The 236,858-nt window shown below is 41.4% G+C and overlaps 1 protein-coding gene, 1 long non-coding RNA gene, 1 other non-coding gene and 1 pseudogene across 3 annotated transcripts; 1 reads left to right on the top strand and 3 right to left on the bottom strand.

Moving 5' to 3' along the window:
* Nucleotides 1-54,000: 54,000 nt before the first annotated feature.
* Nucleotides 54,001-186,859, bottom strand: LOC139030857 (uncharacterized). The gene is made up of 3 exons (XR_011483291.1): nucleotides 186,786-186,859; nucleotides 87,776-87,913; nucleotides 54,001-54,229 (listed from the first exon to the last, which is right to left on the bottom strand). It is a non-coding gene; the product is annotated as an uncharacterized lncRNA (long non-coding RNA).
* LOC139030945 (histone H3.3A-like) lies at nucleotides 129,434-130,379 on the bottom strand. Its single transcript, XM_070454891.1, has 2 exons — nucleotides 130,299-130,379; nucleotides 129,434-130,192 (listed from the first exon to the last, which is right to left on the bottom strand). Exons 1-2 carry the CDS (start codon nucleotides 130,377-130,379, stop codon nucleotides 129,779-129,781), a joined length of 495 nt encoding a protein of 164 aa, XP_070310992.1. The 3' UTR covers nucleotides 129,434-129,778.
* On the bottom strand, nucleotides 159,629-159,737 carry LOC139030961 (small nucleolar RNA SNORA44). The gene has a single exon (XR_011483396.1). It is a non-coding gene; the product is annotated as a small nucleolar RNA SNORA44 (small nucleolar RNA).
* Nucleotides 185,779-186,137, top strand: LOC139030856 (small ribosomal subunit protein uS10-like; annotated as a pseudogene).
* Nucleotides 186,860-236,858: the final 49,999 nt, after the last annotated feature.

The raw sequence follows: 236,858 nt of genomic DNA, 5'->3' as shown, positions 1-236,858 counted from the left end.
GAAGTAGTTTGGAGAAGTGCCAAGCTTATATGTTAGGATATTTATAAGCACCACTGTTTTTTAACTTTTTTGTATTGGGGTATAGCCGATTGACAATGTTGTGATAATTTCACAAGGAAGGGACTCACCCATACATATGCATGTATCCATTCTCCCCAAACTCCCCTCCCATCCAGGCTGCTGTGTAACATCCAGCCGAGTTCCGTGAAAGCATCTGTTTCCATTTGTGACAAAGTCAATAAACAAACAACAGCAGGTTGATTATATCAGTGGTTCTCAACAGGAGGGTTAATACTGGTCACAGGTGACATTTGGGAATAGATGTGAGATATTTTTGATTGATTTGGGCTGGGGGAGGAGGACAGTTCTATTGGCATCTAGTGGGTGGAGGGCAGGAATGCTGCTAAACATTCTTCAGTGACAACACAGCCTCCCACAGCAAAGGGTTTACCAGCCCAAATTCAGGTGTTGAGATTGAGACATCTTGGGTTAGATGAAGAATATTAGAGCCTTCAGTTCAGTTCAGTCGCTCAGTCCTGTCCAGCTCTTTGTGACCCCATGGACTGCAGCACGCCAGGCTTCCCTGTCCGTCACCAACTCCCGGAGCTTGCTCAAATTCATGTCCATCGAGTCAGTGATGCCATCCAACCATCTCATCCTCTGTCGTCCCCTTCTCCTCCTGCCTTCAATCTTGCTCAGCATCAGGGTCTTTTCCAGTGAGTCAGTTCTTCACGTGAGGTGGCCAAAATATTGGAGTTTCAGCTTCAGCATCAGTCCTTCCAATGTCAGGACTGATTTCCTTTAGGATGGACTGGTTTGATCTCCTTGAAGCCTTACAATAAATTATTTTTCAGTCATATTAATGATGATGTGGGTCTGCATTTATTGGTTTGGAAAGATAAGTCATTGAGTGGCAAAAAGCAGATTGTAAAAGTAAATGAATAGTCAATTCTCACTTTGGAAAGCAAACAAACAAACAAAACCTTTCCTAGCAAATGTTTAAAGGGTTACAAACTGCGGAGTGGTAAGCTTTGAGTTGCAAGGTTCTGATTTTTCTTTTAAAATCTTTCTGTGCTTTCTGAAAACAATTTGCAGTTACACATGTGTTACTTCTTTTCATCAGAAAAACAATGAAGGCATTTTCACCTGAAAGAGCAAAAAGCACAGACGTGTCAGAGATAAACAATTCTCAATGAAGGCAAGATCTAAAATTTCTTTGGAGTGAATCACAGAAGCGAAGAAAGACATTGGAAATGGGATATTAAGGAATTTTAAAAGCTTGGGGAGCAGGTGGATGATTCTGTCGCGGGACTCTGAAATTCCCTGAGATAGTGGCAGGAATTAGGGCAGAATGGAAGACTATAGTGATTATTTTTCTTGGTCGTTGGTTAATCACTAGGTTATGTCCAACTCTTTTGCAACCCCGTGGACTGTAGCCCACTAGTTTCCTACATTCATGGGATTTCCTGGGGAAGAATACTAGACTGGGTTATCATTTCCTTCACCAGGGGATCTTCCCCATCCAGGGATGGAACCCCTGCCTCTTGCATTGGCAGGTATATTCTTTATCACTAAGCCACCAGGGAAGCCTGGTGACTAGTGACTAGAGTCAGGGGTTAAATACCACACTAACTGTCAACAAGAATGGGAAGACCAGTGAAACCAGACTTTGTGACCTTCAATCTTGCTTTTTCCTTCTTTCAAAAGTGTCACAAGAAAATATGAGCAAGGTAAAAGAAATAGTTAAAATCTACAAATTCCACTTAATCAGTAACAATTCTGAAAATAAATTTAGGCATTAAGTAGTCCCCTAATGCTGCACACTTGCTTCTGATATTTCACCCTTATACACAGTAAATGGTCTTAGAACTAAATTTTTGAGCACATCCTTATTTCTTTAGGATCAATTCTTAGACATGCAGTTTTAAATATTTGGCCAAACTGTATTCTGATAAAATGTCAAAAGTGTGATTTCAAAATGTTCAAAAAATTCTCACACACAGCAAAAATACAGAGTAAACACAGGTCAAGTTTTTATTTAAAAAAAATAATTTTATTTACTTATTTATTCTTGGCTGTGCTGGGTCTCCTCTGCTACGTGGGCTGCTCTCTAGCCGCAGGGCAGGGCCTTCTCACCTCGGCGGCTTCTTCTGTCATGGAGCACACGCCCCAGGCACTCAGGGCCTGTAGTCGTGGCTCCCAGGCCTAGTATATCTCACAGCATGCGGCATCCTCCCCGACCAGGGATAGAACCTGTGTCTCCTGCCTTGGCAGGTGGACTCTTCAGCACTGAGCCACCAGGGAAGCCCTAGGTCAAGTTTTTCTTTTAGTTTATTATTGAAGAAGTCAGCAGGAAACAAAGCTGGCTCAAAGAAAGATATGGGAAGTAATGTTTTATATATATCAGTGTAAGAAAAAAAGAATATTGAAACCATTCTAAATTACTGCTAGATATAAATCTGATTAATGTCCTGCAGAGCAATAAACTATAACCTTTGGTGCTATGTTGTCTACAGAGTAGAAATCATTTTCATCTATAAAGGACAAAAAGTATTTGTATCTCTCTTAGACAAAAAAATTAGCTTTGGGACTTCCCTGGTGGTCCAGTGGTAAAGGATCCACCTGCTAATCCTGGGGACATGGGTTCAGTCCCTGGTCTGGGAAGATGCCACATATCTTGGGACAACTAAGCCTGTGGACCACAACTACTGAAGCCCTCTCGCCCTAGAGCCCATGTTCCACAACAAAAGAAGCCACTGCAATAGCAGCCCACTCACCAAAACTAGAGAGTAACACCTGCTCACCACAACTAGAGAGAGCCCATGCACAGCAAGAAGGACCCAGTGCAATGAAAAATAAATAAATTGTGCTTAGGTACCCAGTCGTGTCCAACTCTTTGCAACCCCATGGACTGTAGCCTGCCAGGTTCCTCTGTCCATGGGCATTCTCTAGGCAAGAATACTGGAGTGGGTTGCCATGCCCTTCTTACATTAAAAAAAATTAGCATCTTACCAATTTTCTACAAGTTAACATTTAAATTTCTTTTTTATTAAAGACAAGTTTGGGCCTATATCTATTAAAGAAATTGATCAATAACTAATAACCTAAAAACATAAAGTACCAGGCCCAAATGGATCACTGCTGACTTCTACCAAATATTTAAGGAAGAATTTTTACTAATTTGCCATAATTTCTTTTAGAGTATAAAAGCAAAGGGAGTACTTCATAACTTATTCTATGATGCCAGCACTAAAATTAGACAATTACAAGAAGAGAAAACTACAGATTGTTATCTCTCATGAACATGGATGCAAAAGTCCTCAACAAAATATTAGCAGGTTGAATCCAAAAAAAGTATAAAAATATATATCATGACCAAGTTGGATTTATGCCAGGTAAACAAGGCTGGTTCAACATTTGAAAATTGAATAAGGTAACATGTTACGTCAATAGACTAATAAAAGAAATACCACATGATCATATCAATAGATGCAGAAAAAGCATTTGACAAAACCCAAACCTCATTCTTGATTAAAAACTTTCAGCAAACTAGAACTAGAAGAGAGCATTCTTAAATTGATAGAGACTATCTACAAAAAACCTACAGCTAACATCAGAGTTAATGATGAGAGATGTAAAGTTTTTCCTCTAAGATCAGGAACAAAGCAAGGATGTCCCCTCTGGCCACTTTTTTTAAAATATCTTACTGACTGTCCTTGCTAATGAAATCAGCCCCCCCCCCCCAAAAGGATATAAAATAAACACAATTGGGAAGGAAGATATAAAACTGTCTTTGTTATACAAGTGACATGATTATCTGTGTAGAAAATCTGAAAGCATTGACAAAACAAACATAAACAAAAACATCTCCTGAAACTAACAAGTGATTGTTGCAAGGTTGCAGGTAGCAAGGTTAATATATAAAAATCAAATGCTTTCCTACATACTAAGAACAAGTAGGATTTAAAATTTAAAACATAATACCATTATAGCAACCCACTCCAGTATTCTTGCCTGGAGAATTCCATGGATAGAGGAGCCTGGCAGGCTACAGTCCCTGGGGTCACAAGAATTGGACATAACTTAGCAACTAAACCACCACCACTATTTACACTGGCATCCCCCCAAAAGAAATACTTAGGTATATATCTAACAAAATATGTACAGGATCTATATGATGAAAAATACAAAACTCTGATGAACAAAATCAAAGAACTAAATAAATGGAGAGAGATTCTGTGTCCATGTACAGAAAGACTCAATATTGTCAGGATGTTGGTTTTTCCTAACTTGATCTGTAGATTCAATGCAATATCAATTAAAGTCCCAGCAAGTATTTTGTAGATATCAACACACTGAGGCTAAAGTAAATCTGAAGAGGCATAAGGAAGGACCAACACAATTAATTAAAGGAGAATAACAAATCTGGACTAACACAGTTCACCTTCGAGACTTACTATAAAGCTACATTAATCAAGACAGTGAAGTACTGGTGAAAGAGTAACCAAATAGATCACTGTCAGTAACCTCCTGTAACTGACTCTTCCCACCCTCAGCATCTTTTGTCTGTAACTGAGGATGGTATTCAAGGTGAGGCTTCAGCCATTTGGCAAGTGGCTCAGTTTCTGTGGTCTCTTCCACATATACACATCATTAAACTTTGGTTTGATTTTCTCCTGTTAATCTGTCTCACGTCGATTTAATTTTTAGACCAGCCAGAATAATCTAGGGCTTCCCTTGATGTCTCAGCAGTAAAGAGTTCTCCTGCAATGGGGGAAACACAGGAGATGTGGATTTCATCATTGGGTCAGGAAGATCCCCTGGAGGAGATGGCAACCACTCCATTATTCTTTCCTGGGAAATCCCACCGACAGAGGAGCCTGATAGGCTACAGCCTATGGGGTTGTAAAGAGTCAGACACGACTGAGCAGCTAAACACAGAATAATAAGATAGAAGGATAGAGGAAAATTTCTTCCTCCCCAACACAACACCAAAGATATGAATCATGAAAAGAATAGTTGATAAGCTTAGCTTCATTAAAATTAAAGACTTCTGCTCTGCAAAATGACAATATCAAGAGAGCTAAAAGACAAGTCACAGACTGGGAAAAATTATTTGCAAAAGACACATCTGATAAAGGACTGTTATATAAAGTATACAAGGAACTTTTAAAACAATGAGAAAATAAACAACCTGATTTTGAAATGCACCAATGATCTTAACAGATGCTTTGCAAGAGAAGGGATGTAGATGGCAAATAAGCATATTAAGAGATGGTCCACATCATAAGTCATCATGGAAATATAAATTAAAACAATAATGAGATATCATTACACACTTGTCAGAATGGGCAAAATCAGGATCACCGATAATACTAAATTCTGATGAGAGTGTGAACTCTCATGCATAGCTGGTGGGAGCGCAAAATGGTACAGCCCCTTTAGGAGACAGTTTGGTGTTTTCTTACAAAACTTTAATATATTCTTACCATACAATTCAGCAATCTTGCTCCTTGGTATTTATCCAAATGAGTCGAAAACTTATGGCCTCACAAAAAAACTGCACAAAGATGTTTATAGCAGCTTTATTTATAACTGTCAAAACTTGGAAGCAACAAAGATGTCCTTCAGTAAATGAATGGATAGACCATTGTGCATTTAGACAGTGGAATATTATTCAGTGCTAAAAAGAAATGAGCTATCTAGCCATAAAAGACATGGATGAACTTTAAATGCATATCGCTAAGAGAAAGAAGCCAATCTGAAAATGCCACATAGTATATGATTCAAACTATAGGACATTCTGGAAAAGGCCGAACTATTGAGATAGTGAAAAGATCAGTGGTTGCCGCGGTAGGGTTTGGAGGGGTGGGGGATGAATAAACTGAGCACCTAGGATTTTAGGGCAGTAAAAATACTCTGTATGATATTATACTGATGGATATATATCATTACACATTTGTTGAAACCCATAGAATATACAACACCAAGAGTGAATGAACCCTTAGATAAAACGATGGATGATTGGGTGTTTATGATGTGTCAGTGTAAGTTCATTCTTGATGGAAAACTTACTATTCTAGTGAACAATGTTGATACTGGAGAGGTTATGCACATTTAGGGGCAGAGACTGTGTGGGAAATCTCCGTACCTCCTTCTTCTCGATTTTGTTGTAAACCTAAAACTGCTCTTTAAAAAATTGTCTTTGGGCTTCTCTGGTGGTCCAGTGGCTAAGAATCTTCTCTGCCAGTGCAGAGGACATGCATTCGATCCCCGGTCTGGGAAGATTTCCACAGGCACCAGAACTGCTGAAGCCCTCACGTGCTAGAGCTTGCGCTCCGCAACAAGGGAAGCCGCTGCAATAAGAAGCCCGATTACTGCAGCGAAGACTAGCCTCTGTTCGCCAGCAATTAGAGAAGCCTGCTCACAGCGGAGACGAGCCAGCGCAACAACCCCCCACTAATTGTCTTTAAAAAGGACTGGTTTCCTTTCATTTCACCTGCAGAATATAATAACTCATATTAATGCAACTCAGGGACTCCGCCGCCTGCTGCTTTCCATATAGCTGAGAGACGCTGGATATTTACTGTCAGCCTGACTTCCCTCCCTCAGCCTTCCACCTACCTCCTGCAAACTAGCTCCCCCAAATCAAATCTCTATGTCTGCTTCAATTGGATCTGTTAATTCTTGGTAAAAATAAAAGAAGTGACTTTACAGTGTTGTAGGATGGAAAGATGGCTATTTTTAGTCATTGACATGAAAGTTGTCAGTGGAAAGCTAGATGGTTTCCAGTAAGGTCCAAGATTCTGTCCTTCTCCTAGGCAACCTCAGAGTGATGTCTAAACAGTGGGACCCAGAAGTTTAAGGGACACAGCTCAACCCAAGCACTCTGTTGAAAACAAGAACTCTAGTCTGTGCTGTACATTTTTTGTTGGTGTTGTTTTTGGTTTTGCTCCTTTATTTTTTGAGAACAGTACATCTTTTAACAAGCATTTCATTAGGGATGGTGATTGTGTTTTCTGCTTGCTAGGCAAGCTTCTCTTGAAATCCAAGCAAAATAGTGCTTTTATCTTGGAGGTACAATTGTAGACATGTTGGCATTCCTTTGGGAGATTTATAAAGGATTTGTGTACACATCTGTGTTCATGATAAACTTCTGAATTCTGGAATTTTTGATAGCACACAGAGAGAAAGAGCTGAAAAATGCAAAGTCATCAAGAGCAGGACATAGCTCCTGGAAGAGTTTAACAATAGATAGCAGTGACTACAAAGGTATCCACCACTATCACGCTCCCATGGTCCCCCTCCAGCGCTGCATGCATCGCTGTGAGATAAACCTGTTTGCCGCTCTGCCCCACTCTTCCTTCCTCCTTTCCTTCCTTTCTCCCCTCCTTCCTTCCTTCCTCTCTTTCATTCATTCATTCTTTTATCAATTATTTATTGCTTACCCTGTGCCAGGCACTGCGCTATCTCCTAGGGAGTACAACTGTGAACAAGACAGGTCAAATCCCTGCCCGTATGTAGCTTACATTCTACAATCAAAATTCTCCGCTGAAGAATCTCATATGTTCGAAGAAACCTGTGATCTTTCTTGGAAGTTGGCTTGACATTACCTTCTGCCTCTTACGTCTTATCTTTAGAGGTTTGGATCACATTCTACACTGTAGAGCATGACCTTTTTGGCTCAACGTTTTATCTATCTACTGACAGTGACGCAAAATGAAAATTTGATCAGATCAAAGCTTAGATCTGACACTCCAGGGTATCCTAACACACTGACTGAGAACCACTGTCAGGAAAAATCTAAACAAACGTGGTATGGATTTAATTTAGTTCAGGAGGATACCCCAATTACAGTGAGTTGTGCCCTCCACAGCATCTAGAGCAGTGCTCAGTATATGCTTGCTGATTTACAAGTGTGACTCTAGGGAGGATAGAGCCTCAGTATATAATTCATAATAAGCCATACAGTACATTGCTAAAAACTGTCTGTGGAGCCAGCGCTTCCCTGGTGGCTGAGTAGTAAAGAATCTGCCTGCAATGCAGGAGATGAGCCAGATCACCCAAGTTTAAACCCTAACTCTGTCACTTACTGCTTGGCCTTGAGCATGTTACTTAGCCTGTGTTTTCACTTCTTTATATGTGAAATGTGTACATGTTTGCAATACTCATGGTACCAATCTTATAGGTTTGTAGGGATTTTATAGGGTTGCATATTTTAAATGAGTTGTGATATGTAAGGGACTTAAAACAAACAGCATCTGGCATATTGTAAATTTTTTAAAATAGGAATTCTTCAATATATTAATATGCAGTCAATATTCAAATTTAAAAGTACACAGCTAAATGCTCACGCAACCACCATCCAGATCAAGATACAAAATGGTTCAGTTACTTCAGAATTCCCTCTTGTACCATTTCCCAGTTACTGGGCCTTTCCTCCTTCTCCAGGGTAATCACTTAGCTTTGCAATTTTTATTAGTACAAGCAATGGCATGTTATAAATTCTTTATAAGCCCCAAATTGGATCTATTGTTGTCATTGTTGTTACCACCTAGGAAAATAAGCAAGGCAAAAGATATGAGAGATTGCTTCTGCTTCTTCTTTATTTCTACATCTCTGCTTCTTCCAACATATTCCCAATAGTAGAATAAATCTTAATCACTCATGATAATTAACTGTTAGGAGCAACTATTAAAAGTGACTTTTTCTCTCAAAGGCATGGTCTTTGAGTGCAAAAATAATTCTCACTTTACCTGCTATACTTAATTTGGCCCAAATTTCCAAAGCCAAGGCAGTAACATTTAGCAGCATTTAATTGGGTCACTGGATTGTATTTGCTCACTATCAAACTGTCTGCCATAAGAGCAGATGATAAATGTACTCATATCTATTTAGGAAACAGTATAACCACTGAATTCCATTTTCTTCTCTTGCTTTGTTTTAAATGTTGAGCAACAACTATCTTTTGGCTCATTAAGAAAAAATAAACTGTGTGTTTGAGAAAGGATTCTCCAATTTTGTTCATATTCCATATCTGCTAAGAGAAGAAAAGGGGTTGTAGAGAAAGAAAGAATAAGATGTGTATGTACCAGAATGACAAATGTGAGACTATTTGATTATAGTTGATACTTGTAAGTTTATCTAATTATCTACTTTTTAAATTCTCACTCATTTTTTTTTATTAAACTAATTGTATTTTTTATTGGATAACATTGTTATACAACGTTGTGTGTGTTGTAGGTCTTATTGTTGTTCAGTTGCTAGATCGTGTCCAACTCAGCGGAACCATGGACAGCAGCCTGCCAGGCTCCTCTGTCCTCCAGGATCTCTTGGAGTTTGCTCAGATTCGTGTCCACTGAGTCAGAGGTGTTATCTAACCATCTCATCCTCTGCTGCCCCCTTCTCTTTTTTGCCTTCAGTCATTCCAATGAGTCGGCTCTTTGCATCAGGTGGCCAAAGAAATGGAGCCTCAGCTTCAGCAACAGTCCTCCCAATGAATATTCAGAGTTGATTTCGTTTAGGATTGACTGGTTTGATTTCTTTGCAGTCCAGGGGTAATTATTTACTTTTCAATGATCCTTTTGAAAATAGCCCAAATCATGTCATCTCCATGAAATCAAATTTTAAATATATTTAGACAAAACCCAAAACAAATTCTCTTGTCTCCTCCTGATTGCTTAATTAATTGATTCAGTCAGCCTGTCAATAAATAATAATTGACATCTAGTAATACACTAAGCCCTGTGAATACCATAGTGGAAAAGAGAAATATATCCTTCATACTAATAGAGCTCCTGTTGTATTGTGTAAGTCACAGAGACCCACAAATGCTCAGTGATCATTTTGATGTGTATCACAAAAGGAAAATGACAGGATGTTGTGAGACAGACTAATGAAATGTTATAATCAGGTCTGGTGGGCATGAGTGAAGGTCAGAGAAGGCTTTTTCAAAATGTGTCTTTTTAACCCAAAACCTAAAGGATGGAGAAATGGAAGTTTCAGACAAAGAGAATAATGTGTTTTATTTTATATACTCATGTAGTTTTTATTATATTTGTTCACACCCATTTGAAATGATATTGAGATGATGAATCATTTCATTTTTTTATACATTTATATTGTCATGTTTTCTATTACCAGCACCCCCACTCTCCAAACAATTCTGATAGCTGTTGCCCATCTAAAAGGGTTCTGAACACCTAATTTCAACATAAAAGTTTGAGATAAGACAAACCTAGACAACATATGAAAAAGCAGAGACATTACTTTGCCAACAAAGGTCTATATAGTGAAAGCTATGGTTTTTCCAGTAGTCACGTATGGATGTGAGAGTTGGATCATAAAGAAAGTTCAGTGCCAAAGAATTGATACCTTTGAACCATGGTGTTGGAGAAGACTCTTGAGAGTCCCTTGAACTGCAAGGAGATCAAACCAGTCCATCCTAAAGGAAAACAGTCCTGAATATTCATTGGAAGGACTTATGCTGAAGCTGAAGCTCCAATACTTTGGCCACCTGATGAGAAGAGCCGACTCATTTGAAAAGACCCTGATGCTGGGCAATATGGAAGGCAGGAGGAGAAGGGGATGACAGAGGATGAGATGGTTGGATGGCATCACCGACTTAGACATGAGTTTGAGCAAGCTCCAGGAGTTGACAATGGACAGGGAGGCCTAACATGCTGCAGTCCACGGGGTCGCAAAGAGTCGGACACAACTGAGCGACTGAACTGAACTGTGTGAGGTTCCTCCCTACCAACAAGCAGTTCTCTGGATACAAACTGGGTCTCTTTCAATTCAATTCATTTCTGACATTATTGAAACTTAATAAAAAGAAAAATGTTTAAAAGGGAATGGGAAGGCCCTAAGAAGGAGCTCTCAGGCCTTACCACTCAACTTCAATTACATTACTAACAAGAGATTTACCTTCCATCTCCAACAGGAAGAAAGCTATTACTTTAGTACCCAGCAGGAGGAAGGAAGAATTTCTCCTTGCTGGGCCATGGCGCTGCCAATGAGACATTCACAACTCAACCAATAAAAAGCCACTACTAAAGAAAAAAAAAAGCCACTACTCTTCAAACTCCAGTTTTCACCAATGGACTCTTTGTTTATAACAGCTCCTCTAAACTCCCCCTTCTCTATAAAAGAATGGTCCTCTTCTCTGTTCTCTGGCCTTGCCTGTGGTTTTCCATAGATTGTGTGTCCTGAATTGCAATTCTTTGCTGTTTATCAAAGAGACCCATTTTGTTGGTAAAATAACTGGCTGTTTTTATTGTCTTAAGTTAACACTATCTATACAGAGATAGTATCAGATTCCACAGTTTAAGCGTTCAGTTCTGCAAGACTGGTCCATCATCCTTCTATGCCCACAACACCCTTCATCAGATAATCACAGATCTAGGTTATCACTTGAGCGTCTCACCAACTGGCTATAGGTTGGAGGTTTCCACAACACCCTGCTTGGATTCAATTAATTTGCTGGAACGGCTCACAAAACTCGGAGAAACATTCTACTTACCGGATCACCAGTTTACTATAAAGGAATATAGCTCAGGAACAGCCAAATGGAAGAGATGGCTAGAGCAGAGTATGTGGGAAGGACCTGAGTGTTCATGCTCTCCAGATGAGCATTCATCCCAAATCTCCACGAACCCAGAAGCTCTTTGAGCCCCTTCCTTTTCAGTTTTATGGAGGCTTCATTACATCGGCACAATTGATTAAATCATTGGCCACTGGTAACTGATTCTTTGTCCCTCCCTGACCCAGGGGGTAGAATGGAAAGTTCCAACTCTCTAGTCAAGTGGTTGGTTCTCCTGGGAAACAGCCCTGATCCTTAGGTGCAAAAGTAAAAGTGAAGTCTCTCAGTCATGTCTGACTCTTTGCGACCTCATGGACTGTAGCCTACCAGGCTCCTCCATCCATGGGATTTTTCAGGCAAGAATACTGGAGTGGGTTGCCATTTCCTTCTCCAGGAGATCTTCCCAACCCAGGGATTGAACCCAGGTTTCCCGCATTGTAGGCAGACACTTTACCATCTGAGCCACCAGGGAAGTCCTAGTTAGGTGCAAAAGTCATCTCAGTTTTACGTAACAAGAGACATCTTTATGTTCCCAACACTTAGGACATTCTAAGCTTTTTAGGAGCTCTATGCCAGAAACTTGATGAAGACCAAATACATATTTCTTATTATAAATCACAATATCACAGTATCTGAAAGCAAGCTCTCAAGACCCAAAATAGAATCTAACAAACAAACAAATAGGACCCAAATCTTTAAGGGTTCTGTGCTTTTGCAGGGCTAGGCCTTTATTTAACTCCTGTTGGGGATTATCTTCAGACTATGGATGAGTCATTTCTGTTTCGCCTTTCCACAATCAACAGAAAAATGGAAACATAAGTTTTATAGCTGTCCTTTTGATTTGTGCCCCTAAATAACTGAGGTTTCATTATTTATCTGTAATAGCTGAAATATGGGTATCAGATAAATACTGCTAACCATTTATTTTCTGGAGTTTTCCCTGGAAGTGTGAAGCTACTTGTTTCATGAGCTTAAATGATCATTCTCTGGGGAAAAAGGAAGAGGGCTGATGAGTGGCCTTGTTCATCTGCTCACTTCTGGGGTGAAGGTGGAGACAGCTGCTCCTAAATCGAATGGACTAAAAGAGTAGAAAATGGTCTGGCTCTCCAGAGGGCAATAGAGGCACATATACTAAAGTGAATAACTAGTGCACAGAATAAATAAGTGCCTATCCCAACCCTCTAGGTTTTCACAATTCCAAATTTCTGATTGCAGTGCTATGAGAACAGGTTCCTCTTTGAGTAAATCACGCATGGACACATTCCATTCTGGAGAACGTGTAGAACTGCTTTGGGAGAGCCACTCAGCCAGAAAAGCTACTGCAAGTAGAGTTTGGGTGGTCTCAGAAAAACTAGACATGAAAGTAGATAGCTGACCCAGGCAAGCCCACTCCTGCTTCAGAATCACAGGAAGCATCTGGCATGAAAAGAATTACTAAGGGCATTAATATACTGCATGTGTGTGCTAAGTCACTTCAGGTGTGTCTGGCTCTTTGCAACCCTATGGACTGCCAGGCTTCTCTGTCCATGTGATTCTTCAGACAAGAATACTGGAGTGGCTTGCTGTGACCTCCTCCAGGGGATCTTCCCAGCCCAGGGATCAAACCTGTGTATCTTAGGTCTCGTGCATCGGCAGGCGGGTTCTTTACCACTGGTGCCACCTGGGAAGCCCATACTGTATAATATTGTGCAATATATTAATGTTATAAATATTGGCTTTCAGGAAATGGAAATCTTCTTTCACAACTAGGAGTCGGAGTGAAGTAAACTTACATTGTGGCAATTAAGCTAAGTTGGAACCCTATTTCCCAGGTCTCCTTCCCCTGCATAGTTCTGGGTTGCTATGCCACAAGAGATGTCTTGCCAAGATTTGGAAGGTGGGAGTGAAGCATCTATTTTTTCTATTCTCAGAAGATCAGGGTGGAGTCTCAGAGCTGTTACAGCTCAGCCTTCTTTGTTGGTTCACCTGGCTGATGTAGAGAAGCTGGGCCCACAGCTCCTCCAGATCCTCCCAGATCTCCTCCTCAGCTTCCAGGATCCCTGGGCCAGGTGTGTGTTTACCCCTGACAAAGGTGCTTAAGCTCATGGAAGTCTTTCTCACTTGGAGGTTGGAAGCTTGAAGCAGGTGGTACCAGTGTGGGTTCCAGTCTGTTCGGGAGGGTTCCAGCTAGTCCCCGCAGGATCCTGTTTGTCCTTGTTCTCTCCCACTTCATGTCCCTCTTCCCCTCCTGACTACCTGCCTTGGCGACCGCAGGCCCCAGCACCAGACACAGAAGCAATGGCCTTAGAGAGACCATTTAACAAGGTCCAACAATTGCCCATTCAAGTCCAATCCTTCAAACAAATCCCTCACAAATCATTCTTGGTGGTGCTACTTCTCTGGCTGAACTCCAACTGACCCACGACTTTCAACATATAGACTGTAAAGCCTGACAATACGTTGGCACCACTTCTAACTGTGTGATCTTGGGCAACTTAATCTCTCTGAGCCTCACTTTCCCCATCCGTTAAATGGGAACACTAGTTCTCGCCTTCTAAGACTGTCACAAGATAATAAATGAAAACATTTATCAGTGTCTAGCCTTCAACAACATTCAACAGTTTTTCGTGTGTGTGGCAGGAGGAGAAGGCTGCCGAATTTGGGGAATACAATGGAGAATAGACAAGCTAGTTCCCGCTTTGATCTTTCTTGGAGTTCTGCAGGGGATACAGACAAGTTTGGAATAATTATTAAGTGTAGTGGGATATGTATTACTACAAGGGGAGGAAAGAGGAGGATGGGAGGACTGGCTTATAACTGGTGGTGGGCAGGGGTGGGCAGGAAGGATACCCGGAGGAGGTGGCATCTAAACTGAGACATGAAGGCAGTTAGAAGCCTGTGAGCCATCTAAGAAGAGGGCACGGTGTGAGCAAACTGAAGAGGTAAATATCAGAGTTGTTGTTGTTCAGTCGCTAAGTTGTGTCCAACTCTTTGCAACCCCATGGGCTGCAGCACACCAGGCTCTCCGGTCCTTCACTTTCTCCTGGAGTTTGCTCAAACTCATGTCTACTGAGTCAGTGATGCCATCCAACCAGAGTCTCATCATTGTTATCACCGTCAGAGTTCATATGCCGAATGTTGGCCCTCCTGGCCTTTGCCACCAGTGACTTCATGTCCAGAGCAGAGAAGAGGGATGGGGAGTGGGAGGCAAGCAGTGCCTGGGAGAGTGGGGCCCCACCAGGAACCAGGAGGCCCATTCGGAAGCCAGCTGCTCTGGTGGTGAGAGTGCCCCTAGACCAGGAGTGAAACATTGTATAATTAAAAGCAATGTTAGGACTGCGTTCTAGCAAATGTTGAGTTTTTTGAAATTGGGATACTTGATATACAATATTATATTAGTTTCAGATGTACTAAATGATGATCTGAAATTTGTATACATTATGAAATGATCACCATGATAAGTTTAGTAACCAATTGTCCCCATACAAAGTTATAACAATACTATTGACCATGTTCCTTATGTTGTATATTAACTCCCTGTGACTTTTATGTTATCCCTGGAGGAGGGCATGGCAACCCACCCCACTATTCTTGCTTGAAGAATCCTATAGACAAAGGAGCCTGGCAGGCTGCAGTCCATAGTGTTGCACAGAGTCGGACACAACTGAAGTGACTTAGCATGAACGCATGGCTTCAATATTATATAACTGGAAGTTTGTATCTCTTATCCCCTTTCACCTATTTTGCCCACTTCCCCACCCCGCTCCCTTCTAAGCAATCACCGCTTGTTCACTGTATCTATAAGTCTGTGTTCATTTTGTTTTGTTTGCTTGTTTCTTTTTAAGTTCAACCTATAAGTGAAATTATGCAAAATTTGTCTTTCTCTGTTTGACTGATTTCACTTGGCATAATACCATGTAGATTCATCCGTTTTGTTGCAAATGTGACTTTGTTTATAACAAGAGGGAAAGAAAGAAGGGCAGAAAAAAGGAACAAGACACAATGAGTTACATCACGTGAAGGCCATGGGAGAACCACGTGAGGAGAGAGAAGAAGTTGGAGTCTGGGAGTGGTGCTGGCTGATTTGGGCCTTTATCTTGTCTCTCCTAGACCTGTGTACCTGCTTATTGTCGTTGCATTGGAGGTGATTGGCGGTGGGGCACCGATAACTTCACATCCAGATCATCAAGAAAGTGTACCTTCTTGACGTGTTAGTTCAGTTCAGTTCAGTTGCTCAGTCATGTCCGACTCTTTGTGACCCCATGGACTACAGCACGCCAGGCTTCCCTGTCCATCACCAACTCCTAGAGCTTGCTCCAACTCATGTCCATCAAGTCAGTGATGCCATCCAACCATCTCATCCTCTGTTGTCCCCTTCTCCTCCTGCCCTAAGTCTTTCCCAGCATCAGGATCTTTCCCAATGAGTCAGTTTTTTGCATCAGGTGGCCAAAGTATTGGAGCTTCAGCTTCAGCATCAGTCCTTCCAATGAGTATTCAGGACTGATTTCCATTAGGATGGACTGGTTTGATCTCCTTGCAGTTCAAGGGACTTTCAAGAGTCTTCTCCAACACCACTCACTTAAAGATTATTTCTGGGGGCAAATCCTGTATTATTTTACAATGTATCCAGACTTCCTTGGTGGTCCAGTGGTCAGAACTCTGTCTCCAATGCAGGGGGCATGGGTTCCATCCCTGGCTGGAGAACTAAGATTCTGTATGCCATGTGGCACACCCAAAAGGAAAAAGAAAAGAACATTAAGGGGAAAAAAAGATTTTTAAAAAATGTATCCAACAGATATATTATGGGACAGAATGCAAACATCACTGTTTCGGTTTTAGGATGAAAATTAGCCTTCAAAGAAATGTCATCTTTGAAGAGAGCTTTTTCTTATTCTTCCCTCAGATCCCTCAGACCCAGGTCAGTGGGTCTTCCAAGGCTCCTTTGTTCTGATGTTGGGAGGACTTCGGAGGAGAGAGAACTTGACCAGAAACTGGTCAAGAAGTAAGTTTAAGGTCTGGGTGAGAGTCAGGCCTGAACTTGCTTTTCACTGAAAGCTACTTCTTGCCAGTTCCCATCTCCAGGCGGGGCTACACAATTTGTGGGGCCCAGGGCAATGTGGAGATGTGAGGTTCCATGTTCAAAAATCATTAAGAATTTTGAGACATGGTCTCAGATGGTCTCACCGGTGCAGGTCTCACAGTCCTGAAGCTGTCTCTGCCCCCTCCTCTCCCCTCTTCCAAACTCACACCTGGGACCTTTCTGAGCTGGAGTACGGGCTGGAGAGAGGGAAGAGAGATGTTTCCCCAGTTTGTCCTATTTGCAATCTTTTCACGCCTTCTCCAAGTTGTTGGGAGAAGGATGGACCGGGCAAGATTCCACGGAGGCTGCATCTTGTCACTGAGTCCTGCAGGGGGTCTGTCTGCTTCCCCATGAGAGCATGGAGGGTGGAAACCCACTTGTGGCTGACCTTATACACCTGTGCTGTGCTTACAGGAGGCTCAAAAGAAAGAGTTCTGCTCCCTGTGTTACCTGAGGTTGGATGGCTGATTATCTCTTCATCCAAAATTTACAGGTGATCTAACCCAAACTACTATTTCTCAAGAAGATACAGTCAGGCCAAGAAGGTAGATATGAGTTCCTAGAAAACAGCTTTTTCTACAAGTTATTATTGTGGGACCCAGCCTAGGACATTGATGCAAATTGTCCTTCAGAATATCTGACTCGATGTTAGATAATAAACTCAAAACAGTACACGTCACCCGATCGGGTAATAAAGAGCCTTTTCCAACATGTCTGTATTTTCTCTTTTCTTTTCTCTTTATAGGATCTCCTTTTGCAGTTAAAAATCTTACAGAAGCAATTCTTTCTTGTTTCCTGGAAGAAAAAGCCTGGAATATCCTTCCTTCTATTTTTTAATCTAGCCTTCAAGGCCTATTTCAGAAGTCACAAGCTTTTCAAGAATTTTTTCAGGCAGTTCTAATCCTATATTCCTTTGCTTTTCCTGTTTATTTTTTAATGTATCCCAAGATACCTGCTCAATAAATATTCATTGCACACCTACTACGGAACAGATATACCTTTCTTTCTCTACTTTGAATTTATTTATTCACAAATACTGAATGTATTAGGTTGGGTGCTGCTCTGGTCCAAATGTCTCAGTCCCTTCAAAATATATACATTCAAAACCTAATGTCCAAGGTGGTGGAACTAAGCAGTGGAGTCTTTGGGAGAAGTCTTTGGACTTTCCTGGTGGCTCAGCAGGAAAAGCGTCTGCCTGCAATCCTGGAGACCCGGGTTTGATCCCTGGGTCGGGAAGATCTCCTGGAGAAGGAAATGCTAACCCACTCCAGTATTCTTGCCTGGAAAATCCCGTGAACGGAGAAGCCTGGTAGGCTACAGTCCATGGGGTCACAAAGAGTTGGACACAACTGAGTGACTTCACTTAGGTCATGAGGATGGAGCCTTTATGGATGGTATTGGTGCTCTTATGAAAGAGACCCCACAGAGCTCCCCAGCCCCTTCAGCCATGAGAGGAGCTGTCACACAGCAAGGAGACGGCTGTCATTTACCAGGAAAGTAAAAGTCGCTCAGTCGTGTCTGACTTTGCCACCCCATGGACTGTAACCTGCCAGGCTCCTCTGTTCATGGGATTCTTCAGGCAAGAATACTGGAGTGGGTTGCCATGTCCTCCTCCAGGTGACCTTCCCAACCCAGGAATTTAACCCAGGTCTCCTACATTGCAGGCGGATTCTCCACCATCTGAGCCACCAGGGGAGCCCCCTCACCAGGAAGCCCTTGCCAAATACCAGATCTGCCAGTGCCATGATCCTGACCTTCCCAGCCTCCAGAAGTGTGAGAAATCTCTGTTGTTTACAAGCCAACCAGTCCACAGCATTTTGTTATAGCAGCCCAAACAGACTGAGACAAGTGCCTTCTGCCTCTGGGTGTTGGCCTACAGTGGTAATCCAGAGAGACTGAGTCTCTGCCCTTGTGGGCAAGTGGCCAGGTGGTAGAGAGAGTTCTTGTTAGCTTTCTGAAGCAGAGATCTCTCTTATGACTCATCTCTGTGTCTCCTTCCCCAGCAATACAGTTTCTTCTCTTGACTATCTGCTGAATACAAATCTTTGTTGAATTAAATGGAGTATGCTATGATTTCAGCAGCACTCTGTGACAAGTGTAATAAAAGTCTGTCACAATTCCAGACCAATGCTTTGCTAGTTGTGGGAATTGTTATACTACAAATGCCTTAACCATGGAAGTCAATACTCTATGTTTATAGTAGCTTTGTTAGCATTACAACATAGAAATTCATCAGGCATGAGTGATTCCCAGTCAGGTTTTCTAGTTTTGTTAGACTTTTTACAATTGCTTTTATTAGTTATTCCTTCATGATGTCTTGGAGAGCTACCCCATAAACTTATTAATGCTAGTTATTTAGGAGTTCCTTCATGGCATTTCAAGATTTATGAGCTATGTAGGTGGCAATAAAAACTTCACAACATTTTTTTTCTGTGTATTTTCTGTGTGTCACATAGTTTAGAAAAATAAAAAAAAAACCTTTGGGAGACCGTCGTGTGCTTCAGCAGAGCTTTAGCAGTATTGCCCAACCTGGAAGAATATGGCATATATTTCTTCAATTCCCCTCACTGTGGTGCCATTGCTCTGAATCTGACTTGTCAAGGTTGCCAAAGACCTCCAATAACCGCACATCTGTCTGCATCTTATGCAGCCTCTCATCTGCACCCAGCGGAGTCCACGCTCCCTCTCCATGAAACATGACTCTCTCTTGGCTTCCGGGCCACACATAGTCCAGATCTTTATCCTTCTCGATGGCTCCTTGCTAACTTCCGTGCGTATCCTCTAAGTGGTGGCGTTCCGTGTGTCTGTGTGTTTAGCTGCTGGACAGTATTATATGTTACATGTGTACAATGTAGTGATTCACAGTTTTAAAAGGTTGTACTCCATTTGTAGTTATTAGAAAACATTGGCTATATCTCCCAGGTTGTACAGTATATCCTTGTAGTTCATTTTATACCTAGCAGTTTGTACTTCTTGTGCCCCTACCCTACGCGGTCCCTCCCCCTTCTCTCTCCCCACCGGTAATCACTAGTTTGTTCTCTCTATCTGTGAGTATGCTTCTTTTTTTGTTCTACTCACCAGCTTGTCGTATTTTTTTTAAGTGGTGGCATTCTTGATTCCTCATCTTCTTCATTTGCCCTCCCTCAGATAATCTCATCCTGACCCATGGTTTTACCTTCCATCTATAGGCCATGACTCTCAAATTTAAAACTTTATCCCTGACTTCTCCTATGTGCTCCAGACTTACTATCCAAATGTTCACCTGATAATTCTACTTGGATGTTTAATAGACATTGCAAACTCAACACTTTCTAAAAACAACTCTTGATTTCCCCCTCTTGAATCTGTTTCACCAAACTCCCTCCTCCACCCAGCTTTTCCACCTCAGAAAAGGACACCATAGTACAGTTATTCAAACCAAGCACCCGGGAGTCATTCTTGATTCGTCTCTTTCCTTTCTTCCTCGCCATGTGCAATACACCCTTAAGTTCTGTTGACTCCAACTCCAAGATACGCGCTGATTCCGCTACTGACACCCCCCTCGGATGCCATCCTGGCCCAAGCCACCATTAGCTCTGTCCTAACTGCCCTCCACGCCTCCTCTCTGACACTATAGTCACAATGCAAATGCCGGAGGTGTTGTTAAAACATCGTAAGGCGAGCAGAAGTAACGCCATGGCAGGCAGCTTAGATTAGGAGTAGGCCTCCCTGCTTCTGGGTGGTAAGATTATCAGGCCACCTGGATACAATCAATTAGCTTTCGCTTAACACTGACCACTGTTTGCCAATTAGGAAATTAGGAACGGGGCGGAAACCCCCGGGAAAGTCCCGCGCGCGAAAGTTTTGACCAATGAAATTGCTTTGCAAACGTGTAACCAATCCGCTTAAACCAACTACCAACGGCGTGTGCTCACCCTATAAATTTGTGTAACAGCTTGGGCTCGGGGCTCTCTGACCCTGCACCACTGCGTTGGTTGCGGCAGAAGCCCTGGCTCGAGTCAGTAATAAACTTCCCTTTTTGCGAGTTGCATTGTCTTGGAAGCCTTCTCTCTTCCCGCTCGGGGATTCGGACATCGGGCATAACAACATAAACAGAATATATCATCCCCCGGCTTAAAATGCTCCAGTGGCTTCCAGCCACACCCAGATGCAAACCTGAAGCCTCTCCCTGTCCGCTAAGACCCAACAAGAACTGGCCCCTGCTTAGCTCTCCCCATTCCATCTCCCTCCCTCCATCGTCCTACACTCCGGCTATAACCACCTTGGACACACAGAGTTGGCTCTCATCTTACGGCCTTTGCACTAGCACTTCCATGTACAGATATGTTCTTTTTCCAGACCATCCCATGGCTGGTTCCTTCATTAAGGTCTCAACATCAACATCTCCCCAGAGAACCCTTCTTAGACCACTCAGCTGTAGCTTCCAGCCCACATCCTCAGTAGTCATTTCTTTTCACATCACCATGTCTTATTTTTATCACAGCACTTATTATTACCAAATATTTTATTATTTGTCTATAGGTTTCCTCCCCACGTGTCTAAAACATAAGTTCCATAAGAATAGGGACTTGGTGGTCACCTTGTTCCATGTTGTGTGTCTCAACACAGTCTATGTAAGTCCTCGGTACATGTTTGATGATCAAATAAAGAAACAAATAAAACATATTTCAGAAAAAGCCAATCCAGTCCTGTCAACAGAATGGCATGTAATAAATTATGAGACTCAGGGGTGTTTCAAAATCTCAATTGCCTAGCCAGAAATTTCAACCTTCCAAGTCACTCCATGAACCACTGTCTTGAAATATCATTGTTATTATAAAGAAGAGAAGTTTTATGCTACCTTGTTAAAACATGAATTCATTGAAACATAAGCCCGAGTTAGTAATCAGATTATTTTCATTTTGGGAATCAGGAGGAATGGGACCAACAACAAGTAAATTATTCTGGAAGTATGAGAGAGATTAAGAGCTGGCTACATGGAGGCACTACCCTATCAGGACAGAAACAGGTGAAAAATCAGCAGAAGGGAGGAAGTCCATCCCTCCAGAGGCCAAAACTGGAAAGAGGGTGAAGAAAAGTTTCACTGGGTACTGTCCATACATGAACACTGTGCAAGTGCCTAAGGGATAGCAAAGAAGTGAAGCACAGACTTCAGATCTCAGTGCCTTCTGGGAAAGCTGACTCTATAGCGATTTCTGGTGAGAAAGGATCAGGTTTAATATATAAATGCACTAACATTTCATCCTGCCATATCCCTGATTTTCTCTCCTGATAGCTCTATAAGCAAAAGTCAGTTAGCCTCAGGGTTTATAAAATTCACGAAAACATACCAATATAAATGTAAATGTTACTCTACAGATTTGGAAAGGATTCTGGAAATAAGTCTCAGATAAACATATCAATACATTATTTGTTCATTTACACGAATGGCCTTTTTTATGGCTTTTGAGACTTGTCTGAATCAGTAAATGTAAGAATGTGTGTTTCCGATAGGTGTTGGCCTTGTAAAACTAGAAAAAAAAGGTCACATTTTCTTTGACATATGAATGAACAAATGATTCATTCTTGGAAACATTTAGATTTGGCATTCTTGGATTCTTCTTTCTTCATTAGCTTCACAGATTTTCAATAAGATATAGACACTGGATAGACCTCATTCATAAGGAGACAGTAAGATAAACGGAGTGACTAATGTCTATCAGTTTGAAACTTGTAAATATTTATGAGAAAATTATATCCGTCTTTGTGAGGATTTCTGTTTGAATCATGGATGTAACTTTAATGTGCTCTAGCCTCTCTTTAAATTAATTGTAGATTCAGTATTTAGTATTGCAATGCTACATGGCAAAATTAGTATGAAAATTTTGTATAAAATGGCTATATTGAAACTTGAATAAAAGGGACAATTCTTCTATACTCATATGACCCTTCCCCAGCTAAGCATCACATTTTGGAATCAGTGACCCAAGTCCTGGATTAACTAGATACTAATCTGTGGGACTCAGTGCACAATAAAAATGCGAGGCCCCTTGTCAAAAAATTATTAAGAATTTCAAGATGGCAAGAACAGAGAATTAAACCCAGCATGGTGCTCTTCTAAACCTGGGCCCTTATGGGGCTGCACAGGTCTTGAGCCCAGGAAGCTGGCCTTGCCTAGGTTTTTATTTTAGATCTTCTAAGTATGATTTGTTCAAGTGAACTTGACATTTTGAAACTACCTTTCCCTAACTGTAGAATAGGTAAGAAAAATTATATTCTTACAATTAAGCATAGTGATTACCTGTAACATCTGATTTCCTTCAATCAAGTTGTTTTTGTAATTGCAATGTTTAAGTAAAAGGAAATAAAACTGTAAAACAATTTTCTAGTATAAGGGTTTCTCCTGACAAGGGTCATCTAATTTATTTATTTATTTATTTATTTTTTCCATTTATTTTTATTAGTTGGAGGCTAATTACTTTACATCATTACAGTAGTTTTTGTCATACATTGAAATGAATTAGCCATGGATTTACATGTATTCCCCATCCCAGTCCCCCCTCCCACCTCCCTCTCCACCCGATCCCTCTGGGTCTTCCCAGTGCACCAGGCCCGAGCACTTGTCTCATGCACCCAACCTGGACTGGTGATCTGTTTCACCCTAGATAATATACATGTTTCAATGCTGTTCTTTTGAAACATCCCACCCTCGCCTTCTCCCAGAGTCCACAAGTCTGTTCTATACATCTGAGTCTCTTTTTCTGTTTTGCATATAGGGTTATCGTTACCATCTTTCTAAATTCCATATATATGTGTTAGTATACTGTAGTGGTCTTTATCTTTCTGGCTTACTTCACTCTGTATAATGGGCTCCAGTTTCATCCATCTCATTAGAACTGATTCAAATGAATTCTTTTTAATGGCTGAGTAATATTCCATGGTGTATATGTACCACAGCTTCCTCATCCATTCGTCTGCTGATGGGCATCTGGGTTGCTTCCATGTCCTGGCTATTATAAACAGTGCTGCGATGAACATTGGGGTGCACGTGTCTCTTTCAGATCTGGTTTCCTCGGTGTGTATGCCCAGAAGTGGGATTGCTGGGTCATATGGCAGTTCTATTTCCAGCTTTTTAAGAAATCTCCACACTGTTTTCCATAGTGGCTGTACTAATTTGCATCCCCACCAACAGTGTAAGAGGGTTCCCTTTTCTCCACACCCTCTCCAGCATTTATTGCTTGTAGACTTTTGGATAGCAGCCATCCTGACTGGCGTATAATGGTACCTCATTGTGGTTTTGATTTGCATTTCTCTGATAATGAGTGATGTTGAGCATCTTTTCATGTGTTTGTTAGCCATCTGTATGTCTTCCTTGGAGAAATGTCTGTTGAGTTCTTTGGCCCATTTTTTGATTGGGTCATTTATTTTTCTGGAGTTGAGCTGGAGGAGTTGCTTGTATATTTTTGAGATTAATCCTTTGTCTGTTGCTTCGTTTGCTATTATTTTCTCCCAATCTGAGGGCTGTCTTTTCACCTTGCTTATAGTTTTCTTTGTTGTGCAAAAGCTTTTAAGTTTCATTAGGTGAGGGTCATCTAATTTAAACTTGAGAATCTTTTAGTAAGAACTTCAAAATCCCTTCAGAATAGTAGTCCCAAGTATTTACTAGCCCAGGCAAATATTTTAATACCTGTCCTACCATCTAGTGGTTACCAGACTTGGCTGATCATCGTAAATACTTGGAGACCATTTAAAAAACACAGATTCTGGAACTCACCCTGGGGTCCAGTAAGACTGTCCTTTCACGGCAGAGGTCACTGGAACTAAGATCCCACAGTCACACAGTGAGGTTAAAAAAAAAAAAAAAAAATCAGGTTATTTTAAACAGTGTGTTTCACCATCTGTTTTTTTTTAAAAAAATTACTTATTTTTATTTTGGCTGCGCTGGGTCTTTGATGCTGAGCACAGGCTTTCCCTAGCTGCGCCGAGCAGGGGCTATTCTTTGCTGTGTGGCCTTCTCACTGCACAGCTTCTCTTGGTGTGGAGCGCAGGCTCCGGGGCTCGTGGGCCTCAGTAGCTGTAGCTTGCCAGAACTCTAGGGTGTGGGCTCAGTAGTTGTGGCACACGGGCTTAGTTGTTCCACAATATGTGGAATTTTCCCGGAGTCCACCAGGGAAGCCCTCGTGGTCTTTTCAAGTAGGTTTTTAAAATTTTTAGTTGTGGTAAAATTCACATGAAATGTACTGACATAACCATTTTTAAGTTTACAGTTCAGTTGTTAACTATATATATTCACATTGTTGTATAACCAATATCCAGGCTTTTTTCATTTTGTGAAAATGAAAGTCTATACCCATTGAACAACCCGTTTTCTCCTCCCTCAGTCCATGATAACCCCATTCTACTTTCTTCTCTGAATTTGATACCGTATCAAATTCTACATACCTTATAGATACCTCTAGATGCCAACTCTAGATACCTCATACAAGTGGAATCACACAATATTTGTTTTTTTTGGTGTGTAACTGGCTTAGTTAACTTAGTACAATGTCCTCAAATTTCATCCATGTTGTAGCATATGTCAGAATTTCCTTCCTTTTTCAGGATGAATCATATGTACACAGGCTCCATCATATGTACACACAACATTTCATTGATCAATTCATTCATCTGTTGATGGACATATGGGTTGCTAGTCTTTTATTTTGTACTCCAGAAAGGCCTTAGTCAAGATATTCCTTCAAAATAAGTGCAGTGTTCTCCTCAAAAAGAATCCCACTGAATAAAATTTCTCTGTTAACATCAACAGCAAATTTGTTTTGACTGCTAGGTTAAAAAAAGGAAGTCAAGCCATCATTAGGTAAAATATTGCTACTGTTTAAGGAAGGTAACATCATCAGTCTAAGAGTCCAGGGTCCCCACTGGTAAATGCCGGTATAGTGACCTTGCCTCATCTTTGCAGCTCATCTGTGCACAGTAGCTTGGAACCAGAGAAATTAATGAAGAGTTCAGCAAAGAAGGACTTGATTTTGAAGACCATTTTTCGTGCCAGGATCACCTCACAGAGAAGTGAAGTTCATCAAGCTCATGTAACCTCAGCTGGAACCTTTCTATACATGTGGTAGAATTAAGAAACTCTGTGAACTTTCTGTAAACATCCAAATATGCTGTTACGGCACTCCCAGCCTTCTAGTTAGTTCCCTGTTTCCTTTTCCATCCATTTCATTCTCTTTGCTTAGAGATACATGCAGCTTCCATCTTGTATGAGGCTTCTGCTTGCCTTGTGTAAAGGAAAGTAGATTTCTGTATAGAACAGGTCCTGCCCTAACTAAGAAGAACAGATGGGGCTCATTGAGAGTAGAAAGACAAGGAAGAATGAGTGAGGAAGCCTTGGATCAAAGATCCACACAGCATTGTTAAAGAGTTAAAGTAAGTGAAAGACATATCTTCATGTTCAAGTTGATAAACTGAACCCAGGAGAGATTGCTAAAGGAACTGGCAGACACTGAAGACATAGAATGGGAAGGCATAGGACACATAATCAGTTTTTTACTTCTATTTCTTGAGCCAACTGGGACATGGATTTTCTCCTATGAATCTACTAACCAATGAGAAAAAGTTGATTTAAAATACATTAAATAGAGAAACTCCCAGACCTCTCTCTCCACTCAGCTCCCAGAATCTGATAATTTGCCCAACCTTACCCTCAAGATAGGAGATAGGGATACTTTTCTTATGAAATTCCTGACCAGTCTGCAGTGAAATATTTGAAAATTCTAGTATGGAGGTTAGAGGGTAGGGAGAGGAGACTGAGCAAGATATCCTGCCATTTCACCCTGGACCTAGAATGAAGATCAAAGCCTTCTTTTTTGAACTTCCAATCAGTCTTTAATTCTCAACTGAGGGTGCTAATGAGCAAAACAGACAAAAGTACTTTTTTCTATGAGTTGACATTCTAATGTCAACTCTGCTCCCAGAGTTGAGCAGAAAACAAGTGTGTAAAGTATGTAGCATTTTGTTGTTACTGTTCAGTTGCTCAGTCATGTCCGCTCTTTGCGATCCATGGACTGCAGCACACAGTCCTGTCACCAACTCCCAGAGCTTGCTCAAACTCATGTCCATCAAGTCAGTGATGCCATCCAACCATCTCATCCTTTGTCGTCCTCTTCATCTCCTGCCCCCAATCCCTCCCAGCATCAGGGGCTTTTCCAATGAGTCAGTTCTTGACATCAGGTGGTCAAAATACTGGAGTTTCAGCATTAGCATCAGTCCTTCCGATGAATATTCAGAGCTGATTTCCTTTAGGATGGACTGGTTGGATCTCCTTGCAGTCCAAGGGACTCTCAATAGTCTTCTCCAACACCACAGTTCAAAAGCATCAATTCTTTGATGCTCAACTTTCTTTATAGTCCAACTCTCACATGCATACATGACTACTGGAAAAACCATAGCTTTGACTAGACGGACCTTTGTTGGCAAAGTAATGTCTCTGCTTTTTAATATGCTGTCTAGGTTGGTCATAACTTTTCTTCCAAGGAGCAAGTGTGTTTTAATTTCATGGCTGCGGTCACCATCTACATTGATTTTGGAGCCCCCCAAAATAAAGTCTCTCACTGTTTCCATTGCTTGCCCACTTATTTGCCATGAAGTGATGGGACCAGATGCCATGACCTTAGTTTTCTAAATGTTGAGCTTTGAGCCAACTTTTCACTCTCGTCCTTCACTTTCATCAGGAGGTTCTTTAATATTTTTTCACTTTCTGCCATAAGGGTGGTGTTACCTGCATATCTGAAGTTATTGATATTTCTCCTGAAAATCTTGATTCCAGCTTGTGCTTCATCCAGCCCAGTGTTTCTCATTATGTACTCTGCATATAAGTTAAATAAGCAGGGTGACAATATACAGCCTTGATGTACTCCTTTCCCAATTTGGAACCAGTCTGTTGTTCCATGTCCAGTTCTAACTGTTGCTTCCTGACCTGCACACAGATTTCTCAGGAGGCAGGTGAGGTGGTCTAGTATTCCCATCTCTTGAAGAATTTCCAACAGTTTATTGTAATCCACACAGTCAAAGGCTTTGGCATAGTCAATAAAGCAGAAATAGATGTTTTTCTGGAATTCTCTTGCTTTTTTGATGATCCAACTGATGTTGGCAATTTGATCTCTGGTTCCTCTGCCTTTTCTAAATCCAGCTTGAACATCTGGAAGTTCACAGTTCACATAGTGTTGAAACCTGGCTTGGAGAATTTTGAGCATTACTTTGCTAGTGTATGAGATGAGAGCAATTGTGCAGTAGTTCGAGGATTCTTTGGGATTGCCTTCCCTAGGGATTGGAATGAAGACGGACTTTTTCCATTCCTGTGGTTACTTCCGAGTTTTCCAAATTTGCTGACATATTGAGTGCAGCACTTTCACAGCATCATCTTTTAGGATTTGAAATAGCTCAACTGGAATTCCATCACCTCCACTAGCTTTGTTTGTTGTGATGCTTGCTAAGATCCGCTTGACTTCACACTCCAGGATGTCTGGCTCTAGATGAGTGATCACACCTTCATGGTTGTCTGGGTCAATAAGATCTTTCTTTTATAGTTCTCCTATGTATTCTTGTCACCTCTTCATAATATATTCTGCTTATGTTAATCCATACTGTTTCTGTCCTTTATTGTGCCCACCTTTGCATGAAATGTTCCCTTGGTATCTCTAATTTTCTTGAAGAGATCTCTAGTCTTTTCTGTTCTATTGTTTTCCTCTATTTCTTTGCACTCAATACTCAGGAAGGCTTTCTTATCTCTCCTTGCTATTCTGTGAAACTCCATTCAGAGGGATATATCTTTCTGTTTCTCCTTTGCCTTTTTCTTCTCTTCTTTTCTCAGCTATTAGTAAGGCTTCCTCAGACAACCATTTTGCCTTTTTGCATTTCTTTTTCTTGGGGATTGTTTGAGAATGGTCTCCTGTACAATTTTATGAACCACTGTTCATAGTTGTCCAGGCACTCTGTCTATCACATCCAATCTCTTGAATATGTCACCTGCACTCTATAATTGTAAGGGATTTGATTTAGGTCATACCTCCATAGGGTCACAAAGAGTCAGACACAACTGAAGCGACTGAGCATGCACGCACGCATGCATACCTGAATGGCCTAGTGGTTTTTCCCTACTTTCTTCAATTTAAGTCTGAATTTGGCAATAAGGAATTCATGACCTGAGCCACAGTCAGCTCCTGGTCTTGTTTTTGCTGACTGTATAGAGCTCCTCCCTCTTCGGCTGCAAAGAATATAATCAATCTGATTTTGGTGTTGACCATCTGGTGACGTCCATGTGTAGAATCATCTCTTGTTTTGTTGGAAGAGGGTGTTTTCTATGGCCAGTGTGTTCTCTTGGCAAAACTCTGTTAGCCTTTGCCCTGCTTCATTTTGTACGCCAAGGCCAAACTTGCCTGTTACTCTAGGTATCTCTTGACTTCCTACTTTTGCATTCCAGTCCCCCATGATGAAAAGGACATCTTTTTTGGGTGTTAGTTCTATAAGTTCATGTAGGTCTTCATAGAACCCTTCAGCTTCAACTTCTTTGGCATTAGAGGTTGGGGCATAGGCTTGGATTAATGGGATATTGAATGGCTTGCCTTGGAAACAAACAGAGATCATTCTGTTGTTTCTGATATTGCACGCAAGTACGCCTTTTCAGGTTCCTTTGTTGACTGTGAAGGCTACTCCATTTCTTCTAAGGAATTCTTGCCTGCAGTAGTAGATATAATGGTCATGTGAATTAAATTCACCCATTCAAGTCCATTGTAGTTCACTGATTCCTAAAATGTTGATGTTCACTCTTGCCATCTCCTGTTTGACCACTTACAATTTACCTTGATTCATGGATCTAACATTCTAGATTCCTATGCAATATTATTCTTTACAACATTGGACTTTACTTTCACCACCAGACAAATCCACAACTGGGCTTTGTTTCCACTTTTTGACTCAGCCTGTTCATTCTTTCTGGAGCTATTTCTCCACTCTTCTCCAGTAGCATATTGGGCACCTACCGACCTGGGAAGTTCATCTTTCAGTGGCATATCTTTTTGTCTAAATGCTTTAAATAAAAGTTGTGGTGGTGTTGGTTATGAAATGGCATTTCTGGAGCATTTTGGGTGGTGGTGGTTATGAAATGGCATTTCCGGAGCATTTTGCAATAGTGGATTTAGTGCGGGTTGGGGAGGGAAATCACAGGCATCTATTCAATCTGCCATCTTCACCCAGAAGCTTTGCTTCTCAATGACTTTCAGTTCCTCAAACTTGCCTATGCTAGTGCCTAGGAGTCACAGTGTTCAGTTCCTTTGATCTGGAATGAGGGACTCCTCCACTCCACCTTGCGTGGAAGAATGAGATTTGGAGTTGTGCTTAAAATTAATTGCTTTAGGTTTACCCATTTAGTTTTATTTATTTGCATAATCAGAGCAAGGAGGAAAAAGCTTTAGATGTTTTCCGACCAGAAAAACCACAGTCTTTTATCCTGGTTGAGTTAATTTTAACAGCATCATTGAGGTCTTACAGGTTAATTATCACAAGGTTGGTGAGCTAGCTTGACCTCCTGTGACAAACACTTTACAACTTCAAGAAACACAATTCTCTGCAACAACATCCTAACATGTAGAATGTAGTTCTGCCGCATAAACTTCCATAGTCTCCAGCTTATGAAGCAACAGTCCCTCCAAGTAAAAAACATGCCTCTGCCCTTCTTAGTAAACAGAGAGAGGGAAACCTAAGATAAAGAATTATAGATAGATTTAACTTAAATTTAATGGAAACAGATGTGTAAACATTCTCTAACCTTCTGTAATTTTTTTAAGTGCAGGTGATGTCTAATCCAGTACTATGGGAAGTTAAAAGCACTTGTCACGACTCAAAGTTTCTCATTATACACTATTGAAATGCTCATGATCACTACAGCTTTGAGGATTAGTTTAAAAAAAAAACCCCAAACCGGGAACTTACAACAAATTTATTTCACCTTTGATTTATTTACTTTTATTTAAATTTATTATTTATTTCACCTTTTATAATTCAGTAAGGTCATCATTCCTTCCAGAAGCCTTCCCTGATCCTCCAAGAAGGGAACTACAATGTGTATCCCCCTGCTCTTATATACTTACTGCATTCTGATTGCCTTTGCCTATTTCCTTTGCATAAATACCCCAGTATTTATGCCCAGTAGACTGGACATTTTTTGAGAGCGAGAACAAAGCTTTTCTTTTTCTCAGTTTGTAGATATTGCTAAATAGATAAATGAACAAAAATTTAAATATCATAATAGGGTATTAAATAAATTATATATATTTTAATCTCAGTAATTGTCCACCATTATTTCTGAAGATGCTCATTTATATTTAAAATAACATTTAAAATGCCAGATTAAAAAATTAAATATTGAACTCTGTTCAGATGTTGCCTTCTCAGCGATGCCTTCCCCGACCATCCTTTCTAAAGTCGAACCTGAGTCACGCGCATTCCCTTTAAGCTCCTCCTTGTTATGCTGCTTATAGAACCACTGATGCTTACATCATCTTTCTTCTGTTCTACAGGACCTCTATGAGAGTATGCATCTCAGTATTACCACGACATCGTCAGTGCCTAGAACAATGCCTAACATGTGGTAACAGCGAATGAATAACCCCCTTTAAAACAAATTTAAGTTATTAAGCAGAAATAGAGTTACAGATCGTAGAAAACAAACCTATGGTTACCAGGAGGTAAGGGAAGGAGGGATAAGTTGGAAGATTGGGAGAGATTTATACACACCACTGCATGTAACACAGGTAACTAATAAGGACCTACTGCATAGCACAGGGAACGCCTCTTAACACTGTGTAATGGCCTGTGTGGGAAAAGAACCTTAAAAAGGGGGATATCTACATGCACGTACAACAGATTCGCTTTGCTGTACACCTGAAACTAACATAACACTCTAAATCAACTATACGCCAATAAAAATTTTAAAAATAAAACAATTTAGAAGGACTATGTTAATGGAGAGTAATTGCTGAAGTAAGGACATGGTTAATTAAGGATTTTTGTTAGTGAGAAGAACACTGACTATTATCTATAGTCTTGAGCTTTCATACCTATGTGACACAGCCCATAATAGGGATACATTGGACACAGCAACCTGGCCCATCCTATGAAGTTAACACTAACCTTTATTACATGCAATACTCTTTTGTTGTTTTTCCCTTGTTTTCCCTTCAATTTCATTTCATGAAAAAAAAAAAAAAAAGCCAGTCTAACCCACTTAACTGATTTCATTACCTACTCACAGTTTGAAAAACTCTGATCTAAAATGCTTTTACTTGATAAAATACCCAACTCATGAAAATAAAATAATAGCTGTCTTTACTATGGCTCTACAAGTATGTCCTGAAAGTTCCACCATAGCTCTATTGATTGCTAAAAATAGACCAAGAATTAGTTCCAGCCAATAAGCTTATTCGGAGAAGGCAATGGCACCCCACTCCAGTACTCTTGCCTGGAAAATTCCATGGACGGAGGAGCCTGGTGGGCTGCAGTCCATGGGGTCGCGAAGAGTCAGACACGACTGAGCAACTTCACTCTCACTTTTCACTTTCATGCACTGGAGAAGGAAATGGCAACCCACTCCAGTGTTCTTGCCTGGAGAATCCCAGGGACGGGGGAGCCTGGTGGGCTGCCGTCTATGGGGTCACACAGAGTCGGACACGACTGAAGCAACTTAGCAGCAGCAGCAGCAGCAATAAGCTTATTTAACTTTTTTAGGTCTATTGGGGACAATTTTTTTCTAAACAACTTTGTTTCATGTTCATAGGGGGATTTTATGCTGTGTAAATAAAATTCGTAAAGTAATGGCCCAACATATTAGTTAAAATTACTTTGGGGAGGCACATTTACAGGGGAAAAAAGAAATGTAAATTTTAAAAAGAATGAAATAATGCCATTTATAGCAACATGGATGGACCTACAGAGTATCACACTGAGTGAAGTAAGTTAGACGGAGAAGGAGAAATATCATCCGACATCCCTTGTAAGTATAATCTAAAAGGAAATGATACAAATGAACTCACTTAAAAAACAAAAAGAGGCTCACAGACTTAGAAAGCAAACTTACGGTTGCTGGGGAAGGGACAGTTAGGGAGTTTGGGATGGTCATGTACACATTGCTATATTTAAAATGGATAACCAACAGGGAATTATTGTATAGCACATGGAACTCTGCTCAATGTTATGTGGCAGCCTGGATAGGAGAGGGATTTGGGGGAGGACAGATACATGTGTCTGTGTGACTGAGTCCCTTTGCTGTCCACCTGAAACGATCACAGTGTTGTTAGTTGGCTATACCCCAATAAAAAAAAAGCTCAAAAATAAGGAAATAAATAAAAGCCATTATGTTAGAAGTATCAAGATCAAACTGCAAGGAGATCAAACCAGTCATCCTAAAGGAAATCAATTCTGAATATTCATTGGAAGGATTGATGCTGGAGCTCCGATACTTTGGCCACCTGATTCGAAGAGCTGACTCATTGGAAAAGACCCTGATGCTGGGAAAGATTGAAGGCAAAAGGAGAAGAGGGTGGCAGAAGATGACATGGTCAGAGAGCATCACCAACTCAAAGGATGTGAATTTGAGCAATTCACGTTGCTCCACTATCCAGGAGATAGTGGACAGGGAAGCCTGGCATGCTGTAGTCGATGAGGTCACAAAGAGTCAGACATGACTTAGCTACAGCAACAACAAATCAAGAGTGAATGAAAGTTATCTATGGCAATGAATGATTTTAATAAATCTGTAGAACATATAGGTCCCTAGATAATGTAAAACTTTTCATATGATGAGGTAGGACTTTAGATGAGAGAAGATTTTAGACACTGAGGTTTGATACGGGGTTATAGAATAATATATTCTCTAGAAACAAAAAGAGTCAAGTCATTGTAAATGACAAGTAAATAGCACTGGGAATTCTACTCACTATTCTGTATACTTATGAAATAATTTAAAAAACAACAAATATGTGTATATGTATAATTGAATCGCTTTGCTGTATACCTCACACTAACAAACATATAATCAATATACTTGAATAAAATTAAAATTAAAAAAAGAATTGAGTCATAGCAGTCATCATGGTGTGAATGTTCATTCTTACTCAAAAGGAAATGGCAGAAAGCATTTGCAACAATACACAAAAGAGGAAATACAAATAACTGATGTGTGGAAAAGTGATTCACCTCACTGGAAATAAAAGAAATACAAATTAAAACTACAGTGAAAATAATTTAGCCTATCTAAATAGCAAATGCATATATTTAGAATTTTATATCTATTAGTTTTTAAAATGAGATGCTTAATATGAATATGATTAAAAGGACATGTTGGTTCACATATTGCTGATACGAATGAAAATTGCTGCAACCCTTTAGGAAAATAATTTTACAATATAACCTTAAAAATGTGTATTATGGTAATTCTATTTCTAGGAACCTATCCCAAAAGCATCATTTGGAATTTCAAAACATGTTTTTTTCATAAAGTTAGTATTTATACTGTTATTTATAATAGCAAAAAATTAGAAAAAATGTTTAAGCTAAAGACAAATGGGCTATACCTTTGTTAACATATAGGCACTCATCTGTTCATATTTTTTTTTCTCTGCATATATTTTTGTTGTTCTTTCAAAATGGATTAATTCTAGTAGGTTTAAGTTACCAATATGTTGTCAACACCTTTCTATGCCAATAAATATAGTTCTATCACATTATTTTTATCAGTTGTATGTATTCTACATTATCGCTATACTATATTTAACCAAATTGCCCATTTTAAATATCTGTAAACCAGTGTTTTTCACACGCAGTTCATGAGCCTTAGCAGGCCATAAAATAAATGTTGGGGGTTATGACTAGCAGTCTTACTTATTATACTTTAAGTATTATACTTTTTAATATGTTTTGTTAGACAATTGATAAGACAAATCCTTCCTTTATCATATTCTTCTGTCTTGCTAAAACTACATTGGTTATTTTTATAAGTTTAGTCTAAAAAATTGATGTTTAAAATTATTTTGAATAGGTCCAAGAAAAATATTGTGGAAAGTTTCACATTAAATTTATAAATGAATTAGGGAATTGATGCCTTTATAATAATGAATCTTCTCATCCATAAAGTGTGTCTCTTCATATAAATGTCTTCTTTATGCCTCTGAATAAATTTGCAGAGGATTCTTCATGTAGGCCTTTGTATTTCTTTAATTTATTTATTGGTGTTTAATATTTAGTTTTGCTATTGCAAAAATATTTCCACTATTTTTTTCCCCCAACGGAACACAACCATCTGTAGGAAAGATTCCAATGTTTATACACTTATTTTGTAACTGAGCATACTGAATTCTAAAAATATTTTCCCACCCACATGGAGGTCAAATGAGAATGAGGGCTTCAGAATGCCACTGACCAGTTTCACTTCCATCCCTCGTCCTTCCTCAATCACATTTCATTTGAGTCACTTTCATTTCACTAAATACTAGTGTCAAGAAAACAAAAACAAGAGCATAAGGACATCTGCATGATCAAGTCTCTTTCTTGAAAGAGCCGAGTGAACTCCAAGTAAACACGATTAAACAATGCATAACAGGACCCACCTGCAATGACTTTATTTGCCCCCTTTTGTCAGCAGCTGCACATCCTGAGACCATGCTCTCTCTGAATAGGAAGGGCCCCTCGGATGGGTAAACCCTATTCTTACATTTTGACAAAGTCGTTACCTGTGTATGTGTCATATTTCACTACCATTATCCTCATTTTAAACATGAGAAAACTAGGCCGAGAAGTTAAATGCTTCATTCACTCACTTAGTGAATAAGTATGGCTTTGTGAAGAGATTGTATCATTGTGAGGAAGTGATGGCTAAAATTACTCTGAAGATACTGAATTAGGACTCAGCCTAAGTACTTATGGAATATATTTCCCATTTTTGGATACTGGTTTTTAATGAAAGACTATGGACTCTGGAATTGGGGATGGATTACATGGCATTATGGCTTCTCTAATGCTATGAGACCACCCTTGGGCCCATCCATTGGGCTTTCCCCTACTTGAGTGACACCAGTAGGCATTTTCCATCCAGGGATGAGACCTCTGCCACCAGAAATTAGAGGCCCACTTCCCCCAGGAATGCATCCACTGGGACCCTAGGATACTGTTGGTCCTTCTTAGTCACTTTTCCCCCCTGCCATGCATCTTGTAAAACTATATAAAGTGTTTTTGAACTTTTGTCCCCCTTTTGCTTTATTAATATTAGCTAATAAAGGCCTGGGCTTCCCTGGTGGCTCAGATGGTAAAGAATCTGCCTGCAATGCAGGAGACCTAGATTCGATCCCTGAGTCAGGAAGATCCCCTGGAGAAGGGAAGGGCAACCCACTCCAGTATTCTTGTCTGGGAAACCCCATGAACAGAGGGGCCTGGTGGGTTACAGCCCATGGGGCAAAGGGTTAGACGCGACTGAGCAACTAACACACACAAAATAAAGGCATAGAGCAATTAAGTTGTGAAAAAAATAAGAGCTGAGCACCTACTATGCACTAGGTCCTCTTCTATGGTCACGAACTAGAGAAAGTTCTCACCCTCATGAAAGCTGCATTTTAATGGAGCAAACATGCATAAATGAAAACTAAATTTTGACCTTGGAGAAAAAAACTTTGTCCAAGGTCATACAGCTGAATTGTAAGTCTGGCTACACAGACTATGGGCTTGACCTCTGCCCTATGCCAGAGCCACATGGAGAGTGGAGAGAACATGTGCCAAGAAAAGATTATCTGCCATCTCCTGAAAAGCCTTAGAAGCTGCCATTGACTTGGGTGAGCTGGCCACAGTCCAGGGTGTGATTTCATTCTAAATGTTCCACCCAAGGAGGTCTCTGCTGACAGAGACAGTTGCTTTTTTTTTTTCTTAAACCAGTTTTTGTGTTCACCTTTCTTGACCCCTGCAGTCTACCTTCCTACCAAGAGTTCTTGCCTTCACATCATGCTAGCTCAGATGCCAACTCAAACAAAGTATTAATGATTGATAGAAGCTAACTTATTTTAGAAAGCCCAATCATGAGGCTGGTGCCAGATTTTCACATACAGAGTAGACCAGTGTACAGAAAAATCATTGAGTGGAGTTAAGCAAAACCTTTTGGTATCATTCATAATTACCCTTAGAAATAGGGCAGTTGGTTTAGAGGGTTGTCATCTGAAGCTACTTGGATTAACTTATTTATTTTTTAACATAAATTAACTTTTACTTATTAAAATTCCATTTACCACCCCTGGTGGTTCATTTATTAATGAAACTAATGCTCTTCTTGGAGAGGGAAATGACAGCCCACTCCAGTATTTGTGCCTGGGGAATCCCGTGGACAGGGAAGCCTGGCGAGCTATAGTCCGAAGTCGCTAAAGAGTCAGACATGACTGAGCCACTGAACAGCAACGACAATGCCCGTCTTGCTTCACACATATAGATATTTGACTCATATAGATCTTTTCTAAATATCCAGAGTTAATCTTCATTTACTAGTTTCAGGGCTCATCTAGATTTTAATATTTTATAAAAATAGTTATTTGTGTAATTCTTTTGAAATCTTTGGAGTTAAGAAGGCTTTTATCTTAATCCGGGGTTTATTTGAGAACCGTAGAAAGTTTTTGAAGGATTTAAGTTGCTCTATTAAACACTGTTGGTACTTTAAGGACAAGAAAAAAATTTTTATTTTCCTGGTATTAATTTAGCTTGATGGCAAATATTGTTAGTCCCTTGGGAATAAGCTTCAAATTTTCAGATTTAATTAAAAAATAATTTGTAGGTTTTTGTTGTTGTTGTTGCTGCTGCTGCTGCTGCTTTTGTTGTTTTTGGATCTGTGAAGCTAGGGAGGAAAGGCGAAACCAAAGGAAAAACACCACAACATCCTGCACCCTTTCTGTTAACTCTGCCCAGAAGTGCGGTTTATCCCTCTGAATTCTCTGCAATTAAGTAGTTCACACAAATTTGGTAAGCACACTTGCTATGGAAAACTTTACACGCCTTTTTCCTTTCTTTTTTTTTTTAGTACATCATGTGAAACCCTTGCAAACACAAGAACCTTTCATTCATTGACAAAGAGAACAGTGATTCTAGACAAGCAGCTCTCTTGTCTTTCTCAAAAATAAGAAAGAGAATCTGTTTCATACTTGGGTGCAGAGTCACTAGAATGAAAACTGCATATTGTGTGTTATTTCTCCTTGATTCTGCAGTTGCTTTCCAGCCAACAGTGAACATCATTTATGCAAATGAGAAGTCACTCAAGGTCAAGGGTTACAGGACTGAACAGGTTGAACAAAGTGTTAACTAACCTGCTCTTGGGGAATTTGAGATAAAAGGAAGACACCGGTGAAATGATCTTCCTTCTTCATACATTCATGGGCGGGCAATAATGTATTCATCTCGTAACCTGAATCAGATGCCTTGGGCTGGGTGCTGGGTGCATAAAGTAAGACAGGGTCCCTGTCCTGGCACAGCTTATTTTTGGAAGGCAGGTAAACAAATAATCACAAAGCTAGGAGACTCAGGTCCTAATCAGGAACACCTGGAAGGCACAAGAGACTCTCTCCACTCCCACCACCCTTTCCAGAGACCCTGAGCCAGCAAAGGAAGAGAAGATGCGAATCACAGTGAAATAATACACTGTTTTTATTTTACTGAGTAGACTTGCTTTTCAATGTTGTGTTAGTTTCTGCTGTATGGCAAAGTGAATCAGCTTTACATATACATGTAACCGCGGTTTTTTGGATTTCCTTCTCAGTTAGGTCACCACAGAGAACTGGGTAGAGTTCCCTGTGCTATACAGTCAGTTCTCATTAGTTATTTATTTATTGTTAACTGTTCAGTTGCTAAGTCGTGTCCAGCTCTCTGTGACCCCCATGGACTACAGCACACTACAGGCTCCCTTGTCCTTCACTATCTCCCAGAGTTTGCTCAGATTCATGTCCATTGAGTCAGTGATGCTGTCTCACCTTCCCATCTTCTGTCTTTTTACCTTCAATCTTTCCCAGCATTAGGGTCTTTTCCAATGAGTCAGCTCTTCATATCAGGTGGCCAAACTATTGGAGCTTCAGCTTAAGCATCAGCCCTTCCAATGAATATTCAGGGTTGATTTTCTTTAAGTTTGACTGGTTTGATCTCCTTGCAGTTTAAGGGACTCTCAAGAGTCTTCTCCAGCACCACAATTTGAAAGCATCAATTCTTTGGCACTTAACTTCCTTTATGGTCCAACTCTCACATCCATACATGACTACTGGAAAAACCATAGCTTTGACTATACAGACTTTTGTTGGCAAAGTGATGTCTCTGCTTTTTAATAGGCTACCTAGGTTTGTCGTAGCTTTCCTTCCAAGGAGCATCTATAGTAATATGCACTGATTTTAAATCTTTACTGATTGCAACCAACAGTCAACAGACACCTAGATAGCTACCATTCATTGCCTGTATGCTGGGTGGTTGAAAACCATAAATGGGGTACTTTAGGGAGGATCTCTGATGTGGGCCACTTCTGTTTTAAAAGAGGCCTTCCAGGGGAGGGGTTATGTTCCTGTACTTTTGTCATTTGATTGAGTCATTTGATCAGGATAGCACCAAAGGTCCCTGCAATATCACAGTGGATTCACTCCAAGTCTCCAGTTAATAATAACTTTTTGGGTGTCAACTAAATGTTTTCATCTTCTATGGCACCTCTTCCCAGAGGCCCTCACTGCCTGGCAGATTTAAGGTGACGTGCATGAAGCTTACATTTCAGAGCCCCTCATTTCCATGCATGCGTGCATGCTCAGTCGTGTCTGACTCTGCATCTCCATGGACTGTAGCCTGCCAGGCTCCTCTTTCCGTGGGATTCTCCAGGCAAGAATACTGGAGTCAGTTGCCATTTCCTACTCTAGACTCATTTCCATGGGCCCTTTCTAAGTCTTGGGAAGGACTCTGGTAATCTATTCACTTGCTTATGTGTTTTATACAGGCTGTAAAATATTTTAAGCACAATCAGTAAAAATGAAAAGTTATTCTCTTTTTACTCCAAATATCCCACCTTTTTGCTTCCTCTGGTCAGGTGGCATCAGAGTGGCTATGGGCATTTTCAGGACCTGGCTAAAAGGAAGTTGATTTAGGGACTCATTTCATTTGAGTTTAGGGGAGATATTTAAGTAATTTGCAGCCATTTCCTTGTGGAAGTACATTATTGCTAGATGTACTCCGCATAATAAGGATTTCCTGGATTCACTTCTGACTGCTTATCCTCGTCATATATAGGCATCTCACTATGAATACGCTCCGTGATGCCCAGCAACCAAAGAATGAGGAGCATGGGAGGAGAGTGAGTTTGAAATGTGTGGAGTCAGAAGCCAGTCTGCAGTATATCTTCCCAAAGTTCATAGCTCATTTATGAAATAAACTTAACAGAGGCTTTCTCAAATTTGACAATAATCCTCAAAAGTCACATTTTACCAAATACCAAGTTCTGAAACTGAAAGAAGCTTTAACAAAATATCAATAATTAAAAAAATAAAATGTTTTTGCCTCTACCATGTTAGGCATGAAAGATCAAGATGTCTTTAATTCTCTTAACATAATTTATTATCAAATATCTAATGGAGAAGTAGTTAAAAAATGTACCATCAAAACATGGAGGAAAAGGTATCACAGAAATATGTCAGGGAATTAACATAAACATCTGGGTTTTTTTTTTTTTTCTGGATTTTGTGATGTTTGAGGAATTTATTAGCTTTTAGTGTTTGTAATTTGTTATGATTTCTCATTTTGAATAAATCTTCACATTTGTGTTAGTGTTGTATTTATGATTTTATATTCTTCTACTTTAGAAGACCCCCCGCCCACCTCCCAAACAGTAAGCCTCAGGTTCTAAAAAATCTGAGCCTACCCGTTGTTTCCTGGCCAGCCAAGCTAAAGTCACTGCATGATCTCCCTCATGTTACTGAATGTTCATTCTCTCTTGACACTTATCACTCTGACGTTTTCCCTTGTGACTATTCATAGAGGGCATGGATGCTTTGCCTAGAGCCCTTCACCGGGGGTGAGCCCGTAGATTCCCTCCTGTGAATGGCACAGCTGCAGCCTATACCTATGACCTTCTCTGCAGACTTGTCCTTGGCTAAAGAGCCTCTTCATTTGGGGCAGCCAAGGACTGATAGACAGGGCTACAAAAGCTTCATCCCCTTCCTTCAAAGTACAAGTGGAAGACGCAGTTTGCATGCCAGAGTCCCCAGTGATCAGGCCGAGGTGAGCTTTGATCTGAGCTCGCTCTTGCTTAGCTTCTTCTCATCTCCACACAGGTTCCCTCACCCTTGACAGGTTTCTTCTGAATAAATCACATGCACCCAAATGGCAGTAGTTTTTCTGAATTCATCAGGCCCAATTCTGTGTTATAGAAGTGGGGCTAGTTATAGAATTGGGGCTTCAGAGAATCAAGCATAATGATGAATGGCTGTATCTGTTAGGGATATAGGTGACCAGGGTGGACAGCAAGGGAAGCAACTGAAAGTTGCTTTGGGAAGCTCTTATCAGTTAAATCTGGGCTCTGGAAGTGGTGGCTGTACATGATGGGTGCAAATACAACATCTGAGAGTCTCTAGCTGACAGTGTTTTATCTGCTGATGGTCTGTCTCCTCTTCTCTCCATGATGTAAAGTCAAGAGAGCGGGCACTTGATCTGTCTTGCCTACTGCATACTCCTATTACCTGAGATGAGTAAACGCTGAATGAATATATAAATTCCAGTCACTCTGCACATATTTTTTTCTAATCCTCATGACAACCCCAAGAGGAAGATACTGTTTCTTTTCCTATGACAAATGGGGAACTGAGACAGCACTTTGACTAAGTGCATTCTTCCAAGGAACACCCCTAGGGAGTGCCCAGCTGAGCCCATTTGTTCCTTGCTGGCACCTTCTCTGACCTCAGGGAGGGAACCCAGCATTTCCCTGCATCACTCTGACCCAACTGTGGGTGTGACCCCCCCGATCCAGTGCAGAACAGGCTGTGTGGATGTCGAAAGGACATGTGGCATAGAGAATGATTCAGAGATACTGCAGAGTCAAGATCTAACCTGAGACCTTTTGCTCTGCCCACTTCTGCCTCCCTCCCAGGTTACCAACTAGTGAACAGTCACCCCCTATCAATAGGAGTGCTCCAGGTAGTTCCACAGCCTGAGAGGGGGGCCACGTGTTGCTCTCCTACCCCACCACGCACGCACCTCCTCCAAAGTCTGGTCCCCACTCTCAAACCGACCTCTTCCCAAGGTAGCTGAGGACTGGTCATTCCCTTTAGGACACCCTCCCCTCTCTGGGAGCCATAAGATAAGTTTATAATATCTGGCAGTATATTTCCAAAACCTATCTTACTTCCTCTTCATTATTCTTGAATTTTTAAGTTGAGATATATTTGACATATAACACTAAGTTTCAGGAATACAACACCTTGGTTTGATACACATATATATTGCAATATGATTACTGTGGAAGCCTTAGCTCACACCTCAGTCACATCACATAATTACCATCCTTTTTTGTGGTGAGAGCAATTAAGATCTAGTCTCTTAGCAACTTTGAACTTTATAATACAGTATTATTGACTAAGATCACTTTGCATTAGATCCCCAGAACCTGATTTCCTAGTTGCAAATTTGTACCCTTAAATAACATCTGCTTAATTCCCACCCCCACCCCAACCCCTGCTAACCTCACTACACTCAGTTTTTGTGAGTTTGGCTTTCTTAGGCTCCATATGAAATCATACTGTATTTGTCTTTCTGTGTATAACTTATTTCACTTACCATAATGCCTTCAATGTCCATCCATGTTTTCACAAATGGCAGGAATTCCTTCTTTCTCATGGTTGAATACTATTGCGTTGTGTATGTAACACTACATCTTCTTCATCCATCCGTCCATTGATGGACACTTAGGTTTTTTCCATATCTTGACTATTGTGAATAAAAACTACAATGAACATGGGTGTGCAGATATCTGTTTAAGATACTAATTTCAATCCTTTTGTATCTCATTTCAATTTGAGATACTGATTTCAGTTCAATTGCTGGATATCCAGCAATACCTAGGAAAGAGATTGCTGAATCATATGGTAGTTCAGCTTTTAATATTTTGAGGAGTTGCCATACTACTTTCCATAATGGCCTGTACCATTTTACATTCCTATCAACACTGTATACATATTCCCTTTCCTCCACATCTTTGCCAACATTTGTTATTTCTTGTCTTTTCTTGATAATAGCCATCTTAACAGGCATGAAGTAATATCTCACTATGATTTTGATATGCATTTTCCTGATGATTAGTGATGTTGAGCATCTTTTCATATACCTATTGGCCATTTGTATGCCTTCTCTGAAAAAATATCTATTTGAGTCCTTTGCTTATTTTTAATTTGATTATTTGCTTTTTGCTATTGAGTTGTATGAGTTCTTCATATATTTTGATATTAACCCCTGATCAGATACATGATTTGTGAATATTTCCTCCCATTCTGTAGGCTGCCTTTTCCCTTTATTGATTGCTTCCTTAGCTGTGCAGAAGTTCTCTAGTTTAATGTAGTCCCACTTGTTTATTTTTTGTTGCCTATGCTCTTGTTGTCTTATCCAATAAATCATTGCCAAGACCAGAGTCAGGGATCTTTTCCCCTATATTTTCTTCTAAGAGTTTTATGGTTTCAGGTCATAAATTGAAGTCTTTGATCCATTTTTAGTTAGTTTTTGTGAGTGGTATAAGACAGGAATCCAGGTTTTATTCTTTTGCATGAGGATGGCCAGTTTTCCAAGCACCATTTATTGAAGAAACTATCTTTCCCTTGTGTAAATTTGACACCACTGTCAAAAATTAGTGTAGCATATATGCGTGGGTTTATGTCTGGACTCTCTACTCTATGAATTTACCCTACTAACTCTCTCTATCCAACACTAATGTTTTTAAGTTTCTTCTTAGAAAACTTTCATGAAATTTAATGTGCTCTCATCAGTGATTGCCTTCTTACAGAAGGGTAAGCCAAAATACATGCGCTGTTTTATAGTCTGCTATTGGGGATAAAATGAACCCACATGAGACCATTATTGGGTAGTATAAATTTAAAAGAAACACCAAGAAATAAGTTGTGCACAAAAGGCAAAAATACTTCTATCTGACCTTCTCAAAGGAGAGGGCAAGATCATCTGTTGTGGTAAGCCACCAAAGTGATGCTAATTTGCATATCACAAAGGCGATAAGGGTGATCTTAGGGTGCTTAGTAGGGTTTCCCAGGTGACACTAGTTGTAAAGAACCTGCCTGCCAATGCAGGAGACGTGAGAGATGTGGGTTGGATCTCTGGGTTCGGGAAGATTCCCTGGAGGAGGGAATGGCAACCCCCTCTAGTATTCTTACCCAGAGAATCCCATGGACAGAAGAGTAAGGCAGGCTACAGTCCACAGGGTCACAGAGTTGGACGTGACTGAAGTGACTTAGCACACATGTGCAGAAGGCTCTAACGAGAGCAAAGGCTTCCCTGGTGGTTCAGACAGTGAAGAGTCTGCCTGCAATGAGGGAGACCTGGGTTCCATCCCCGGGTTGGGAAGATCCCCTGGAGGAGGGCATGGCAATCCACTCCAGTATTCTTGCCTGGAGAATCCCCATGGACAGAGGAGCCTGGGAGGGTACAATCCGTGGGGTTGCAAAGAGTCGTACACTACTGAGCGACCAAGGGCAGCACAGAGCAGAGGGTGCGTAGTCTCCGCTAGCCACTGTTGTAGATGGGACCAGAGGAGGCAGCTTCCCAGCTTCCTACTGCTGCTTTCATATACCTCCTTCAACATCGAATTCTCTTTCCTGTGTTCCCCTCTCCTTTCTTCGCTCCTATTATCTGTGCTGTATTCTCCCCTTTTCCTTTAGACTTTGAGATTTGATCACATATTCTACTTTTGAGGATGCAGTTTATAGAAGAGAAAGGGCTCCTGAGCCTCACAGATCTGGCAGAAATCTGTGCCTTTTGGGCAAGTCAACCTTTTGCATGGCTGTGAGCATCACTGACACAATCTTGTGTGTGTGTGCTCAGTTGCTGAGTCATGTCCAGCTCTTTGTGGCCTCATGAACTGTGGCCTGCCAGGTTCTTCTGCCCATGGAATTTTCCAGGTGAATACTGGAGTGGGGTGCCATTTCCTTCACCAGGGGATCTTCCCGACCCATGGATTGAACCTGTGACTCTGTGTCTCCTGCATTGGCAGGCAGATTCTTCATAACTAGTGCCACTTGGGAAGCATGACACGATCTTGGGCCCTCACAGTTTCCTAAGTCCTCTTGCCGACCCTACCCAGGAATATACTTTGTAGCAAATCACTACTCTATCGTCCAGGGCTTTGTAGTTAATAATCAATAAAAACGATAATAATTGTTTAATGATCATTAGGGCCAGGTAACTCCCAAAAAATGATGCAAAGTTTTGCTGATGTGTTCCTGGCTCCCACAAGACTAGTTACCCATTTATAAATCTTGACTTAGGAATGCATTCATTATAAGATGAATAAGCTCTGGGGATCCATGTACAGCATGGTGTTCACATGCTATAGTTCACAATACTATATTATATGTTTGAACATTGCTAAGAGAATAGATTTTAAAAGCTCTCACCACATACAAGCACACAATATGTAAGTATGTGATGTGATGAATGTGTAAACTAATCGTATTGTGGTAATCATTTTGCGATACATATGCATATCCTATCATATACTTATATTCTTAAACTTATACATTGTTAAGTCAATATGTCAGTAAAGCTGGAAAATAAATAATTTTTAAAAATAGTATCACAACAATAACAAATAATAATAAAATAACAGTAATTTCTGCAAAATAGAGACCAATTATAAGAGGCTGGATGCGCCAAGCTGTTTGGGATGGTCCCAGGTACATTGCTCTTGAAAGTTTAGTACAAGTCTCTTAAACTTTAACCTGTAAGTAATTGACCTTGAGATCGCATCCAAATGCAGACTCAGATTAAACAAGTCTGAGTTGCAGGTCGAGAGTCTGTATTTCTAACAAACTTTCAGGTGATGCCAGTACTTCTGGTCCACAGACCACTTTTGAGTAGTCACGATTTGATGGATGGTAACTGTTTCCTCACTCACATACTCAGCTTAATATCAGAAAAAACAATTACTGAAGACAGGGACACAAGCTGAGCCTGTAGGTATGAGCTCCTGAATTGACACTTCCTATATTTAAAAAGAGTTCAAGGCAGTTGCACTGCATTTACTTTACAAATAACTTGTTTTTCTGATCCCAAGATTGCTCCATTGTACCTGTACAGCCATGCTTCTAGCAATCCGAGGGTTCACACGTGATTTTAAAATAAAGTTGTTTGTTTGTTTTGGTGAACCTTGATCTTAACATACCAAACTCAAAGGAGTTAGAACACATTAGGGTTGACTGTGTAGTTACAATGGTGTTGTCATCCTGTTCATCAGTTTGATAAGACAGACATCTATTCCAGGGAGTTGTCAGCTCACCAAGTGCAAATTTGAGAAATATATTTTCTGCCTGAAATTTGAAGAAAGCAGAAACAAGGTGCTGGGGACGAAGGTTATGTCAGAAGATGCACTGGCATAATTTCTTTCAAGAAGTTAGATGGCAATAACATCTTACACTTGTTTCAATGTTTATATTTACAGAAAAACTTCATCTGAGGTATGTCATTTAATCGTCAAGAAAACCCTAAGAGGCAACTTTTTTTTTTTCCCTTTTCTTTTTTAAACAGATTAAGAAACAAGAGTTGAGAGGCAAAGTGATTTCTCAAAGTCACCTGCTAGAGTGGAAATGGGTCTGGAGCAGACCATTCATCCCTCCTGGTTCTTTTCTCATTGCAACATTGGTAACTATGTCATATGTTTGTTTCCACTAGCCCTTGCTGGGCAGACATTAATAATTGATCCTGGAATTCTTTTCCACTGAACTCTTAGCTTCACAACCTTCCCAACTCCATATCTCAGAAAGCTAGAAAGCCTCTACCAAGGAATTGGACCTGGTAAGAAACATATTTCCCTCCTACATGTGTTAGCTTTTATTATTCACAAAGATTTGATTATAAAGAAACTCACTTTCCTTGAAGATCTAGAAAGGGATAAACATTCACTTTTTCTGATCTACTTAAAGTCTGTGGAAGTCCTTTCCAACCCTGGAATTCCATGAAGTTAACTTCCAAGTTATTATAGTGAGGGGATATCTATGGTGAGATAGATAGAATTCTAGAACGGATCCCCTGATTCTCTCCCTAATGTTCACACCCTATGTAATCTCCCCTCCCCTTGAGTTTGGGTGGGACTAGTGACCTGCCTTTGGCCAACAGAATATGACAAAGAGGAAGGGATTGTATGGAAGTAATTGAAGTCCCAAATCAGTTGATTCTGAGTAAGTCAAAAGGGAGATTGTCATGGACGGACTTGACTCAATCAGGTAAATGTCCTTAACAGAGGATTGGGCTCTCCCTTTGGCCAGAGATTCTCTCTCCATTGCTGGCTCTGAAGTAGAGTGCCAGGTTGTGAGAAAGCCTAAGGAGAGGGCATGTGATAGGCAGCTGCAGTTGCCTTTAGAGCTGAGAGCAGCCCTAGCTGTAACCAGCAAGTAAACTGGTTGTATGACTTCAACCATAAGCAGATGAGGTCTATCAACGGCCTGAAGGAGTTTGGAAGCAGATCATTGTCCAGCTGAGCCAGGCTAACACCTTGTTTGTAGCCTTATAAGACCCTAAGCAGGGGACCCAGCTAAGCCACGCCCAGCTCTTGGCCCACAGAACCTTTGGGATAATAAATATGGGTTGTATTAAACTGCTAAGTTTATAATCATTGTTATGCAGCAGTAGAAAACTAACACACATACCTTATGCTGTACTTGCATTATTAAATCTCAATCTTGTTCTGTCCAGCTACTCCCCATCTATTCACTTCTTCAAAATGCTAGTCAAAGCTCACGTAGGCTCAATTTTGTCTGAACCTGAGAATAAGGAAGAGAGATATAGGACCCTGGAATACAGAAAGGACCTCACTCCACACCCCTACATTCCTGAATGATTTTACAGTCCAGCTGATGGCTGGCTGTGAAAACTGCAAACCAAAGAACAACCCTTACACTTTGCTATGATTTTCCAACTTTTACCAAGGATCACCACAGCAAAAAAGCCATTTAATGATATGCGTTCTAGGCAGTTCTACTTGAAAGTCCTGAAAGCAGATAAACTTGAGTTTGTTTTCATAGTTAATCATTAATTCTAAGTTTTCTTTAGTGAGATTTTCTAAGACAATGTAGGCTTAGAGCTGCATTCATTTATCCAATCATTTAGCATTGACTGCGGCCATGCTCAGTCTGGGGCAATGAGGATATAAGGATGAGTAAATCAGGACAGCTGCCCTCCAGCTGCTAGAGGAGAAGACAGTCAAGAAAACCAATAATCACAATGCAACGTGGATGAAAAGGGCAGTATGTAAGTGAGAGTCAGGAGCCTGAAAAGAACGATCTCCCCAGAAAAAACTATCTCCCCACATTACTACAGTGAAGTTATTACTTGTCTCTCCTAAGAGACTGTGAAGGCTATTCTTTCTATGACTGTTCATTAGATTCTAAGTACTTAGCAGCACCTGAAAATAGTAGATGTTCAATATTGCATATCATTGAAAGTAAGACACCACAGTTAAGATCATATCATTATTTTACCACCCATGAAAAAAGATGCTGCTAATTAGACTAAAGTGTGCAAAAAATCATAAACAGATTGTGATTTCAGAAATGTTCAACTGTAGGGGGAAATGCTCAACTTAGAATTGATTTATAGCAAGTAATCACTGAGCTGTTTATTGAATTTCTAGAGGGACTGTGGGAGTAAAACAGTAGAGATTTCAGAGTGGATTTCAAAGATGTAATATACATTTACAGCATGTTATCCAGCACTGTACACTGTTGATTTGAACGGAGTTGTCAGAAGAATGATCTCCTGAGTTCTTGACTCCAAAACAGAGCTGCATGATGACCTATCTTTAAATATCTCTAAGACTTGTAAGAGCCCAAAGCTATGAAAGATCCCATAAAGTTTAAAAATTCTTAACTAGATAGAGAATACATTTACTTGTCTTAGAATTCCACCTAGCGTAAAGGTCTTTAGAGTTAGACAAAAAAAAAAAAAGAAAGAAAGAAAGAAAAGCATCTACTATTTTGGGCTGAACTGTGTCTCCTCTACAAATTCACATATTGAAGTCCTAACCCTGGTGCCTAAGATGGCAACCTTGGAAATAGGGTCATTGCAGACATAATTTAAGATGAGGTCAAGCTGGAGTACTTGGCCCCTTCTTTAACATGCCTGGTGTTCTTGTAAAAATGAGAAATTTGGACGCAGGCCCCTAGGGAGAGTACCATGTGAAGCTGAATGCAGAGATCAGGGTGATGGGTCCACAAGCCAAGGAATGTGCAAGGCTGCCAGCCAACCATTAGAGGTTAGGAGAGAGACCTGGAATAGATTCTCCCTCATAGCTCTCAGAAGGAACCAACCCAACAAAAGCTTGACTTCAGATTTCTAGTCTTCAGACCTCTGGGATAATCAATTTCTGTTATTTAAACAATCCAGTTTGTGGTATTTTGTTATGGTGCCTTAGAAAACAAATACATTGCCATATCCTAAAAGCTAAAGAAATGCCACATCGTATCACATGACCAGCCTGAGTGGAAGTTGCAGACCTCTGTGAGTAGGCAAAGTTAAACAGTGTGAGTCAGGAGACCAAAATGCTTTCAGCGTTTTGAAATCTATGACACAACGCCTATAAAAAGATGGTCTGTCAGTGAAAAGAATTGCTTCAGATGTCTGTACTCCAGGTTCCACCTCTGACCAAAATCTCTGGACATTAGAATCCTCTAATAATTAGTGTGGTAATTGTCATCTTTAGTAGCTGGGCAACTGTAGTTGGGATGACAGCACTTTTCCCAGTCTTTCCATCCCAGGAAGATTAAGAATCAGATAGAGAAAGATTTTAAGAGCATCAAAATGAAGATATTAGTATGTTTTGTATTAGGAAAGGCTCTTTGTACATGTGACATGTTCCAGATGTCCTTCATCCTCTCATAAAACTTTCTACCATCTGGATGGAGAGGCATAGAGCTTGTGTTGGTCCATGAGAGTGGATCATTATATTGTCAAGAATTTTGAAAGCTATTGATAAACAACATTCCAAACCTTGCAACTGCACAAGAAGCTAAAACTATGACTAGCACTCTTGTAAGCAATAGTGCCCAAGATGAAAGAAGTGCTAATTTAATGAACATAATCTGTATGAGGCTGAGAAATGGTCTAATAGCAGATGACATATCATGTTTAATGACAATACTTTTATTGGGAATGGGATGCAACTCTGTTAAATCACAGTTGAAATGCAACCACAGTTGAGTTTGGCAAAAATCTTCAATGACATTCTGAGAAAATCAATTGACTATATGGCACCTACAATAAAGAATGTTACAGATTTTATTTTTCATTATTTGGAAGTTATGTGCTACATGTATTGACTTTCATTCCTCCCCCGCCCCTCTATAGCAGACCACTAATAGATACTGAGATAACAAATATGATGAATCCAGATGGTGGTAAAATCCGTGAAGGCATTAAAGCAGAGTGATGTGCTGGAGATTGTCCAGTGGTTGGGGGAAACTCATGGTGGGGTGAATGACTAAAAGCAGCCAGCCATGTGAAAATAGGAGGCATGCCCTTCTGGAAGGATAAGTTCAAAGGCCGTGAGGGGGGAAAGAATTTGTGTGCTGCCCTCGTGTTGTTAACAGAATCTGTACCTGAGATCCCACTCTGAGGTCTCCACTTACTCCTTTCTTCTCCATTCTATGTCTGGGAGCCACACAGGGTCGCTGTCCCTTTGGCCCCTGGAAATGCCTGTGGTTATTGGCTTCCTCCATGGACCCTCAGAGGTCTGTATCAGTTCAGTTTAGTTCAGTTCAGTCACTCAGTCGTGTCCGACTCTTTGTGACCCCATGGACCGCAGCACGCCAGACCTCCCTGTCCGTCACCAACTCCTGGAGTTTACTCAAACTCATGTCCATTGAGTCAGTGATGTCATCCAACCATCTCATCCTCTGTCATCCCTTTCTCCTCCTGCCTTCAATCTTGCCCAGCATCAGGGTCTTTTTCAATGAGTCAGTTCTTCGCATCAGGTGGCCAAAGTATTGGAGCTTCAGCTTCAGCATCAGTCCTTCCAATGAATATTCAGGACTGATTTCCTTTAGGACGGACTGGTTGGATCTCCTTGCAGTCCAAGGGACTCTCAAGAGTCTTCTCCAACACCACAGTTCAAAAGCATCAATTCTTCAGCACTCAGCTTTCTTTATAGTCCGACTCTCACATCCATACATGATTACTGGAAAAACCATAGCTTTAACTAGACGGACCTTTGTTGGCAAAGTAATGTCTCTGCTTTTTAATATGCTGTCTAGGTTGGTCATAGCTTTTCTTCCAAGAAGCAAGAGTCTTTTAAGTTCATGGCTGTAGTCACCATCTGCAGTGATTTTGGAGCACTGTTTCCATTGTTTCCCCATGTATTTGCCATAAAGTGATGGGACTGGGTTCCATAATCTTAGTTTTCTGAATGGTGAGTTTTCTGAATGTTAAGGTCTGTATGGTTTAGATAATTATACATTCCTTTCTTGTTTCTCTTCTTTGGTGGAATTCAAAGGCTGGGAACCTATATTTTTCCATTTTCCCTGATCTTAAGTTAACTTTCTTAACTGTTTAAACTAGACTCCATCTGAGGCCTCAGAACTGCCTGCCCACTTTTTCTAATGGTGCAGTTGTGATTCTACCAAGCACCTCATTCGTGGGCTTATTTAATGTCACCCTTGGTTAGCGGCAAACTATTCCTTGTATGAGCCTCTTAAAAAATGTTTATGCTTCAGTTTGGCTTTGGAAATTGACACCTCCTAAAGTAAAAGGAGACAGTTCAGGGCAGATGTTTGGATTTCCATACCTTTCATAATCCCACTTATTTAGTCATCCTGGGTTCCTGAAATCTGGAGGCCTGTCTGGGCTCTGGGGAAAGGCTCAAAGGATGTTTCTTTTTAGTGTCACAGCAAAGCATTCAACTCTTAAATGCCATGGCCCTAATTCATTTCTTAATGATGGTGCAAATGAGTTGAATATTTCACATTGTCGACTTTCAACTTTCCAAACATTGTTAAACAAAACCATTACAGTGATATATTTGGTTCAACAGATAAGTGCTTTGGCTGCAGCATGAAGTAGCTAATTAGTAATGTAAAATATGACGCCTTGCCTTTTTTCCCTTTTAGTTTATAACAAGGGAAACTTTCTCCTCTGGAGTATGAGGGGCTGGTTCTTCTCACTGACTGCCCAGTACTACCCTTGTTTCCAGCGCTTGTGAGCCAGTCTGGAGTGTTTAAGTTAGCTCGTGAAATCACCAACGTCAAGCTGTCAAGTCGACTGCTGACATTAGAGCCAGCTGCTTTAAGTATCAGCGCAGCTGCTTTGTGAGATGAGAACAAAACCTTGCCACTGCTTCTTGTTCTAAGGCTGAGCTATGTGAAAATGCTGATCATGAACCAAGGGGCGCATAACACATTCATTTTTGCTCCTTTTACCACCAGCTCAGATTTCTAAAATAGTGAAACCTAAGTTCAGGAATCTGGAAGCAAAAATGTGCCCCTGATTCTGAAACAGTGCTATTACTCATGGATTTCAGGATCTGCTTTTTCCATTTTTTGAATGTATGACTCATGGAGTTGTTAAGAAACCACTCATGAAGGCCCCAGTCACTTGGATAATTAAAGTTCCTCCTGGGTAAGAACAACAGTTCCTATTTCAGGAGAGACTGGGGAGCCCAGTGAGCAACTATGAGCACAATCAAAGCCTTCCTGCTGTGAGGCTTTGTTTCACCATGTTCTGGTCCAAATGGACCCAGAGAGTAGGGTACAAAGATGCCTAAAATGGAACTAAAGAAAGAATTGAACAGGCCTGGACAAGGCCACTTCACCAAGACTGGGACAGAAATGGGGCAGAGGGAAGCTCTGTGTAAGCCCAAAGACTGTTTTTATCCTATTTATCCTAAACTCTGACCCAGGCTTAGCCTCTTTAACATCCTGTATTAATGCACTTGGTACAAACATGATTACCTCTAAGCAAGGGAACATAGATGATTACAAAATGAGTGATTAAGCAAATATTACGTGAGGGAGCAATAATTTCCTCTTCCCTTCCCCACTTTGTCCTTCTCTCTCTTCCTTGTACTAAAAAACAAAGTCAACCCCCAGTAAGTTGGAAGATCTAATTGGCTATACGAGGTGATTTGTGAAAGGAAAGCAGCCCATCTAGGAACCAAAAGGGGCCTCAGAGGAGCAGTGCAAAATGGAAAACTTCTCTAGAAGTGGGGGTGGTGGCAAGGAAGCCATTAGCTGGAAAAAAAATGAAAAGATCATTTGGGGCCAGGATATCATCTTTTCCGGTGTGGGGAAAGGCAGGGGTCTTTATCATACAGGTCATTTCACTGATAATCAGGAAACTTCAGATGGACTATTTTAAAGGCCATATTTCTGGGAAGGGTTGAGATAGCAATTAAGTCCTGATTTGCTGTAGTAAGGGGCAAATTATCCCATTTTGGGCTTCTTATTTCTTTTTAACACTTGGTTTTTAAAGATTAAAAACAAAACAACCCTATGTTTTGCTGTGGGAGTGTAGTTTCATCAGCTCCCTTTCATTCCAGACTATCCCAACTGTCAATCAAAGCCAAATAGCCAAAGCTGGCCCTAATTCAAAAGAAAAAAAATGTGTTCTGTGATACACTTTGACATGTGTTGAGTGATTTAGTAAGATCAAGATTTCTCATCTCATTTTCTAAGACTTTCTTAGTTCATCTTTCTCCCATGTTTCATTATTTTCACTGACATTAACTTCTAATGTCCCAAATATTATCTTTTTCTGCTCCTCGTACAGAAGTTACTAGTTGAGTGACTCTGGCCAATAAGTCTTCAAATAACAAAACCGAAATTTTTTAAAAAAATTTTGACTGAAGAAAACCTCACAACTTAAAAAGTTTGGAGTTAAGTTTATAACTTATCGAGGTCTCTAGCCAGGAGTATAGCCTTTCAGGTAGATCTGAGGAACTGTTTTGAAGAGAGAAGGGAGGAGTCAGGCTATATAGCGGGGCTTTGGGCTGGAAAAAATCATGTAGTTGAACATCAAAATATTACTGCAAATGACAAAAGACTACTGCTAATCACAAAAAAATTGTCATCTCAAGCTTATGCTTTACATGCTTTTATTTGTATGGGAAGATGAAAAAACTCTGGATTTGCTGAAATTATTCCTTAGATATGCATCTTAACTCTTTAGGGCCAGTCCCCAAAGCACAGAGTGCTTCCTTTTTCTCTTCATCCTGAATGCCCCTGAGGACGCCCCACTGGTGGGCGGCTACGGTGACGAATGGCTTGCTCCTTGCAGAACTGCGATGGCAGGCAGCATCCTTTGTTTGTTGGAATGGCAGTTCCCTGTTCAGAGAGATACTAGTATCAGTTCAGTTCAGTTCAGTCGCTCAGTCGTGACCGACTCTTTGCGACCCCATGACCCGCAGCACGCCAGGCCTCCCTGTCCATCACCAACTTCCGGAGTTTACCCAAACCCATGTCCATTGAGTCAGTGATGCCATCCAACCATCTGTTGTCCCCTTCCCCTCCTGCCCTCCATCTTTCGCAGAATCAGGGTATTTTCAAATGAGTCAGCTCTTCGCATCAGGTGGCCAAAGTATTGCACTTTCGGCTTCAACATCAGTCCTTCCAATGAATATTCAGAGCTGATTTCCTTTAGGACGGACTGGTTGGATCTCCTTGCTGTCCAAGGGACTCTCAAGAGTCTTCTCCAACACCACAGTTCAAAAGCATTAATTCTTCGGCTCTCAGCTTTCATTATAGTTCAACTCTCACATCCATACATAACTACTGGAAAAACCATAGCCTTGACTAGATGGACCTTTGATGGCAAAGTAATGTCTCTGCTTTTTAATATGCTGTCTAGGTTGGTCATAACTTTCTTCCAAGGAATATCTTTTAATTTCATGGCTGCAATCACCACCTGCAGTGATTTTGGAGCCCCCAAAATAAAATCAACCAGCCACTGTTTCCACTGTTTCCCCATCTATTTGCCATGAAGTGATGGGACCAGATGCCATGATCTTAGTTGTCTGAATGTTGAACTTTAAGCCAACTTTTTCACTCCCCTCTTTCACTTTCATCAAGAGGCTCTTTAGTTCTTCTTCACTTTCTGCCATAAGGATGGTATCATCTGCATATCTGAGGTTATTGATATTTCTCCCAGCAATCTTGATTCCAGCTTGTGCTTCATCCAGCTCAGCGTTTCGAATGATGTACTCTGCATATAAGTTAAATAAGCAGGGTGACAATATACAGCCTTGATGTACTCCTTTTCCAATTTATAAAAGGGATGAAGTGTCTACCAAGGCCATGGTTCTGAAGCTGTGCTTCAAGGTGCCCTGAAGTGCTGTAGCAAACTCACAGGGATGCTACAGGATCCCTTGAAAACTTGAAGCACAGCATCTGTTCAGCTATTGCACCAACTGTAAGCTCAAGGTAGTTCACAGGATTAGCATTAAATTGTGCAGTATCCCTCATCATGGCATAGACTTGTGAAATATTGCACAAAGCAGTGTAGAACAGCGAATGAGGATGGTAATGTCCAGTTATTGAAATAAATTCCTAGGCCCAGAGTGGAGCCACTTCTGAAAAAGAGCAGGACCCCCCTGGGGTTCCTGGGCATGGAAGCCTTTCTGTCCCCCATTTCTTGTCTGTAGGAGATAGACTCCTGTTTCCAAGACCTCCTCTGAGTCCCAAAGGGAAGACACCAACAGTTGCTGATCAAGGAAGGGAGGAGTTGCAGAGACAAGAGAAGAGCAGTCAAGAAACAATAGTGTAGTCTTGGGGCAGGGTCCTGGTTTCTACTCAAGGGATTCCCATAACAATATCTTTGAACTCTTTATAGAACTAAAACCCTCAATAAATGGAAGATGCTAGCATTCTTCATTCCAGAGAAGACCATCGGAGACCAGATTAAAGGAACCAGAATAGCTCATCAGGAGATCATGTGAGGTTAGATTAAAGGAGTGCACACACCTAATCTTATCAGTAACTCCACCCTTGAACCATTCCTATAAAATTCCTCACCAAATCCTCCCAGGTTGGGACACACAGTTTTGAAGGACACAAGCCCACTGTGTCCCCCTTTGCCTGGCAAAGCAATAAAGCTATTTTTTTCTACTTCACCCAAGAATCTGTCTATGAGATTTGATTCAGCACCACTGCACACAGGTCTAGCTTTTAGCATCAGTAGTAAGATGATGGAAAGATTGAAAGAGAGTTCTTGTGAGTAAACACCTGTCTGCAATGTTAATTATGAACCAACCATATAAGGGGGCTCTGTGTCTACCCAGCAATCTCACAACAACCTTATAAATTGGAGAAATTTAGCATTCACACCAAGAAAGGACAGAACCCTCTAGACCCTGCACTGATCAGATCATGTCTGTGTTACATCATTCAGTTCTAGGACCTACATCTTAAAACAGGAAATATTGTGACAAAGATTCTCTCCTTGACCAAACTTAGGTTCCTCTGAGCCCTGTTTTCAACTAGGGTTTGGCCTTGGCCCATGTCCTATCTTTAGCGTACGTACCTCAGTTGTAGTAAGAATCCTGCTAAGTCAGTTTATTTAGAATCTTCCTACCTTTGATGTTGCCTCCTAGTAATTTTCCACCCACTGATTTCTTACTCAGCTCATGGGCTATACATTCCCAGCTGTCTTGGCTGTATTTGGAGGTGAGCTGAATAGTTCTCCCCTGTTACAACACCTCGATTGCAATAGTCTTACATAAAGTCTTCCTTAACATTTTAATAAGTGTCAAAATATTTTTTTTAAAAACAGTTGACACATTATAAAGTGTCTGAGGGGATGACTCAAGAAGTGATGAGTCTTACAATCACATTCCTTGGGGATAGAGTTAAAGAGCCTAGGGCTTAATTACAGAGATATGTTTTTTAAAATAGCATATTTTTTGCTCTGCCTGTATATTAGTTACCATGTAGCAGGGGTTCCTTCTGAATATCTAAGGACTCAGGAGTGAGGCACGTCCAGAAGTTTGGTAGGAAATTCTCTCCAGGACAGGATCAAAGGAAGAGTCAGGGAGGCCTCTGGGGGAAATGAAGTCAGGCAGAGAGAGCCATGTTATCAGCCTAGAGGAACCAATGCTTGGGAGGGAGAGATATTCCTATACTCTTCTAGATTTTTCTGATCTAAGAACTAAAATTGACACAAAGCAAATTAACAGGAGAAAATGAAACAAAGTTTAATAACATATATGTGTGTGTGTGTGCTAAGTTTCTTCAATTGTGTCCGACTCTGTGACCCTGTGGACTGTAGCCTACCGGGTTCCTCTGTCCATGGGATTCTCTAGGCAAAAGTACTGGAGTGGATTGCCATGTCCTCATCCAGGGGATCTTCCTGACCCAGGGATCAAACCTCTTGTGTCTCCTGTTTTGGCAAGCGGCACCACTAGTGCCACCTGGGAAGCCCCAATAACTTAATACTTCAACTGAGTTATCAGGGAAGCCAAAGTGAAAGTCGTTCAGTCGTGTCCAGCTCTTTGCGACAGTATAGTGCATGGAATTCTCCAGGCCAGAATACTGGAGTGGGTAGCCTTTCCCTTCTCCAGGGAATCTTCCCAATTCAGGGATCGAATCCAGGTCTCCTGCATTGCAGGTGGATTCTTTACCAGCTGAGCCACATGGGAAGCATATACGTGACAGAAAAACAGAAAAACTGAGTACTCGCCCAGATGGCCAAAGCTCTCACCTTAAATACCATCCTCAGCTAAAGACAAAAGAGAGGCTAAAGGTAGGGAGAGTCGGTCACGAGCGGCTACCAGGAAAAGCACAGTAAACAAAGGTGATTCTGATACAGATTTGTCTTTGCCTTCTCTATTGATCAATGTTTCTAGAGACTTGGTCATCCTCTTCAAGGCGCAGAGAAGGAAACACCCTTGCAAATGAAGATTTTCCTTACAGAAAATATTTCCTACAAAACAGCAACTCCTTTTGCTTCTTGATTTTCAGACCCCTTCCCAAGTCTGCTGCTTCTTAGAAAATAACCAGCTTAAAACAGCTCAGCACCACTGGCTTTGTGTTATGTGGTCTGTCTTCTGCATGGTTTTATTGGTAATGTAACCCTTTTCCAATATAAGTTCTCTTGATTTTTGTCACAGTCATAAATTAATACTTTGAGATGTATCTCTTCACTTGTTCATTTCTTTTGTGTTGAAATGAAGTACTTAAAACGGTTTACATGAACTTTGTGGACTAAGATTTGTATACATGTTCAATTGCCATTTAGCTGGCTTTTTAATTAATATGCTTGTTTTCAGTGTTTAACACAATGTAATGTGACTACAAATCATAAACCGATTTTAAATCATTTCCTCCTGTACATTTGTACTCTGAGAGAGCCTTATTTTATACTTCCAGTAGAATTACTACTTGCGATAGCTCGTCTACATTCCCCAGAATGTGGCTCTTGTGCAAATTTTGTCTTCTTATTAAAAGCGCTTGCTGTGGTAAACAAAACAAAACAAAAAAGAACTAATCTGCCAAAGAGACATACTATAGGGTGGTCGATTCTGGGGACGGTGTTGCTTACCATAGTCTCCTATCAGTACTGTTGAGAGAGTCCTGAAGAAAGAAGTAAAAACAAAAACAATTCTATTCACATCTTTATAAGCTGTTAGAAGAGAATGACCACTCTTCTTGGGTGCCTCCTCACAAATGAAATCTCATTTTCTTCACTCCAATGAGGCATTCATGTGGCAACTAAGAATTCTCATACTCTTGTCTGGACCTCACCCCAAGAGAGAGAGAGATTGGTGCAAGGAAATGGTTTAGAAAGCAAAAAGAGAGCAAAACCCATGCACAGTGTGATAAAAGATAACTTCTGCATGATAGAGCCCACTCAGAATACTTGCGCATTTACTCAGTACCATCTCAGTGTCATGGGAATCTACCGTGAATACAGCTGCTTGGTCTGGCTTTGGGTCCAGATACTTAGTTCTTTAGCATTGTTTTTGCAGCTCTGATAAGTGTTTTTAGGATTATTTGAGGCATTTCTTGTCCCTGGACAAATCAGTCTGACTTGTATGCTTCTCATTCATTTACGAATTTCTTACAATTTGGTGGATTATTGAGGCACCATGAAAAAATTAAAAATATGAGGATGCTATGTATGATGTATCCTTTTTATTATTTTTGTAATAGGCTAGAAAATGATGAAAAGGCAAGTGAACCATTAAAATCAGTTGTAACCCTATCACTGGCATTGACCACTGTAAATGTCATTGTCTTCTAATATGTACACAGACACACATTTTTTCCTCTTTTTTTTTTAAAACAAAACTGATATTGCTGTCTCATAAATTTTTCTTTTTTGTTTTTAAATAAAAATAGCTCTTCCCCCCAACTATATTATATGGACACCAGAAAACATAGCAATATATAATAAGGAAGTGTTTCTGTTTTATATGTGAATCTAAAACAACATTTTAGGTGGCAAGAATACACAGAAGAACTATACAAAAAAAAATCTTCATGACCCAGATAATCACAATGGTGTGATCACTCACCTAGAGCCAGACTTCCTGGAATGTGAAGTCAAGTGGGCCTTAGGAACTACAAACAAAGCTAGTGGAGGTGATGGAATTCCAGTTGAGCTATTTCAAACTCTAAAAGATGATGCTGTGAAAGTGCTGCACTCAATATACCAGCAAATTTAGAAAACTCAGCAGTGGCCACAGGACTGGAAACGGTCAATCTTCATTCCAATCCCTAGGGAAGGCTATGCCAAAGAACGCTCGAACTACTGCACAATTGCACTCATCTCACACGCTAGCAAAGTAATGCTCAAAATTCTCCAAGCCAGGCTTCAACAACTCGTGAACCATGAACTTCCAGATGTTCAAGCTGGGTTTAGAAAAGGCAGAGGAACCAGAGATCAAATTGCCAACATCTGCTGGATCGTTGAAAAAGCAAGAGAGTTCCAGAAAAACATCTATTTCTGCTTTATTGACTCTGCCAAAGCCTTTGACTGTGTGGATCACAATAAACTGCGGAAAATTCTGAAAGAGATGGGAATACCAGACCACCTGACCTGCCTCTTGAGAAACCTGTATGCAGGTCAGGAAGCAACAGTTAGAACTGGACATGGAACAACAGACTGGTTTCAAATAGGAAAAGGAGTACGTCAAGGCTGTATATTGTCACCCTGCTTATTTAACATATGCAGAGTACATCATGATAAACGCTGGGCTGGAAGAAGCACAAGCTGGAATCAAGATTGCTGGGAGAAATAACAATAACCTCAGATATGCAGATGACACCACCCTTATGGCGGAAAGTGAAGAGGAACTAAAAAGCCTCTTGATGAAAGTGAAAGAGGGGAGTGAAAAAGTTGGCTTAAAGCTCAGCATTCAGAAAACTAAGATCATGGCATCTGGTCCCATCACTTCATGGCAAATAGATGGGGAAACAATGGAAACACTGTCAGACTTTATTTTCTTAGGCTCCAAAATCACTGCAGATGGTAATGCAGCCATGAAATTAAAAGATGCTTACTCCTTGGAAGAAAAGTTATGACCAACCTAGACAGCATATTAAAAAGCAGAGACATTACTTTGCCAACAAAGGTCCGTCTAGTCAAAGTTATGGTTTCTCCAGTAGTCATGTATGGATGTGAGAGTTGGACTGTGAAGAAAGCTGAGCACAGAAGAATTGATGCTTTTGAACTGTGGTGTTGGAGAAGACTCTTGAGAGTCCCTTGGACTGCAAGGAGATCCAACCAGTCCATCCTGAAGGAGATCAGTCCTGGGTGTTCATTGGAAGGACTGTTACTGAAGCTAAAACTCCAATACTTTGGCCACCTGATGAGAAGAGCTGACTCATTTGAAAAGACTCTGATGCTGGGAAAGATTGAAGGCAGGAGGAGAAGGGGATGACAGAGGACGAAATGATTAGATGGCATCACCAACTCAATGGACATGAGTTTGAGTAAACTCCAGGAGCTGGTGATGGACAGGGAGGCCTGGCGTGCTGCGGTCCATGGGGTCACAAAGAGTCTGACACGACTGAGCAACTGAACTGAACCTGACTGACTGAAAACGACAGTTTGAAGGACTGTCCTATTTTGTAGAATCGAGGGAGGGAAGAACGGCTGAAAGAAAAGCTTCATTTCTCTTTCTATTCACTCACAACACTAATGAGACCAAAACCAGTGGATTTTCCACACCAAACTCTTCTCCAGTTCTTGGCAGACACCAATGGATGTCTTACAATTCAATTCAATTCTGACGCTATCTTCCTGAAGATAGCGCCAGAATTCATAGGGTAAAGGCTCAATCCCAGAAGACTGTCCCCACTTCAGATGCCAATCCCAAGTAGTAGGTTCCCAGGTTATCCACAACTCCTGTCCTACTTGGCAACAAACTGAAGTTTTCCATGTCTCTTTCCTTAGGTTCAATAATTTGCTAAAACAGCTGATAGAACTCAGTGAAACACATTTACCACTTTATTATAAAAGATATAACTCAGATAAACAACAAGGTCTTACTGTATAACACAGGGAACTATATTAAATATCTTTTTTTTATATTAAATATCTTGTAATTAACTATAGTGGAAAAGAATCTGCAGATTCTTATATATATAAGTAACTGAATCACTTTGCTGTGTATCTGAAACTTTAAAAAAAGTTGTAAATCAACTATAAAAAAGTGATACAACAGGGGCGGGGACAAAAAAAAAATAGTGATACAACATACAACTCAGGAACAGCAAAGCAGAAGAGATGAACAGGGCAAGGTATGTAGGAAGGAGCTGAGAGCTTCCAAGCCTTCTCCAGGCATGCCATCTTCCCCACATGTGAATGTGTTCACCACCTGGACACTTCAAACCCATTTGATTAGGACTGTTCTGGAGGTTTTCTTTGGTAGTCATGATTGACTAAACTATTGGCCATTAGTGATTAACTTAATGTCCAGTCCCTCTCCCCTCCCTTGAGGTGGGGAGGTGGAGCTGAAAGTTCCAATCCTCTAATCACACAGTCAGTTTCCCTGGCAAAAAGCTCCCATCCTTAGCGGATTTTCAAAAATCACTTCATTAACATAAACTTATTTCTGGTAGGAAGGGGCTTGTTATGAATAACAAAATACACTACTTCCACCTCTATTGCTCTAAGAGCTATTTCAGGAACCGGGGACAAAAACTAAATGCTATAACAAAAGATGGTCCTTCACCTCTTATCACTTAGGAAATTACAAGAGTTTTAGGAGCTCTGTGCCAGAAACTGGGGAGGAAGACCCAATATATATTTCTTATTATGTCACAAGAGCACAGTTAGAGGAGGACGTCTTTTGGGATGTGCACATCTGGAGCGCTGGTTCAGGAAGGACTTCCTTCCACTCAAGGTGTGTACATCCTCGTCTCTGTTCTCTACCAGTGTTGAGGTCATCCTTAGACTAGAAAGAGGAACTTGGTGGGCAGTCCAGTCAGGACACTATGCGTAAACAGAAAAAAGTGGAAAAGTCAGCCAGGAGAAGAGGAGAGACTGATAAGCTTCAGATGGCAGAGTGAAAATCAATGAACAGAAACTTCATTTAAAATGGAGTTGGAACTTCAAAAAAACAAAACAAAATGGAGTTGAAAGTCCTGAAAGGGGAGCTCTTATATCTTATCGATTGACTGTAACTGCAGACCCAACAGGAAAATATATTCTTTGCAACTTCAGTAGAAAGTTACTGTTCCACAACACAGCCAGGAAGAAGAATAATTTCTCCTTGCCTGGCGAAAGCTCAGTCAATGAGAGAGTATCACAGCTCAGCCAATGAAAAGTCACTATGTTTTGAACTCTCAGGGTCCTCCAATGGATTCTTTGTTGTAACAGCTCCTTCCAACTCTTCTTCCTCCTGCCAATTATATCCTGGTTAAAGGAGGACATAGTGTTAAAGAATCTGTATTAGTTTCCTGTTGCTGTTGTAACAAACTACCACAAACTTAGTGGCTTAAAAATACAAATTTACTATTTTCTGGAGGTCTGGAGGCTGAAAAGAGGTGAAATAAAGGGGCTGCATTCATTCTGGAAGCTCTAGAGGTGACCTGTGTTCCTCGGCTTGCTGCCCTTTACCCCGTCTCCAAAGCCAGCAATGTAGCATCTCCAATCACTCCCACTTTTGATTTAGTTCAAAATAGTCAATTAGACATACAAACATAAAAAGAATGAACAAATATCTGTAGATCTCTATAATCCAATAATCCCTTTTCAAAAAATACTAAATAGACCATAAATAAAATTTCCAATCATTTATCTTACCAATGGGGAAAGATTTACTGGCCATAAACAAATCAAAACACAAAATTCATAGAAATACAATTAAAATTAAAAATAACAGAGAGTAAGCAAATTTCAGCTAGCTTTGTTGGGTGAATCCATTGGGCATCTCATGAAGACCTTCAAAACTGTTAAGAGGATAATTTCAAAATGGTAAAATTCTGACTCTCACTTTATCCTTAAAAAGGATAGACATATGTATAGATAAGGAATATTGAAATGAATTTATAAGTGGATAGAGAGCTGACTTTTTCACAGTAGGGTAGTACTGGCCCTCCACCAGATGGAATTTAGCTGCCTGCCTTTAGTCAAGGATTATTTGCATAGCTATTGCTTTGCTACAACACACAGAGTTATAAAATAGCCCAGTCACATTCTTGGAGACTCCAGTACTCCACTGAAAGGCTATCCAGTAGTCCTTTTTGCTGATTTTGACTAAATGTTTCCTTTCGGTCCTACTAACTCAATTCCTCAACAGTAGTACATTTTTACAAAATGAGAAGCAGATGTCATTAAATGTGTAGATTACAGTCACACCACACGGATCTAATGCTTCAGGTCCACCATTTTTAGCTGTATGGCCTTGGGAAAGTGACTAAGTCAGGCACCAGCAAACAATAGCCTAATGGTCAAATCCAACCAATTGCCTATTTCTGCAGAGCCCTTTCTAAATGATTCAAAGAAGAATGATATTTTACTACACATGAAAATCCAAACAAGAAGAGTATTTTATGACACATGAAAATTATACAAAATTTAAATTTTGGGGCCCATAAAAAAGTTATTAAAATACAACTTTATTCATTTGTTCACATATTGCCTACGGCTGCTTTCACGTTTTAAAAGGAAAAGCGCAGGTTCAAAACAGTCACGTATGCTAGGCCACACATTAACTAAGAGTTTAATAACTAGTCTAAGTGAAGCTCCAACTTCTCCCAGAAATGCAGTCTTAACCAGTCCATCAGGAATCTTCTAGTCAATACCCATAAGGTAATCTTTCTCATGAAAGTGGAAGTGTTAGTCATTCAGTCCTATCTGACTCTTTGCGACCCCATGGACTGTATATAGCCTGCCAGGCTCCTCTGTCCACAGAATTCTCCAGGCAAGAATCCTGGAGTAGGGGGGCTTCCCTGGTGTCTCAGTGGTGAAAGACTCTACCTGCCAATGCAGGAGACCCAGGTTCGATTCCTCGTCGGGAAAGATCCCACTTGCCATGGAGCAGCTAAAGCCGTGTGCCACAGCTACTGAGCCTGTGTTCAGCAGCCCAGGAACCACAGCTACCGAGCCCTTGAGCCCTAGAGCCCGTCTCCGCAACAGGAGAAGCCACTGCAATGAGGAGCCTGTGTAGTAAATGAAGAGGAGCTCCCGCTCACTCCAGTAGAGAAAAACCCTAGCAGCAGCAAAGACCCATAATAGTCGAAACAAACAGATACAATAAAATAAAAATACTAGAGTAGGTAGCCATTCCCTTCTCCAGGGGTTCCTCCTAATCCAGGAATGGAACACGGGTCTCTTGCACTGCAGGCGGATTCTTTACTATCTTAGCCACCAGGAAAGTCCTCTCTATCCTCTAAAGGAAGGTGAGCTAACTCAAGTACTAAGACTTTGTTTTCCCAAAAGGAAGAGGACCTAATCTGAAATAATTCTTTTTTCCCTTTATGACTTCCTTGTCCTGCCTTTAAAACTCCTTCCCTCCCCATAGCCCTTTGGAACTCTTGTCACTTGGTAGGTGGGATGCTACCTGATTCTTGAATATTTAACAAAGCCAATCAGATCTTTAAAACTTACTTTAAAGTTTTCATTTTTAGAACAGATTTGGTGACAGCAGTGGGATATGAAGTGAATGTCTGATGGCATTTGGGACAAGAAGAAATACAGGCATGGTACCCGTGAACCTGAGTTCATTATCCTTCTCATCATTTTCAAAAGCTGTGGGTAAGTTTCTCTCTTTGTGTCGAGCTCCCGATCTAACTGGCTTTCCAGCCCATTCCCTATTTTTCTAGAATCACTAGTTCCACAATCAGAGCTCCCGGTAGTCCGAGCCATAATTGCCCATTTGATTGGAAATTCCCAGCCCTTGATTCTGTTCCCAGATTCCTGAGAACTGCTGGTAGCAGCTGTGATTCCTCATTTATTTGGAATCAGTTTGCAATTTTATTTGAGGCCTGCTTATTCAATCATTTTTCCCAGCCCCAGGTTCCATGTTGGGAACTATTTGTGGTACACACAGACCCTTTTTCTTGCCCAAACTGCAGCAAAGGGCACATATTTGTTTGTCTTGTATAGGTAAAGGCCTGCTAAAAGAGATCGGATCTTTAATTTCTAAAGATCCAAGCGTGCTACCTTCCAGCACACCTGTTTAATTTTTGTCCAAGAGCTATAATCCTGGAAGCTGTAAATACCCACAAAAATAGGAAAAATAGTATTAAAACAACCTAGAATTACTGCCGAGGTCCAGCCCCGGCAGGACCAGGAATACCCATGGGATGAGTGGCGTCGGCGAGGAAGAAGACAGACAGACAGACACACACACAGGCGTTGCGTAGAAGAGGTAGCTTGTTTTTAATTTTATTTTTAGGATAGCCCAGTTTTTATAGAATGAATGTTACCTCCCCCTTAAGTCACCACATATTACATCAGATATTGGTTTGTGCTTCCGTCAATATTTTTTCCCCATGTTTTTCCCCTAAGCATTCATCTAGAACGTTTCCGATTACAGGGTTTATACTTAAATGTCCCGTACATAATCTTCTTGCCTCAATGGCCTAACATTCTCACTCTAACAAAAACAATGTTCCACAAGTCTCAGATATAGTGTAAATTCTTTGGACAATAAAACAATACAAGGGAAGGGTTACAGTAACATGTTTGACATTTCTGAAAATAGTACCATGAGAAAAACCTGATATTTTTCTTTACCTGAAATCACAAAATCTCGATTTACAACGATTAACTATTAAACAGCAAAAACACCTCTAAAGCAGCAAAACACCTCTATTAATAGTAAGATAATGGCAGTAAAGCTGGTTAATATAAATCTTCTATTAAAATCCTATATACCCCATTTTCTAATTTTACAAAAATACCCATAATATCCCATGTTGTTTTAAGAAAGGGAAACAATGAACAAATAGCAGCAAGGAAATAGCAATAGTGAAAACCCTTTCAACCAAGAAGCAAGTAAACTAAAGCAGTATATCTACTTCTAAACCTAAATACCTCTACTCTTTTCTATTCTAGAACATTATAATCTTTTAAGCAAGCAGCCAAACTATACCTGCGGCCTTTTCTTTTATGACTTGATGTTTATGGTCATGTCCTGAGCCAGAGCAATCTTGAGCATTTCCAAAAAGGCTTGGACTTTTCCAGCGAGGCCTTATTACTATATATTATCATTTCCAAAAATTAATAGAAAGCCCAACAACAGTAAGACAGAAGGAAGAAAGGGACATACCGGGCCCCTGGGACAACCTCGAGGGGAAGAGCTGCCTTGCAGATTCCTTTCTCGTCCCCGCGGCTCCGGAGGGGACATATTGGGTCCCTGGGGCAGCCCCATGTGAGGAAGAGCTGCCTTGCAGGTTCCTTTCTCGTCCCCGCGGCTCCGGAGGGGACATATTGGGTCCCTGGGGCAGCCCCATGTGAGGAAGAGCTGCCTTGCAGGTTCCTCTCTCGTCCCATGACCTTGTCACGGACTGGGCGCATCCCGGCGGCTCCCAACAAATTACAATGACCGTTATGGGGAATGTTCCAATTAGATAAAATCATTCATTTAGGAAGTGCATTTGAAAGTAGTTTCCTGAATTAAACAGAATGGGATACCTATTTGAATTGGGATGCAGAAACTTCCAAAAGTCTTCAAGATCCAAAGTAACTTCATATAAAAACTTGTTAAAATGGGTTAATAAAAAATTAAAAATAAAAGAGGTACCTAAAATAAAAGACAACAGGACTAACATGACACTTCTCCTGTCTATCCTTCTTTGCCTCACTTTTTATGATTCTCTGTCTGAACTGCCTTTCTACTCTGAAGAGACTGTTAAATGGAATTAAACAGATTATTTTAAAATAAACAGTTACTTTTTAAACTAAAAATACTTTTATTAAACAGTTACTTTTTAAGATAAAAATACCTGAGGTTGCAGACAAACCACCTCAGGTATCTTTCTCCCATTGATCAAAGACTGAACTAAGGATCATAGTTAAGAAATTTCCTAAACCTATGGAGGATCCCCCAAAGGTTTTTGTTTTTTTATGAGTTTAGACTCATTATTGGGGCCTACAATCCTAGGACGCCAGAACTTTATCAGCTTGTGCATGTGTTCATAGGACCTGATGAAGCCCAAAATCATGAATGCAGGAGACAAAATGGCAAACCCTGAGAATCATATTCAAGACCCTTGACCATAAAAAGTTCACAAAACAGCAACTGACCTTGTATAAACCATTCCTAGAGCCTCCCTTGCCCAAACTGATTGGTCTATTATTCAGTCATGCAAACAAAAGAAAGATGGATCTGTGGCAGATTTTTAGAAGCCCTAAAATCTTCATTTAGAAGCCCTCTTTCTGGGGCATTCCAGGTCCTTAATAAGTAGGGTCACCTAACATGTTCTAGTTGCCTATTAATAAATGGTTATCACCTGAGATCACAATAAACTGTGGACAATTCTGAAAGAGATGGGAATACCAGACCACCTGACCTGCCTCTTGAGAAACCTGTATGCAGGTCAGGAAGCAACAGTTAGAACTGGACATGGAACAACAGACTGGTTCCAAATAGGAAAAGGAGTATGTCAAGGCTGTGTATTGTCACCCTGCTTATTTAACTTATATGCAGAGTAGATCATGAGAAACGCTGGGCTGGAAGAAGCACAAGCTGGAATCAAGATTGCCGGGAGAAATATCAGTAACCTCAGATATGCAGATGACACCACCGTTATGGCAGAAAGTGAAGAGGAACTAAAAAGCCTCTTGATGAAAGTGAAAGAGGAGAGTGAAAAAGTTGGCTTAATGCTCAACATTCAGAAAACTAAGATCATGGCATCTGGTCCCATCACTTCATGGGAAATAGATGGGGAGACAGTGGAAACAGTGTCAGACTTTATTTTTTGGGGCTCCAAAATCACTGCAGATAGTGACTGCAGTCATGAAATTAAAAGACGCTTACTCCTTGGAAGGAAAGTTATGACCAACCTAGATAGCATATTAAAAAGCAGAGACATTGCTTTGCCAACAAAGGTCCGCCTGGTCAAAGCTATGGTTTATCCAGTGGTCATGTATGGATGTTAGAGTTGGACTGTGAAGAAAGCTGAGTGCTGAAAAATTGATGCTTTTGAACGGTGATGTTGGAGAAGACTCTTGAGAGTCCCTTGGACTGCAAGGAGATGCAACCAGTCCATCCTAAAGGAGATCAGTCCTGGGTGTTCATTGGAAGGACTGATGCTGAAGCTGAAACTCCAATACTTTGGCCACCTCACGTGAAGAGTTGACTCATTGGAAAAGACCCTGATGCTGGGAGGGATTGGGGGCAGGAGGAGAAGGGGATGACAGAGGATGAGATGGCTGGATGGCATCACCGACTCAATGGGCATGAGTTTGAGTAAACTCCGGGAGTTGGTGATGGACAGGGAGGCCTGGTGTGCTGTGATTCAGGGGGTCGCAAAGAGTTGGACATGACTGAGCAACTGAACTGAACTGAACTGAACTGATCACCTGAGATTAGTGGATTGATTTTTTAAAAAGGCAGAAAATAGGATGGAGGGGGGCCCAGTCTGACTGAGTTCATGATCATAGCTGAGCATTTTAAAAAATATTTATTTATTTTTATTCAGTTATTTATTTGACTGTGCCGGGTCTTAGTTACAGTACATGCAGTCTTAGTTGGGGCATGTGGGATCTAGTTCCCAGACCAGGGATAGAACCCAGGCCCCCTGCACTGGGAGCACAGAGTCTTAGCCACTAGACCACCAGGTAAGTCCCATAGCTAAGTGTTTTGAACTGATCTTAGAGCAAGATCATAAACAAAATTCTGCCAAGCTGTTGCCCTTACAGATATTACAGATGCAAGACTAGAGATCTAAGATAATACCTCAGCCTCTTATATTATACCCTTGTAGGGGTCCACCATCAAAATGCTGGCCTAAGGCACTTTGTCTCATTTGAAATCAACCGAGACACTAGACAAAGGATTATGCTTCAAGGTCCTATGCAAATTCTTCAACCTTAGTGCCCCCATATCTGCTCCCAAGGGAAGGCCCCCATATGACTTGTTCCCAGAGTTGATGGGACTCCAAGAGATTCTCCAGCAAACTGCAAACTATTACCAGCAGCTTCCCATTAAAATTAATGGGAAACCTTGCTTAATTCTAGTTGATATTGAAGTTACACTTTTTACTTTAAACCCCACTCTTATATGCCAACAAATCTCTCAGAGTGGAAAGAAAAAGCAAATCATTCCTTGTACCAGCCCCTACAACACATAGATCTCACTGGTTAGGAAACCTAATGGATGGGGATGGAGATTTGTCTAGGATTTAAGCACTATTAACAAGATAGTTTTTCCCAGTTTCTCAGTTGTTTCATACCCAAACACCCTTTTGTCCTAAGTCCTATCAGACTCAAAATGGTTCACTGTTGTAGACCTTTGTTCAGTCTTTTGCAGCATTCCTAGGTCCCAACAACCAAGATATATTTTCTTTTACTTGGAAAAACTGTTACCAAACTGAACTTGGGTCCTCTTACTCATGAGAAGCAAAGTCAAGCTACTAACAACAGAGTATAGTGAAGGAAATTAAATTTATTGCAAGGAGTACAGGTGGCTCGTTCTTAAAGGACTCAATTCCCCAGTGGCTTTCAGGGGAGGGTGTTTTAAAGGCAACTTTTGGGGTGTGGGTTTACAGCTCATGGACTTCCTTCTGACTTTTCATGGACTGTTCTGTGGTAACAGTCTTAATCATCAACCTTATGGTTCCAATCAGTCTGGGGTCTATGTGCTATGGTCACTGTGAGTCACTATCCTTCACCTGGGTGAAGAACAACTCAAAGGTATGTGTCTGATTAGTATATATATATATACCTTAAGCGAACTAGGTAGGACTCTATTTTATCACTGAACTCTTGCCTAGGCTATCATTGCTTGTTCAACAGCTTTTCCTTTGTTTCTGCCTTCTCTCACTTCCTTAATTAGCAACTGCTGGAGTCTGCTTGTTGGATCTCAGGGAAGGCCTAGTAGACTAAAGCCTTTTTCTGCAAGCAAGAACTAGGGGACAGAAAGGGGCTTTTGTACCTAGAAAGTATCCTACTGATTTTAAATCCCCCCCTTTTCTTTGATGCCCCCCGATTCTGAGGGAAACAAAGGCAAGACAAGAAATGGGATAAAGTACCATAAAAAGGAATGAAACAGTGCCGTTTGCAGCAATATGGATGGACCTAGAGAAGTAGGTCCATCTACTTCTAAGTAGACCTAGGACTTCTAAGTGGACCTAGGTCTAAGTGAAGTAAGTCAGACAGAGAAAGACAAATATCATATGATGTCACTTATATGTGGAATCTAAAAAAAAATGATGCAAATGAACTTACATACAAATCAGAAATAGACTCACAGAAATAGAAAAAGAACTATGGTTACCAATGGAGAAAGGGGAAGGGGAGGATAAATTAGGAGTTTGGGATTAATATGTATACATACTGTACACAAAATAGATAACTGACAAGGACCTACTGTATATCACAGGGAACTATAATCAATATTTTGTAATAACCTAGAGGGAAAAGATTCTGAAAAAGAATAGATATGGATATACATACACACACACATATATATAACTGAATCATTTTGTTGTACACTTGAAACTTATACAACATTGTTAATTAACTACACTTCAATTTTACAAAAAGAAAAAAAAAAAAGAGAGAACAAAGTAACTCAGCAAGGGAACTCGATGTCAGGGGAACTGGGGTTCACAATCAGTAATATACCTGGACAGTAATATACCTTGTGCCTCAGGGATTCATTAAAGCGCCTTCTTATTTCTCCCTACTCCTCCAAGATGTAAGCTCCATCCAGTTTCCTGGAAATTAATCCTTTTACAATAGTAGATGACCTTTTATTGTGCTAAATTACCAAAGAGGCATCCATAAAAGATTAGCTGAAAAGGTACATAAAGTTACTAAGGAAAAATTGTAATTCTCTCTAGATACTGCTCATTAAGTAGGTCATAACCTAAGAACTGAAGAAAACCAGCTCTCAAAAAAGGATTAAGCTAATTTAAGAATTTCTTAGAGATACAAATAAGTGAGAGTTTCATGGATTAACAAACTTGGTTGGTTATTGCGGCTATGGGTTCCTAATCTTTCTCTATTAATTTCCCCACTCTAGGAACTTAACTAAACTTTCAGCCTTTGAACCCCTTATTTGGGAAGATGAACACAGGCAGGCTTTTATAAGACTAAAACAAGCTCTGCAAGAACCACTGCCTTAGGGCTACCTAATGATTCAAAACATTTCACCTTATTTGTGCATGAGAGAGAACCAGGTTCTGGAAATGCTCATGCAAAGACATGGTAATAAACACAGGCCAACTGCATATTGTAGAATGCACTTGAGTCAGTCATTCCTTCCTGTTGTTGGAAGTTAGTAGAAGCCTCAGCAGACCTAACCCTAGGAAATGATGTTTACTTGACAACCTCCTCACTGCAGTCCAGAGTCATCTTAACTCTGAACTGACACATTTCTCTGTAAGCAGGTTTAACCTCCTGAGATTCTTTTGCTTTCACTTCCTAATCGCCATCTTAAATGTCGCAACATTCTTTAAAAAAACACACACACACACACACACACACACACATTTTATTTTGTATTGGGTATAGCTGATTAGCAATGCTGTGACAGTTTCAGGAGAACAGCAAAGAGACTCGGCCCATAGGAATACATGTATCCATTCTCACCCAAACTCCCCTCCTAGCCAGGCTGCCGCAGAACATCTAGCAGAGTTCCTTGCTGGTTATCCATTGTAAATATGGCAATGTGTGCTGTGTTAAATGTTGCAATATTCTCAGTCCTGCTCCTTCACTTCTTCTGCCCTACAAAGGTGAGCCCCATGACTGTGAGAAAAGAACAGTGTCCCTTTCTGTGACACTGCGTTCTGATTTACAAGACACCCCTTTAACCAATCCTGAGCTAATCCTGATTGTTGATGGGACATACTGTAGAAATGACTATGGAAATTTCCAAGCTGGTTATGCTATTACTATCCAACAGGAACCACTTGAAAGAGAAAGCCTCCCACGTACTGAATCAGCTCAATAAGCAGATGCCCTTACCGGAGCACCTCAGCAGCTATCTGAGGACACACTGTTGGCATTTATACTGACAGCTGGTATGCCTTTGGGGTCATCCATGATTTGGGGATGTTATGGAAACAAAAGAGTTTTCCTACCTCCTCTGGGACCTCAATCCACAGTGGGCCACAAGTAGATGACCTTCTTATGCTATTTTCTTCTCTTCTGAAATTGCTGCCTTCAAAACTGACTCATACTAAGAGGCCTGAACCTAAGTGAGTATCAGGGGAAAGTCCTAGTGACTTTCATGTGAGGGCAGCAGCAACAAAATCTGTAAAGATTATGGCTCTTGTGGATGAAGTCCATTGCACGTCTGCAGAATGACCCCTTGTTGCGAGACTTTTGCCTTCCTGAAGTCCTGGTAATGTGGCAACAGCCTGCTCCCGAATCAGAGAGATTAAGATGGGCGAACAGTGGTTGTAAATCAATGAACTGTCAGGACTATGGGAAACCCAAGATGGCCACTTGTTTTTTTCTGACCCCTCATAGGTCCCGTTCTTCAGCTTTTGCTTTCCACTGCCCATCACGGTGTATTTGAGATAATTCGACCTGTGAACAGACATTGGTGGGGAGACTTTGATAAACCTGCAAAAGTAGTAACGTCTGGCATGTCAGGTCCATGATCCTGAAAAAAAAAAAAACTATTTAGGTCTCAGATCTCCTTCCTCTGGACCCTTTGAGTATCTGTGGCTAGATTTGATTCAGTTGCCACTTAGTGTGGTTGATCAAGATATTGTTATTATGTGGGTGTTTTTCAAATGGGTTGAACCCTTCCTCTGGCACAAGGCTGATGCCCTAATGGTGGCAAAGGAGCTATTAGAAAATGTATTTTCCACCTGGGATAGAATTCCACTACCTCTAGTGACTGAGGTACCCAATTCACAGGACAAATCATACGAGCCTTAATGAAAACCTTGCAAACTTTTTGGAATTATGCTGTCTCCAGCACAATTATTCATCTGGCAAGGTCAAAAGAAAGCTACTGGACTTCTTTGGCCTAAGTTAATACCTCTGGACTTGTGTATGCAGTACCCTTCTGGAAAACATAAACTCATATCTCCACCTGTGATAGTCACCAGTAGACCATTAGTATGCAACTTTCTACTGACTTCTTGCTGCCTCATGCTAGTATGACCAGCTACTGTACATCTTATGCTAAAGCTCATCATCGACAGGCTGAAGGAGCTTTCCCAGATCCCAGTTCAAAGGATCCTATTGGTCACGGTCTGGTATTCTGGAAACATCATAAGAAGATAGCCCTCTAGTCCCATTAGAAGGAAATTACCAAATGTTCTAACCACCGACAGTGCCTCAAAACTAGAAAGCATTGAGCCTTGGGTACACGTTTCGCTCATGGTTAAAAAAGGTTCCATCTGACATCTGGTCCTGTACACAGACTGGAGACCTTAGAATGAATTGAGGAAAGAGAAGTTGCTGATTTTGAAGTAGACTGCTTCTACCTAAGATGCTGGACTGAGGCTTCATACTTTAAGCATGAAACCCTTCCTCCTTTTTCTCCTTCTCTTTATATTGGCCTGGAAGGTAACACCCTCATCCTATCTCCCAAGTCTGATTGTTAAGAGTGGGGAGCAATAACCTTTCTGATTACTGGATTTGTTATCAAAGTTTTCAATCTGTTTATGATGCCTGAGATTCTCTGATCCTCCCTGTGACCTATTTCTCTTCTATTCTTGATGTCACTGCAAACCACGATCAACGCTTTCACACAAAGTCTCCTGTGTGTTAGTCGCTCACTCGTGTCCAACTCTTTGGGACCCCATGGACTGTAGCTGACGAGCTTCCTCTGTTCACGAATTCTCCAGGCAAGAATACTGGAGTGGGTTGCCATTCCCTTCTCCAGGGGATCTTCCCGACCCAGGGATCGAACCTGGGTCTCCTGCACTGCAGGCAGATTCTTTACCATCTGAGCTACCAGGGAAAACAAAAGTCTCTTACCGAGCTCAACTTCTGTGGCCAGAAATTGTGCCTTGTTTTTCCTTTCTTTGATCATACCAGGTGTGTACCCAATTAGACACAATTACTTTTGTAAATCTTAGTACATTTGCACTCCCACATTCCCATGATTATCTGAATCAGATTTGGCTCCACCCCTAAAAGATCTCAATCCCTGTGAATGAATCCATTAAAAGTACCTCCTTAATGGAAACGGCTGTGCCCCAGCAGGGTCTGTCTCTGTCTGTGCTGGTTATCATTCTTCTTGGGCCAAGAATGCCTAGGTGGCTGACGCACAGGCAGGCAAAGCCTCAGGTTATCCAACGGTGCCTCTTTGCCTTTCACAAGCAAACTAAGACACCCCATTGGTTGATTCCCCTGAATTTCCATTGTCAAGTTAGAAAGGACCCAACGGGAAGCGCTTATGACTCAGGGTCTTCCTTCTTTGGCAGAGCCACCTTCTCTGGTTAGGAGTAAATGCAAATGAGGACATGATCAGAAGTCTCCTTTCTTTTTTTTAATATAGCCTTTTTTTCTTTTTCTTTCTTTCTTTCTTTCTTTTTTTTTTTTGTGGCTGCACTGCACATGCATGTGGAATCTTAATTCCCTGACCAGGGATGGAATCCATGCCCCCTGCATTGGAAGCATGGAGTCTTAGCCACTAGACTGCCAGGGATATTCAGAAGTTTCTCCTTAACTCATGAAGTTACTGCAGATTCCATTGCTAAGACAATAGCTGCCCAACAAAGACCCTTAGACTCTGTGGCCAAAGTTGCTCTCGACAATAGGATGATCCTTGATTATCTTTTAACTGAGCTAGGAGTCTCTGCCATGGTCAACACCAACTGCTGCACTTTTGGAAAAGTTGAAACTCAGTTACACAAGATCACTGAGCAAGCCACTTGGCTTAAAAAGGTGGCTCCTTCAATGAGTCTCTTCTTTGATTTACTTGATTTTAATTAATTTGGGTCTCTGGACATTGTGAATTATCCTTCTTATTAGAATCATTATAATTTCCCCTATGGGTTGTATTTTCTCAAAAGCCTTAAATGCAAGTCCACAGCCACTAACCACCAAGCAAATGATCTCTGTAAGACTGAACCATCAGAAAAGAAAGAAAATAATGAACTTAAAGATTGTGATCCTGAAGCCATGACCTGTGCAAAAATGTCTTAATTTATAGAAATGGAAACCCACTCCACTATTCTTGCCTGGAGAAACTCATGGACAGAGGAGCCTGGTGGTCTATAGTCCAGGGTCACAAAGAGTCGGACATGACTCAGTGACTAACTTTCTCTTCTCTATACAAAAGAACAATACAAACTGTGAGAATTTCAGAGCAGCAGCTGAGAGTGGTGCTAATGCCTTGAATTTTCATCACACCTCTCAGATAAGCTGAAGGGGCATTGTTTTAAAAAAAAATCATAGGCCCAATATGGAGTCACTTATGCTAGACCATGCCACCAAATCAGGGCTTAATACTTAACCCATGAAACTTCAATCTCCTCTAGAAATGGAGTCTTTTAAAAAGTTATTGATTTATTTATTTTTGGCTGTGTTGGGTCTTCGTTGCTATGCATGGGATTTCTCTAGTTGTGGCCAGCAGAGGCTACTCTCTGTTGCGGTGTGTGGGCTTCTCATTGCAACGGCTTCTCTTATTGTAGAGCATGGGCTCTAGGGCACACGGGCTTTAGTAGCTGTGGTGCACAGGCTTCTTGCTCCTCAGCATGTGGGATCTTCCTGGACCAGGGATTGAACCCAAGTCCTCTGCCCAGGCAGGTGGATTCTTAACCATTGGACCACCAGGGAAGTCCTAGAAATGTAGTCTTAACTGCTCATCCAGGAATATTCTGGTCAGCACCAATGAGGTAATCTTTCACATGGCCCTCTCCATCCTCCAAAGGAAGATGAGGTAAGCCACCTAATATGGCCCTTTTTTCTTAAAAGGGAAATGACCTAATCTGAAATAATCCTGTTTTTCTGGTTATGACTTCCTTGTCCTGTCTTTCAGTAGCCCTTTGCAAGGCTTGCTAGATGTGACATTGCCCAATTTGTGAATTGTTCAGTAAAACCAATTAGATCTTCAAAAGGTACTCAGTTGAATTCTGGTTTTTAACACACACTACAATACAAAGTTGAGTGGTTGTGACAAAGATCATCTGGTCCGCAGAGCCTAAAATATGTACTATCTAATTCTTCACCAACAAAAATTAAAGGTTGCCAACCTCTGTGTCCTTCTGTACTAAACCTTTCTAAGCTTCAGTTTGCTTGTCTGTACAATGAGGGTAAACATGGTATTTCCATAATAGAGTTGTGGTGAAAATTGAGATAACGTGTGGAAACACCATAGTGCCTGGCATATAGTAAACCCTCGATGTATGTGTGTGTGTGCTCAGTTGCTCAATAAGTCTTAGCCACTCAGAATCCTTGCCCCCAAATTGTGTATGCTGAGAAACTGTTGTAGATGCTGGGATATTGTTACAGATGTTATAAATTATATAGAGAGATGTTATAAATTGTTATAGATGCTGGTGTTCCCTTTTTTCATTTGGGATCACTAAGTTAGGATGTGATAAGCCTGGAATTGTCTATTGTAATACCTTGCTCCCTGCCTCTTCCATTAAAAACAAAACCCACTAAACTAAATGTACTCAATGTAGCTTACATTTATTGAGCACATTTTATGTGTCAGACACTATGATGAGTTCCTTATATATATACTATTTTATTTAATCTTTACAACAGCATACATAGTGTTATTTCCCTGATTTTACAGATATGAAAACTGAGGCTCAAAAGCAGTTAAATAGCTTACTTTAGGTTAAGTGGTGGAGCAGATTCAAGGCTCGACAGTCATATTGAAGAGCCATCAGCCTATCCTGCCCCCAGTATGAAGGACACCCACCCACAATAAAGGGAATCAGTCTGCTCTACTGGAGGGGACTGCCTCCTGAGGTGCAGGCAAGAAAGAACCCTGCTGAGGGCCTACCTCTGTTGGCCAATCATCTTGTTCTGTTTCGTTTGACTGAAGCTAATCTGAGTTCATTTTCTGCTGTCTGAGATGGAAACAGGCTGAGGAAAATAAAAGACATGAGCATTTTCTTCCAATAACCCAGAGATGTAGGGAAAGATAGCACACACACACACACACACACACACACACACACACAGCACTGGTGTGAAAGTAAAGGCATGTTTTGAATGCCATGAAGGCATGAAGAGAGGGGATTTGAACAGCGGCAATTTAGGAAATCCTTGCTGTGTGCCTTCCCTGTGGCAAGTGCTGAGCAGGATGCCCCTTTGGTCAATTTCTTTATATTTCAAGTGTGATGCAAATTATTGGATTCAGCTTTTGGATCTTTTATTTGCACCTTTTCTGTGTTGGCTACAGAATGCCCATGTGTTCTGGATAGCACTCATGATTGGTCCATCTGTGATGTGGCATTTCTTTATAGTTTTATGATGATTGTACTATGCCAACGATGCTGCAGTGAGGCCCACAAATAGGCTAGGGAATGCACTTGTTAAAATACAAAAATGTAATTTTAAAAACGTCATGGGTGTCTTCCACTAATCAGATTATACATTTGCTCAGATTTAAAATACAAACTTATTAAAAGAGGGCCCCAATTATATCTCCCTTTCACAATGCAGGTAGCTCTTTAGTCACAATTATCTGTTGTTACAAAATGGTACACAAATAATTACACTCACAATTGTCTAATTGCAGGCTGAAAATGAAGGGCAAGCTATAATTAGTTCTCAGATGTCTGATGCTGCTTGTCACTAGCTGTTTGTGGCACAAGTGATTGCATAGGTTGCTCTTTGCCTATGAAAGTGCCATTGTCTACTGGGCGTGAACTTCTAGAGCAACCCCACTTATTACCTCTACCAGAATGTGCTTTTCTCTGAAGAGACCTTTTATTTTCCCTATCGACTTTTCACATGGCACTAGCTTACCGACTTTCTATGCTTTGCTTCTTTGTTCAGATTTCTTTAAGAATCATCTTAACTTTCAGGACATGTATAAGCTCTTTAATTCCATTTTAAATTACATTGTTCATTTCTCTCTTTCCCATTTTTTTCTCATGTATAGTAAGAGTGGAATTTTTGCCTTTTATGGGAGAGGTGAACCTGGGAGGAAAGGATTACTGTCTCAATAGGGTCAACGTGTTCAAGTTAGGAAAAAAAAGTGGAAATCTCAGGCTTCCCTGGTGGTCCAGTGGTTAAGAGTCCTCCTGCCAAGGCAGGGGACATAGGTTCAATCCCCGCTCCAAGAGGATCTCATGAGACTTGGGGCAACGGAGCCCATGCATTACAACTACAGAGCCCACGCTCCAGAGTCCTGGAGCTGCAACTCCTGAAATCTGAGTACCCAGAACCTGTGCCACGCAACAAGAGCGGCTGCAAGGAGAACCCTGCACTCCCCAACTAGAGAGGAGCCCTCACTCGTCACAACTAGAGAAAGCTTGCAGCAGCAACGAAGACCCAGTGCAGCCAAAGGTAAATGAATAAATAAACCTTTTTTTAAAAAGTGAAACATCTCTAATAACAGATATATCTTAAAGGGAAAAAAAGCAGAGATCTGAAAATCTTCCCTGGTGGCTCAGATGGTAAAGAATCTGCCTGCAATGTAGGAGACCCAGGTTCAATCCCTGGGTCAGGAAGATCCCGGAATGGCAACCCACTCCAGTATTCTTGCCTAGAGAATTCCATGAACAGAGGAGCCTGGAGGGCTACAGTCCACGGGGTCGCAGAGTCGAGCATTTCTGAATGACTAACACAATGATAATCATGGGCATTCCTGAAGCAGGATTCATGTAAGAAGTTCTGTTTCCTTGTGGTGATGTCACTATTACTCATCCACAGCACTGTGTGGGAAAAAAGGAGAGTAGGCATAAATAACAATAAAACAAGCATCCTAATTTGAGCACTTTGTTTTTTCAAGAGTGCAGTCATCAGCTGGAAGAAATGAGAGCAGCTCTGAATGCAGTGATTTACTCAGCATCTAAGTGGAATAACTGAGATGAAAATTCTGAATATTACCTCTGGGTGTAGAGCACTCCCTCTTTCCTTATCTGTTCACCTCCATCACCTCTAAGATGTGTTCACTTCCAAGATTAAACAATCACTTTCATGATAAACCATCTTCCTTCTTTTGAATTACTCTTAGGATTTCTGCTCTACAAAGTACTGAAACTTAATTTTCTTTTTTCTCAGAAAAATATCTTTTTCATTCAGATGCAATGAAATCAAAGTGTCTGGGGAATGAAGTTCCTACAATTAAATGTGCTATTTTTCAATTACGGTTTCTTACTCAGAGTCTTACTTTTTCGAGTCTAAATTCTGTGTCTACTCCTTTGACAATCTCTATTGTATCACCCTTGTGTGTTTGTGTGTATGTGTGGGTCGCTCGGTCATGTCCAATCTTTGTGACCCCATGGACTGGAGCCCACCAGGCTCCTCTGTCCATGCGAGTTCCCTAGTCAAGAAAACTGGAGTGGGTTGCCATGCCCTTCTCCAGGGGATCTTCCCAACCCAGGGATCGAACCTGGTCTCCTGCACTGCAGGCAGATTCTTTACCATCTGAGCCACAGGGTATCACCCTTATGATATATAGATTCCATTAAGTCACTTTTAGAGATATTGGAGGGTGATGGGCAATAAAAGTTGGTAGAAAAGACATGATTAGAATTAAGAGTTTCTCACAAAACACTGTTCTTACCTTTTGCCGAAATATTACTGAGTATAATATAATTGTCTTTACTGAATATATTAGCGTTCTAGGTTGCAGACAACAGAAGCTACTCTAGCCGTTGAAGCAGGAAGAGATTTATTAACGGAACGTTAGGCATGGCAACCCGCTCCACATCCTTGCCTGGAGAATCCCCATGAGCAGAGGAGCCTGGCAGGCTACAGGCCACGGGGTCACAGAGGCGGATACAACCGAGCAACTAAGCACAGCACTCAGGCAGCTCACGATTCGCCGAAGGAGACGGAAAACCCGGATGTGGTGCTACACAGTCGGGAAAACAGAGGCTGGGGAAAGCTCAGTCAGAGGAACACCGCGGCACATCATAGAAACTTTCTAGAGCGACACCATGGCAGCCACCTTCCAATATTCAACATTCGTGATGTAAAGAGTCAGACGTCAGAACCCTCCCACAGCCTCAAGGGAAGAACTGGCTGTCCCACTTCACTTACCAGAAAATTTGATCTCCCCACATGTGGCTGCCTCTTGTGAGTCATTTCCACATGCAAATCTGTGTGGAGAAATCTGATCTGTGGAAACTGGATCACTTGCCTACCTCTTAGCTGTGAGAAAGTTTGAGAAATACATCTCACAGCATTTTATCCTCTATCTATAGCAGAGGTTAGCAATTTTTTTTAAAAGACTAGATATTAGGGGACTTCCCTGGCAGTCCAGTGATTAAGACGTCACCTCCCAATGCAGGGGGTGAGGGTTTGATCCCTGCTCAGGGAGCTAAGATCCCACATGCCTCATGGCCAAAATACAAAGACATAAAACAGAAGCAATATTGTAACAAATTCAACAAAGACTTTAAAAATGGTCCAAGTCAAAAAAATCTTCAAAAACTAAAAAATAAAAAAGAATGAAAGATCAGATGGTAAATATTCTAGGATTTGCAGGACTATGGACTCTGTCACAACTATTCAACTCTGCAGTAATAATATAAAAGCCGCCATAGATGATACAGAAACAAGTCAGCCAGGATATATTGCAACAGAACGTTTTTCTATGGACACGAAATTTGAATCTCATAAAACCTACACGTCACAAAATATTATTTTTTTAATTTTCCCCCAACCATTTAAATATATAAAGAGCCAAGAAATAAACCTTCACATATATGATAAACTGATTTTCAACAAAACCATTTGATGGGGAAAGGATAACCTTTTCAACAAATGGTGCTGGAAAAAAGATATCAACATGCAAAAAATGAAGCTGGCTCCCTTAACTTACATCATATAAAAAAGTTAATTAAAAATTATAAAAACTTAAAACATAAGAACTAAATCTATAAAGCTCTTAGAAGAAAACATAAGGGAAAGTCTTCATACACTGCATTTGGCAATGCTTTTCTTGGATATGACATCAAAAGCACAAACAACAAAAGTAAAAATAGATGGATTGAACTTCATCAAAACTGGGAATTTTTGTGCAAAAGGACATTGTGAATAGAGTAAAAGGGCAACCCACAGAATACTAGAAAACTTTATAAATCACATATCTCACAAGGGATTAATATCCAGAATATATAAAGAATTCCTACAGCACAACACAAACAACCCAATTCACAAGTGGACAGAGGATATGAAAAGACATTTCTCCAAAGAAAATGTGTAAATAGCCAGTAAGCATATGAAGAGGTGCTCAACATCACTTAGCCATTGGGGAAATGCAAATCAGAACCACAATGAGAGATCACCTCATAGCTCTTAGGATGGCTATTTCAAAAACCAAAAATAGAAAATAATAAGTGTTGGTGAGAATGTGGAGAAGTTAGAACCTTTGTAAACTGAAAGGAAAATGTTGTAGCTGCTATGGAAAATGGTATGTCAGTTTCTCAAAAGGTTAAAAATAGCATTAATATATGATCCAGAAATCCTACTTTTGGATATATACTTAACTGAATTAAAAGCAGGGACTTGAACAGTTATTTGTATATCCATATCTATGGTAGTATTTACTCATGTCCAAAGGTTTGTTTTTTGTGACTTCTAATACTTTATTACTAATAAAGGTTGAATCAGATGCACTTTCTTAAGCTCAGAGGATTTGCTGTGGGATTTCCCAGGCAAGAATACTGGAGTAGGTAGCCATTCTCTTCTCTAGGGGATTTTCCTGACCCAGGGATTAAACCTGGGTCTCCTGCACTGCAGGCAGATTCTCTATCATCTGAGACACCTGAGAAATCCCGTAATGTGGATGAACCTCAAGGACTTTATTCTAAGCCACAAAGAACTAAAAAAAACAAACCAAAACAAAACTAGAATTCCACTTATATGTGATATTGTAGTATTGTGAACTATAATAAAAATATATATTTGGTCTTCATCCTCATTTCTGGCACAGAGGTTCTAAAACCCTTGGAATTTCCTAAGAGATGAGAATTATCAAAGTATCTTTTGTTATGTTAGTGAGGTTACTTTTTAAACACATCTAAGGAGGGGATGATGGTTGCCAGGAGAACCGATCATGTAATTAGAGAGATAGACCTATTAATCCTACCTCCTTGACCTCTGGGAAAAGAAGTGCTGGAGGCTGATTCAATTGCCAGTGGCTACAATCTGGTGTCAGTAGACTGGCTTTGCTGTGCAGTAGATGAAGGAACCTGAGTTCATCTGGGGGACAGTAGGCTAAATTTGGCCTGTGGGCTGCATGTAGCTTGCCAACTACTGTTCTGTAGTAGGAAGATCAGCTCGCCAAGCACTCAAGTGAGTGCACAAACACCGTATCTGCCACAGTGGGTAACAGAATATCCTCCTACTAGTCAGTTATATTTATTTGCTCTTCTTGAAATGAAAGTTTCCCTGCATTTTAAACTTCAAGAATTTCTTCAACTTCTGTCCTTAACACTTCTTTATATTCTTACTGATGATTTTGTTTCCTTTCACCCCAGGCAGAATATTCTTTTAAGACTCGTCCCTGTGTCTTTTTCTCTTGATTCCATCTCTTCCATCTTTCTCCTAGATTCCTGCCCCTTTAATCATCTCTTCCTCTCCACTGCCTTCTTTTTCTTAGCAATAACTCTGTCCTTTTTCCTTTAACAGAAAAGAATTTCATTCAACCTTGCCTGTCCCTCAAGCTACTATTTATCTCTTTTATTCTCTAACACTAATTTCTAAAAGCATAGCTTCCACCAGCGTTACTAAGCTAAACTAAAAAGAGAAATATCTTTCCTTCATGTTTTAATTTACTGTGGTCTGATTTCCTGGGAACTAAAACATCCTTTTAAAGGTATTTCCTGACTAGGAATCCAACAGCCTCTGCTCAGTACTCCCCCATTCGAAGTTTCTGCTGCATCCAGCAGCACGTTATGCTCCCTTTCAAATCCATCCACATTTACTGGGCAAGTACCACCTGCCAGGCCCTGTGGTGGGTGCTAGGACACATTCTCCACCCTCTTTTATCTCTATTCCTAAGGTTCCCCTCGGGCCCTTCTATTCTTGCCTTCTCTATTCCTTTCCCTGGTGATTTAGTGACACCCTTGGTATTGACAAGTCCCTGGTGGCGCAGATGGTAAAGCGTCTGCCTGCAGTGCGGAGGCCCAGGCTCAATCCTTGGGTTGGGAAGATCCCCTGGAGAAGGAAATGGCAACCCACTCCAGTACCCTTGCCTGGAGAATCCCATGGACAGAACAGCTTGATAGGCTATAGTCCACAGAGTCGCAAAGAGTTGGACACAACTGAGTGACTTCACTTTTCTTTGGTATTGAGAACTTACTCTATACCAGGCCAGTTCTAAGTGCTTTACATGGATGAACTCATTTGATCCTTGAAACCATCCCATGAAACAGATGCTATTAACACCTAAATATCTCCATTTTACAGATGAGAAAATCAATGTACAAATAGATAGTTCTATCGCTAGTAGACTGCTGATAAGGGATTCAAAGCAGGCAGTCTGAATGTAGGACTTACTCTCTCTATCTTTGCTTCTCTCTCAGCTTCAAATATTCCCTCCATGCTGACTGCCAAACTCAGAGCTCCAGCTTTAGCATATCTCCTGGCTAGGTCATCTCCTAACATTTGTGGGGCCCTGACAAGAGAACAGAGAGAAGGCACTGGCACCCCACTCCAGTCCTCTCTGCCTGGAAAATCCCATGGACGGAGGAGCCTGGTGGGCTGCAGTCCATGGGGTCGCTAAGAGTCAGACACGACTGAGCGACTTCACTTTCACTTTTCACTTTCACGCATTGGAGAAGGAACTGGCAACCCACTCCAGTGTTCTTGCCTGGAGAATCCCAGGGACGGAGGAGCCTGGTAGGCTGCAGTCCATGGGGTCGCTAAGAGTCGGACACGACTGAGCGACTTCACTTTCACTTTTCACTTTCACGCATTGGAGAAGGAAATGGCAACCCACTCCAGTGTTCTTGCCTGGAGAATCCCAGGGACGGGGAGCCTGGTGGGCTGCCGTCTATGGGGTCGCACAGAGTCGGACACGACTGAAGCGACTTAGCAGCAGCAGCAGCACACATAAAATTATTTCCAATAAATATATCAGAACAAACACAAAAGGGGAAAAAATGACAAAAATTGAGCATATTGTTTTTTATAGTGTGTGTATAAATGATTGCCCTTATAACTCTTGGTTATTCCAACGTCATACATAAAAATTTTGAATGAAATAGGATTCCCCCATTAGGTACCATATGCTCACTTTAAATAGGACCACTAATATCAGTATCTAAGGGTTTTAATAAGACAAATGAGCTTGCTTACTCACTCTCCAGTCGTGGTCAGGTTGATGACCACATACCACTTGTAGGGAGCAAGGTATATGTTAAACTGTTTCTGTGCTTTGTTTTACTAATTCTCAGAGTAGGGAAACTAGTCTCACAGGGGTATTTTGACAGAACTGAAGAAGATGTTTCAGAGTAATTTGAGCAGGCTTAGGTTTCTCATTTTTAAATGTTATACAAAACAGAGCAAAGTTCCTCCTCAGTCCTTCACCAATAGGCAGTTGGAATGACTTATCCTCTGGAATCATAATGTAATTTAAATATCTTCCTATGAAAGATTTCAGATCCACAAATTTTCTGTTTAGTTCGGCTGACTTTTGTAGCAAATCTTTTGAAGGAAGCAGTATGCTGATTTACATTCTGGCACCGGTTCCTTAAGCAGGGTAACTAACCCAGAGTGCTTTCCAGTCACTGCAGCTGTGGCATCAGAATATAATCCTACACAAAATCCTAACTCCAGACACAGTTATGGACAATGTAATCCTTTATAGTTTTATACAGTTCACAGTTGTGTTTATTAGCCATGAAGTGAGAAAATAAAAGGACTATTTCTTCCTATCATGGTCATGTTTAAACCATACACATACTAAACGGATGGCCAGATTAACAGCACTTGTGCATTCATCTAATTTCAGTGAAAGATACTTTGCTAGTTTCATATTTTTCCTGTGAATTAGCCTTCCATATCATTAGTCAGTTCCTGAATATGTTAAACTATAATTTCACTGGAACATGGCATTTGAGCTACCTCCTTTGCTACCATATCACCCAACATTTCTAAAGCAACATCTTTGATAGCAACATCTTGCATTCATGTCTTGGCAGCTATATATATGCCTGGTCTTAGCAACCCGAAATACAACATAAAAGAAGCCCGCTAAGCTGCTTATATGTGAACTAGTTAACATCTGCCTTTGTCAGTTTTAAAATTCAATACTCTTGCAAATAATTCTCTTTTCACTTATTGCTTACATATGACATGCAAAAGTCACTTAAGCTTTGATGATTTCATTGCTTCATTAGTTGGTACATTTCTATGGATAATATGGTATAGTTTTAGCACTTCATCATCAATCATGGCTGCAAGTTGAACACAGTATATAAGGGCTCATACTTCTAAGCAAAACCAGTATGAATCATTTTGGTATTCATTCTTTCAGAATCACTTCTATTGTTATCATTTGGTTTACTACAACTAACATTTTGAAATATGTCTTTTCCTGAAAAAGAAGTCCTGTAAAACTTGTTTCCTAATCAGTAGAGTTAAAAAATAAATGATATAAAGTTTACTTCCATAGAATTACTGTTGTTAAAATAACCATACTACCCAAGGCAATCTCAGATTTAATATAATCTTTATCAAATTACCCATGAAATCCTAAAATTTATATGGAACCATAAAAGACTCAGAATTGCCAAAGCAATCCTGAGGAAAAAGAACAAAGCAGGAGGCATATCCCTCCCAGACGTCAGACACTAGTACAAAGCTACAGTAATCAAAACACTTGGTAGTGGCACAAAGACAGACATAGGGATCAATGGAACAGAAGAGAGAGACCAGAAATAAACCCACACACCTATGATCCATTAATCTTCTACAAAGGAGGCAAGAATATACAACGGGGAAAAGCCAGTTCTTCAGCAAGTGGTTCAGGGAAAGTTGGACAGCTGCATGTCAGTCAACGAAGTCACAACACACCCCCTCACCATAAACAAAAACAAGCTCAAAATGGCTTAAAAACTTAAACATAAGACGTGGCACCATAAAATTCCTAGAAGAGATAATAGGCAAAACATTCTCTGACATGAATTGTACCAATGTTTTCTTAGGCAAGTCTCCCAAGGCGATAGAAATAAAAACAAAAATAAACTAATTGCACCTAATCAAACTTATAAGCTTTTGCACAGCAAAGGAAACCATAAAAGACAAAACCAAAAACAAAAAGATTACTTATAGGATGGGAGAAAATATTTGTAAACAATGCAAGGCATAATTTCCAAAATATATAAACAGCTCATATGAAATACAATCCAACTGAAAAACGGCCATAAGACCTAAAAAGACATTTCTCCAAAAAAGACATACAAATGGCCAATAGGCACATGAAAATAGGCTCAGCATCACTAACTATTACAGAAATGCAAATTAAAACTACAATGAGGTACCACCTTACACAAATCAGAATGGCCATCATTGAAAAGTCTACAAATAACAAACGCTGGAGAGGATGTGGAGAAAAGAAAACCCTCCTATACTGTTGGTAGAACATAAGTTGGTACAGCCACTTCTGAGAACAATAGGGAGGTTCCTCAGAAAACTAAAAACAGAATTACCATATGACCCAGCAATTCTACTCCTGGGCCAAATATCCAGACAAAACTCGAATCCAAAAAGATACATGCACCCCTACGTTCACAGCAGCTCTCTTCACAACAGCCAAGACATGGAAACAATTTAAATGTCCATCAAAAGATAAATGGATAATGAAGATGTGGTACATATATACAATGGAATACTACTCAGCCATAAAAAAGAACAAAATAATATGGATGGTGAAGGAAAGTTATATGGCTCAAAATAGCCTGGAGTAAAAACTCCCCTCCAGGTCCCAACCACCATTCTATGCAAAACAAAGAACTCTCTCACCCGAAGAAAAAATGAACATTAAGGTTGATTATGCCCAGCTCCCAGCCGGTCCAGCCTCTGGCCAATCTTCAAAATTCCTTGCCCCAGCCATTTAAGAGATAACTACTCCGAACAACCTTGGAGAAGAACAGGCCCCCTTAAGACAGTAGCTTTCCACATATATGCCTGTATATACTTACTCTTTTCTTGAGTAAGTACAGCAGCTCGCTGACCTGACTGCTGCCCCTTCTTGCCTCATTGAAGGTGATCTGTTCCTGTAAAGTGCCGGTCTTTTTCCGGACCTTGCTTGCTCCAACTCCCTTATCTTACAGATGGACCTAGAGATAATGATACTAAATGAAGTAAGTCAGAAAGAGAAAGACAAATGCCATATGATATCACTTATGTGTGGAATCTAAAATATGACACAAATGAACCGATATATGAAATAGAAGCCAATTCATGGTCATAGAGAACAGACTTGTGGTTGCCGAGGGGAAGGGGCTTGGAAAAGGGATGGAGTGGGAGGTTAAGGTTAGCGGATACAAGCTGCTATATGTGGACTAGAAAACAGCAAGGTCCTCCTTTATAGCATCAGTGTCCTATGATAAACCATAATGGAAAAGAATCTTAAAGAAAATGTATATTTATGTATAACTGAATCACAGTGATTTACAGCAGAAATTAACACAACATTGTGAATCAACTATAATTAAAGTTTACTTCCTTTCAGCTATTGGGTCAAAATATACTTTTTAATTTTAAAATATTTTAATATATTTATTATATATGAATATATTATATGCATTTATATAAACATAAATCAAACAGCTGATTTAATTTAAATGAACATAATAATACAATTAATATAAAAATAAATAAATATAAATACTTATATTTTATTCACTTTTGGCTTATAGGTAACTAATCTTAAAATACCATATGTTGAAACTAGTGAATATAATTAAAAAGAAGTAGACCCACTGATGCAGAGAGTGAACTACCGGTTACCAGTAGGGAAAGGGAAGAGTGGAGGGGGAGGGGAGTAAGAAGTACAAGCTATTAAGTATAAAATAAGCTATAATGATATACCGTACAACATGGGGAATGTAACCAATATTTTATAATAACCATAAATATACTATAGTCTTCAAAAATTGTGAATCACTATACTGTACACCTGTAACTTATATGATATTGTACAACTCTACTTCAATAAGATTTTTTTAAAATATCATATGCTGAGAAGTGGTACTGCTGTCCTTGACAGTCTGCAGTCTATACTGCCTGTGACTCACTCCTCAATTTCACACACATCCCAACTGGTCTATACCCTGTTTAATGAGATGATGCAGAAATATCAGGTTGGTTTAGAAGTTTCTAAATGCTTCCTCTTAAGTTCTGTACTTAACCCAAATGACTCCATGACACTTTGTGGACCAACTAGTCCATGGACCATCTCGTGAATAGCACTGCTCTGAAACCTGGGCCCACGACAGGCCCCCTCTTGCCTGGGTTTAAGGGGTGCACTACTCCTCAATTATGAGCTTGAATTTTTACTGCCTCCTGAATATATTTGTATGGGTAATGACAATAGTAAATTGTTATTAAGCTATCATTAAAACTACCTAGTATTGGGAACTTAGCATGTGCCAGGAATACAACAGTAAGAGGTTTCTAGCTTTTCTGACCTTAAATGCTAATGAGAGAAGTGAAAGTAAAGTCGCTCAGTCGTGTCCGACTCTTTGTGACCCCATGGACTGTAGCCCACCAGGCTCCTCCATCCATGGGATTTTCCAGGCAAGAATACTGGAGTGGGCTGCCATTTCCTTCTCCAGGAGATCTTCCCTGCCCAGGGATTGAACCCAGGTCTCCCGTACTGTAGGCAGACGCTTTACTGTCTGAGCCACCCAAGAATGAGAATGGATATTTAATTCTCACATCCCTTTGAAAGGTTGTGTTACCTTCATGTTACAGATAAGGAAATTGAAGCTTATAGAGGTTAGTTAATATGTCTGAGAACTAGTAAGAGTTGCATCAGGGACACAAAACCAGGTCTTACTGGCTGAACCCATGGCGATTCAGACCTGCAGTGTCGCTTGCAGTATCCTCAATGGCTCCAGTCTCTTACCCAGGAGTAAGTTTAGTCTCTTACCTAGACTTTACCCAGTTGGGTGTTTATTCCTAAAACATGAGTCATAGTAAACTATCCCCCTCCAAGGAGTCACTGTGATCTCGTAGCATTTTATGTTTGGAAAGTTGACTATAAATGTCTTCTTTAAGAAAAAAAACAACAACAAAAAAGCATTTATTCTACAAACATCTATCTCAGAATTGTGCATAGTCTCTACTTGTAGGAAGTTGTGCAAATGTGGTACATAAGAAATAAAGTATGGTAATGATAACCCTATATGCAAGACAGAAAAAGAGACACAGATGTATAAAACAGACTTTTGAACTCTATGGGAGTAGGCGAGGGTAGGATGATCTGAGAGAACAGCATCGAAACATGCCTATTATCAGGTGTGAAACAGATCGCCAGTCCAGGTTGGATGCATGAGACAAGTGCTTGGGGCTGGTGCACTGGGGTGACCCAGAGGGATGGGATGGGGAGGGAGGTGGGAGGGGGGTTCAGGATCAGGAACACATGTAAATCCATGGCTGATTCATGTCAATGTATGGCAAAAACCACTACAATATTGTAAAGTAATTAGCCTCCAACTAATAAAAATAATTGGGAAAAAAATGAAGATTTATAAAACAGAAAAAAAAATTCTAGAGGTCAAAAAATAAATAAATAAATAAATAAAAATTTAAAAAAGAAGTAAAGTGATATAGGAGAACACCATCGGTACTTTTCCTGATGTGGTATGACCATACACGATAAAATTATACCAGTTTTGTTTCATTCACATCAATTTTTATTCTGATTATAATTTTGTCTGATTGATTTAATTACTACTGAATGCAGCTTTAAATATTAAGCTCTAGTGATGATATAATGCAGCAGAGACTGGCTAGTTGTTCACAATGCTATTTCTATTTCCCTCCTGGGTCCAGCAAATGCTCTTTCAGGGAGTGGAGACCATGTGGCTAAGTTCTGGCCAATAGGAAGCAGACAGAAATCAGGAAGCCCACTTTTGGGTGTAGCCCATAATACCTTCCCCCTGAGTTCTCCAGGTTCTCTTCCTTTCCCCTTCTGCTGGACAGAACCCAGGGGAGTCAACAGAGGACACTGAATGTAAGAAATCTGGGTCTTCGAATGACAGTGTGGAGGAGAAAACCCAACCCCTCCTCAACCGGCACTGGACTGTGCTGTGACATGTTTGCAAATTAAGCTCCTGATCATTTTGGGTAAAAGTAATAATGAATGTGAGGGCTCCCCTGATGGCTCAGAGGGTAAAAGATTATGACTGCAGCGCGGGAGACCTGGGTTTGATCCCTGGGTTGGGACAATCCCCTGGAGGAGGGCCTGGCAACCCACTCCAGTATTCTTGCCTGGAGAATTCCATGGACAGAGGAGCCTGGTGGGCTACAGTCCATGGGGTTGCAGAGAGTTGGACACGACTGAGCGACTAAGCGCAGCCCAGTAACTAATGTGCATAAACAAGTAGATGAATAAAATGAAAGGGTACATTAAATACCTAAAATGTGTGCTTTCTTTTTTTTTTTTGCACTTTCTAATGAACTCAGTCTGTGGTGAAAAACAGAATGTTCTGTACTCTAAATAGTGATTTGGATTTTCTAATAACAGCCTAGAGGACTTTCCTGTTTGAATTTAGTCAGGCTCAGGTAACGGGGCTATAAATTTATGTGACTAAATATTTAGCATTGTTGACAAAACTGTGCTTCTGCTAATAGACGGTGCATCAGAATTAGACATTGCTTCTTCCTTACTCTTTGTCACACGTGTACAGTTCCGCTAGATGATATGCTTAAGTTTAAGTGGCCTTAATTACTGACCACTTCACTAGCATTTCAGTCATTTCTTTTATCTGTGGTTGCACTGTGTCCCCCAAATTATTTGGCTTTAGAGCATCTCCATAAATTGTATTTAATTTCACAGTTTCACTGATGCGGCTTTTTGTTTCACTATTTCCAGTCCTCTAAAACTTTTCTTTTGACTTAGCGTTTTGTTATTAGCACGATTTTATTTGTGACTAATAGAACAAACCTTAAGACAAGCAGAATTAAAGTAAATGACATTTACATCTTAGGAGAACCAAAGAAATGCATAGTTATCATTTTAGTGGAGTTACAGATTTGTGGTCATTGAGGGAAGAATTACCTAAAGCTATGATTTAAACTCAGGAACAGACTCTACAACACCTGCTCTTTTTGAAAGTTATGGAATCATGTTATGAGCCTATTAATAGGGCTCAGACTTCAGGTGACCCTTAGGGTTAAGAAGAAGAATCAGCGCAGTGATCTGGAAAGAAGCTTTCTTGGTGCAATAGGAAACCTCAGTGCCCTAGGGTAAAACACCACTGTGGTTTGGGCAGACATAATATTTCCTCACTGGAAAGACATATAATTAAATATTAAAAGTGATGAAGTAAATAAACCCCAATTATTTATACTTTTAAGTTTAGAACAATCTATGTGTATTTAAGTACTACTTGGAGAATTTAAGAATTTGATATATTTAGGTATCTGGAAAACTGTGATTCCAATTTAGAAAAAGTTAATTGGCTTAATTGATTTAGACCTCAGAGGGATAGTATAATTATACTTGGATTATAAGCAATAATTAGATAAGAAAAGAACTTAATTTTACCCATTTTTATAAATTTAATTTAGTAGAAATACAAGAATTATGTATGATAGGATAATGTTTGTTTGATAATCAGGTAAAGCAAAAAAATTAAATGTATTAAGTTATTGATACAATTTTAAAAGCTTAAAAGATTATTTAAGTTGTATAAACACTATGAAAAGTGATTATGACCTCTTCTGGATTTGTAAATGCAATAATAAGATTTTTGAAACCTTAAGAAAGAACAAAGCTTTTTAGATTATAATTTAAAACAAAGGAAAACAAAACAGGCTTTGAACAATCTTTTTAGGGCATGAAAGTCACCTCTAGGAATATCATAAAACTCCTATGAATATTTTTCTTCTGTTTTTTTCTATCATCCTGCAGTTGCCCTTGACACCAATACTTTCTTTTTCTTCTCATATAAAAATACCATGCCCTTTTAAACTAAAGGAAAAGGTGATACTAAATAATAATTTGTAAAATATTTTGTAGATTGAAAATGAAAATTTGCTTTTTTTTTGACAATCTCTCATGTGGTCATTTACTAGTGTTACGGATGTTTGCCTATAACACATGCAGAAACCTCCTTCTCATGCCATAAAAGCAACGGCAGTAGCAATGACCCATGAAAATAACACTGAAACGGGATAGAATTCACTCTTCTGCATGAGTAAGGCAAAAGAACAATAAACATGTGGCTAAATGATTCTTTTTAATCCTTGGATTCCTAAAGTTGCTTTGTTCTTGAAATAATGGTCTTCAATCTCTTTTATACAAACGTTGCAAGTGACAGAAGACGATCTTTCCTAATCCAAACATCCTTGACACTGAGATGTCCAATGTGGGGTTTCTGAGTCCACCTGGAGCAGAGAGACTCTAATATGGCTCTGCAAGCCCTAAATCTTCTGCAGATGCCCTGAGGGGACAGGCTGGGACTCCCTTCTTCAGCCAGAGTGGATTCACTTCTATTTCTTTTATAGACTGGAAGTTTGGTCAGATTTCATTTGGAGAGTGGCTTCCATAGCTTTGCAGGTTTTGAAAATCACTGGGCCACAGTGTGCTTTTTCTAGAAACAGTGGCAGCACTGTGTGAATGAACACACATTATCCTATCATACATAATTCTTGTATTTCTACACATTTCCTGCAAGTCCCAGCAGGAAAAATAGAAATTACACAAGGAGATGGTTGTGGGACCATTGATCTGTTTTTCTAAAAGGTAAAGAACTTCACAAACACTGATTTGGGGAGGTTCCTAGACCTTTAGCCAAACTGTGGGGAACCCTCTTATTTACTTATTTCATTTAGAAATGGGGTCATTTCTTATGCTTGTTTAATTAAAGACTCTCCCATGCTTTTATTCAGAAATCTCTCCCATTTTATTTGGCACCAAGGATGAGCTATAGCACCGTGAACCTGCAGGTTAGCTGAGGTTACTAATGTGGCAGAACAAACAAACCCTTTTATGCCTTCTTTCCTAGAACTCAACTACTACTGAGGCTAAAGTAACAGAAGAGAGCTTTTAAAAATTTAACTCAAAACTGGGAGGGAAATAGAGACTCAGAGTGAAACACTGACAAACTACTAGCAGGAGGTTTTCGTTTTGCTTGTGTGTGTGTGTGTGTGTGTGTGTGTGTTTATAGTGCTAAAGTTCTTGCTGGTTTTTAGATGCTTCATTTTGTGGCCCCGCAGCCAGACTATCTTGGGGTCTCTGATGCTACCCTGCCCTACCCTCAAAGGCACGAAGGACGTTTCCCCCTGCCCTCTGCCCCATTTTATCCATTGGTGGATCCTCTAATGGCTGAGAATGACCCACAACTCAAGCCAGAGGTTGGATATAAAAGGAGGGAAGACAGGGAATGAGATAGAAATGTTAAAGATGACTAAGGGCATGTGTTTAAGGGGGTAGAAGACATAAGGGGGAGGGTCACAGGGTAATAAGTGGTGATCTGAGTCACATGACATGTCCAGGCCTCTAGGATCATGACCTTGTGGCTAAGGATTTCCAAAACCTCCTCCTCCTTAACTGGAACAAGGAAGGATCCTTTCAGCAAAGAACTGAGTGAACACTCTTCAGGATTCCGAGTGAGTAAAACTATTCTTAACACTCAAGTGGTATTTTGGGGAAAATCTGAACCATAATCTTAAGATCTGGCAGAAATGCAGGCATGATTCCCCTCTCTGGGCTCTTATTTCATTGTTAAAAAATCACAATGACATGGAAATTTAGGGACACCAAGAGTCCAGCTGAAAGGATTATGTGGTCTCTTATCTTCCTTTTGAAATTCAAGGCTAAGTAATATTCATGGCGTCTAGTCCCATCACTTCATGGCAAATAGACAGGGAAACAATGGAAACAGTGACAGACTTGATTTTCCTGGGCTCCAAAATCACTGCAGATGGTGACTGCAGCCATGAAATTAAAAGATGCTTGCTCCTTGGAAGAAAAGCTATGACAAACCTAGACAGCGTGTTAAAAAGCAGAGACATGACTTTGCCAACATAGGTCTATCTAGTCAAAGCTATGGTTTTTCCAGTAGTCATGTATGGATGTGAGAGTTCGACTATAAAGAAAGCTGAGTGCCAAAGAATTGATGCTTTTGAACTGTGGTGTTGGAGAAGACTTTTGAGAGTCCCTTGGACTGCAAGGAGATCCAACCAGTCCATCCTAAAGATCAGTCCTGGGTGTTCATTGGAAGGGCTGATGCTGAAGCTGAAGCTCCAATACTTTGGCCACCTGATGTGAAGAGCTGACTCATTTGAAAAGACCCTGACACTGGGAAAGATTGAAGGCGGGAGGAGAAGGGGACGACAGAGGATGAGATGGTGGGATGGCATCACCAACTCGATAGACATGAGTTTGAGCAAGCTCCGAGAGTTGGTGATGGACAGGGAAGCCTGACATGCTGCAGTCCATGGGGTCACATAGAGTTGGACATGACAGAGCAACTGAACCGAACTGAACTGACATAACCAAGGAAACTGAGGCTTAGAAAGGCTGACTAACTTATACAAGGTCAGAGTGAGTGATAGAGCAGGCAGGTAAAGCTGGGTACATCTGAGGTCACTCCCTATGCTCAAATCACCTGGTATGATCATCTGCTTGGTATATATATAGTAGGAAATCATGAGCTTTCTGCTATGCTTATTTTTTACCATCAACCTGTTTATGAACTCTTATTTCCTTCTCTTTTCCTAAGCCAAATGTCATGAGATTGAATCATAAATCATATGAAGAGCCAGGGAAAGGCAATATTCAGGGTTCAACTCCCCAATGTCTGCCCCTTCCACCATCATCAAAAAGTCTACAGACAATAAATGCTGGAGATGGTGTGGAGAAAAGGGAATACTCTTGCACTGCTGGTGGGAATGTAAATTGATATGGTCACTATGGAAGATGGTATAGAGATTCCTTTAAAAACTAGGAATTAAAACCACCATATGACCAAACAATCGTACTCCTAGGCATATACTGTGAGGAGACCAAAATTGAAAAAGACACATGTATCCCATTGGTCACTGCAGCACTATCTGCAATATCTAGGACATGGAAGCAACCTAGATGTCTGTCGGCAGATGAATGGATAAAGGAGTTGTGGTGCATGTACACAGTGGAATATTACTCATAAAAAGGAATGCATTTGAGTCAGTTCTGGTGAGGTGGATGAACCTAGAATCTGTTATACAGAGTGAAGTGAGTCAGAAAGAGAAAGATAAATATCGTATTCTAAGGCACATATACGGAATCTAGAAAAATGGTACTAAGAGTTTATTTACAGGCAGTAATGGAGAACAGACATAGAGAATGGACTATGGACATGGGGAGAGGGGAGGAGTGGGTGAGATGTGTGGAAAGAGTAACATGGAAACTTACATTACCATATGCAAAATAGTCAGCCAACAGGAATTTGCTGTATAGCTCAGGAAACTCAAACAGGGGCTCTGTATCAACCTAGAGGGGTGGGATGGGGAGGGAGATGGGAGTGAGGTTCAAAAGGGAGGGGACATATGTATACCTATGGCTGGCATGCTGCGATTCATAGGGTCGCAAAGCGTCGGACACAACTGAGCGACTGAACTGAACTGAACTGAACTGAACTGATGGCTGATTCATGTTGAGGTTTGACAGAAATGGCAAAATTCTGTAAAGCAATTATCCTTCAATAAAAAAAGTGAAAAAAAAAAAAAAAAAGCCTGCTCCTTCCAGATCCATGTGCCCCACGGTCAGCCTTGCTTGTTGTGTTTACATGCCTCCCTTCTAGCTTCCCAAACCCTGAAGAAAGCCTCTACTCACTCACTGGGCACCTAAGCAGAGCCTTGAGTGGGTGGGTGGCTGCTGTCAGGACACAGATCTGTTGCTCAACATTCATTCCAAATGGGACTTCACTTCTGGCAAAGCCCATACGGCCTGACCATATGTATGGGTGTCTTGATAGTAAACATATTTTTAAAAATAAAAATGTGAGCATCATTTTCTTTCCTTAGCTGTCTTATGTTACAGTCATAGCAGGTTGCATAATGGTGGCATTTAGTTAAAAAATAATGCTGTTGCCTTTTTTTCTGTTATGTATTTGCTTTGATGGTGGCTTTGATAAGGAGGGTATTGAAAAACAATGACCTTCAAATCAGGGACAGGTGGCTATAAATTCTAGCTTTATGATTCACTCGTTCAAAAATACGTATGTAAGTGTTGGGATAAAGCAATGAATAAAGCGAGGACCACTCCCCTCAAAGAGTATTTGAGGGGAATGAGATAGACTTTAAACAAGATAAATGAGAAAAAAATACAGTATGTTAGCTGGTGAAAAGTGCTAAAGAGACAAAGCAGGGGAATGGGTAGAAAATGTTAAAACTAACTAGTAGGGGACAGATAGGGGAGGCATGGATTGGGAGTTTGGGATTAGCAAACGCAAACTATTGTATACATGTATAACTGAATCAGTTTTCTACATACCATAAACTAACACAACATTGTAAACCAGTTCTGGGTCAGTAAAGTAGTATTCTTAAAAAACTGTGTGGTCACAAATATTGTGTATTAATGCAGTAGTATGGATTCTAGAAAGATGGTGTTGATGAACCTGTTTGCAGGGCAGCAGTGGAGACGCAGACGTGGAGAACAGACTTGTGGACTCAGGGTGGGAGGGAGGGAGCGGGTCGGATTGAGAGAGTAGCTTGAAAACATCTACACTACCATATGTAAAACAGAGAGCCAGTGGGAATTTTCTGTGTGACAAGGGGAGCTCGATCCAGTGCTCTGTGACAGCCTAGTGCGGCGGGATGGGGTGGGAGATGGGAGGGAGGATCGGGAGAGAGGGGACAAGTGTGTGCCTGTGGCTGATTCATGTTGCTGTGTGGCAGAAACCTCAACAATGTGGTAAAGCAATTATCTTCTAATTTATAAAAAAGTAACCATAAAAAAAAAACCTGTCTTGTCAGGAAATGTTTAACTGAGAAAACATCATTTGAGGCAGATTTGAAGGAGGTGAGACATTGGGTGTGTATGCATTAGTTTGTGTGATACTAGTAAAGTGAAAGTGAAACCTGCTCAGTTGTGTCTGACTCTGAAATTCTCCAGGCCAGAATACTGGAGTGGGTAGCCGTTCCCTTCTCCAGGGTTCCCAACCCAGGGATCAAACCCGGGTCTCCCGCACTGCAGGCAGATTCTTTACCAGCTGAGCCATGAGGGAAACCCAAGAATGCTGGAGTGGGCAGCCTGTCCCTTCTTCAGGGGATCTTCCCGACCCAGGAACAGAACCGGGGTCTCCTACATTGCAGGCAGAATCTTTACCAGCTGAGCTACCAGGGAAGCCCAGGAATACTGGAGTGGGCAGCCTGTCCCTTCTCCAGGGGATCTTCCCGACCCAGGAACAGAACCGGGGTCTCCTACATTGCAGGCAGATTCTTTGCCAGCTGAGCTACCAGGGAAGCCCAATATTAGTAAAAGTTACCTAAATGTCCACATACTTGATTTCCTCAGCTCTGAAATGGGAACAAAAGGTGCCTTGTTGATTTGTTCCAAGGATCTGGCCTGGCCATTGACTAGGAGCATGGCAACAGCTATTATTACTGTATCCATCATCATCACCATCACCAGCAGCAGCATAGTCATTATAAATAGCACTTGCTGGAACTAGAAATAAGTTATTTATACGTTTATTATCCCCAAATGACCTGGCTAAGGAAACTCGGATGATAGTTTACTTCTGGAGACTGAATGAAGTACCCCAGCATGGGAGAGGGTCCTGTGGGTTAAATATTTCTATCCAGCAGAGTCTTGGCCGGAAATAAAGGTCCCCTTCAGTTGGATAATTCGAGGGCAAGAGAGGCTGGGGAGCAGTGCACTGGGTCAGTCTCCCAGGGAATAGAGCAGGTGGAGACAGCTGGTGGAGAGGACAGGAGGGGCCACAGAACATACTTTGGATAAGGCTGAAGGTCAAATTAACGCAAATTCCTAGGTTCCACTGGGAGCCTCGTCATCACCATCATTCTCTGTATTGAGAACAAGCAACTTGAGTTCTTTCCTTCATCACCTGTTCTTTTAATTGTTGTTCTCCTTTGGGTTCTCTTCTTACCACAGGCAAAGTCCAAGATTTGCTTGGGAGTTTTGAAAGAAAACTAGATCAAATAAAAAAATAAAACCCAGTTGTATGTAAAACCAGAGACAGAAAGACAACCCAGCCAATCTCTACTCAGGGTCAGGCACTGGAGACAAGGGTGAAACACTCAGCTTGTCACTCATCAACATGAAACAGGCCAGGCCAGAGGGGTCCTGATCAAGAGCATGGGAGTTTTGCTATTTAGTATTTTAAAAGAAGTTTAAGCCATGATAGTAAGTAGAAGAGTCAGATATGAAACCATATACAATGTTAGTCATAAAATATATGTATATGCGTTGAAAGTGAAAGTGAAAGTCACTCAGTCGTGTCTGACTCTTTGCAAGCCCATGACCTATACAGTCCATGGAATTCTCCAGGCCAGAATACTGGAGTGGGTAGCCGTTCCCTTCTCCAGGGGATCTTCCCAACCCAGGCATCAACCCAGGTCTCCCTCACTGCAGGTGGATTCTTTACCAGCTGAGCCACAAGGGAAGCCCAAGAATACTGGAATGCGTAGCCTATCCCTTCTCCAGAGCATCTTCCCGACCCAGGAATTGAACCAGGGTCTCCTGCATTGCAGGCGGATTCTTTACCAGCTGAGCTATCAGGGAAGCCAATATGCATTGAGACGAGACTAAAAAGAAATAAACCATTTCCACTATTTATGTCTGTAGATGATGATGATTTTTTTCTAAACTCCTTTTGTATTTTTCTAGGTTTCCTCAATGAACATGTATTTTTTATTAAATTTAGAAAGATGGTAATGATGACCCTATATGCAAGGCAGCAAAAAAGACACAGATGTAAAGAAAAGACTTCTGGACTCTGTGGGAGAAGGCGAGGGTGGGATGATTTGAGAGAATAACATTGAAAAATGTATATTACCATACGCAAAATAGATGACCAGTGCAAATTCGATGCATGAAGCACGGCACCCAAAGCTGTTTTCACTGTTCTCTTAAAACTGTTTATGTTTAGGCACTGAACATAAATTCTTATAATGGAATGATGTGATAATTTTTAATTTGGGGGCTTAGATTTGCAACACTTGACTGCATTAGAGTAGTTCAGGAATTGACATCACACACTGCTCTTTTTAAAACAAAACCAACAAGGACCTACTATACAGCACAGGGAACTCTGCTGAATACTCTGTAACAACTTAAATGGGAAAAGAATTTGCAAATGAATAGATGCATATATATGTATAATGATCACTTTGCTGTACATCTGAAACTAACGTAACATTGCTAATTAACTATAATGCAATATAAAATAAAAATTAAAAAAAAATAAGTGACACTGAAAAGAAAAAAAAGAATAGTTCAACGTGCAGACCTTCTTTTTACAAACAGTCTTCAGGAAAATTTTGGTAAATTTTACCTGGATGTATAACCCAGTTTTAATCTTTTTGACATAATTAAATCATTATCCCTAAACCTGTAAATTCTTAAAAAAAAACTTTAGTCTTTTATAATCATATGAAGTTTGGCTTAAGAAACCTCTCTTTATTGCTTATAATTAGAGCCCCTAAATATTTTAAAAGCTTCTTTGTGTGGTAAAATGGGAAGTCTAGATTCCAAACCTATGAAAACTTTGCCAGGCTGTCCAGCTGTCCCGGCCACTCTTCTAGAATCCTAAAAGCTGTCTGAGATCTGGAGGAGATCTGAAACAACTGGGGCTCAAAGTGCCGTGGAAATCACAGATTGGCCACACTTGACTCTGGTTTCATCCTGTCACAATTACTGTATACCATTCCTGTCAGCCGAAGGCTGAAGTCTCAGCTGACTTAACACAGACGCAAACCATAGTAATGACTTTTTCTGCCAATTCTCCATCCTAAGTTAATAAGTGAGAAATTTTAGGGCCCCTGGGGTAGTATTCTCTATTTAGGAGTGAAAAGACTTTTTATCTGCCACCTCTGCCTTGCCTCCCCTATCCCCATTCCTCTCTTCCGAGAACAAAGATTTAGACCACCAGGATTGCAGTACTAGTTAGAATATCAACACTGATAAGAAACTTAATTAGCAGAAGGGAAAAATGTAGTAGGAAATATGAGAGGAAAGCCTCCAAGCTTTGGAAATGCTTAAGTAATAGCTAATATTTGTAAAGCTGTTCACAGTTTACTCAGCTGCTTGACATGCATAACCGCCTTATCTCATCCTTGCACCAGTCCTGACAGGTGGTTGCTGGTCTCATCTTTACAGGTAAGGTAAAATGGAGCAGTTAAATCCAGCCAGTGGCAGTCATCGTCCCCTCAGACCCAACTCCCTTGATCAAGACACACTTTATGCAGAACCACAGCTGCCTCATGGACCATGGGCACCAGTCCTGAGGAAGCCAACCCAGCTTTAGCCAAAGGAGAACGTCTGATCAGACAGGGCATGGACTGTAGAAAGTATGGTGCTGTGAAGAGGTGGGAAAATGTGCAGGCTGATGGGCTCTGAAAATGGTAACCATCACTGAAGTCTGTGTCCTGGCATCAGACACACAGCACATTCACTAACTGGTACCCTTACAAGGATTAAGAATGGTGATGCATTCTGAAGCCACTAGTACTATGGGACCTTTATCAGACCCCAGTGGGAGCTGAGGCTGGCAGATTGGGGCCACCCTGACCAGTGCTCTGATTTGGGTACTGGCATTAGTGAAACCATACACTGGACCTTACACACTCAAGGCCCATAAGGTAGAAACAAAATGATACACTGAGAACAACCAACTCCCTTTTGTAGAGTCCCAGGGAAACCACAGACACGGAAACAGCTTGCTGACAGCCCCATGGACCGAGCTTTGCACAGACACAGGCACGCTGGGGGACTAGAACAACCACTGCAGGTCGAAAATCCACCCACGTAACCTGTGGACCCTCCCCAAATCTGCACATGGGCCTCAGGAGGAGGCAAGAGGAACAACCGTACCTCTGCAGACAACTCCTGAAACTTACAAATTACTTTCCACCAATTGCTTCCCAGCCCATCCCCCTCTTCCATGGTAAATAGCCCACTCAACAGGTGATGGGGAGACAGATCTGACTATTGCCTCCTGTCTCCTTGTTTGGCCACCCTGCAATAAAGCTTTCTCCTCTCTCCACAAAAAACCGTTGCCTTGGTATTTGGTCTTTCTGTTTCCCAGCAGGCAACGCGTCCACTTGCTTAGTTGCCTTAGGTAGGGGAAGCAGCTATAGCTGAACCACAGTCTGGTACACAGGAAACCTAGGAGACAAATAATCTGACAGTGTCTTCTTGCCAAAGCCCACTGAGAAGTCACAGGTCACAAGAACCCGGGTGAATCCATCTCTATAGCTCAGCTTTCCGGGGCACAAAGCAGGCTGAGGTGAATGGAAAGTGGATGAAGCGCAGGCAGGAGAAATGGAGAATATCTAAGACAGAGGCAGTTTTAAGACTAATGTCATGTTATCCTGCCCTTGAAGACTCCATTTCCTGGTAGGGACTTGAAAGAGGCAAGTGAGACTTCAGGATTCTTCCTTTCTTTTTTTCCTCACTAACTCCCACTTCCTTATCTCAAACAGTTGACTATCTGGAAATTGCTAGATGCTTTGGGGGATTGAACATAAAGGTAAATGCAAATTGCTGGTAGTCTGCTAGAAGAAATCCATGTTATGATGACTGTATAGACTGGCATTCAACATTCACCCCACTTTCTTTCAAGCATGGCTTTTTATACTACACAGCCTGAAAAGTTAAATAAAAGCACAAGAAAAACTGCATTTCCCAGATTCTATTGCAACTAGGTTCTGGATGTCACCTAGATTCAAGCACCCATACATGCCCTTGAGGGAAATTAAGAAAGCACAAATAAACTAGAATCTGTAGCATCTTCTTCGTGACCATGGTTATTGAGTTGTTGGTCTTGGGTGTTCAGAGATGGAGTCCCTGGCATCTATTCTGCTGGTGCAGCTTGCAGCCAAAATGGTGTGGTTCTAGGGCTGGGGCAGCCCCCAGATCCTAGTGACTTCCTGATCACAGTGGCTTCCCAGTCATGGCAGTGGTGATGTAGTTCGAGAGTCAGTGGTTTTTTGATCACAGAGGAGGCAGCAGCAAATTTAGTGGCTTGGCTCTGCTATGTGGTTCAATCTAAATTTTTTTTCTTTCATCCTCCTAACAATTTGGCAAGTCATTTAATATCCTACAAAAGATTTCTTCCTGTTTAAACTACATTCTGTCTTTGCAATTAAACTTTGACTGCTACAGAAATGAATGAAAATGCAAAGTAGAAAGGGGTAAGCACTGCTACAGTACTATGCAAATCTTGAAAGAACTAGGCATTAGGCTTATGTTATGGAGATATAGAGAAAATTTTCCTTCATGGAATCTGAGACCTCTTGACAAACTCATGGAATGAGTTTTCCTTTTCCAGAGAAGCAGATGAAATTAACAGACACTGTGACTATTGTCTATTATATTTAAGAAAGCACACAAGTCTGTGTATCTATTCCCAGAGATGGGCTCCATGTCTGTATGAAGAAAGAGAAATACTACATGTGCAAATCCCCTGGCAATAGCCCCTTTCAATTTTAGAAATCAGACTTGCTTGCTTTTTAAGTGTCTGTTAAAATTTTTTTTAAATGTTTATCAGAAACTTCAATAATGCTATTGAAATTAAATTTCTTCTCTGAGGGAAACAATAAAAGGAATCAGGGCATTTCACTGTTTACTTCTGTTACTGTTACCTATTGTTGTTGCATGGCAAAATACCCCCGAACTTAGTGACTTAAAATAATAATCATTTTATTGCATATCATGATTGTATTGGTCATACATTTGAACTGGGCTCAGCTAGGTGATTTTTCTGTTCTAGATGACATTGATGGAGGTGACTTGGTAATATTTAGGTAGTAGAAAGATTGGTTTAAAGGGTACAAAATGGCATCTGGTAGGGACGACTGGGAGGTTGGGCTGCCTACTTGAGCACCTACACTTGCCTCAGAGTAGTCAAAATTCTTACCTACTGATGTAGGGCTCCAAGAGAAGTCATCCAGTGAACAAGGGAAAGCTGCATGACCTTAACAATCTAACCTCAGAAGTTACGCAGCAACACTTCTGTTGCTTTATTTGTCAAAGTAGTCACATATCCATCCATATTCAAAGAGTGGGGACTTAGATGCTACTTTTAGAAGCAAGGTTTTGGAAATATCCCAATCCCTCTACATCACTCTGCTTTACCTGTGTCTCTAGGGAAACCGCCATTGCCAAGTGAGCCGTGACTAGAGTGGTTTAACCACTTGAAGAATATCACCTTTAAATCAAGGATGAGAAGTAAAAAAGGTATGGGCACTCCTAACGTTGTGTTTAATACGGAATTAAGAGTGAAGTTTTTTAGCTAGCTTGTTGATGTCTTCCCATTTACATTGCATTAAGTGAGGAAAGAAGCTCAATTTTCACAGTCCTTAGGATGGCAGGTATCAAAGCAGAAACTTGGGCACACAAGAGTAAAGTGTAGATACAGTGATGAGTTAAAAGTATGTTCCCAAGATCAAGACCAAAGCCCAGGTTCTATAACTGGGTCATAACATCAAAGCAGATTGAGTATCAGTATGTATTTCAGTCTGTGTCACCTGAGTAAGAGGATTTTCATATCCTCCTGGGTAACTACATGGTCTCAGAACCCAATAAGGCTCAGCATGGTGTTGTGTACTTTGCTTCTGGGTCGGGACACAGAGTTGTTCAGCAAGCTGTTGATCCTCAATAGTCAGCACTGATGAACATACATTTGTTGAGCAGTTACTCTGTGCCAGGCACTGCTGGTTCCAGGGTAGATGTAGAGAATCAGATATTGTCTTTGCCCTGAAGGGGCTCAAGTCTAATGGAGGAGAGAGGTGAGCAAACAACCACAATATCATGTGAAAAAATCATATAATTTAATTCAGGGCTAATGGATGAGGAGTATAGAGAAAGGAGTAATCAGTTTTAAAGTCTGACATAAAAGCTAACATTTCAGGTAAGTTTTTTTAGGTAGAGAAGGTATAAAGAGCCTCTTGGATAGAAGAAACACCCTGTGAACAGTATGGACTATGTTATGGTACATGTTACTTACAGGGAACACTGAAGAATTGATGCTTTTGAGTTGTGGTGCTGGGGAAGACTCTTGAGAATTTCTTGGGCATCAAGGAGATCAAACCAATCATTCCTAAAGGAAATCAACCCTGAATATACAATGAGAGGACTGATACTAAAAGCTGAAGCTCCAATACTTTGGCCATCTGATGGGAAGAGCCAACTTACTGGAAAAGACCCTGATGCTAGGAAAGATTGAGGACAGGAGGAGAAGAGGGCAACAGAGAATGAGATGGGTGTATGGCATCACCAACTCAATGGACGTGAGTTTGAGTAAACTCCAGGAGATGGTGAGGGACAGGGAGCCTGGCATGCTGCAGTCCATGAGATCATGAAGAGTTGGACATAACTTAGGGGCTGAACAGCAGCAGCAATGATTTATAGGGATTGATGGGTAGTCCCATGAGACTGGAGTGTAGATTCTAGGAATGGAGGAGGGAGTGAGACATAAAGCTGGAGTGAAAATTCTGGCTGGATTGTCAAGGTCTTTGAATTTCAGGCTGAGGAGTTGGAAGTTTTACCCATAGAAAATGTGAAGGATCCAAAAGGGTAGAAGATGTGGCGAGATATAAAAGCAATACTAGCTATTTTTAATTAGATAAGCCAAAATATGTCCCACTCCTTGGAGTTTCGTCATATTTGATATTTTGGAAAATCTCCATTGAAGCCAGGCTCCAAATGGAAATTTTAGATTTTCTCTTGTGTTTCTATTTCTTTTAAAGTCTAAAACTCTATATTGCTGCCGTGTTCCACCCATTTAAGACAAGATTACCTACTAAAAATAATCTGAAAGGCAAAGAGCATGACTTAGCTAGTTTCTCTGTCATGTCCCTCACTACAAAGCAAAGGCTAGATCAACAAACACACAAAATCCTTTTTGTCCCCGGCAGAAGAATTAAATGGTCAACTTTGTGTTGATGGAATTTTTTTTCCTACACGTGGTACAAGCCATCTCTCAGAGGCAAATTAGTTAAATCACGTCTTGAAACCACCCGTACATATTTGTGCAGCCAGAAGTGAGAGGTGTGGGTGGCAGGGGATTGTAGGTGACTCAGTATGCCTGGCATCTTGGTCAGAAATCTCTCTCAGCTGATGGCAGAGGTATTGCTGCCATAAGAGGTGCTGCTTATGAACTGCCACCCAATCACTGTGTGTGCTGTTTGAGATCTGTTTTCAGGTTAGTCAATCTGTAAGATGATGCAGGTTTTGAAGTTTCTTCCAGTTCGTTCAGCAGGGATGGCCTTCCAGACTTGTTCTGCTAGCGCCTTAGGGGTCTGACTCCAGTTACTTGCAGCAAGTCTACCTAGGAGTTTAGCTCTCCCAGGTATTGACATAAATCACTGGACATTTTGAAATTTTTAAGTAGCTCAATCACATGTGTAGCAAGACACCCAATGTGTGTTAGTTGCTCAGTCATGTCCGATTCTTTCACACCCCATGGACTGTAGCCCACCTGGCTCCTCTGTCCATGGGATTCTCCAGGCAAGAATCCTGGAGTGGGTTGCCATGCCCTCCTCCAGGGGATCTTTCCGACCCAGAGATCGAACATGAGTCTGCTGCATTACAGGCAGATTCTCTCCTGTCCCTGGTGGCTCAGAATCCCCCAGGGACAGTGGTGGATCCACCTGCAGTGCAGGAAACCCAGGTTCAATCTCTGGGTCAAGAAGATCCCTGGAAAAGGAAATGGTTACCCACTCCAGTATTCTTGCCTGGAGGATCACATGGACAGAGGTACCTGGTGGGCTATAGTCCATGGGGTTGGAAAGAGTAAGACACAACTGAGTGACTAACACACATATGCAATGTGGGTGAACACTAATTTTCCTCCCCCCACCGCCCCCTTTAAATGAAACTGCCACACAGATGGGCACTATTTTAATGACTATTGTGTCTTTCTAGCTGGGGCTGTATCCAGTTGCCTTGCACAGGTCTTCTTTGTCTGGGGAAGCTCTACCTGCTTGGACCTTATTAGTAAGGAACACAGATATTACTGGGAACAAATAGGCAAACTGGTATAAGGGCCAAGGAGATTCAAAGAAGAGGGAGGGGGCACCAACTCTCTTTCCTTAATGTTAATATTATACCTCCAAGGGTTTAAACTGGTCACATTTCAAGGCCATCAAGCCAGAGGGCACTCAATCCTGAAGAGAAACCAGTGGAGAGGGCAGCCTGGTCTAGTGGTTGAGTTTTTCCCCAGGGCTTGATTGTCATGGGAGTCCACCTGTAGCTGAGGTTAGAGACTGTCCTTTCCCGGCCACTCTGTCACCATTGGTGGCCTTGGGAAAATAACAGAGAGTGAGTGCAAGCTGAAAGAGCTATGTAACTAAAGAGCTATAATATGGAAGTTAGGTCCACTTCTTCGTTTTGCACTCATCTTCCTGCTTCCTTCAAAGAAAGTATTACCTATGCCTTTATCATCAAAGCAGAGGCTCTGAGCAGAGTGTTGGACTGCCTCTTTTTCTTGGGGGTGGGGCTTTATAATTTATTTCTTTATCTACCTACCTACCTAACTACCTATGTATTTACTTATTTTTCAGTACTCTTACAAAGATCTTTATCATATGTGTTCTTAAACACTTCTCTACATGCATAATAAAATGTCCATCACACTGGACCACCTCTTTTTGTAGGAACCTCAGTAATAGCCACAGAAAAGGCGCAACTCCAGTATGCAATAAAGCACATTTTCTGTGAGGCAACAGGACAGGTATTAGATTGACTACCCCCCTGGAGCTTTTGGCTTATAAAGAGAAAACTCTACAAGGGAAGAAATCATTCCTGTATTATAAGGTGAGGCTTTGAGTTATTAATTTGAATAGTAAAAGAGGATATATTGTACAACACAGGAACTATAGCCAATATTTTATAATAACTATAAATGGAATATAAGCTTTAAAAATTGTGAATCACTATACTGTACACATGTAACTTACATAATATTGTATAGCAACTATGCTTCAACTAAAAAGTTTTTTAAAGTAAAAAGTGTATACTCTTATTTTGCACTCTGATGGTGATGGCAAGATGCATTGGCTATAGTATAAAACTACTTAAACCATAAGAAACATTGTAGGATTCAAATGAAAGGAAATGAGATTATTGGAATAAAGATTTTGAGACTCCACATTCTTAAGCACAGAGGTCTTAAGCATGGATTCTTCCTAAGATGTTGAACAGTTCAAATTCAGGAGTTGTATGGGTGGTGTGTCCTCTAAAGAATGTGTATTTTTTATATATGACCCTACACCTCTTAGACTAATCAGTAGATTTTCCCCATTGGTGGGCCAAGAGGAGACAGATAGCTTTTAATAGGGTGATTTACCTCATATATACTTATCAACCTCATAGAGATCAAAGGGGCTAAATGGATTTCAAATATTTATTCATGTGTTAAATCCAACTGAGATGCTCAAATTCATTTCTTTCTCTTCATGTAAGTGAAAGGATAGCTAATAATAATAAACACTAGTTTTTATTTAGCACTTACTATATGTCAATCACTATGCTAAGGACTTTTCGTGGGCCACCTCTACATTAGACTTTACTTTCTAGACATAAAAAATTATTCTCCCAGGGCATTCAGAGCTTGTGCACTGGGACGACCCTGAGGGAGGGGATGGGGAGGGAGGTGGGAGGGGGATTCAGGATGGGGGACTCATGAACACCCATGGCTGATTCATGTCAAAGTAAGGCAAAAATCACTACAATATTGTAAAGTAATTATCCTCCAATTAAAATAAATTAATTAATTTAAAAGAAAAAAGAATAAAAAGGAACGCATTTGAGTCAGTTATAATGAGGCAGATGAACCTAGAACGTATTATACAGAGTGAAGTGAGTCAGAAAGAGGAAGATAAATGTCGTATTCTAACACATACATGTGGAATCTAGAAAAATGGTACTGAAGAATTTATTTACAGGGCAACAGTGAAGAAACAGACATAGAGAACAGACTTATGGACATGGGGAGAGGGGAGGAGAGGGTGAGATGTGTGGAGACAGGTAACATGGAAACTTACATTACCGTATGTAACATAGATAACCAACGGGAATTTTCTGTGTGGCTCAGGAAACTCAAACAGGGGCTCTGTATCAACCTAGGGAGTGGGATGGGAGGAAGATGGGAGGGAGGTTCAAAATGGAGGGGACATATGTATACCTATGGCTGATCCATGTTGAGGTTTGACAGAAAACAACAAGTTCTGTAAAGCAATTATCCTTCAATAAAAAATAAATAAATTTTTTAAAAAGTTAGTCTTCTAATAGATCAATTGTCACTGATATTTTTTTAAGTGAAGCAATTTTTAAAAAAATCCATGTCTCCTGAATTACAGAAAGGTCTTTACAAATGCAATAAGATATTAACATGGAACTATTCCAGACTCATTTTTGGCTGAGGTCCCAAGATTATGGGCACCAAATACTCCTCCATTTTGAACTGAGAATGCAGCCTAGCTATGCAGGACTTGCAAAGGAACTGCGCTGGAATTGGCTGTAAAAGTGTTGATGTGGCCAGAAATCTGGAGATTAGAAGATTCTTTCAGAAAGAGGATTTAAGTGTGAGTCCCACAGCCCCCACTCTCCCCTCACTGGAAGATGTTGAGAGAGGAGGGCTTCAAGGAGAGATTGATGTTTGCGGTGCATGACAGACCAGGTCTGTTTCCCACCTAAGGAATGTTGAGGGCAATAGTTTCACCCAAGCAGAATCTGGAAGTAGAATGGGGACTATGGTGTAAGTAGTGACTGTATTCCTAGGACAGAGGGTCCTAGGGGGCCAGGAGGAAGAGCTGGAGGGCTGCTATCTTAGATTCTGCCATGAGGAGACACTGCTTAGCAGAGAGATGCTCAAAATATACAGTCCATGGCCACAGGCTGAGCGAGGAGTGCTATCTAGGCAGGTGCAAGTACCCATAGTGAGAAGCCGCAGGTGAGAGATCTCTTGTGATGAGGGGCAGCTGGGTCTCCGAAGAGCCCATGAAGAAACTCACAAAAGACCTGCTTTAAATACTGTTCAAGGCTGAAGAAAGTAAGCATCATACAAGTGCCATTCAGGTAAAATCTTTCCTGCCCCAACCCACTGTTTCTCGCCTGACAGAGCTGACTAATGGGCAGGGTGGAGTCAGAGGGTAAGGAGAAAGGATACTGATCAGCCCCCTTTCCACAGACGCTTCCCACCTACTGCAGGCCTAGATTGGGGGAGTGGAGAGCCTTTAACTTTGATTGATGTTTGGAAGGTTTTGTTTCTTGACTGGCTTTAAGCACAATGACCTAGTATGGTAATATTAAATGAGCAAACAGAGGCTGTTTTTGATGGAAATGAAGACTTTTATTACTTCAGAATAACCAGAAAAGTTATACATCCTGTCCTAGATTTTATCCAAAGGGTAAGGAAGAGGTAAGCCAAAGAGCAGGTTTGCAGGAGCACTAATAAATAATCTTTAAAGTTGGTTTGTTAGAGTGTGTCTCCTTTTTTATTCAATAGTTAGACACAAATACATATTTATAACTAAAGCCTATGATAATTTGCTTCTTTCAGGTTTCAAGGAATAGGCCTGCTGAGATAGCCTTAGGTCACGTGGACTTATTGTAACAATACACATAGAATTAAGGAAGCCTGTGGAACTATCTGAGCAGGCAATTGGTCCTTTAGAATGCCATCATTAGAATGTAGAAGAGGCTTAAGGAATTGGAAACAGTGGCTTCTAATTGTTTGGGACACAGTGGTAGTTCCAGATATCTCAGGCAGCATGTCTCACTCTAGGACTGACTGTCTGGCCTGCCTAGCTTCTCTGTGGGCATCTTGTATCTGATAGGCTGCGCGCTCATCACCATTCAATACGCAGCACCCCACTGGGCCTTGTTTCACAGGCGCCTGACCTAACCTCCCTTCCTCAAGAACTGTTGGTCCAAACATTTGGGACTCGAGAATTCTGTGGTGCAGGCATGACAAATACATGGAGACAGAACTGCTTGTAAGTCGCTACATGTGATGAGGTCTGTGGGCACAGTGGGTTTCATGGACTATCTGATAGAATTTTTCACCAAACACCTTCTGTCCTTAACCAAATTCCCACAAACAATAGTTGGATAGCAATCAATTATTCTTTTGGACACTTTTATTGTTTCTTTTAAATATTCTGTGTGCTACCATTTCTGTGCACCAATTTTTATCAATAAATATTTATTCAGCATCAGCTATATGCAAGTCATTATCACTCCAGAATCTTTATCTTTGATATTTCTTTGTTCTTTCCCTTCACCTTTCATTTTTATAAGGTCCTGTAGATAAAACTGGATCTACAGATGCCTTCAATTTGGTCACATAATTCCAAAAATCTCGTGCTCTGGTCCATTCAGGGCTGGAATATGGCTCTAAAATGAATCTCTTTTCCACAATATTTCCTGGATCTTTTCTGCTGTAGAACTCTTTATGAGCCTTTATCTTTGATTTGTCATGTAAAGTTTTTTATAGGAAGGCTATACTTTTGTTCTAATTCTCATTAGTCACCCTTGGAACCTGATTTAAAAAATTTTTTTATTTTATTGCTTGATGGTTGAATTCTTTCGAGGTTCAAAATTAGCTTCTTTCATTTTAGCTGTTTTCGCTTACTCTGGCATCTGTAGATTCAGACAGAATCTGACATCTTAAGATTCAGAATAATTGTGAGTTTTTCTTACTGAAAATATCCTTCAAATACTTCAGGATAATAATTTCCAAATTCTGGTTTAAAAGCATACCTAGTGAACTACCTTCAATTTTTTACACGTAGGGAAATTACATGTAAGCAATTGATAAAGATATCCAATTCTTTTCAGCAAATATTTGCAGAAAGCCTTGCTTGTGTCAAATTTCTATCCTGTCCTAGGATTATGTGATTATAGCCATGTCATTCCCTTTTCAAAAACTTTCAGTGATGAGCCAATATATAGACAATTAAAACATTCCAACTGGACTGAATATCTCAGTTGAGTTCAGTTGCTCAGTCGTGTCTGGCTCTTTGTGACCCCATGGGCTGCATGGGGTCATGGGAGCATGCCAGGCCTCCCTGTCCATCACCAACTCCCAGAGTTTACTCAAACTCATGTCCATTGAGTCAGTGATGCCATCCAACCATCTCATCCTCTATCGTCCCCTGCTCCTCCCACCTTCAATCTTTCCCAACATCAGGGTCTTTTCAAATGAGTCAGTTCTTTGCATCAGGTGGCCAAGGTATTAAGAGTTTCAGCTCCAGTCCTTCCAATGAATATTTAGGACTGATTTTCTTAGGATGGATTGATTGTATCTCCTTGCAGTCCAAGGGATTCTCAAGAGTCTTCTTCAACACCACAGTTCAAAAGCATCAATTCTTCAGTGCTCAGCTTTCTTCACTGTCCAACTCTCACATCCATACATGACTACTGGAAAAATGATAGCTTTGACTAGACGGACCTTTGTTGACAAAGTAAAGTATCTGTTTTTTAATATGCTGTCTAGGTTGGTCATAACTTTTCTTCCAAGGAGTAAGCATCTTTTAATTTCATGGCTTCAGTCACCATCTGCATTGATTTTGGAGCCCCCCAAAATAAAGTCTGTCACTGTTTCCACTGTCTCCCCATCTATTTCCCATGAAGTGATGGGACCAGATGCCATGATCTTAGTTTTCTGAATGTTGAGTATTAAGCCAACTTTTTCATTCTCCTCTTTCACTTCCATCAAGAGGCTCTTTAGTTCTTCTTCGCTTTCTGCCATAAGGGTGGTGTCATCTGCATATCTGAGGTTATTGGTATTTCTCCTGGAAATCTGGATATACAAGGCCCAAATATCAGGCTCTGAACTCCTTTTCCAGATTTTTTCCCAAGCATTATTGAGATATAATTGACATATAATATTGTGTAGGCTTAAGATGTACATTGTGAAATATGATACACTTCTGTATTGTGAAATGATACCACAGTAAGCTTAGTTAACACCTTCATCACCTCACATAATTACCATTTCTTTCTCTTTTTTTTTTTTTGGTGAGAACATTTGAGTTCTCCTCTCTCAGCAACCTTTATTAATATTGTTATAATGTATATAATATATTGTTAACTATAGTTACCATGATACTCATTAGATCTCCAAAACTCTGACTGTTGGAAACTGGGACTGCACCCAGGGTCACATGACAGGCCTGGCTGCTAGGTATGCTGGGAAACTGACGTGTGGTTTCTATCTTGGGACCGTGAAACTCACAATGAGGGAAATGTCCTTGTAGTTAGGGGGTACACAAAGACAGTCAGAGAAGGCAAAATGTCCAGGGTAGCTTCTCCCAGAGCCTGAACACTGCCCCCCAGCCCCACAGGGTCCTCCCCCCGACCCTCATCACACAGAGTCCCCTCCTCGGCCCAACCAGGCTGGTGCCGTCTGTACTCTGACACACCAGGCCCATCCTCACCTCAGGGTCTGGAACATTCTCCTTCCACTTCTCCAGCCAGGCCTCAACCTAAATGCCACCCCCTAAGGTGGGACTTGCCAACCCCAGTCTTTCCACCACTGCCAAACCCAAGACTCTAAGCCCTGAAAACACTGCAGAGATGATTCACCACGGCCCTTACCCCATCTAAACACAAGATTATAAACATCTTTCCAGGTTCAGCAAAGCAACTATTTACTTACTCAGACACTGTGACTCCAGTTTATCCCAGCCATGAGTGCTCAAAGGCATCTTCCAAACAGACCTGGGACTCCTCCCCAAAGGAATGTTCCAGGGTACAAATGACCCACTTTGCTGAATATGTCTGTGATATATGAGTCACTGTGCGGGCTGTGTGTGTAGCACCTTCGAACAGTCTTTCTCTCACTCCTCGGAGTCCTCTTGGACCCCAGCATTTAAAAAGCATCAGGTGTTGACAGTATAGCACTGAACTTTCACATGGATGGCATTCTTAAAGGACCTGACCCTAGACCAGCTTGGATGCTGGAGGCGATACAGATGCCAGGAGTGGGGAGGACACCCCAGGACTGAGATATCTGTCTCTCGCTCCAGTTAGACATCTTCTGGATGAACTCTGAGGAGAGTGAAGAAAGTACTATTTCACATTTTTGCAGTGAGTCATTTCCCCACACTCAAAAACTGGGCCTAGCTCTTCGGGGAAGGAAGATTGAAATGAGCCCAGCTGAACAGGTGGGCCTCTCAGCTGCAGCGTGCCATCTGAGTGTCTGTGGTGATTACGGCCTGGGCACATGGGAGGCAGCACCACAGCCTCTCTCAGCAATAGTAGAGCCACACTCTAAAGTCTCCTGGGTAAGCCGGCCATGCTCTAGCTAGTCTGTTCCTACTAAGGGACCTGTGTTTCTGGCAGAACATGTGCAGTGGGCATGGAGGCCCTCCTCCTTCTGTGTGAGAGGAATAGGCTGGATGTGAAGAGCATGGGGAGTGGGACCTGGGGAGCGGTGAACACCTGGGGTGGTGCCCACAGCCAAGGGTCTCCCCAGTGCTCCCTGCATTTATCCATTCCACTGCTCGCTCCATCACAGGGATATTTAAGTGAGCCATGGGAAACTTGAGAGGTGTGAGCTTCAAAGCACAAAAGAAAAATATCAGCTCCCAAAAGTAAGGCTTGCTTTTTTTTCTGCCTGTGAGTTTCATATTGATTGGTTGATCAACTGAATTAAGTTAGGTAAAGTGGGAATCATGACAAAAATAAGACGCATAGCTTTTGAAAATATTATTTCAACATAAAGTATTTAACTGTACAATTGTTTGCTAATACTTTGAACATAGACTTAACAACTGAGGTTCACTTACTTTCCATTACATCTACCACAACCATAGTATAGTTCTTAGGAGTTATAGTTTTAGTGGTTTTGGATGGTTGTCTTTTGTTTGTTTTTTAAAAAAAAAAAACCCCAACTAAACCTACAGTCAATTTCAGTACAAAATCCTTCAGGTTTTTACCCAGCTGTCTACAGTTGCTTCAGTGACACTTGTTTAAAAAGAATTTTTTTTTAGCATCTCTAATACATGAACCTCACACTTTCAAGTTTCAAAGCAAAAACAACCCTATTTTGCCCTCTTATCTCATTGACTTATGATGATTTATTAAAGCAGCAAAATTCAATAACAAGTGCAAACAGCATGAGCAGGTTTGGGCATAGACATGCTGATTCCCAGTCAACCAGCTCCCCACCTCAAGCAGAGCAGACACGGCTGGGACAAGAGAGGCCAACCCAACACGTGGTCAGCACATGTGGAGAAAACAAGAAGTCAGTGTGGAGAGTTCACTATGAGGATATTGATCAAGGACCCATCTTCTAAGTTATGACATGGTGCACAGTGGGGTCCTGGCTCACACTTATCTAGGCATTAGATCCAGATATATACACTCAGCAACAGAGACGGGGGAGGGAAGGGGGAGAGGGAGAACTATTTAAACTATTTGCATAAATTCTGTTATCTACTATAACAACTCGTAGCAGTTATGTCAATGCTCTAGTCAGATCCTTTTGGATCCGTTTGATGGGTTCTGTATACCTCTAGCGGGGTTTCTGCATGTCTTTACTTCTAAAAGGCCTGTACATCACTTTGAGAACTGCCTTGCCCACACACAGTAAACTGGCCATCTGCTAGGAGTTTATGTCTGCCTGGGTGACCAACAGATGACTGATACGGGCTTATGAAGGACCACCTACTGGCCTCCAGATGGGACAAAACCTGAAGCATAAATTACACTCCCGAGCTGCTTTCCTGCAGGTCAGGCAGGACTTTACCTGAAATCGTACCTTTGCTTAGACTCCTCTCCTCCCGGTCCTGCTTCTCTTACACACCTCATGGCCTCTTTATACAGATACTTTCTCAGTACATCACTTGTACATGAATCCTCATCTCAGAGTCTACTTCTGGGGAAACTGAACTAAAAACTGTGCTATGTGGAAGACAATAGAAGACTAAACAAGATTTAATCATTGGTCACAAAGATAAAAATCACATGGATAGTCTCATCTCTGGCGAGTTTGGTTTCCTAAGATCTTCTTTTTGGGTCACAGTCAGAAGCATCCAGATTTCAAAATGCATGGTCTATATAACTGTACATTTGAGGACTAAGGTTTTTTTGAGTCTGACCTTAACATAATGTTACACTTGTTCTCACCTGCTGGCTTATTTTTTTCTCTTTTATTTTTTAAATTATAAAAGTATGATAACATATTTACAAGAGACTTAGAAAATACAGAACAAAATTACATATAGTTCTACTATATACTACAATTATTTTTAAGTAGATGAATCAAGATTTTAGTTGGAGTTTCAACATCAAACACTTAAAAATTAATAGAATGGATACACAGAAAAGTAGAAGGATATAGTAAACTGAAAAGCACTAGGAACCAATTCATTATAATTAAGATTTATACAATTTTCACACAACAGTAGGATACAAATTCACTTTCCCCTTGACTATAAACTGGGAGACACTGGAACAAATCCAGGGACATAAAACAAGGTACAAAATTTCATGGTCTAAAGGTATTGAAATCCTACAGTCTGTTCTCGTATCACTATGAAATTATGTTAGAAATAAATATCAAAAGATATTTGAAAATAACCCACATATTTTCAAGTGCCATGTGACATTTACAAAGAGAGATTTTGATTTAGCCATTGAAAGCCTCAATAAAGTTAGAGGATCGAGGAAACACAAATGGTGATTACAGAGAAAAGGCATTTAAATGAGAAATTAATATCAAATATAATTTTAAAATTCTATGTATTTGGAAATTAAATATCCACTTTTAAGTGGACCTAAGAAGCCATAACAAGGAAAGTTAGAAAGTATTTGTAACAGAATAAACAGAGAATTTACCAGAATATGTTGCATGCAACTGAAGCTACTCAATACAACTAAATACAATGTGGAATCTTAAATGAGGTATGGAAACAAATAATGGACACTACACCTGCTGGCTTATTGATCATCTAAATCCTCAGGCATGAAAGGTGTTTGAGAATGCCTTCTACCATGGAGAGTAACCATCACTTGTTTATTGAGTAGTGTTGGATTCTGTTTGCTTTTCCCAAAGGAAAGAAGTTTACCACTGGAGCAAAGGAAGTGTTTGAGGAGCAAAATATGTATGGAAAACATTAAAGAGAATTGGCCTTCATTTCCTGTTTGCCAGCTTCCATGTTCAGAGACAGAGAGACTAATATTGCCCACTCCTAAAGAAACGGAAAGGGGACAGGGAAGGCTGCACTCAGACGTGCATGCTCTTTCTGAGTGGTCCCACTTATGTGATCCTTCGGCACTTCACACTTACAAAATTGCTGTTGTAAGTACCCAGTTTCCTCCCTTAGGCTGTGAGACTTCTGAGGGCAAAAAATGTGTATGTTTATTCACGGATATATTCCCAGAACTTGGCACTAAGCAGATGCTCAATAAATATATTCTGACTATAAAATGGGAATATAGTGGCTTCCCTGACGGCTCAGATGGTAAAGAATCTGCCCGCGATGCGGGAGACCCAGGTTCAATCCCTAGGTAGGGAAGACCCCCTGGAGAAGGGCATGGCAACCCACTCCAGTATTCTTGGCTGGAGAATCCCATGGACAGAGGAACCTGGCGGGCTACAGTCCATGGGGTCGCAAAGAGCTGGACACGACTAAATAACTAACATACACATACATGGGAGCCCTGTGAATATGAAGTTAGGTCTCTGAGGGGTGATTATGGCGGTTCACACTCCTTGGAGCTAAATACAGATGAAAGGATTCTGGAGTTTAGGCTGTTCGGCCTGTGGAACAATGGTCACACACCAGAGAAGCAGAGTGCTCCAGTTCAGTCTTTCTTGTGCTGTTTTCACCTGTTCTTCCAGACAAATGTGGGTAAGAAGCCTCAGGGGGAACCCGAGGGAGGCATAATTTCTTCAGACCTGGGAAATCTGGGGGGAAACTCATTACTCAGTCTTAGAATGTCTTAGTTTAAAAAAAAAAATGGTCTGAAAACTGCAAGATTTTGAATGGTAGGCTAGTTTAGCAGTCCTGTTTTAATAGAGGTTAGCCTCTAGTCAGGAGAAAGAGAGAATTCTAGTAAGTTGTCTCTTCCATTGATTTATCTTTACTCTCCAACTGCCTGTAAATTAATTGTATCAAATGTCACTTGAGGACTTCTCAGGTAGTCTAGTGGTTAAGACTCTGGATTTCCATTGCAGGGGTGAGGGTTCGATCCTTGGTTAGGGAAGTTCCATATGCCATGCAGTGCGACAAAAAAAAAAAAAAAAGTCATTTGAGTTAGATGCCTCTGAGGGTAAGATTTTCTTCTCTCTATGCTCATGACCACGTTTGTGATTCAACCACGTTGTTGTGGGATATTCCAGTAGGATCTCTTTCTTTCTTTGGTACCCCAAAAGGGTTCACAGAACCCTGGTGGGGGTTGTCAAAATATATAACAATTTTCCATCGGGGTCAAGTATTTGGAAAATGATGCCAAGAGCAAAAGAAGGAAATTAGAGATGTCTGTTTTCATTTACTTTTCAAGCTAATGATCTGTGAAAGGTTTGTGAAAACTATTTACTGCTTTTAATATTCTGCCTTGCTCCATCTCATACCTTGGAAGTTTAAGCAATCTCTGGCTGATGCAGAGTAATTAGAAGCAGTCTGTTTCCTCCCCTGCCCAGTTTCCCAGATGTTGGAGAGTGGAATGTTGGAAGAGTGGAATGTTGGCTAAAACGAAGATTGGGCAATATTTTACATTTTAATTTATTGCAAAAGAATTGATACATTATTTAGCAGGTTCTATAAATGAATCCTATTCTTTGATTTCACTTCCAAATGCCTTGAACAGAGACACAAAATTTAAATCATTTTGTACTTCTTAGAACTGCTGCTCACCAGACTTCCTTAATATGCTTATCATTTGCCCAATAACATATACAGGAAGGCCTGTATTCCTAAGTCAAATTTTGGAGACAAGTCTGCTTTTAGATTTAGTTTTAGTTTTTTAGTTTGTTTACATTTGGCACCAAAACCACAAAAAATTTACATGAGCCAATGCTCAGAAAACACTGCCATAAGCATGTCACTAGAAGCTGCTTTTGGCCCTAGATTGCCAAGAGGAAAGAAGCCAAACATAGATTTCCTGTTGAGGTCCTTGAGCAATATTATTAATAGTTTCTGCCAAATGCACATTTTGGGGATTAACTTGTTTTAAAAATAGCCATTAGCTAAGAATGTTCGGTGTGTTTTAAAACAACTCTAAATATAACAAAATTATCAGTGAGCTTATCTGTTACCACAGTTCACCAGTCCTTGATCCAGTAAATATTTATTGAGCACCTACATTCTGCCAGGAACTACATGCTGATTTAAGACAAATTTAAAATAAATCTGAGTTTACTGTTACATTCTAAATAGTAAATATTGCAGAAAGATAAACAAACACTACACTTCAAGATAGTCACCTCTTTGTATTTTTATTCTAATAGTTCTCAAGTTGCCTAGTTCTGTTAGGAAAAAAAATATGCTTGGTTAAGAATTATAAAAAATCAGAAAAGAAAATAAGAAATTATGAAAAGTCAAGGCTTTAATTTTTAATATTTATATTCTTAAATTTTCTTCCTTAATAATCAATTAAACAGACGAAAGATGAAAACAAGAAAGTAAGAAGTTCTGATAACATAGCGGTCTCTGCATTATACACACATTCTACAGGAAACTTGCCTCAAAAGGTTACTTTCTGACAGGAATATAGCAAAAATACTATGATGCAGCCAGGTAGCTTTATGGGTGCTGGCCATTTAGGAACTGTGAGTATGTTATATTCTCAAAAGTATGCATGAGACACTCAAGCAGGCTTTTCATTTTTGGATAAGGACCTAATGTCCATAAAAACATACATGGGTTCTTATTCCCCCTTATTCCCTCTGTGTTGTAATTCAGAGTCTATGGTGCAATGAATACACTTTTTTTTTTCCCCCTCTAAAATATCTATTAAGCAGGCTTCCCTGGAGGTCCAGTGACTAAGACTCCATGCTCCCAATGCAGGGGGCCCAGGTTCGATCCCTGATCAGGGAAACAGATCCCACATGCCACAGCTAAGACCCAGTACAGCCAAATAAATAAATAAATATATTTTTAAAATAAACTATTAAACATCACAAACATGCATTGTTGTCATCTTATTCAGGAATACTCAGTTAACCCAATCTTTCATTTTCATCTTGTTTTTAAGACAGTCAGGTGAAGTCATTTAAGTTAGGTGTAAAGTAAGAATTTATACAAAAATACTTAAATTTGCCCACCAACTGTTGAGCAGCTCTCTATTAAAGCAGAGTTTGGTGCTTCGTTTTATAAAGGTGAGTAGGACATTGATTCAGCTTTCCAGGAACTTGCTGTCCAGGAGGGCCGACAGACTCAGACAAGCACCATATCAGGTACTAAGCAAGTCTGCATGGGAGAGAGAGACTTTCCTGTGCCTGGGCTAGGGGAAGGAAGGGTGGTTAACACACAGGGGGAACTTCTGCTTCTGGGAAGGTGAGTAAGTCTCAGTAAGACAGATTAGGTGAAAGGGAGATGAAGAAGAAAGTCAAGAAGTCATCATAGAAAATAGAGATGTGTTTATATAAAATTACCTTATAAAGGGGGCTTCCCAGATGGTGCTAGTGGTAGGAAATAATAAACAGAACTAATAAGAAACTTTTATATCTAGAAAAATGTTTTGATGCAAGTAATGCTAAAAAATTATTGTTAGCAGTATTTTAGACAAATATTTATTTTAAAGTTATTAAAAAAAGATCTTTTAGAGAGTAATCAAGTAACAGCCACTAAAAATGTCTATATGCTTTGATGCATAATCTTATTCTTGTGAATTTAGCCTAAGGGAATAAAACCTTTTAAATGCATAAGATTATAAAATTCAAAGATATTTATTACACTATGTTTCTTGGTAGCAAAGCTAGAAACAATGTGAATGTCCATCAAAAGGGGAATGACCAAGCAAATTACAGGACTGCTCATACCATGCAATAGCATGAAGCTATTAAAAAGACAATCACAGTTGTACAGCTTGACTTAAAAGGAGTTCCACCAGAAAAATGCTGGATGAAGAAAGCACGATGTAGAAAAGTACATCCCATTTATGTTAAAAAAAAAAAAAGATATGCACCTGTATAAAAATGTATGTGCATAGACACTTGGGTGTGTTTATACATTTATTTAAATAGGCTTATATGAGCGTTCCAGTCCCCTATAATGAAAAGCACATCTTTTTTGGGTGTTAGTTCTAAAAGGTCTTGTAGGTCTTCATAGAACCATTCAACTTTAGCTTCTTCAGAGTTACTGGTTGGGGCATAGGCTTGGATTACTGTGATATTGAATGGTTTGCCTTGGAAATGAACAGAGATCATTCTATCATTTTTGAGAAACACTGGGCTGGAAGAAGCACAAGCTGGAATCAAGATTGCCGGGAGAAATAACAATAACCTCAGATATGCAAATGACACCAACCTTATGGCAGAAAGTGAAGAGGAACTAAAAAACCTCTTGATGAAAGTGAAGGAGGAGAGTGAAAAAGTTGGCTTAAAGCTCAACATTCAGAAAACTAAGATCATGGCAGCTGGTCCCATCACTTCATGGGAAATAGATGGGGAGACAGTGGAAACAGTGTCAGACTTTATTTTTGGGGCTCCAAAATCACTGCAGATGGCCATTGCAGCCATGAAATTAAAAGACGCTTACTCCTTGGAAGGAAAGTTATGACCAACCTGAATAGCATATTAAAAAGAAGAGACATTACTTTGCCAACAGAGGTCCATCTAGTCAAGGCTATGGTTTTTCCACTGGTCATGTATGGATGTGAGAGTTGGACTATGAAGAAAGCTGAGTGCCGAAAAATTGATGCTTTTGAACTATGCTGTTGGAGAAGACTCTTGAGAGTCCCTTGGACTGCAAGGAGATCCAACCAGTCCATCCTGAAGGAGCTCAGTCCTGGGTGTTCATTGGAAGGACTGATGCTGAAGCTGAAACTCCAATACTTGGGCCACCTCATGTGAAGAGTTGACTCATTGGAAAAGACCCTGATGCTGCGAAGGATTGGGGGCAGGAGGAGAAGGGGACGACAGAGGATGAGCTGGTTGGATGGCATCACCGACTCGATGGACATGGGTTTGGGTAGACTCCGGGAGTTGGTGATGGACAGGGAGGCCTGGCATGCTGCGATTCATGGGGTCCCAAAGAGTCAGACACAACTGAGTGACTGAACTGAACTGATATGAGCATTGGTAAAATTATAGGAGGATACAGTCATGAAGCAACATGGTTTCATTTAGAGAGTGGCTCATGGGAGACAAAGAGAAAGGGAGATGGGGTGATCCAAGAAAAAAGAGGGAAGAAATATATTTAAAAAGACATGATTGTTGTTGAGGTTTGACAGAAAAGAGCAAAATTCTGTAAAATTATCCTTCAATAAAAAATAAACTAATTTAAAAAGACATGATTGCATTTATGTATATGCATGTATACACGTGTGTCTGTGCACATGTATGTATAATATTTGTATGGTGTTTATAATATTTATAAATCAATGTATCTTATGACAACATATAAGTCTATCTTATGATATCTCTATGGGGAGAGGAGGAGAGAGCACAAAGTGTGGGGCATTGCAGGCAGATCAGGCACTCGTGTAAAACTGCCAGCACCTGGAGGATCACAAAAAGTCACAGCAGAGGGTGAGCTGAGACCCATCTTTCGCTTCTTCGGTGCCTGATACTCCTATCAGATAAATGTAGGTGAGATGGATGGCTTTTGTTTTCGAGCTGACTGATGTTTCTTAAACTTATAACCCACATCTTGACATGGTTATCAGCAGTAAGGAAGATGTTAACCTTTCTTATGTTTCCGCAGGGAGATATTAATCTTCAGGTCTAGATTGTCTGGTTCATTTTATCTGATGACATCAAAATCAAAGAGACTAGACTGCACAGGCCTGTGGACCAGCAGCTGAACGGGCAGTCCGCAGCGCTGCTATGCACCTGGCCCTGCCTCACTGCAAACCCATTAGAATCAGATCACTTCACCTCGTAGTGTCGCAATAATCCAACCGGTGAAAGAGAGCACATGCTCTGTGCCCCAGAGGCTGTGCAAGCAAACGGACGAGAAATTCTCATAAAGAACCTCGTATGAGTGTGCCAACTACACAATGTATTTTCTGTCCTCAGCTTCCCTTAAGCTTCCAAGTTAAAGTCTCTTTTTGTCTACTTGTATTGAAAATACCTTCCATGGGTGTTGAAATATGTTTATCAATATATCAGTTCTATATTTTCTTCTGAATGCCTCATTTGTCATTGTCACAATCATAACTGAAGGTAACTGCAATTAAAATGTAGGCTAATCATTGCCAGCCTTAAAACTGGGCTGAGAGCCAAGAAAGCCAATTGGGCCACTCTGAGCCACCTTGATTTCACAGGCAAGAGAAGCTAAAACCACATCCAGTTGTCTGGCAGAAGACAAATGTTTTAAATAGATGAAATTGGATAAAGAAGAAAAGAGAAGAGGGACTAGGAAGGAAAGATTTGGACAAATGTACAGAGATAACCTAGAAGCCACTTAATAATTGGGGTTGACCCTTTCCACTAAGTCTGATTTGCTGTTAATGAAAAACAAAAGGCCTGGGAGATCTCAGTCAGGACCGCAGGAGGAAGGCCAAAGTAAGCGTGTTGCATGTTAGGACATGGTCTCCAGAGCCAGGCTATGCCTTCAGCTTTGCCATGTACTAGTCAAAGATTACTTAACTTCTCTGAACCTCAGTTTCTTCATCTGCATAGTGGGGAGATGATGAAGATGAGGATATAATCTACAACATCAGCTATTAGGAAGACACAGTGAATAAACAGGCATAAAGCATTTACTACACAGCTAGCACATAGCAGGTGCTATGTAAGTGTTAGCCATCATTAGTCCCTGTCTTTCAGAAGAAGAGAAAGTAAGCAGTTTACACTGGAATCTGTGAATCCTTTCCCCTGGAGGCAGATAAAATATTTAAATATTTGAAACAATAGGAGAAGGAAAAAACATGTCACTTTCAAAATTCCCTTGAGAAGTCTCACCTTGTCCAGAAAGTTTGCTTGTTTGCCATTTAATGCTTTTATTAGAGAATAATGAGTGTCTCAAACAGGGAAATAAAGTTAGTACTGAGCCTGCCTAGAAAAAAAGAGAAAGAAAGGGGCTATGCGTGGCTGTCTGCTCAGTCCACCATTTATGACCCAGGCAAGATCACAAAAGGGCACAGAAGATCACTCTTTGTCCAAGTGAACTGTGTGAGCTCAGAAGTCCTGGGCTCCTCAGACAGCCTAAGTAATATCACCTTGGCAGCGAGTCGAGAGAATGGCAATGCATTTAGCTCTGTCTTGAGGAAATAAACGGACAGAAAAACGCTTTGACTAGCTTCTTCCCATCTGAAACTTCCATCTCCTGCTATTTGAGCCCTGTGTTTCCTCCTGATTAAAGTAACCAAGCTGAGGCACAAAGAAGGAGGTGAATTTTAAATGGTGAGCCTGAAACAGGGCTCTAACAGAACAACTATTCCTATAGGTAGAGTTGAACATTAAAATCACCATTCTTGGAAGAGTCTCACAGACTTAGGGAATGAACTTATGGTTACCAGGGGGAAGGATAGGGGAAGGGATAGTTAGGGAGTTTGGGATGGATATGTACACACTGCTAATTTTAAAATGGATAACAAGCAAGGACCTACAGTATGGCACGGGGAACTGTGCTCAATGTTATATAGCAGCCTGTGCATTGTTTATTGTTTACTTAAGAAGGTTTCCTTCTCTCTCCTTATTATTCTCTGGAACTCAGCATTCAGGTGGGTGTATGTTTCCCTTTGTCCTTTGCCTTTCACTTCTCTTTTTTCTCAGCTATTTGTAAGGCTTCCTCACACACAATGGGGTAGTCAACCACCTAAAGCAACCTTGGTCACCCACCTCCATCCTGCAGTGTGAAGTCACGTGGGCCTTAGGAAGTATTACTACAAACAAAGCTAGTGGAGGTGATGGAATTCCAGCTGAGCTATTTCAGATTCTAAAAGATGATGCTGTCAAAGTGCTGCACTGAATATGTCAGCAAATTTAGAAAACTCAGCAGTGGCCACAGTACTGGAAAATGTCAGTTTTCATTCCAATCCCTAAGAAAGGCAATGCCAAAGAATGTTCAAACTACTGTACAATTGTGCTCATTTCACATTCTAGAAAGGTAATGCTCAAAATCCTTCAAGTTAGGCTGTAGCAGGACATGAACAGAGAACTTGCAGATGCACAAACTGGATTTAGAAAAGGTAGAGATATCAAATTGCCAACATCCATTGGATCATAGAGAACAAGGGAATTCCAGAAAAACATCTACATTTACTTCTGCTTCATGGACTATGCTAAAGTTTTTGACTGTGTGGATCACAACAAACTGTGGGAAATTCTGAAAGAGATGGGAATACCAGACCACCTTACCTGCCTCCTAAGAAACCTGTATGCAGGACAAGAAGCAACAGTTAGAATCAGACATGGAACAACAAACTGGTTCAAAATTGGGAAAGGAGTATGACAAGGCTGTGTATTGTCACCCTGCTTATTTAACATATATGCAGAGTACATTATGCAAAATGCCAGGCTGGATGAAGCACAAGCTGGGATCAAGATTGTCAGGAGAAATATTAATAACGTCAGGTATACAGATGATGAGTTTAAAAGCTTCATCATCTTAAATGATGACTTAAAACTCAATACTCAAAAAGCTAAGATCTGGAGTAGGAAATGGCAACCCTCTCCAGTATTCTTGCCTGGAAAATTCCATGGACAGAGGAGCCTGGCAGGCTATGGTCCATGGGGTTGCAAGAGTTGGACATGACTATAAAGAAAGCTGAGCGCCAAAGAATTGATGCTTTTGAACTGTGGTGTTGGATAAGACTCTTGAAAGTCCCTTGGACTGCAAGGAGATCCAACCAGTCCATCCTAAAGAAAATCAGTCCTGAATATTCATTGGAAGGACTGATCCTGAAGCTGAAACTCCAATACTTTGACCACCTGATTCAAAGAATTGACTCTTTGGAAAAGACCCTGATGCTGGGAAAGATTGAAGGTGGGAGGAAAAGGGGACAACAGAGGATGAGATGGTTGGATGGCATCACCGACTCAATGGACATGAGTTTGAGTAAACTCGGGGAGTTAGTGATGGACAAGAAGGCCTGGCATGCTGCAGTCTATGGGGTCACAAAGAGTTGGACATGACTGAACTGAATTGAGTGACTTTCACTTTCTAAAGACAGAATGAGAAAGGAAAAAATAATAACCAGCTAACAGTCACATATTTGGTTCTGAAGGGCAATTGTTATTTGATACTGTTTTGATTTCTGGAGATCAGATTTTTTAGTACTTGTGTATAGGTTTTCTCCTTTCCTTTAAAGGACAAAGTTGAAAGAGTATTCTACATATCTATGAAAATTGAAGTGCATACCAAATGCATATTCGACCCCACAAGGATTGATTTATGAGTATTTGCACAGCCTTGTGAAAAGTGCATGATGCGCCAGGTACCTTAGGGGCACATTCAGTCTCACAGAAAAGAGTAGCATTTCAGGTCAGGAACCGCAGTTTCATGGGGAGAAGTTCTATAACCGACATCAAAAATATTTTGGAAAATAATTATGTTCAAAATTTTAAAATAAATGGAAAATGTATGCCTTAAAAAGACACAAAACCAAACTTTCCACTCCTTGCAGACTGCTGATTAGAAGCTTCAGGGATTTTCACAACATTAATCTTTGTTTTGTGTGCTGTTTATTCAAATAGAAATTAATTCAATGATGTGCAATAAAGGTTTTCTCAAAGCAAAGAAACAAAAAAACTAAGATCGTGGCATCAGGTCCCATCACTTCATGGCAAATACATAGGGAAACAATGGAATCAGTGACAGGCTTTATTTTCTTAGACTCCAAAATCACTGCAGATGGTGACTGCAGCCACGAAATTAAAAGACGCTTGCTACTTGGAATAAAAGCTATGACCAACCGAGGCAGCATATTAAAAAGCAGAGACATTACTTTGCCAACAAAGGTACATCCGTCAAAGCTATTGTTTTTCCAGTAGTCATGTATGCATGTGAGAGTTGAACCATAAAGAAAGCTGAGTGCCAAAGAAATGATGCTTTTGAACTATGGTGTTGGAGAAGACTCTTGAGAGTCCCTTGACTGCAACGAAATCAAATCGGTTGATCCTATGGGAAATCAACCCTGAATATTGGAAGGACTGAGGCTGAAGCTAAAACTCAAATATTTTGACCACCTAATGAGAAGAAATGACTCACTGGAAAAGACCCTGATGGTGGGAAAGATTGAAGGCAGGAGGAGAAAGGGACGACAGAGGATGAGATGGTTGAATGGCATCACTGACTCAATGGATATGAGTTTGAGCAAACTCAGGGAGAGAGCAAAGGACAGGGAAGCCTGGCATGCTGCAGTCCATGGGTTTGCAAAGAGTCAGAAGTGACTGAATGACTGAATTCAACTGAACTGATGCAGATGATACCACTCTAATGGCAGAAAGTGAAGATGAACTACAGAGCCTCTTGAGGAGAGTGAAAAAGCTGGCTTAAAACTCAACATTCAAAAAACTAAGGTCATGGCATCTGGTCCCATCACTTCATGACAAATAGAAGGGGAAAAAGTGGTGACAGAGTTTATTTATTTGGGCTCCAAAATCACCACAGGGAAGCCAGTTAATCAACTATACCCCAATACAAAATAAAATGTTAAAAAGAAAATAACACCTTTCTAAAGTGTTGCTGCTGCTGCTAAGTCGCTTCAGTCGTGTCTGACTCTGTGCGACCCCATAGAGGGCAGCCCACCAGGTTCCTCCATCCCTGGGATTCTCCAGGCAAAAACACTGGAGTGGGTTGCCATTTCCTTCTCCAATGCATGAAAGTGAAAAGTGAAAGGGAAGTCGCTCAGTCATGTCCGACTCTTCACGACCCCATGGACTGCAGCCTACCAGGCTCCTCCGTCCATGGGATTTTCCAGGCAAGAGGACTGGAGTGGGGTGCCATTGCCTTCTCCATTCTAGAGTGTTAGACAACTACATATTAGTCATTATGTTATTATTACATATTACATTAGACAATTACTTTAGACAATGGACATATTAGACAATATGTAACAAATCTCTTTCATCCAGCAATTCTATTTCTAAGAATTTATCCTAAAGAAACAGATGTCCCAAATATTTAAAGGATGTTCTTTCCAATATTGTTTTTAATGGTAAAAACTTGAAAACAACTTATGTGCCCAAATATAGGATGATTAAATAAATTATGACTCATGTATTTGTGAGATCTTGTGGAGGTACTAAAAATTAATCTGTAGAAGGATGTTTACTGATGTGGGAAAAAGTTCATTGGCAAGTGAAATTTGCAGAGTCTCAGTAATAGCTAGTGGAATCCAAGGCTAACTAACCCTTTTCCAACCCATGTGTCTTAGCCTATAGAAAGGAGTGCTTTTAATGCTGAAAAGCAAAGGAGCCTATTTACTAGGTGTAATGGATTGAACAGAAAAGGGACAGCTCAGATCCCAGACTGGAAGGTGTCACATTTCAGGCGTTCTCTCCCAGCACAGATTTGGCTGGAGATGCCTCCGATGCAATTTCCCCTCATAGCCTATGCTGCTCCATATGCCAAGGTGGCCCATGGGGGAGGTCGAAATACACAGCATAACAATCCTACTCTGGACCAGAGCTCAAACAGGCCTAGTGCCCCCCACCCCTGCACACTTGTTACCTCACCACTGCCCATCTGAAGTAGGACTCAAAGAACCAGACATACATATACAATGTGTCGCTCTATCTATGGGGATATAAATATCTGGGGAGGGAATGGGTAGCATTTATATTCTTCTTTAAAGGCCTGTTTTTTTTTCTTCTGTTTTTCATATTTTATATAGCAAGTGTATATTGTTCTTGTAATCAAGGAGAAACCCCATGAATGTAAGTGGAAGATCTTGGACTAAGATAACTACTCCAAGAAAAGAAAGGATCCTGATTTTGCTTTTCACTTTTTATATAACCCTGGGCAAGTCATGCATTTTTCAGTTCTGAGCCACAGTTTCCTCATCTGTAAAATGAGCCAGTTGAACCAAATGATTTATGAGTACCTTCTAGCTTTGGCAGACTATGCTGCAAAAGTTTGCTTTTTATTTATTTATTTATTTTTCAATGTAAAACATTTAATTTAAAAATGTTGACACTACAATCTATAAAATAGCTATTATAAATGCACATAGTGTATTCTATAGCTGCCAGGTTTACTTTTTTTTAAAGGAAACTGTAAGTTACACTGTGGTTAAGAGTTGTATCTTCACCCTTGAAAAAGCCCACATTCTATCACAGTGATGTATGGTCAGACTTAACAGCCCCAATTGTTAAACACTTGGATCAAGTCATAACCAGTTTTATTGCAAAAGGACCCTGTACACATTTATCAATTCTAGTACCTTAATAGCTACCCAACAAGTCATTAACATACAGAAACATGCATCATGAGAAGCAAGAAATATCACCCATCCCTTCTGCATATTAGCAACTTGTCACTCCTGAGCAACAGTGCTCACATCACTGAGGTCTGTGAACAGTCACTTTTCGCATTCATCCTGAGTGAAAGATGGAATGACTTAAGTACAAATGCAACATATTATAAACAATTTCTTACAAAAAAAGTCACAAATTAAACCGAAGTATTTTACAGAATTTACTACAAAACACCATAAAAACTGCCTTCACTTAAGCTCTCTCTCCCCGTATCCGGCGAGCCAGTTGGATGTCTTTGGGCATGATGGTGACTCTCTTAGCGTGGATGGCACACAGATTAGTATCTTCAAACAAACCCACCAGGTACGCTTCGCTAGCCTCCTGCAGCGCGCCGATGGCGGCACTCTGGAACCTCAAGTCGGTTTTGAAATCCTGGGCGATCTCCCTCACCAACCTCTGGAAAGGCAGTTTCCGGATCAGAAGCTCGGTGGATCTCTGGTAACGACGGATTTCTCGAAGCGCAACTGTTCCGGGCCTGTAGCGATGAGGTTTTTTCACCCCGCCGGTAGAGGGTGCGCTTTTCCTGGCCGCTTTGGTGGCCAGCTGCTTGCGGGGCGCTTTCCCACCCGTTGACTTACGAGCAGTCTGCTTGGTTCGGGCCGTTTTCTTTTACCTAATGCAGAAGCTACAGGCCGCTTCTTCGACCACCGCAGCCGCTGCTGCCCAAAGAGCCGCAGGAGCTGAGACAGGGGAAGCACCCCTTCCAACGAACCACCAAACTGCTCTGCGCTCCAAAAGTTCGCTTTTTAATGGTGAGGAACAAGAGGGTGGTTATAAGCGATCCAAAGGACATCAGAAGCTCCAAGATGTGTATGTGGGGGAAAAAAAATCTTTAAAACCAATCATACAAAAGCTAGTTGCAGTATCTAAAACTTCTATAGTTGTTTTTCCTTTAGGTTAGAGCACAAGTTACATTTACAGGAAAAATCATGTCCGTTATTTGGGAAATGAGAATGACAAGTGAGAGTTCTCTAGCAGGTACCTGTGATTGCTCATCCAGAAACTCCTATAAAGGAGGTGCTGCTGCTGCTGCTGCTGAGTCGCTTCCGTCGTGTCCAACTCTGTGTGACCCCATAGACGGCAGCCCGCCAGGCTCCCCCGTCCCTGGGATTCTCCAGGCAAGAACACTGGAGCGGGTTGCCATTTCCTTCTCCAGTGCATGGAGGTGAGTAAACTATTAGAGATTTTAGATTAATTTGAATGTTGTTGCAGAAGAAGTCACCTGTCTGTTCAGAGAAGCAGATACCAGTGATTTGTTCTACAACAAAGTTCTGAGGTGTAAAGATGCTTATATTGTTCTTCATCCTCAGAGGCATCATACTATTGTATAGTATTTAACCAGCTTCTCTCTTTAAGCAGAATTCAGCAAATTCTTGCACAAACATAACACCTCAACATAAAGATTCCCAAGCACTGGATTTCTGGTAGTGTGTTTCTATTAGCAAAATCAATATTTAAGAGCTTACAGAAATGTCATGTCTTAAAAACATTTTGTACAAAATGAAACAAATCATCCACCTGAAATTTCGACAACAGAAAATTCAATTACCTGTGTGACTGATTTTCTACAGATGTTTTTAAAAGGATGAAATTTCCTCTTTTTTAGTATTTCTAAATATATTTCACATTGTTGTAATAATGTTCAGTAAAATTTAAAAAACTCTTCATTATTCCACCACTTCAAACAATTATTTATTTTTCTATATTACTTTCTAGACTACTTATGTACATGTATATAATTTTTAAATAGTTGTATCTCATCTGTATGTTTTGGGCTCCTGCTTTTTACATATCACACTATATCTGGGAGTTTTCCCAGATATTGCATTAAAGTCTTTCTGAAAGAACATTCATAATGACTGCATAATATTCCATTAAGTAGATGTATTCATATGATTTTTTAAAATGTACTTTACAATACTTTCCCAGGACAGCCTGATCCTGAGTCACTGACCTTTGTGATTTACAGGCTCTGGGAAAACCTCAAACCTTCATCTGCTGCTAAAATTCACCCAACAGTGATTCAATCCTATGTGCAAAGCCTTCCTTCCCTTTGCTTTTGGATAAAGATAGTTTGGGGAAAGTCATTATTAGGAAAGAAGGAAATGCTCCAGGGAAAGAAATGGGGGAGAAAAAAAACTTCACAAATGCCTGTAAGCACCAAAGAGAAATTCTACCTACTTTAAAAGGTTTTATTTCTGAATACCTGTGATCATCATCTGCATTTTCAGATAGGAAATGGGAGTCACTGAGGTTAAGTGACTGGCCAAAGGTCAAAATGCCAGCCTGTGGTGGAGTCGGCCTGAGAATTCCCATCTATCAGCTCATTGCACTGAAGTGATGTCTCTCATGAGGGCATTCACAGCTATTCCCGTCCTGTCACGTCTAAAAACCAGGCTACTCCAAGATGATGCGGCATCTGTTCACTTGTCCTCCCTTTCTGCCCATCCCCAAGCCCAGCCAGCAGGCAAGAATGGAATGTTTGTGACCTTTATGGGACCCTTGGAGGTAGGAAGATGTCCTGGGCAAGGCAGCATAGCATGAAGCATGTGGGATCTGGAATCAGCTTAATGGGTTTGATTCTAAGTTCTATTTTCAGGGCAGTAGCTAGCCCAGAGAATGCCTTTGTTTATATTAGGAAAGGGCGCACTCTCTGTGTAGGTATCGCCCTGTGGGTGTGTGGCTTGGCAAGTCAATCACAGGCTGGATTTTGGCTTCTACTGCCTGGGCTGGGTACTTGGCAAGTGGCTGGGTGCAGTGAATGACTTACTCAACTCTACGTGGGTGCCATATACTCCTTTACTATTGGGTGACTTGAGCAAATTACTTAGCCTTTCAGAGCCTTGGTTAACCCACCTATAAAAGCCAAAATAGTACTGCAAGTGAAAGTCGCCCAGTCGCCCACCTATCCATGCAACTCTTTCGACCCCATGGACAATACAGTCCATGGAATTCTCCAGGCCAGAATACCGGAGTGGGTAGCCTTTCCCTTCTCCAAGGGGTCTTCCCAACTCAGGGATCGAGCCCAGGTCTCCCGCATTGTGGGCGGATTCTTTACCAGCTGAGCCACAAGGGGAGCCCCAGAATACTGGAGTGGGTAGCCTATCCCTTCTCCAGGGGATCTTCCTGACCCAGGAATTGAACCGGGGTATCCGGCATTGCGGGTGGATTCTTTATCAACTGAGCTATCAGGGATAGTACCTCAAAATTTGCTAGGAGGTTAAATAAGATAAGCTTGTAAACCATCTGGTATGATGTCTATCTCATAATCCAAAGGCATTTAGTAAAATGGTAGCTGTTATTATCAGCTGTTTCAGTTGTGACTTGCTTTTACAAAACAAGAAAAGCCTACCATTTTTCATACTCTCTTGAGAAGTTTAATTTGCCTAGAAATGTATTTTGTAGGTGGAGGACGATTATGAAAAGAGACAGCAAGATTCATAATACATTATCATTTTAATATAAATGTTATTGCTATCATTCTTTCTGGTTGCACCACCCAAAGCAGGCAGATCTGATACAGATTTGCTAATTACACGTTTAGCTTAAGAGAGGGTAATTTCTAAGTCCACACCCTGACACACCTATCCCTCTGGAGAATACTTCTCATTCTGTTGGCTGTCCTGGGCATTGGGACAGGCAACCTCATTCAAGTCGTTATTCAGTTAATTCTTGTTCTATGCCTGCATGGCAGTGTGGGTGATACAAGTGAGTATTCAGAGGCTGGCACAGAGGAACGTCTCATTTGCATAGCTATGGAAATGAGCTTCCTAGGCTGGGTTAGAAAAAGAAAACAGAGCTGTCGAGTAGTTCTTAGGTCAGGTAGGGTCCCAGTATGCTTGGTCAGCAGCTCTGATGCCCACCCCTAGAACCAGGTATACACACCACCTCCCTTTATTTAATCAGATTGCTTGGAAGAGACATTTGTAACATAGCCCTGGGAACTTTAAAAAATTTTTCCTGATAACTAATAAGTAGAATAGTCGGCGGGGGAGGTGGGGGGTGTGTGTGGTGTTACAGTCACTGGAGAGAAGGGATGAATTCTCTGCTTACCTAAGTGGAATTCTTGCCTCTTCTAGATGAACTTGAATTATCTTACAGGGAATACATCTTTCATAATTTAGCATAACTGCTTTGAAAAGAAGTCTGTAATCCTTAGATAACTCAGTGGTTCCTATGCCTGGAGTCTTCCTATTTTTTTCAAGGAATATTTAAAATCAAGTAATTACATTAATTTTGAAACAAGCAATGGTAAAAATATCACTCAAGGACCCACATAAGGTTTTGAAATGGGAGTCCATTTCACTCACAAAACCAAGTAACCGTAACAAAACCTTCATAGAAAGAGGACAATTAAAAATTCAATGACTCAGCAGTAAAGTGATGGAAAATCAGATTTTTTCCAGTTATGGCTCCTTACATCCTGTTTCTCAGCATCAAATGAGATGGGCAAGAGTCAGGGGATGAGGATGACAACCTGCATGTATTTGTGGCAGGATACCCCACGAGCGTCTAGAATCTACTCAAACTTAACTGTCTGCAGGCTTCTGACTTCTGCTTGTGGAAGTAAAAGCACGAGAGCATTTCTTTCTTTGAGAGGGAGAGGAGAAGAGTTTCGTGTCTGGTGTGGGAGAGAGCGGGGGAGGGCTATAGAGGAAAATAAAGAAAGAAGAAGGGCATAATACCGTCTGTCTCTTGTGGTTCCCCCCGCCCCTCACGCAATCTTCACACAGCCTTCCACTGGGGCTGGTCTAGAGCCAGGATCCAAAGGATGTGATTCCAGGCATGAGGCTCTGAGAGCCCAGATGGCAAGGACAGCATGCCATTGGAGCCAGACTTCTACCTTCACTTTGCTTCAAACCTCAACATCGCTTTTGCATCCAGACTCGAGGCAGCCTTGTGCTAAGTAAGCCATGCTTAAGCACGTGCACTAAGCAGGCATTATGCTAAGTGAAATAAGACAAATATTGTATACTATTAGCCGAAGCTGGTGGCTCAGATGGTAGAGAATCTGCCTGCAGTGCAGGAGACCCAGGTTCGATCCCTGGGTTGGGAAATAAGACAAATAATGTATGCTATTATGGAATATATGGAATTCAAAAAAGCTCAGCTTGGGACTTCCCTGGTGGTCCAGTGGTTACAATTCTGCACATCCAATGCAGGGGACACGGGTTCAATCCCTGGTTGAGACACTAAGATCCCATGTGGCATGGCCAAAAAATATATTTTAAATAAAAAATAAAAGTAGAAAAGCTGAACTCATAGAAACAGTAGAGTGTTGGCTACCAAAGCCTGGGGTAAGTTGAGGGAAATGGGGAGATGGTCAAAGGTTACAAACTTCCAGTTATAAGATGGATAAGTTCTAGGGATCTAAGGTGTAACATGGTGATTATAATGAATAACTCTGTATTATATACTTGAAAGTTACTGAGGGAGTAGACCTTTAATGTTCTCACCACAAAAAAGAAATGGTAGTTATGTGAGATGATAGAGGTGTAATGGTGGTAATCATTTTATAAGTGTATCAAATCAACATACTGGAGTGGGTTGCCAGGGGATCTTCTCAACCCAGGGATTGAACACAGGTCTCCTGCATTGCTGGTGGATTCTTACTTTCTGAATCGCCAGGGAAGCCCAAGAATACTGGAGTGGGTAGACTATCCCTTCTCCAATGGATCTTCCCAAACCAGGAATCGAACCCAGGGTCTCCTGCATTGCAGGTGGATTCTTTACCAGCTGAGCTACCAGGAAATCCCCATCTTTTATGTTCTCGCCACAAAAAAGAAAGGATAATTATGTGAGATGATAGAGGTGTAATGGTGGTAATCATTCTATAAGTGTATCAGATCACATATTGTACATCTTACATAATATTATAAGCCAATTATATCTCAGTAAATATAGAAAAAAATAAAATGGGAACCCCTGAAAATTGGAATGTAGGCTATCTCACTAAATTGTTTAGTGGTTCATCTTTGCTTATCTATAAAAATTGCTTGGGAAACATGTTCAAATGATAGAGGCCCAAGTTCAATCCTATTCCTACAGAATAAGAATCTTTGGGCATAGATCTCTGTTTAAAATTTTTTTCCCAAGTGACACTGAGGTGTACCAATCTTAAGAATCAACCTGTGCACTAAACCCACAGTTGTGTTTAAACCCCAAGGAAAGAGGGGCCTCTGCAGAAAGCAGGAAACGCCCTCTAGTGGCCACAGAAGCCATTCTCCATTCTGCGGGGTCCTGGGACTATGGTGAAGAGGTGGCAAGACCATTATAGCTCACTAATCCCATCAATATGCCCCCTGAAACTTAGGACCCAAAAGGGCAGAACCCGCTTATTCTTATCTTGCACATGAGGGTGCCTAGTATAAAGCCTGACCCATTGTGGGGTAGGCCCTAAAATTAAAGCTTAACATCATAGGCTGCCTTGACACTGGTGGTAAAATCAGAAGGGCCTCAAAGGGCCTGAAGACAAATTCCCCACCCTATTCTGCTGTCATGGCTAAAGTACCCTAGCCAGTCGACCCTCCTTATCAAATGCATCAGGCACAGCTCCTGTTTATCCTTGAGTAGGGGGGTACACATTCAGATGAGTCAATCACATCCTCTCATAGGAACCAAAGGGCATCTCAACCTGAGACTCCAAAACCTGCCTTCACAGCACCTGGTCCTTCACTCTGTGGCCAAGTGAAACGTCTGCGTGGTGCTTCCTGGCTAGTTGGTGTGCTTTAGCCCAGGCTGTGACTATATATGACTAATAAACTGTTCTCGGGCTCATCTGTGAGTATTGTGTGGGTATTCTGCTGGGTATTGCATGTTTGGCCATTCTCACAATCCAAAGGCAAGAATCCCTCCCTCACCAATAAGGGAAAGAGGAGGCAATCAAAATATCCATAAAGGGTGTTCAGTAAATATTTGTTAAACTAATAAACAAATGAGACCAAAGGGCTCTCAACAAGTTTAGATATCTTCATTTTACTGATTTATTGCCTATTTGCATAAATTCTCAAAGTGATCAGAGGCACTAATGAACAATTCAGTGAATGTATTTATAGAATGTTAGGTCTGGAAGGGATCTTAAAAAGCCTGAGTGTTCATTCTCTCATTTTATTTCTGAATGAACTGATGCCCAGGCAAAATTGTGAAGTTCTCAAGGAAAGGGGCTATGTTTTATTTTTATATCCCCTCAGTTTGAAATAGAATTGTGTATAGTTCATCTCTGATAAACAGATAAATGAATATACAGAGACTAAGGGAATTTCCTTGGGGCATGGTCAGTCACTTCAGTTGTGTCCGACTCTTTGCAATCCTACGGACCATAACCTGCCAGGCTCCTCTGTCCATGGAATCTCCAGGCAAGAACACTGGAGTGAATTGCCATGCTCTCCTCCAGGGGATCTTCCCAACCCAGGGATAAAACGCTCAATTCTTATGTCTCCTGCATTGGCAGGTGGGTCCCCACCTGGGAAGCTTTGGGGCACAAGGTAGTTAGTTAATGGCACCGGAAAGGCTCAATTCCAGGATTTGATTCAACAAATGTGTATCAAATGTCTTATATAAGACACCGTAATCTAGTTCAGTGCCCTGGGGATGAAGGTAAGACCTGAGGTGGGGCTATAAAGATGAAAAAGACAGAGTCCCTGCCCTCAAAAGGCATAAATTCTATTATGGTGCTATCCAGTATGGTTGCTGCTAGTCACATGTAGTTACTTAAAGTTAAATTAATTAAAATTGAAAATTCAGTTCCTCTGTCACACTAGCTATGTTTCAAGTGTTCAAAAGCTGCATAGTGGCAAGTGGCTACCATATTGGGTTGCAGAGATAGAATATTTTGATCAATGCAGAAAGTTCTATTGGATAGCTCTACTATAAAAAGAAAGATGTAGTTAAAACCGAGACCATCATATAAAGCATAAAAGGATAACAGAAGTATAAATTAATTGCCATGGGACCAGAGCAGGTAGATTCAGATCAGCCTCCCCACCAGATTCTAAGTCCTTGGAGGACAGAGATTCTTTGACTCCTAGAACTTATCATAGGGCCTGACTCAGAAGATGCTCAACTTATGTTTACTGAATGAAGATAAACTACCAACAAATGTAGTAGTTTTCCCTCTAACATTTCAAAAATAGGAAAGTATACAGAATGTCAATGTATCTACAGCCTAACTTGTAAAAATATAACAATTTGCTGTATTTGTTTTAGATCTTATATTGGTTTTAGGAAATGAAGTACAGATTTATTTCAAGCTCCTATATTCTCTGTTCAATTTCTCTGAACACCCTGAATTTGGTGTTTACCAATCCTATTCACATCTTTATATTATATGTTGTTGTTTTTCAGACTGTAAGTCGTGTCAGACTCTTCGAGACCCCTTGGACTGCAGCACACCAGGCTCCTCTGTCCTCCATCATCTCCCGGGAGTTTGCTCAAATTCATGTCCATTGAGTTGGTGGTACTCTCTAACCATCTCATCCTCTGCCACCCCTTTCTCCTTTTGCCTTCAATTTTTCTCAGCATCAAGGTCTTTTCCAATGAGTTGGCTCTTCACATAAGGTGGCCAAAGTATTGGAGTTTCGGCTTCAGCATCAGTCCTTCCAATGAATATCCAGGGTTGATTTCCCTTAGGATTGACTGGTTTGATCTCCTTGCTCTCCAAGGGACTCTAAAGAGTCTTCTCCAACACTGCAATTCAAAGGCACCAGTTCTTTGGTGCTCAGCCTTTTTTATGGTCCAACTCTCACATCCATTCATGACTACTGAAAAAACTATAGATTTGACTAGATGGACCTTTGTCGACAAAGGGTTATCTCTGCTTTTTAATATGCTGTCTAGATTTGTCATAGCTTTTCTTCCAAAGAGCAAGAGTCTTTCAATTTCATGGCTGCAGTCGCCATCTGCAGTGATTTTGGAGCCCAAGAAAATAAAATCTGTCACTGTTTCCACTTTTCCCCCTTTTGTCTGCCATAAAGTGATGGGGCCAGATGCTATGATCTTAGTTTTTTGACTATTGAGTTTTAAGCCAAAATTTTCACTCTCCTCTTTCACCCTCATCAAGAGGCTTTTTAGTTCCTCTTCACTTTCTGCCATTAGCATGGTATCATCTGTATATCTGAAACTGTTGACATTTCTCCCAGCAATCTTGATTCCAGCTTGTGATTCACCCAGCCTGGCATTTCACATGATATACACTGCATATAAGTTAAATAAGCAGAGTGACAATATCAACCTTGATGTACTCCTTTCCCAATTTGAACCAGTCAGTTTTTCCATGTAAGGTTCTAAATGTTGATTCTTGACCCTCCTACCAGTTTCTCAGGAGGCATGTAAGGTGGTCTGGTATTCCAATTTCTTTAAGAATTTTCCACAGTTTGTTGTGATTCACACAGTCAAATGCTTTAGCGTCGTCAGTGAAGCAGAAGTAGATGTTTTTAGGAATTCCCTTGCCTCCTCCTTGATCCAAGGAATGTTGGCAATTTGATCTCTACTTCCTCTGCCTTTTCTCATTCCAACTTGCACATCTGGAAGTTCTTCGTTCCTGTCCTGCTGAAGCCTAGCTTGAAGGATTTTGAGCATAATCCTTCCTTGCTAGCATGTGAAATGAATGAATTTCATAGTTGTGGGAACATTCTTTGGCATTGCCCTTCTTTGGGAATGGAATGAAAATTGACCTTTTCCAGTCCTGTGGACACAGCTGAGCTTCCAAATTTGTTGGCATATTGAGTGCAGCACTTTGACAGCATCATCTTTTAGGATCTGAAATAGCTCAGCTGGAATTCCATCACCTTCACTTGCTTTGTTTATAGTAATGCTTCCTAAAGCCCACTTAACTTCACACTCCAGGATGTCTTGTTCTAGGTGAGTGACACCATTGTGGTTATCTGGGTCATTAAGACCTTTTTTGCATAGTTTTTCTGTGTATTCTTGCCACCTTTTCTTAATTTCTTTTTAGGTCCTAACCTAATGTTAGGTCCTTACCATTTCTATCCTTTATCATGCTCATTCTTGCATGAGATGTTCCCTTGGTATCTCCAATATTCTTGAAGTGATCTCTAGTCTTTCCCATTCTATTGTTTTTCACTATTTGTTTGAATTGTTCATTTAAGAAGGCCTTTTTGCCTCTCCTTGCTATTCTCTGGGACTCTGCATTTAGATGGATATATCTTTCCCTTTCTCTTTTCGCTTCTCTTCTTTCCTCAGCTATTTGTAAGCTCCTAAGACCCACTTTGCCTTCTTGCATTTCTTTTTCTTTGGGATGGTTTAAGAAATGGAGTAGCCCTCATAGTTAATAAAAGTCCTACATGTAGTACTGGGGTGCAATCTCAAAGATGACAGAATGTTCTCATTTCTTTTTCAACATCACAGTAATCCAAGTCTATGCCCCAACCACTAATGATGAAGAAGCTGAAGTTGACTGATTCCATGAAGACCTACAAGACTTTCTAGAACTAACACCAAAAAAAGATGCCCTTTTCATCATAGAGGATTGTAGTGCAAAAGTAGGAAGTCAAGAGATACGTGGAGTAACAGGCAAGTTTGGCCTTGGAGTACAAAATGAAGCAGGGCAAAAGCTAACAGAGTTTTGTCAAGAGAACAAGTTTGTCGTAGCAAACACCCTTTTCCAATACCCAAGAGATGACTCTACACATGGATTATCACCAGATGGTCAATACTGAAATCAGATTGATTATATTCTTTGCAGCTGAAGATGGAGAAGCTCTATACAATCAGCAAAAAGAAGACTGGAGCTGACTATGGCTCTGATCCTGAGCTCCTTATTGCAAAATTGAGGCTTAAATTGAAGAAAGTAGGGAAAACCACTAGGCCATTCAGGTATGACCTAAATCAAATCCTTTATGATTATACAATGTGTATATAATTGTAAACAGCACAGATAATTGTTTTGTATGCTTTTATGTGTAATATAAATAGTATCATACTGTACATATCAGTTTGCAACTTGCTTTTTATAACATTATATTTTAAAGATGCATCCATGTTAAAACATGCAACATTAACAAGTTCATTAATTGCTATATTCTATTGTATTAAATACACCACAATTTATTTTACTTTCAATGGAAATCTGTCCTGTTTCCAATTTTTACAATTATCAATAAGGCTGTGATGAACATTCTTATAAGTGATTTCTTACATTAACGTTCAGGGTTTATTCCTAGAAGGAGTATTGCTAGGTCTGAGGTCTTATATATCTTCAACTATTCTAAATATTGACAAGTTGATTTCCAAGGGTATTGACCAATTTATATTTCCATCCGCAGGTACGAATGTTCTCATTGTTCTACATCCTTGTCATTACTCAGTACTGTCAGACTTTTATTCTTTGCCAATCTGATAAGGAGAAATGCTGTAGTGTAGTGTTTCCTAGGAAAACGTAAGAACAAGGTAAAAATGCCTACCCTGTTATAATCCTGGCATTAGGGTATGAGAATACCAGAGTTATCGGCTTTTTGTGTTGTAATGAAAAAATTGGCCACATAATGAAAAAAATTGTAATGAAAAAAGACCAAAGCCATGACTGAACTTCAGGATAAGCACAGTGCTGCAGGAAGATAATAAGACAGTTTTACCATCCTGTACCTTTTGCCACTGCTAGGCATAAGGCCAGGAAATTTTTAAACAGGATTTGGAAATCAGAACGTGTGCAATTTGCAGTATAGTTTCTTCCTGACAGAAACAGAATTTATTTTGTCATGTGTCTCATTAAATGCATCTCAGTCTTCCTTGCTTGCCACTTCTCTTAAACTAATTTCTGGTAGAAGAAATTACTGGAAAGTGAGGAACTGTGCAAATTATGTATCTATTTGTGGGAAATCTTGGCAAACTCAAGGACTGTCAGCTTAACAAGAGGTAAGGTAATGAGGGTAGACCGTAGCTGGAAATATTTGCTCATGGCTAATTCATGTAAATCCTTTAAATGCTTAAAGCACAGGAAAATTATCCCATAATTTTGGAACACATTGCTATTTCATCTTATAGAGATTTTCCAGTCTGATTCTAGCTAATACCTAAGAAAGTAAAATGAACCTGTTTAGAAGGGCTTTAGAGCTGGGGGCCAGAGAAGGCAATGGCACCCCACTCCAGTACTCTTGCCTGGAAAAGCCCATGGATGGAAGAGCCTGGTAGGCTGCAGTCCATGGGGTCACTACGAGTTGGACACAACTGAGTGACTTCCCTTTCACTTTTCACTTTCATGCATTAGAGAAGGAAATGGCAACCCACTCCAGTGTTCTTGCCTGGAGAATCCCAGGGACGGGGGAGCCCGGTGGGCTGCCGTCTATGGGGTCGCACAGAGTCAGACACGACAGCAGCGACAGCACCACCAGCAGCAGCAGCAGAGCCAGGGGCGGTGGGAAACACCCATGGCCCTGTCTCCCCGAAGTGGTTCTCTGATGGAAAAGGAATATTTCTCAGCAGCTTTTCATTATGGTTGGCACACTAATGGGAAATTTGAGATAATGCTGAGTCTACCTCTGTGAAAACCCTCCCAGAGTAATAACTTGATTTTTTTTTAAGTGATACAAGATCTGAGATTTTTTTCTTACTTCATTGTGTGACCTAAAGCATAATGACAGAGAAAGGGAATCAGTTAGACTCTAAGCATCTAACTCAGATCAGCAGAAAAATTTGAAATGAAAGCTTGGATGAATCAACTTTGTTCCATTTACTAATTGGAATCCAACACTTGGTTTTCCTTTTCAAAAAGAAAGATTTATATCACCTATGGCATTCTTTTCTAAAACCTATTCATGGATGGCAGCATTAAGAAAAATTTTATCTTCTTAAGATAATCCACCTCACTCATTAAAAAAAGCTAGCTGTCAGTTCCCTTCACGGCTTTCAGAAGTTACAGTGAAAAATCTTGTTTCACAGTACAGCAGATGACCATGAAAAGTTAATGAGTATTTTTCTTGGGAGATAAAGAGAAAATTTTATCCAAACTATAGTTCTTTTGGAGAAGCATAAAATCTAGGTTTTATATGTACAAATTAAATATTAAAATGTAGTCTAAAAGTTAAGAGTTTAGGTTGTAGTTAGACTTACATAGGAGAAGGCAATGGCACCCCACTCCAGTCCTCTTGCCTGGAAAATCCGATGGATGGAGGAGCCTGGTGGGCTGCAGTCCATGGGGTCGCGAAGAGTCGGACACGACTGAGCTACTTCACTCTCACTATTCACTTTGATGCACTGGAGAAGGAAATGGCAGCCCACTCCAGTGTTCTTGCCTGGAGAATCCCAGGGACGGGGAGCCTGGTGGGCTGCCGTCTATGGGGTCGCCCAGAGTCGGACACAACTGAGGTGACTTAGCAGCAGACTTACATAGGTTTTAAAAATTTTGTTTTTGGTCCTGCCATTGGACAGTTTTAGTCACCCTCTCTTTATCCTTATTTTATCGTCTGTATAATGGTGAAGCATTGTTCTGAGAACTAAATGAAATTCGTAATTGAATAAATATTAATTAAATTTCTTCTAGTTTCCAGGCGTTTGTCCTAGCTGCTAAGGGACGGAGGGATAAATCAAGTGATGTCCCTGTCCTCTCAGGCTTTCATTCCAGGGGGGAAAGTGGCCCACAGTGAAAAATAAATGAACAAAATCACTGCAATTGCCCGCAAAGGGCATTACTTTAGAAGAAGAGCCCTCAGGTGGAGCAGTGATGAAGAATCTGTCTGCTAATGCAGGAGACACAGAAGACCAAAGTTCGATTCCTGGGTTGGGAGGACCCCTTGGCGTAGGAAAGGCAACCCACACCAATATTCTTGCCTAGGAAATCCTATGGACAGAGGAACCTAGCAGGCTGCAGTCCCCGGGGTCGCAAACAGTCGGCCACGACTGAGCGCACATGCATGCACTTCTCCGAGGAAGGGATCCTGGAGGTGAGGTGTGAATGATAAGGAGCCAGTTCTGTGGAGGGGGTGAGGGTCGGGGGAAGGGTTCGGGCAGAGAGAAGCGTGAGATTAATGCCGGAGGCTGGACGCAGCTTGACAGGTTCAAAGAAGCAAGAAGGCCAGTGTGACTAGAGTGATAGAAGAGCAAGTGAGAGGCTATCCAGACCGCGGGGAGGCATTTGGGCTTATTCTACATGCCACAGGAAGCTACTAGAAAATTCGTGTTTTAAGAAGATCATCCAGGACTTCCCTGGTGGCACAGTGGGTAAGAATTCACCTGCCAAAACCTGGGTTTGATCTCTGGTCTGGGAAGATTCCACATGCTGCAAGCAACGAAAAGCCTGTGTGCCGCAACTGCTGAAGCCTGTGAGCCTGAACTGCGTGCGCCGGCGCTCGGCAACGGGAGCAGTCACCGCAGTGAGACGCCTGAGCACTGCGGCAAAGAGCAGCCGCCGCTCACCGCAGCTGGAGACAGCCTGCCTAGAGCAGCGGACACCCAGCCCGGCCAAAAGAAGAAAACAAATAATCAAAAGAGAAAAAAGACCTTCCAGGGTGCTGTGAGAAGATACACTTCAGGAAGCGAGGAGTGAGCAACACCAGGATGACCACAGCGCTCATCCACCCTTGACGATGGTGGTGTGGGCTAAAGGGTGACAGTGTCTGGATGGAGAGAAGCAAGCTGATGTAGAAGACATTTGAAGGCAGAACTTTTAGGATGTGGTAATGGATTGGATACAAAACATAGAAAGAGAAAGCAGTGATCACTCCCAGGCTTTTGGCTTGATCAACCTGGCAGATGGCTGTGATAGTTATTAGGTTATTTCTTGTCTTTAGACCCCAATTTCTCTTTCTGTACTCTGCTTTGTGATGCCAGGGCTGAGAGTATGCAAACCACTTCTCCGCTTTGCCAGCTGGCTCTCACCAGGCGCTGACAATTGCAGGTGCTCAGGGAGATGGAAGGATGAGGAAGGAAGAGGGACTTGCTCCTTCCCTCTGCTTCCTGTTTTTGAGCGCACCATCCTATCAAAGCTTCTTCCACTGGCACTTGCTCTTCCTTACAGTAGCAGCAGTTGAATCTAGGTCACAGATTGTCCAACCTTTGCAGAGCTAACTTCTCTGTACCTTCTGCACCAGCCAAGCAGAAGCCCCTACTCAAAGGTCAGAGTTGTGGTTCTGCAGGGAATCCCTCCTTTACATTTCTAAATGTTAATGATTCTAGTCTCTTCTCTGTTTTCAGTCCTTAGGACCACAGATGTTTCTGCATTGATGTCTCCACCATATTTTAGGGTCCTCTTTTTATCCTTTCAGTTAGCAACTTTATATCTACTTTCTAGTTAACAATTTTATACCTATTTAATAATTCTTTGTTCAAACAGCTGAAGAGATTTTCACTCCTAAGAGGACTTTGAGTGATCATTTGGGCTGTCATTTGCTGAGATTAGGAAGATTGGGGAAGGAAGAACTGGGAGAGCGAGGGGGAGAAAGCCAAAATTCTACCTTGGTCATAATACTTTAAGATGCCTGCTAGGTGTCCCAGCAGACATGTGAGTATGGTGGGCTGTTAGACAATCTGAAGGTAGGAAAAATGTCTCTATCTGGAGATATAAATTTGGGAAGCATCAGCAAAAAGATGGGAGAGTCACCTACGGAGAGACCATAGATACAGAAAAGGGCCTAGGACCAAGCCCTGGGTTACAACATTTAGAGATAAAGCTGAGCCAGCGTGGCCAGTGAACAAGAGAAAAATTACAAGTGTGTGAGATCTTGAAAGACAAAAGAGTTCAGTTTTTCAGGAAAGAGTAGATTGCTGAACTCTACTGAAAGATGGAGGAGAGTGGGGACAGAGCAGTGGCCACTGGACTTAGCAATATGGAGCCTGACTTTATCAAACACTGCATGGAGAATGGTGGGGCTGGAGCTAGCCTGGGGTGAGTTGAGTGTTCATGGGAATTGAGGATTGAAGTCAGGATTGGGAAGTAAGGAGGTTACTGACAATAATGCACTCAGTGTTGTTGGCATAATTCTTGGCAAGTAACAAAGGCTTGTAAGATATTAGCTACTATTACTCTTTAAAAATTCTTTATTTTTTAGTACACACTATGTCATGCCTCTGTAAGATTCCATGAGACAGTGAGAGGTCAGATGCCAATTATATTGAATAAGCAAATAATGCAATTATTACAAACCACAATTTAGAAGAAGAATTGGAAAAAGTTCATAAGATACTGTTAAGTAAGAAAAGTGGGTGACAGGGTACCATTGAAAACTATCCCAAGTGCCAGCAAAAGGGGCTTCTCGGGTGGGGCTAATAATTAGTGCGGCTAATAGAACCTGCCTGCCAGTGCAGGAGAAATGAGACCTGGGTTCAATCCCTGGGTCCGATCCCTGGGTCAGGAAGATACCCTGGAGAAGGACATGACAAGCCACTCCAGTATTCTTGCCTGGAGAATCCCATGGACAGAGAAGCCTGGTGGGCTACAGTCCACTGGGCCGAGAAGAGTCAGACATGACTAAAATGACTTGGCACATACACACGCCATGGAAGGCCTATGATGATTCCTCCACACCCACCCTCCTCTTGCTGCAGGTCCGAGCTGATCTTGGTATCCCCATCCCGCACATCAGTGGTTATCCAAGAACAGACAGACCTCAGCCAATTTGTGCTCATAAGCCATGAGAAGAACCTTCTTTTAATCTTCTAGAAAGAAGCTGTACATAGTCAATCTCTCTGACCATGGTTGGATGTGAACAAAGAAGCATAGTATTCTGCTGCTGCAACTATGAGCAAGGGGAAAACCACTCAAATAATGAAGCCAGCTTTGTGTCAAGTAGCTAAAAGCAGAGGACCTGGTGCCTCCATGACATCGTAAACCATCTGGACTGTAGGCTGTGAAAGTTGCTCAGTCGTGTCCAACTCTTTGCGACCCCCATGGGCTGTAGTCCATGGAATTCTCCAGGCCAGAATACTGGAGTGGGTAGCCTTTCCCTTCTCCAGGGGATCTTCCCAATCCAGGGATTGAACCCAGGTCTCCCACATTACAGGCAGATTCTGTAGCAGCTGAGCCACAAGGGAAGCCCAAGAATACTGGAATGGGTAACCTATCCCTTCTCCAGGGGATCTTCCTGACTCAGGAATCAAACCGGGGTCTCCTACATTATAGGCAGGTTCTTTGCCAGCTGAGCTACCAGGGAAGCCCAGACTGCAGGTTAGGTGAGCCAAAATCCATTCATTTCAAATCGATATTCTATAACTTACACACTCACACAGGGTAGTAGTAGGCGTAGAGCAAATATTCAATAAATATTAGCTATTATTATTTAGTAAAGAAACTACAGATTATATGTTATTTTTTAATAGGCACGATCCTTGTACATTATGAGCTCATTTAAAAGTCTATGTATCCATACAGAGAAAGCTGGAAGTCTATATCAAAATATTAACCTCTGGCTTGTGAGGAGAGGGGAAGATGGTTGAGACAAGAGGAGAAAGTGGTAAATAGTCATCTCAGAGAAAAGGAGGGGAAATAGGATTGTCAATTACGATCAAGGGCCTCTTTCAAGTCAGACTTAAGGAATTCTAGTTGTTCATCTCTAGATTTTAAATCTTTTTTAGAATTAATTTATTTATTTTAATTGGAGGCTAATTACTTTATAATATTGTGGTGGTTTTTGCCATACATTGACATGAATCAGCCACGGGTGTACATGTGTCCCCCCGCATCCTGAACCCCACTCCCACCTCCCTCCCCATCCCATCCCTCTGGGTTGTCCCAGTGCACTGGCTTTGTGGGGAGTTCCCTGGTAGTCCAGCGGTTAGGACTCTGAGATTTCACTGCCTGAGGACCTGGGTTCAATCCTTGGTCAGGAAACTAAAATCCCACAAGGTATGTGGCCATAAATAAATAAATAACCAGGATCACTGGGCTTTCCAACTGCTTGGTTTTGCTTAAAATAAAAAAAATCATTGTGGAAACAAGTGTTAAGTAAAGAGTCTGAGCTGGAATGTTTGGGTAAAATTCTCCTAAACTAAAAGCAAATCAACAAGAAGCATCTGAATATAGGTGTAAACGAATCAAACACCAAAGAATATGCAGGAAGACGAGGGAAATGGCCAGATTTACAGTTCTTTTCTAATACATAGATAACTCCATGAAGTTCAGTGCCAAACCACCCGGCCACAGAGAGTATATGTGGTAGCACCAGTAGTGGATTTTTTTAGAGTGGTGTTTGTTGGACTTGTTTTTAACTACATTTGCCAGTGGTATGCTGGAGCCAGTTTAGGTTTACGAGAGCTGATTGTCATAAATATTGTCAGCTGGTTATTAAACAGTCATTATTAAAAACTAAGTGAAATAAATATGTAGTTAAATAGATTCTATTAAAAGCAAAGGGAGTAAACACTAAAAACTCACCACTTCATAACTACTGTACTACTTAACTATTCTCTCCGTCCATGAGGTTACGTCTCCAGCACATGTGTGATAGAAATACCATATGATGTTGTGCTAAGTAATTTTTCCCAATTCTGTGTCTTGTACTGTCACTGTGGTGGCTTGAGACAACCATGGTGAGAGTATTTACACCATGGAAACTGGCAACATCATAAATCAGGGGTTGATTTATTGTTTTGTTAATAGTCTCCTTATGAAAGTGATGGAGAAAATGTTAGGCAGATTACATTTTAAAGTGTCCGCAGCTGTTACACTTTGAATAGCACCAAACAATTGAGGAAATATTTTACAAGTATGTGAAAATTATGATCTCATTTAATAGAGATTTACTCATGTGACCGATGAACTAGTGAAGTTCTGACATACTAGCCCACTTTCGTCTTATTAGTGTAAATGAAAATATCAATTAACAGTCATTGCAGCAGACACTCATTCATCAGTAATGTTGATGACTTCTTTGCTGAACCAGATAGAAATCAAGCATTTATTCATAGTTGATTTTGTCTAATAAGAGTTGAATTGCAACCATAGGTTGACTGCAGATAGAGAAGTTAGGCAAAATTCAGTGAAAGCATTGTGTGAAAATCAGTCGGCTATATGAAATTCACAATAAAGAGTACATATATTTATTATTAGTTGTAAATTGAAAGTGATGTATATCAGTAATTTATAACAGATTTATGAACTAGAGAGCTAGCTGTTAACATTTACCAATATACCTCCACCAAAGCACAAGCACATATATAACTTAAAATTTTCATAAAATAATACCTACTATGTATGATGCCCTCTGATTTTTTGTATTCTATTTAATTAAAAAAATTAATTTGTGTTGCAATACTATAAATTCACAACCCACTGAAGTTTGTTAACAACAGTTTTCCAAGATTTTAGAGGTTTTTGATTGCGAGTGCTAAAATTACTTTTTGAGAAGATGTTCAGAAGGATGGTGATCAAGTGCCCTTTTTGTATTTAGAGTTCAATAACAACAAAAACTCAAGAAATACGAAGCAGAAAATTAAAAAAATAAAACTACATCAAGGCAGAATTGGAAATCTGAAAGCTGAGGTTTTACAATACCTACTCTAAAGATAAATTATATAACTTGATAATAGCATTAATAGCATATTCCTGTATTTCAGCTTTTTAGATGAAAAGCCTTTTCTATTCATTAAAAGGTTGTCGTTTCTAATGATACTTACTTCTCTACTATTTATATCTATGGAGGTGAATATTATCATGGATAATTTTTAAAACACTGTTCTTCTGCCCAAGTAGGTCAGGGACATTGCTGGCATACTCACTATGTCTGTATTTGGTAAAAGAAAAGTCAACATTTATGCAAAATGACAGTTGGAATGAGTTCACATGACCATGTTGCTAAAAATACAACATGTTTGATATCCATGGATCATAAAAGGGATGAAGTAAACCAACCTTTTGCAGTTCACCTACATTGGGTAGACATTCTGTCATTAAATTCATGTGTAGTGCTTCTGAAACTGGGCTCACCAAGAGATTTTGACAGGCCCTTGGGAGTGAATCAAATTCAGCTTTTCACAGCTGATACGTGGCTTTTCTGACAACATTAACAAGGGGGCCTTTTAGGATTCCTGTCGCTCTAACGACCAAACAGAAAAGCTGGGTCCGACCACAGATGACTCACTTTTCACTTTGTCCAGGGTAACGGGACAATGCTGACTAAATAGTGGAGACCTGTATTCGAGGTAGTGAAGGCAGAATTTCTGAGTTTTTCCTAAATTCCACCTAGGAACCTTGATAATAAAGAGTGAAACCTAACTTTTTGGTGGGATGGAATTGTGTGAGACTTTAATGATTAAAATGTGGGTTCTCCCAAAATAACTCCTTACTCAATAAACTCTACCTACAATTTCAGGAGGATCCACAGACCCTCCTGGTGCCCATTCTCAAGTTAAAAACTCTGCTTTTAGGTGATGATCTTCCTGGTGGAAAATATAGAAAGAAAAATGGAAAATAAGATAGACCCTTCTGATTGCTTCAAATACCACTAAATCAAAGAAAATATATCTTGTGGGTGATGAGTGACCCTGAACTAGTTCCATCGATGACATCTGTGCACACAGATGACAAGTCAATGCTAATAGCATTAGCTGAGGAGAATGGGATATTCTCGGCTGCCTCGAATTATTGAAAATAAGCAGTGTACATGTAAATTAATAATAATGGTAATAATGGCCATGCCTCTCTATGGCTTTATTCATAAGCAAAGCTCATCTAAGACTTCTGGGATAGAAACAACTGGAAGAAAGTTTGCTATAGAAGCCAGGCGGAGAGAAGAGATGATGGGATTCCACTCACACGCAGGCAAGATGCAGTGGCAGAGCCTTCAAGCTCCCTGTTCCCCCATAAATCTACCAGTGCCCCCAGTTTCTGATATGAACAGCTGATGTTTCCCACATTTTACATAAAGTACTAGACAAACACAATTTTGAGACAAACCCTCAGATGATTGTCTTTGAAGTCCTTACTGTACAGGCATATTGGGACCTGCCGCTGTCACATATTGTAAGTTCAACCCACAACCTTCAGTCATTGGCCCCAGACTTCTTATAAAGATGGGTCACTCTCTACTAGCCCTGTCCTCAAAGGAAGAGCTGTAATGAGGCAAGCCAGGGCCCAACTCTCAGATTCCAGCTAACAAACGCATTCCAAGAAGAAAGAATTCACACAGAGAAAAACATTGTTTTCTAGTAGAAACCACTGAGACCTCGCTGGCTGTGTTCATAAAACTCAGAAGAATCTAAGCTAAAAAGGCTTTCATTTGGGGACCCCAGGAATGATTAATAAACAGTTCACCTCAAGTGGAAAAGGAAGCACAAAGAGCTGAGAAATGAAAATATACCCTACAGAAAAGCTACCATCTTTATTCTTTGGTTCTGACCTACTGATGCATGCCTTCCATTGTCTCTGGCTTGTTTAAATGCTGTAACATCAAATAACCATTTGGCACTGGGTGAGCTTGACATTTCAAAAACAAAGATATTTTAGACTTCTAAATAAGTTGCCCTACTGGTTGTAAACCACAGAGTACAATGTGTGATGGCCATCTTCCATCTCACTTATTATTTGAAGTGTCATTTTTTTGTTCCTGTCCATAGGTCTTAAGAAGGGTAAGAACATGTGGTAAGTGGATATATCTGGGAAACACTAAGAATAAGTGCTAGTAAAAAAAAATAGATGCCTTTTATCATGAATTCCTATCTCTGAGGTGCTACAAGAATATGAAACACAATGGAACTTTGTTATCCTATAAATAAGTTGGCTCTTTACACTTCCAAACAAATTTACCCATAAAAACGGACAGTTTTATGAACATTTTTAATGGTTGTCTTATTCCGTCTACCTTTGGATTTCTTTGTGAATGTTATAGTTCAGTGAATACATTGAAATAAGGACAAGGAAATCAAATGGTATTTGGGTTTGCTTTAAAACACTGCAGAAAAGGAAAATGTATGTGGTGGATAAATAAAGCAAGAATGACAAAGTCTAGATATTTGTTAAAGTTGGGTGATAGATCCATGGGAGTTCACAATACTTTTGTATTTGCTTAACATTTCTAAATTGAAAGAAAAGTCAAAGACATGGCAATTTTCCAGTGATAAAGAACTAACATAAAAACACTCCTTAGAGAGTGTGGAGAAAAGGGAACCCTTCTAAACTGTTGGTGAGAATGTAAATTGGTGATGCCACTATGGACGACAGTATGCAGGTTCCTTAAAAAACTAAAAATGGAAATACCATGTGATCCAGTAATCCCACTCCTGGGCGTATATCTAGGAAAGACAAAAAAACTCTAATTCAAAAAAGATACATGCACCTCAGTATTCATAGCAGCAATATTTACAAAAGCCAAGAAGCAATCAAAGTGTCTATCAACAGACAACTGGCTTAAGAAGTTGTGGCACATATATAAAGAATGGACTATTACTCGGCCATAGGAAAAGGACAAAATATTGCCGTTTTCAGCCACATGGATGGACCTAGAGAATATTGTATTTAGTGAAGTAAGTCAGACAGTGAAAGACAAATACATGACATCACTTACATGTTATGTTTAAAAAGTGATACAAATGAATCTATATATGAAACACAAACAGACTCACAGACATTGAAAATAAATTTATGGTTACCAAAGGAGAAAGAGAGGGGGAAGGGATAAATTAGTGGTATGGGATTAACAGATACAAAAAATTATGTATAAAATAGATAAGCAGCAAGAATTTACTACTCTATAGCCGAAAGAACTATATTCAGTATCTTGTAACAACCCGTAATGGAAAATAATCTGAAGTATGTGTATATATCTGAATCGCTTTGTTGTACACTTGAAACTCCTTAAGCTAACGGGAAGACATGCAAAGAAGGAAGGTATAACCAATCTTGCTGGTACATTTTGGTTAAAATGAAAAACAGATTACTGTGCTTCTATTCTAACAAAAGAAAGGTGTGAATAAATGAAGATATCAATGTAAGTGGCCCTCAAAATTCTCTGTACTTTGTTTAGTCAAACTGAAAAGGAGGCAGGAGAGAGGAAGGGAAATAAAAGAAGTGTGTAGAGTGTGGGGTGGTCTGGTCTAGCTGTCCCATGAGAAAAGTGAGGCCACAGGGAAGAGTGTTAGGAAATATAACTGATGGGAGAGAATCAGCAAAGTTCAGCTCAAAAGTAGGAAGCGCGTCCCAGAGAAAGAACACAGAGAAAATGAGCGAGAAGCTAGGGTGGGATGCAGGGAGTGGAAAACACAGGGCCAGTGGAAACAGAGAGGAGAAAACCTTCCAGCTCCTCCCAAAGAGATTTCACACTAGCTTTCTGCTCAACCCCACTTCAGAAATTAAAATAACCCCCAACTCTGCGGTGACATCCACTCCTGGGAATGGAACCCAGCACCTTGTCAACTCACATAAGGAAGAAATTACAGAGTTGAGACAAATCCCTCAGAAAGTCGTTCACGCTCTCATTCTCATGGAGCTTAGATCGAGGGGCTCAAGAAGCTTAGTTACTTAACCTGTGCTGAGAAACAGGATCCAGATGCTTTGGAGATTAATTAAAAAGGCCCACTCTAAGGTTCACAAAGAAAGGCTAAATCTTGCCAGGGCCTGGAAACTCATAACAAGTGCCTGTCCAGGACATGACATGGCGCAGAGGAGGCAGAGATGGAATGTGAGTGGAGATTATGTACCTCTGGGTGCACTTAGCTATTGCACCACAAAGGATGCTATAAACTTAGCTCCTTAGGAAAAAACACTGAAGATGAAGAAGAGCCTTGCTGCTTCCAGGATCCCTTGATTATCTCCTTGCACAAAGCATTCTCCTGCCAAAAACCAAAGGAGGAGAAATGTAGAGCTGCCAGTATTTCTAGTCAACACAGGTTCTGAGCTAACTAACGTGCCAATGGAAATGTTTTTCTGTCCATGAATTGTCCCCGAGGCATGGAGTGGAATGTGGGCCAAGGTTCTGTACCTCTGTGTCCCCACCTTCTGTGCGCCATGCTGCCAAACACCGAAGTACTACCCCCCGTCCAGACCACCCCTCCAGGTGACACTCAAGAGATAGTTCATTTATTTCATCAAGCCAAAATGTTTAGAAGAGAGTTGTGGCATCAGATGAGTATGTTTGAGCACCACAAGGGATCAAAAGAGCTCTCATAAACATTGTCTATGTCCCTGGAGAAATCCTACCAAGTAAGGTCTTTCTGTATGAAGAGAACAAAATGGAAATTAAAAAAAATTTAACTGTAAGTTCAGTTCAGCTCAGTCACTCAGTCGTGTCCAGCTCTTTGTGACCCCATGAACCACAGCACGCCAGGCCTCCCTGTCCGTCACCAACTCCCAGAGTTTGCTCAAACTCATGTCCATTGAGTCAGTGATGCCATTCAACCATCTCATCTTCTGTCGTCTCCTTCTCCTCCCACCTTCAATCTTTCCCAGCATCAGGGTCTTTTCTGATGAGTCAGTTCTTCACATCAGGTGGCCAAAGTATTGGAGTTTCATCTTCAGCATCAATCCTGCCAATGAATATTCAGGACTGATTTCCTTTAAGATGGACTGGTTGGATCTCCCTGCAGTCCAAAAGACTCTCAAGAGCCTTCTCCAACACCACAGTTAAAAAGTATCAATTCTTCTGCGCTCAGGTTTCTTTATAGCCCAACTCTCTCCCATCCATACATGGCTACTGGAAAAAACATAGCTTTGACTAGACGGACATTTGTTGGCAAGGTAATGTCTCTGCTTTTTAATATGCTGTCTAGGTTGGTCATAACTTTTCTTCCAAGGAGCGTCTTTTGATTTCATAGATGCAGTCACCATCTACAGTGATTTTGGAGCCCCCCAAAATAAAGTCAGCCACTGTTTCCACTGCATCCCCATCTGTTTGCCATGAAGTGATGGGACCAGATGCCATGATCTTAGTTTTCTGAATGTTGAGTTTAAGCCAACTTTTTCACTTTCCTCTTTCACTTTCATCAAGAGGCTCTTTAGTTCTTCTTTGCTTTCTGCCGTAAGGGTGGTATCATCTGCATATCTGAGGTTGTTGCTATTTCTCCCAGCGGTCTTGATTCCAGCTTGTGCTTCATCCAGTCCAGCATTTGTCACGATGTACTCTGCATATAAGTTAAATAAGCATGGTGACAACAGACAACCTTGACGTACTCCTTTTCCTATTTCGAACTAGTCTGTTGTTCTATGTCCAGTTCTAACTGTTGCTTCTTGACCTGCATACAGATTTCACAAGAGGCAGGTAAAGTGGTCTAGTATTCCCATCTCTTGAAGAATTTCCCACAGTTTGTTGTGATCCACACAGTCAAAGGCTTTGGCATAGTTAATAAAGCAGGTGTTTTTCTGGAACTCTCTTACTTTTTCAATGATCCAATGGATGTTGGCAATTTGATCTCTGGTTTCTTTGCCTTTTCTAAATCCAGCTTAAACATCTGGAATTTCATGGTTCATGTATTGCTGAAGCCTGGCTTGGAGAATTTTAAGCATCACTTTACTAGCGTGTGAGATGAGTGCAATTGTGCAGTAGCTGGAGCATTCTTTGGCATTGCCTTTCTTTGGGATTGGAATGAAAACTGACCTTTTCCAGTCCTGTGGTCGCTGCTGAGTTTTCCAAATTTGTTGGCATATTGAGTGCAGCACTTTCACAGCATCATCTTTTAGGAAATAGCTCAACTGGAATTCCATCACCTCCACTAGCTTCATTCATAGTGATGCTTCCTAAGGCCCACTTGACTTCACATTCCAGGATGTCCAGCTCTAGGTGAGTGATCACACCATTGTGACTATCTGGGTCATGAAGATCTTTTTTGTACAGTTCTTCTGTGTATTCTTGCCACCTCTTCTTAATATCTTCTGCTTCTGTTAGGTCCCTATCATTTCTGTCCTTTATTCAGCCCATCTTAGCATAAAATATTCCCTTGGTATCTCTAATTTTCTTGAAGAGATCTCTAGTCTTTCCCATTCTATTGTTTTCCTCTATTTCTTTGCATTGATCACTGAGGAAGGCTTTCTTATCTCTCCTTGCTATTCTTTGGAACTCTGCATTCAAGTGGGTATATCTTTCCTTTCCTCCTTTGCCTTTCACTTTTCTTTTCACAGCTATTTGTAAGGCCTCCTCAGACAACTATTTTGCCTTTTTGCATTTCTTTTTCTTGGGGATGGTCTTGATCACTGCTGCCAGTACAATGTCACAAACCCTTGTCCATAGTTCTTCAGGCATTCTGTCTATCAGATCTAATCTCTTGAATCTATTTGTCACTTCCACTGTATAATCATAAGGGATTTGACTTAGGTCATACCTGAATGGTCTAGTGGTTTTCCCTACTTTCTTCAATTTCAGTCTGAATTTGGCAATAAAATGTTCATGATCTGAGCCACAGTCAGCTCCTGGTCTTGTTTTTGCTGACTGTATAGACCTTCTTCATCTTTGGCTGCAAAGAATATAATCAATCTGATGTCAGTATTGACCATCTAGTGACATCCATGTACAGAGTCTTCTCTTGTGTTGTTGGAAGAGGGTGTTTGCTATGACCAGTGCCATCTCTTGGCAAAACTCTATTAGCCTTTGACCTGCTTCATTCCGTACTCGAAGGCCAAATTTTCCTGTTACTCCAGGTGTTTCTTGACTTCCTACATTTGCATTCCAGTACTCTATCATGAAAAGGACATCTTTTTTTGGGTGTTAGTTCTAGAAGGTCTTGTAGGTCTTCATAGAACCTTTCAACTTCAGCTTCTTCAGCATTACTGGTCAGGGCATAGACTTGATTACTGTGATATTGCATGGTTTGCCTTGGAAACGAACAGAGATCATTCTGTCATTTTTGAGATTGCATCCAAGTACTGGATTTCAGACTCTTTTGTTAACTATGATGGCTACTTCATTTCTTCTAAGGGATTCCTGCCCACAGTAGTAGATAAAATGGTCATCTGAGTTTAATTCACCCATTTCAGTCCATTTTAGTTCACTGATTCCTAAAATGTTGATGTTCACTCTTGCCATCTCCTGTTTGACCACTTCCAATTTGCCTTGATTCATGGATCTAACATTCCAGGTTCCTATGCAATATTGCTCTTTACAGCATCAGACTTTACTTGCATCACCAGTCACATCCACAACTGGGTGTTGTTTTTGCTTTGGCTCCGTCTCTTCATTCTTTCTGGAGTTATTTACCCTTTGATCTCCAGTAGCATACTGGGCACCTACTGACCTGGGTAGTTCATCTTTCAGGGTCCTATCTTTTTGCCTTTTCATACTGTTCATGGGGTTCTCAAGGCAAGAATACTGAAGTGGTTTGCCATTCCCTTCTCCAGTAGACCACGTTTTGTCAGAACTCTTCACCATTACCTGTCCGTCTTGGGTGGTCCTCGATGGCATGGCTCATAGTTTCATTGAGTTAGACAAGACTGTTGTCCATGTGATCAGATTGGTTAGTTTTCTGCAATTGTGGTTTTCAGTCTGTCTGCCCTCTGATGGAGAAGGATAAGAGGCTTATGGAAACTTCCTGATGGGAGAGACTGACTGAGGGGGAATCTGGTTCTTGTTCTATTGGGCAGGGCTCAGTAAATCTTTAATCCAATTTTCTGTTGATGGGCGGGATTGTGTTCCCTCCCTGTTATTTGACCTGAGGCCAAACTATGGTGGAGGTAATGAAGATAATAACCTCCACCTTAGTGTAAGTTACATATGGGTAAAAAAAAATTTTAAGTGTTCAGTCTGATTAATTTTTACAGACAGATCAAGATATAGAATAGAATATTTCTGTCACCACATGATGTTCCCTCATGCTCCTTATAAGTCAGTGAAAGAAAGTGAAAGTTGCTCAGTCGTATCCAACTCTTTGCAACCCCATGGACTATACAGTCCATGGAATTCTCCAGGCCAGAATACTGGAGTAGGTAGCCTTTCCCTTCTCCAGTGTATCTTCCCAACCCAGGAATCAAACCAGGGTCTCCTGTATTGCAAGCAGATTCAATTGAGTCCTTATAAGTCAACAGTCTCTCAAAAGTTACTATGAATCTGACATCTATAATCTATTCTTGAACTTCATGTAAATAGAATCATGCAGTATGTACTTACAGCATCTACTCTTGTCTTAAACGCTTCTTTTTTTTACTTGGCGTATAATTGCTTTACAGTGTCATGTTAGTTTCTGCTGTACAGTGCAGTGAATCAGCTCTATGTACACATATATGCCCTTGCTCCTGGATTCCCTTCCACCATCACATCCCACCCCTCCAGGTCATCACAGAGCACCGAGATGAGCTCCCTGTTCTATACAGCGGATTCCTACTAGCTATCTGCTTTATGTTTTACACATGGTAGTGTATATATCTCAATCCTAATCTCCCAATTCAGCCCACCCTCTCCTTCCCACTCTGTGTCCACATGTCCGTTCTCTATGTCTGCATCTCTATTCCTGCCCTGGAAATAGGTTCATCTGTACCGTAACCATGGGCTTTATCCATGATGCATATGTGTAGCAGGAATTCATTCCTTTTTTTCACTGTATAGTATTCCATTGCATAAAATGTGCAGTTTATTTAGCCATCGTACTATGGTTGAGCAGCTGAGTTGTCTATGGTTTGGGGTTATTAGAATAAAACTTTTATGGATGACTTTCCAGGGTCACAGACAGGAGGAAAATCACTGTGTGAGACATTTCTGTACTTCCCAGGCTCCCTGGCTGTCCCATGACCCCACAGGTTATCTGCCCTAGCCAATAGCAGACTCTCTCCAGCCTCCAGTGGGAGAAATTTCATCAAGTTCTCAACTGAGTCAGTGGGCCAGTAGAGGCGCCATTAGTCAGCTCATGTGAGGTCTGAGGCTTGTACATGAAGGGGATCTTTAATAAAAAAAATATATAAAATTTCAAATATATAATTAGTTACCAAAGAGAGTGTGTATTTGTGAGAAAGAATGAGAAGGCAAATCACAATAAACTGCAAATATTAGGATAAGTAACAAACATTACAAAATCTAGGATAATTAATAATTGCCTAATAAATTGCCTGACACACTCTGTAATATTTTTGATTGTCTATTTGTGGGAGACAGAAAATAGCCCCCAAAGATATTCACATCCAATCCCTGGAACATGTAAATATGTTTCCTTATATGGCAAAAGAGCCTTTGCAGGTGTGATTAAGTGTGCGCACCTGGAGATGAGGAAGATTACACAGAATCACCCACATGGACTCAATCAAATCACAGGAATCCCTAAAAATCAGAGAAACTTTCCTGGGTTTAATCAGAGAAAGAGATGTGATGATGGAAAAAAGTCAGATGCTACATTGCTGGCTTTGAAGATGGAAGAAGTTGTTTCCATGAGCCAAAGAAGGCAATTGGCGGCTAGAAACTGCAAGAAGCAACGAAGCTGACTCATCCCTAGAGCCTACTGCAAACACTTTGGTTTTAATTGTGATAACTGATTTTGGATTTTGGACATCCAAAGCAGTAAAATAATAAATTTTGTATTGTTCAAGCCACCAAGTTTATGGTACTGTTAAGGCAGCAATAAAAAATGTACTATATTCCTCATGTGACAATGATTTTGTAATGTCAGTTTTCATATACAGAACAATGGTAGAAGGAGGAGGAGGGGAAAAGAAGGGGAAGAAGAAGAGGAGGAGGAAGAGGAATGAGAAAGAAGAGCAGCAGGAGGAGGGGTGGGAAGGAAGAGGAGGAGAGGAAAAAGGGGGGAGGGGAGCAGGAGGAAAAGGAGGATGGGGAGGGGGGAAAGGAATTTTTTTTCATTGGTTGTCAAATAACCCTTTATTCAATTATTTTCCATTGGTGGTCAAATAACCCTTTGGTAAATTATTTCTCTCGGTTCTTAACTAACAGGGCATTGCACTGTACCACGGTTGATGTCATCCATGATGTCACAAGGGTGACAGTCATCAGCATCGCAGCCCACTGACTGGGCAGTCCCTGGGCACGGAGTGGGGGGTGGGGGGGGAGGAGGGAGAGGAAGCGGGGAGGGAGAAGAAGAGGAGGTGAAGGAAGCTTCTAGGGAATTCCCTGGTGGTCCAGTAGTTAGGACTCAGTGCTTTCAATGTGGTGGCCCAGGTTTGACCTCTGGTTGGGAAACCAAGATCCTGCAAGCAGTGGAGCACCCCTAAATTTTTTTTAATTAAGAAAAAAAATTTTATATTATAGGAAAGACAAGTGGAAGTTGCAGATATTATGTTGACCTCTTCTATCAAAGTCTCTCCAAACTGCTCTTAGCATGAAGTTAGAGATCCCTAAAAAAAATTTTAAAAACAAAGAAAAAGAGAGGTTCTATGAACATTCTTGCACATGTCCTTCAGACATTCCTCTTGAGTATAAACCTAGGGGTGAAATTCCTGGATGGTAGCATAGGTTTATATGTAACCAAACCATTTCTCAAAGTTGTACCACTCTACACTCCCACCTGTGAGAGTTCCTGTTTTTTCCACACTCTCATCCTCACTGAGAATTGTCAATCCTTTTCATTTTATCCATGAAAAGGTGTGAAATCATATTCAAGGTAGCTTTAACAGACATTTCCCTGAAGTCTCCTGATGTTGTTATGTACACATTTGTGTATGGATATACAGTCATATTGGAATCATTTCCAGATGAGAATAATTTTAAAATTTCATTGCAAGAAAATGACTATGAAATTAAATATTATGATTCATGCTTACCATCTTTCTATTTTTCCTTTCCTGCACTACATTGCCACCTTTCTATTTTGTTCAATAAATATTTGTCAGAGTCTGGATACTTTGTGTCAGAATTTCAGTGGGCAAGCCAGGACTTTCTCATTTCCTCTCTCCCCTTTAGAGTTTTCCTCAGAGCTGAAATTGGTTCAGTTCAGTTCGGTAGCTCTGTGGTGTCCGACCCTTTGTGACCCCATGGACTGCAGCATGCCAGGCCTCCCTGTCCATCACCACCTCCCAGAGTTTACTCAAACTCATGTCTATTGAGTCGGTGATGCCATCCAACCATCTCATCCTCTGTCGTCCCCTTCTCCTCCTGCCTTCAGTCTTTCCCAGCATCAGAGTCTTTTCCAATGAGTCAGTTCTTCACCTCAGGTGGCCAAATTGTGTTGTTTCACCTTCAGCATCAGTCTTTCCAATGAACACCCAGGACTGTTCTCCTTTAGGATGGACTGGTTGGATCTCCTTGCTGTCCAAGGGATTCTCAAGAGTCTTCTCCAACACCACAGCTCAAAAGCATCAATTCTTCAGTGCTCAGCTTTCTTTATAGTCCAACTCTCCCATCCATACATGACTACTGGAAAAACCATAGCTTTGACTAGATGGACTAGTAAGTGAAAAATAAGGCATGAGAATGTAACAGAAAGCGTTTGGATATTCTAAGCAAATCCCCCTTCTCTGAGAAGTATTCCACATGGCTAAAGTTGAACTTAAGTAATGTGACCCTGCTCCTTCCGCTGACTTCAGCTGACTGGGTAAGAGGGTACACCTAACCCAGAGGGAGGCCATTCATCGGTTGTTGTTGTTTAGTTGCTAAGTCGTGTCTGACTCTCTGCAACCTCATGGATTGTAGCCCATCCATGGGCTACATGGATCCCATGTCCATGGGATTCTCCAGGCAAGAGTACTGGAGTGGTTTGCCATTTCCATTTCCAGGGGATCTTCCTGATCCAGGAATCGCACCTGCATCTCCTGCTTGACAGGCAGATTCTTTACCACTGAGCCACCAGGGAAGCCCATTTATTGGTTGGCGTAAGCCTAAAAGTTTTTCTATCCCCAGCATTTTTGGTTTGAGTATCACAATATGATCAGCTTACCAGGGACCCTGGAATTGAGAGAACAGACAAAGAGAAGGGCCCAGTGCACAAAGAAGCAGAGAAGCTAATCTATGGAGAGAATGACAGGAATAAAGCTGAGAAACCAGAAAAAATCCATATGGATCCCAATAGAGAATAGCTGCCCTGGTCCAAGATTTCTAGTTCCATCTCTTTGGACCCTCAGCAGACTTCCTGCCTTTGGTACTGGGAGATACCTTAGTATCTGTTCAAGTGAATTTCCCATTTTTGGTGAAGCTGGTTTGAATATATTTTTGTTACTTGTCCACAGAAGTCATGGACATGTCCAGCTCCTAAAATGAGGCTAACTCTATGTGGAACGTACCTGCTCCATCCAAACAGTCGGCATCCAGTCTGACCCTGTGAATGCTAAACATCTTTATACTAAATTCATTTCAAATATTGGGGAAAGAATCAAACTAGGAAAGCTCTAAAAATAAGAGACTATGGAACCTCCTGTCTAATTTTAGTCTCAATGGCCTTTTTCCTCTTCCTCTCTTCTCTGATCACGGCCAATGTTATCTTCTTTCCTACTTTACCTTGTGTCCTCTGTTATTCCCTTGCTTCAGCCTCATGCCTTTTGAAAACATGCTGTTTTCAGAACATGAACAGTCATAAAGCAAAAGCATTTTGGTTTGGGGATGATGTACTCTAAACCCTGAGGTGCTATACTTTTGTATCCTTAACTGTCCCTATGAGATTTGGGGGAACACACAGGGAAAAAACAAACAAACAAAAAACCTACCGGCTAAAGAAAACCTGCCTTGGATGAGGTTTATAAATTGAGATCAAGAACAAGGCAGGTCCTGTTTGAGTCCAGCCCAGTTTTCAGAACTGTGTGGATTCCAACTTGATAGAGATTCCATAGACTTGAAACACAAAAGGACTGGAGGAAGACATTTCTTTGCTAAATGAAATGAATAATATATTGATTAAAAGAACAGGAAATGAAAGTTTAAAAAATAGAATAATAACCTCAAATATTAAGAAAAGTGCCCTTTCAAACTATTTAACTAGTTTAGCAATCTAGCTGTGTGACCCAGGCATTTATTTAGATCACAGCTCAGCTCTGTATTATATGAAGTCATTAATATTTTATGCAACAGTCTCTCTCAACATTTATAAAATGTAAAAATATCAGATGGGCTTCCCTTATAGCTCAGTCAGTAAAGAATCTGCCTGCAGTGCAGGAGACCCGGGTTTGATCCCTGGATTGGGAAGATCCCCTGGGGAAGGAAATGGCAACCCACTCCAGTATCCTTGCCTGGAAAATCTCATGGACAGAGGAGCCTGGTGGGCTGCAGTCCATGGGGTCTCAAAGAGTTGGGCATGACTGAGCGACTAACACAAATTAAACACATAAATTTGCTCTATGAAATAGCATGAAAGATTAATGAACAGACAGCTTCCCAAAAGGTTTGTGATGTGCTCAAAGACAGATGAGAGGAAAACACAAATTAAAAAAGAAACAAAAAGCCAAATGAAAATATAGCTGATAAATATAAGCTTTACGTGGTCTGCTTTCCACACATGCATCATATTTGCTTCCATAATTCATATTTTAATCCTTGAATGTACTACTTTATGATTAGAACATTCTTCTGCAAGGTGTAAAAGGAGGAGAGGAAAAAGATACTTAGAGGGCATAACTTCATGGCTACGGAAAGCCTTGGAAAATTCTAGCAACTGCTAGAAGCTGCCTTTTAATGACTGGACTCCATGAGCTCCTACCAAAGCTCACTGTTTACCACTGACAATTACATTGCAACTTGATCCTGTGGTTTCTACTGGGAAATTCCCTCCCATCTTTCTAAGCCTTATTTTCTTTTAAAATTACAAAAGTGAAACAAGAAAAATTGCTTTTCTCACATACTCTCTTTAATCCTTAACCTACTTAGCTTCAAGTGGAAAAGAGAATTAATAACATTGTAGGCTATAAAAGCCCAGTGCTGGGTTTTATATAAAGGGGAGGTATTAGCTCCAGGCTGAAGTCTCTTGCCTGATGCCAAACGTGTGTCTATGCTCCCCGGACAGGATGGAGCCAGCTGCTGGGTTAGGCAGGTTCTAAGCACAGGGGTCTGCGCTGCAATTATCCCAAAGACCTGCCAAAGTATGTGACTTAGGAAGACAACTTTTCAATTGTGCAAACAGGACTTAAACTTTGTCTGGGCCTTGCAATATTTTTCCAAGTAATTTTCAAACTCATGTTTTTAATTTTACTACCCTTCTTAAGCAAAGTGAATGTATGTACCCAGTGAAGAACAACCTCCACAGAGTGATTTGAAATACCCCCTGGGCTTCACTCACAGAAAAGGGCAAGTTTGCCTAGCATCCTGCATCTGGTAAAGGCTTTGCTTCCTCTCTCCCAGAAATTCCATGTCAGTCTTCTCACTGGGTCAGCTGGCAAGACCATCAGTCACTGCTGATAAGAATTTATTGAGCATCCCATGACTCAACCAATCTTTAGATCTTAGCGTAAATATCACTTTCTTAGAAACACATTCCTTGACACTCTTGATTAGTTTATACATTCTTATGTTGGTGATTGTATGGTTGGGATTGTTTGATTAAGGTTTATTTCCAACCTCCCACCCCACAATTCTAAGTTCTCAGGGCAGTTTTTATTTTAATCATTAATGCATTTTCAATATCCAGCACACAACCTAATCCTTTCTAGGTATTTAATAAATACCTATTGAGTGAGGGGTTCAATGAATGAATGAAATACATGCATACCATTTAATAGTCTGCAATTTAAAAATGTTTTTCTGTTGGCATGCCTCCAGGCCCAGTCCCTGAATACCCTGCCTTTGGAATCTCATCCATAAATCATAATTTTGAACACCTATCTTCTGATATAGGTGTTGACTCCAAAGTTCACATCTCTCATTCAAATTTCTCCAACTCTAAATTCATAAGATCACCTCCTGAGTAGACAACATATATTTTTAGGATTACAATGAGCATCTAAAATTTAATATATCTAAAGCATAACTTTTGATTCCCATGAATTATCAGAGCTACTTTTCTGAATTTCAACATTAAATGAATATGTGATAACATTAATAAAATACTATTCACTTATGGGTGACAATATTATGTTTGTTATAAAATAATGTGAAATAAATAAGAATTTTTAAAATGTTTACCAAGTACCTACTACACAGTAGGCACTGATCTAGGCTCTAGGAAATATAATAAATGATTAGACTGGGCTGGTGCCACCCTAGGCTCTGCCCTCTGGCCCCTTCTCAACTCCTCACTCACTCTGGGCACTTGGCAGTGGCCTTACTGACCACCTTTGAACTGAGAACCACAAAAATCCTCTCTGATCCCAAAGACACCTCTCCTCAGATTATAGCCCCTTTATTAACACAGAGTAAGCTCAGCATCTGGAAGCACTCCAGTGCACTCCAGATATGTTCTAGAGCCTCTTCCTTGGGAATTTCAAGACCAGAATTTAGGGGAAATCTTCTAGCTGCCTGGGAACCACTTTATGGGGAATTTTATAGCCCTAGACAAAAAGAGTATGTTAATACTCCAATAACCCTCAGTGTTATGTGGGAGCTTATAGTTTTTTTTTAAAGTGCTCTCATATTATGACTGTGGTACAGATAAGAAAATGAGGGTTCAAGGAAGCTAACTAACTTACCTAACTTCTAGGGCTAATACTAATAAATGGTGGGGCTCTAACTATATTCCAGCTCAGCATCAATCCTCCTCTGTAACAGGTCATCAGATATAGAGACATAATGAAACATAATTATAGAGACATAATGCTATAGGAAATAATGAGCCCTGAAAGTCTTTACAGTAAGTGGATAACAGGATGCCAGAGATATTTAAGGAAGATTAATATGGTTGTGATATGCAGGATGGATGGATGGAAGAAGAACTGAGGTTGGAAGACTGAGTAGAAAGCACTGTGTGAGTGGGAATAAGGCCCTGACTTAGAAAATGAAGTAGAAATACAGAGGCATTGAGGTTTGAGGCTAAATGAAATTAGAGCATAAAAGAAAAGGCGGATTTTAAAATTCTTTAAAGCTTCAAGCCTTGGCAGTTAGAAGCAGAGAACTGGAAATGCAAGGAGTATTGCAGGGAGCTGACCACCTTGATTCTGACATTGGGAAATGAAAGGATAAGACCTATAAATATATCTGAACTTCTTACCTTTATGGAGGCTGTGGTGATGGGGCCAGGAGGGCAGGTATTATAATTTAAACCATGGGCTGTATATCTAAAATTTGAGTTTCCTTTAAAAAGTAAGAAAAGGCAGGAGCAAAGGAGGATATGAAAGAGTGGAGCAGAAAACGGGTCAGTGAAAGCAGAGCAGACAGCAGTGGTCTGAAGGCAGGACAGAGAAGGTGATTTGCATAAATCTTTGAAAGCAGGTCCAACAGCTGGTGGGTTGCATCCATTTGGAGTGAGCCAAGCTAGGACCATAGAAAGGATCCAGTTTGGAATGGACCAACACAATGTCCTAGAGGGAGCTGGAGCAGGGGACTAGAATTGGAGAGTGGAGCTGGAAGTTAGTAGCAGAGAGGTGATCACTAAAGTTATAAGAACAAGTAACCTTTTTGAATGGGAAATAACAGAAGGAGATATGTAGATCTGGAACTAATCTTGAAGCCCCAAAGGGATGCTTTCTAGACCACAGCTGATTCCACACCTGCTGTGACAACAAGTTGTACAGGGAAAGGGAAGAAATTCCCCTTGGTCAACAGCTTAGGGAACCTCTCAGTCTCTAGCTATGCCCAGGTCCTGCATGGTATCTTAATCTCAGGATTAGATATTGATTCAGGTGAATTCCCACATCCACTCCCCCTGAAGCCTGACCAATGCCTGAGCCAACACTTTCATTGTTTTTCTTTCCTTCCTTCCTTTAACTTCTTCCTAGGTTGGGAAGATCCCCTGGAGAAGGAAATAGCAACCCACTCCAGTACCCTTGCCGGGAAAATCCCATGGATGAAGCCTGGTAGGCTACAGTCCATGGGGTCGCAAAGAGTTAGACACGACTGAGTGACTTCACTTTCACTTCCCTTTCACTTTAACTTCTTCTCAGGAAAGGCCATGTATCTTACCTTAGGCCCTCGTCAAGATAAAACTGAATTGCTGAAAGTTATGTTAGGATCCCTGCTGTTGTCCAGATCAATCCTCATTCGGGGTTCTTGCACACATATGGGATGACAGGGAGGTTGAGAAATGGAATGTTTTTAAGAAGATATTCCAAATTACTAGATGCACATTTTTTTGGAGTCCTGTCCTCAGGATATGGTATAGAAAAGGGGCCCTTACGATTCACTTCTTTAAAAAGCTTTGTGGCTTATCTCCCTCCTTGGGAAGTATCTGGAGTGTTTACAGACACAGCTTAAATCCAGTTACAAACTAACATAGTGACAGGAATGTTAAAAGGATCATATGGGAAGAGAATGGCTCCATCTTAAGCATACTAGTCAGTGTTCACTAGAGAAATGAAACCAATGGGAGCAAAAGCTAGATAGATATGCAGGAAAATGGGGAATTTGAGGGAGATTTATTTTAAAGATTTGGTTCATGCAGTTGTGGGGGCTGACAAGTCCAAAATCTGTAGGGCAGACTAACAAGCTGGAAACAAAGACAGGGCTTCCATGCTACAGTCTTGAGGCAGAATTTCTTCTATAATAAACCTGTCTTTGCTTCCAGGCTTTCAAGTTGATCAGATGAGGCCCATCCACATTATAAAGGGTCATCTGCTTTACTTAAAGTCTACTGATAGTTAAATGTCAATTATATCTAAAAAAAAAATACTTTCATAGCAATGTATACACTAATATTTGACTAAGCAACTAGGCACCATAGCCTAGTGAAATCAACACATAAAACTGTCCATCATACTGCATTCTCAGTAACAATCCATCCAGAAGCTGTGACTTTCCTTCCCGCGTCTAGGAGAATGAGATATTGCCATTTCCGTGACAATGAAACCTTTAGCCAGCCATGACAACCTCTAGCCAATAAAGAACAGAGAAAGAGACGATAGAATAGCTCAAGGAAATCTCTGTATGGGCCAAGCCTGCAGCTTGCACATTACTTCCTTTCACATTCCATCAGCCATAACTCATAATATTGAACCTGGGAATCATAGTTTAGCAAGGTATGGAAAAACAGGATATAAGTTTGTGGCCAGTGTCTGCCACAGATTCAAAATTTCTAGCTTCTGGGACTCAACAGATGGTAGTTTTGTTAACTAAGACAAGCACACAGGAGAGAAGATGTGATGGAAAAATACTGAACCCAGTCTTTAGCACATAGAGTCTTGAATGCCTATGGAATATTCAGATGAAGATGTTCTGTTGACAGCCTGAAGTGAAGACCTGGAGATCAGGGAAGATGATGGCATTAGAGGTCAAGATTTAAAAGAGTATTTGGCTGGTGGGTATCATAACAAGAAAGGGAGGAGGGAAGAAAGAGGATGAATTTTTAAAGAGTCAAATAAAGAAAAAGCAGCTGGTGAAAGTTTTTAGGTTGAGAACAAAGCAAAAAGGATGGGATCTCAAATGTTAAGGGAGGAGACAGTTTCAAAAGAGGGAGTGTTCCATAGTGTCCTATGCATTGAAAAATGAAGACATTTCAGAAAATGCTATTTGCATTTAGTTATTCCTTTCTCTCTACCACATTCAAAATCCTCCCTCAGATTGTTCTCCTTTTGGAAAAGCAAATCAATCAGTTTACTGCAAGATATGAACATCAGGGCTCAAGATAGTGGATTGAGCACAAGCATTTATCTTCTTTCTCACCTAAGATACCATTAAAATGCAGCAAAGGAATAAGAACAAAAGTATACAAATCCACAACAGAGAGAACAAGAGAGCCTTCAAAACAGTTCTAGAAAACAAAGAGTGGAGAGAGCAGTGTTGATACAGAGCAGAGTAAGCCAAAACTAATAGAGCCTTCCTGAATCCAGAAGAGGCTCCCAGCTAGATGAAGCAAGGGAAAGAAAGAGGAAGAGAGAGGAGAGGAGCCTAAAACAGGAGATGGGAATAAAAGCCAGACAGTGGAAGAGGAAAGTGTGAGTGTAAAAGGTAAGTGCAAAGGAGGAGATGAGGAGGAGAATTAATTTCTACCTGAAGCTCTGAGATCATCTCAGAGGGTTACAGGTGCTCTGACCACAGATCTCAAGAACAGAAGTACAACGGCAGCAATATTGAGTTGAATGAGCAGTACTACTTGCCTGGGTTTCATAACACACATGCTGTTTGTTTTCTTTCAGTGTATAACTAACCCATAGGTCAATCATGGAGAACTGATTACAGAAGACATAAAAATAGCTTTGTTTAAAAAAAAAAAAAAAAACTTTCTTCCTTCTTAATATTCTTTTCTCTTGGTTCCACACCTTGGAAACCACTTTGAAAAACTTCTGCTTTGAATTCTCCTAAAAAGGACTTTTATATCTATAAAATATATTTCTTGATTTAGCAATTTGAAACATTATGCGCTACCTTCCTGTTAAATGGAAGGGTATTGGGTCAACACTGCATAACTCGTGTGAAAAAGTCAGTGCGGATTTGTGCAACACCATGGTCCCAGTCAACAGATGCTAAGCGTTATCTTTACTGTTTAGTTTTTGCTTTTAACAACAAAGGCATATTGCTTTTGAAACAAAAACAAACTTTAAAAAATGATGGCTGACAGTCATTCAACATGCTATCTCTCCCATGAGCATTTTATTTTTATTAGGCGATAAGACCTTAACTACAAAGCTGCAATGAAGCTGTTTGGAAATCAAAGTAGGTTAAAGGAGATTCTCAAGGTTCTCAAGATTCTCAAGCCTCTTGTGGGAAGTTGTCAGTTCTGCCTGGGAATGCCCATGTGGTCAATAAGATTTCCTGATGTCTCTTGCTTCCCATAAATTAAGCTAGACAATTCCTCCAATGCACAAGTACCAGCTCCGTAAAATAATCCCTGCAACTCCCTGAGTCCTTAGTGATTCAAATTAACAACCAAAATAATAGCAAATCTATTGTATCTCAATCCCCCCATTCACTCTCTCTGCTTATCTGATTCTGCGGGTCACCATCATAAGTTCCCTGGGAAGTCTTTTGAAGTTAGGAGGGAGCATATTGTTCAGGTGTAAGTTGAAGGGAGGTGCTGGGAAGAGGGAAGAGAAAAGCATAGTAAGTGATTAATTATATTCTTGGTTTAGCCCCCTCCATAGGAGACTGGGTCAAAAGCAAATATCTCTGTTTCCAATTTTTACCACAAAGAGTCACAAATCTCTGGAGAGGACGTAGTCTCTTAGATTTATAAAACATTAAAGAAACAAGGTTGTGAGTTTCAGTCCAAAGTCACCGTAGTCACTTCAAGATGTAAGAAATGTATATTGGCAGTTCTATGACAAATATATATTTTGCTGCAATGGAAATTAAGATTGAAAAAAAAATTGTGATTATGTTTTAAAAAGGAATCTCTATCTTTTGAAGAATTATTTTGAAATGTGAATGTATTAAATGATCTGCTATCTGGAGTTTGCTTTTAAACAATCCAGTTTGTGGGGGAGGGTGGCAATGGAAGTAAAACTGAAACGTCAGATGGTTAACAAACACGTGAAAAGATGCTCAACATCACTCATTATCAGAGAAATGCAAATCAAGACCACACTGAGATACCATATCACACTGGTCAGAATGGCTGCTATCAAAAAGTCTACAAACAATAAATGCTGGAGAGGGTGTGGAGAAAAGGGAACCCTCTTACACTGTTGGTGGGAATGCAAACTAGTACAGCCACTATGGAGAACAGTGTGGAGATTCCTTAAAAAACTGGAAATAGAACTACTGTACAACCTAGCAGTCCCACTGCTGGGCATACACACGAAGGAAACAGAATTGAAAGAGACACGTGTACCCCAATGTTCATCGCAGCACTGTTTACAATTTCCAGGACATGGAAGCAACCTGGATGTCCATCAGCAGACGAACAGATAAGAAAGTTGTGGTACATACACACTGTGCAATATTACTCAGCTATTAAAAAGAACGCATCTGAGTCAGTTCTAATGAGGTGGGTGAAACTGGAGCCTATTATACCGAGTGAAGTAAGTCAGAAAGAAAAACACCCATATGGTATATCAACGCATATATATGGAATTTAGAAAGATGGTAACAACGACCTTATATGCAAGACAGCAAAAGAGACACAGATATGAAGAACAGACTTTTGGACTCTGTAGAGAAGGCGAGGATGGGATTATCTGAGAGAACAGCATTGGAACATGTATATTACCGTATGTGAAATAGGTGACCAGTCCAAGTCTGATACCTGAAATAGGGCACTCAAAGCCAGTGCACTGGAACAGCCCAGAGGGATGGGATGGGGAGGGCGGTGGGAGAGGGTTTCGGGATGGGGGGACACATGTACACTCATGGCTGATTCATGTCAGTGTATGGCAAAATCCACCACAATATTGTAATTAGCCTCCTATTAAAATAAACAAATTGATTTTTTAAAAAAATGAAACATCCATGAGCAGATAATTGTTGAAGTTGAAAGATGGGTACATGAAAGTTAATTATTATATTCTTTTTACTTGTATGTGTGTGTGTGTGTGTGTGTATACATACACACATATATATACACACATTTGTCGGAAATTGTCTACAACAAACATTTTTTAAAAACACTAAAAGGAAAGAAAAAGAAATTAAAACAGGCCACCACAGCAAGGATTTAAAGAAATGAAGCCTTAAGCATATGGAATTAGATATTGCTTCACACACGCTGTCTTCATTTTAGAGAGGCTGACATGGTTACAGAATATTACAGAAAAACAGGACTAGAAGATATTTCAAGTCTTTTCACAGCTACATAAATTGAAGCTCAGGCTGAAGAACTTGTTCAAATTACCTAGTTAGTTTCAGGGACAGACTTGAAGCACTGATGGTGTAAAGAGGGGGAAAAAAAACCCTTCTATCCTCTTAGGTTTTGTAGTGGAGTCTAGGAATTAAACCAACATAAGACAGATTAATACAAGTTATACTTAATATTTTTACATATACATGGGCATCTTCAGAATAAAAATAAAGACCCAAAGAAGGCAAAAATCTGTTAGGCCAGAAAGCTTACATACCATGAAGAACTGTTAAGTGTTGGGAAGCTGACAAGATAAAGGGGCTTGAGCTGGTATGCAGTAAATTGCGAGACAGAAACTAGGAAATATATGGGAAAACCAATGAAAGATAGGGGTTATTTTAGTAGCTTTGTTTGTACAGGGCCTCTTAGGCACTGACTCCCAATCTCTGGTGATAAGAATGTTCTTCTCTTTCTGGTACACAGAGGACATCTATCTCATGGGAAATTATATGGCTTGCTTTTAGAAAGGGGTCGGGGGTGGTCAAGGAGCCCTTCCTGCATCTACTGTTTCCCAATCCATATGCCAATATGACATGTTTGGGGTGGCACGTCCTGAACCACTCTTTCAATGGCAAATCTTCATCGATCTATTCACCCGGTCAACAAATACGCATGAAGCATTTACCATGTATTCAATACTGTGTAGACTCTCAATAAATGCAAGCATAAGTGCCCATACAGGCATTATTAATTGACCCCCAGACTCTTTTAGAGTATTCTTTTAGAATACTATTCAACATAGTGTTCCAGGTAATCATTGGAAATGAATCCTATTTGTGGTCCACACACAGAGGTACTGGCTTTAAATTGTTCTCCTTTAATCTATTTAAAATGCAATACATCCTTTGTCTGTTGCTTCGTTTGCTATTATTTTCTCCCAATCTGAGGGCTGTCTTTTCACCTTGCTTATAGTTTCCTTTGTTGTGCAAAAGCTTTTAAGTTTCATTAGGTCCCATTTGTTTATTTTTGCTTTTATTTCTAAAATTCTGGGATGTGGGTCATAGAGGATCCTGCTGTGATTTATGTCGGAGAGTGTTTTGCCTATGTTCTCCTCTAGGAGTTTGATAGTTTCTGGTCTTACATTTAGATCTTTAATCCATTTTGAGTTTATTTTTGTGTATGGTGTTAGAAAGTGTTCTAGTTTCATTCTTTTACAGGTGGTTGACCAGTTTTCCCAGCACCACTTGTTAAAGAGGTTATCTTTTTTCCATTGTATATCCTTGCCTCCTTTGTTGAAGATAAGGTGACCATAGGTTCGTGGATTTATCTCTGGGCTTTCTATTCTGTTCCATAATAGCAAACGAAGCAACAGACAAAGGATTAATCTCAAAAATATACAAGCAACTCCTCCAGCTCAACTCCAGAACAATAAATGACCCAATCAAAAAATGGGCCAAAGAACTCAACAGACATTTCTCCAAGGAAGACATACAGATGGCTAACAAACACATGAAAAGATGCTCAACATCACTCATTATCAGAGAAATGCAAATCAAAACCACAATGAGGTACCATTATACGCCAGTCAGGATGGCTGCTATCCAAAAGTCTACAAGCAATAAATGCTGGAGAGGGTGTGGAGAAAAGGGAACCCTCTTACACTGTTGGTGGGAATGCAAATTAGTACAGCCACTATGGAAAACAGTGTGGAGATTTCTTAAAAAGCTGGAAATAGAACTGCCATATGACCCAGCAATCCCACTTCTGGGCATACACACCAAGGAAACCAGATCTGAAAGAGACACGTGCACCCCAATGTTCATCGCAGCACTGTTTATAATAGCCAGGACATGGAAGCAACCCAGATGCCCATCAGCTGACGAATGGATAAGGAAGCTGTGGTACATATACACCATGGAATATTACTCAGCCATTAAAAAGAACTCATTTGAATCAGTTCTAATGAGATGGATGAAACTGGAGCCTATTATACAGAGCGAAGTAAACCAGAAAGATAAAGACCATTACAGTATACTAACACATATATATGGACTTTAGAAAGATGGTAACGAGAACCCTATATGCAAAACAGAAAAAGAGACTCAAGATGTATAGAACAGACTTGTGGACTCTGGGAGAAGGCGAGGGTGGGATATTTCAAGAGAACAGCATTGAAACATGTATATTATCTAGGGTGAAACAGATCCCCAGCCCAGGCTGGATGCATGAGACAAGTGCTCGGGCCTGGTGCTCTGGGAAGACCCAGAGGGATCGGGTGGGGAGGGAGGTGGGAGGGGGGACTGGGATGGGGAATACATGTAAATCCATGGCTAATTCATTTCAATGTATGACAAAAACTACTGTAATGATGTAAAGTAATTAGCCTCCAACTAATAAAAATAAATGGAAAAAAATAAAAAATAAAAAAAAATGTGGTATATATATATAAAAAATAATAAAAATAAAAATAAAAATGAAAAAAAATAAAATGCAATACAAATTATTGGACTAGTCACCTTAAATGTTGCAAGGGAAGCACTTCCACAAAGACCCACAACATAAGATGTACCTCTTACGGGGCTACTGGTGCTCACGCTCACGGTCCAGCTGCCAAGTGTGGGCAGGATGGCTCCTCTTTATAGAACCATGAAGTCACAATGCTTGCTCTTACGTTTACGTCTCTAAGACCCTCCAGCTCAGCTGGCAAGGGTGAAGGTGTGCCCACCCTCTGAGTCAAAACTGTCTCCCTGAGCCTTGACAACAGCAACTCAGGTTGGCCCATTAGCATAGTTGTGTGGGTCAATACAAGGTTCCCTGCTCAGCTTACGGAATTAGGAAATCGGGTAAAAAAAGAATCAGTGTGGGTGATCAAGCATTAAAGCAGCTTACCACTCAGTGAAAAGTAGTTGAGGAGGAGGTAGGGATGGAGTGTGCAGATTTAATGACCTCTTTTATGGTGAACTTGATACCAAATGTGACACTATCCCAGTAATCTGCTTTGTTACCTTGGGCTATAGGAATATCCTTGAAACCTCTCTCAAACGCTCAGTCATTCAACAAACACTGTCTGACTAATTATGTCAGGCACTCTTCTAAGCCCTGGAGAAGAAGATATAAGAAAGTCCAGGCTCTTAGGAAACTTGCAGCCTGAAATCTGTATCAGTTCAGTCACTCAGTCGTGTCTGACTCTTTGCGACCCCATGAATCGCAGCACGCCGGGCCTCCCTGTCCATCACAAACTCCCAGAGTTTACTCAAACTCATGCCCATCAAGTCGGTGATGCCATCCAGCCATCTCATCCTCTGTCATCCCCTTCTCCTCCTGCCCCCAATCCCTCCCAGCATCAGGGTCTTTTCCAATGAGTCAACTCTCTGCATGAGGTGGCCAAAGTACTGGAGTTTCAGCTTCAGCATCAGTCCTTCCAATGAACACACCCAGGACTGAGCTCCTTCAGGATGGACTGGTTGGATATTCTTGCAGTCCAAGGGACTCTCAAGAGTCTTCTCCAACACCACATTTCAAAAGCATCAATTTTTCAGCGCTCAGCTTTCTTCACAGTCCAACTCTCACATCCATACATGACCACTGGAAAAACCATAGCCTTGATCAGACGGACCTTTGTTGGCAAAGTAATGTCTCTGCTTTTTAATAGGCTGTCTAGGTTGGTCATAACTTTCCTTCCAAGGAGTAAGCATTTTTTAATTTCATGGCTGCAGTCACCATCTGCAGTGATTTTGGAGCCCAAAAAAATAAAACCTGACACTGTTTCCACTGTCTCCCCATCTATTTCCCATGAAGTGATGGGATCAGATGCCATGATCTTAGTTTCTGAATGTTAAGCTTTAAGCCAACTTTTTCACTCTCCTCTTTCACTTTCATCAAGAGGCTCCTTAGTTCCTCTTCACTTTCTGCCATAAGGGTGGTGTCATCTGCATATCTGAGGTTATTGATATTTCTCCTGGCAATCTTGATTCCAGCTTGTGCTTCTTCCAGCCCAGTGTTTCTCATGATGTACTCTGCATATAAGTTAAATAAGCAGGGTGACAATATAGAGCCTTGACGTACTCCTTTTCCTATTTGGAACCAGTCTGTTGGTCCATGTCCAGTTCTAACTGTGGCTTCCTGACCTGCATACAGGTTTCTCAAGAGGCAGGTCAGGTGGTCTGGTATTCCCATCTCCTTCATAAGTTTCCACAGTTTATTGTGATCCACACAGTCGAAGGCTTTGGCATAGTCAATACAGCAGAAATAGATGTTTTCCTGGAACTCTCTCACTTTTTGATGATCCAGCAGGTATTGGCAATTTGATCTCTGGTTACTCTGCCTTTTCTAAAACCAGCTTGAACATCTGGAAGTTCACAGTTCACGTATTGCTGAAGCCTGGCTTGGAGAATTTTGAGCATTACCTTACTAGCGTGTGAGATGAATGCAATTGTGTGGTAGTTTGAGCATTCTTTGGGATTGCCTTTCTTAGGGATTGGAATGAAAACTGACCTTTTCCAGTCCTGTGGCCACTGCTGAGTTTTCCAAATCTGCTGGCATATTGAGTGCAGCACTTTCATAGCATCATCTTTCAGGATTTGAAATAGCTCAACTGGAATTCCATCACATCTACTAGCTTTGTTCATAGTAAAATCTGTACAGAGACTCACAAATAAAAGTACACAATAGAGGGTTTTGGATTATTAGAGAAGTAACCCTAAAATTAGAAGTTTTTCAACCAAAGAAGCTATATAGGAGATCATGATAGGCTACATAATTCGCAAAGCCCAGTGCAAAATAAAAATGCTGAACTCCTTATTTAAAAGTTGTTAAAAATTTCAAGGCAGCAGCAACACAGCGTTAAACCAAGCAAGGGGTCCTTCTAGGTGCAGGATTTCGTGTAACTATGCAGATTCTGTGCTCATCAGATTGGCCTTGTTGTAGATTCTGGTCTCCAGAAAGATAAGGACCAGCTCTGACCACACTCAGCTTAATGGTTATGAAAGGAGAAGTAGATAATTCAGAATAAGTCCTGTGTTTTCCTGCACTGAGGATAACTGTTACTATGCGACTGAGCATCATGGCGACCCAGCAGACAGACACTGCAGTGATTCTGTGTCCCAATCCTATTTCTCTAGCGCATCTATTTCTATAGCACATTTCTGTAGCACGTCTATAGATGTGGCAGATTCTCATCCATGTCTCCCTGCACAGTTCCTCATGATGCACAGACAAGCAGTTCCAAGACAGCTGATTCTGTGTCTGGTTTTGGAGACTGTTAGCTAGCTTAGTCTTCAGTGACCATTTGAGTGCAGACACTCTGGGTTCCAATGCAGGTGCACCCATTTGGAGGGGAAGAAATAGATATCTGAAAGGCAGCAAATTATCCTTCTGCACCTGATATACACTGTCATATTAACAAAACCAGCTGGTTCCTGAAAACGCATGCGTTGGTCCACTGGGAAACCAAAAACAGCAAATGTTCTTGGATATGCTAACAGCTCTAATAAGAGTGAAGAGCACTTAATTAAAGAAGTAATTAGCTTTGTACACAAGAAGGAACAAACAGATGAACATACACACAACACACAGAGATATCAATAACTTCTAGTTTAAGAGCATGCAGTTTGAAAGGGAATGGTATTTGCTGGTTTGTAGGGATAAACTCAGTGTTCTCCAGCAATATGGACGGACCTAGAGATTATCATACTAAGTGAAGTAAGTCTGACAAAGACAGATATTAAATGAAATCACTTATATGTGAAATCTAAAATATGATATAAATGAACTTATTTATCAAACAGACTCACACAGATGGAAAGCAAACTTGTGGATAAATTAGGAGTTTGGGATTAGCAGACTCAAATTACTATATATACATAAACAACAAGGTTTTTGTATATACAGTATATATATAAAAATTGTATAGCACAGGGAACTGTATTCAGTATCTTACAAAAAACCATAATGGAAAAGAAGGTGGAAAAACAAAGCAACTCTGCCTTGCCAACAGCTGGTCTCTTAGATTTCTATTTCTTTTTACTGTTGCCTCTCTTGGATTCTCTTTCTTATCTTCGCAGCTGTGTGGGAAGAGACTTTTACCATAAATGGAGTGACCATTTGCTTGGGAGGGATGCCCCGTCCTGGTGAGGACCAGAGAGTGGGTGGCCAAAGCCAGCTCTGCAGCAGTTCCCCTAGAGAAATGCTCACTTTCCTCTGGCCTTTCCTTTGGTCCCCTTCCCTGCCTCCCCTCCTGATGGACATGGTAATATCTAAAGGCCAGGATTCAGAAGGGAGGCCTAGCGTACAAAAGGATGGCCTTGACACATATGTGGTAGAGGCCAACTAATAAAGCTAAAAGGTTGGAGGTCATAAATCTGACATTTGCATAAAAGGTCCCTTCCACATAACTTCTTCATGATTCTCTGATTCAGCTCTCACTTTATGACTTATTTTAATTCAATTAAATCCAATGAGCACTTACAAGCCTTATATGGACAAGACTTTCTCAAAATCAGAAACAAAATTTTATTATAGCTTGTGAAAAAAAAATGAGTTTATTTTGACTTGTTTATGACAGGTATTAATGAGTTGACATTACACATAATATGATCCACACAAAGTTGGTCTTAGTCCCTTAAAAAGCAAATGTCTGATTTTGGAATTTGACTAAGACCAGCAGAGGCATCAAAGCTAGCCAGCTAAGTAGAAGGGGGAGCCAGAAAGTTTTTCATTAAAACTGCTGAACAGAGTTCCATCTCCGGCCTCTGCCTCCTTCTTCCCTGTGATTCTCAGCAATGGCTCATGGTATGTGCACAGCATGCTACCCATGGAGGCCACAGATCCTAAGTATTTTTATTCCTATTCAGTTCAGTCTTCTCCCAGGACCTGATCTCTAACTGTTTACATTGTTTACTTTGAAAGTCTTGATCTATTGCCCAAAATTAAAATAATCCTCTACACTCTTAACCTTTTTGCTCACTATCTCCTCTCCCTCCTGGCTTCAACTGAAAATTTGGATTTCCCTGGAAGACTCAGGTCCTTTGCAGCCCTTGCAAGTAGAGACAGCTCATCTGTGCACACAGGCTCTATCTGATGACCAGAGGTAGTGTCTCCTGGCTTTAGGCTTCTGCCCACAGAATATGGTTCTTCCATATTTTTTCAAAAGACTTCCCTTTGAAAATATTCATATCAACCAGCTTCCCATCTCTATTCATTTCCTATAAGTGCTGTAACAAACTATCACAAACTAAGTAGCATAAAACACCACTTATTTATTGTCTTAGCATTCTGGAGGGCAGAGTCCAAAATGGGTTTCATGGGACTGGAGTCAAGGTGTCTGCAGGTCTGCATTCCCTCTGGAGGCTCCAGGGCAGAATCCATTCCCTTGCCTTTTCCATCTTCTATCAGCTGCTTGCATTTCTTGGCTTCCTCCATCTTCAAAGCTGGCGATTGCATCACTCAGATCTCTGCTTGCACTGTCATCACATCCCTTCTGCTTCCCATCCCTCCCCCCTTACCCCCAGCCTCCTTTCTCTCTTTTAAGGATCCTTGTGATTATGTCAGTCCTATCTGGATAATCCAGGATGATCTCCTTTCCACAGAATCCTTGACTTAACCACATTTACAAAATCCTTTTTGCTATTCAAGGTAACAGGTTTACAGGTTTTGGAGATGAGGACATGGACATGTTATTCACCTTCTCTCCATCCTATACTTCCCATCTCCAGAAAGCCTAGGCATTCCTCTCTTCCTCTTATATCAGGACCTCTGATGGAGAGATTTCTGTCTTCATTCTTGCCATCATCCTCAATGATGTCTAGCCTTGATCTCTTGCTTCCTCAATCTCTTTGTGCCCTTCACCTTATCCCTCTAGGTCTCTCTTTTTTGGCATCCTGGGCCTTGTCATCACCTTCTCAAGCCATTCAGAAGTTCTGCTCAGACCGTGGTCTCCACTGCTTCCCCTCTAAACATGCTCTTTGATTTCATCAAGACCTGGATTCCAAATTCTGATCTGTAAGCTACCCACTCTCTGGTTAATCCCTTCCATGACATGTTAATTAGCGACTCCATTTCCCTTGCCTCTTTGGCATCCTTTCTCTCCTTCCTTGATGACTCATGACAGAATCAGACCATGAGGGCCTCAGAGTCTTCTGGGTAAGTATCCTACCATTGCACTGCCCAGCATCCCTATGAACTGGTCCATCCAAGCCACTCTACGAGGCTTTCTCTTGCCTCTGGTGAGTTCCCTCTTGCAGGTTCCATGTTGAAAACTTCAAACATAGGCTTCTCAAACCTCCCATACAATCTCCACGTCCCTCACTCTGACATGGGATGTGTTCTCAGAATCCAAAGAGAAACTAGAGACCAAACAAGTCAGGGCCTCTTTGTTGATCTACCTAAGATGCATCCCTTCTTGTCTCTTTTACAGGGCAAGGGGTCCTTCTTTCAAAGGTCAAGCCCTCTCTTATGTGCTAAAACCGCTTTCCATCAGTTTCCTCCTCTTTTAGACTACCTTGGTCTCTTTTAGACTACCTTCCACCCATTCTCTTCATAAACACTTTCACGTTTTTCTAGTCTAAACATCACCCTTCCCTTCACTCTTGCCTACCTTCAAGTGGCTCATCAAATATCTCTTTCGCTACAAAGTTGGTATAGGGATAAACTGCAGGACATCACTAAACCTGAAAAAAACTTATCCCTTCAGTATGAAATAAGGTGAATTTAGCCACCTCTAGAATGATCCAGAAGTAGCAGAGAATACAGGTTTGGGGTGTAAACCTTTACAAGATGTAGTGGTCGGGTTCTCCTTGTAAAAAGAACACAAAATTAGGTACAAACATATAAGGCCTTGGAAAGGACAGGTAAAAATAATGAATCTTGAAGTTCAAACCTTATTATAAGTAGTTTCACGCTAGATCTGCCCCTATGCACGGAACAGTGTGGAGCCATTCCAATAAATGAGAATGTTGCTGAGAAAGCATACATGTAGTAACTGCATTTTGTTGCTTGAGAAAAATGCTTCCCAGGGAGTAGTAAGCATATCATTGCTAGTATTCAAGAATTGGGGGAATAACAGATAATTGATTTTTTTTTTTCAAAGCTATGTCTTTAGATTTACAGTTGCCTTCTCGTTGTGGCAAAGGATACTGGCTTTGCATTTATTCTCATAACATAACATTTTATTTTAAGATAAATCTTTATTCTTAACTCTAAGTAAATTAATTTTTAGAATTTAAACTAATGATGGTACACATTGGTGGGTAGGTCAAATATTATGAAAATTGTATGAGAATGATTGGGAAACACTGAAGTAATAGGAATGGGATGGTTTCTCTAACAAAAAAATCCACAGAAGTAAAACTCATCAGTGCGACTCCACTGCTGCTCAAAGGAGACAGAAGCATAACTGGTAAGCATGAGCACCTGCGGGTATATCCCTGGTGAAGATGGGTGCACGAGATGTCATAGACTGAGACACCAGTCCCCTTATCCTGCTCTGACTTCATGCTTCCTGGTAACATTCTGATTATAATGTTAGGCTTTGCCAGTAAGCTAGAGTGCTCTCATCAGCAAACTATGAACATCTGGATTTCTCAGTAGTTTATTACTCAGCACCAATTAATCAATCAACATCCTGGTTTTCAAACATAAGCTCTCATGGACTTGGAGACTTGTGCTGGCAAATTTGTTTCTGAGCCTGCCAGACTGTGGAATGGAGGTAAGTTGGCCATGGTGACGTCACCTGTGTACTTGTCTAGGTGGCCAGCACCCCTCTCTTTCCTCAGGTGCCAGCTGACCTGCTGCATGACTTTCACATCAAACCACTGCCTCACTTGTTCCTCAGCATTTTTAGCCAGCCTCTGGCCTTGCTGTTAACCTAGTCTGCCCTTAGGAAGTGCAACCATGATCTTATGTGATCTGGACTTCTATTTAGAGCACATCTTCATTGACCTCCTTTTGAATGCTTTTGAGCCTTTGATGCCAATCATCTACTTTCTTGATTCTCTGCCAAATCTTTAAAAAACTATTTCCTTAGAGTCACAGATGTAGAAAACAAACTTAAGGTCACTAGGTGGGCAAGAGGGAGGGGAGGGATAAATTGGAAAACAGGGATTGACATATACACACTGCTGCTGCTAAGTCGCTGCAGTCGTGTCCAACTCTGTGCAACCCCACAGACGGCAGCCCACCAGGCTCCTCCATCCCTGGGATTCTCCAGGCAAGAGTACTGGAGTGGGGTACCATTGCCTTCTCCAAAATACACACTACTATGTATAAAATAGAGAATAAGGACTTACTCTATAGCACAAGGAACTCAAATACTCTGTAATGACCTATATGGAAAAAGAATCTAAAAAGAGTGGGTATGTGTATATGTATAACTGACTCACAATGCTGAACACCTGAAACTGATACAATATTGTAAATCAACTATGCTCCAATAATTTTTTTTTAAAAATAAATAAATTAAAAGTATTTCCTGCCCAGACTCCACTTTTGCTTCCCCCTTAAACATAGATATCTCCAAGGCAAAAGAGAGCAGAGGACACTGGGGTCAGACCACTTGAGTTAAAATCTACTTACCAACTATGTGAATTTGGGCAAATCATTTAATCTCTCTAAACTCTGACTATTCATCTGAAGAAACAATAACAATAATACCTTCTAAATAAATTTGCTTTCAGTTTGTTTTTGTTGTTGTTGTTGTTCATACCAGATGGTTTGCAGGATCTTAGTTCCCCGACTGGGAATTAAATCCAGGCCCACAACAGTGAAAGTGCTGAGTCCTAACCACTAAACTATCAGGGAACTCCCTGATGTCAACTTTAAACAAGATAATCCATGTAAGGTGTAGTGCTTGGCATGTGATGAACACTCGGGAAGTGATGGCTATCTTATTCTCAGTCACATCCATGGCTTCCATTACTATATGAGATAATGAAATGGATTTTTCCAGCCTTGCACTTTCTCCTAAGCACCAGATTGGTATTTTAACAGCCTGCTAAGTTCTTTTCCATTCTAATTTATTTCCCACAATGCTAACAGAGTTTTATCTTTTCTTTCAAGAATAGTCTATGATATCAATCCTCTGGTTATCATGTAATCAACTCCAGGCCTTTCACATCCTGGCTACAGCTCGCCTCCTCACTCCCTCCCCACCGCCCCAGGGAGGAACATCCTACCTCCTGCACCGAGGCCATGATAGATGCTTTGCTCTCTCTCAAGTGTCCTGTCCTCCTCAGAGACTCCTGTTCTCTCAGCCTGGATACTCTCCTGGTAAACTCTTGCTCAGCTTCAGCACCCAGCTCAAACAGCACTTCTGTGACACCTCCTCTGGACCAAGACGCTGTCAATGTCTTAGGACAATGTTGGTCATGTTGTACTGACACTATCTGTGTCTCTCCCCTTCACTTGGCTGTGAGCCCCCTGAGGGTGAGCAACTTACCCACTTGCGTGGCATTTTCCTGGAGCAATACCTGTCACAGTGGGAAGAGAAAGAAGGCGGGTACTGAGAAGCTAGCTGGCAGCAGCTACCCTGGCGGAGGAATTGCCAAGTTCCACACGCTAGGCCTAGCATCCGACAACTATTTCTTCATTCAGCCTGCCTCTGTAATCATTCCTTGTTCTATCTTGTCACATTTGCCTGAGAAAGCCCCACCTCTGGTTGCACTAATTTGCTCAGGCTGCCACAACCGTATTCCACAGACTGGGGGGCTTGAGCAACAGAAACTACATTTTCCTCACAGTCCTGGTGACCAGAGGCCATGGACAAAGTGCCGTCAGGGTTAGTTTCCTGTGAGGTCTCTCTTCCTGGGTTGCAGACAGCTGCCTTCTCTCTGGGTCCTCACGTGGCCTTTCTTCTGTGCACGTGTGGCATTTAAGAGCCTTTTGCTGTCTCCTTCTCCTCTAATTAGGACACCGGTTCTATGGGATTAAAGCCCACACTTATGACCTTGTTTAACACGTATGCCTCCTCAGGTCCTTTCTCCAAGCTCAGTTACACTGGGGTAACGGCTTCAAACATATAAACTTGTGGGGGACGCAAGTCAGACCTTAACACTGCTTAAATCTGTCTCCCTACTCACGCTTGCACCCAAGCAGCCAGACACAGGTGAAGAAAACCATACACCGTGCCAACTAGTCTCACTTTAAATTTAGGATCTTAGACTTCAAGTGAGCCCGTCTGGCTAGGCTATGGACATTCCTAGTTCCTCCGCTCACCCCCTCACCCCCTTCCGAAGAGGACTATTTCATACCTCCTCCTCTGTCTCCAATGCCCACCTCTCTCCTCATCATCAGTGCATGACCTTACTTTCTATTTCACTGAGGAATTCAAGCATCCGTCTCCCCACCTTTCTGCATCTATTCCTGTAGGTCTACCTTTCTGTCTACAATACTAGGTGAATCATTCTGAATGTGAAGGAGCAGGATGCCCGGCAGAGACCAACGTCTCAGTCAGGTATGGATTCTATCCCCCTCAGCAGCTCTGCAAGAATCCTGTTTCCTGGGGACCTTCATTAGTGGTACAGTGGATGGAAATCCAACTGCCAATGCGGGGGACACCAGTTCAATCCCTGATCTTGGAAGATCCCACATGTGGCAGAGCAACTAAACTCCCTTCACCAAAACTACTGGTCCTGTGCTCTAGGGCCCATAGTTGAATCTACTAAGCCTGCATGCTGCAACTGCTGAAGCCTGTGCCCCCTGGAGCCTGTGCTTGGCAATGAGAGAAGCCACTGTAATAAGAAGGGCACGCACCGTAATGAAGAGGAGCCTCCGCTCGCCCCAACTAGAGAAAAGCCTGTGTGCAGCAATGAAGACCCAGCACAATGAATAAATAAATAAAAAGAAAAAAAAAAAAACAGAATCTTATTTCCTACAATATCAATTTCCACTTTTTTATTAGATAATTTCCTTCAGCCTAAAATCTGAAGCTTATGAAATAGACACAATTATCTCCCAGCTTAAAAGAAAACAACAGGCAACAGCAAAAAACTTCCTAGAGCCCACCTCTTCTGGCTGCTGCTTCATTTTGCTCTGCAGAAAAATTCCTTGAGATGAAACAATTCTCTCTCTCCCCTTCTTCACCACCCATTCTCTCTGGAACCCACCACCAATGGGGTGGTCTTCTCCCAGTTTATCAAAAACATTTTCCTTGAGGTCACCAATGGTCTCCGGTGGCTAAACCAAGGAGCAGTTCTCAGTTCTTATCTAACTCAACCCATGAGCAGCCATTGACAGGGTTTACCACTACCTACTTCTCATCTCCCTTGTCTTCCAAGACAACTTGCTCCTCTGCCCTTGGTGGCCCTCATTCTTGGGCTCAGTTGCTGGATACCCCCTTCCATTCCTCTATAGTGTGAAGTCTCAGGCCTCTGGCCTCAGACCTTTTTCTTCTCTACAGTTGCCCCTCGGTGCCAGGATCTTGGCTTTAACTATCATTTTTTATTCTGAAGACTCACCAGTTCACATCTCTAGCTCCAACCTCTCCCATAAACTCTTCTTGTCATGTTCTATGTATATATGCATGCTCAGTTGCTCAGTCATGCCCAACTCTTTGCGATCCCATGAACTGTAGCCTGCCAGGCTCCTCTGTCCATGGGATTTTCAGGCATGAATACTGGAGTGGGTTGTTATTTCCTACTCTAGGGGATCTTCCCAACCTATGGATCAAACCGGGTCTCCTGAATTGCAGGCAGATTCTTTACCACTGAGCCGCCAGTTAAGCCCATTGCATATTCTATAGACCCTCCAAATCAACATATCCAGAACAGAACTCTTAGTTTTCTTTACCAAAGTTGTTCTTTCTTAGTGCTCTCCATCTCAATAAACTACATCATGATTCACATAGTTTTTCAGGCTCCAGACCTTGAAATCATTCTTGACTCTTTAACAAATCATATTCAACCTACCAGCAAATCATGTAGAGTCTAACCATGAAATAGATTGAAGACTTACCCATCCCTATCCTCTTTCCTGCTGCCAACTTGGTCCTTGCCATGAGGACTTCTCTCTTGAATTATTGCAACAGCCTCTTACTATATATTAACCTTGTCTCACTGCTTCCATTCTTGAGTCACTACCAATCTTTTTTCACACAGCAGCCAGAAGAAGCCTTTAAAAAGTAATCAGATTGTGTCACTCTTCTGCTTAACATGTTCTGACGGCTGTCATCACATGGAAAACCTAAAACCCTTCAAGGTTTGGTTCTTTAGCATCTGACACTGTTGACCTCCTTCTGTGGTCTGACCTTCTTCTCTGATCCTACTGTCTGTCACCCCTCCTCTCTTGCTGTGCTCCCAGTACAACTATAGGAAAAGCAAAAAGGTCAAATCCATGTCTGCCTCAGGGCCTTTCACTTGCTGTTCCCTCTGCCAGGAAACCTCCTTCCTCAGGTAACCACATAGTTTTCACCCTCACTTTATCAGATTGTTGCAGAAACGCAAGTCTGTGTGCCCAATGTACAGTGAGGACAAACAATACCAAATCATCAGAGTTTGGAACAGAGAAAGGTTTATTATGGGGCCATGTGTGGAGATGGGTGCCTCAGTCCTTAAAAAAACCCAACCTCCCCCACCCCTTTGAGGAAAATGTGGTTACCACTGCAGTGGAGACCACTCCTTCTCCAGACTCACTGCTGTTCATTCTCACTGAGGAGCCAGCTGGTTGGAAGACGCCCCACAGTCATGGCTTGTAAAGATACAGGCAAGACTCCCGTGAAGCCAGAGATGGCAATTCACCAGATGGAATCACCCTCACCAGCCACAACCTAAAGTTTTTGGAGAAGGCACGTGCTGACCTGATCACAGCTGCTGAAGAAAAGAGTCTCAAAGTGAAAGGACCGGTTTGGATGCCTACCAAGACTCTGAGAATAACTGCAAGGAAAACTCCTTGTGATGAAGGATCTAAGATGGGATCATTTTGAGATGAGGATCCTAAAGCAACTCATTGACCTGCACAGTCCCTCTGAGATCATTTTAAGCAAATCACTTCCATCAGCATTAAGCCAGGAGTCAAGGTTGAAGTCTTCATTGCATATGCTTAAATCAACCTAATAAATTGATAATCAGTTGTTAAAAACAAAAACACCTCCCCCAAAGCCTTCAGCAAAGCCCTTTTCTAGGGAAGGTGAGGGAGGGCTATGGTTAGTGGTTGCACACTTCTTGGTATCAGATCCTTTATTCTGGAGTCAGGTCGTGGTCAGGTAAACAATGTTCCTGTGAATCTCCACCAGTCCATTGTTCTTCCCTGCTCTGACAAGAAAGGGCAAGGTCCCCAGGCATGAGCTTCCCACTCTGAGGTCCAGGTCTTGGCTAAGAGGAGGCAGATCTCAACTGGCAGCTCCCTCATGGCCAGGGCCCCAGACCCTGCCCAGCCATCATCAACTGAGGGATCCAGGTGCCCAACCCAACTCCTCAGGCTCCTCAGGCCGCCCACACGGCCGGGACTAGGTCCCGCGGCTCCGTCCTATGCAGACGGCCACTGCCATTACGTTGCCGAGACGGGGGTGGGGGAGAGGTTCACCATAAGCTCATAGTCTGGGTCCGGCCAGTGGGCAGCCTTGGCCAGAGCTATGGAGCCCTACTGCACACAGCCCCCAGCTTGAACCTTCCCTGCCCCCGCAGCTCAGCTGCTGGCCCAAGGCCAGGTGAGCTGTAGGGCCCCGGGGAGAAGGTCGGGATCCCCCTCTTACCTCAGTCTCCACCTGAGGACCACCTCTCCCCCACTGCTGGCTGAAGGAGCCCAGCAACGGTCTCTCCTCGACAGTTGCTCACTGGGGGCGGGGCCCCCTGCAGCCCTGACCAATGGCTGAGCAGGACCGCCAACGGTTGCTCACCGACAGTTGCTCGTTTCGTGGAGGAGGGGGTGGTGGCCACTGTGGTGCTGACCGATGGCTGAGCACTCGTCAGCGGTTTTGTGGCAACCATTGCCTGGTAACAGGGCGGGGGGTAATGGCTCTGCACAACCCAATGAAAGTGTGAAAGTGTTAGTTGCTCAGCCGTGTCTGACTCTTTGTGTCCCTGTGGACTGTAGCCCGCCAGGCTCTCTCTCCATGGAATTCTCCAGGCAAGAATACTGGAGTGGGTTGTCGTTCCCTTCTCCAGGGGATCTTCTTGACCCAGGGGTCGAACCTGCGCCTCCTGCATTGCAGGCTGATTCTTTACCACTGAGCCACCTATTACAAGATCTGCTCAAATATGACTTCCCTAGAGAAATTTTCTTTGAGCGGCCTCCTTCCGATCTAAATAACACATTCCAAGCTCTCTCTCTTTAGCTTGCTTTATAGTCCTCACAACACAGGTCTTGGTTTGATGTGTTACCGTATCTATTTGTGTCCTTGGTGACTGCTTCTCATGCTTGAAAGACAGAGCCTGTTCATTTTGCTCACTACCTTATTCCCGGCACTAGGACAGTATCTGGCACGCAGTGAGTGCTTATATTAGTTTACAAGGGCTGTCTTAACAAAGGACCACAGACTGAACGGTTTAAACAACAGGAAATGATTTTCTCACAGTTCTGTAGGCCAGAATTCCAAGAACAAGGTGTCTTAGAACTGGTTCCTTCTAAGGGCTGTGTGGGAGGCATCTGTTCCAGATTCTCTCTTGGCTCGTCATGGCCATTTCCCCACTATGTCTCTTCACATTGTCCTCCTTCTACATGTATCTCTGTGCACAGATTTCCCCCATTTATAAGGACACCAGTCATATTGGGTCAGGGCCACCTTAATGATGTCACTTAACTTGATTACTTCTCTAAGACCGTTCTCAAAACAATGTTACATTCTGAAGTACTGAGACCTAGCATTTCAATATATGAATTTGGGGAAGGTCATAATTCAACACATAAAGTACTTAAAGAATTTTTGTTGAATTAATGAATGCATGAAGGCTGACCAACTGGATAAATGAATCTCAAAAATGGTTCTTTATATACTAAGGATACTAATCTGTCAGTACGACATATACTTATTTTCCCTGATTTATTGTTCCTCTTTGAACTTCTGATGTCCCACAAGAACATGGTTTATACAAATCCAATCACATTCTCAAAAGCATAACAACACCACATATTCCAAAGTTGATATAATTCATTTATCCTAAGAGATGATAATGTCATCTTTATCAAGGGTTCCATGCTGTTTATTGTCGACAAGAGCATCTGGGCCCCTTCTGTGAATTAGTCAGAAGTGTGTTTTTATCCTGCAGCAACATAAATATACACTAGGGGTTAAGGTAGAGAGAAAAGGTAAACAGGCACCCTGAAAAAATGCAGATCCATCTTTTGTTTACTAATCCATTTATTTATAATGAGTGAAAATGCTACTAGATGTGTGAGCTAAATACCATCAACTTTCTCCTGCCAAACATTCCTCCTCCCTTTATTAGAACTCTACAACATATGCAGAATTTCCCTGGCAGTCTGGTGGTTAAGAGTCCAAGCTTCCACTGCAGGAGCCATAGGTTCAATCTCTGGTCAGGGAACTAAGATCCCACATACTGCATGGTATGGGTGAAAAACAAATAAATAAAAACATATGCAAAAGAAAGAAACAAGATGAAAGTAAATCATTTAAGATTCTCCTGAGGAAAAAGGCAGATATCAACCATATAGATTAGGTATGGATTTTAAAAGTATCACTGCGTTTTATGGGATTTTTGATTACATAAAGAATTACTTAAGCTTGTAAATAGACAAGATATGGGTAATTGAATATAGGACTCATGATGTTTAACCAATGCTTGCAACTTTGCAAACTATCCCCTTGCTATGTGAAGAACCCCCTGGAAAAAAGAACTTACGTAAATAGAGTTCAGTGTCAAATAAATTAAAATTCAGAGCCAAGCTAATCTGACATACTTAATAATATGCATCATTATAGTGGTGCTTGAAAATTAAGAGTAAATGGAAAATGGTTCACTTAGTGATTTTAATTAGCACCTTACAGTCTAATTAAAATGTCTAGGTTTGGCTCAGAAAGAGGTGAGATGAAACATGGGTGAGCATCATCTTGAGCCAGGATCCTTCTGAAGAGACTTCGAATTTCAGGACCCTCATGCCCAAGTGATAGACATTTTTCTTGGTCCAGTGGGGCACCCAGGAGCCTCCAGCTTTATCTAGCTGTTCCCTTTATCTGGAATGTCACCATCCCTCCTCCACAGGTAAGTCCTCATGGTTCAGATTTCATCTAAGGTCACATCCCAAGGCATATATTCATTTACTCCTCATGACAGCCTCATGAGAAAGAGGTACTAATGTTCAGGATCAGAATTGAACTTTTTCTACATATAACTTTACTCTTTCTGCAGCTGCCTCCAGTTCTTGGCCCAGGATGGACACTTGGTGATGGTGGAATCAGTCAGAGAAGGAGTTGAGACACAGGTGCAATAGAGGAAGTACAGACAGAGTGCGGAGCATGTTACCTGGAAATTTAGGTGGCAGGAGGTGGTTTAAGATGACAGAGTGTTGCCTGGAGAGGTCCAGGATAGGAAGAAGTTCTGACAGGTGGACAGAAGAGTGATAAAATCTGCATTGTGGGAAGATCTAGGCAACCTCAGTCCCAGTGTCTCTACCAAGACTGTCAGGACACCAGCCTCTGGGAGGGCGTGAGAGGACCTAGCATCCCATGTTAGAAACCAAGGTTGGAATCAATTATTGGAACATGGGGTACAAGCTCAGTGAGATCTTTAAGCAAGACTGACCAAATGCTATAAAACCTGGTTTGAAAACTTGGAGCTGACAAACAGCACTTCTTGCACTTGAGACGAGGTTAAGTTAGCTCCTGTGTGAGTACTAGGGGGCTACATTTTGTATGTCCAACTCCTTGTTCTTGTCATCATAATAAAAGATAGATACCCATATCATGGGAGATGCATTATATGTGTTTGACCTTCCACTTAAAATAACATTCTTTTTCTTTTACCTTGATCTTAGACCTTTCACTAAGCTTAATAATTTACTAAGGGAGAGTCCTTGAGAGTCAGCACTCAGGAAATAAGCCACCCCAGGGAAGTCGCCTAGAAATACTGAGTTTGTCTGGTAGTATTTGCACGAATCCTCCAGCCATCCCTTTAAGTTTTGCCTTCAAAGCTTTTGCATTCTCTGCTTAGAGGAAACTAGATTTGTAGAGACCCTCAACAATAGGTGAAAGTGTGTTTTCTCCGACCTAAAATGGTTTGGCCTGTTGCATCCCTCTTCAATATTTTGTTTTTGCTGCTTGTTTTATGAAAGGAAGGTATGGGGTGTGGTTATTAATAGTAACAAAGTACAGGCCAAACAACACCAGAATAGGATGGCCTCATAAAAGACCAAAGTGATGAGTATTTCAGGCAGCTACACAACAAAGGAAAAGTCTAATTTTTGGTGTGATTAAAATTAAGTTAAAATGAAAGAATAATTTGAAAATTTGTAAAAATAAAATACAAAAAAAACTATCTGGAAAGAAGAGTGTTTCTTGGGAATTAACCAAGAGATATGAGAGGAGCCATTCTTAGTCATTTTTAAAGCAGCCTCTGGCCTTGAATGTGATGTTAAGAGTCTTAATAAAGATGCTGAATGCGCAGGCAGAAGAGATCAAGGTCATATCTTGGGTTCCTGATGAAGGGAGTTCCATGTAGCTGGGTTTACGGGTGTTTAGGGATAGAAATGGATCTCCATAGACTTCATGCTGCCCACCATCTTCCAAACAGCGAAGACTCTGCTACTCATGACCCTCCCCCACCGCACAACACACAGACACTTTTTAAGCCAACATCTAAGTGCTTACTCCATGCCAGACAGTATTCTAAACAGCTTATAATAACACATTAAACCCTCTCCACAACTCTGTGAGGCAGATACATTTTAAAGATAGGGAAGTCAAAGCAGAGAGAAGTTAATTTACCTAAGGTTCCAAAGAGAGAAGGATGCCACTGATCAGAGCTTTGGCTCCAGAGAAGAGTGCTTAACTGCATTTAAGATTCTTTCCATTAAAAAAAAAAAATAGGAGGGGGGGACACAGAAAAGGGTTAGAGACAGCTAGACAAAACTTACAGCAGAGCTTGAGAAAAGGGGGGAGTGTTTTTCCCCAAATTCAGACCAATTCAAATTCATCGGCAAATAAGGAGAATTGAGAACGCACCCCTCCAAGTCGTTGAGTCCCAATTCCCCTCTTCTTGTTCTTTCTTCCATCACACTTCTAATGGTGGCACTAGTGATAAAGAACCCACCTTCCAATGCAGAAGACATAAGAAGCGCAGGTTGGATCCCTAGGTCGCGAGAATTTCCTAGAGGAGGGCATGGCAACCCATTCCAGGTTTCTTGCCTGGAGAATCCCATGGACAGAGGAGTCTGGCGGGCTGCAGTCCATGGGGTCGCAAAGAGTCAGCCACAACTGAAGCAACTTAACACGAATGCAGGAAACCGTAAACTATACTTTTTTTTGCTTATAAATGCTCTGTCTCTCCCCTCTAAGAAGTAAGCATGTAAGAGCATATATCTTGGTCTCTTTTGTACCAGAGGCATCCCAAGTGTCTAGAACAGTGACTGGCCCCTGGTGTGCTCTTGGTATTTATTAAATAAATACCTATCACCCACTCACCTACTGAGATATTTGGGAAGATAAAAATCTTAGATAAAGTATTAAGAAGTAAAGAAGACGCCTTCTGATGTAACCCAGTGTGATGCAATTGTTATTGCTATTTTTAACATTCAAGGAATCTCTCAGTATTAAAACTGCGCTGAAACTGAGGTGACACCCATCTGGCCCAAGGGAATTATCATGTAAGTAAGACAAGTAAGACTAGACAAAAAGCCACCACAGGAATGAGACAGAAGGAAGTGGGAAGAGGGTTATTGGTTTCAATTTTCTTTTTCTTCCCAGGCTTGTTGTTTCACTCTTTTCCCCCTACTTTCTTTTTTCTTTTTTAAATATCCCATTTGATCCACTTTTAAAAATCATGCACGCAGACACTTCATTCTGGTGAAATCTTTAATTGCATACTTTTAGAAGGTTGTTCTAGGATTAGCCAAAGCACCCTATGGAGTAACTGAGTCATCCTCTGTGTGTGTGGAATAAGGGATCCCTCTGTGAAGTCTGACCTTAATGATATCAGAGGATGTGAGGTAACCCCATGAAGCCCAGGCTCCCTGTCCTGCAACAGAAGGCTTGCTCTTCACCCCTGTCCCCTCCAGGCTCCCTCTGTTGTTCAACTGATGCAGGACTCTCCCTGAAAGAAAATATCTCCACCTAATCATCTGATCTTACCCATGAATGGGACTGTCAGGGAAACAGAATTCAGCAGGGAGTGTGATATAAATGGGAAGGTTAATCTGGACTCCCTAGTGGATCTGCTCCTGTGACTTTAATTCTTATTTTGTCTGCTTTTGTTGTTATAGGCATACATAATGGCTTAATTCAGGGAGCTCTGCCTACATCTCTTTGCCTGACCGTTCGGTTGGGTGCCTTTGTTTGGCTCACAGGGAGATAGCCTGGTCCTGCCCACCTGAGAAGGACTGTGACGTTGAGTTCTTTGCGAAGGAAATGGTACCCCTTATCTGCTGCTTACCCCTGGTGTGACTCAGAAATTCACATTTGGGAGGTTGGAATCGCAGATAGCTGTGGCATCTTTATTGATATGACAGGTAGATACTCCACTTCACACCAACCATGAAATGACTGTAAGGAAGTGAAACTAACATATCTCCCTGACTGAGTCTTCCCATTCTAGGAGATATTTGCAAGAATTAAATGGTCTTTTTACTTTGTTTCCTCACTTCCCCCACCATCTCTGATCCATAAAAGAACTGGGCATCCAGACAAGATGGTTATTTTGAGGGACTTCCCAGGTGGTCCAGTGAGAAAGACCCCCTTTCAATGCAGGGGTTGTGGGTTCGATCCCTGGGCTGGGTGTTAAAATCCCATATGCCTCTCGACAAAAAAAAAAAAAAAAAAAAAACTAAAACAAAAACCATAAAATGGAAGCAATATTGTAACAAATTCAATAAAGACTTTAAAAATAGTGTGCACTTTTTAAAAAAAGATAATTACTTTGAGACATTAGTCTGCCATCTTCTCCATCTGCCAGCTTTCTCAATAAAGTCATGTTCCTTGCCTCAAGACCTCTTCTCTTGGATCTCTCAGATTTATTGGCTTATCATATGGTGAGCAGAGCAAGCTTGGACTTGGTAACAAAGACTGCTATTGAAGGATGTTTCTTGTGATTCTGCAAGTGCCCAAGGACCTGTGTTCCCTCACAATGACACTTGGGGTCATATACCTGATACTGAGCAGGGCCCTGTGGGGCTCCTGGGCACAAAGACTTTCTGTGTCCTAAATTCTTTTGATTATAGTAAGGAGTCTTCATTCAGCCTCTATGACCTCTGAGTGCCAACGGGCAGATTTAAGCCATTGGTAATTAGGGAAGGGAGAGGATGCAAGACCAGGGAAAAGCAAAGAGGAGCAATGATAGTCAGCCTTGGGGCAAGGTCCTGATTCCCCATCAACTGGTACTTACAGCAATATCTTTGAGGTGCCTAGCAGATACTAAAACACCCACTGGGTGGTAGAAGTTCATGATTGTATGCTGTTTACAAGCATGTAGACCCCAGAAGAGTTGGAGCCTGAAGGTTGATGATGCTGACTCCTACTTACCTCACCATCAACAGATCAGAAGAAAGTCCATGAGCTGGTCACACCCTCCTTGAACCATCACTATAAAACTTCTTGCTATCTTCTCCAAGCAGGGACGCGTTTTTTTTTAAGCAGGGGCACGCTATGTCTGCCTTTGCCTGGCAGAGTAATAAACTATCCTTTTCTACTCCACTCAAAATTCTTTCTCTGAGATTCAATTCCCACTGGTGTACAGAGAAGCTGAGCTTTTAGCATCACACCCTCAGGGCACATGGTGTTTCACAAAGCTTCAATTTAGTTCAGTCTCTCAGTCATGTCTAACTCTTTGTACCCCATGGACTATAGCATGCCAGGACTCCCTGTCCATCACCATCTCCTGGAGTTTACTCAAACTCAAGTCCATTGAGTCAGTGATGCCATCCAACCATCTCATCCTCTGTCATCCCCTTCTCCTCCCACCTTCAATCCTTCCCAGCATCAGGGTCTTTTCAAATGAGTCAGATCTTCGCATCAGGTGGCCAAAGTATTGGAGTTTCAGCTTCAACATCAGTCCTTCCAATGAATATTCAGGACTGAATATTTACAAAGCTTAGCCACTGTATATAATGAAGAGATGAAGATTCAGAATTACCCTGAAGAAGAATTAGAGAAAGAGGGCCTCACACTATTAATGTGACTAATACTAAGAGTAAAAAGTAAAGGGAGCAGTATCAACAACCTCAGATATGCAGATGATACCATCCTACTGGCAGAAAGCAAAGAGAAACTAAAGAGCCTTTTGATGAAGGTGAAAGAGGAGAGTGAAAACATTGGCTTAAAACTCAACATTCAAAAAACTAAGATCATGGTATAGGATCCCATCACTTCATGGCAAATAAATGGGAATAAAGTGGAAACAGTGGCAGATTTTATTTTCTTGGGTTCCAAAATCACTGTGGACAATGGCTGAAGCCATGAAATTAAAAGACACTTGCTGCTTTGAAGAAAAGCTATGACAAATCTAGACAGTGTATTAAAAAGCAGAGACATCACTTTGTCAACAAAGGACCATATAGTCAAAGCTATGGTCTTTCCAATAGTCATGTCCAGATGTGAGATTTGGAGCCATAAAGAAGGCTGAGTGCCAAAGAAATGATGCTTTTGAACCGTGGTGCTGGAGAAGACCCTTGAGAGTCCCTTGGACAGCAAGGAGATCAAACCAGTCAATCCTAAAGGAGATCAATCCTGAGTATTCATTGGAATGACTGATCCTGAAGCTGAAGCCCTAATACTTTGGCCACCTGATGCAAAGAGCCAACTCACTGGAAAAGACCCTAATGCTGGGAAAGATTGAGGGCAGGAGGAGAAGTGGTTAACAGAGGATAAGATGGCTAGAGGGCATCACCAACTCAAGGACATGAGTTTGAGCAAGCTCAGGAGGATAATGAAGGACAGGGAAGCCTGGCATGCTGCAGTCTGTGGGGTTGCAAAGAGTCAGACCCAGTTTCGTTACTGAGCAACAACAAAGTGACCAGAATGTAATAAGCACTTTATAAACTCACATGTATATCAGTTTAGTCCTCACAACAAGCCTATGAGGACAGTGCTGTCATCCTTACGTATAGATGAGGAAGACTGAGAGGTTAACTATGTGCCCAGGGTCACTTATGCAGACAGCAGCAGAAGCAGTAGGACCTAGACCCAGGCTCTAGGCTGTAGAGTCTCGTTTCTTGACCACAATTCTGTGCATTTAAAAATACACAGTGATAATGACAAATACCTGCCAAACAGGGTACTAAGTGCTTTACAGATTTTCTCGATAAATCTGCACAAATTACACTATGCGGTAATCCCAGTCCAATCCTGAGAGAAACATCAGAAAAACCTGGACCGAGGGACATTCTGCGGGATATTACGCTCCTCAAGACCATCAAGGTCATGGAAACTAAGGGTAGATTGACAAACTGTCACAGACCAGAGTAGGCTGGGAACAAGACAACAAAATGCAACGTGGCTTCCTGGACCGGATCCTGGATGTGAAGAGGACGTCAATGGAAAAATAGGGGAAATCGAAACAAAACCTGGAGCTTAATAGTAGAGTACCAACATCCTCTTCTTCTCAGGTGGCACTAGGGGTAAAGAACCCGCCTGCTAATGCAGCAGACATAAGAGATAGGGGTTCAGTCCCTGGGTTGGGAAGATCCCCTGGAGGAGGGCATGGCAACCCACTCCAGAATTCTTGCCTGGAGAATCCCATGGACAAAGGAGCCCAGTGGGCTACAGTCCAAGGGGTTGCAAAGAGTCAGACATGACTGAATCAACTTAGCACAACATGGCAACATCCACTTGCTTATTTTGGAAGATGTTCTGTGATAATGTAAGATATAAATGATGGAGAAAAATTAACTGAGGTCCAAGCGAAAACTACATACTGACTTTGCAACTTTCTCTAAATCTAAAATTTTAAAAAAATTTAAGGAAAAATCCCTATGAGGTAGATACTGTAACTCTAACCAGAAAACCGTGACTTAGAGAAAATACCTTGCCCATGCTATTACAGCTATAGAAGAATTCATCCCAATAGGCCCCTAGAATGATTTAAACAGGATCCCATGTGATTCACTTAATCTCATAGAACTTTTTTGTGGTGTCCTAAGGGGACCATGGCCTGATGATCCCAGAGAGGACCTGACCAGGCCTTGTCTCTTTTGTCCTTAACCCAGAGGGTTATACTGTACATTTATTGAATGCTTACACACTTCAGTTTCTTTAATCCTCAAAACAATCCTATAAAGTATTACTACATTTAATGTACAAGGAAAATAAAGCTTAGGGAGGTTCATAAACTTGCCCAAGGCCATACAGTAACTAATTAGAACTTGAGCTTGAACCCAAATCTGTCTAAAACTAAAGCACTGGCATTAGCTACTCACTCCCCCCCTGCCTCCATGCAACTTTTTAAAAAATTTTTTGGCTTTAACTAGAGCAACAGTTAATATTAACTACAGATAAGAAATGTCTGTTACATTGATAGAAACTTTAAGCCACTTCATGTAAGCTATGGCTGTCATCTGGAAGATAGTAATATCATACTCAAAGGAACTATTCCTAGCATGTCTACAAGTTATATTTGCCACCTTACTAGAAGAGTTGAGGAGTTTTGTTTTTTTTTTCTTTCATTGCTTTTCTTACTGTGAGAGTTAATGGAGCTGAGGTGCAGTGAGCTGGAGACTCTTGTACTCCATGCATCATAAACACCAAAGAAATCAAAGAAAATACATTGTCTTCATTTGTTACTGAAACAAACAGAAAGTATATAACTTTGCTTCCAAGTTCTTGAAAGATTTTATCAAACATACAGTTAAAATACATTTTGGTAACTTTGTTAGCCCAGTTTTGAGAAGGAAAATTCTCTGTTGTTCCACATCGCTTTTTAAATTCATGGTGCTCGAGGCCTCTTAGAAGCTTCAGCCTTTTTTGTTGTTTCTTAAGCACATTTGTATTCTCTTCTCCATTATTTCTAGACAAAATGACCCTTACAGAAAGTAACTTCTTTTGCTTTTCAAATTCTAATTTCTAAGAGAACTACTGAAGAGAACCGTGTTAGCTTTCTCGTAACAGGAAATTGCAGGGTTGCAGCCACTCTACCTCTTTGCCCTTGAAGTGAAGGGAGATCTAGGGTTTCCTTTCCCCGGCCGCCAGGTGAGGCACACCAGTCATGTCCCTGGTGGGACACACATGTTCAGTCGCTTCAGTCCTGTCTGACTCTTTGCGACTCCATGGACTGTATACTGCCAAGTTCCTCTGTCCACGTGATTCTCCAGGCAAGAATACTGGAGTGGGTTGCCATGCCCTCTTCCAGGGGATCTTCCCAAGCCAGGGATTGAACCTCCCTTTCCTGCGTCTCCCGCATTGCAGGCAGATTCTATACAGCTGAGCCAGCTGGGGAAGCCATGTTCTTGGTCAAGAAGTAATAAAGGGATCTAAGCAGTAACTTCTGACCTTCTCACCTCAGGTCTGATAGCTTGTCCCAGTGCTGGGCCCACAAAGACACCTTCCATCTGGAAGCTCAGCTGGGGCTGAGAAAAAAGGAGCTGGTTCACTTGGCCATCAGGTGAGCAACAGAAGGAGAGACGGAAATACTTCACTGTCAAACACCAAGCCTTATACCAAAGTATTTCAAGTTCTTCCTTGGCAAAAAGGTTATTTTTCAATTGCTCTGATTGATAATACTAGAAGTTGCTAACATGTATAAGATTCCTACAAACATGCCAGACATTGCACTAAATAGGTTTACTCAGTTGTCCTAATTTAATCCCAAACCAAGTACTACCTTCATTTTACAGATGAAGAAATATAAGGCAATGATTCAAAAACTGTGTTTCTTAAAGCACCATTGGAGAAGGAGGAGGCAGGATCTGGAAAGGGATAGGAGCCTGAGGAATGAGAGGCCAGCCTCCAGGATGCCCATTCATTCCTAAATGAACCAGAGCAGTTCTACTTTTATCTATTTTTCTTATAGATAAAAGCAAATAAAACCTAACCTATATCTATATCTATAAAATCTAAATCTATATCTATAAACTGTCCTTTAAAGGGTTCCAAAGTATGATGATCAGTTTTATAGGACAACTTGTCTAGGCTATAGTTATTTTTAAATCAAATACTAATCTAGGTGTGGCTGTGAAGGTATTTTGTAGATGTGATTAACATCTATACTCAGGTGACCTTAAGTATGACTTTCAATAATGTGGGTGGGCCTCAGGCAACCAGATGAAAGGTCTTAAAAGCAAAAACTGAGGTTTCCTGGAGAAGAAATTCTGCCTCAAGACTGCAGCATTAATTCCTGCCCTAATTTCCAGCGTGCCTGTCCTACAGACTTTGGACTTGCCAACCCCCAGAATCGCATGAGCCAATTCCTTAAAATAAATACCTCTTTCTCAATACACATGTATACTTCAGGGATACTGTGGTTTCAGTTCCAGACCACTGCGATGAAGTGAATATCACAAGAAAGTGAGTCACACAAATTTTCTGGTTTCCCAGTGCATATAAAAGTTGTGTTTACACTATCCTGTAGTCTAGTAAGTGTGCAATAGCACTGTCTAAGAAAACATACATACCTAATTTAAAAATCTTATTGCTAAAAAATGCCTTCAATGAGTTTTCATCTTTCTGCCAGTGAAGAGCTTCACATCTTGTGAGAAATACCAGAATGTGACAGAGATATGAAGTAAGCTAATCCTGTAGGGAAAATGGTGCCAATAGACTTGCTTGATGCAGGGTTGCCACAAACCTTCAATTTGTGGGAGAAAAAAAAGCATTATCTATAAAGCACAATAAAGCAAAGTGTAATAAAACCTGGTATGACTGCCTATGTGGTTAACCACCTATGTGGTTAAAGTGTGAAGATATGAATGGAGAAGGAAGAAATGTTTGGGTTGTTTCAACCGTATCTGTGGTAGTTTTCCCCCCTAGTTTTATTGAGATATAGTCAATGTGTAACATTATATAGTTTAAGGTATACACCATGAGGATTTGATATATGTATGTATTGTGAAATGACCAGCATAGCGAAGTTTAGTTAACCATCACCTCACAGAGTTACAATTTTTTTTCTATAATGAGAACTTTTAAGATCTAGTTTCTTGGCAATTTTTAAATACTGTCAACTATTGTCACCATGCTGTATGTTACATCCCCAGGAATTACTTATCCTGTAACTATAAGTTTGTACCTTTTAACTACCTTTATCCATTTCCCTGTTCCTCTGTAGTATTTTATTTCAGGTGGTGTAATGGGTGAACCAATGTTTATTATTCTTTTAAAAATTAGATTTAAAATCCATTTTTCCTTACTCCTCACTTAATACGCTGAAAGTAGCGTCCAGTTAACAGCCCCAGGAAGCACACATCTTGCTCTTGCCACGCCCACGGCATTTTGCACCTCCCTCCTCTTGGTGCTGATGACACTGGACTGCGTTTTGATGGAGAAGTGTGCTTCATTTTCTCTGTCTCTCCCAATGGACTGAACTCTTTGTTTTATTTTTGGCTATGCTGCGCACCTTGTGGGATCTTAGTTCCCTGACCAGGGATTGAACCTGGGCCTTTATAGTGAAAGCATGGAGTCCTAACCACTGGACCGCCAGGGAATTCCCTGGATTGTGAACTCTTAAGCACAGGGGTCATCGATTCCTCTCTGCTGTCTCCTTAGCCCTGTGTACAAGGCTCACGCAAAATTGGCGCTCAATAAATTTATGGAATTGACAGGTGGCTGTATGGATGTAAGGTGGGATGACGTCCTCTGAGCAGCCAGCTAAGCAATGCCTAAATTCTAGCCCATAGGTTTCTGCCACTGACTCCTTCTCTCATCCTCTTTCCTCCTAAAAAACTCCTCAAGGGGCTGTTTAAGTAATAGGTCTTATAGAGAACATACATACATGGCAAAACCTTGTCCACAGCTACAATTCCCTAAGAAAGAGCTCTCCTGGGGGTTCAGAGAGATTTCAGGCGCTCTCTGGGCGATTTTGGAGACGAAGGGTAGAGATACTCCCATTTATTCATTTCCTACCATGTGATACTTTCACATATAATGTTCTCATTGAGGGGTTCCCCAGGCGGCTTCCCAGGTGGCTCAAGGGTAAAGGATCTGCCTGCCAGTGCCGGAGACGCAGGAGACGCCAGTTCAATCCCTGGGTCAGGAAGATCCCCTGGAGTAGGAAATGGCAACCCACTCCAGTATCCTTGCCTAGAAAATTCCGTGGAGGGAGGAGCCTGGCAGGCTACAGTCCATGGGGTTGCAAAGAGTCGGACACGACTGAGAAGACACACCATTCTCATTTAGTTCTCACAAGCATGCTGTAAAGTGGGTATCACTATTGCTCTATGCCCAGACGAGAAAACAGGGCTGCAGAGAGATGACGGATCTTGACTAGGTTCCAAGGCGGAGCCCAGGCTTACCTTCAGGTCTATCCAGCACAAGTGTATTCCTTTATCACTCTCTCTGGGCTGTTAAGGACACCGGAGGCTTTGACCCAAAATGAACCTTAGAGGTTATCCATGTAATCCACTTTTTGCTATTAAAATAATTTTTTTTTTTAAAAAAAGAAGAGCTTTGTAACATGTCTCTTGCCAAATAGGATTTTTCCAAGAGAAACAAAGGATGCCCAATTATCCCTTAAGTCTGTAATTGATTGAGCAACTCTTAAAATTAGCCAGGAACCTTTTTGGCCATATTGGATCTGTGAGGCATGCCCTGCCTTTTTACATATTTGGGACATGAATTCTGGCTTAGGTTCCCCTAGCACAGAGATTGCTTTTGTTCACCTCCAAAGGCAGCCGACTGGCCTCCTTCACCACTGCTTCTGCTGCCAGCTCGACTTATTTACTTATTAACCAACGTTTATTGCACACTTGCTGTCTGTCAGGGTCAGGACTAGGCATTTCACCTGAATCATCTCAGTTAATCCTAACTGTGACCCTATGAAGACAGGAATATAATTAACCCTATTTTATCCTTAGGGAAAAAAAATTGCTTACTCACAGAGACTATAACTGGTAGACCTGGATTGGGATCCAGATCAGTGTGAATCAAGAACCCGTGTTTTCGCCAGTTTATGAGTTTGCCCCACAGGCAACAATGCAGTCATGTTTGGTATGACATCAATACATTGCTCTCTGAACACTGCATTACTGCCTCCCACTGGTCAGCATTTCCTATTGGTCTGAGCTGCGTGTGACAGGTTGACTTTTTTCCTTTCTTAATAACAGATCTGTGGTTTGTGGAACCATCAGGCACATCTACAGAATCACAAATCCCTTTCATAAGTAGAAAAGATTCCTTTGTCTGGATTTTTAAAGCTTTCCTTAGAAAGACCCCTTTTGTTGAGCAAAAAAGGCAGGTAATTCTGTTTTCAATATGGGAGCTGGGAAAAAGGGAACACAAATCCCTTAACGTGAGTGGCTGTTTCCAGATGGCTGTATAATCGAAGCAGAATGGTCAAGGGTGAAGCCATTTTTTGAAGATCTTTGTGAACAGGATTAATTTGGTGAGGTTTATATCACGTCTAGAACTTTTCCATCGCACATTATTTATTTGTTTTTCAATTAAGAGGAATTTATTTCTTAGGTAACACAAATATAAACAGACGGTAGGAAACACCCACAGGACGGAAACTGGAGAAGCAGTGGTGTAATGGAAACAGCTGTCGGAGAAATTTCTTGAAGCTCTGTTTATGACCACCTCCTTTTGGGAGATGAGGAAGGGAAAGCAGATGTCAGGCTGTGGGATACTTTATAGAGATTTGTTTATGATTATGTCATCCTGAATAGGAGAAGGAAAAGAGATACTTACTGTTTAGTTTGGAATGCGGGATCAATCGGGGATAATTTGGCATTGATGAGCGAGGCCTGGCCACATGGACTATGAAGCCAATACTAACGAAAGGAGGAACATTAGTGAGAAACTGTCCTGCTCACATAGACAGGAGAGAGACAGTGTGTGTTGGTGTTAAGCCTTAAACAAGTTGGAGGTGGTTTTTTTTTTTCTTTTGTAGTGACATCTTCTAGGTTCCAGTTACAACTTCCCACATAGACAAAGTAACCTGAATTGGGACTCAGTATCAGTCCAGACTTAGTCTCAGAGGGTCACTAGTATCACCTCCATCCTAAGGAAGAAAACCCAGCCTGTGAGGGTACCCTAGAAGCCAAGGGTCATGGAACATGTGCTGGGTGGCCCGGTGGGGTGGGGGAGGTGGGGGCGTGGGGTGCGGTGTGACGGGGGAGCAGGGATCGGGCAGTGAGAAATGATGCAGGGGGAATAGGGCGTGGTGCCAAAGACTTCTATTCCATCACTTTCCTCTTTTTAAACACTCTACTGTTCTTGATTAGATCTTACTCTATGGGTGGGCTGAGAAGGATTCCTTTCATATCTATTCTACAGAAACATCTCCAGCCAACTTACAGATGCCATCTGCCATATAGAACTAGAGAAATCAGGAGATGGCAGACCTTCTGCCTCTGCCTCTAACTAGCTGTTGACCCTGAGTAAGTCACTTCAAGTAAGTCCAGGCTTCAGATGTATTGTCGGGAAAAGGGGTAGACTGAGCAAAGGATGATTTCAAAGGTCTTTGTCAATGCTGAAATTTATAGGGCCAGGAAAATTATTTTCCTATAAAATTCATTTGTGGTTTTTTGTATCTGTTCATAAGTCATATTTCGATGGCCATGAATAAAACTTGGTAAAGGATGAAAATACAGCTTTGGTGATAAACATGTGTCTACAATGGATATTTCTGTTTGGAAGATTTCCCCACCTCATGTCACCTTGTCTAGCAATGAGGGAGTTTCTATATCTGCTAGGCTGAGCCTTGACATATTTATACCTAGCTCCTTAAAAGAGAAATTTTTAGAGGGTCCTTAAAGTTATTCATTATAACTTTAAATGCAGCATTTATTAAATACTCTCATAGCCTTGGATAATCATTTAGGTATTATCTAATTTTAAGGAAATACAATGCTTAGTAAAACCTAAGTCTTTACATAATCACCTCTTTTACTTTATGACAACTTCTCTGTTTTTAAATATGCTTTGCCTACTAAAGTATGAGCCCCTTGAAAGTACAAACCATATTTTCTTTCTCTCTCTATTCTCTATTACTGAGTATAGTATTCTTTAAAATTTTTTTATCTATTTAGTTTTGGCTGTGCTGGGCCTTCGTTGCTGCCTGGGCTTTTCTCTAGTTGCGGCAATTAGGGGCTACTCTCTAGTTGTGATGAGCAGGCTTCTCACTTCAGCGACTTTTCTTGTTGCGGAGCACAGGCTCTAGGGCACGTGGGCTTCAGTAGTTGCAGCTCCCAGGTTCTAGAGCATAGGCTCAATGCTCTGGTACACAGGCTTAGTTACTGCGTGGCACATGGGATCTTCCTGGATCAGAGATCAAACCCACGCCTCCTATGTTGGCAGGCAGATTCTTTTTTTTTTTTTTTCATTTATTTTTATTAGTTGGAGGCTAATTACTTTACATCATTACAGTAGTTTTTGGCGTACATTGAAATGAATTAGCCATGGATTTACATGTATTCCCCATCCCGGTCCCCCCTCCCACCTCCCTCTCCACCCGATCCCTCTGGGTCTTCCCAGTGCACAGGCCCGAGCACTTGTCTCATGCACCCAACCTGGGCTGGTGATCTGTTTCACCCTAGATAATATACATGTTTCGATGCTGTTCTCTTGAAACATCCCACCCTCGCCTTCTCCCAGAGTCCACAAGTCTGTTCTATACATCTGAGTCTCTTTTTCTGTTTTGCATATAGGGTTATCATTACCATCTTTCTAAAGTCCATATATATGTGTTAGTATACTGTAATGGTCTTTATCTTTCTGGCTTACTTCGCTCTGTATAATGGGCTCCAGTTTCATCCATCTCATTAGAACTGATTCAAATGAATTCTTTTTAATGGCTGAGTAATATTCCATGGTGTATATGTACCACAGCTTCCTCATCCATTCGTCTGCTGATGGGCATCTGGGTTGCTTCCATGTCCTGGGCAGGCAGATTCTTTAACCCTGAGCCACCAGGGAAGCCCCCTGAGTATAGTATTCTCACTCAATAGTTGAATTTTGAATAAATGAAAATTAACTCACTGTCCATCTATAGTAACACTTCAAACTTGAGCCATACCTTCTTCATGCATTAAAAAGAGCACAGTCTAGGGACTTCCTTGGTGGTTGAGTGGTTAGGACTCCATGATCATCAGGGGACATGGGTTCAATCCCTGGTCAGGGAACTAACATCCCACATGCTGTGGGATCTTAAAAAAAGAGTACAGTCTTGTGGGACTCATGAGGTTCACCTGGACGACTTCTCAGCCTCCTCCTCCCTCTTCATTCATACAACTGGTGGTGATGGAAGAGATGTAGTTCAGAAAGACTTACCAGATGATTATAATACACATATTTCCTATCTTCCAGAGTGAAAAAGAAGCTTGCATTCAAAAGTTGCACATTTCCTAGCCATTCCTGCGGTGGGCTCTAGCCTGTGGAGTTCGCAGCCTGCTGAAGGGCACTCAAGATGTGTGAGGCAGCACAATGAGTTGGGATGGAGTGGAGACAGATTTTTTTTCCTACTGTGCAAGCCTGCATGGGAGCAGAGGAAGAAAAAAATAAAACGCCCTTCTTTGAATGCCTGCTCTCCTTCCTTGAAGGCAAGGAAACCATACACACCTAAACTGAACTCTCAGGCACCAGGAGTAAGCGTGTTTTTAAGGACTCCTTGTTGATGCAACTGACAGACACAGAGAAGAAAAGGGGGAGTAGACAACTATTTGATATTTATATATCAAGATAAATCAGGAGCCTACCTTTCAAGCATCAAATTAATATGAAACTCTTCCCAAAGCAATCTTGCCAAAGGGAGAAAATATCAAATATCTGGAAATATTCAACACAAAATGAAAACTGCATGAAGTAGAAACATTTGGACTGAGTTTGATTGGAAACAAAGGAACATCCACGAGCTTTATGGAGGTTTGAGATCTTCAGCTCAAAGACCTTCTCCTCAGAGGGCTTTCCCTGATCACCGGAACTAAAGCTGCCTGCTGGTTCTCAGCCACTGTATCTCATCATGTTGCTCTGTTTTGCTTTTTCCACAGCACACATCATCTGAAATTATCCTGTTTTTGTATTTGTTTTCTGTAGCATGTCCTTAAGTGCAGGCATCCTGTCTTATTTTCCACTGTGTCCCAGCCCCTTGGCAACAGTAAGTCCTCAGTGAGTACTTATTGACTAAGTGACAAGGTGAACACTATGCATGGCTCATTGGAGATAGTTCCTCAAAACAGTTTTCAAGATGGAAAAGTGTCAGAAAAAAAATATTCACTCTGTTCAGGATTTTCCTCAAAAGAATGATTGGAGAATTGCCATAGTATAGTTGTGAACAGCACAGAACCATCAGAATACCTGAATGTATTCCCTACAGAACCTGGAAAAAGTGAAAGAAAGTGAAAGTGAAGTCGTGTCTGACTCTTTGCGACCCCATGGACTGTAGCCTACCAGGCTCCTCTGTCCATGGGATTCTCCAGGCAAGAATACTGGCGTGGGTTGCCATTTCCTTCTCCAGAACCTGGAAAAGCACCTGCTAAAGATCTTTCAAGTGAAAATTTCAGAATTTAGTTCAAGTTTGTGCTCATAGCATTAAGAGCACATTATTTATTTTGAAACACTCAGGCAGTGGGGCCCAGAATGTAGCAGAAGAATGAGAGATGAGATTCCTTTTAAAATAAATTCCATGCTTAAAGAATGCCTATACTTACTAAGCTCAAAAAATATTTTCTTCTGTCTCCCATGAAAACATAAATCTGTTCAAAGTCTTTAAAATGAAGTATGGCACATAATCTGTTCCCTTTGGTTGCTTTATACCACAGCACAGAGGGTGGAATCAAAGATGGTAATTCTGATTCAAACTCTGCCACTCACTTGCTTGAGTAGATCACTTAATATCTGTTCACAATTAAAAAGGCAATAACACCCATCAATATTTTTGCCCTTCCCAGAGTGGCTGTTACACTCCAGTCATGTAACCTGTAAGAAAGTGCTGAGTTTTAGTGCTAAATATTAAGGGTTATAAGGGTAGTAGTTATTTTTTTACATTGATGATAAAAGGTTGTGTCAACCTAAATAAAGAGATAAACTAAGGCAAGCTCAAATTACTAGTAATTGTGTTGTGTTCACCGGTCAGGAGATGAGTCTCAGCCTTCTGTAGATCAGGCTTTTGGATCTTAAGTTCTGTTTTTCTGAGGGCGAAGGCATGAGAGTCTCTATTTCATATCCTCCAGTTCCATTCCGATCAAGGTCCTTTCACAGATGTGATATTATGACTTTGGTGGAGAATGTAATTCTATTTCAGTGGTTATAGTAAAACACTCAACTGCCAGAACTAGCAATACTGCTTGTCTTCGAGAGCAAATGAAGTGGTAAATCCAAGAAACGGTGACAGAATATAAGCTGAAGTATGAAGCCATTGCCATGCTCCGGGGCTCAGATCTCAGCAGTGTGTTTATCAGAAATTTAGCAACTGGGAATAGATACCTAGAAATCTAATTATAAGATCTCTTATCTACAGTAAGAGAGCTAAACTGGAAAATTATCTCCTGATCCCTCCTACTTATTTCCATTAACATTCAAATAGTTAACCTTTTCCTACTCCACTCATTCTCCTCCAGCCTATCAAGGCTCCCTTCTCACACTAAAAAAAATCCTATTTTCCCTCATGAAAACTTACTTCCTGAGCCATCAGCCTTCATGGTTTATAAGAAAATAGGCTAACATGCTATCTTTGGATCATAAGATTATGAGTAACAACATTTTCTTATTTTATTTTTCTGTACTATCAAATTTTCTGTAATGAACATTTATTCTTTTCATGCTAAGAAGAAGAACAAAGAAGCAGATTAATTTAGGCAACATTGCTCAAAGAGTATATTTCATTTTAGATAATGCTAATGCTGGGAGATATCCTACAGACCAAAGTATTTGTTTGGCTGATCTGGGTCTCTGCTGCTGCTCTCTCTAGGTGTGGTGAGCAGGGGCGACAGTGTAGTTGAGGGGCTCAGGCTTCTCACCGTGGCGGCGTCTCGGTGGAGCACTGGCTGTAGGCATATGGGCTTCAGTGTTTAGCATGGGGCCCAGGAGTTGCGGCTCCCAGGCCCTGGAGCATAGGCTCAATAGCTGTAGCGTACGGACTTAGCTATTCCTGTGTGGGATTTTCCTGGACCAGGGATCAAACCTGTGTCCCCTGCTGTGGCAGGCGGACGCTTTACCACTGGACCACCAGGGAAGTCCCCCAGATCCAGTGCTTTTGGGAAATACTAGATACTGTCTCCTTTTGGGAGAGTCCCAAACACAGTATGTTAAACACTTGTCAGATCCTGTAATAGAGAAACCTACTTTGTTTGATCCAGCATTTTCCCATGTTTTCCAATAAATCTTTTTCATGCAAAATCTATAAACATTTTGTGAAGTTAGTGACCCGCAAAATATCTTTCTGGGAAATATAGGCGATTGGGAAAGACTTTCTTTTTCTGAGCAAGAGAAAAATATGGCTTTCTCACCCAGTATCCATGGCTCATTCGAGGATTTCACAGGTGGGCTTTAGGCAGGGACCATAAGCCCTGGAAACTATAGGCACAACATTGAGCGTGTGGACATATTTTTGCTTTCTTCTGGGAGAAAGGGTGAACAATACTCATTATATTCTCAGGCATTCCATCCTGAAAAGATAAAGGCCCATAGACATAAAGTAAAATCAGTTTCTCAACATCTGTCACTTTTGCCATCAAAACAAAGTGGAAAGATCAAGAAATTTGTTGCCGTATTTAGCAAAACAAAACAAATACGGTGTCCAGATAAATTTTAGTAATTTCAGATAAAAAGTGGACAGTTTTTTTAAAATATAAGAATGCAGTATCTGGGACATCCTAATGCTAAAATTATTTGTTGTTTATCTGAAATTAAAATTAAGGTGAACATCTTGTATTTTAGCTCATGGCCTCAGTTGAATAAAAATTTATTAACACTGGGGTAAGGAACAGACTATGAGAAATGCCATTCTACTCAGTGTAGTCTATGGACCATTAACATCACCTGGAAGTTTACCAGGAATGCAGACTCTCGGGCTCCACCAGCAGACTTGCTGAGTCAGAATCAGGGTCAGACTTGTGTCAAGAGTATTCACTTGTTAAAGTTTGAGAAGTCATAATGTAAAGAATTCCTGACTTGATGGTTTTCAACTTTGGTTGCACACTGGAATCACCTGGAATCTTTAAAAAATATGCCTGCCAGGACTCATTCCAAAAGCATCAGTTTACTTGATCTGAGGTTCAATCCAGATATTAATATTTTTTATTAAAGTACAGTTGATTTACAACATTACATTAGTTTCTGCATGCATGCATGCTAAGTTACCTCAGTCGTGTCTAACTCTATGTGACCCTGTGACTGTAGCCCGCCAGGCTCCTCTGTCCATGGGATTCTCCAGGCAAGAGTACTGGAGTGGGCAGCCATTCCCTTTTCCAGGAGATCTTCCTGACCCAGGGATTGAACACATGTCTCTTCTGTCTCCTGCATTGGCAGGTGGGTTCTTTACCACTAGCGCCACCTGGGAAGCAGCCAAGTGATAAAGTTTTATATATATATATATATATATATATATATATATATATATATATCTGTGTGTGTGTGTGCTCAGTCACTTTAGTTGTATCTGATTCTTTCTGACCCTGTGGACTATAGCCTACCAGGCTTTCTGTTCATGGTATTCTCCAGGCAAGAATACTGGAGTGGGTTGCCATGCTCTCCTCTAGGGGATATATATATATATATACACATATTCTTTTTTTTAATATTCTTTTCCATTATGGTTTATGACAAGATATTGACTATACTCCCCTGTGCTATACAGTAGGACCTTGTTGTTTATTTTATTTGTAGTAGTTTGTATCTGTTAATCCCAAACTCCTTATTTATCCTTCACCCACCCCTTTTTTTCTTTGGTTACCATAAATTTGTTTACTGCTGCTGCTGCTGCTGCTGCTAAGTTGCTTCAGTCGTGTTCGACTCTGTGCGACCCCACAGATGGAAGCCCATGAGGCTCCGCTGTCCCTGGGATTCTCCAGGCTAGAACACTGGAGTGGGTTGCCATTTCCTTCTCCAATGCATGAAAGTGAAAAGTGAAAGTGAAGACATTCAGTCGTGTCCGACTCTTAGCGACCCCATGGACTGCAGTGCACCAGGCTCCCCTGTCCATGGGATTTTCCAGGCAAGAGTACTGGAGTGGGGTGCCATTGCCTTCTCCGAAATTTGTTTACTACAGACGTTCATATTTTTTAACATCCCCTTACCTCCACCCCAAATGATTCTAATGTGTAGCTGTACTTTAGATGACCAAAATATATTTCTCATATGTATATTTGGTCTTCGTCCATGGTTCCTAGCTCATAGCTCCCAAAACTCCTGGAATTTCCTGAGCAAAAGGAGCAGAAGGAGCATCTTTTGTTATACTGATCAGCCTCTTGGCCTCAGTTCCTGAAATTGCTTCAGACCATGAAGGTGATTTGAGTTTATTTGTAACAAACCCCTTTCCACCACAGTTGTGTTTATGTTAGTGAGGTGACTTTTGGAAGATATCTCAGGATGAAGGCTGGTTGCCAAGAGAACCAACCTCATGATTAGAGTGTTGGAAATCCCTCCTCTGATCTCCCTGACCTCCAGGGAAGGGAGAGGGACTGGAGGTTGGATCCATCTTCAATGGCCAAAGATTTAATTAATCAATCATGCCTATGTAATAAAGTCTCTATAAAAATCCAAAAGGAGAAGGTTCGGCAAACTCCTGGGGAGGTGAACGTGCAGAGATGTGAGGAGAGTGGGCATCGCTCAGACAGCATGAGCTTTGAGCCCTTCCCGCATCCTTTGCCCCGTGCATCCCTTCTGTCTGGCTGTTCCTAAGTTACATCCTTTTAAAACAAACTGGTAATGTGCTAAGTAAAGGTCTTCCCTGGCGGCTCAGTGGTAAAGAATCCACCTGCCAATGCAGGAGAGGAAGGTGAATCCCTGGCTTGGGAAGACCCCCTGAAGAAGGAAATGGCTACCCATTCCAGTATTCTTGTTCTGGGAAATCCCACGGACGGAGGAGCCTGGCGGGCTACAGTCCATGGGGTTGCAAAAGAGTGGGACACAACTTAGCGACTAAGTGATAACAACATGGTAAATAAAACATCTCTGAGTTTTGTGAGCTGCTCTAGCAAATTAACTGAATGTGAGAAGGAAGTTGTGGGACTTTATATACAGCCAGTCAGAAATTTGGGTAGCAGCCCCCCCATTTGGTGTTGGGAGGTGGGGTACCTACAGTCTTGTAGGGTGGAGTCCTTAATCTGTGGGATCTGGCGTTAGCTCCAGGTAGAGTAAGAACTGGGTTGAACTGTAGGACACATCCTTCTGGTGTCAAAGAATTACTCATGGGCATGGGGAGCCTCTGCACCACCTCACTGAACACTGAGTGTGGAAACTTTAGGAGTCAAGTTGGCACCTTTATATAAAGCTGGGGGCCCTAACCAAGATGAGGACTTTATCAGAATCACTTGTGGAGAGTTTCCCACCATTTCTGTGCCCAGGTCAACTGAACGAAAATCCCCAGTTGTGACTATGATTTCAGAAAGCAACACTGCCGTACTCTCTCACAGTTGAGAAACATTAATGTTGAGGGCACCCGAAAATGGAGCTATAAGGCTGCTCTCTGGCCTCCAGGATACTGAGGGAAGGGGGTCCATTCACAGGAACTCAGCATTCAACTTGGGTTGGGTTTGGTTTTCCTTCTGTTTTCCACCCATAGAACCACAGGCGGGAGGACACTAAAGTCAAGGCAGGATGGCCTCTGCCCACCAGAAGGAACGTCAGGAGGGTTCTAATTTCTACGAAAAATTGCTGTGTCCAACTTTTCATGACCCCATGGACTGTGGCCCAGCAGGCTCCTCTGTCCATGGAATTCCCCAGGCAAGAATACTGAAGTGGATAGCTGTTCCCTTCTCCTGGGGATCTTGGTACCCGAGGATGAAGGCGTTCACTGTCTGCTGCCAGATTAAGTCATTCGTTTTGACTCTGGGGATGTAAAATGGCATCCCACAAGCCTATTCAAAATACTAAATGAATTATGAAAATGGTTATAGCAGAAGTGGGGAATGATTTAAATAATTCTGAGTTACATTATCCAGGGCAGGCAGTGATTTGTTCGCCTGCAGATAATGTAAAACACAGCTGCAGAGAATGACATAAAGTGATTGCCGGGCTTGGGATCTCTGAGCTCACAAATAGGCTAGGCAGGAACTGTTAAATCTTAGCCTTCTCTCTCTCCAGCAGCATGTGGTAATTGAATGCAAAGCTTGATAAGAGGGAGGCAGAATTTTAGTCAAAGAAAAGAAATCTCTAAATCTTATTAAATCTTATGCATTTCACCCAAGGTTGAGCCTGCAAGATATCTTTTTTTTTTTTTTTTTTTTTGGCTTTGCTGCAAGGCTTGTGGGATCTTAATTCCTGGGCTGGAATTGAACCCTGGCCCTTGGCACTGAGAACTTGTCTCCTAACCCCTGGGCCACCAGGGAAATCCTGTCTTTGTCTTTTAGATGATTATTTTACAACTTCTTTTGGAAAAAAATTTAATATGAATTAACACTTATCTCAACCTTGGATTTGTTTTCCTACTGGTTAAAAAAAATAAATGCTTGATTTTTCCAAGAGGATGAGAAATTGGGTGTAAATTCAGTATGAGCTGAGAGGTTATCTGATAAAATTCAACAGGTCTATTTCATGGGCTAATGATCACTTCAGTGGCTCAGATGGTAAAGAATCTGCCTGCAATGCAGGAAACCCAGGTTCAATCCCTCCAGTATTCTTGTCTGTAGAATTCTATGGCCAGAGGAGCCTGGTGGGCTGCAATCCATGGGGTCACAAAGAGCTGGACATGACTAAGTGACTACCACTTTCACATGGCCTGGAAGCTTAACGGTGGCCTGGAGCTAAATGGCAAGTTCATCGGGTTGCTGACATTGACATAAGGCGGCCACTGGGCATCCAGTTCAAAGGAGGCAAGCTGGTGTTTTATTCTTTTTTAGAAGGTCCAGAGTGGATTTCCCTCAAGGCTGAAATGTTGGAGAATTTTATTCAGGTAAAAGTCACTGTGGTTCATTCTCTCTGCATTCTGCTAAACCCTCCAGTTTTAACATGTGTAGGAATCATCTGGGGATCTTCTTAAAATGCAATTAAAATTTTTTAAATTTATTTTATTGGAGTATAATTGCTTTACAATGCTGCGTTAGTTTCTGCCATACAACAAAGTGAAACGGCTGTATGTTTACAGGCATCCCCTCCCTCTTGGGCTTCACTCCTGAAATGCAGTTTCTGGTTGAGTAAATCTGGTGTGTGGCCTGAGAAGGTAGGTTTCTAACAAGCTCCCAGCTGAGGTTGATGCTGGGGCCTGAAGACCACACTGTGAGTAGCATGGCTATAGAAATTTTGTTTAAGCCATGTGCATTAGGGTTTTCCAGAGACAAAAGCAAAAATGCATGTATGCCATGTAATTTATAGAAACTTTTAGAGAAATAAACATTCCATTAATAAAAATGCTGTTTAGGGACATTTATCTTTAATTCAGTCCTACTAGCGCATGTCAAAGCAACTCAAAGTTCTGAAAAATTTTGCAAAGATTTTAATTTTCATTTTTTGACTTTTCCCCAAGTTTGCCTTTAGGTTTCTGAACCCCACACATGCAGTATTAATACTTTTAAAGTTTAGAAAGTAGAAAAAAAATCACTCATTCACTGTAAATATCACTATAATAATTCAGTTTCAGAATTTCTGCTACCTTGACAGCATACACACACTGTAAAAATACTCAGCAACAATAGGTCTGTGCTAAAGAGGAGAGTTGTTTAATTTTTTTTAAATGTTGTACTCAAGAGTGTTGCCTGAGGCCTTGCCTGGTGGCACAGTGGACGAGTCCGCCTGCCGGTGCTGGGGACACGGGTTCGATCCCTGGTCTGTAAAGATTCCACACGCCGTGGAGCAGCTGAGCCCAGGAGCCTCAACTACTGAGCCTGCACTCCAGAGCTCACGAACCTCAACTACTGAAGCCCACACAGCCTAGAGCCCTGCTCTGCAACAAGAGAAGCTACTTAAAGAGAAACCCATGCACCCCAACAAGGAGGAGCCCCTGCTAGAGAAAGCCCTTGCAGAACAAAGAACCAAAGCCAAATAAGGAAAAAGAAAAAAAAAAAAAAAAGACCCAGCATAGTCAATAAATAAATGAAAAGTGTTGTCTGTTACTGTAAGCATGGGACCAATCTCCTCAATTACATAAAGCATTGGGTTTGCAGTAGTGTTTGAGCACGCTCAGGGGTGGGCACCCTGGGAAGCTCTGGTCTGGAGGGCACATAAGGAGGTCACCCTACCTGGACATGCAATTTAAGGATGTTTTCCCACACTGTTGGAGGAAAATGTAAAGGGTTGGTAGAAATTACCAGACTAACAGTTACAAGTGGGGAAGAGTTAAGGCACTGTTTCAGGCATAAAGAGAGAAGAATCATAAGAACAAAAAGCATGGCATGTTTGGGACAGTAAGTGGCATTCCTGTTGCCGGGGCATAGAATTTGAGGTGGGAAGTGACAAAATATCAATTAAAGAAGCCAATTAACACAGGAGGTCCTCTATCAGAATGTCCTACCCTACAGAATACATTTATGGAAAGGAAATTAAATGGAGCATGCAAACATGCTCAGTGGATAGAAGTAATAAATTAATGTAAAAATGTGAATGCACTAAAACTCAGCATAATTTCCCCCTAATTTTCCTCTACAATGCCAAAACTGTACTGTACTCTACTCTATTCATCACTTATCTTGTTCACCATTTATTTAATATTGGAGCCAAATTATTACGCTGAAGACTAAATTGAGTGTGTTATATCTCCTAATGACTCACGAAACAATGGCACTCTCACATCCTGTTTTATTGTGGCAGGAAAGTGCGTGTGACCTTCTCCATCCCTGGAGAACCAGCCATGCTGTGAGATGAGGTTGCCTCTGTCGAGGAATACTGAGTCAGACTGGCCTGCAGGATACTTAGTTTTCTGGGACTGTACAGAGTTTGCCCAGCAAGCATTTGGAGTGTTTCCCTTGGAACACCAGCCCAAGAGCAAGTCTGGAGAAAGAGAATTGAAGGGAATTGAAGGGAAAAGAAATTGAAGAGGCATAAGAAGGGACAGGGTGAGGAGGTCAGAGCCGGGCAGTCTTCTCAGGACAGATGATCAAATGCCAAACCCAGGCAAAGAGGTTCAGTCCAGTTCTCAAACTGCCACCCAAGGTCTAAACAGAAACTTGATTCCCAAGTGCCGGGCATGTGGACACGTAGCCGGTAGCTAGGTACCCGTTGAGAAATGATGAGGATGAGCCAGGTCGTTCAACTCTTCTAAATGAAGCAAAGAAAACAGGAACTGGAACCATCCCCGAGAGAGAAGCAGGTCTCTGGCAGCCCTCCGGGTAGTTGAGAGGAGCGAGGCAGAAGATGCCAGAGCAGAATCACATGGATTGTTCAAGAGATGCAGGAAGCAGCAGGCCTGGCATGGTACAGTGGTACATCTCTGACAGGGCCACAAGTTTTCTGGCCCGGCCCTGCTCCCTGGACTCTTGTAATAGTGGGAAGTCACTTGGCCTGTACACCAGAGACACAGCAAATTGTCCTCTGAGCATTTGGAAATAAACATTCACTTGGAGATGCAAACACATTACATTAACTGCTCAGAGGTATGCAGTCAGCTCAGAAGACAAATGCTTCTGAGGCCAGTACGACTTGACCGGAGGGAGAACATGAAGAGGTCTAAATAATTGTGAACACAAGGCAAAAAGTAGAGGCAGTCCTTGACTTCCCTGCATCTTCCCTGTTTGTCCTGTTACACAAATGATACTTTCATATTTCACAAAGACACGCAAACCACCATTTCACACACACCCTGAACGTGCCCCTTCTCACCTCGGCTGGCCGGGGACACTTGGAGTGGCCACAAGGTGGCACTGCCTGCCAGCCAATAGTTCAGTTCATCAATGTCGCCCTTACTGCACCCATTACTGAAAATCCTCCATGTGCTTTATTGCCTTTTTCCTTAATACCTTATAAAATGAGGAAAAATTGGAAGTTGTCATAAAGGAGAGAATATGCTGACAAAAAGGATCAAGTATCTAGTCCCTTTATAGTTACAATTCCCCTGTAAAATAATAAATTGTCATTCTGATGTATACTTTTTAATCTCTTGTGGAATTTCAGTAGGATCAGTTAACGCCCTAGATACAACCAACTGACATGATCACCTGTGGCTGCCTGCAAGGTCAGGCCCTGGACCATGGGAAGCCCAACAGGCAAGTATTATTTTGTGAGTCTCTTGGCAGATTTCTGGTTTTTCTTATTTGCAAAACTCTAGTTTTTATTCACTGTATGCTTTTCTATTTGAATTTCTTCCAGAGAATCAAAACAGAGACAGAGTTTCAGTTTGGGAAGGTGAAAAATTCGGGAGATGGATAATGGTGAGAGCTGCACAATAATGTGAATGTAATCAGTACCACTGAACTGTACAGTTAAATATGGTTATAATCATGTTTTACATTAAGTGACTTTTCAGTTCAGTTTAGTCACTTAGTTGTGTCCGACTCTGCAACCCCATGGATGGCAGCATGCCAGGCTTCCCTGTCCATCACCAACTCCCGGAGCTTGTTCAAACTCAAGTCCATCTAGTTAGTGATGCCATCCAACCATCTCATCCTCTGTCGTCCCCTTCTCCTCCTGCCTTCAATCTTTCCCAGCATCAGGGTCTTTTCCATCAGGTGGCCAAAGTATGGGAGTTTCAGCTTCAGCATCAGTCCTTCCAATGAATATTCAGGACTGATTTCCTTGAGGATTGACTGGTTTGATCTCCTTGCAGTCCAAGGGAATCTCAAGAGTCTTCTCCAACACCACAGTTTAAAAGCATCAATTCTTCAGCGCTCAGCTTTCTTTATATTCCAACTCTCACATCCATACATGACTACTGGAAAAACCATAGGTTTGACTAGATGGACCTTTGTAGGCAAAGTATGAATTTTACCACAATTTAAAAAGATAAATAAAGCCCTTGAGAAACAGATGAAGTATAATTAGAGTACACCTTTAGCAAAGCATCAATTGACTTTAAAAAGACAAAACAAAACAAGACTATGGCTGTGCAGAGTGCAGCATTTTGAGGTCCTTGTGCCTCACCCATTGGGGACCAAGCAGGAAACTGGCTGTCAAGTTAGGGGGACCACAGAGTTGACTAGGACAGGTATGGGCAATGAACCCAACAGAGAGTTGCCGCGTGAGTGCCAAGTCACTTCAGCCCTGTCCGACTCTTTGCGCCCCCGTGGACTGTAGCCCGCCAGACTCCTCTGTCCATGGGATTCTCCAGCCAAGAATATTGGAGTGGGTTGCCTTGCCCTCCTCCAGGGGATCTTCCCGACCGAGGGACTGAATTAGCATCTCTTATGTCTCCTGCATTGGCAGGCAGGTTCTTTACCACTCGTGCCACCTGGGAAGCCCCGAGGGTTGCTGACTGGGAGCCAAAAGTCAGGATCAGAAAGATCCAAGGCAGTCACCGAAGTCAAGGAACAGGAGGATCTCAAGTGAAAGAGGAAGACAAAATTGGGAACTGGAACAGAGACATGCATGGGGAAGAAGCAGTGTAGGAGCAAACAAGAGTGTCTAGGATACTGTTCCACTAATACAGTGAGTGGGGGTTTGCCCCTTACCAGGGTGAGCCGGCAGGTGTTCAGAGTATGTATCAAGAGGGGCTGAAGCTCTAGGCTCAAGACAGACTATTAATTCCTGACTCATCACGTTCTCATTGGATGACTGGGAGGAGAGGGGGACATTGTACCAAAGCTGGGAACTAATGTAGAGCCTCTGTCATACGGCTAGGCTGAGGTCTGAAACTGTGGGCATGGCAGGGCTGGCTGAATTTTTGTTCTCCCCAACTATATAGCTCTGTGCCTTTCTCAAGTTACCAGCCAGGCAGTGGGCACAGCTGCTCGCATCTTTGAGGAGCAGGTCAACATTGAAAGGCTGACTGAGAAACAATGAAGGGAAAACCTGTGAGAGCTGTTTTTTTGAGTCGGAATCATACGCTCCCTCCCTCTTCTTGGGGTTACTGCTCCACCAGCCCTTTTGTTGGGAAAATGCTCTTCCCGGACTCTGTGGGGTTCTGTGGGGGCTGCCAACCCCAGTCCTCTGCGGAACACCCAGCTACTTACAAGGGAGTAGCGGGCTAAGAATGTGCCCATCATAGTTCTCACCCCTGGCCAAATTACTGGCCCAAGGAACAGGTATGTGATTCAAGATAGGCTAGAGTCCTTCCCTGGAATTTGTAAACAAGAAGAAAAGGAAGATCTTTTTTTCTCCCCTTAGGTGGAAAATTATAGGAATGTAACCCTAGAATGGCTGGCAGTCACATCCCCCACTGGATGATCAGCCAAGAGCCCCCTTCGATGAAGGACTTGGCCCAGCTGCTGCGATGATTGTTGGCACTCGACTTTGGGGCTGTCAGCCTTCAGGAATTGCCTCAGCTACAGACAGCCTCTTCACCCAAAGTCACCCCTGCCCTGGGCTGCCCACATTCAAAGGCTGGTGGCGGCAGCAGCCAGGCTATCTCCATCTAACTCAGGACAACTCTGAAGAGCCGTTCTAACTCCACAGTTTATGGGTCTTCCTAGGCCGGCGTGTAGCCTGCATCACAGCTCAGCTTTCTTTCTGCCCAGTCCTGCATCCAGCTTTTCCCTTCCACAGGTGTTAATCCTGAGGGTTGTCATTGTTGTGGTTTAATAGCTAATTTGTTTCTGACTCTCTGTGACCCCATGGACTGAAGCCCACCAGGCTCCTCTGTCCAGGCAAGAACACTGGAGTGGGCTGCTATTTCCTTCTCCAGGGGATCTTCCCGACCCAGGGATCAAACCCACATCTCCTTCATTGGCAGGTAGATACTTTACCACTGAACCACCACAGAAGCCCTCATCTGGAGGGTACTCCTTAATAAACATCCTGAGCATTAAAATCTAGGTCAGCGTCTTCTTTCTAGCCTGCAGCACCCATCACAAAAAGGAACTTGAAAGAATGAAGTCAACACACATAGAAAATATGAATTAGAGAGATTGAAATCATAGAAAATGTGAATATGACAGAGAATCAGAGAACTGCTTATGCCATCACCCAGGATCCAGCTCTAATCTTGGTATCCTGTGGTTTGATTGTGTGAGCCAATTAATTCACATTTTAGACGTTTTGTTTTAGAGTTGGTTTGAGCTGGTTTTCTAGTGTTTGTGTCCTAGTGAATACAGAAACCAACGGAACAAACTGCAAAAATTACTATGCTTTTAAAATATTGATTAAAAACAGATGATGTGTAGAGGGTACCCAAGTGGCATTGGGTCATTTATCGACCTCTCTTTGCCTTGAATTTTTTCATCTGCAAAATGGTTACCATTACCTATTTCATTGGATTGTTGTGAGGATTAACTGAGTTATTAATAATTCAGTTAGAACAGTACAGTACCTGACATATATTGTAAGTTGGTACAAGGGAGCCACTCTCTTTCTTCATTTAAGAATCAATGGGGAAAAAAAATCAATGGGGGACTTCCCTTGTGGCTGAGGGCCCCATGGTTAAGACTCCAATCTTCCAATGCAGGGGACACAGATTCAAACACTGGTTGGAGGGCTAAGGTCCCGCAGGCTTAGAGGCCAAAAAAAGTCAGTAGTACCAGGCTTGTGCCAATCTTGAATCAGTGACTCTCATGCAAATTTCTTTTTTTTTTTGCTTTGTATGTTGATGACATTATGATATAAGACACTGAGATTATTTAATCAGGCTTGCAAATGCCAGTACCTATAGGAACAAGCCAGTAGCTCAAATGAAGGAAGCAGGGAGTAATGGGAACTGTGGCAAAATGGAAAGCATATACTTTGTCTAAAGTGAGCAGTGACCCAAGCATAGCTGATATGCTTCCTTAACCATATGCAAGTACCTTCCTTTACCCTATGCAAAGGAAGGCTTATCACTGCTAAATTTTTAATTTTTCAGGAAAAATTTTAAAACGGTACTTTTATGTATACTTTTATTTTTTTGCAATATTGGCCATTTAAAAAATAAAGTGAAGGCCAAACCAAACATATCTGTCAGTCACCAGCTTGAGGCTTCAGTTGTAAAATATTTATTGAGTGGTAGTGGATTTTTTTTTTGTTAAAATATTTTAATCAAAATAATACCTGAGCATGGGTCTCACTAAATAGAATAGAAAAGCTTGCGGCTTCCCCAGTGGCTCAGTGGTAAAGAATCTGCCTACAGTGAAGGAGATGCAGGAGACACGGGTTCGATCCCTGGGTTGGGAAGATCCCCTGGAGGAGGGCATGGCAACCCACTCTAGTATACTTGCCTGGAGAATCCCCATGGACAGAGGAGCCTGGTGGGCTACATTCCGTGGGGTCGCGAAGAGTCAGACACCACTGAGCGACTCAGCACACAGCACCCAGCACCCAGACACAGACACAGCACCCAGCACCCAGACACAGACACACCCCCTGAATGGTGACAACCCCAAACCCCACACCTCTGCTGGGGCTGCTCTCTGGGGGGGGGGCACAATGAAACTGGTGCTGTGGGGGTTAGAAAAAACTGCAAACTGGATTCAGCTGCTACCAGAGAAGGGCCTGCAGCTCTGGAGAAGAGACTTTGTGGGAATGAGGCTCTCTGGAACAGGAAAGACCCTGGGAGGAGGAGGAATTTTTCCTCCTCCAGCCTCGCGGCGGCTCTCTAATACCCCCTACAGGCAGAGCCTAGCAGTGAGCCTGTCCGCAGAGAAGAAATGTGATGGACAGAGACACAGCTCTAGGGTCAGAAGGTGATGGAGAAGGTGGTTTGGGCCGAAAGTGCTGGCACAAGCAAGTGCCAAGCTCTGGACTAAGTCTCTTGTGTATTATCTCATGTGATTCTAAACTTCTTGTGCTTCCTACTCACTGGGAATCTGAGATGAAATTGGAAAGGTAAGCAGGAATAAAGAAAGGTCATAGTAAGTGGTTTGAACTTATTCCCAAGGAAAATAGAGAGCCACTGAAGGCTTCAAGCAAAGGAGAAACGCATTTATAGACAACACATTGGATACTCTTTCCTGATGGCTAATCTTATCCATTGTGAATTGCTCCTTCTGGTTTTGCTCTCAGTATAACCTGATTTCCAATCCAGGGGACATTTTCCTTAAACTCCTCTAGGACTGTCCCCTGTTAGAGTTAATGGTTCCCTCCACTGGGTACTCAGAACTTCTTTACGGGCCTCTTTATCTTTGTTGTTTAAATATCTGTTTCTCCCACTAGAGTGCCAATGCCGCTATAGGAATTGTGTTTTATTGATTTTTGGCTGCCTGCAGTCTAATGTATTAAGTGTTCCTTAAAGGCTTAATGGAAGGAGGAACAAGCAGGAAGGGAAGAAGAAATCAAAATATAAATTTACTTGTTAACCTATACCTCTTAGGCGCATAATAGTTTTTCATGTGACAAATACACATAAAGGAAAAATATTCACAAAAATTGTGGGGTGTGGCCAATGTTTCACTAAATTTAACTCCTTGAAAGATGTGTCCACCCCACTGACATACGCCAAGACACACACAGCAGAAATTCTGGGTTACAGACTAACAATCCGAATTGTTCTACTTTTTCGATTCCTGAACTCATTTTTCTTTCTCTCCTTTCTGACCCTTCCCACCTACAGAGTCTCAATCTAGGGCTCCCCAGTGGGGTGGTTGAGTGGATTTCTCCAGCCTCCCACTCTGACTTTCTTCACTCTCATTTCTTCCTCATAGCTCAGCAATTCTCAACCGCCTCCAGACCAGATCTGACCCTCAGAGCCTCTTTCCCCTGGTTCCCACCAGAAACCACCACTAGGTTGAGGCGTCACAGCGAACAAAGCTTCACTTTAAGCAGACTGGAGTCAGTCCCACCTTAGCTCTGTGACCTTGGGAAAATTATTCAGCTTTACTAGTCTTCCACATCCTCTTCTCCAAAGTGGCTAATAATGTCTATCCTAAGGGGCTGTTAAGAAAGTTAGACTATGTGTTACATGTAAAGTTCCAAGCATCAGGCTTGGTGTCTCAGGTGGGTTCCTAGAAACTGATGCTGAGAGATTGCGTGCGGAGGTTTCATTAGGGAAGGCCCTTGGGGTCAACATCACGGGGCAGGAAGAAGTAGGAATGGACGGAGAGGAAAGGACTCGAATGCAGTCACAATACGGCCTAAAGCTGGGAAGGTCCTTCAGACCCACTCTGCCCTGCCCTCATCAGCCAAGTCACTGAAAGCTGGCTTCCCCCAGGGAGGGAGCCATCTGTAACCTTGGATGAGCTGATGGTCCTCAGCTAAGGGCAATTCCCAGCAAGCAACTGTCAGCAGCTAACACCCGAGGTTGCAGGGTTTGAGGTGGGGAGCTGAAGCTCAGATCTGAGACAGGGATCTGGGCAGAGACACTGACAAACGGTGGATACAAAAATATATTTGGTCTTCATCCCCAGTTGGGGCACAGAGCTCCTAAAAGCCTTGGAATTTCTTGAGTGACAGGAGTATCTTTTTTTATCCTTAACAAGCCCCTTTGATCATACCTGTTGTTTAGTCGCTCATTCATGTCCGACTCTTTGCAACCACATAAACTGTAGCCCGCCAAGCTCCTCTGTTCACCGGATTTTCCAGGCAAGAATACTGGAGTGGGCTGCCATTTCCTTTCTTCCCAATCCAGGGATCGATCCCATGTCTCCTGCAGGTATCATGCACTGCAGGCAGATTCTTTACTAGTGAACCACCTGGAAGCCTGAGTTTATGCTAATCTGGCAATTTAGGGTGGGGCCCTAGATAGCTTAGATGTGACTGGTTCTGGGAAGATCAAATCATTAGAGTTAGAACTTTGAGCCCCACCCACCAACCTCCAAGGAGAAAGAGGAAGGTGGGGGGTTAGGGAAAGGTGGGGGAGATTGAGCTCTTGAGTGAGATGCAGAGAGCTTCCGGGTTGAGGAACACATTGATGTGCTGGGAGGTTGGCATGTCTGGAGAGGGTATAGAAGCTGTGTGTCATCACAGGACCTCCCCACAATCCCCACACCCCATATGCATCTCTTGCCTCTGAATCTCTTTGGCTGTTTCTGAGTTTTTCTTTTGTAATAAAATGGTAAGCACAAGTGAACTGTGTTCCTGAGGTCTGCGACCCATCGTAGCAAATTGTGGAACCTAGGAAGAGAGTTCTGAGAACCTCTAATTTATAACCAGTTGGTTAGATGTATGGATGGCTAGGGACTTACACCTGGTGTCTAGAACTGTGCTTCTGAGTCCTTAAACTGTGAGATCTACACTACTCTGAGTAGTGTCAGTATTGAATTGCAGGACACCCCATTGGGGTCAGAAGTTTCACTGGTGTCAAAGTCACCCTAGGTGGGTGTTACAACCACCACCCCCCCCCCGCCCCCACCTCTAATAAACTTGATTCTCCTTTCATTCTGCCTTATGTCTAGAAATTCTTTTCCAACCAGCACAGGGACCACGACAGTGGGTGCTTGATAAATGTAGTAGCTCTGTAAATTGAAAGAAAAATAAAAACAATGCTAAAATGAGGTGGACATTCAGTATTTCCTGAATGAGAAAATAAATGCTAACCTTGGGTACAAAAACCTTGACAATAGTTGTTAGTTGTGTGAAATGAAACTATTTCCTGCCATATCAATAAATAAGAAATGTCACAGCCATCAGCGATTTCTGGGCTCCAAGTGTGAGGCCATCAATTCTTTGGTGCTCAATCTTCTTTACGGTGAACTAGGGCTCCCAAAGCTGTGATCCAGCAGATGTCATCACCCCCCTCGGTGATAGCTGAGGAGCTGGGGGATGGGGACTGTAAGAAGCAGCCATCTGCCAAACCTTAAGGTGAACAAGGAAATAGGATTTGGCCCCAGATAGCTGAGGTGCATATGAAAGGAATGCATTCAGTGAGCCCAGAGGCTTGCATCTTCTCAAAGAATGCTAAATTCCTTAATTTGATATCTGATCTTTGATGTTCAGCCTGACAGCTCCTTTTGTTGCAAACTTGTATATAGCCTGACTCCTCCTCCCACCTCTTGGGAGCAGTATTCTCAGAAATACTGAGATGCTGTCTACCAGACTTGGGAGTCCTAAACGTTCCCACCAAGTAAAATAACTCTCTACTTTCAGGTTGGAGAAGAAATGGCAACCCACTCCAGTATTCTTGCCTGGAGAATTCCGTGGACAGAGGAGCCTGGTGGGCTACAGTCCATACAGTCCATGGGGTCACAGAGGGTCAGACATGACTGAGCGACTAACACTTTGACTTTTCAGGTTGTGACTGTATTTTTTAGTCCATGGTTGACTCTATCAAGTTCTGATATACCTTTAATTATACCTGGGTGGGATTAACTCATGACCTGATGAAAATATCAAAAAGGATGTGAAAGCATTTCAATCTAAAAATGAAACCAGAGGTTACAAAATGGAGAAAATCACACACACACACACACACACAACACAAGCCTTGAGGAGAATCGAACTTACAAGAATTGAGAGATTGATTTCCCTGTAAATACCTGATTTACAGACGATGAAGAGTTATCTTCTGACAAATGAAAACCATCCAAGAATCTCTCCCTGTTCATTCTCAAGCCAGTCAACTTAGCGCCCAGACTCTGGCTAGACCTCTCCTCTTTGCACTGAAAGTGAAAAGTGAAAGTAAATGTCGCTCAGTCGTGTCCGACTCTTTGCGACCCCACGGACCATACAGTCCATGGTATTCTCCAGGCCAGAATACTGGAGTGGGTAGCCTTTTCCTTTTCTGGGGATCTTCCCAACACAGGATCAAACCCAGGTCTCCCATATTGCAGGCAGATTCTTTACCAGCTAAGCCACAAGAGAAGCCCATCCCTTGCCCTTAAATATAGCCCACCCCAAACTCTCGACAGATTTACCTGCAGCTTGCTACAGCAAGGGTTCCCTGAAGTGCAATTCCTCTGCTATTCCAGAATGAATGCAATTTGTGATCATTTGAGCTTGCCTTTTACATAGGTTAACAAAGTTAAAGACTGATCCCTCCCAATGGAATAAGAACTACATTCTGGCAGTTTTATAAACACGAGCTAACTTTAAAAATGCGTGTGTTTTGTCACAGTTGCAAATAACCCCTCTCAGGAGGTAATGGTAAGATGGTTCTGTGGGGCTGGGGAGTCGGATATTGAGGAAACCAGGTAGCATGATTAACTCAACTTGCTACACTTGAGACCTCCGGGCAGCAAAAGGAACATTTCTCAGTCGCCGACCAGTGTGTGTCCTGTTCTCCGTTCAGCCCAAGTGGGTGCCATATACTCAACCCTCTGGGCCTCACTCTCCTCTGTCAGCCTCTGGGCCATCGCCAGCAACAAGGGTTTTGTATACACAGAAGAGGATTCTCAGTGTCTGCCTGTGATTTCTCAGCACTCACCACCACCCCATCTTCCCACCCCCAAGGGTATGGTCCTGTTGTAGGAAAGGGGAACCCTTCCAGGGCCCGAAACTGTGCTCTTGTCTAACACTCAGAAATGAATTGTCGGAGGAGACACATGTGCTGAAAAAGCAAGAGATTTTATTGGGAAAGGGTACCTGGGTGGAGAGCAGGAGGGCAAGGGAACCCAAGAGAACTGCTCTGCGTGGGTTTTATGGTGATGGGATTAGTTTCCAGGTTGTCTTTAGCCAATCATTCTGACTCAGAGTCCTTCCTGGTGGCGCACGCCTTGTTCAGCCAAGATGGATGCTAGAGAGAAGGATTCTGGGAGGTGGTTGGACCTGTGGTGTCTCCTTTTGACCTTTCCCGAGCTCATCCGGTTGGTGGAGGCTTATTAGATCCGTCCGTGTTCCTTACCAGGACCTCCTGTCGTAAAACAACTTATGCAAATGGTTACTACAGTACCTGGCCAGGGTGGAAGGTTTCAATCAGTGTGCTTCCCCTAACAGTCCCACTATACTTCTAAAGAGATTCGCATTGCTCCCCTGGGTCTTCCTGCCAAAGCCAGCTGCGGCTGCTCTTGTGCAAAAGGCATACCTCCTCCTGCTTGCCTGTGAGCTGTACCTGCGCTTGGCTGCAGAGATGCTGCAGGGCTTTATAGCCATCCTGTCCTTCTGGCCAGCCGAGTAGACCTTCTAGGCGGCACGTGACCTGCAAATGCTCTCATTTAGTCTAGACTCAGTCACAGGGATCAACTCAATGGGTAAGGAACAAGAGTCACAGGAAATACAGCACAGTACCAAGGCCTGGATGAGGCAGGAGGTGATGGGTGAGCGACAGATCACCCTGCCTCTTTCTCCAGCATCGCTGCGGAACCTGAGACTAGGAACAGAGATCAAGAATGTTATGGATGAACTAGTGTTGGTGTGGCTCATTGGGCATGTCAAAAGAGCAAGGGGCATTCAGAATCCATGTGAGTGAGAAATTTCAGATTGAAAGATTCACCATTATTATCCAACTGAATAAAGACTCTAATGTAGCCAGGAAAGTGTCAATATCTCAGGTGAAAGATGAAGGTTTGACTAACTGAAAGTCCTAAGGATATGATAGAGTATCTCAAAGATAAATTTAATATAAAAGAGTAATAACTTCATCTACACATAGCATAAAAACATGCTACTAAATCTCTCAAAAGAAAAACTTTTTCTACTCCACTTTCCCCTCTAGCTGACACCCCAAAAGAGCAGTCCTCAAAAGACCTATCTAGGGAATTCTCTGATGGTCCAGTGGTTAGAATGCCGTGTGTCCACTTCAGGGGACTTTGGTTTGATCTCTGGTCGGGTAACTAAGATCCTGGATGCCACTCTGCATGACCAAAAAAAAAGAAAAAAGAGTTGGAAAAATTCTGTCTATAATCTGTCTCCAAGTCCTCACCTGATATTCTCTAGCGTCCACTCCAATCAGCCTTCACTCTCATCACTCTGATGAATCAAGGGCACCAAGAACCTCCACATCATTTACATTAATGGCAGTTGCCCAATCAGCAGCCTTTAATGCCTTTGATCGTTCCCTCCTCCTGGAAATGCTTTCCTCACTTGGTTTCTAGGACCCCGTATTTATTTGTTCTACCTTTTATCTCTGTGGCTTCTCCTTAGTCTTCTGCTGGCCGCATCTTTTCTTCTTAGTCCCCCGGTCGTCCCACCTAGTCTCATGACTCTAAAGAGCATCTTTCTGCTCGGTGACTCCCGACTTTGTACCTCCAGCCTACACCTCCCCCCAAGCTCTGGACTTGTACCCCAACTGTCTTCTCTTTCCTTATATATTTCTAATAGATATCTCAAACTTTATTCTGCTCTCTCATTCCATCCTACTTCCACCACCGAATCCCCTCCATCCAGTTTTCCCCTTCCCAAATAAAGGCAATTATATTATTCCAGTTGCTTAGGCCCCAAAGCTTGTGGTCATCTTTAACCCCTCTCTTTCATCCATACCTCACATCCAATCTATCAGGAAATCCCACTGTATCTGCTTACTTTTAAAATATATCCACAATCCGACCACTTCTTGCCACTCCAGTACTAACCCCCATACCGGCCATAATTTCTCACCTCTTAGTAACGACGAGGATATTGCCTCCAAACTGGTCATGTTCCCCGTCTGCTCAAAATCTTTTTAGTAGCTGTCTTTTTCTCCCAGATGGCAACCCACTCCAGTGTTCTTGCCTGGAGAATCCCAGGGATGGCGGAGCCTGGTGGGCTGCCGTCTATGGGGTCGCACAGAGTTCGACACGACTGAAGCGACTTAGCAGCAGCATTTCTCCCAGAACAAAGGGCAAATTACTTTCAGGAAACTATAATAGCCTATAAGATCCTGCCTTCTGTTACTATTCTCCTCTTTACTCTCGTTCTCTTGCTTGAACATGACAAGCATACCTCCACCTTAGGGCCTTTGCACTAGCATTTCCTTTGCTTAAAATGTTCTTCCCTAGATGTCTGTATGGCTCACCCCTCAACCTTCTTGAGCCTGTTTAAATGTCATCTCCTCTATGAGATCTTCTCTGACAATCCAATTTAAAATCGTCATATCCCACCCCCTCTGTCGTCAAGATCCCAAATTCCCTTGCCCTCCCTTATTTTGTCTTTATAATTCTTATCATATTTGATCATATTAGATACCATAAGTTATTTATTTACTTTATATTGTTTGTCTACCCCATTTTGTTCACTGAATCCCAGCACCCACAGCAAGGTCTGGTACATGCAGCAAATACTGGTTTAATCAGTATTATTGAATGAATGAAAACTAGTTAAACAATTATATGTCACTATTAAATTTTAATGCAATTATTTTTATAGGACCATAATTCCATTATTTTTATGACATACCTTAAAACTAATCATTGTTATTAATGGTGACTAATTATTTTCATTAACTCATTGTCACCTCACTGAGGGTTATATAATCCTTCTCAGCAGACTCCGAAGTACCTGTCCTTTCTAAACCTGCACAAGGGAAGCTTGCTATCTACACCCAAACACTGCCTGGATTTTAAATCACAATATCCAGCCTCTGTGCCTCAAACACTCAGACAGTATGGCTGCACACGGGGTCCTGGGATCAGGTTGCCATGGTAACCTCTGCTTTCATCTTCTCTGAGTTTAATTGCTCAATTCTAAAACACATGCTCTTGAGTTCAGCACGTTTCCATTCTGCCAGCCCTCAGCTGGCAGGAAATTAAGTGACAGTGTTATTATTAATCGTGGTTATTTGCTAATGATAATTTATGTTTAGAAATACGAGAGAATATAGGAAAAGTACGGTGTTTAAAATTGCTTTTCAATCCACCTATTGCTGTTTTACGTACTGGCTACTGGCTTTGCATGTTGTAGAAACACTATATCTTTACTTTTTCGGCCACTCAAATACATTTCAGTCATGTTTATAAGTCAGTGTAAGATAACTGGACGTTGCTTCCTTGATATGAACACCATTAGGAGACACAGCCAAAGAAAAAAGTTGATCAAGATAGTTTAAGTTGTGGGAAGTAATACCTTAGTTATTAAAAAGAAAAAGAATCAACAAACATTTCTCCAATTTCTTGATTATTTGGAAAAAATAAAATAATCAGCACTTAAAAATAATAAATCTATAGTAGCTCAGATAGTAAAAATAAATAGTGACTTTCTTTGTGTAACTCTTTCTATTTTCAGAAACATAATTACCTCTAAACCTAGGTTAATTTTCCAATATAATAATGAAATCAATTTATCTCATTTTTCTGGTGGTATCTGTACTTTTCAGATGAAAAGGCCTCACAGATCCTGGAAGCCTGGATCAAGCCAGTGGTAATGGACTTTAGAAGGAAAGAATGTAGACATGAAAGGTATTGACGAGATAGAATCTACTCATGACTGAATATAGGGGTGGAGAGGAGAGAAAAATTAGGTTGGCTCTCAGATTTCTGACACAGGTGAGTGGGTAGAGTAGTGGCTTGGAGGGGTCAACCATTGAGTTAGGGATCTAACCTCAAGAAGACGGACATCTCCATTGGGGCACGTGGTCCAGCTAGGTGGAGGTCAGTAGGCTGTTGCTGTTACCAAGTCCAAGCTCACTCTGCTTGCCACACGACAGGCCAATAAGTCTACAGACAAGGTGTTGAGGCAAGGAATATTACCGCAGACCGAGAAGATGGCAGGCTAATGTTTCAAAGAACCATATTATGGGGTATGGAGGCCAGGTTCTTTTATATAACAGATATGTGGGGAGGTGAGGAAATAAGTAAAAAGTCCATTAGTCCTGCAAATATCTCCTGGAATGGCAGGTCTCAGGGAGGGGATGTGTTAATTTTTTCCTTTCTGTAGCCATTCACAGGTGGACAGGGTCCTGAACAAAGGCTCTTTGGTTTAATATATTCAGGCAGAATGCGGGGTTCCCCCAGGCAGGACATTATGGATAAACAGTTTCTTTTTAGTGAACAAAAACAAGGAAAAGCAACCTTTAAAGTAAATGAAACAGACCTAACATGGGGTCAGATTTGGCTGTTCCCGGCAAAATTGTGTGAGCAGTCAGATGAGAGGGCTAGAACTCCAACTAGATTTGGGAGTGAGTTAGACAGACCACAGGGACTCATTCAAGGATTGGTGAGAGTGATAACTGGAGACTCAGCAAAGGCTACTTTCTATTCTGTTTTAAATACTTCCAGACAAACCCTATGAAAGATATATACCAATTGAGGCAACCTGGTTGCCCAGAGGCAACCTGGGCATACGAATGGAGAAGGCAATGGCACCCCACTCCAGTACTCTTGCCTGGGAAATCCCATGGACGGAGGAGCCTGGTAGGCTGCAGTCCATGGGGTCATTAAGAGTCGGATACGACTGAGCGACTTCACTTTCACTCTTCACTTTCATGCATTGGAGAAGGAAATGGCAACCCACTCCAGTGTTCTTGCCTGGAGAATCCCAGGGACAGGGAAGCCTGGTGGGCTGCCGTCTATGGGGTCGCACAGAGTCGGACACGACTAAAGCGACTTAGCAGCAGTAGGGCATACAAATGGGACATGGGCCCCTAGGTCCAAATCCTGGTCTCAACAGTTTCTAGATAGGAGGAATCTGTAGATCAGGAGAAGTGGAATCATGGGGCTCAGTCTGCTGTTTCTTTTACTGTATTTTAGTCAGGGCTTGGGGTTGAAGATGATGATGAAAGGGGAAAACAGGTCAGCATTCAAATGCTCAGCTTGTCTCTATATAAGGAATCTCCTGTTGCACCCTAGCAACAGACTTGTGCATTTTATTTTTTTGCCTTAGTAACAGTAGTGTAGTGTTAGTCACTACATGTTAGTCATGTCCACCTCTTTGTGACCCCATGGACTGTAGCCCACCAGGCTCCTGTGTCCATAGAGTTTTCCAGGCAAGAACACTGAGGTGGGCAGCCATTCTCTTGTCCAGAGGATCTTCTCGGCCCACGGAAAGAACCAAGGTCCCCCGCACTGCCGGGAGATTCTTTGTCTGAGCCACCAGGGGAGGCCCATTTCTTGCTGTACAGTTGTCTATTGGAGGTTTCCGTATATCAAGCTGGCCATAGCGAGTTACCATTTTTTTTGCGTTTTCATACTGTTCATGGGGTTCTCAAGGCAAGAATACTGAAGTGGTTTTCCATTCCCTTCTCCAGTAGACCACATTTTGTCAAAACTCCCCACCATGACCTGTCTATCTTGGGTGGCCCATGAAATTAAAAGACACTTGCTCCTTGGAAGAAAAGCTATGACCAACCTAGACAGCATATTAAAAAGCCGAGACATTACCTTGCCAACAAAGGTCCATCTAGTCAAAGCTATGGTTTTTCCAGTAGTCACGTATGGATGTGAGAGTTGAACCATAAAGAAAGCTGAGCACTTTATCTTTCTGGCTTACTTCGCTCTGTATAATGGGCTCCAGTTTCATCCATCTCATTAGAAGTGATTCAAATGAATTCTTTTTAATGGCTGAGTAATATTCCATGGTGTATATGTACCACAGCTTCCTCATCCATTCGTCTGCTGATGGGCATCTGGGTTGCTTCCATGTCCTGGCTATTATAAACAGTGCTGCGATGAACATTGGGGTGCATGTGGCTCTTTCAGATCTGGTTTCCTTGGTGTGTATGCCCAGAAGTGGGATTGCTGGGTCATATGGCAGTTCTATTTCCAGCTTTTTAAGAAATCTCCACACTGTTTTCCATAGTGGCTGTACTAATTTGCATTCCCACCAACAGTGTAAGAGGGTTCCCTTTTCTCCACACCCTCTCCAGCATTTATTGCTTGTAGACTTTTGGATAGCAGCCATCCTGACTGGCGTATAATGGTACCTCATTGTGGTTTTGATTTGCATTTCTCTGATAATGAGTGATGTTGAGCATCTTTTCATGTGTTTGTTAGCCATCTGTATGTCTTCCTTGGAGAAATGTCTGTTGAGTTCTTTGGCCCATTTTTTGATTGGGTCATTTATTTTTCTGGAGTTGAGCTGGAGGAGTTGCTTGTATATTTTTGAGATTAATCCTTTGTCTGTTGCTTCATTTGCTATTATTTTCTCCCAATCTGAGGGCTGTCTTTTCACCTTGCTTATAGTTTCCTTTGTTGTGCAAAAGCTTTTAAGTTTCATTAGGTCCCATTTGTTTATTTTTGCTTTTATTTCTGAAATTCTGGGATGTGGGTCATAGAGGATCCTGCTGTGATTTATGTCGGAGAGTGTTTTGCCTATGTTCTCCTCTAGGAGTTTGATAGTTTCTGGTCTTACATTTAGATCTTTAATCCATTTTGAGTTTATTTTTGTGTATGGTGTTAGAAAGTGTTCTAGTTTCATTCTTTTACAGGTGGTTGACCAGTTTTCCCAGCACCACTTGTTAAAGAGGTTATCTTTTTTCCATTGTATATCCTTGCCTCCTTTGTCGAAGATAAGGTGACCATAGGTTCGTGGACTTATCTCTGGGCTTTCTATTCTGTTCCATTGATCCATTACAGTATACTAACACATATATATGGACTTTAGAAAGATGGTAACGATAACCCTATATGCAAAACAGAAAAAGAGACTCAGATGTATGGAACAGACTTGTGGACTCTGGGAGAAGGCAAGGGTGGGATGTTTCAGGAGAACAGCATTGAAACATGTGTATTATCTAGGGTGAAACGGATAACCAGCTCAGGTTGGGTACATGAGACAAGTGCTCGGGCCTGGTGCACTGGGAAGACCCAGAGGGATCGGGTGGAGAGGGAGGTGGGAGGGGGGACTGGGATGGGGAATACATGTAAATCCATGGCTAATTCATATCAATGTATAACAAAAACTACTGTAATGATGTAAAGTAATTAGCCTCCAACTAATAAAAATTTAAAAAAAAAAAAAAAAAAAAGCTGAGCACTGAAGAACTGATGCTTTTGAACTGTGGTGTTGAAGAAGACTCTTGAGAGTCCCTTGGACTGCAAGGAGATCCATCCAGTCCATCCTAAAGGAAATCAGTCCTGGAATATTCATTGGAAGCACTGATGATGAAGCTGAAGCTGAAAGCTCCAATACTTTGGCCACCTGATGTGAAGAACTGACTCATTGGAAAAGACCTTAATGCTGTGAAAGATTGAAGGTGGGAGAAGAAGGGGATGGCAGAGGATGAGATGGTTGGAGGGCATCACTGAAGTGATGGACATGAGTTTGAGTAAGCTCTGGGAGTTGGTGATGGACAGGAAAGCCTGGTGTGCTGCAGTCCATGGGTTCGCAAAGAGTTGGACCTGACTGAACGACTGAACTGAACTGAGGAAGTTGTCAGCACACAGATAGTAATTCAGGCTTTGGGCTTGGGTGAAATCCTGTAGGGAGAATAGGTATAGTGAGAACAGAAAGGGCCAGAGGTGGAACCCTGGGGAACTCCAACATCTAGAACCAGAAAGAAAAACTGCAAAGGAAACTAGAAAGAGTTTTCAGAGAATAAGAAGGAAAATTTGAGGAGACATGGTGTTTTAGAAGTCAAGGAACAAAGGTTTCAAGTAGGGAATAGTGTTCCACTGGGCCAAATAATGCAGAGAGTAGCAGGGGCTGAAGGGTCTGTGCATTTGGCAATTAAAAGGTGACCTTGGGGGCTTCCCTGGTGATCCAGTGACTAACACTCTGTGCTCCCAATGCAGCAGGCCTGGCCTCAATCCCTAGTAGGTACTAGGGTTACACATGCTGCAACTAAGAACCGGCTCAGGCAAAATAACTAATAAAGATATAAATACTTTTTAAAAAAAGAGAGTGACCTAGGCCAAGCCAAGTTTTATTCTTTTAATATAGAGATTAACGTTTGATCAAGAGTTGAGGATAGAAATCAGTGTTGAGCCGCCTGGAACTGAATAGAGATTGGGGGTGGTAGAAGAGTGGTCACACAATTCAAGAATTTTTCTCAGTTCAAAAAATACAATTTCTGTAATATCCATGGATGGGTCTTTCTTGGTGGCTCAGAGGGTAAAGTGTCTGCCTGCAATGCAGGAGACCCAGATTCAATCCCTGGGTCTTAGCAGGATGGATGCTAAGTCTTTTCAGTTGTGTCTGACTCTTTGCAACCCCATGGACTGTAGCCTGCCAGGATCCTCTGTTTATGGGATTCTCCAGGCAAGAATACTGGAGTGGGTTGCCATTTCCTTCTCCACGGGATCTTCCTGACCCAGAGATTGAAACTGCATCTCTTATATCTCCTGCATTGGCAGGTTCTTTACCAATAGCACCACCTGGTAAGCCCTTGTGTAATATATATATATAATATAATTTATATTGAACCTGTAGGTCTTAAATTTTTAATTTTTGTCTATATAATGCAATAGATGCATGGAGGAGGGGAGAAGAAAATACGCCAAAATTTTCACTGTTCTTGCCATAGATAGTTTATGGGTGTGCCTCCCTCTTTCTTCTCTGTTTCCTTCTTATTCAAATGTTTAGTATTATGTTCATGTTACTTTAAAAGAAAAACTATTTTAAAGATAACAAAAGTATAACTTGCAAATTAGTCACTGGCAGTTACTCCAAATGAATAAGGAATGACAAGGATTGTGTTCAACCTTGTTGAAATTTTCACTTAGATATTTTCTAGTATAGATGATTTGCATTTGAACACCAGCTAAAAATATAGGACCCTGAAACCATAAACATACAGGTTTAAAACAGTAAGCTCTTAACCCTGCTGCATTTTAGACTCACACAGAGCTTTGAGAAAAAAAAAATACTGATGCCCAGACCAATTACATCAGAATGTTCCTCTGGCGGTGAAGCCCAAGCTTGGGTGTTTTGTTTTAAGCTCCCCAGGAGCTTTTTCATGCAGCCAGGATTGAGAAGAGCTAGTTTAAGTTGTGTAACAGGACTGTGTCTAAAAATCATTTCATTGCTTTTTCTCCTCTCCACCCCCATTATTGGATCAGGTCAAGTCACACTAATACACTTTCAAAGCATCCTATACCATTCTTTCTATCAGTCTCTAACTGTGGACATATGTACTTACATCACGTTTCCATTCATATCTGCTTCCCCTACTGATGAGTCAGGTGATGAAAGGGACTCTGATGTAAAATGAGTTCTAAACCAGCTCCACAGTGTAGGTAATCAATAGCCATCTGCTGAATAAACAAATCAGGATCAAAATATTTACAGATTAGATGATGGGTGTGTTTCACACTCAGGAGAAAAGTGTCCCATTTTCCTCCCCACGTGGGCCAGGCTGGCCTGAGAGGAGAAAGAGAGCCAGAGGGAACCACAGTAAGGCTGAAGCTGGATGAAGCACAAGTGAATGGAATACACATCCAGGTTTGCTGGAGTTTGGGGTTTACCAGACACAGGAAACAATTTCAGTGAGAGGTGTGAAGAGCTTCCATCCCCAGGGCTGACAGTCTGATTCCCAAGGTCAAATTCCTGAGCAGAGAGGAAAATAAGGACACCTATGCTGTCCAGACAAGTTTCAAAAGGGTTCTTAGAACTCTGAGAGTCTACGCCACTTATTTAAACAGTAAGTCTGGTCAAAAACTTGGAAAGACTACAAGAAAGTACAAACTTTTGTTTCATTGAAAAAAATGCCCAAATCAGTGAACTGATGTTGTGTTTGTAAGATCCATGCTCCATGAATGTGCACAGCTAAGGGGAAAGATGGCTTGACATAAATGATAAATATGATGCCTTACTTAAAGACCATCTTAAAACTGTAGTAGCTTCCAAAAATATAGTATGGAGGAGTGTGTTATGTAACTCTCATTTCTAAAGAGACTCAGATAATGTGATTGAGCATTCAAAATAGTCAGTGGTTCAACATTTCAAAGGTTGATTCTAAATACATTCACGTATCACTGCAGATATTGCCTATCTAGATACAAAGACAGAACTCACTAGAGAATGTCAAGGACACATGAAGAACATTTCACAGACTGTAAATGAGGGGACAGTCTTGTCTTTATCTTTCTATAACCACTTACTTTTTTCATTTAAGACATTTGTCTGAGTTGCATCATTTGGCACAGAAGCTTATAAATTAAAAAAGCAATTAGCAAAGACACTTGAAACAAAGCTTTTAGGATTGTTTGAGAAAGGGGAAAAATGTAAAAATTCATTTTTGCATACACAGCTAGAAATGAGAATTCTATGTACATTTTTGAGAGGCAAAAAGGATCATCATTTTCTGAGAATTTCATTGCATAGAGTATTTTTAATGTGGAATTGAAGCAAAGACAGGATTTTATCATTTCTAACTAGCTCCGGAGAAATTACTTGCAAAATGAAAGGCTTTCTCATTAATTACAAATTCTGGTTTCTTGATTTAAAAATCAAGGATGTGAATCAGTGAAGCAAACCAAATGGGATACTGGGGCAATTCCTTTAATCAAAAGAACACAACAATAGAACAAAGAGTGATTCCTTAAAAGACAGTTAGTAGGATACAGTACACACAGGAAAGCGTTCTTCCAATACCACAGATGCCCTTGCTCACAAAAGGCTTTCATACTGAAGCAGGAGACAAAACGGAGTGTCTTTCTTTTGCTGGAGTATGCAGTCTGGGTGCATGTGACTGATGCTTTGCACCAGGCATACTGGATGTCACCTGATCTGTAGTGGCACTTCTTTCTGAGTCTTCTGTGCTGCTTGCCCAAAGCCTTCCCGGTGATAGGAACCTCCAGATCCGCTTGCTTGCTGCCTGCTCTGCCCCTGTGTCTGCCACCAGCCTCTCCGCAGTGTGCCCGAGCTTGCGGCTGGCTTCCCGAGCAGCCCCATCAGCCTACTGGCCGTGACAAGAACCCACAGGGACCAGCAGAAGACATCTGCACCAGCAAAGCTTGGAGCGCAGATGTTCGCCAGGCATCTCTATGTGACATCTATCAGCTCCCAAGCTGGATACCACCGAAGAATGAATAACACAGACGCTGCTGCTCTAAGAGCGAGCCAGGCAGAAACAGACAGCAGACAACCTCAGGAATTTTCTGTCTGTTACCTGATTATTCTTATACATAGAAAAGTAGTCCTGGGTGTGAAAGGGGACACCTGGATGTAATGCTAGTTTGAATCGTGGGTCTTCCATTAACCAACTGTGTGATCCTGGGCATGGAATTGATGTAATTTCTTCATCTGTACCTAATTTCAGGGTTTCTGGGAGAATTCAGTAAGACCCCTCCAGAGCTGTGGCAAGAGGCTCATGCTCTCCCAGACCACCTCTCAGGGGTTTTGGGTCAAACTGGTCTAATCCCATCTTTCCCCAGTTGCCTGGTTCACAAGTCTCAAGGCTCCAGTTCTCATGACTGAACCCAGTCCTGGGAGTATTCTTGAGCTAACTCAACACGTATTGTGCTGTGTGCTTAGTCGCTCAATCGTGTCCCGCTCTTTGCGACCTCATGGACTGTAGGCCACGAGGGTCCTCTGTCCATGGGGATTCTCCAGGCTGGAATACTGGAGTGGGTTGCCATGCTCTCCTCCAGGGGATCTGCCCAACCCAGGGATTGAACCCAGGTCTCCCACATTGCAGGCGGATTCTTTACCAGCTGAGCCACCAGGGAAGCCCATGAATACTGGAGTGGGTAGCCTATCCCTTCTCCA

Source organism: Odocoileus virginianus, chromosome 24, assembly GCF_023699985.2.
Source record: "Odocoileus virginianus isolate 20LAN1187 ecotype Illinois chromosome 24, Ovbor_1.2, whole genome shotgun sequence".
NCBI lineage: Eukaryota > Metazoa > Chordata > Mammalia > Artiodactyla > Cervidae > Odocoileus > Odocoileus virginianus.
This window is presented reverse-complemented; position numbering and strand designations above follow the sequence as displayed.

What these genes read in the sequence shown, in the direction of transcription:
- LOC139030945 (XM_070454891.1), bottom strand. Translation starts at nt 130,379, where the DNA reads ATGTCCTTTGGATCGCTTATAACCACCCTCTTGTTCCTCACCATTAAA. An exon ending in GAGCGCAGAGCAGTTTGGTG is followed by an intron (nt 130,193 to 130,298) that starts GTTCGTTGGAAG and finishes ATTAGGTAAAAG; the next exon opens with AAAACGGCCCGAACCAAGCA.